The sequence below is a fragment of the Passer montanus genome, unplaced genomic scaffold, assembly GCF_014805655.1.
Source record: "Passer montanus isolate IOZ18808 unplaced genomic scaffold, ASM1480565v1 scaffold17, whole genome shotgun sequence".
In the NCBI taxonomy this organism is placed as follows: Eukaryota; Metazoa; Chordata; class Aves; order Passeriformes; family Passeridae; genus Passer; species Passer montanus.
Window position 1 is genome coordinate 2,543,547 of NW_024364270.1, and position 288,358 is coordinate 2,831,904.

The 288,358-nt window shown below is 39.3% G+C and overlaps 2 protein-coding genes across 4 annotated transcripts; both read right to left on the bottom strand.

The window, feature by feature from the left end:
- Positions 1-13,709: 13,709 nt before the first annotated feature.
- PTPRB (protein tyrosine phosphatase receptor type B) lies at positions 13,710-75,874 on the bottom strand. 3 transcript variants are annotated; one of them, XM_039703848.1, is made up of 34 exons: positions 75,783-75,874; positions 74,117-74,506; positions 65,651-65,889; positions 60,211-60,487; positions 53,039-53,317; positions 52,407-52,664; positions 51,367-51,630; positions 48,676-48,945; positions 47,103-47,363; positions 44,703-44,969; positions 43,135-43,398; positions 41,890-42,153; positions 40,679-40,942; positions 39,759-40,022; positions 38,628-38,897; positions 37,726-37,989; positions 36,626-36,889; positions 35,966-36,247; positions 34,598-34,876; positions 32,569-32,718; positions 31,124-31,367; positions 29,837-29,943; positions 29,187-29,286; positions 27,622-27,705; positions 27,501-27,518; positions 27,315-27,396; positions 26,766-26,856; positions 25,545-25,621; positions 24,603-24,737; positions 23,426-23,548; positions 23,060-23,223; positions 21,838-21,973; positions 19,306-19,426; positions 13,710-18,418 (listed from the first exon to the last, which is right to left on the bottom strand). In XM_039703848.1, exons 1-34 carry the CDS (start codon positions 75,835-75,837, stop codon positions 18,396-18,398), a joined length of 6,630 nt encoding a protein of 2,209 aa, XP_039559782.1. In that variant the 5' UTR covers positions 75,838-75,874; the 3' UTR covers positions 13,710-18,395. The 3 variants fall into 3 exon arrangements, with proteins under 3 accessions (XP_039559782.1, XP_039559783.1, XP_039559784.1); XM_039703849.1 differs by having other exon boundaries at positions 13,710-16,502; positions 75,783-75,837; XM_039703850.1 differs by lacking the exons at positions 65,651-65,889; positions 74,117-74,506; positions 75,783-75,874 and adding an exon at positions 60,656-61,469.
- A 708-nt stretch (positions 75,875-76,582) lies between these two features.
- PTPRR (protein tyrosine phosphatase receptor type R) lies at positions 76,583-217,150 on the bottom strand. The gene is made up of 14 exons (XM_039703872.1): positions 217,120-217,150; positions 202,606-202,910; positions 147,161-147,274; positions 143,824-143,979; positions 134,892-135,002; positions 130,557-130,819; positions 107,235-107,421; positions 101,856-101,940; positions 96,002-96,081; positions 93,820-93,957; positions 87,521-87,631; positions 86,200-86,357; positions 84,089-84,202; positions 76,583-77,798 (listed from the first exon to the last, which is right to left on the bottom strand). Exons 2-14 carry the CDS (start codon positions 202,747-202,749, stop codon positions 77,705-77,707), a joined length of 1,755 nt encoding a protein of 584 aa, XP_039559806.1. The 5' UTR covers positions 202,750-202,910; positions 217,120-217,150; the 3' UTR covers positions 76,583-77,704.
- Positions 217,151-288,358: the final 71,208 nt, after the last annotated feature.

Sequence of the window (288,358 nt, forward strand, 5' to 3'; positions counted from 1 at the left end):
AGCTGTGCAGCTTGGCAGTGCTGGGGTGCAGCAAAATGGAAAAGCCATGTGGCTAGGCCAGGAAAGTGAGTGATTACTGGCAGAGCACTTTAATCTACATTAACTATTCTGCAATTCTAAACATACTGTGCATTATACTAATCTCTGATATTCTTAGTATTATGTGTAAATACCTTGGGGGTCGTTGTGATTTTAACACATAGCAGAAATATTTCCTGAGGATGAGAAAAGTTCTAGATTTGAAAGTCTGAAAGCTTAGTTGGCACAAGGCATGATGACAAACCTGCTTGTATTGCCCAGTATCCTTTTCAGATTAATTGTATTGTGTGTTTTAGAATTGATTTCCATAAGACCTCCTGTACACACTGTGGTGCCCAGTGACAAGGGTGATGCATGGCAAGGGCAGCAGAGAGACTGGAGGTCATCCACTGCTTCCCTTCTTACTTGCTGTGTCACTTTTGGAGTGTCCTCTGGTGCCAGTCCACACTGGGATAGCTGTTCCCTCAAAGCAAGTTAAGGAGATATGTTTGTTGGGGTAGGAACTTGGTGCTCCTTGGCACATTACTCTGTGTGAAAGATCCAGTTGGCATTGGCTGCATCTGTTCAAGCACCTCCAGACCTGTAGATGAAAAATACCTCTTGTAAGAAAAATTTCCAATTCTTTGTGTTAAACATCACCATTTTGAAGGTGCCTGCTGACAACTCACTCTGGTACCTTCTGTCTCAGCCTACTGAAAAGAGCAGTGCTGTCTGCTGTCCAGCTCACTCTGGTACCTTCTGTCTCAGCCTACTGAAAAAAGTATTGCTGGATATACTGTGTGCAGAGGTTGTGAGCTCTCAGCTCTCAGGGGAAAGGCTGCAAACTTCTGAAAGGGCTGTCCTGCAAAGGAGACTGCGTTTTGTTTCACTCGTGTCTCACTCCTGGAGCAGTGCTGGATATACTGGGTGCAGAGAGGTTGTGAGCTCTCAGCTCTCAGGGGAAAGGCTGCAAACTTCTGAAAGGGCTGTCCTGCAAAGGAGACTGCGTTTTGTTTCACTCGTGTCTCACTCCTGTGGCCTTGTTGCACCCACTGTGGTTCTCTTGCCTCAGCAACCCAGAGAAACACTGCATTGTGTGTCTGATTTGGGGGTTTGGTTGCTATTTTTTAATATATATATTATTTGCTCCCACTCTGCAAATCACATAAAGCTGCACGTGGGGTGGTTTGGTTATCTAAGTAAGGCAATGCCAAATTCTCTTCATTTATTTCTCTTTGGTTGCTTCTTGCAGTTAAGAGGAATAAGCCTGATTTTCTACATACATTCGTCCTTTGTTTTCCCAAGGGAGAAGGAAATGCACGGTGACACAGATTCATCATGAAATTTTAAACCAGTAGCTTGGGGCTCACAAATCCAGATTAACAAAATCCTCTCTTTCTTTGCTCCAGAAGCTTTTGTGAGTGAATCCTACAGCTGGTTCTCTGAGCAAAAGGAAGGAAGAAAATTGAGCGGATGTAGCTCACTTGATTGGCAATCATATATTTAAATCTGTTGGAAATGCCTTTTGCAAAGGCCTCTGGAAGAAAGTAATGGCTACAGAGATGATATTAAATTGTTTTGCTGAGAGATTAATACCCCTAGTTAAATATCAAAGTTGGTATCCAAAGACCAGCAGCAGGTATGTGCCTGGCATGGCAGTATGGGCTGCTAAGGGGAAAACTCAAAATCCTAACATTCAGTCTTCTGTCTCATCCCATCCCTCACTGATTTAGAAATGTCCTTGTAATCCCTGTACTTGATTGTGGAAGCTGAGGATTTCCCTCTAGCAGATTATGCACTGATTTCTTCCTTGGCTTTGCAGGTTTCCAGGTTTTGTGGTGTATTCTCTGAAACATGCTTGCAGCCAGAGCGGCTGCTTTTCCCAAAGCCATCTGCAGAGTTGGCTTTTGCATTTTATTCAATATTTATATGCCATTGCTTTGAGGAATTTTGTTCTGGCATGCTGTCTACTGCTCTACTTCAGTAAGACCTGCCTTCTCTTTCATGTAGTGCAATTAAATCAATTTGTTTACACAGTATCTCTGTTAGTTTCTTACCCTCATTTTAAAAGTTGTAGTAATAGAAGCACTTTTTGTTGCCTTTTTCCTGCTTATGTGTTTCTGTGTCAGTAACAGACAGGATTTCACAAAGTTAGAAAATATAGCTGTTGAATGAACAACTTAATTCAGACTCAGAGCAGTTGAGGGATGTCATGGGAGAATCCAGGGGCATTTTAGAAGATCTTTGCCCATAATCTCTGCTGTAAACGTAGCCCTTTGACAGGGGTCCAGCACAGACTGCTGGGTTTGAAGGACAGTTTTCAACTCAGCTCTTCAGCAGGTGCTGCAGGAGGCAGGTTGGGAAGAGCAGTGGGGAGGTAGCACAGGTCTCAGTTTCCAGACTTACACTTCCAAGTGTGTTTTGAGGGATTTGTCCTGGAACAGAGCAAAGGCATCTGCGAGGCGCGAGAGAGCAGAGCTCTCCATGCATTGCTGCATGGCACAGCCTGCTGCGCCCAGCCCAGCCCTGGTGCTGCCATCTGGGGTTTCCCTGGTGCAGTTTGCTTCTTGGGAGCCTCCTCGCTGAGGCAGGCTGTGGTGTGGTGCCCACAGGAGCAGCTATGTCTGCAGAGGGCTGCCACACAGCCCTGCTCATCTCACACGCAACATGAAAGCATCCATCAAGCCTGCGTTATCCTGTCAGAGTCCAGCTGGGAAATGTGGAAGGGGAAACACTACTCAATGTTTAAAACCTTTTAACAGATAAAGTGGTAGGGCTTCAGTATTCTTGAGGAAGTGTCTAATGCAATTTGCTAAGGCTTACTTGAAAAATGAAAACTATTTAAAATTGGCGGTGGGGCAGTTCTGACACAGGGACAGTGTGGATTGCCTGTGAGCAAAGGGAGGTGCTGTGCAAGCATCTTTGCTCAGCACTGCAAATACAGGAGCTGCCTGCCAAATCAGGGTTCTGCACACTTTAGCTTAAATGGCCAAAGTATGAAGAACAAATGCATGGAACAAGAGACACCTAAACCAGCATTTAATCAGAAAAGAAAAACACTCATGCCATGGCTTATATTTCAATAATCAGATGAGAGAAAGCACAGCTGAATTTCTAATTATGACACCTATTATATCATGCAAATACAGCCTTTCAATCCCTGACAGAATCCCACAGCCAGAGTTATCGAAAAATCAGCTTATTCCCATGTGTGGTTTTCTCTGAGAATCAAAGCCTGTTTGGTTTGGGGTTTTTTTCCCCTCAGTGTGGAACAGCTGCTGTTGCTCCATTAACTTTCAATCAGAAACCAACCGCTTCCCTTTCTGGCATCTTAAGAGGCTGCTATGCTGATCTGTCAAGCTAACAATCTTTGCTGCAGAAAGCGTGAGCAGGAAAACCTCTGAGGGAATATGTGTGCAATTAATCATACTGCCTTGTCAGGTCACAGACCCACTGAATGAATCAGCCCCAAAGTTTGGTATTTGAGAGGCTGCACAATTCCCCTTCTGGTTTGACAGGCGAGCCCGAATGCTGCCATTGCTTGCACTGCGCTCAGTTCTCCGCTCTTTGGTGGTCTGATGGGTTGGAGCCTGGTAAGCCAAAAAATCACTCTGTGTGCATTGGGTGCATGGCTGGAGATGTTGTAAAAAGAAAAAAAAGAATAGCTTGTTACACTACATAGCTGTAATTTGCATGTAAAATTATATTATAAAGTGTTGGCATAGCTGTAAAATTGCATACACACCTACAGTACCCAGTCTCCAAACAGCACATACAGCAATCAAAAATAACTCTCCCAGAAATTCAGAACCACTTCTGACACTGCATTAAAGAAAAGCAAACACTGTAATTTAATTTAATGAGCTAATGGAGTTCAAACTTTACTCTTAATAATATAACTTGTTCATAATGTTTCAGCTAGCATAAGTTCTACCCTTGTTTTTATTTGCATGCCAATTGCCATCCACTAAAAGCAGTTGGAAAAGAAATCAACCTGTAAGCTCTTTCACATAATTGCTTGTGCAGCAACTAAGGGTTTTTGGACAAAATACTTCAGCTATTTGGACCCCATACAGCAGAATCCATTCCTTTCCCCTCCTGCAGTAGGCTGGTTTGTCTTGTGGTACCCGCAGGAGAGGGAGCAGGGCAGCCACCCTCTCTGCTTTGTCCATCCAACAGCATCCCTAGGATGTAATACCTGGCATTTCCCAGGGGCCTGGATGTCAGGAGCACTGCCAGGGTGTGGGGCTGTGGGGAGGCAGCACCACCCAGGGGCATCAGGGAGAGAGCTCCCACCTAAGGCAAATGTGGAATGTTGGAAGGGGCATGGGTTTGGCAAAGAGTGAAATCTCCTATGGAATCAAAAGGGCTGAATTGTATTTTTCTGCACTATTCCTCTGACAAATAATGTTTGAGACAATTCAAAAATTGCTGTGAAATTTTTGGGAAATCTGTTCTTAGGCAGGGGGAGAGTAGTTTGGAAGGACCAAATATACAAGAGTCAGCACACCTAAACAGCAGGTAGCCTAGATCCTTACTATTTCTTTTCTGAAAAATCATGAAAAATGGGTCTGATACAAAAGGAAAAAATATATGGAAATTACGGATTTAGCTAGTGTTTCTTGCTTTTGATGGAATAATGTTAAGTCCTTATAAAAAATACACAGCATATGTTATGAATCTGCAAGTGTCTGGATAAGTGAATCACAGGCACTAAATGACTCTGCTGTATTAAACATAAATAAAGTCCTGTGAACTTGCCTGCTTTTTTGCTAATGGAGACATGTACAAGAAGCAATGTATCATGAGGAGCACTTAAAATATTATCTCAAGATCTTATTGATAAAGTTAATTTAGTTCAGGCTGGTAACAACAGAGAGGAGAGTGAAACTGGGCTGCAGAATTGTCAACACAAAGCCATAATGAAGAGTGAGCTTCCAAGCACAGGTGTGGGATGAGGTGTCTCAGTAACATTTTTTTTTTTTAATGGTATTAAATGGTAAGATAAAGGGAAAATTAATTGCGTTTTTAAAAATATGCCAGATCAGATTTGTGAGCTTCCGTTTGATAGGCAGGTGATTCAATAACAAATATTAGGAACTAAGTATACTAGCAGAATAATAAAATGCCTTGTCTATTCTTGGAAAACATAAGGTAATAAATAAAAATAAAAGGTATAGACCAAATGTTTTGGTGGGAGAAAACATCTCAGCAAGCAAAACTGTGACTGTAAAGCCTTCAGATAGGCTGCTAAAAACACAGTGGTGCTAGCTAACCCTGGGTTTTGATGGCATGTAGCTCATGTTTTGGGGCTGAAACTGTAGCCTTTTCTCCAGTAGCAGTCACTAGGTGACATTTTGGGGACGTGTGGGTGTACCATGTTTTTTTAACCTGTTTTGACCTATTTTTTTTTCCACCTGTTTTGCTCAGAGAAATGTATTTCCCATTCTTTTTTGTGTTGAAATTTCTGTGTAGTTGAGAGCAGTGTTGCATTGTTCAGAGCAGTGTGGATGGTTTTTGGTGCCTGAGGGAGGATCTGAAGCAGGCAGAACCCAATGGGAATAGCCCCATCCTGTCTGGGTCTAGGTAAAGCAGAGCAGCAACTTCTGCTGCCAGCTTCGAGCTCTGCCAATGCAGCATCAGAACCATCATGCTGATCTTTGTTTCCAAAAAGCAACACAGTTCTGCAAACCCATGCATGACCAGAGAACCCCTGCCTAAACTCTTGCCAGGGAAAGGAAGTTTGTTCAATGTTGTCAATGTTAACAGGTTTGGGGCTATGTAGGGTTTTCCTCCAGACTTATTTTGGGCATAAACCATACACTGATGCACACAAGCCTCTTGACAGTAACCTGTCTTCCTCACTGACAGGACATGCATGTGTGCCCACAGAATTCTTGCTTTGCCAAGCAAAGCAAAATTGAAAATGGTTTAGGCAATACTCCATGTTTCAAGTCAATTTTAAAATTATGCCTTGACCTATATTGAAACCTTGTGGGAATTACCTGTTTTTGTCTATAGTACCTATGCAGATTTACAGCCCATTTTGTAGGAATAGCACAACTAATCCATAGTGGAAGCTCATTGCAGCACTAACTGTGCCTCAAAGATGGATTGGAAGTTCTTCTTTCCCTGCATCTCTTGCTGTTGGAGTGATGCACAATTTCCCTCTGTTGCTTCCTTGTTGAGCACCCTCTCTCCAGGCACACAAATACATATGTATTGTGCAGTAAGTGTTTACCAAACTCATCATTATTCTGCATTCATGCACACTGAGCTGTCTTTCTCAATAATTAGCTTTGAAATGATCAAAGACATTCTGTACCGACTAGCATTCCTCCTTGTTTTATTGTTCCTCCATCACTCCTCTGTAACTCTTCTTATGTTACATTTTCAAGGTTGTTTTTATTGATAGCCAAAACAAAAAAGCAAAATTAAAAATGAAAAGCTAAATTGATTACTTTTATATTTATTTTGCCAAGACATATTAAAATGAACTTTTTATTTTGTTTGATGTACATTCTGGATTTTGCTAAATAACCTTGAAGACTGTGCTGCCAAGTCAAGAATGGCTATTAGCAATACTCATTATGTAGTTCAAAAGTGTTCAGATAATTTGTCCCTTTACGTTTAAACACTATCCTTTGAGGAAAAAAAAAAACAACAAACACATAAGAACTGCAGCCTTGTCGACAGTGAAGCATTTGCTTCCTCTTTCACAAGAGTAAATTTCTGGCAAATGTATAATGTTAAAATGTATTCTGTCCTTGGAGGAGGAGGAGGCCTGGCAGAAGAGTTATTAATTAGAGTTGGGTCTCCTCACAACCTCAGGAAACCAGAATTTCTTTCAGGAAGCTGAACTGCTACATGCAGAGGTTAGATTTTATATGAAGGGCTGGACAGTGAAACAGAGACAGATATGAACTGAGGGATCCTGGTTCCTCAACCCCTGCCTCAGAGACTAGCCCAGTTCCCATCCCTTGCTGGAAACACCTGTGGCAGATGCAGGTTTTGTGGAGCAATGCAGTGTTTCTGCACATCAGCAGCCCAGTTAAGTGCCTGAAGTGCTCTGGGGAAGCTGGCTGTGCAGGCCAGGGTGTGCAGCTGTGAGTGGCAGTGCTCGCTGCTGCTTCCACTGGGTACTAGCTTGACAACGAAGATGTGGTTCCCCATGTTAGCAGGGATTGGTACTCACACATTTGGGGGAAGGGAGGCAGCTTTTCCTCCCTTTTCCTCCCTCCCCCCATTGCTTTATCCCTTGCTGTTCCTCTGAACAATGCCCTCGCAGTTTGAACTCATTTTCTTTGAACTGCAGGCACTGCATAACTCATACTTCTGCCTGTTATTCCATCCCTAAACATCTGCCATTATTTATCTGGATGGTTTAAACTCTTTATGTCCAATTTATTAATCTCTCTGAGAATTACCTCCAGCTTTGTGTGGAAATATGTTCAGCAGTGGAAACAGCTGCAGCGCTCCCCAGCTCCTCTTGTGATGGATTCCATTATGAGGCGACCCCCGTTCAGAGGGTGGGATTTGATGACTGTGCCATTTTCCTGGACAGAGGCCATAGCCCCATCCACCACAAGCTAGAGCAATCCCTTTTACCACCTACATGTTGAGTGAAGATGCTTTTAATGCAGATCCAGAGGCAAATGTCATTGGAGAACACCTTTCCTCAGTTATGCTGGCAGAAGAGCTCCCGTTCTGTCCTGCTGGATGTGCTGCAGTGGCTCCCAACACAGTGCTCCACTGCACGTCTGGGGATGTGGCATTTGTGCTGCCAGCAGCTGTGGCAGCTGCTCCTCACCCAGCCTTGCCCACCGTGGTCTTAAATGTAAGGAAGACAGGGGGAGAAGAGGCTTAGAGCCTCACACAGATTAATGATCTCTTTTTTTTGGTGTCTTTTCCCCTTACATTTCAGACTTGTGCCAGGCTGAGGCGCTTGCTTCAGGGCTCCATCTTGCCCAGATCCCATATTTCCTATCATTGTCAGTTACCAAAGACCTGCTTAGGTATCATTGTCAGTTACCAAAGACCTGCCATATTCTGTGGCAGATTAGGCCAGCCACAATGGTCATGGAAAACTTGATTTGGATACTTAATTGTGGGTATCAAGTTGACACACCATATTCTGTGGCAGATTAGACCAGCCACAATGGTCATGGAAAACTTGATTTGGATACTTAATTGTGGGTATCAAGTTAAAGCTGGAGGGCCATTCATTCCTTCTGCTTAAAGGTCATTGCACAAGCAGCCTTTGAAGTTCAATTACTTCAAGGCCCATATAGCACCCAAATCTGTCTGTGTCTCTGCTGTAAGGTTTAAAATGCACCACTGTTTTCTCTAGCATCTTGCGTGCCATCTGTTTTCCAAATCACTTTCCTCAGCTGCATAATTTAATTACTGAAGATAAGAACTACAGGGGGGAGGATATGGAGAAAAATGGGAAATTTGTTTGTGAAGCCTCTGCATTCAATTCTGCCTTTCAGTGTGTGGGTACTAGAAGATGTAAAGTGGCACTTCAGGAGCAAAGGGCGCTGGGTCACACTAACAAGGCCCTCAGCTTCCCCATCTCCCTGGAGAAGGCTGATACAGGGAACAAAGTCTCACCATGTTGGGCTTTCATGTGCTTGGCATAACACAGGGTATGAACCAGTATCCATCTTCCTCCTGCTATCCAGATCTTTACCTTCATTTTCTCTGGTCCCTTCCTCTCTGAGGCTGGTACCCAGCCATTGGTCATACTTGCACCTATGGGAAAGTCAGTGTTGGACTAGCCTTTTGTCAAACCCTTCATTCCTGTTCCTCATGGGGATAGGTGCTAGTCTGGGGGCTGAGGTGGCTTGGAGTCTCATTTTCTGGGGACAGCCAGAAGGGACTTGGGTGTGGCAGATCATGTTTGGTCAGAGCAGCTGGACTCAGGGAGTGGGGAAAGTCTGAGAAACAGAGTAATGTCTGACAACCCACGTCCTGTGGATCCATGGCTGCACAAAAATCTCTGACTCTCTCCCCTGGAACAAACTGGGGAGGTTAAAAATAGCTATTTGTTTTTGTTGATGACAAGGCAATTTTAACACAGGTCACTTCCCCAGTCTGCTGCACTGAGTGGCAACACACAGAGAGGTGTAGGAACAAGTGGGCAGCACAGGGGTGGAAAGGAGGAGGTGGGAGAGAACGACTTCCTTGGGGATAGCAGCATCCCACACAAGGAATTCCAGTGTGGCATTCCCTGGCGAGGCTGAGTGAGGAAGGAGAAGTGGCCTCTCCGTGGTGCAAGGAGCTCATGGGAGAGGTGAGTGTGCTCCTGCACTGCGTGTGCTCATGGGCTCAGCCCCCTGCTCAGAGCACACCAGAGACTTCCCCTGCGAGCACACCATATGGTCCTTCACAGGCTTTTTTTTTTTTTTCAGAGAAGGGAAAATAAATAAAAGATGTCACCACAATACTGTTGGAGGTCTTTGGTGGCTTTCTGCACAGGCTCAGCCCCCTGCTCAGAGCACACCAGAGACTTCCCCTGCGAGCACACCATATGGTCCTTCACAGGCTTTTTTTTTTTTTCAGAGAAGGGAAAATAAATAAAAGATGTCACCACAATACTGTTGGAGGTCTTTGGTGGCTTTATCCTTCTTCTTAGCTGCCTTCCTATCCCAGCATGGATATATGTGTGTTTTTCCCTACTGAAATTGATGGATCTTCCTAGACAAGAACAGAAGAAATTAATTCACCATATTTTCTGTCTTTTATTCTTTTTCTCTCATGGACTCAGTGCAATAAGATGTTTAGATCTAATCTCAGCAAAACAAACACAAATCCATGGTGAAGAATATTGCCAGGTCAAGGATCTGAAATATATACTTGACACTAGCACTTCTTTTTGGTTTTTCCCTTCTCCACTTTTGTAATTGAAAGCTCTGGCATTTTAGAGGCAAGATTTCACCCTGGGAACTGCTGAAGGATGCTGGGGGAGTTTCTTGTTCACCAGAATGTTTACAGAAAATTTGTCACAGCCTGACCAGATCTAATTGGCTTGATGTGTAAAGAAACAGGCTCCTTGGATATTTTTAGTACTCTCCAACCTTTCTAGCACAGAACTGTTGGGCGTTAATTAATTCCAGTTGTCTGACAGTTCATTCTTTCAAAGTTGGATTCTCACAAACAATTTGGCTCCAGGTGTCTTTTAGATCCAATGATAAGACAACAGGATGCTGGCATTTATCATGTCTGGTGTCTTGAGCATATATTTTCTGATGTTTGATACTTTGGACATTATATATCTCTTTATTGCCTTTGCAACTATCCATCTTTTAGTCCTAGCGGTTTCATTACTGCAACTTGTGTCATTGACAGGCAGGAGAAATGCCCCCAATTAACACATGGACCTTTCTGTAGCTGTCTTTTATTTGTACAACATTTTTTCCCTAGCTAAGATGCATGGAGCATTCTGAGCATCTTCTCTTTGCTTTCTGCATCCAATTATTTTTACTCTGTGTTTTTACAGTGTAGTTCCATTCATACCAAACCTATTTGGGTAGCTTTACTACAGGCCATATGGTCTCTATTTGATTTTCCAGGACGTTTGGTTGTTCAGAATGCCCCTAGTCTCTTCTTTAATTTCAAGATTCTTTACTCTCTGTGGTATGGAAAACAGAATTGGAGGGCCTTCTTCCTGTGCTGGCCACACTACAGCCTCAAGCTCAATCTGGGCAAAAAACAGACACATTTATCCCATGTATCCAACAGGACTGGGAGAGATTTTGTGATTATAGTGGAAAGAGTTAATTTTAAAAACTATTACTAAGTTTCCAAAGTAAAATTTTCTGAGCTAGAATTGAAAACCAGGATTTAGAAAGAAAAAAGTACCAGATCAAAGCCAAATTTATCCTACTGATAACCCACCAAAGAGTTTCTATCGTGGTGTTATAGTACCCTCATATTCAGCTCTTCTGCCCCAGTTTTGGACCTATGAATGAGGATGCACTTGGGCATTGCTTAGTAAAACATGGATGGTTTTAATGCTTTGTCCAAGCCCAGCCTAGACAGATCCATAGAAAACATCCATGAGATCCAACCTTTGAAAAAGGGCTGCTGGAGACATGGATCCCCAGGAGAGGTTCACTCAGCTCACCCCTTCATACCTGCCCTCTCCTTTAGAAAGAACAATTTCTCTTACTGAAAAATGGGTTAAGATTTGCAGGGGCAGAAATACCCAGGTTTGGGCCCCTTCTTGCCCTGAGAGGACTAAAATTGCAGGCCTCAGGCGTCCTCTGTGAACAAGGCTGTGTGGCCTCATCAATGTCAGGAGGGTGGAAATCTCTCCCTTTATCCTTTGGTAAGAAGTAGCTGCTCCATCTGCTACTGGTTTGGTTTGGCACATCAGCAAGCAACCACCAAAGGCAAGCAAGGACACTGTGTGATTTGGCAGGGATTTTGGCATGAGTGTGCAAAAAGCTGTGTACAATGATGTCTGGCCAAGCAGCCACAGAACTTGCCAGCGGTGCTTGGAGCCTGGCATTCGGCTGCTGCACAAGGGCATGGCTGTTGCCCTCTTGGCCTGGCTCTCGGCACTGATCTTGGCTCGTGCTCTGGGCCTCTGGAGTGTACAGATCCCTGTGAGCCTTGGGATGAGGGCACTGGTAGAGCTGCTGTGTCCCCATCCTGTGCCTCTGCAGCCCCACAGCTCAGTGACTGCATGCCGGCGGGGCAGCATACAGTGCTGAATCCCAGCTGGGCTACTGCACCCTTTCCTCTCTCCTTGAACCCTGCAGCTGTGTGCACCACCTGGAGCACTCTGTTGGCTGGGACATGCTTCTGCCACCCTTTCTGACTGGGAATTTGAGTCCGGAGGGGTGGGGAGGGCAGCCTGCAATTGGGCTTGGAGCATAGCCTCCCTGTGCTGACAATGGGAACCCTGTCTGGTCAGTGAGAGCCCTCAGGGGAATTTTAGCCTCTTTTGGGGGCCCCAGGATCTCTCAACAGCAAAGCTGAGGGTGCTGAGGTGATGTTTTCCCTGGAGACTTAAAGGCTTTGAGGTCCAAAAAATGTTTTGCCCTCTTGGACCAAGGTGCCTTTGTGCCTGCTCTGTGCTGCTGATACTACTGCAGATCTCTGGGAGCTGGGACCATCTCCCACCCCAAGGAAAGCTGCTCATTGTAGCGAGGTTCTGCACGATGCAGTAAGCACCCAGCTGGGGTATAAAGAGGATGCCAGGCACCTGCAGGAGCCAGACCCCAAGAAGCTGCAGCTTTGGCCTGAGGAGAACCAACAGCAGGTCAGTTCCAGGGGGAGCCCATGGGTGGCTCAGTGACCAATTCAGCCCAGCCATGCCACAGATCCCCCCTGACCTGCCCATGGCCTGTGCAGCCACTGCAGAGCATCCCCCAGCCCCACAGAGCACTGACCCTGGGAACAGGAGAAGGGCTTCTTGCTTTTGGAACATCACAAATGAACTGAAATGCTTTTCACCCCTCTTTTTCTCCTGCGGTGTTTTTGTTGTTGCTGATGTTGTTGTTTTTTGGTTTTTTTTTCACAAGTTGGGAGTGGTATTGTACCAGAGTGATTTGCAAAGCCTTGGCTGGTAACATCTGACATTTTCACTTGTGGTATTTGCTGACATATCAGCATTGCTATGTCCTGCCTGCCATAAGATGTCTAAGCAGCTATTTCTAGGGCATAATAAAGCAACTGATAGTGAAGACAGGCACAGAGAGAAAACTGAGATTAGGGTACAGGAGATGACTTTGTCAGTTAAAACCACCAGCTTGTAGGTATGAAGCCCAGGTACAAATCAAGTGCATGTAAAAATATCAAAAACTAGATTCTGGGAATATTTTAACAGGAATCAACCACTGTGTTACTAGAAGAGACTCTTTAGTTTCCTTGCTGTACCTTGTCAAAACATTATTATCTATCCTTGTCTGCAATGTTGGCCTTGTTTTTCTTGTGTGCAGATATTAACTGTACATTATTTTATCACTTCTCTTTTGTGCCTACATTGGTTTCAGGACAGAGCAGAACTCGGAGATAAACTTTTATATCATGAAGAAAAAAATCTCACAGCTCCCACTGCCTTAGCTACAAATCACCTCAGCAAATAGTTCACAGTACAAGTCAATAAACCATCCTTTCTTTTAATTAAACTTGTTTTAAACACTTTTGATGACCAAAAAGGAGCATTAACAGTAAACACGCTACTGCCAATGCCAAGCACCCTGACCCCACAAGGATGGTTATGCTAATGGTTTTTAAGACCCGTGGAGAGCAGGAGGAGACCAAATACATTTGTTAAAAAGCATGGCTCAGTCCTCAAGGGGCAGGCAGCCATGGAGCTGCAGTGGGGTGCTAATTGGCACAACTGCCTGGCAAAATGCCTCTAAAATAACAGGCACTCAAGTTCAAGACTCACTGTGGTTTCAAATATCCACTGCATAACCCAGACAGTATCTGGCTTATTAAAGGAGGGCAAAAAACCAGGGAGGAGAAGAGAACAATGGTATCTTTCCACATGGGCACTAATCTGGCCAGTGGGCAACAGCAGAGCCGATTTTCTCACAACAGGCTGAGGCTTCTGATGAATTTAATGTTCTCTCAAGATGGTCTCAATTGAAATCAAACTCACTTATGACCTTTTCTCTGAGCAGTAGGACAATAAAATCCATAATGAAAAGGCAGTCAAACAGAAGACAAGAATGTAATTTTTTTAAATGAATGTTTTATTCATTAAGTATTTATAAAAATGTGTAAAATACACTCAAATATATTTGATTTGTTGACTGTAGCTAAAAATATAAAAATATACTTAAATGCATAAATTAAATTGACAATAGTAGCACAGTTCTGTGTTCACCCAGTGTTTGTTAGGAACACAATTATAAGTAATTATATTGTATATGAGCATGGAATAAGCATTGAAGATGTATTTCAGACACTTTACTCCAGGCACTGGCAAACAATTTATGGCTAGCCACATTTCAAAACTGTGGGGTTTTCACTACAGTGTACTGCCCTGCTCTAGAACAATATATATTTAGCTTCCTAATGTTACTTACAGTATTTCTCTAGCTTTCAAATAAACCAAGAAACAACTAAACTGTCATGGACATCGGACTACCAGCCTTGCTGACACTGTATCTGTCCCAGTTTCACAGTTTCTTCTCAGTTAGCTAGTCCCTAGTCTCCAGTATTTCCTGACAGCCTTAAAAAAAAAAATCGCAATTTGAACCAGCTGTTGATCTGTGAGGTCACTGATAACAAACCAGTTTGCTTTGGCCATAGAGGTGCTACCAACAGGTCAGGAGTTTGATTTTGTCAGCATGAAGGAGCCAGTTCAGGGCACGGGGTCTACAGCAAGTTGCCCAAATGCTAGGGTGAGCACTCACTTCAATTCAAAGTTACAGCATCCTGGGATTACAGGTCCCAGAGCTCACAGCTCCAGAGCCCAGACATCAGTGACAGGGCCATGAGGGAGTGGTGGTCATTCTAGACTGCATTTTATTTGCACAGACTGTACGTCTGAAGCATTGAAAGAAATCTGAATAAATGTTAAGCACCTGCCAAGGCACTCCTTGGACATGAAGCTGTGGCTGTGGTAGGCTGTATCTCTGAGTGTCAGATGCATTTTTCTGTTCTGTGGCCTTGGAGAGAGATGCTGATAGAGTGATTTGATGGCTATTGTTCTCATCACTCTAGTCCACATATTAAATCCCAGGCTGAGGAGCACAGCTAAGTGCCCATGTACTCCTGTCTAGTGTTTAACTTTGTGCTTTCAAAGTCAAAGTGTAAATAACCATATACAATACATAATATAAACTTAAAGCTCACACATTTTCTTTTCTCTGTTCTACAATTGGAAGAAAATTCATAGCATATTATGGCACAAAATAATATTTCTGGCATTTTAGGCATTATTTATTGCTAAATAACTATAGCAGCAGAGAAAAATGTATAAAGTTGCACTTTTTGACATCTTCACAGTATGCCTATTTCTCTCACCCACTTTTGTGTTCCATTAGTAACAAAAAATATCATTTATAAACTCCAGCTAAGTAAAATCTATTTTTTCCCTACAATTGCTAGTAGATCTTGTAATTTTATTGCACAGATTAAAAAAAATATTTATTACCATTTTTTCATTATTAAATAACTTTCAATACAAAGATTTGAATTAACCTAAAAGCCCAACCTTGCAAGTGCTTCAGAAGTGGAATGGTATTTTCTTCAGGCAAGCATTCCAGTTGACTTTCATGAAAGTACTCAGGTAGCTTTGTGGACCATGCAGAGATTCAAAGGATGGGCTCCAAGTGTGCAAATCTTAGCTTATGGATCAGCAACAACACTAGCCTTGCTTTCTAACATTATTATTGGGAAACATCAAGAAGGGAATTCTGAACATCACCAAGGACATTCAAAAGTTGTCTTTCTCCTTAAGAGCTGTCTTTGTTCAGCACACAAGCTCCCTCAAATCTATTCTTGTTACATTAACAGTTTCCCATCAGTCCTGTTAGTCAGCTTAGAGGCACAATAAATATAACTACTTATACTGATAAGTAGGTGTTGTATATTAACAAAATGCTACATAGATACTTTTTAACTTTTTCTTAGTGGATTTACACTGGTTTCATATGAGTAGGATTGGCTAGAGAGCAGAACCAGAGCAATAATGTGTGTATACAGTCTCATGTGTGACCTACTTGGGCAGAAATGTAAAGCTGCTCAAGAGCATTGTGCCAGTGTTTAAGGTTATCTGTCATATTATGAAGTGATGAGGAGGAAGAGGCTTATGAACTGTGTCCATTATTAGCTGAGAGAAAAGATGAAACTAGCTGTCTACTATGACATAATTTTGGGCACACATGTACGAACTCTGTAGCTGCAGACAAGGGAGCTGAGAATGATAAAACTGCAGAATAATGTGTGTCTTTCTGAAAATGATGAACAACATGCATACAGAGCATACAATCAGACTTTTGCCCTCAGATTATATAGTATTGAGTGAGTTCCATTTCCCTCAGCATTAAAAAATGACATGGTGATATAGAGTGTGAGGTAATTTATAGGGTACACTTGGTGTGTGTTAACAGTGCAATTGTACTGCTGGTAACTAACATGGTGATCTTCATTCCTTGGCTACCCCTGCAAGAAAGGAAGGACCAAATGCAGTGCATGTAACACAACAGTAGTTTTCACAATGCCTTAAGTGCAGAAGTCATTAGCCCAATCAACAGTGGATCTAAAGCTACGATGCTTGTTTGTCCTTCCTTGCTAACCTAGACATCTAGCAAAGGAAACAGAGAAAAGAAAGCATCTGCAGAAAATGTGCTCATTTCTTTGTGGTTTTGCTTAGACTTTCCTCTGTGAAAATGTCTTCCACTCTAATGCTAGTTCCCTTCTTCTTCAGTTTCCATTAAGGTTGGTGAATTTTGAGGTTTGCGTGGTGCCAAAGAGGATGTGCTGGAGGGATGAGCAGTATTTTCATTCAGAAACACCTAAAAAGAGTAAACAAGTTTACATGTTCTGAGCAGCTGTGACAGCTGATTTGAAGGGTGGTTTCTGAGGCATGTGAGGGTATTTGGTCAAGAAAGGATGAGATTCCAGATGGAGTAGGAAGAGTGACTATCAGGCTGTTACCTTTTCTAGGAAAACCAGAGTAACATGGATATGCACATGCACATCCATGCTGTGGCACAGGAGTTCCTCAGTCAGGCACTCAGTTAGCTTTTTCTTGATTCTCAGAAGGCCTTCAGAAATATTTATTTTTCTCCAAAACAGAAGTGGAATTTAGGCACTTGTCTTCAGCAAGAAGCTAAGTTTCTCTATGAGAAGTATGGGTAGATATATGAAAGAAGTGTGAAGCTCTTCCTTCTTTTCATGGTGGAGATGAACTGTGTACTGTTTCTTCACTATTTGTTTGAGGAGCATTTTATAAAGATAAGTAATAGCTGAACAGTGTTTAGACCCCTTAATGAGACGTCACTTTGCAGAGGAGACAGAGGCTGTGCATAATGCACTTGGCTGGGCAGGATACCTGATAAGTGCTCTTTGACTGTACTTACTATATCACTCAGTTCTTTTGCTGATACAAAATTAAGTTGATATGTTTTAAATTTTAAACATGTTTTCAGTAATGAGTCCCTGCTTGGGAGCATGGGGTTTGGAACTAGATGGTCTTTAATGTCTCTTCCAACCCAAAACATTAGATGATTCTATGATCAGGACAGTCCTGCAAGCCTACATTCCCTGATGAGCCTTTTTCCATTCCAACTGCCCCTGTGGTGGTGACATCGGGTAACATTCCAGTGGAGAATTCTTTCTATGTAGACATGCCGGGGCCAAACTGTCCCACTGTGAAAGCAAGCGGCATTTGAAGGATACCAACACTTGGGGCAAAGTGCAGCTTTACTCCAGCTGAGTAAACTGTCAGATATATACCTTTATATGTCTTTGTTTCAATATGTTTGCAATCTCCCTACTTTTTTGGTTGTCTTGGTACAGCATTGTTTCTGATGAGCTGTGGAAGTTGCCAGACTTCACATCCTCACAGGTTTGTTAACACAAATGTCTGAGGAGTGTCTTTGAACACCTATCTTAATAAAAATTTTACACACATGAAAGTGCACAGACACAAGTTGTAGTCTGATTCTGCTCTCTTAAACCAGTGTAAAGAAACCAGTATGTGACCTGTCTTCCCCTAAAGCACGTGGTCAGAGAAAGGTCTGCTAGACTTCACTGCAGCGTATGTTGTTTGATATTTTTCTACTATGTCACACTAGACTGAAACAGTTGCTTCTAGTGAGGTGAACCCTGTTTTGCTCGGTTGTTAATGAGTTCTGTAAAAGGTATGTCACTGTGATATGGGTTACTCCCATTTTTGTCAGATGAAAAGCAGTAAGTTTGAAGTGTGGAGTAGCATTGTAATTTCTATACAGGACTACTGTTCCCTTGCTCAATAGTAGCTTATTTCATCTCACAAACACTGAAATATTTTTTAAAAATGAGGTTTTCTGTATAGGACTTTTTCCATGTCATGCCAATAGCGCCCCAAACGCAGCAGTCCTGTTAGCCATACAATTTAAAATAGTTTATGTAGAACAGTTTATAAAAACTGTGATAAGAAAAAATAGTATTATCTGAAGCATAATATTAATATAAACAATATAGAAAAAAATACATATTTACATAATGCCAAAATACAATTATATACATTAATATCTATTACATTTAAATTATATATCTTAAAAAAATTACCAGACCAATAAATTATACACAGTCTCATCCAAAAGGTCTGGCACCTTTCTGGTGCATGAAATACATACATAAAAAACCAAAACAAACCCCCTAGTTAACAAATGTGTTCACAAAAGCAGATATCTCTAACATTCTTAGTGTCTTGAATAAACAGCATCTGAAAGCAAGGAAAAATGAGATTAGAAAAAGTAAACCAACACAGATTCAGCAGTGCCCTGAGAGGTGGCTGTGTGGCAGCAGCATTGGCTGGTGACGGATGTGACAGCTGAAGTTCAGATCCCACCTCTGCCTGGACTCTCAATGTGTGAAACCTGGGTATTTCAGTTCTTGGTCACCTCCAAGCCTGTTCTACCTGTCTAGGACAACTTCGATTTCTACAGGCTAGATCAAGAAAATTATTTGGATTTCTTATTATATAATCCTAATTCCTAATGTCCAAATTTGTGGAATTACTGAGAACCTTCTGTCTTGACCCTAAAAACTTCTCCATCCTTTAAGAATCAGCTCTACCAGGGCACAAGGTCACCATTGCTTACAGCTTCTCCACACTGGTCCTCTGGCCATGGGCCCAGGAGGTGAAGGGCAGTGCAGGTGCTGGTTTGCTACTGCTGCCACTCTTATCAGCAAGGGACTGGACACAGGCTAGGAAAAGGAGCCTACAAGGATGGGGAGTCTGGGGAGGAAGAAAGAACACAGCCTAGGGCACCTATATTTTCAAGTCAAAGCAGATGGGAAGTGTCCCAAGGCTGCCTATATTGTCAGCAGCAGATGAGGGTGATGCAGACAGAAACTGAACTCCATGAATGGCAGAAGAGCCCAGTGAGTGCTGTCAGTGTTCTCAATTGCTTAAGGATAGTGAGAACATGAGTACTAATGGAGAAAATAAAGACACAACTGCAAGAATGAAAATAGCAGAGGGAACAAATGAAGGTCCAGGAAGTAAAGAAATATCAATGGTTAAGGATAGCACAATTCCCCCTCAATTACACTGTCAGTGAGCTACCACATTTGAAACATTTTAGAATTTGATAAACTTGTATTTACCTCTGTGATACTCTGGATTCACATTTTCATATATTGGAAATAAGGGATTTTCTTGTTCACTGCGAAGTTTTCTGGCTCTTAACACATCTCTCACACATTGATGTAGATACACATATTGACACTGCAAAAGATTTGTTTTTAAGACACTGAGAAATTTTGTAATTTAATTTTCTGTACTGTGAAAAATCATTAAAAGCTAACTCCCTCAAAAAAATCAAGGGTGGTGTTAAAAATTAAAATATCATTCCAAAATTAATCTCCTTCTCATGCTGGTAATATAGTAAACTTTTGTGATCACCTCTCTTTAGAAATAATACCAGTAAAACATAAATGAACACCGTATGTTTTGACAGATCATGCCATTAGTGAAAACTTTAGCATCTGTAAAGTGCAATTTCACATGGTGCTGTGTTGGACAGCTACTACTTCTGAATGCTTTGGTATAAAGTATACGTAGAAGAATTAATATGCACATGAAAGCATGCAGGAAGGACAAAAAATTCCTGATTTTCTTTTTGTTCTGAAAAGAAACATTTTCCACAGAATTTTACAATAACATATAAATATTTCAGACAACCATGAGAAACATAAATCTCTGAAAAAATCAGAAAAAATCTCTGAAAAAACTATTTTTTTTCAGATCCAGCATAAGTTCTAAGATTGTTTCTGACTATACAGCAATTGACAATCTTTTCTGAAGAGTGCCTTTCATAGAATGGAGCTAAGAGGACATTCACAACCAATGTAAGGAGGGTCAGCATGTTATTGACTGTTGATTACTCACCAAACTATCTTCACAGAATAGATTATTAAACTTTCAAGCTTTGCTACTCTTTGTGGTTTATGACATAGGTTATAACAGTCTTTCAATTAGTGTAACATGGTACCTAAAAGTCAGGCTGAGCATGTTCGTATATATCAAGGTGTACCTTTTTAACATTATCTCAAAACCATAATTTCTCCAATAAGTATATGTATTTTCTCCCCTCACATCTTCAGCCATTGCTCTGTGTCTTTCTCTTAGTGCTCTGGCACTGGGAAAGTGAGGATATCTGCTTTTATGCACATGCAGCTGCTCTCTGTGCAGAGCAGAACCCTGTACCCCACCCACCAATACGATGGAAAGCTGGCCAAGCATGGAGACTTCTTTGGCAAAGACCATTTTCAACTGGAATGGTTACAGCTGCTGTAGCATGCTGCCTTTTGAGCTGATGCACAGAGTTTTCCCTTGCCTGTCTCCACCTCCAGTCCCTTGCCTTAAACAATGCTGAGCCAAGTCTGAAGCAGAAGGCATTGTTTTGTTGCTGCTGTTTTTCTGTGACTGAGTAGTGTCAAGTATGATGGTACTGTGGGCTTTGACTTTTGTGTGGATCTGGCTGTCCTTTGACTTAGACATCATGTCAAGCTCATGCCAAAGGCAGGTTTTGTATTATAGAATTTTAGTTGTTTATAAGTCAAATTTAGGCTCTTGAGGTAGTTGCCTCTTTTTTCCAGCTAGGGAAAAAGAGCCATCCTCCTGAGATGTCTGTCTGCCTTTGCAGACTACAGATGGGAATGTAAGAGGATCTGTCTCTGAAGATGCAGAAACTAGGCTGGGAACCTGCCTCCCCTCCAAAAGAAAGTCTTCTGTGGTTAAGATATTTCCAGGAGCCCCTTTGTTTTGTGTTCCCAGCTGGGCCTCTCTTTATACCCATATGAGACTTTTACATCTATCAGAAAACGCTGTCACTAATACACTGGTTTCCAAATTGCAACAAAGAGCTCCATTAGTATCAAGTTACAGGCAGAAGCATCAAACTTGTTCTCATTCTTCTATTAATGGTTCACAGGGAAAATGTACAGAGTAACTCCACAAAAAACCTTTATTAAACCAGCTCCTAAATATTTAGCTCCTATGAGTATAACATGATTTTCTTGCCATGTTAAAAGCACAGAAAGAAATACAAAGCATTTACTTTTCCTGAACTTTGAGAACAAATGTGCTTGCTTTTCCAAAGTATGTTAGGAGAATGACAATCAACTTTCCAAAATCATTATAGTGAAAATGACAGAGCAGCTCAATAAAACACAAACTGCAAAGGCACAGGGTCACAGTGGCCAGAGTTTTAAAATTGCATACATCTAATTTTCTCTGTCCTGCATTCCCCTTGCCCATTATGTCAACCTATCTGTCTGGTTTAGGCTTGTCTTCCAGACTTATCCCTGAAGGACCTATCTCCACTTAAAGCTCATTTACTGGACTTCACAGTGAGGCAACTGTTAAGTGCCTGATGCATAATGCTGCTGGGGTGATTATGGGCCAGGGCAAAAAAAAGGAGAAATTTACAGGAAGCATAACTGCAACTTGTTATGGTTTGGACCCTCTCTAAGAGAGCCAATGGAAAGAAACCTGAAATTCTCACAGAGCTAAAATACATCTAGCTCATATTTCACAGTGGAGTAAGTGCAAAGTGCTTTGAGAGCCTTTAAGATGAGACTGGTTATTACACACTGTAGCTGTTGTTGCTGCACAGCAGGCTATCCAAACCTTACCTCTGTCTGAACCATGTGAACGCGGTGAAGCCTGAGATCATGGACTGCTGCATAAATGTCAACAGTGTCCTTCGACTCCAGCTGCTGCAGAATTCGGTCCAGTGCAATGAATGTGCCAGTCCTGCCAACACCAGCACTGGAAAACAACCCAAGACACTTAAAAGCAGATGGACCAAAGCATTCACCATCTTCATGTGACACTTCTGTAAAGTTCAGATCTCCAGGGTGAGAAACAAATTGTTCAAATGGCACCTTTGGGCCTTTATAACACTTTATAATGGAATTTATTTAGGAAGAAGGAAAGGATAGTAATGGTAGAGGTACCTCTGCCACTGCCTGCACTGCTTCCTGCTTTGGATTAACCCAGTCACTGAGATACATTGAAAGAATGCACCTGACTCTAACTTTGAAATTTCTTCTCTCCAGAGCTGCAGCTGTGGGATGCAGTAGACATTTGACATGCTGCAGCACATTCTGTCCAGGCAGACACAGGCAGGGTCATGGAAGACACAAGCCTCAGCCCATATAATGGTGGAGGGGTCAGATACTACAATCAGGTACTACCAGTGAACATATGGCTTTATCAAAAGATGCAGCACCAACTGCACTCTTTCTCCCTCTGTAGCCCTATACTCTGCTGCAATTGGCCAGTGGATAACAGATCAGGCAGTTCAATTTTGTAATTTTTTATGCAAGTGCACAGAACTGAGGGAAAACTGCAACCCTGTGACTGCTAGTGATGGAAAAAGCAGAAGAGCATGAAAAGGCAGTAAGAAAAGGGAGTCTCGGTCAGAATGGGGGAAGGACGGATCCATCAGCTAGTCTCAACATCCACACACAGTCAGATTCACCCTGGCTATATCTTAGCTTTTAAACACCTCTTTGTGATTCAAACATTGGGCCACAACAGCAGCATGTGGGCAATTTAAGAATGCAAAAGCTGATGAGCAGTGGCAGCTGCTGACACCTTCATGCTCTGCAGTGGTACCACAGAGATACAGTGGTTGCCTAAGAATAATTTTCAAGCCATCTCCAGGGTAAGGCTGTGGGTGAATGCATGTGCCTTGGGAATACTGCTCTGATGTATCTGGAAACTTAAGACCATCAGCTATCTCTCAGATTCTGCAGCTGCCCATAGGCTAGCAGGGATGAATATTAGGGATCTTCCCAAGGGTAGGGACAAGGGCTCTGTGCCACTGAGCCCCTGTGCTGCTGCACATACCTGCAGTGTACAATACTTGGTCCTGTGTCTGGGGTCCTGTTGATATAATCTCTTACAGTTCTGACAAACTGAATCAGGGACTGGGTGGTCTCTGGCACACCATGATCTGGCCATACAGTGTAGTGGAAGTGACGAATGAGCCTCGTTGAGTCAAGCTGCTCTTCCTGTTGGGATTCAAAAGTGTGGGTCATCAGGACAAGAGAGAAAGGAACATGTAGAACAGGTACCTTCAGAGACAATGCTATAGCTTCCACCAGAAGGGAGTCAGGCATGATGCAACTGTGGTACAGCAGAATAAACCTTCCTAATTTAGCCTTGCAAGTGTTTTAAGCCAATTAATCAGGAAAGAAAAAGATGCAAACATACACTGCAGATTTTAAACTCTCGTATTGTCCACTCTGGGAGCACTGATTCAGACAGCATCTCAACAATCAGGTCTCCATAGTACAAGGAATCCTGGTCATGGGGCCAGTATTGATCACACTTTACCTGCAGGGACACAAGGAAAGACAGATTTAGTGGTCAAAATAGCTACAAACAATGCCCCCATCCTGCACTTCAGACCTCTGAGGATGAAGGAAGAAAGGCAGCAGCTGAATTCAGAGAGAGATGCCACTCTGCCATGTCAACAAACAGGGTCTGCCATGGGAATGGGTTACCATGGGGGTGGGAAGTGGAAGTTCTCAAAATTAATTTGTGATGGAGGAATGGGGAGAACTTCAGGGATGCCTTCTTACAGGGCATATTTTCTGTGCTAACTCTTCTCAAATCTCTGCTTGGATGAGAGCTATGCTTCCAGTGCCCCTTGCTCACCTCTTGCTGAGACATGGCAGTAGAGTGCCACCTGGAACCACTGAGATGCAGAAGGATACAGATCCTATTCTGTGCTGGCTTTCACCCTCTCCTCAGGAAAAAATGGTAAGCTGAGAGGAACTGACCCTATGTGCTATTAGAGGATCACTAGTTCAAGTTTGTTTAATCTTCTTACAGATCTAGTTGCTGTCTTACAAAGTGACAGGACATGGTCATACCTGGGATATGTAGCATACCATGCTACACTTGCACTCAGGAAGAATGTTAAGTGCATGAGTGGTCTCTTTGCTAACTACATTCAGGGCTTATATATCAGAGATAATTTGATGTATTTACTGATCAACATTTACTCTCCAGAGCTTATATTTAAAGTAGAAGTTGATCAGCATTGATATGATAAATGGGCACTTTTTGTTGGTGGTTGTCCTTCTGCATGCTGAAGAAAATTGTCTAGTGAACAAAGTCCTGGATTAGAGACCAGAAGCACTGAGCTCTGCTCCTAATTCTAGCCTTGACATGCTGCATGATCTTGAGACAGTCTGTGTATCCTCACTTCACAGCCCTGATCTGCCTCCAGTCTTTATATTATACCTTTTCTTTCATGCTGGAGATCCTTGACTGGGCTCTTTTTGGCTTTAGCGTGATGCAAGTAAGAAGCAAAAACTTTTAACAGATGTTAAAACTGACATTTGACAGACATTAAAACAGAAAAAGAAGAGTCACTACTTACTCGGCCTTTCTCAACACACTGGGTTACCATGACAATATTGTGAACATTTTGCTCCCATGCCATCTTCCAGAACTCATCTTTGGTTCCAGGCAAAGGGCCCTGAGTTGCTATGTATTCCCTGCGGAAATTATTGCCCTGCAAATAAAGAGAACTCCATTAGCTTCCAAAAAGGCAGAAAGAAATCTTTTAACAACTGAACAAGCCTTGGGGTTGCAGACAGGGCTCTGCAGCAACCCTTGCTGGGACAATAGTTTTGAAAGCTAAATTGTTGCCTTGGACCTGAAAGCAAATGACTGATTGGAACAGAGAGAAGGAAGAGACTGTGGCAGTTTATCTAAATACTGTTCCTTTTGTGACAGTCAAAACTTTCAATAGTTCTTTTGTGTTCAGCACACTCTCAAGCAATTTTAAAGCTGCTAGGGGTTTTTGTTTTATTTATAATTTTTAATAAACTAGCTGAGTTCTGACTCGAAATCTGGATTGCTAAAGCCACTGCTATTATCAATCATAACTCTTTGGCAAAGGGCATTATTTTAATTTCAGCCAGTTTTATCACCCTGAGAGGTGCAAATGCTGTCAGGATGAGCTACAGCTCCACAGTGAGGATGCCACCTGCAGTGATAGCTACAGTTGTTGTGGACACTGTATAAAATCAGCGACCTTTAAAAATATGTCCTTGGCCAATTAGACTTGCTACCTTACATAACCATAGCAATGCAAGAAAGTGTCCTTAAGTGCTGGGTAAATCATTCACAGTTAACTTAATGGTAGTCAGACACAGTCTTTCAGCACAGCCACAAAATGAGTTCTTAGTTTTTTAGCTCAAGTGAATCAAGGAAGGGGGAGGGGAGCCTTAACCATCCAGCTTTATATTCAGTTTTAGATGATGGAAAAATTACCACTGTAAGGAGGACTGTAAAACACCACCCTTGAGTCACTTACTGGTATGTAGCTTGCATTAATGTAGTCTGAGCAAGGGTCATCATCCACATTGGAAAGCTTCACTCTTGATGTATCATCTAGCAAGAAATTGATTACAAGAGGCTTAGGGCTAGGTCTTGATTTTCAGTCCCTCTCAGCACTTACAGAAATGCGTTTGTGAAAGGACTGCCAGCACTATTACAAGATTTTATATGAAGAGCTAATTTATAAGGAATAACTGCTGGTTTTACTGCCTCTTTAATCTGTGAGTGCTGTGGACTGTTCCAGAGACTAGGAGATAGATGGGCAAGAAGGATGTGGTAAATATACTGAAATTCCTCTGCTGAGCTGCATAGAATTTGTTATGACAACAAAAGGGCCAAAATAGCATCCTCCTTCAATTCCAACAACAGCATGCTGTACTGGAAAGCAGCGCCCAGCTCTGCCCTTGAAAGAATAGTTACACTTCAGTGATATTCTGAGCTAACACTGAGCAGGCCTAACATCTTCTCTAGGTGAAGGGCTGTCTCTACAGAAACATAAAGTGCCTGAGCTGCCAGGACACTGATTCATGACATAATGCCATGTTGGATCTCAGTCAGGTGTCATTGCTGGCATGAGCAGGCAGGACACAGGAGAGCCTGTGCTGCCAGCACGTGCCACATCCATTAGTGGGGATGTGCACTGAGTTATGTGGTGTTCTTCCTCAATGTTCTACCTCCAAAATGACAGGTGGGAGATTAAAGGGGGAACCTCTCAATGACAGACAGGTCTTGCATGAGAAGAACAGGGTTAACTTGCCATGTCTTACCATGCAGAATCACACCAGCTCTACATTGTATAGTAGGTTTGCTGTGTACTCTGAAGAACAAAGATTTGGCAACGTTGTCAAAGAGCACTGAATGGATGCTACCCTGTATGTAAAAAACCCTACTGTTATTTCTACTATCCTTGTTATCAGCAGTGTCTGAATGCTCCCAATAGCTTGAGCTTTTTCTCCCTGGACTGAATGCTAGTCATTACACCTCTAGTGTGAAATTAAATTACTGATCTATGTGAAGCCATTCAGGGCCATGCATCATCTGCCTCCTAGCACAAGAACCTGAGCAGGCAGAGATATTTCATCTCGGACAGAAAGGAGGGAAGGGATTGGCTGCACTCTTTTCCACTAGGCTTAGTGAAAAAAAAGAGTGAAAAATAGCTTGTGTGATGCAATATTACACAACCAAAGCTAAAACTCACAGGGCAATATATTATTGTATCGATTTTTCCCTCTGTTCTCTGGCAGAAGTGCTATGTCACATGTCTGGTTTCGACCCACATCTTTCAAGTCCTGCAAAAAAGGAATAGGAATAAAATGTGAGGTCAAAATAATTAAAGGACAAGACAACACAAAGGGAAATAGTATTCATCAGCTCTCAAAGGCCATGGACAGAAAACAGCTGCTTTTTAATAAAAAAACAAACTGAAATTACATAGGTAAACATACTGCTTTAAAGGAAGTACATGGCTGGCAGGTACCTTCCATACTTTATGACACAGATGTGCCATAAAAACAAATGCTCCTAATCTCAGACAGACAAGTATCAGGCAGAAGCTTCCAGCCAGAAGATGCCAAATGAAGAGCTGGTTTCTGCACATGGACAAGTGGAGTTCAAATGAAATGCTCCACCTTTTTTGGATTTGCGTGAATAAGACAAACAAATGCAGGCCCTTCCAATACATTAACCAGTTGATTCAGCCAGCCCACCCCTTCACAAAGCAAGACCTTTGCCTAGGTTAGGATCCCACCTCATATTCCTTGGACAGAAGGTAGTTGGAGTCTGCTTGAAGTTTGTTGAAGTGTGCTTCAAAGTGACTGACTTTGATCGGACTGAAATATTCAACAGGAGGGAGAAAATCACAGGATGAATCACAGTTATAATTTATCTAGTTGGCTACCAAGAAGTTTTTTAGGTATTAATTTTTTCTTTTTACCTGGAAGTTTTCCTGTACCTGGAAATTATTTCAAAAGAAAAAGAAACACTTCATCAGTAAGTGATCAGATAAGTCTGTTCAACCACAATGCTATGTTAAAAAACCAAACTTTTTATATTACCCTTTTTGCCCCAAGTTCAAATGGACTGACAGTGGCCTGTCTCTGCGAATGTTCAGCCTTGCTGTAGGTCTCTCATGGCCATTGCTAGAACAAAAAGGAAGGTATTCTGTTACATCATTAAGTTTTGAAACTGGTAAGAGCTGGCACTGACATAATTTATATTTTCTTAAATGTCTTTTTTTTCCAGTTTACCATTTTCCACTGTGTTTTGATTTTTGGCTCTGATCCTGTGGCATTGCTCTTAGGTCAGGCTCAGAGTTTTCTTGTATTTTAGCTTGGCAATAGTGATGAGGAGTGTATGCGTGGCAGAGGAAGTAAGACATTTTTCTTGTTCTGAAACACTCGCAGCCCAGCCCATCATTAAGGAGGGTGCCCTGTGCTAAGATGGACCCCTAAATCAGTTCATTCTCTACATGTAAAGAAACACAGATGTAGATTTTCAGAACTGTAGAAGGTTCACAGCTTCCAGCACATCCATTCTGCAGACCAGGCCTGCAGCAGATGCCCACATTAATGGCTGGAGCAAGTGGCATAACCACAGCAGGCTTTGGGAAAGCCACAGAAGTGGTACTTACTCCACACAGCTAGTGTTGCCTTTTTTCTTTTTGCTGCCATCTCCTCCTTCAAGACATCTCCCTTAGAGAACACTTTCTCTTTATGTCTGATGTGGGAAAACCATACCTGTATTACTGCCATCCTGCTGGGTATATAACTTACAACAAGAAACCACATTCTATAATAAAGTTTATACATTTTGGCTAAAAGCTATGACTAGTCAGAAAATACGAGTTTTTTCAATCTGAAATTCTGGCATATGAAAAGCAAATTCAAAAACATATCAGCTTAATTTTGTATCAGTAAAAGAACTGAATTTCAGACTTGCAGTGTTTCCCATGCACTAGAAATGTTGAGGTTTTTTTCTAATTTCAGAAACTACAAAGAATTTCACGTCTCAGTCATGCAAAATAATTTAAATGGATAAGGATTTTTTCAGTTGACACACTATTTCATTTTTAAAAAAGATGTAAGTTCACCATTTAAGATTCATCTGTAATGTGAAATATACAACTATAACTGACAAAAAATGAGAAGCAAAGTTTAAGCTAATCTTTTGGACACTGAGGTAATGCCATATCTCGGTATTTTTGCATTGAAATTATAAAGTCTAAATGAACAGTTTCAAAAGCTTCCCATCTACAATGCAGATGCAATTAATCTGAAGCACTTCATTTTTTGACAAAAGACATTTTTTCCCAGAAGATAAAAGTTTGAATGATAAACCATTTTTTATTCAGAACTATTCAGACTGCTACTGCAAAATAAAAGTTACAAGGATCCTCTATGACATAATTCTGACACCATTTGAATTAAGTATATATAGATTTCTTAATATGCAAGTCATTAGTTGTCTACTTAGTGTGTACAGAATTTGGGGGGACACAGACTTTTATCTGTTGAACAGTTCAGTGTATCCATCCAATTTTTAGCTAATCAATTGTATTACTTAAATGAACATAATTTGAAATGACTTCAATAACAGAGACTGACAAAGGGACTCAACTTACCCAACTTTTTGTCTGCAGACAAATAAAGCAGTAACAGCCACCAACATCACAATCAGAAACAAGCCAGCACTCACACCTTCAATAACTCCAAAGAGAGGCTCTAGAAACAAAATAGTATATTTGTATGTCTTGAGGAAAAGATCAAAAGAATCAGAGAATCAATAACTTTCAGGGGATCTGTTATTATCAGCTGAAGAAAATGGCTTAATACAAGGAAATGTAAGGCATTAAAACACTTTAAAACATTAAAATTAGCTAAAATCTGGCATTGATTTTCTGTCCTCATTTTTTTCAAACCATTAAACAAAATTTTTCACTCCCAACCACTGTAAAAGACAGCAAAAACCCCATTATATGGGAGTGGTTCTCTTGCAGTTAGAAGCTTTCTTGGTGATAGCCTCACTGAGCATTTTTCCTTTTCTCTACTTTCAGCAGCTCTGTCAAGCAGTCCTCTGAATTTTGTAGTAAAGGTAGATAAGTCAAGTCAGCATCAAGTCAGAGCAGCCTTTCATGTTGTCTCATGTCGTCTCAGCAGGAGCATGCACAACAAGCTTTGTTCCAGTCCTTACAAATAGTTCTAGATGCCAGAGTATTCTTAGGCACAATATATAATCACATGGCACAGTCAGTGATAACAACTTGAAACTAACCTGCCTCTGTGGTGATGGGTAAAGAGAAGAAGGTGTCTGCAAAGAGCGGTTTAGGAAGTTCCTTTGGGTCTTCACTGAAAAGCTGAGTAAAAGCTCGTATGCTGATTCTAAAAAATACAGTAAAAAAAGTGGCTCGTCAGATGTTCAGAACCAACAGCAGAAAAGTAAGAACTCATTTGCCCCTTTGAGACAACTAAAACATTTCCACTGACCATAGATAATTCTTAGTATAGACACCTGAGTTAATCGGTCTTGTACTTAATTAATAATACTGATCCCTGAGTTTAATATAGGGGAGTCCAGCTAGTACAGGTGGAGAGCTCTGAGGTACCCTGGCAGAGGTAACAGATGGGGGCTTTGGCTGCAGGCACGCACAGCCTGACCACGTCTGAAGGCAGGACTAGCAGAAACTGCAGAGGAAAGAGGACTCAGAAGTGCTCCTCAGGGGGACACACTTTCCCTTCACTTGGCTGGTCACGACTGTGCTAATGGATAAATGTTAGAGTCCTCTTTGTTCTCCTGGTAACATGGGTACTTCCCAGACTGAAGTTTTGGGAAATGTGCCCTAATGAGAGCAGCCTATAGCAGGCTAGCACTGTTTTAATGATGACGAAGAAGCTGAGAGGCACAATGGGCACTCCTTGGCATGTACCTTCTGTCCATGTGGCTTTTCAGTGAGCAGCTGGCAGACCTCTTGGGACAGTATTTGCCTGTGAGAGGGGTGTCACAGAGCCATACTGGAGCTCGTGTTTGGTCTCACTGCCAAACAGTGTAACTGCTGAGGCTGGTCTTGGGAGTCATCCTCTTCTACACCCTACAGCTAACCTGGGCCTAGCTCTGGAGCCTGAGAATGGTGCCACAGGATAGAATGGCCTCAGGTCTTTCTAGCTTGTTCCAAAAGAACAAATGGGGTAGTTCTGCCAGACTGAGTGAAGCATGCTTGCCTTCTTCTTGAAGTACTCTTCTGACTTAGCCAATCGTCTTCAGTCTTTTCAAAGAAATGCTGAGCAGCAATAGGAGAGCTTCCCATCAAGTTGAGGTAAATAAATAAACCTATTAATTGCACAGAGTTTTGTGCATAATTAATCATATCATTCCCATGCCACTGAATGACTGGTTCTTACCTATGGAACAGGGGCATTGATAAAGCTTTCATAAATTTGCAGTGAAACACAAAGAACATTGTACAATGCAGTTACTAATCTTCTGAAGCTCAGGTGGATCAGGCACCCATATGACACCAAGTCTAATAATGCAACAAAGCACAGCTACCAATATAAGTCTAACCTATACGCAGTTCGAGGCTTTAGAGGTCCATCGCAGAAATTCTGGTGATCTGGATCACACTTTCCTCCCAGATTTTCCATTTCTCCTCCAAGCTTAATGTCAAAGCTTTTATAGTCACTGTCAGGGTTTTCAGCACAGCTACTGGCAAAATAATTTGTCTGGTAGATGCGTATAGAGTCGTTGTGTTTGTACTCCAGGTAGGAAGGTAACGGGTGCTGCTCATCGGGCTTTGGTCCTTCACTACCTGCGTCAGGTGCAGAGAAAGACAGAAGGTTTAGATGCCACAGCCATTAATGTGATGAGGTTTATAGGCTCAAGCTCTTGACAGACATGTTTTTATCCAATTTTCTATTTCTTGGAGGCTACCTCATGAATACAAAGCTACAATGGTTAGGGTACCTTGTTTCCATTACCAACCTTTCTATTATTTTTTTAGGCAGATTTCCTCACAAGTCTTCAGTGCAACTTTTGCCACAATAGGCATGTCAGGTTGAATGCTATGACATTTATTCCTGTGCTGCTGTGGGGAGTTTTTGTGATCCAGATTCCTGGATTCTACTACTAGCTATTTCAAAAAGAAGTAAAAAAACCCATAAACTGACAACTCTACTGTATATAGAGAAAAACTGCAGTAGGAAATTACAGGGGTCCCCTGAATGTAAATTCACAATAACAGAAGAGATTCAGATGGGCAAGCTATGGCAATGAGTAGTCCTCAAAAAGCTTTATAGTTTGCCCAAACATGACAAAGCAGACAGTGGAAATATTATCTGGCTTTTTTTCCTAAGGGTTGATGGACAGAGATATTAAACTTTCATAAAGGTCACAAAATATGCCCTGGTATGACAGTAAATGAAGCCACTTCTAAAAACAAGGTATAAATTGTTGAGACATGTATCTGATTTGCCAGACACACATCTCAACAATAGGTCAGCTGTTGAAAGGGAGGTTTACATGCATGTCACAAGCACCATTTCTGTTCTGTTTTACAGTGCTGCATGCAAAGTCATTTTCTTCAGTTAGCAAACATCACCTGGCAGACGTGTGGCTTCCCAGCATGGCTTACTGAGACTCTCCAAAGCAGTTGCCTTTTAGTGTTCGCACCTAACATTTAAACTACCTTTCGAAATCTGCACAGCAAGGCACAGATCTGTGTTCACTGGCAATGGCAACCAACATGAGCCTTAGACTACAAAAACTGTCTGAATATACATGTCAGTGTAATCTAGAGTACTACTTCTGTCTGAGCTCCGTAGTTGCTATAAACTCTCTAAGAATAGGACTCCCTGTATCCTCAGGCTAGGGAGGATGTATAGATCAAAAACCTGTATGACACTCAGCCATTAGATGAGGAGAAACCCCATTGCTGTGCAGTGATAGGGATGTACTTCCCCATGTAAATTTTATTGCCTATGGAGAGAATAGCATTAAATCATGACACTTACCATCAGCCTCCCTCACAACCACAGTAAAGTACTTCACAGCTCCATTAGTATCACTAAACCAGCTGCAGTTAAAAGTAAAGTTGATGGAGGATTTGGTAATCAGCACCTCTTTTTTGTTCACTCGTACATCTGGAGGTGGCTGAGGAGGACCTGAGTAATTAAATAAATAGAAAATAAATACAAAATAGAGAAAAAGCATTACCTATGTACTTGCTAATAAGGAAAATGCAATTGTAATAAATCTCAGTTGCCTGGACCCAATTCTCTGATTCTACTCTCTTTGCAATCAAGAATCTTCACCTCCCACAGTGAAACTGCCAGAAGATGAAACAAGCCAGCAGTGTGTTCACCATAATAAGAGTGACACCTCCTCAGTATGAATTCCTGCAGAAGCCCACATGGAAATGCATTAAAGTCATGTCAAGCCTATGAAAACAGAAATTGTAGCTGCTGAAAACAACACAGGTTTAAGCCAAGTATTTAGAGGCCACTTAACACACTCACTACAGAAGTTACCTGTTTTAAGCATCTATATTTCTGCTTTCTTTTCCTGGAACAGCCAGGGTTAGCCAGACAGAGCACTTAACTACAGAATACCATTTTCTAGACTGACTGTAGAATCTCCATAGAAAATGTTCTTCGTATGATACAAAACTACACCTTGAACAGTGACACAGTAGAAGTAAACTGGAAAGTGAAGCACACAGGGAAGAAAGTGCAGCAAAAGTGGGGATTTTAAGGGTCTACATTGCTGATTATTTTAAAAATCTGTAGTACTGAAACTATACTTCACATATGGAAAAATACAAAACCTGTAAGCAGGAGGCTAAATTTCAAAAGCTTTTAGAATGCCAAAATAACCAAAAATTCATACATTCACATGCTTTTAGCTATACGTCTTACATCTACAAAGTCTAGCTGCAATTTTTTGTGCTCCCTTGAGGTAGGGCCTCCAGTGTTAACCAGGGTCTGGGAGAGCAGCAGTGTTCAAAACAAGTAAGTGACAATAAACAAACATGAACTTAAACCAAATAAGAATAAACATGATCAGCAAACCTTCAAATAGGACTCAGTCTCACCTCTTGTGACATGAATAGCTAGGTCTTACATCTGGATTTGTAGTATCCTTTGTGATAGAGGAAGGAGATTTAAAGGCAACTGAGGGGCAAAGGAGAAGGCAGTTTGGTGACTGAACTCTAGCTTAGCTCAATAGCTCCCAAAGCAAATATAGTTTTTATGATCTAGCATTTCACACAAACGTGGCTTTTAAAAAGCAGCTACAGAGGCATCCCTGAATACAGGACTCCGGGCCATCCTCTCATTTTTTGAGTTTAGCCCTGGAACAGTGCAGGCCTCTGCATAGTGCTGTGCCACTGAATCTTGAGGTAGTGCAAAATCTGGGGCAGCTCTAGGGTCAGCAATGGCAGGCTGTTGACTGCAGTGATGCCTGGCAGTGCAGAGGCACCAGCAGATGCTACTGATACACTCCACTCAGCAGCCTATGGGTAGAGAAACTGAAGAATCTGTTTCAAAGCACATACTATAGAAATCTGGATCCTCCCTCAGGTCCTTTGGGTGATTTGGTCAGGTAGCACCTCAGAAGAGTCTATAGACACCAAAAGAGAATGTAGTACTACAATCCAATGTCCTTATTGATGGATATTTGTGCTGAGGATGGCTACCATCAATGAGGGTACAGATGGCTAGATACAGAAAGCCAAGCAGTGAGCATGAAGACAACTGATGAAGACAAGGCATGTGATGATGAGGACAAGGTATTTATGTTTCTCAGGCTATATTTCATGAATGAACCAAATAATTGGATCTGGCAATGTAATGAGAGGCAGTATAGTCAAAATCTTACATTGTCTGTCACAACAGAGACCAAAGAATGGGTTCAGTCTACTTTGGCCACCACTCCACATGTTGGCAATTGTGGAGCTCAGAACTCCTTTTACTGTCTAAGCAACACCAGCAATTGCTCATTGCTGCTCAATGCCTGTTTTCAGGGTAACTGAATTGCACTTACGATCAATCATTGTGATGGTGCTGTCTTCAACCACTTCACTCGTCATGTCTGCAGAATGCACCTTGATGGACACCAGGTATCGTTTGTGGGGAACAAGGGTCATAATATTAAGTAGAGATTTATCTTTATCTATCCTTTTAGAAAATTCCACTTCACGGGTGTCCATTTTCTTGCACTCAACGCTATACCCGTCGAAGTCAGAATCGGGAGGAGTCCAGGAACACGCGATGGCAGTAGAGGTTTGGGGCCGACAGTGAAGGCTTTGTATCTTGTCTGGCTCTAGAGAAATGTTGAGAAGTTGAAACTCAGTGGGAAAAGGGACAGGTGTCACACACTCTCTGCTTGCACTACACCTCCTAGATTCTGTATCTACCATCAGATCAGAACAGGAGGCTGAGAGTCAGCATTCCCAGTTATCCTGCAAATGTGTGCTGCCTGATTATTATGTAAGGCTGTAACTAATTTTAGCCATTTGAAATCAGATCTAGTGACATACACCCCATTAGCATTGTGAAGCTCCAGTAATTAATTGTGAAAACAAGGAAAAAACTTCAATCCTACTTAATTAAATCTTAACATGAACAGCTACACTACAAAGAAACAGATTTCTAGAAAGTTGTTACAACACCACAGGCTGTGGTGTGTCCATATCACTAAAACATAACATAGAAATATGCTTCATCCGTGTAATATGGGAGCACCATTTATATCATGTAACACGTAACAAAGACAGGATTTCACTCCCAGATGGCAGGCATCTACATTTAAGTGATTAAGCACAGGTGAAACTTTAATTATTATGCTGTATTAAAGAGTATATAGCTTACTAAACATAGATGTCAATTTAGAGCTGAATCCCACCCCAAATAACATGAGGATTTGCCACGACTCAGTTATTTTTACAATTTCACTTTTTCAAATCAGCCTTTTACTGAAGTTCCTAGAGATGAAACAGATTCACAGACATGGGCAGAAATGCAGAGCAGTGAAGCGATTCCAGTTTCAAATCTAGTACAGAACAGTTTCTTTCATCCTTCCTGTCTTATCATTCAGAAACATGATTATTTCAATATACTACCAACAGAGAAGTTTGGATATTCAGCCTTATTTTACCCCTGAAACAGACTGATTCAGGTTCTGCAACCAAACAGCTTGACTCTTGATGTGAAGATTATAAATGTATGTCCATTATCAGTCTTTAAACAGCTGACCTTGCACACAGCAAGAGCTTAGAATCTAGCTGAATTCATCACTGTCATTCATGAATTTATTAATGAAAATTACTGATTGCATAAAGAATTGGTAATACTCTCCAGTTTTGCATCTTCTTCAGCTGAGTGTTAGGGTGCAATGGAAATTTTTACTTACTTGTTCTCACACTTGCAGACTGTGACTGACTGTATGTCTTCCAGCTGTCGCCACTGACAGTTCTCACACTGAACTCATAGAGTCTCCCTGGTCGCAGGCCGTAGATGATGCGTACTTTAGATCTGCTGCTGCTGTAGGGATTGAATACTGTGAGGGGATCCTTTGGAAGCCACTGCACCTCAAAATCATCATAGTCTGTCCAGTCTGGAGGACCCAGCCAAGTGATTGATAAAGAAGTGTTTGCAACATCAGTAAATGACACAGTGTTAGGAGGGCTGGGTGCTATGCAGAAAGGGGGGGAAAAAGAAAAGAAGAAAAAGAGATTCTTAACAAATTTTTACACAAGACAAATAAAAGGAAACATGGATTATTTTCTTAATGCATGACAAAATAGTTTGTATTATCTCATATACACAGCCAATAACTGCACCCGTGCTGATGAGGGTGACTTTCACAGTCGTAACATATTCCTGAGCCTTTTGAAGAAAACAGTGCTGACTGCTTTCCTTTCACATTCCATTGTTTTAATGCACTTAAGGTTATCCTTTATCTTTATACCTTCGATATCTCTTATAATAAATCCTCCCTCAGAACAAGTCTGTTGCATAGTTGTGAACTAATGAATTCAAACAGATGGGACTAAAAAACAAAATCCTATACCTGTTCTTCCTTCAGCATTTGCTGTGTTGGTCAGGTCACCACTGTGAGTCACCACAACCAAAGTATACTTTCTGCCAGGAATGAGCCCCTGGAAACGCCACTCTTCCAGGTCTTTCCTTTGCTCAGTTTCTTTCTGTGTTCCATTTGGGTTGTAAAGATTCAGCTCATAGAAGTCAACATCTCCTGCTGCTGGACCCCAAGAGAACCACAGACTGTCCGTCATGTTTCGGTTGGATGCCTTGAGACCAACAACTGGGGCTGGTACTGAAAAAAGAAGGAATGAATATTGCTTTATGTAGAACATCCTTTGGGTGGGAAGAAGCAAAAAGGTCAAGCAGACCTGGTACTTGTCCTGTAATGACAGTCATTCTACAAACTAGACAGCCACCACAGCTGGCTGAAAAGCATAAAGCATATCTCAGTAGCTTCCTTTATTATTTTGAACTGCCACTGTTACCAAAAGAGGTTGCAATGCTTATAATGGATAGTTTTGCAAATATTAAGCAGCTTTTTCCTAGTCAGTATTTGGAAACACCCATTTCTGAGGTAGCTGAAAAATTACATCGCTGTGCAGATATAGTCCCACAGATTGGTTCCTATGTGGTGGTGCTGCAGGGGAATAAAGAAAGGTTTCACAGAATGTCAGAGCTGCTAGAGCTGCTTAGAAAACTCTGCTTCCCACATGTGGCTGAACAAACACAGAGCTGCAGCCAGAATTTCCCATGGGAAACAAGTTTTATTTCACTGGTAGACTGTCTATCCCATTAACCCTACTTGCTTTGCCTTTTTCCCTTTCCCACTCAGGCCAATATTGCTTTTAGGATGAGAGACAGCCTGAGCTTAGGGAGCATACACTGGAATGTCTTTCTTCTGACATGAGCTCCTGGGAATTGTAAGGTTCTTCATTTCATTTTTCCTGCTGTAACTACATCATTCAGAATTTATCTTTTTATATATCTAATGCTTTTTACATATTAGAGCTGATTTTGATACTTTTAATAGTTGCTCTAATCTAGTATGAGCATCAGACTCAGACCAGCTCACTGGTGTCCCCCATGAGCACCACACTGGAGACAGATAGTTTTCTTAGATGTTCTTGCCTGTTCTTCCATAGACAGATGACTCGTTAGTGAGGTCCCCACTGTGTGTAACAATCACCATTCGATACATCCTGCCTTGACGCAGGTTCTGGAACGAACACTGCTGCAGATGCTGCTCTCCTGAAATCCTGTCATGAAGAGACTTGTCTGGATTGTATAGGAAGATGTCATATGAATCAAGCTCCCCTTGAGAGGTGGTCCAGCTGAAGGACAGTCGGTCAGTGGTGTTCTCTGTGACTTTCAGATTTGTAACAGCTGCTGGAACTGAAAAGAAGGTAAGAGTAAATATCAGAGTCTAGGCACTAAGCTGCACCTTTGATAAACTCATGGCTGTAACACATTTCAATTAAGCCACAAGTAGCTAAGTAATATCAACAGCAACTGTCAGAAACAAGAGGAAAGCATTTATGAAATGCCACTGAGTCTCTCCTATACAGTATTTTTATTTTCCAGAAGGTCTGATTCTGTAGACTGTGCTCACAGAGAATTGTCCATTAGCTTCTACAAGAAGCTATTAATCAGTAAAGACTGCAAGCAAGACTTGGCCTTGAGTTTAGAAGTATGTATTCACATCAAATCCTGCATTAAGAACCTTGAGACTGTGAATTAAAAACTTGATGACAATAAAGCATTCAGGTGTATCCACAAAAGACAGAGGGAAGCATTCAGCATTTTGGTTTAATATCCTTATTATGAACCATGGTCACATTATTATGACAATAAAGTTCAGATTCACATACAAAGCATGTATGAGGAAAAATGATGCATAAACATCCAGAGTCTGTACCTTACAGACTTTGGACTTTCTACAATCTTTGTAGAACCAAAATATACAGATGTATATATGTATTTAATGATAGCTGACTGAGGGAAGTATAAGTAAATCAAGATGTTCTAATTACCTGTTCGGCCAACAGTTTCTGCACGCTTACTGAAGAGTCCACCACTGACTGTCAGAACTTGTATTTTATACTTCTTGCCAGCTAGTAAATCTTCAAATTTGTGTTGTTTGGCAGTAGCTGGCTCTGATTTGTTACTCAGGAGGATTCCTTGCTCGTTCAAGAGCAGAATGTCATATCTTTCGGCTACACCAGGAGCTTTCTGCCAGGTTACTAACAAGGAATGACTGCTGTAAGCATGATGGGCTAATAATTCCTGGACAGAGGCTGGAACTGGAAGCAACAATTAAAGGCAGGATATTACCAAGTGAAATACAGACCATTCAATACACAAATCTGAGTAAAGTAATTAACAGAACATAACTGAAATAACCTGAAATATTTTCAGGTTCACTTGTGGGAAAAGAAATGTCTGTGCATATGTTTATGCAAACAACTAATTCCTAGACATAAATACAAACAGATGAAGTTATAGAGCATCATGGATATCTGAATCGGGAATGGAAAAGCAAGAGATATATAGAGACTATCATGAAAAGATGGAGAAGGAGAGTGAAATGAACTCACCGAAACAGTTAAAAGGAAGCTGAAAAATAAAGGAGTGGTAAATTGGTGCAAAATAATAGCCCAGAATAGAAAATGTTAGCCAGTAGCTGCTGCACAAAAGTCAAGGCCATAGATAACAAATGCACGTGCTAAAGAGAAAGGATGCATAAAAAACAAGGTATTGCATTGTTTTGTATGTTCTGACACCCTGAACAGTGGGGCAATATGTTGTCTAAGAAGCCTTGACCATGCAATAGGCTCTGCTAGAACACAATGCTTGCCTACATGGAGTGGATGTATCTGACAGATGGGTACAGGCATAGGAAATGAGAGCGATGGAACTGCATTCATCCTATGAAGGAAGACACTGGGCTGGACTAGAATTCCATGCACATTCACCCAGGTGAAGCTACTGAAATGACACGTCTCACTGGTATTAACAGACCCATGCCAACATCATGACTCATGCTTTGAGATAAAAACTTCCCATGAGTGTGAATGTCCCCATGCCCTATGGTACATTCATAAACATTATTAAACAAGGGTCAGATATAATGTAACTTTCTTGTTGTCTCAAGAAAAACATACTTGTTCTCCCAAAAGCTGCTAAGCTGTTGTGCAAGGTGCCACTGTTAGATTGCACCACCACCCGGTACTGCTCCCCAGCTTCCAACTTGTGAAACATGTGCTCAGAGATGTGTTTGGAGACACTCTGAGAATCAAGCTGACGGTTTTGTTGAAATATAGTCACTGTGTAGGAATCAACATCTCCACCTCCAGGGCTCCAGCTCACTTTCAGACTGTTTGTCATGCCATTAGGTGACACATGAATGTTTCGGACCTTGCTTGGAACTGGAAAAAAACAGGGAACAAAAAGGCACCTGCTCACAAATTTCCTGTTTGACTCAGGCTTCCTAATTTCTACCTATTTTATGGCCACAGAAAAAATGATTCAAAAGAGTAAGATCCCTTACAGGTACAAGTAATGTCATTCATGGGTAAACAAAAGCAAAGTTGTAAACATCTGTGTGGGATTATTAGAAACACAATTCCATGTGTAACCTCCCTCTTATCCATATGATACCTTAAAAACACCTCAAAAAATGAAAGCTCTTTAGGTACCCTCAGTTAGTTAGCCATTTTTCTGTTGTTATCTCAATCATTCACTTCAGGTAGGTAAACAGAGGTGTAAAATAAGTAAGTGATCAAACTAGAGACACTAAGCAAACAACTGGCATGCATGGGAATAACAGAAACCTAAATGCTGACATCTCAATACAATTCCCATGCAACAAATCAGATTCTCTGTCAACAATCAAGTATTAGTAAATGCAACACTTTTTTATTAAGCACATGTGTTGGCTAAGTACTAGTGTGATTTTCAATGAGATCTGCTGTCTCTGAGCCAGTGTTACATAAGCTTGAATATAATCATGGCTCATCCTTGATTTTGAGTGGGTCATTCTAGAAAAGCCTAAACACATTTTATATACCACATCATTTCTTACTTGTCAGGCCTTCTATGAAAGTAGCCCGCTGTGCATCTCCACTGATGGTCAAAACAAGAATTTTGTATAGACGTCCTGGAGTCAGAGCTGTGAACCAATACTCCTCAATGGTGTTCCCAAGGAAAATGGGTGGGAAGATCTTCATATCATTGAAGAGCAGCTGAATCTCATACTTATCAACATCCCCCTCGGCCTTTGACCAAGTTACCTGCAGATCTTCTGTGCTCCTGTTACTAAGAGTCAGTTCCTTCACTGACTCTGGCACTGAAGAAGTGAGAAGAAAGATGGGAAACTTCTCAGTACTTACTAACAGATCACAGCTAAAAGCTAGCAGCTCTGAAGTCATGCTTCTGAGCTACAATTTTTCACGCAGTTCCCTTGAGAAAGCAGTAGATTGCACTTATTTGGGTAGTTTGCACCCCATCTAACATTGGAAGGTCCCATTTCAGAACAGAAGTCCACAATCTGTCAGCATTAAAATAATAAATAAATAAATAATAATGGAGCCTGCAGGGAGTTTACCTAGCCAACAAAAACTGAATAAGATCTGCATGTACAACAAATACAGAGAAAAGAGCCCTGAGCTAGTGCCAAGTCAAGGCAATCCATCTGTGGGATGCAGCACCACAATGCACTTTCCAGCTTGTGCCAGACACATGTGAGTTATTTTTGCCCCATGCTACATCTTTGTTAATAAACTGAGTGCCTCTGCATGGCTCCTTAACTCACATATGGTGCTAGGTGAAGATTGCACCCAGATCCCTGCTGGCTCCCAGCTAGCCACCTTACCACTCTTGCCCCATGCTCTCCAATGCCAGGGGTTGGGGTAGTTTGAATAGAGTGAGGTCTAGTCTATCTTCTTTCCTAAATATTTTCATAACCAGAAAAAACTGTTTAGTACATTCTGGCATAATTTAATGATAAATACTAAGCTCATGTGGAAAACTGGACAACTGGTTTTTTGGCTTTCAGTGTTCCAAGATTTGTTTTCCAATTTAACAGCACAGATCTCTTCTTTCACTTTTTGCTTGTTTGTAACTTAAACACTGGTCATAAACGAAATACTGCTTTCTGTATTTGAAATAATACACATTCAAAGAGTCAGAGTCAACATTCTATGTTTAAAAATCATGAGATTTTTGTTCCTGTGTACAGTAAACAAAAAAAAATACCCCGGGCTGTCTCAGAATGTTTCCAGGGTGCTTACTTACTTGTTCTGCCATAGACTCTTTCACTAGTTTCGTATTTCCCACTCTTTGTGCTGACTGTGACACTGTACTGCCTCCCTGGGACCAGACTGGTGAACACACATTCATTTTCATCCTTTGGGACACTTTTAGTTTGGATGAAATCATTGTTGTTACTGATGATCACTTCATAATTATCAAAATATCCAGATGCATGTAACCAGGACACCTTCAAGTAGTCACTTCTGGCTGAATTGCTGACTGTAAGTCCCTGGACACTTGAAGGGACTGAAAGAAAAAAAAAAGCAGAAACTTCCTGAAGTAACCAGAGTTGTGGTAGAAAACTATATTTATGGTAGTTACCAGAATTTTGTGAGGAAGTTGCAAAAAGACAACGTGGTTTTAAGCAATAAATCTGGACTTTCCAGGCTGCTTTACATCTTATAATACTACAATGGTTTGCCTTTCTAATTTTTGCTCTTGTGGAACTTGCTCCCTTTCTGTAAGAGTCATGAGTTCCACAGACAAACACTGATCCAAAATTTGGTTCTTGTCCTTTTGTGGACAAAAGGCTTGGATTTTCACCTAGATCATGAGAAGAATAAAATTGCACTAACTTGATACTCTTTGTTATTTTAACACCCCTTACAATCTTTCTTTTGTTCTACTGGTTTACCAAGTGTAAAGTCTCCATTTTTTTCCATTTTTGAGAAAGGTTTAAAAGGTTCTCCATCATTATTGCCATCCTTTTCTGAGATTTTTCTATTCCTGTTATAATATCCTTGAAAATTGCATGACCAAAACCATAGACAATGTGTTACATTACCAAAACCAACTGACGTGCGTGTTACACATTATTGTGACACCTCACTAATATTTTACTAATTAGCCTGTCCTTTTCTGTTCTTTCAGTGCCTCAGTAACTTTCTGAGCAGATGCTCTGTAAGATATACTTGAAGGGCCATGTAGAGGCATTAAGGGCAGGACAACACATTTGAGCGAAAACTAACACATGATTTCTGTTCACTCATAAGGACCGACATTACTTTCATTCATGATAAGGCATTTTTGCATGAAATAAAGCAGCAACAGGGGCATAAGAATAAAACTAAGTTTATAAAGCTGTAATTTTATGGCTTGACCCTCCAACCCCTAGTCATCTGTCCCAGTTGGTCAGATATTGATAAATCGTTGGTAATGGCTGCACATTAGCCATTGCCAACATAACAATGATTACAGTGACTGTACTTGCCCAGAGCCTCTCTTTACCTGTTCGTTCCTGGCTGAGGGAATAGTTTTCATACTTTCCACTCTTTGTGGTTATCATCACATCATAAAGCGTCCCAGGAGTAAGGCTGCTGAAGGAGCATTCACTGAATGATTTGGAAATGGTGAGAGTCTGAACAATCTTGTCATCATGAGAGAGTGTTACCAAATAACTGTCTACATCTCCAGCAGCTGGCAGCCAAGAAACACTGAGGTAGTCACTCCGACCTGAGTTATTTACTGTTACTCCAGTCACACTGGAAGGAACTGTGCAATAAAGAGGAAAAAAAAAAAAAACAAAAACAAAAAAAGCATTAACTAGCCAATTCTTATTGTTGTGAGTATCCCTGTAATGCCATCCCCTGCAAAATAAGCAGTCTGGGACTCCTGAGAAGTTCTACACTGACTGCCTTTCAGAAACTTTCATCTTCTTTTTTAAATACAGTGAAGGAAATTGTTCTGGGTGGCCTGATCCCAGCACTTCTAAAATTGTAGAAGCTGAGTTATCCTCTCAAATTGCCATTCCTCAGTAATGACAATAACTGGTGAGGCTGGTAAGAGGCTGAGGCCCACAGCTGAATGTTTCATTTCCAGTGGGTTCTCTGACGCCTAGTGGACAAAACATGAATGCCACTTGTTTTTCAAGCCAGCAAGGTGAGTTCAAAGGCTCCACATTGCCAGAACTATCATCACTCAGTTATTACAGGGGCAGAACTTATACATAATGAACTTCCAAATTTTAACTGGACTCTTCTGCACAGAACTTACTTATCTCAGGAGAGGGGCTGACCAACAGCTGTCAGAGTCAACCCCCCACACCATGATTTTACAAAATACACTTGTCTACTTTAAGCCTTTTAGTATTATTCTTCTCCATTTTTTTCCAGGTTTGTTTTGCCTTTTCACCAGAAAATAGTGATTTTCAAGGAGAGCATTGCAGAAAACTGCAGAATGCCTGGCCTTTGCCAAATTCACATAACGGGTAAAATTGCACTATGTTGCCAGATTTTTCCTCTAAATATCCACAGAACTAGTATTACATTTCATGACTCTTTAAACCTAAAGAATTTGATGCAACAGTAAATCTTGTTCAGTGAAGTACAGAAGGACGTCATAATAACTAATTAGCCCTGGTGGACATTCTTTGGTGCTGGATTAAAGAAAAAGAATGGGTTGTGAGAAACTGAGACACAAATTTATCCCACCACCTTTAGGCAGGTTCTTGGCACACATAAGTAAGGAGTCAGTCATACTACACCACCACCACATAGCCAATGGAACAAGAGAGTCCCTTCCAAGGAGTGATTTGCCTAGACAGTTGTTCATTACTCTCAGGGCATAATTTTGTCTTTGTTACAGAGTGATCCTGCTGCAGAGTTACCACCGTAATTAGAGCAGTTAGCTCTCTAAAACTATATTTACACAAATCTGGACAGACAGTGTGCACATATGGAACTATACGGATGAAACTCCTGTTTTTCTGAATTTTCAGTGCAGTGGCTTAAACACAAGACCATTCTCTTAGACAAATTCAACTATCAAAAAGCATGCTGGAGTGTTTTCCTTTTTACCTGTTCTTTCCTCTGCAATCGTTTGCCTTGAAGATATCCCTCCACTGACAGTGGTGACAACAACTGAATAGAGTCCTCCAGGTTTCAGGGGATAGAAGTGATATCTGTTAGTTTCACTGGGAACAGTTTCATTTTTAATGACAACATTCTCATGAATCAGTAGCACTTGGTATGAGTCTACATCTCCCAGTGCTCTTGTCCAGTTGGTGAACAAGCTGTTGGTTGATCCCTGACTTGACACAGTCAGACCTGTCACTTGGGCTGGCACTGAAAAGGAAATTGTCATACTGTTACTGAGGAGAAACAAAATAAAACAAAACAGAATCCCCCAAAGAACACAAGTTTAGTCACACTGAGGAAGTGCACCAAAAGAACATTCCAATTTGCAGCCAGACTCAACAGCACTAAAAATACTTTAACTGGGGACTGCTTCCTGTCTGGGATGTGGTCTATGGGAAACTAACTAAGACACAGAAAGGTCTTTCAGCCTTTAGCACAACTTTTCTCAGTCAGATGAAAATGATTCAAGATCAGAGAACTGAAAGAGATGGCATTTTATAAATACCGTTAAATAAAAGCCATCAATTTAGGAAATATTCAGCGTTTTTGATGACACTTCAAATACAGTCTTGTGCCTTTAATCTTCCCTTTCGTCTCCCATTCCCAGTCTTTCATTTCTAATAAATGGCAAACTTGTTTGAAGAATACCTCAGGCACAGTCATCTATACTGTGTCAGACCCTTTAATTTTGGGGATAACTGAGATGCATGGTTATGGTTTAACTTTTTATGTAAGAAGATCTGCAGGATACCAACTTTTATAGAATCAGAAGAAGAATTGTTAAACAAACATAACATTTATCTAAGCATAAGCTCATGAATTTAGCAAGACCAAAAAGGATAAAGAAATAAAAAGGAATGTAATATGTAGCATAAATTTTACTACAAATCCTATTTTTTAAAATTTGGTTTGACAATATTTGGTCAAAGAAAGGAAAAACAATTACTTCTAAAGATTTTTTTTTACATGACCAAGCACAACTGAAATAAAGAACACTCTAACTCTATAAAATGTGAATGCACTCTTCCGCTCTTGTTTTTATCAGCCTTTTTGTACACATAGTACTGGTTTAGTAACCATTAACAAAAGATAGAAAATTAGGTACAGTGCTGAAGAAAATGCAAAGTTGACAAAAAACTCAATCAAAAATCCTCCCTGTTTGATAATGTTCTCATAACACAGTCAGCTCCAACAAGACACTAAAGTGCCACATGTTTGTGCTAAATGCTCATTTCAGTGCTCTTTGCAATAAGACCTACTTCTGTCATATTTACAGCAATATTTTTCAAGCTCAGTAAGCTGTCCTGCTGCAAGGAAGATTCAGAGGTTTGGAACGCTTATTAAAACCTATGCTCTAGCTAAATAATGTTTGTTCTTTAAAACTCACTTTGAATGTAATACTGACACACAATCAGTGCCTGATGTGTTTTCAAACATTGACTCATACTAGTGAAGTGGGACCTTTATGGCTGAATGTGTCCCCTAAACAGATATAAGTCAGATGGAAGTGAAATTCCACCTATCTAACAACATAACATAACAGAGAAATCAAAGTATGAGCTAAACTTCTCAGACCTTGGAAGGAGTTATGAAATTTAAGTAAGGACCACCATCAACCCTAACCGTGCTTAGATTCAAACACAAGCAGCTTGTTTTTCCCTGTGCTGTGCAAGGACAGAGCTACATTTTTCAAACTTTGCTTTCACTGCAGAATGTTTAAGTCAGTGCTTAAGCAGAGTAAAGCAATCTGTACGGTTTAAAACTTGCACATATGCACAAAATCAGCACCCTGAAGGGGCTGAGAATGGGACCTTCCCTGTGACACAGTCATCATCCTCAGTAACAAACACATATTCTGGAATCAGAAGAGCAAAAAGATTCAAAACACATCTTCAAGGTCACATATGTGACCTTGTGTCTGTCAACCTTGGAATGTTCCCCCTAAAGCAACATTTTCCTGTGTAGTGATGTTTCTCTTTTTCCCAGATGATGAATGCCTTGCATCAAGGAAGTGACCCTCCTGAAAATATACAATGAAAATGGTTCTTCTTACATGGAGTCTTGAGCTAATGTAGATTGATTAGATATGACAAAATATTTCAGGAAACTGTTTTGCCAGGAATTACACATCTATTTCCCAAAAATCTTAAATAAATACAGCAAGATAACTGACAGTCAGAAATGAGAGACTCAGACATGTAACATTTTTACTGAGGAAACAAACATAAGATCAAGCCTTTTGAGATTTAGACACTGAGTGAATTAAGTTCCCTACAAAGCAAAAAAAAATTGTTAATGGTTGAGAGAAGTAAAGATTAAAATAGTTTGACAAGATGATACCTGTTCTTCCTTCTACTGAAGTCCAGTTGCTTAAAGTCCCACTAATGGTAGTGATAGTAGCTGTATATTTCCTTCCAGGTATCAAGTCAGTAAAAGTGAATTCCTTAGCTTCTTTTGCAAGTCCTTTCTTTACAATAGGGAGCTCACTGACTTCCAGGGAAACCACATAGCTGTCCCATTCTGCAAGAGGGGTCATCCACATGACACTAAGTGAAGATTCATTAGCATGCTTCACACGGAGCTGGAGAACAGGCTCTGGAGCTGGAAAAGTACACAGATATCACAACAAGAACAAAACTGTGTAGTGTGTACACATGCCTCATCTCAAGCTGTTATAAGAAATGTGTTCTTTAAGACAGAAATGTGACAGCAACAGAGTATCTGCAATCAAGAGGAGATTCTGTACCTTTTCTAGGAAGCCATTCTTACAAATCTAGTATTCGTGCCCCTCTTCCAGTAAAGGACTGTTAGCAGCAGACTTCAGCAATGCACTATGGCTCTAATGCTTAGGTTTAAACTTACACCAGGATATATATTTTAGTGCAAATGGAAATGCAGGGAAGTCAGCGAACTTCCTCTTGAACTCTGGGTGCTGAACAGGGATATAAGACATTTGTATCATAAATCAGATCTACAACAATGTACTTCTAACAAACAAGGATGCAAGTTGTAGGGTCAGAGTGACATTGATTTTGCAGTGATTTATACCTAAGACAAGCTGAGGGACACTTCAAACTTACAGGGGCATAAAAGAAAGAATCTGATCAGTGAATTTCTCTGTGTGTTCATGTGTGTGTGTGTGTGTGCCTGCATACCCAGAAAGCATGTCTTGCCTAATATAGTCCCTGATCTGATTTTGTCCCTGTCACATTCAAATACAACTCCCTTTCCAAGCCTGTGGGTTAATATAAGAGAAAACTGAGTCACAACAGGGCCTAATAATTATACTTCATAACAGACTCATTATGCACCTCACTGTGCGTCAAACACAGTCATGCTGGATATTATTAAATGGACTATGTTCTAATCACAGAATCATAAAATCACTTAAGTTGGAAAAGACCTCTAAAATCATTGGGTCCAACTATTAATTGCTTAGCTGAGTCAATTAAAAGTAGCACCATAAAGTTAAATTACTTGCAACATGTGTCAAAGTAAGGAAGATGAGAATGTATCTTGTTCTGATCAAGTTTGCTACAAGTCAGAGAAAGCTTCAGTTCTGTAGCTTCTACTGGTCTTGCTGTTGCACAAAATTAACAAAATTAAGTCCCTAGGGAATGACAGGTAAGAGTATAGTAGAAAAGGAGGGCCCCTCCTGCATATCAGTGAAATGAACATGTAATGTAACACCTGAGTCATGAGAGAATCGTGATACAGTTCCCATAGCTTTCACTAACAAAATATTTATTACAAAAATAATCCCGAAAGTTTTCACAGAACTGCTGTAGTTTACAAAGGGAGCTCCTTTTTACTGTACTAACAGTGAAATTAATTTGTGGATACCCAAGTACTCTTCATTGCTCACAGAGCTGAACACTTTGCACTCTCACAGTGCCTGGACAAGCATGCTGACCTGTTCTCCCCATGCAACTCGTCTTGCTCTGCAAATCGCCGCTCTCCACAATGACTTCCACGCCGTACTCCCTCCCTGGGATGAGGCCCGCATCACGGATGAGGTACTCGGTGGTGTCCTTCGCGAGGGTGCTGTTGAGCACCAGGGCTGAGTGGTTCCACAGGAGCAGGCGGTACCTCTCCCAGTCTCCCGCAGGGGGCAGCCAGGTCACTCGCAGAGACCGTGGCCAGCGGCTAGCACCCGCCTGCAGCTCCAAAACTTTCTGGGGAACTGGAGAAAGTGAAAATGAAAAAGCAATTTTGAAGTGGGATACTTCTGGTGAGATGCAAATGCACTGGCAAAACCTGCCTTGCAGCAGAGCTGTTGTACGAGTACTTGGACCAGCTAGAGCAATGTGAGTTATCTTGTTGCAAAGGTTGGCTTTCATTTTAAAGACAATTTTTACTCTTCCCCACAAAAACTGCTCACTTATTTTCCTGCTGCTTTCTGACATCAGAAATGGGCAATCCCTTTTAGGGCATCCCTGTACACTTCTTGGATGCCCCTTGCAGTTTTCAGTCAGGTTCCCTGTTGTTTCCTGCACTTAAGCTCACTTAGAAACTGTCTATCAAATTTTCACTGCTAACATTCAAACTTCAATCTCTATCAGCCCAATTCTGGTACCAGCAGCAAAGTCTAATGGCTTCTTTCACAGAAACAGCTTCTTCCACCCTGTATGCCCTAATTCCTGCCAGCTGTAAAAGGCACTGAGGTTAAAGCATCCACTCCATCCTGTCCTGTACTTCAAGGATCCTGAATTTACAAGCTTAACCTTCTCCTGCCTAACTGCAGGTCACATTGGACCACTGAAGCTTTTCTAATTTTCATGGAATAATTAAATATTAGCCAGACTAGAGAGACTAGAAGACAGATGCAAATCCTTAGGACAGGATACCTGTAAACTTCAGATTAAGATACTCAGAGATCAGCACTGGAGCCCTGAGACCATCCACAAGTATTAGCTGATAACGACAAGGCTAGCATAATGTTCTTATGCTTTATCTAGGTTAGTTAATATTTAATTGATCAGTAGGATCAATCAGTAGCAGAGGATTGAAAGCTCTTTACCTGCATCACAAAATACTCACTGGTTTCACTTCCCATGGGCATAGCTGGCTATCAGACCTAGAACTCCCATATGCCAGTGAATATGGGAAATGTGTTTCAATTTCTGAGTGAGTGGATTAAAACCACACAGTGCATTGTTAGGAAGCACAAATGAACTTACATGATAACAGATAAAGTTCAGCCTTGTCAGGCTGACTGGATATCATTGTACCCTAATGGCATAAAGTTTCAGCCTCTGAGATGTCCATATTTCTTACTACAACATTTCTTGGCTGGTTGTGCTGCATCCTCTCAATACACAGCAATGTAGATTATGTTCTTGGGCACCTGGCTCTCTCTGTGAGTTACAGAGGGACCCTAAGAACCTAAGCCCTTCAGCATATGTAGACCTGACAGTCTGGATTTACGAATTTGTCTTTACTCCACAGAGCTTCTGCTGAAGTGACTGTTTTCAAAGCTCTTGATGTCTGTGGTAAAGGAAGGAACTGCTTATGATCACTATCCTTGGAAACAGGACTTGTAATCCTCAACTTTGAAAGCACTGGGTCTAGGTCACAAGGCTGGGGATCAGAGCTGTTGAGTGAGGGCCTGAAGTTCTCCCTTTAGATTGAAATGGTAATCTTAAGGGACTTTAATGGTAGGCTAAACAAACAAAACAGACATGCATATAAACCAGTCCAGCTTTGTACTTTCTGGACATGAAACACTTCTAGGGCTCTTCCAGCCTGCACTGAGAATGGGGTATCAGCCAGGTATGTCAAGGATGTGACTTTCATGAGATGTTTAACGGTAGACAATAGATATTTACTAAAACAAATACTCTGTTCTCTTATACACATTTTCTCCCTTTTGGCTCTGAGTCTACTAGAAATTTATATATGCATTCTTCACTGAGTTTGACATTTTTTTACCATCTAACTTTTGCTCAAGCTAGGCTGGTGTGGAAGAGACAACACACCTCTAGGCCAGTAATGCTGTGGGAGAATTATGAAGGATTTTTCAGGTTTAGAACTCATACAAAAGATACCTGAAAGAAAATTATTACTTCTGAAAGAAGATAAAAAACTCATAACTCAGCTCTATCCCAGCTGCCACATGCCTTTGTTAATCCACACTGTTTATAGTAGAGAAATCTGAGACAATCTTTTCCAGTTTGTAGATTTGTGTCTGGAAGAAGGAATAAGACCAGACCTTGCAAAATTACTTTAAAAGACTGTTAATAATTTGACTACATGCACACTTCCCCATAACATAACTCAGTTTATGTAGTATGCTGAGCTGAATTCAAGATAACAAAGTTGGTCAGAAGTGCAGTAGTATGCAACAGTTTTGTAACAGACTCACTCAACTATAAGGTCCAACAAAAATTCACGTCTGTTGCCTGCTCACAAGATGTGCTGGAGTTGCTTTTGGCTGTCAGATTAACTGTTGCCAGAGAGTCAGCAGGGGGTATTCCTGAAACAGTATTGTGCTCTTAATCTCATTTTGCCTGCAATCCAAATCATTTTGTTTTACAATGATTTGCTACAAGGCCAGTGTAGGCAAAAATTAGTTACAATGTTCTTACAGAAGCAGAAGACTTACATGTCCTGCCAGTTGCCACGCGATCGGTGAACAGCTCACCGCTGACTGTGCGCGCAGTAACCTGATAAAGCCGTCCTGGGGTTAGCTTGTCAAACCGGGTCTCTGTGACTGGTGGCTGCACAGTTTTGACTTCTTTAACTGATCCAAGATGAGACAGAGTAATATTATAGAAATTGAGGTTTCCTGAAGGTCTTCTCCATTTAACTTTTAAAGCATCTAAGCTGCCGTCGTTGGTTACCATCAAATCTAAGACTTCAGCTGGGGCTAAAAAAAGAAAATAAGAAAGAGAATAAATACATCCACCACAAAACATATAACACCTGCTGCCTCCCAAACTCAACTTTTGATTTTGAATAGTTATATGAGATGGAGTATGAATGATTTTGCCTGAACAGTGAAGTCTGGTCACAGTGCACATCACTTTCCAAAATCACTTCCCTACATCACTTCCCTTCCCTAAATCACTTCCCTAAATGCCTCCCATGCAAAACCACCACATTTGATAAGAGTTCTGTAGAAGAAACTGCATCTTACTCTTCCCAGAAATTAAGCAGAGCGAAAGCATGACCCTTTTTTTCCCTACATAAGAGTTTTAATGATTGGACTGTAGTAGGATGTCATCTTATCATTATCTCTATGACCACAGAACTCCAGCCCAAAAAGTGTTTCTGAAAAAAAATTAATTTCTATAACTCCAGTTCTTTGAATCAGTATTTCTTTGTGAAAAGAAAAAAATCCTGGCAATCCCAAAAACCCATATCAAACCAACCAACTAGGCAAATAAAACCCCAAACAACCCAAACCACCATTTAATTGTACAATTCTTAACCTACTTTATATTTTTTCCGCTTCTTTTCACACTTTTTCTACTTTCACTTTAGCCTCTAAGTTTGTTGCAGTGGTAACTTAGGGAATTAAATAAGCTTATGATGTCTCTAACTTGGAACACAAATCACATATTATTCTGAAATATGTACTATAATGCTATTAGGTTATGCCCTTAGCCTCTCGTTTTGTTGTGATGAATTTTGAAATCATACCTGTCCTGATTGTTTGAAAACTGCTGCTCTCCAATCCTGCAGCCTGGGTTATGATAGAGAGGTTGTACAGATGGCCTGCTGTAAGTCCTAAAAAGGTGTAGGAGGTCCGGGAACCCTCCTGGTGAATCTCATGAACTGGTACATGATTATCCAGCAACAGCAGCCTGTAATGATCCACATGTCCAGCGCCAGAAGACCATGAAACGTGGATAGTGTCTGTCTTGACACTGACCTGAATATTCTTCACAGGAGATGGCACTGTAGGTATAAAAAAGACACATGGTTATCTCCATAATTTCAGCAATTTTGAATAGATTTACTCTTGGAATATATTTGGTTTCTTTAGGGCTACTGAAAATCCAACCACAAATACACAATAAAAATGAAACTCTATTCTTAGCAAACGATCCTTTATGTTAGTCAGATATTCATATTTTATTTCTACTTATAATCAATAGATACTTCATATATATATATATATATATAGATAGATAGATAGATAGATAGATATAGATATAGATATAGATATAGCCATGTAGAAGAATTATACCAACTTGCTAATTTTAAAATGCAGAAGTACAGAATACTGTAAGTGATTTTACTTAGATGAACTACAGGAAAAGAAGTCCTACCAGTGGATCCACTTATGTGAAGTTCTGGGGTAGTCTTATTTCCAGCAACGGCACTGAGGACAATGTAGTATTTATTCCCAGGAATGAGATTGGAAAATGTATTTTCTGTTTTTGAAATTCTTCCTGGTACAGAGACTTCTTGTATCTTTTTATTATCATGATCAAGTAATACTAGGTTATACATGTCCACCTTTCCTGAGGAAGGATCCCATTGAACCTGCAAGCTTGTGAATGTAGTTTTTTCCTTATTAATTTCCAAACGAGATGGTGGCAAGGGATCTGCAGTTAGGAAAAAAAAAAAACAACAGAAAACATAAACCATTTCTTGCTTTGGGATTGTCTGAAATTTTACACAGCACAAGAAATCTTCCAAAACTCTCCCTTTATCATCATCATGCTGACAATACTTTTCAAAAAGTTTTTTCTTTCTATTTATAAACACTGTGCATTGAAGCCAATCTACAAGAGAGTCTTGAAGAATTCAGAAATATTGCTTTTATGTATTTGTACACACTCACTCAGACACACACATAGCAAAACACTTCCACTGTGGATGTATATTGCAAGCTTGGAAATTTGCTGATAGTGAAACTGTAACAACTTTAGTAAGAAACAGCAAACATGTAAACCCAGCAAATTTTACTCAGTGCCTCAGTGTAATGTAGCTTTATAGATGGCAGCAACAGCTTTCATTTCCCAGCACTCACCCTAAACACTTTATCAGTTAAGGGTATGAGCATTTATACAATTTTAAGAGAAATGATCTTTTGTTTTTAGTAGTAGCTTCAACAACTTCAAACAGATTCTTATAGAATATGCTTCTGCTCTGTTGTAGTTCTGTTCATAAAAATTTTAAAAAAACCCCAAACAGTACATTGGATATACCTTAAGGAACTAATGTTGGGATTACTTCTATGAAACTCTCAACATTCATTATGTTGTTAATGGAGAAGCTCTCCAGTAAAATCACCTGTGAAATAAGATACACTCTAAAGGAAAGGTAAACTGACCAAACCTAAAGAATCTGGTTGATTTTATTCTCCAGGTGCATTTCATCACTCATCATGCAAACCACACAAAACATATTACATGTTGATGTACTAAGGTATTGATGTTTATGTCTTCCAATAAGGTTAAGCAAATGCTTATTAAGAAGGTATCATGAACAACCCAAAGCAGTGAAATTAAGCCTTCATAAGCTGGGATGTTAAAGTTTCCCAACACTTTAGGAATAAATTTGCCTACCACAAGAGTAGACTCTGTGCTACTCTTTCCTAGCCTCAGACCAGGAATGTAAGGTGCATGCAGGCTGAGAACTGTGGTCTCTGTATGAACAGCACCTCAACATACAGAAGAATAAGACGATTTTTCCAGTATAGTCATTGCTGCTTGGTTCCCTGAACAAAGAAGATGAAAAAGTGTCAATCACATAATTAAAAAAATGCTATGTAAAGGCTGAAAGGATGAAGTTGAGTCTACCCCTGCCTACAAATACATACGTATGAGGGCCTTAGGAGACTTTAAGCCGCTTTTTCTTCAAATTCTGGATGGTGTGGAAGGCTTAATTACTTCCTACAAAGCTCTGCTGAGAACACAGTAGTGCCAAGTTTTGGTGGTATACTTTGTCAATCAAATATATTAGGAATGTCAAGGAAGTATCTCCTTCCTTGGAAACATTCAAAAACTGACTGGACATGGTCCTGGGCAACCAGATTCAGGGAGCCCTGCTTGAGCCGGGCACTTGGACGAAATGACCTACAGAGATCCCCTCCCACCTCAACCTTTCTATCTCTCTGTGGCTCTGAAAAATACTGTGTCCCTTTGAACCTATGTCTCTGCTTAAATTCAAATTCTTCCTTTGGACCACAGAGATGTTAGTGCTCTTCAGAAAAAGAGATGAAAATTAAACAAATCGATTCACAAAATCAATCAATAAAACTAACTATTGTTTCTTTACTGCTTTCTTAAAGGCCAAACTAAGTCTGATTAAATCTGAAAAAGAAGAAAGTAATATTAAAAATCAATTCAAAGACCAAGCACATCAAACTTCAGGCCAAATAGTTAAAACTTCACCCAGTTACAGCAACTGAAACATGAGGTTTTAATGAAAAGTGTCAGGAAATCTTAACAATAGGCTTGACTACCAGCTCCACCTATAATATATACTAAGCCACTAAAGACTATTATGTTGGCAAAAGTGAATAGTGGGGGTATAATCTTGTTCCTTGAAGGCAATTGTTCTAATCCGAAAGGTCAGACTTTGGAAGTCAGAAATAAATTCCAGCACTATATATGGTCAGATGCACAGCCAGCTGAAAAAGTTTTAATTTGACTGACATTGAGAGAACAGGCATGATAACTATCAAGAAGTTTAACCCTCTTTCTGACTAAGTTAGGACAAGGTCGACTGTTCTTTAGTCCTGCAAAAGTAATCATCATTGTCATCTATATTATTTGCCGAATTTGACAAAAAAGATATCTGCAATTTTAGAAGCACTTTTACTGTCCTGGGTAATCTGTCTTCTAAGGTGCATGAGCAAAGAAGAAAGTTGCGTGCCTAGAAGGTGAAGTTCAGAAATTCAGACTTTATCTAATCTATCTGGTCCAGAAAACAAAACACTCAGTGCTTTGTACATCCGCTAGAACAAAGGAACAATGAGACTGGGAAGTGCCTGGGCTGAAAGAGCTCTGGATGGAAACAAACACTTAAAAAACCATTTACATTGTTATACAAGTCTCTGTTGGCAATGATACAACACCGATATATCACAGAAATAAAATATTTTCATCAAGATATTTTTATACCATTTGACACTATACAAATTAATGTCCCCTGGTCTACAAAGGCATCTTCCAGAGACTTAATGGTCTTTTGAATTATATTGCAACTCCATTTTCACTTTTGGGGAAGAGGATATGCTTTCTCTGCACAGCTACTGCAGATCCAGTTTATAGATATGGCTATGTCAAACTCCAGTGGCATGACTCCCAGATACAGGCTGTAAACACAGAAACACACCTGCCTTAGGCAGGAGAAAACAGAAACAGCTGGGAGGTCTGAGCCGAGGACTTAGTAAAGGGGAATTCCTGCCAGTCTCAGTCATCTTCCTACCATATTTTTTCTTAGCTATCCCTCTTCATAAAAGAGTAACCTACTTCATAAGGACTTTTCTGAAGATTAAGTAAAGAGGGTTGTTTTCATTGTTTTTACTAAGCACAAATATCCATTTCTTTGGGATAATACGCAAATCAGAGAATCTTTAAAATATGGTTATTTATTTTCTTCTTGCACTCTGTCTTTGAAATGATGATCACAACCATTACATGATTATAGATTATAGGATTATACAGCCCATAGTTAGAGCCATGCCATGTATTGTTCCTACAGATGGCTAATAAATCAAATTTGTCCCAAATAACTTGAAATTTACAGGAGTGAACACATGGCCTGGGTATGCTTCTGGCATTTAGAGAGTTACATATTGCAATGAAAAACCACTCTAACAGTCTGTGTCTTGGAAGATAAAACTCTATCTTGTTTTCATTCAAATATTTAATGGATTTTCTAACAAAAAAATATTTACCTGTAGTTCTCTCAGTACAGGAGGATTGGATTGGATAGTAACATAATACAGCACTCCAATATTTTTGTAGACAAAGATTCTGAAAATGGCATTTATAAGTCTATTTTAGGAGACATAGTTGAAAGTGGGGTAATTGCCAAATTGTTTTCCATGGCTCTCTAGACCAGTATCTTAAATCTGTATTTCAATTCTGAATTGAAATTTATAAATTCAACTGTAATTTAGGATTTATTCATGTACTACTGTTTTTAACTAGACCGAATCATTAACTGAAATACAGTTATACAGGTGCACAGACATTTGGAGATTTGAGAACTTAAAATGTGTCTTACTTGTAATCGGGAAAGACAAAATCCTACCATCTTTTGCCATACATCAATTCTTAATCAGAGAAATAGTTTTACTGAGAAAACAAAGAATATAACATGAAAGGACTGACAGGTGCATTTCCCAGCTTTACAATGTCAGCAGCATGCTGACTACTTGTATGGTTTTATGTGCTGTTTAATGTGTAAATACATATATATACATATATATATATCTTAGAAAACCCCCAACAAATTGTAAATACTAGTATGAAGCAAATAGGCATACTTGTGCCTACTAACATTTGTAATCTCAGTTTTGCAGTGGAAAATTTATCTGTAGTTCAGAGCTGATAATTGTGTTATCAGCTTTTTCTTTCTTTCCTATTCTACCAAAATAGCACAAATGTCCCCACTGTGTGTGTTTCCATGCCTATGTATACATGGCTCATAAAGTGCATGTGTGACTGCATTTTCCATCACTTTGGATGACCTATTTTAATTCTGCTCTACAGGATTAAATAATTGCTGTTTTAAATTTGTAATCCACAGATCAAAATTTCTTGAGTAAAGAGAGTCACTTTAAAGGACTAGTGTGGATTCTTGTACCGCTATTTCATACATCATTAAACTTTAGATCTATGTATCCGCAAGTGAAATAGAAGCTGCTTCTTCATGAAAAGATTCACAAGGGTGAATCTGGTCTTCTCAAGCTGCACTATTATTCTGTTGGAATATCAAACTTGCAAACAATATAGACCATGATTTTCATGTGACATTATATACTCAAAAGGCCAATATGGTCCTCTCCAAGCTTTTACATTACCACTGCAACTGTGGGATGTATTATTCATTGCTTTCACCATGAGTTCCTAGTCAGAAAAGACCACACTCAAATTAACCAAATATTTTGGATTTTATGTGCTTAGCTACTCAAGTACTTTGTATAAGAAACTTGATGAAAACTATACTCAGAACTGGCACACAAATTTTTTACAGGATTCAATATGAGCAAAATGCTAGTTTCTGAACTAGGTATACAAACAAACCTGTAACTTTCTCACACTTTCTCATGTGTATTTATTATATCAAGATGATACAGATGTTCAAACATCATTTTGTTAAAATAAAACACATGAGATGGGATTCCTTTCACTTCAACCAACTACACTTCAGCTTCCTGGTCTAACCTAGCTTCCTTTGATAGCCAGGGGAGAAAGCAGCTTCAATGGACAGCTCAGCCCATCTTCCTTAGAAAAAGAGTTCAGGAAGGGAACCTCACTGAGTACCAAGGTCAGACATTGTGGTTTTAGATGGCCTTTAGATGCCTTTTTGATAACTCAGTTCCACTGCCATTGAAATGGGTGGAATTTTGTCTACAATATGGCTGGAAAGACTGCTTATACTTCCATATTCACAGGACAATTTCCAGGAACACATGCCTAAGGACATTCAGGCTCAGTAGATAGTAAACTAAAACTACTGTCATCAAGTTACAAAGAACAGGTGAAAAACAGCTTCCATGAAATTGGTTTAAAATGCTGCCCCTAGTGGAAATATAAGAGGAATAATCCTCCCTCATTCTGCATTGAAACACTTAGTATGGACAATACAACATGGGTTGTTCGCAGGCATAATTTAGAGAAATTCTTTAGAAAAAGAAACATTTTGGAGATAATTGTGTATTTTGAACACCATCAAGCAATTCAACTCAAGGAAAGCAAGGAACCACTCAGTAGCTCTCTGCAGGAAACATTCATGGCTCCTCTATTCTTATTTCATGCTTTTGACTGATCTCTGCTACCCAAAATTCAAATGTAAACCTCACTTCAACTATGGTATACATTTCAACTTAAATTTTAGTCAGACTTTTCACTTTGATGTCAGCTACATAATATGACTCTAATGATCAGCTGCTTCCAATCACTTTCATCACACAGCCTTGAAAAACCTATTTAGTGATAAAAAAGTCAAATGGCACGTACAAGCTTCTGTGTTAACGGTTATGCATTAATCAAAATGTGCTCTAAAGTGGCATCTTCTCACCTTCTATGCAAGTGTTCAATAGAATGTTGCTACACAGAAATTATGGTGATTTATACCTGTCTCACTCATAATGGTTGAGGTATTATTTCAATTTTTAAATTACAAGTCATCAATATCAATACTAAAAACTATCAACAAATTTAAATCACTGTCTGCATAGAAACTATTACTCATTTTTACCAACTGACATGACTTGTGCTTAGTGTATAGCTATGACATCAGCAGCCTTGTCAATGGATTTTTTTAAACTTGAATTACTGCAGCAAATTAATGGAGAGTATTTAGTGCATTTGTATGGTTAATGCAGGAAAAAGGTTCTGACAGAAAGTAACACCTCTGAATAGGTAATTGTGAAGTACTTGGCTGCTGTATTCTTTAATACTAATATTAAGTGCTTCTCTAAAAGTAACAGCTTAGGAGCAAATAAGAGAGGCATTTAATGATGGACTTATTTTAAGACATCTTTGTTTTGGGTCTTGAACTACTATGTTTAAGAGGTCGAACAGTACTATATTTTATTATCTTCAAAAAAGCACAAATACAGGTAGAAAGAGGCCAGTTGTGCCACTGAAGCTGATTCAATGTTGTCCATTGCTTCAAGCTGAACTGTTCACATGCTCACACAAACACGAATGCAGAAAGGGGGCTTTCCTTGGCAGCCCTCTGCCAGGCTGCTGGACCATTTTTACAGCCAGTCATGGATGTGTCACTGGAAGTGCTCTGTGCACAACTGCATATCATATCACCTCACTGGTGATATCCAAGGAAAACATATAAGAAGGAAGTTTCAGCCTTTTTTTCCCACTTTTAGACCCTGATTAGATAGAATAAAAGTATGGAAATGGGCTGAAACAGTAAGTTATCCTTAAAGAAGATTTACCTGCTATGAAATAGATTGCGTTTTAAACACAGTAAATAAACTGAGGAACTATGACAACAATGTATTTACATTAACACAAAGGATGTTATGGGCTACTACTACAAAAACCTTTTTTTAAAACTTAATATCCTCATAGCACCTTCTTCTTTCAAGTCTGCTGGGTTAACTGTCGGCAGGAGTTACTTCTGGCAGCGGGCTAAAGAGAACTCAAGCGCAGGGCTGCTATGTTCAGCAAACACTGTCCACTTGCAGTAGCTGTAAATGCACCGCTCTCCTCCTCCTCTTGGAGCCGGCCGAAGGAAAGGGAGGTAAAGGAAAAGCCCGGCGTCCCTCCCCGCGCACCTGCCGCGCCCGTACCTGTCTGCAGGGAGATGTTGAGAGCCTCGCCGCCGGCGAGCGGCTCGATGCGCAGGTGGTACCACGTCCCGGCCTCCAGGCCCCGCAGGGTGCAGCCGTAGGTGCCGTTGCCCGCGGGGGCGGGCTGGCAGCCGGCCGCCTCCCCGTCCTCGGAGCGCCCGCTCAGGCTGAAGTTGCAGGCGCGGCCCGCGGCGCCCCAGCGCAGCCGAACGCTCTGCCCGGCGACGCTCCGCTCCGTCAGGTTGGCGCTGCATCCCGCCGCCTGCTCCGGCGCGGCCTGCGGAGAGCGGAGAGAGCCCTGAGCGACCCGCCCGTACCCCCGGGCTCAGCCCGCAGCCCGTCCTCGCGCTGTGCCGCTGCGGGGCGAACCTGCCCGTGTCCCCCAGGCTCGCCTGCGACCTGCGAGGGACGAGCCCACAGCGCGCCCCTCCTCCCGGCCGCTCACCTTGGTCAGGGCCAGCGCCGTCCACAGGGCGAATCCTGCTCCATAGCTCAGCATCGCCGATAGTTTTTAACGCCAAAAACCCTCGCGGGGAGGGGAAAAGGGGAAGGGACGGCGGGGTTGGGGTAGGGGGATCCGAAGAAGCGAAGTGGCGGCGGCGGGCCCCGGGGGCCCCCGCTCCCCGCCGGGCTCCGAGCCCTGTGCCGGGCCGCCCGCCTGCTGCATGCGCTCGGGGCTGCCCCGGCCGCCGAGCCGCCTCCCTGACACCGGCCTGGGGTGGGGGGGCTGCCCGCCCGCGGCTGAGGAGGAGCGGAGGAGGCGGGGGAGGCGGCCGCCGCTTCCCACGCTGCCATTCTGACCCGGGCTGACTCTCCCGGAGCCCTTCCCGCCGACTTCCGCAATCAAGAGGCGATTTCCTCGCGTCTCGCTGCGGGGGGCGAAGCTCGGCGGCTCGGGACCTGCCGCCCACCGGGCAGGCGACCGGGCCCGGGGTGCCGCCCCTCTCTCCTTAAGGATCCCACCTTCCTCCCGTCTCGTCTCCCACCCCACCTCCCTTCCTTCCTCGCTGCTTCCTCCTCATGGCTGTTTTCCCCTGTGTCTTGTCTTCCCAAGCGTTCCCCCCGGCGCACGGGGCCCTTCAGCGGTGCCGCTGCTGTGGAGCGGCACTTGTCTCACGCTGGCTGCGCCTCACCTGGCGCTGCGTGCCTTGTCTCATGGCTGCATCGCCTCACGATGTCTTCTTGCCTCTGCCCCACCTCTGCCTTGTCTCATGCTGGTCTTGCCTTATTCCCACCTTGCCTCCTGGGGCTCTTTCTCCTCCTGCCTCCACTCCTCTTGGCTACCTCACCTCATGCTTGCTTCGTTCCATGGTCACCTCACCTGGCATGCCAGCTCTCCTCACACCTGCCACCCTTCACAGCCATCCCTCCTCCTGGCCCACCCTCCTGTTGGACTCAGCTATCAGTGACCCACCACACCACTCCAGCTCCCATGCCCTAAACTCTGATGTTTTTAAAGGTTAACCGTAGACCACCAAGGCCTCCATTCTCTCGCTGGCCGTGTGGCACTGCGACTGGAGGCCTTGCATCCAGGAGAGTCCAGCAGAGCCCAGCTGAGCTCCTGCCTGCAGCAGAGTCTGTCTGTGAGCGGCCCAGTAATCTTCCTTTTCTGTTTCAACTTGTGTCCCTGAAACAATTCCTTCCCACATCCCCCGAATAACTCCCAAGCTAAAATTACACACACCATGGAAAGCAAGAAAGTCTCCCTGTTTTCAGACTGTACCAATAAAAACTGTGTGCAACTCTGAGTTGGCTACTGCCAAAATGAAAACTTTCCATTTCTGTCATGCATTCCCATTTCTCTTCTTGCTTACATTTCAGCCTCTGAGAATTTGCATGTAAGTGTGTACATGGAGAGACAGAGAAGTGTAGACAGAAGCATTTTTGCACCTTCAGATATTCAAATACACAATAGCAGCCATTTAGGAGTGCACAAAAGAGAAGGAAATGGACATTTACTTTCTTCAACGGGAATGGTATTTTTCTGCATCTTTCTGTACTGCATTATGTGTGTGGGATTTTAACTTTTAAAAGCAGTACCTCAAGCAAATTCAACACCATCTCTGTATCACTTTTGCCCTCTTTGAGGGAGAAAAAGGTTCTAGGTTCTACAAACATTACTCTGCCTTTTAGGGGAGCTGCTGTTCTAGGATTTTTCTGGGCACTAGCCTGTCAAGCAAGATACAAATATCTGAAAAACCTTAGCTCTCCTTCTGTTCTGAAATCAAAAGTCTGAGCACTCAAGGGTGTTACCTGCACCTACAGAAAACTCCATCTGTCCCAGTGGAGCTCCATGCCTGGTCCTAGGGACATGGTACTGAAAGTGTTGTGCTGTACTTTGCAAAGCAGAGGTAGTTAATAACTTCATGATCACTGCCTTAAGTGACAACATAAACCTGTTTTGGTTATTATGCCACAGAAGAAGATCTCCTTTGGAAGAGATGTTTTACATACTTCAGACAGAAGGAGGAACCAAACCCCAAAGAGCTAGCACAGGGATAATCATACCATTGATAGGAAACACAAGGTGTGTTTCTTAGACCTGAACTGGGACTAAAATAACATAGATGTCTTGTAGTCATTTAAGGTAAGAGTTTTGCAGTGTGATTTCTTCTTTAGGTGATTGTGCTTTTTGGGCTGAACAGCATAAACCACACCAATACTTTTCCAGCACTGGAGAAGTGCAAATCTGAAGGCTTGTTGTGATGTTTGGATTACTTCAAATCCCTCTCTGAAAATTAAAACATTCATTAAAACATTAAAAGCTGCCTTTTCTTGAAAAGGCACATTATTCTAAGGATTCTTGAAAACATCCATGACCTGAACTTCCAGGGAAGATATAATTTGGATATTTAGATGTGAGTTGTTTAAGTAGATGTAATAAGTAAAATGAAAAAGAAGCATAATCAACACTGCAAACATAAAATTCAGGAAAAAAATGGAACCTATCACAAGTAAAACTTAAAGACTTTGGAAATAAATACCTTTTGTCTCTTCTAGCTAGCATAAGATAATTTGTGAGGGAAAATTTTATTACTGCTTCTCAGGAGTGCTCATAATTCAGAAGATCCTACTTTATTACTCTTATTCTTGCTATCATAAAATGTTTACTTTTCTGTATAGTTGGAAAGTACTGGTTTATTACAGGTTTTTACTCCTTCTGTTATCCAGCAGAAGTTGCTACACGGGTAAGGTCTGACACAGATGTCTGGAATAATGTCACTGGAATAAAACATGAGGGGTCCATCATTCACTGGTGGCAATATATTTATATAGAATAGTCAACATAATGCAAGTAATTATTTCTAGACTAATAGTGAATATATGGGCTTTTAGTAAATCAGCAGTCACACAGCCTTTAACACTTACTGACCTGTGTGGCAAGCCAAGAAACTAATTAAACTGAAAAAAGAACTGGAAGTGAGTTTTGGGAGTTGCCGGACGTGTCTCTAATAGCAGGCTCCAAAGTCCCTTTCAGACACTTTCCCAAGGTTTCCTGACTTTTTTTTTTTTTAACACCAACCTCTCTGTCTCTCTAATCAAGAGGAAATGGGCTTTGCATAGCTTTTGTCATGGATTCAAAGTGCAAGCTGCAGTTTTACTTGAAATCCAAGGCAGCTCTAAACCAAACATTTTGTTCAATTGAAATGTCACTATTGTCCCCCCCAAAATGGGTATGTGCACAGCCAAGTAACAACATGGCTTTACTTCTGCAAACAAGAGGCCCCAGCCTGGGCAAATGCAGTTCATAGAAGGTATTGTCTTCCTCACAACAATACTCAGCACTTAGTCTATGTGTTTTCAAAGTATTATGTTAAATCCAGTTAATCCTTTAAACATCCCTGAAGTTTGACAAAAAATGTTTTAACTCCATTCTAAAGACTGGAAAATGGACGGGGAGGCCAAAGATTTTAAGTTTTTGTGTCTAAATTGATATGTCTAGATTCAAATGTCCAGAGCCAGTTGGAGGCTACAAGAGAAAGCTACCACTGATTTTTTTTTCCGTAGATATGCTTAGACAGCTTATCATCAGAATTTTGGTTTGAAGGTTTTGACCTAAGCTGCTTGTTCAGTGCAGATGATGTGATTCAGGAGGTGAAGTGGGGTAGAAACACAAGAGGTAGTAGTTTCTGTTAAAATGGTGCCATTTCTCTCGCTTTGGTGGCAGGATTATGTAGTAGTAGTGTTGGAGGCAATTTGGGTAATACCTGTTTTTATAGGACATTTCCATTTAGAAGGGACAAGTATTCTGTGCAGGAGGTATGCAAATGAACAGAGGGCATGAGGAAACAAGCTCAGCCTGCATGCACTGAGCCAGAAAGATGATATTTAGAAAGAACTGCATCAGCTGTGGAATGGGGTGCAGTGTGCCCATCCTTTGCTCATTCCTTCCCCTCATCAGCATCAGAACAGTGGTGTTGGGGTCCATAAACCATCAAGTCTGTGGACCCTGACACTCTATCCACAGCCTTCTCAAACATAAAACACATTTCTTAGTCTTATCCACTTCAACACACAGTAGTAACCGAAGTGTGTTTGCCTGCCCCAATACATTGTGTGCAGCGTGGTCCCCTGGAAGATAAACCACAGGGAATTTAGGGATTTTCAGTTCTAAACCACTACGTGATAATAGTGATACAGGGACCAATAATGTCCTGCATGCTTTAGTTCTAACTGCCTGTACATATTTTGCCAGTGGTGATTCCAGATTTGCTCTCAGATTACTGAACTGAATCTTGCAGAAAAGGAAGACTGGAAACTGATTTGGAGCAAATGGTCTGCCATGTGCTCCTTCTACAGCTGGGGGTGGCAGTGCCATTCACCTTCTCTGCCAGGGCAGTTTGTGGCTGGACAGAGCAGAGACCAAGGAGTGTCTGTGTGTTTCCACTCTGCCTGTCAGCCAGTAGATAAGCTGACCATGGCCAAGGCCAGGGTTCCTTTTGAGGCCAGTTAAAGCATTTGGATTTCTCTTGCTCTGATCTGTAAACAATGCATGTAATTATCTGTAAACAAGGACATTGTATAATGTAACTCTTAGCATGTAATTAGAGCTAGACCCTCACATTATGCAACAAACAATACCAGAGCCTGAGTCACAGAGCAGATACCAGACTTCTGTGGGTCCTGCCACATCCAGGAGCTTTCCATTGCTTCTCACATATCCTGATAATTTCCCTTGTACTTCTCCCAATGCAACATGTATACCAATATTAGTCTGTATAGAAGAGGCAGATTTTTTCTGCAGCTATGCTTCTAGCAAAGGACACTGTCAGCATGAACATCAAAACAAAGCATCCCGCCAAAAAAAGAGCAAAGCTTAGTCCTTTAGCTAGTTTTTTTCAGATTTTGGTTTGTTGCTTTTTTAAGCCCACTTGTAATAGCTATCAGGCTCCACAGAGTGGAGCAGGCTTTATAAAAATCAGCAATTCTTCTGTCTTACCTCTTCTGTAGTGCTAGAGTATTGAAGAGTGGTTGTTGGAATCCAGGCTTTCTCTGTTACTGCAGATTTCAAGTCAAAGTAGAGGTTTTCAATGGGATTTTTACTGAAGTGTTCAGTCACATTTCTGATGAACATCTCTGTGCTGCTCTTCAACACATTTTCAGGCCTAGAAGTAACAGCATTTGAAGAGGAGGGTGTAGTTCTAGTACTCCACACAGAAGTGTCTGCATCTTGGAGATCTAAAACAAACAAAGGAAAATTATTAACATTGCCTCAACATTTTTATAAACAATTCATTAGATTCAGTAAATGTGGCTGATACAACTTCCAAGTAGTTTAAGTGCACCTGCCAGTTCTATAGGTTTTTTTGTTTTCAGTGCAAATGTGGTTTTGCATCAATACCAAAGCCTGCAAAACACAACCAGAAAAAAATAAAAATGTTCCTGACCATTCCTGCCGTTCATTTTAAATATAGTCTGTCAGTGATTCTGAAGGGAAGAGAAAGGTTGTACTTTGTCATTAATAATGCAATTTTTTTCATTTGCAACTTTTCCACTTGCTTGTATCTATCAAATGGCACACAGTACCAGCTTTATATTGTCAGCCCTCTCCCTCCTTTCTAAGTGCATGGGCTGGATTCACATCTAAATGCATGGGAAGGATTCACATCTGCCTCTTGTTGGCATAAGTTTAAAACATGGCTTTGTTCAGTATAATTTTTCAAGATGATTTTTTCAAGATAGTTTTTTTTCTCAATGTATGTGTTCAAGTTCCTTGTGCCCACATGAAATTTCTTTTGCTTTCTAAAATCAGTCCTGTGCTGGCCCCATGCTAGTCCCTGACTGCTGCCTTCCCAAGGCTCAGCTAATGATCTGTCACTTAACTGAAGTACCTGTAAATATGGCAGTGGGTTCGCTTTTTTAGTCACGTATCCTTCAGAGAAAGCCAAAGTTGCAATTAGAGCTCAGGAAAGATTTTACTACACATTTTTCCTCCACATTTTCATGGCTCTTCCTCCCCATTGGTATGTATTTAATATCCTTTCTTTGTGGCAGTGAGGGCAGGGTTCAAGCTGTGGTGGCCCCTACATCTGGTAGCATCACATTTCAGCTAAACTATTGGAATTACTCACTGGCCCCTTCTCACAAAAAGCTGCCCAGCCATTGCTGTAACACAGCTAGTGTGTATTGGCCTGATGCCCAAGACACTTTGTCTGTCCTTGAACTGGGGTCTCCAGCATGACAGAACCTTGTTTTGCTGCTGAGCCACTGGGCTGATTGCCATTTATAACAATTTTAGCTCACAAATCCTTTAAAAACAAAGTAGTGACTGGGTTAAATTACAGAAGCTTTCAAATGCAATTACTTGGTGTGTAATTATGATGTCTTAGCTGAGCAATGTGTGATTATCACTTACCCAAAGGTGCAGTGGGTGAGCATCCACAAAATCAACACTATCAGTTCTTTTGTATATGTGTAAATATATATGTTAACATGTTTATGTAAAGAAATTTGCAGCACTCTGATTTGCACAGAAAAATGAGATTGTAAACCCTAGTAGGGGATATTTCCATGCAAGTGTTTGCTGTGCTTGACAGCACAATGGGTTCATCTGGTACATGGTTCTGGAATTTTTTAAAAAGTAGTGGTTTACTGAAATGGGTTGGTATCTAGAGTAGATATTTTCCTTCCTTTTATGTAATTGTGCTTCTCTGGAAATAAAAAAAAATATTCCAAGTGTCCATTAAATTTTAAAAAAGTTGATTAAATATTTTTCCAAATCAAGGCAATGAAAAAAATACTACAGGTCTAATTCTTCTCTCACACTTTTGCAAAGGGTTTCATCGAAACCTCAGGTCTTGTCCAACTCTGCAGGATCATCTTCATGCTGCTGCCTTTGCATAACCCCCCGTAGAGAGTAGAGTGTGCTGTGGTCCCATGTCACATACCTTCATGGTTCCCACCACAAGGACAGGAACCTTGTGCTCAAGTTGTCACCAGGTGCTGCAACAAACCCAGACTTAGTCCAGATTCCATGACAGTCATTGTTCCTGGAGATATCCTATTTGTTGTGGGTCTCTGAAAGTCTACAGTAGGCAACTAGAAATCCTAGCCCTGAGGACTTGGAAAGAGCTCTTTGCCTTTCAGATATCTGAGATATCTCTCTCCTACTTCAGCAGGAAGTAGAACTTAATGATAGAAAGACGGCAAAAAAAGGGTGTATCTGCAGTCAGCAATCTCTTAGGAAAAAAGGCCACACAACTGGGTTTCTAAATATGTATTTACACACCCAATGTGAAAACACACACCACACACAAAAAATCCTTGCATAATTTACAGAAAAATAGCAGTGATTCCAGCAGGAAGGTGTTTGTATTCCAGTGCAATTGTGTTTTAGGAAAGCTGCTCCTCAATAAAAAGGAAACTGGTGCTGCCAGTGACATTTATGGGACTCAGCAGCCAGGGAATAACTGGCATTCTTAGTGCAGGAGCTGAGGTGAGAGCTCAACAGTCCTGGAAGCAAAACACTTGGTCCTCAGAGAAGTTCCACCATCCCACAGAGGATGAACAAACATTTGGTCACTGCATGACCCAGCCTTTCATGTTAAGCTTTGGGCTGCTCTGGGTTTCCAGCTAAAGGATCTTTCCCAGAAAATACAGGTTACAGTCTGTTACCTGTAACCTGTGGATAGAAGTGACTTGTGTACATAGATAAGTATGCCATACTGGAACTACAGACATATGTACCAGCATTTTCCATATATCCTACAGAGGACTGACTAATGGGGTTCATATCTGTTACCCACTTTAAGAAAGTCAGAATCCATGTTTATATTCTAAGTAAAGCCACTGTTGTGATCCTAGCATAAGGAACCTCATAGCCCTTCTTCAGTAGCAGGCACTTAAAAAAAGAAAACTGCATATTATAAGGCCCATGTAGCAGATTTCTACACAACTTGAGTTCCAAATTTTTTAACCAGAAAAAAACCTCACCTCAACTTTGGACATTTGTGAAGTACACAGAAATCTCAACAGTGGTATTTTTCAGATGTGTTTAGCATTGTTCCAGCAGCCTCTTTGGAAATTGGTCATAAAACTGTTCTTGGAATAGGACAGCAGCACAGACACTGATGTTGATCACTAGTGGCTGCATGATATACAGTGTGTGAACATAATATTGTAATAATCAGTAGCACACCCAGGAGAAATGATGATGTTCTAAGTGCACATTTCATCCACAGAGTGTACTGCAAACCACATCCATCTGCACAGCAGCAGGCAGCTGACAAGGAAGGGACTTCCATACATTTTCATGTATGAATAGCAAAAGTGCTGGTTAGTTGTCAAGAGCTGAGAACTCTACAGTGGTGCTTTCAGCTTCAGCTGAGCTGGCAGAGCGCAGCTTTCTGAAATAGTTCACATTGTACTTATCTGCCTACTCTATTAGAGCACAGTTTCAGAAAACTAAGGCTGAACTGCTAGTGAAACATAATTGAATCAGATATTTAGTGTATAAGGTACAAAATACTTAATAAAACTGCATCTAACTCTCTGCAAGACTTGAAACAAGAAGGGGCTGCTTTAAGATCTCTTTATGTGCAGGACAAAATGAATTATCTTTTTACCTGTCTAACTACTTGTAAATAAAAGAAGCATAGTTCAGATTTCTGTTGTATGTCAGAGTATGAAAGAAAACCAAAATCCTCTGAATGTCCTTTCTTTCCCATTCAATGTGACTTTTAAAACCTGCAAAATCTGTGCTGCTTGAAAATTTTTTCTCCCTTTATTTGAATGTTGTAGAAGTTAGTATCATTTTTATCTTATGTCAGAGAGGTTGAATGTCTCCAAACTCCAGTCTAATCCTGAGCTGCTCTTTTTTTTGCTTGTTTTTGAAATGCTGAAGTAGCAACTGAAAGGTTCTTTCAGCATCAGTGGTAGCAGAACATCCATGTAACTATGATGATAACATTGCTGTACCAGCCCTATTTCTGACACTATGGGTAGTTCCAGCTCACGCTGAAGTGGATTTTTGGCCACTGGAAGGGGCATCTAGATTCCACTAACTCCATGGATTACACCTCTACTGAAGAGAGCTCAGATACTCAGGAATTACAAAGACACCTAGGTCTTGGTTCAGTTGCCTAAACCAAGTGGAATCTGAACTGCCCTAGGGCATGTGAGGCATCTGCTCAGGCTCTCATAACACTTATGGGAGACCTGTGTCTTTCTGGGCTGGCAGTCAGAGATCAGGTGGAACATTGTGGAGCATTCTCAAATGACAAAAAGCACCTTGTTGAGATAAGTGAAATAATCCCTTCCTTCTGACACCTACATTTAGACACCTGGAAGTTCAAACCCACTCCAGCTTCTACATGAAGGTCCACACAAAATAAAGGGAGAGAATGTAATAATGAAAAATACCAGTAAAGTTGTTAGCACTAACAGAAGATGAAATCATAAAGCAGGACATGCCTGATTGCTCTGGGAAGCTTTGCCTGTTCCATTTTTTTGCCCTATGAAAGTAGTTGAGCTGGTTTTGTTCTATATTCTTTGTGCTGTGACTCATTGAGGCTTGAAAATTTACAAAACCCAAGGACCTAGGCTACACTGCAGATTTCTCTCTTTCTTTTTAGAAAATCTAAACCTACATTTATCCTTGAGCTTCTATCAGTATGCTATTGGATTTTGTACAAAGTCTTGTAATTATGTCCAAGGATCTGACATTGATGCCTCTCCTTATCCAGGTGGAACTCAGGAGAAGTGGTCAGCCATGTATTTCTTTGGCCCAAGAAATAAAATTCAAGTGATTTTTGATATTTCATAGGTTCACATAGATGTTATCAAACTCTTATACTTACCCTATAAAATAACTTGGAGAGATTAAAATGAATTTCAGTGAATGCATTTTAGCAAAAATGTTTTAGGTCAACTTAAAGGTGGAATGAAAATATTGGTTATCACTATTCTAATTTATCCTGAAGAAATTTGTAAAAGTTACGCACACAAAAACTTGCAACTGGTAGTGAACTTAAATATAGATTATTGCAGTATCTACAAACACTAAAGGTGTGGAAAGCTTGAAGCCTAAAGATATTTAATTTACATTACTTCAAAAAGAGGTAAGAGTTTCTGCTTTTTCTGTGCTTCTGCCACCTTTCTTTGGTGCTTTCCCATCTTCCCAAGAGTCCCAAGAAGATATATGTGTCTTCCCTTCCCATGTTCTGCGGTTCCTACTGCTGCTCCAGTGGTTCAGAACACGCTTGGAGTGTGCACTGCTCTGGTCTCTTCTGCACTCCATCTCAGCCACTGAAGCATCAGCAGTGGGATATGAACTTAATTAGCGGAAGTTCTGATTATGAAGAAACTAAACTGAAAGGGGGATAAGGGGAAGAGAGAAGCTTATGTGAAAGAAATTACCCCAGACAAGAACCAAAGCTAGAAAAGGAACAGCGTGAACATCAGGTGGCACATCAGACTTCAGCTCAAACCTGGTATCTGGTATTTTGTCTATTTCAGGCTGGAAACAAACAAGAGATAGAAAGATGTTCTAGTTGTTTTTGAATTCCTTGTCAACATCTTTTATATCTTTGTAGATCCCACTATGGTTTTTCAGTGCTTGGCACATAACTGTAAGTAAACTGTCCACAAAATCAGCTACTCTTTTTTTAGTGTCTTAATATCCACAGCTCTAGGGTTGTCCCTACCATGTATGATATGATAGAAGAGAAATGCAGTGAAGAGCATCATATTACAGAACAGTTAGTGTCACCTTCTGTATCCAGACTGCTCTATAGCCTGTGCGACTGTCTCTAGAGCTCAGTGCATAACTGCAGCATACAGCTTGGCCTTGTGTCTCCTCATTTGAAGTAATTCCCTACTTAGTAAATAATTTTTGGGTAGCAGTGGTTTTGAGGTTTGGTGGTAATATTCAACATGCCACATAGCATTGAATTGGTTCTTAATTGGATATTTTATTGAAATTAACCTACCCAGAACACAAGAAGCTTGTAAGAATTGCTTATGCAGCTCAGGAGTGACATTAGTGTTAGTCTGTCAGCATTAATTTGTTTACCATTAATAAATGTTTGCCATTATGGAAATTTTTTTTCTCTCTGCCCAGAATGTCCTCATGAATTTAGTGGGAAATTAAGTCTCATTTTCTCAAGGGATACTGATACCTTATGACCATTCTTCATGTTAGCTGTTTCAGCTGAAGGCAGATTCAAACATGAGTTTGTGTGAGAAGGACTGTTTGCTGCTAGATTTGGAATTACCTCTGAATGAGCAGAGATGGGTTACATTCCCAAATTGATCCTGTTTTCCACAAACAGTGATTTAGGTCAGGACTGTTACAAAACATGTAAATCCAAACACATCTCAGATGGCTGATTTGAAAACCAAATCCAAGCTCAGACTTTTCCCAGGCTCAAAAAATAATGTTTGATATTTGAGTAAGGTCCAGAATAAAAGGTAGTTGCAGTTATTGGGTTTGGAGCTCATAATCTATCTGGGGTGATGTTTGGGATGCAATTCAGTGAGCTAGTCCTATGCCAAAATAGAACTCTTTTTATGAGTACTGTGAAAATAGAGGGTAAATGATAGCAAAATGTGTTAGTGTCTTAGTCAGGAGTAGAAAAACTTACAGCCATTTCAACTCCAAAGATTTTGCTCAATTTTTACTACCTTAGCTAAATATAGACCAAATATGTTATTTTAGGCTGATCCACTTGTGCTTGTACTGAAAGCAGATAGATGTTCTTGGAAGACTAATTTTACGCATTTAGCATTGAAAATTTTGACATGCATATGGATGCCATGATCAGAATAGGGGGCATTAGATATTGTTCTCATAGTACTTACTACTATTTGGAAAATTAATTTCTTAACACTACTTCCACTTTTTGAACTCCTTATATTCCTAAATTCTTAGTTAGGTATTGAGAATATAATATCTTGTTGGTTTTTCAGCAGAGCTTCCCAGAGCTGTCAAAAATAAGGTAAGTAACACTCTTAGAAAGGATTTACAGGCCTGTCTATAGAGAAAATTTCAGGAAAATTGATGTAAATTCATTTAAAAACTGAACACAGTAAACAAATGAGAAGGTGTTTTAATATCCCATTACAATTGTCTTAGTGCTTATTGGTCTTAAATTGCTTCTCCTCTGAGGATGATTAAGAAAAGTATGGTTACTTTAACTTTGTTAGGCCACACTCTATCCAGCTATCGAAAGGAAATAGCACTACCTGTGCACCTCATCTGAACTGTTCATAATGTCTTTGAATATGCGAGCCATGTGCACCCCACAGGACTTCAAATGATTTTGCCTTTTTAACCTCTAACATATATGGGAGGGCTGGGATGGCATCATGGCCACTCTTCCATTTCCTGATTCTGAAAGATATCCTTTCATACCTCCACTCAGGTGAGTAGTCCTGGTCCTATGAGGAGAGTTCTGCAAGTGCAAATTTGCTGAAAAAATGGTACCCTGCCTTACAATAACTAGGAGTTTAGAAAGAATGAAGATTTGGTTTAAACATTCTGAAAACTTGGACATATGCAACAGTTTTGAGTCATAAAACTTTCTTTTTTTAACCCTGTAAAGACAAGAATTAACAGTAAAACAGTAAAAAGATGTCTGTAGGTTGTTCTTATTTACTATGAAGAATTGCTTAATAGTGCACAAGAACAATATTAACAGGATTGCCAGGAAGGATTGACAATGGGAGACTGAAGAAAGCATTATCAAGCAGTATTCAAACCACTGTACCTGTCATTTTGTCATGGATATGGAAACCCACAACTACACAGATATACTGCTACATGTCTGTAGGTATGTGCACAGACCTTTGCATTTCAAGCTACCGTTCCAAGAATTTCTGAGACTTTTTATTCAGTTCATTATTCTCAGGATTTTGAGTGTTCTCATGCGTATGGCATCTAAGAGCAAAATTACACTGAGTAAACACGCAAATATGTAAGCCATGACTGTTCTAATCATGCATTTAGGTTAATCAGAGAAATAATTGTGCATGTGTTTGATTTTCAGATGTTTTCTTGCTCTTGACAGATTGAATCTGTATTTTTATGATAAAATGAATGGGGAGGAGAACTTCTTTTCATCCACATTTTTGAAAAGTACTAGGAGTCAGTACCCATAGTTTAGAAATGGAAAAAGGAAATGACACAATAATAGTGAGCTGAGGTTACATATAAGCACATTGATCCAAAGATTGGGAGTAGACAAAAGGATAGACCTCCTGAAAATATGAAGTGGATTAAAAACTCCACCAGTTGTGAGAAAGACAGTACTCAGCTATTCTTTAATAGTTCTCAAAATGCTTTTCAACTGTGAAAAACATTCTTCTGTATGAATAAAATATCATACTTTTTCACATTTGAGTTAGCACAACGGAGACATTTTTGTTACCAAAACTCCCAGGATATTTTCTTGAAGGAATAACTCACCTTGCTTTGAGCACAGATTTACATAAACAGGTTTTCCCGTCTCGCTGGCTTTTAGCTGCATCCATGTATGAAGGTACTTTTTACTCCGCTTGGCCATTACCTTCTGACCTTGTTTTGTGAGGAAAAGGGAGCTGTTGGCCACCTTCAGGAGCCCATCCTCGTGGCAATTCCACCTGACTGCCTGGGGACAGTCGACGGTGATGCTGCGAGATGACAGAGCAGAGCGTGTAGAGATGCTCAGGCACTGGGCAGACTTCACATGGAGGAGCCTGTCATCTGCCATCCACTGCCACTTCTGGTTCAGGTCGGTCATATTGCACTTTTCCATAATGACTCCTCTCTTTTCTGAAAGACACTGCTGTTTCTGGACATGGATAATGAGAAACCCTTCTGGAAAAGGAAAATCCCAGAAAAATATGATTGATTACACATTTACTTGACGAAAAGCAAATTCCCTATGATTTAAAATACACCAGCAAACTAATCTCTCTTCCCATTTTCTGTGTGTTGAACTTTTCATGAAACTTCCCATAAGTTGAACCTATTTTAAAAAAACCCTCCAAACACCACACCCACGTGATGCATGTGCTGGTAATATAAATAATGAAAATGCAAAACCCCAAGCTATTGTGGCAAGGTTATCTTGAACTTCATTATATACAAAAATAAGAAAAAATTAAACTGGATATAAAAGAAATCCAAGAACTATTAAATTCAAACACCAGTTCCTCATTTCCCCTGCTGGAAAGCAGAGATCTACATAAGTTCTCAGTCTTTGTTTCACTTTTACAACACAGATTTTTAAAAATATAATTTATGACCTAAAAGTTGTTTTAATAAAATTCATAATGTTTCTCAGGGAAACATATAGGAGAATATTCACAAACTGATGTGTCTTTCAATGCCTGTGTTACAGGAATGGAGGTTCTTTACTGATAGGAAGCACGTCTGTTTTACTGGATTTATTCCAAAGTCTCTAGCTGTTAGCTTTGTGACCATTCCAATTCACGTAAGATTAGCCCTCTGTGTCACCACACTTAAAGATCAACACCAGCTACTCAAATGAAGAAAATTACAGTGCATTAATCAAAACCCCACAAAGCTACCAATGCAAAATGCATACTCGTTACAGAACACAGAACTGGATATTTCAGATGCAGCCTCCCTGCCATATCGTGTTTAGGTTGTTCTTTGTTTTTAATCTCAGTTACTCAAACATTTTCAGCCCCATTAGTCACAAAGTGCTAAACCAAATGTGTATTTATTTCCCTCAATTTATGTTGTCATTCCCCGGTTTTTACAGACCTGGGAATTTTCTAACTAAGCATTACAGAGAGTTCTTGTCTCTGAAGTTTAATAAAGTATGAATAAAAGATAGGAATCTCCTCTCTGAAGCATTTGTCCCAAAAACTCAGCTCCTGGATTGTCTATCAGGAGATCTTCTTAAAAAAAGAAGATGTATCTCCAGCATAGAAGAAGGCAGTTTATTTTCCTTTGGAAAGGAATCTAAACAGAATGGGCTGTGTTGGCCCTGCCCCTCATTCCTCTGGTATGAAGCCCAGAGAAGAGGTGACTCGGATTTTGTAAGTCACCGGCTGTGCCGGAGGGCTCTGCTCAGTGGCAGAAAGAGGAATTCAGCAGAGGGGAAGTGGAGAGAGACACTTACCTGAGAATGTCAAGGCAAGACAGGTAGAAACCAGGACGTGAAATAAAGAATCCATTTTCCCTCTAGCAACTCTCCATGCTTCTCTTAAAAAAACCCACCTCAGATAAGTGAAGCGAAGGCTAGGAAGGAAATGTGCCTTCACGGGGGAAAAAGTCAGTGACGAGCACTTCCTTCTATTCAATTGTTTTGGGGGGTTTTACAGTACTTTGTCCTTTTAATATGATTCTTCAGTTTACTAGTTGGTTTATTTTGGAAAAATACAAGCAAAAGAGAAGTTTTCAATCACCTGGGAAATTAAAAGAGATTTTATTGAATCTCTTTAGACTAAAAGAAAGGGATCATAATTCTGTGTAATTTGTTGCATGTGAACTATTACAAATCTACAGGTCATCTTGATGGTGCTGACTAAGTATATTCTATATTATCCAGAGAAAAACATGTATTTTTTGTAACTATGCACAATCAAGCAAAATCTCAATATATTTCTAACTTCACAAGTTCTAAAAGCCAAGTGGAGGGTGGGGAGGAAGGGGAAGAGGAGGAGGCAAAGCTCTGGCATCTGTACCAGGTCTTACAGAAACTCCCCCTGAGGAATCAAGTGATGCTGGGTTTGCCTTCCCATCAGGTGGTGCACCTTGCTCCACGTCAGCTGGGGATTGCCTGTGCCCTCTGGACTGGTTCCCAAGTGATCTGAAGCCATGGTGGAAGCTGACCAAATTGTGCTGGGCCAAGCCTGTTTGTAGGGGTACAAGAGTGTGTGTGCATTAACTACTCTAAGCAAGAACAGAGACTTCAGTTAATATTTTATATTAAGGGTAATTTATTAGCAGTATGAAGCGAAGTCAACATCACTGCATTAAAAACTCATTACACCCTGTTAACAGACCTCCCAGTGCTGTAAGCCATAATGCCAACTTTGCATCTCTTAAAAACAAACTTTTACTGAGCAATAAAGGAAACAGTCATAGCAGCATTTTCTTTCTTGTATAACCTGTCATGGAAGAGTCCGTATCACTAAAGGCATCTATCTCTTACTGAAAGAAATAGAGCAGATAAACAACATATGCAAAAATTTCTGTATTAATAAAAGACAGACAAATATTTAAAATCCTTACCATTTAATATATGCTACAAAGTGTCTTTTAAAAGTAGAGTGACTTACACAATTTACAAATACACCGGATTCAGGTCTGTAGCAGAAGCATGTTCTAAGACAATCAACAGTTTAGGGTAAATACATACACACTGAATAACAGACATTGTGCTCTGCAACTGCTCTTTAAGACCTACAGTAAGTACACATTTAATAGTTAATAGGATGAAGAACATATATTTCCATATAAAATATTAACTGCTTTTGAATAGTTTCAAAAACAAGATTTTAAAATTTTTTTATTATCACCTTTTTTTAATCCATAGTTGAACACTTGCAATTTTAGCAGCAAGAATATTATGTGGCCAAGAAACAAGCTCACCACATAATCAGTAATAGCACTTTACAGTACAGTTGACAGTCCATTCACAAGACAGTTTGCAAACGTCAAAGCTTTTATACACTTGTTAAATATTTCTTCTGTAGAAGTCCCAATGTCCATCTGACTGCAGCAGTAGCACATACATACATTCCATATGGCAGATATCAGCATTACATAATTAAACCCACCTTTAGATACATACACAAAATCCATGTGTAGTTTCAGTACAGTACCTTCTTTAGAAATCATTTTTGGGAAGCTCGCAATACATTCATACATAGTAAGGGTCCAGCAATCTCTGTACTTTTGCCAAACCGTCCATAATCCTTTTGGAAGTTGGCCTCAAAGCCGTCTTTCCCACTGCAGTAAACTCCTTGAAGAAGCTGCTGGTAGGTAATGAAACAAATTACCTCAAGAGACTGACATTTGGTTTTACCCTCCTCGGCTTCACTGGACAGCTTCTGCAGAAAGTCTCCTTTCATACAGACTCAGTGCATGGTGCACAAATTCATACTGCTCGCTGGTCTGAACCATTCCACCCCTGGAAAGGAAACAAACTGCACTGAAATCTTATTTCTTAAGACTGCAACACCCTCCAGGTCCTGACAACCCCATGACCACCAGATGACACCAGCCCTTTTCTCAGTTTTTGATTTGCAGTTTGCTTGAGTAAGAGGGAGATATTTGTCAGAGTGGAATTACTTTCTTCACAGCTTATGCCATCCAGCACATGCCCAACATGAAGAATTCCCAGTTCCATCAGAGTAAGAATTGGAGAAGAAAACATCTGGCATCTATAGTGTTAAAACCTACATTTCAAATTCAGTATATTCAGAGAGAATTTTGCTCAATCACTTGGGCAAGGAAGGCCAGATACATGGATCCAGCACTACCACTGATGGAGCAAGGAAGTATACAGAATCTGGCCTTTCATTTTTGTCCTTTACTAAAAATTTAACCTTCTGTGACCTGCAGATGGCCTGTGCAGAGAACAGCTCTTCCTGTCCTCTTTCTAACGCCTACAATGCATCCTGTCCGAACAACCACCACCTACAAAATTTTACAGCGGTGAGTCATTTCACCACCAACAATGCAAAAGAGTTTAACGTAACCATAAAAAGAACTAGTTGCAGCCAGCTTGGATTAAACACCTACTTTTTATACATTCACCTGATAACAATCAATTTTTCAGGTCTAAGTATGAGGATCAAGTTCCACATCTCCAGTACTGGTGTGATAGGAAGGGGATGTCTTACAGGAGGTAGGTGTCATAGGAGTGTTACCATTGAGCTCTGAAATTAAACTGAGCCTCTTTCTGTCAATACTGAGGTACTCGAGGTCTCCCTTCTCATGGAGCAAGGCCTCATGTTTACTTTATACCACTTCTATTATCTCATCTGCTAGGGTATTCAAAGCTATCTACTCTGCTTCTGGAAACAAGCCCTTGGTTCATCCTCAGTGTACCCTGGAGCAGCTAGTTATCTTTGGGATGATGAAAGAACAAACGGCCTTAGTGAGAATGAAGACACTGAGATGTGTGTCACATCTGGCTTCAGTTAGATCTTCATTGAAACATTTAAATTTGCAGGGTATTTGGATCCAGAGCACTGTTGGAACCAGATGTCTTGCAGGAGCAGGTCTGAAAATCTCATGAGATCCCTAACAACAAATATAGTACTGATGTACCAAGTTATTTGAAAAATGGTAATACTTCCTCAACAAGTATTGTCCTTCAGTATTAGAGAAGGTTATTTACAATGACAAGGTCCTTTTATTTTCTTCAGTGCTTCTGGATGGATAAATGGCTATGGCAGGAAAATCATAATTAAAATAGGATGTACTTCTTTAAGCAAGTGACCAGCGGTCTGTGAGCTCAGGAAAATATAGAACACCTTTTAGTGAGCCACATGGCTATCATGATATACTATTCCTAGGAAAAAAATCACAGGCCTTTAAATGGTCCCATCCAGCCCAAAATGGAGCACTCATACTTTTGCCAACAGAGACATCCACAAATTCATAACTCTTGGCTGCCTTTTGCCTTCAGCTGCTTTCCTCTGTGCTTGTTCCCTGCCTGGAGATGCAGCGAGATACGAAAGGTGATGGGAGGGCTTTGCTCTGGTCCTCTGTCCTGCCTAGTCTCCTTCCTTCCTCCTTGCTGCTGCATCCTGCTCTGCCCACGCAACCCCTTCCCAAACAGCTTCCCTCCCTGCCTTCCTCATCAAAGTTCCTCCAAGATGTTCTCTAAGGGAGTGCACTTCCCAGGTTAGATCTGCTGTGTAAAGGGGTGGGGGAAGGGAACACATCCAGGAAGAAGGACTTAGCAGAAAGGGAAGGTTAAAACAATTTTGGCTGCACTAGGCTGTTTGTGGTGGTGATTCTCACTCCTTCCTCTTCAAAATATACAAAACTCCCAGGAAAGCGTGTGTAAGACTGTGGGGGCTGAGCCCAGCACCATGGCTCTGCCCTGTGTTAGCAAGCACAGTTAGAGGTTATGATGCTTCTGAACCTTGTATGGGCAAACAGTCCATAGCTCTGTCAGCTTAAAGGCATGTGAGTCTTATTCAGAAGTTTAGACAACTTAGCCTTGCCATTATACATGGGATTTATTGAGCCATAGTACCACAAAATGGTTTGGATTGGTAGGGACCTTAAAGACTACCTAGTTTCAAACCCCCTGCCATGGGCAGGGATCCCTTCCCCTAATATGAGGTTGCTCAGAGCCCCATCCATCCTGGCTTTAAACACTTCTAGGGATGGGAAGGTAAAGAATTTCTTCCTAATATCTAATCTGAATTTACTCTCTCTAAGTTTAAAGTCATTAGCTCTTGTCCTATCATTACAGACCAGTAGAAAGGCTTTTTCTGTCTTTCTTATAAGCTCCCTTTCATATTGAAATGCAGCAAAAACATGTCCCCAGATCCTTCTCCAGCATGATCAGCCCCACCTCTCTCAGACTTTCTTCAGAGAGGTGTTCTGTCCTTCTGACTATTTTCATGTCTCTTCTCTGGATCCACTGTAGCAGGCCCATGCCTTTTTTGTCCTGGGGAGCCCGGAGGTGGATGCAGCACTTCAGGTGAGGTCTCACCAGAGTAGAGCAGAGGGGCAGAATCCCCTCCCTGGACCCGCTGGCCACGCTGCTTTAGATGCAGCCCAAGTTAAAATTGCCTTTCTGGCTGTAAGTGTACACTGCCAGCACATGTCCAATTTTTCATCTACCAATATCCCAAATCCTTACCTTCATTCTTATGCAAGGCTCACATTTAATAGCAGGGAATTATCTGTGATCCCAAGACATTGGTTTGTGGAAATGTCTGTGTGGAAGAGCGTTTCAGGAGGAAATTTGCTCAAGAAGGGAGGTTTCCTCCCCTGTGTCCCTAGTGCCCAGAAGGGATGTAGCCACAGCTACAGCACCTGTAGACGTGCAGCCTTTGTCTATTTGCTAGCCTGCACTGCCAGCTACTCTGTGAGCTGCTGGGCTCTCTGCTTCTTTGAGACTCTTTGGGCTGGTGCTTGGAAGAAACCGACCCTGGTATCCTGAGGGCTCAGGGACTGTCACTATCTTTGCTCGGGTAGCAATGAGTGCATAAAAGGTCCTTTACCCTGCCTTCTGGCTTGCTGCTAGTACAGCTGCATGCAGTCTGCTCCAGAATGAATGTGATGCAGGGTTTGGGATTATTTTTTTTTTAACTTGAGGCCATTAGTCAAAACACTTAAACAATGAATTGACGCACACTGGAAACTCTTTTCATCCTGTCTGAGGAGCCAAGAGCAAAGTTATCGGATGTCATTCCAAGAATGTGCCTTTAAGGTTAAGAATGTGCAAAGTTTCTCGATGTCACAGTAAGTCTTGAAGATGCCTCACATCAAACATTTCCTGTTTCTGTTGCAAAATATAAAAAATGAACTGGAAAAAAAAGCAAGCTGAGCAGACCTGTGGGTCTGTCTTTTTACAAATTCATGCAGACCATGGCTGTATTTACATACTGGGCCAATATTTTGAGTGGAACATCCATTTTCTCATATCAGCTCAGCACTGATGATTACTGTCACATCCATTCACGCCTTTACTTACACTAAACAGCGAAGAAGGAAGTGGTACCTGGACATATCCTACCTAGGAACAGCTCTGTCCTGTCTCAATCCCTGTTGCAGTGATTATTTAAAACTCTGTTTCCAGGAGAGTTACATGGGCCATTAATTAAACTATTTTCCATCATAACTTTTTACCACCATATGCAATTTGTCTGGATGCTTGTTTGGTTTGCATTGAAGATGCTGGGCAATAGGAATGTTTTGGTAAGTGACTACAACACTACTTGTGAGGCCCTCAAGTCAGCTCTTTTCTTTTTTCCTTTGCTCGATTCACTTTGGTAGAAATGTGGTCATGGACCCATGTGGTAAAAACTCCACATGAGAGTGGACATCTCTGAGTGTGTTCATTCCAGTAGTAACTTGTGTTTGGAAGATGCAGTTCTGAGTGGCCAGGACCCTAGTGGAGATAGGATAGCAGGAACAAAATACCTCCTAGCCAGGTTGCTGGATCCCAGGCTGTCAGATAAAACCATCCTATTCTGCTAAACTTTTTTTTTTTTTTCAGTGCAATTTGATGCACAAAGAAAAAAACCGCTGGCCAGCCTCAGCACTGATCCTGCTCTGCTCATGGCTGTACCCCACTGCTAACATTGGCCATGCTGGTAACTGCACTGCTACCCCACGATGGCCACAGCCAGCTCTTGCAGCCAGGTCTAGTGGGATTTAAGTTCATTTTGCCAGCTTCATGACATGTGTAATGACCCTGTCTCACACACCACCTGCCAACAACCACTGTGTCAGGACTGTGACAGCAGGGGAGGCCAGTCTCATTGGGCCTGTCCATGTAACAGTGACCCTTGGCCACTTTATGGACCCATGATCTGATAGGGCTGGCAGTGGCTACTGTAGTCTTAGGGGCTGCTAAGCCTTGCCTTAATAATCATGACTATAAACTGACTGCCTGGTTAGTGAGATTCATTCTGCAATATGGCCAACTGGAAAAAAAAAGCCAAGAAAAGAAAAGACAGGTTTTGGTTACTGAGTTTTATCAAGAAAAATGTCTTTAAAAATTAAAGCAGAGACATACTCTTTGTCTCAGGCAATGCCTGAGTATATGAAGCAAGATCTCTGTAGTCTATACAACCTGAAACTTGAAAAAATACAGAAATGTACAAATCACAATATTTAACAATTCTTCTAACAAGCTTTGTGTCATGGAAATTTATGCTGTTATGAATGTTTTATTTGGGTCAGGTTTCCATTCTCTTTCCAAGTTCATCTAGGACACTAATATGTAAAAGAAAGTTCATTAGGCAGATCCACTCAATAAAATTGTGTTGTCAGTTAATAATGCTGAAAATCTGGGTTGTTTTTTAATGTCTGAAATAGGAATATTAAAAGAGGCAGCTGAGACCAGAGTTTGCTTTCACTTCTATATAATAGATTGTAAAAGCAATGAGAAAAATATTTTTTCATAATAGAAATACTAAAATGGGGAAGAATTCTTCAAACCTTTCTCAATAAGACAAACAGATATTCAGAAAAGAGGTTTGGAAATTTGCAGTTGGCAATTTAAAACGGAGTAAGCATTTTTCCCTCAGCTATTCCTTCTTATTTTGTTGCAGAGATTTTTAGGTCAATAACTCCCCTTGGAGAATTTTACACTCCAAGTGGCTCATGTCGCCCTGTAAAGCTCATATTACAATGGCTAGCATGATGAAGCCATACGGGAGGGGAAGGCAGAGGAGATGATCCATAAACACAGTCAACTACATGGATTCTGGTCTTTCTGCACTTCATGGTTCTAGTACCTTTCAGAGATCTTCACAACACGAAAAATTCTCTATTAACCCTTTGACCTAAACTCTTTTTCAGCATTTGCACCCTATTTATTTTTTCCATTTAAAGAAGACACACATGTCAGAAGCAGTTAAGATTACATGGAGATTATATGACCTGTACCTACAGCAGAAGAGGAGACTCCTCTATTCTTGGTGCAATCCTGTTTATTTACTTTATATAAAATCCTGTTTTTCCAAGCAGAATAAGAAAGAAAAGTACAACTCAACCAACAGTTTCCATTGTGCACAATACCCACATCCTCCTTTAAAACACAAATCCCTCTTCAGCCATGGTTTCACAAAACAAAGCATTCTGCAACAATGCTGGCTTACACTGCTCCTGATTCCAAGCTGTGAATTCAGTCAGGGAATTGATCTGACTTCAGAAAAGTCTGGAACAAATGCCTTGGTATTTTCTTAGGCTGGGTAAATTTGCCAACTCAATTCAAAAGGACCCCCAGCACAGCTGAGGAAATAGCAACAGCACCAGATTTGTCTTTCTCCAGCACTCAAAGAAGCTACATATTCAGTGAGCCTAGATTTCTTTGTCGACCCAGACTCAAAGAAAATCTCTTGTCTCCAGATTGCCTCACCTCTCTGGTGTCCCAATGGGATGATGCAGACAGCAAGAAGAAAATTTTAGTGGAGGAAAAGAGAAGTGGAAAGTGCCCAGCAATTACAGCATTGTCATTTCAGGGGAATTTCATTTAATGGAAGTTTCACCCAGAAAACAATATGATTCCTTATTCAGGACCTAAATACCTATGTTACCTTGATTATTCAGTCAATGCAGACATAAAAGTCAGTAAAAGCAATGACAGCCATTTAATGTAGAGTAACATTCAACTGTGAAAACATTTTCAGAATCATTAGTGAATCATTATTGATCATTATCAAATAATTTTGGTAATGATTTCAGAATCATTGACTGATTTGTGGTTCTTCTGGAACTCACCGATCCACTCGTAGCTGGCAGACAATGCTCAATGCATCTACAACTCCCTCTTCCTTTAACTGCTGACAACCAATGGCTGTGGCAATAAAACATCCAGTTCTTCCTATACCAGCACTGAAAAGAAGGCAAAATTTAATAGGGGTATGAAGTTCACAGATCCAGGAGTTACATGGAAAACACTAAATAGCTGTGAAAATAGGAAAAAAAAAAGAAACTTGGAATTGCTAGAACCCACAGTTCCTGGGTGCATGTCCAGCAAGGCTGACTTCTCAGCTCACTTTCATAGAGAGAAATGAAAATGTGCACTGTTCCAGCAGTCCAGTTGTGGGTAATTTTGAGGCTTAAATTTTTTCACATTGCGCACAAGTGTATGGTAAGAAAACCAAGTTTCATTAGCACTATGAAATCTGAGTATTCTCTGGCCCAGTCCAAGCAAATTATGGAGATATGTACTGAAAAGGAGAAGAAACCAAGCTAAAACAAAAATTCAATAGGGCTTTATGTTTAAAGTCCTCAAAGTATACAGGGATTCTGCTAACCATACCTCTAACCAAGAAGGCAAAAAAGACCAAGACCCATGCTGATGAAGTTAACTCTCTTTCCTGTGATTCTGCAGGCAGGACTTGGTGCCATAGCTCCCCAGGTTTCTTTCATGCCTGATGGGAAACAGCCATTTTGGCATTTTTTTATCCCTGAGGCCTCAACAATTTTGAGGAACCTCTGCTCCACTCTGTTTCTTGCTTAAGTAATGTAGAATGCAGTGCACCTCATGGCTTTCATGCTGAATGGCAGGAAAATTGGTGGAAAATGTTAAAAAATTAATTTGGGGTCCAGGTCTTCACAGCCCTCTCACTCAGACAAAAAGGGAAGAAACTGTCTGACTGGAAAATGGAGTGTGAAATTTGTAGACCATAATGTAGTGATCATATAGATAGGTGAGTTGTGACTGAAGAACTATGAATTTTAATCACAACTGGTATAATATCTTAATCACAATAGAGATGATATCGCTCTTTAATCGTGAATAAATTCCTGCCCATGCTTACAGATCTTACTGTCATGTCACTCATCTCAGAAAGACATTCCATTCTTCTGAAGACCTTCATTACTGTACAAGAAAAAGGGCAATCTCAATAGCTATCCACAGATTTCTGCATTGTTAGGAAAACTACCATCCCTGATAAATACAGCTGCATAAAATTTGGGAAAGTTGCTTATTCATCACATTCTAGGTTTCAAAAATTATGGGTGGTTCTAATCTGTCCTCCATCTCTCTAAATCTCCTAAATATGGAACTGGAAAGAAGTTGTTCAAGTTGAAAAGTTCTGATTTAATGCACTTCTAGGAAAAAAAAATGAAGTATTATCCCAATTGTAAGAGATATATCATCACTGTTATGAGACAAACCAAGTAAGGAAACACTGTTTTTTTTTTAAAACTCTCTGTTTTGCTTCATCTACTTCTTTCCACCAATATAACAAATCCAGTGCTACTTCCCATTATTTAAATTGCAACATGGGGTAATGAATCAATATAAAGCAATAAAATATAATTAAACTAGAATTATTAGAAGGTCATTCTCTGGGGCGTTATAATTTGTGTGTGTAAGGCTCTATTCTTGAGTAGTGAATAACACTTTGCTCTTGAATAGCCAACCAACTGCTTTTGTGAAGATGTTCACAATTGCAGTACCGTTTTTGTCTCCAAATTTGTACCTGGTTCTTGCTCCTCAAAACTGACTTGCTTTGCAATATGCTTTGCCTATTGGTCACTAGGTACTGCATCTGAATTAGGTATGTAATCATGCACCAAGACAAAAAAAGGAAGCAAATCATAAGTAAGAAACAAAAGGAAAATAATTTTTCCAGCTGGTCTATCAAAAGCAGAGTTCATTAGCAGAAATAGAGAACAGTTCAGAAGCAATCTGCTAACAACAAAGGAATTCTCTCCAAAACTCATATCCTCAAATATGAACTAAAAAAGTCAACTAACATGAAGAGGAACTGGGGAATTTTGCTTTTACCTAAACACATTCTTTAGCAGGGCTATTTGATGCAATTTGCTGTAGCCTTGCCTTAGGCAGTCACTTAAGAGAAGGACTGGCTAATTACCTGCAGTGCACAACGACAGGCCCTCTGCCCAGGGATTCCAGCCTGTCCTCTTCCACGTCCAGCATGAGCTGCAGCAGAGGCTGAGCGCTGTCGGGGGTTTTGTGGTCTGGCCAGGATGTGTACCAGTAGTGCTTCACACTGCGGGACTGACTCCCTTGCTGGAAATAACACCGAGATTCTGTATGAACAGTTGTCTTCTTTTTATTTCTTACAGTGTATGGTAAAAAGACAGCAAAAATCTTGCGAGAGATTAAACAGTTTTTGTATTAGACTTGGAGGATGTAACTGTGGATGGAACTGATGTGCTTCCAGACACCCAGTTATAAGAAGGGTTTGTGTACCTGAAAACTTGGCTGTTTTTCCAGCTGTGTAAGGTCTGTTTTCTGACTACTCACTTTTCCAGCTCTGAAAATTCTGTTAATCTGACTACTGACTTCATGACTCTATTGTCAGTTGGGTATTGTAAGACATCTGTGTTATATCAGCAACAACATCTAGAGAGAATGCTTGATGTGGTCTTCCGAATTTCTAAATTATCACATATTTCTACCTTTTAAGGTCATTATAAGCTTCTGATACTAAAATTACAAGGGTATTGAAGTTAAAGATGCAGAACTGTCCTTCTAGATTAACAGGATATCCCAACTTGTTCAGTTATTCTCTCCAAAAGAGTCTGCTACCACTTCCTTCAACAAGGGGCTAAATATGGACTAGGGTAATTTGTATTGGATGATATGATTTCTGCTCACTTCTCAATGCTGGGGCTGAATCTAAACAAATTTTCCCAATACATTATTTATTGTAATGCTCTGTCAGGAGTAGCAGGTCAATCTGATAGCATGGGAGTGTAATAGGGGAGTTTACTCAGAAGAGGGGCATCTGTCTTATTTCACACAATTAATGTTTAGTGAGAACCAGGAAAGCATGAAGGTTTCTTTATATACTTCTTTTTAGCTTCTCAGGTGGGTTATAGTTGCACTCAGCACACAACATGAGCAGCATATCTTTTTTTAGAACAATGCTATGCTAGTTCTGTCATTAACTAAAATCCCTTTGCCCTGGCAATGGAAAAAGAGCCCCAACACAAATGCAATTCAAGAAAATGAAACTTGCACTCTCTTTTGAAGCCTCTTCAATTGCCAGAGTCATACAAACTGGCAATACAATAAGTATTCCAGTACTTTGATCTCAACCCTATCCTGCAGCTTCATAGCCCCTCCTGCAAAAATTTATACCCTTAAAAAAGCCAACACTTTACCTTCATTTAACAATAAAGAAAAGAGAGCATTGTGAATGATGCTTCTCAGATGCAGATTATTACCTTTATTGTAAGCTGACGGACAGTGTAGTTTTTGCATTCTTGCACACTGTTAACAAGGACTTCAACCTTCCCATAGATTCCTCTTTTTTCCGGCCAATAAAGCACACATTTCTGGAAAGCAAGCATCACTGTCATCAACAAACTGAATCCTGGAGCCATATTCATATCTAATTTTTATACAGAATGTATTTGTCTGCAAAATTCAGATGAATTTAACTGAACTGCTATTCATGTCAGAAGTATTCCTAGATAAGATTTTGCAGAGCTTTACTGAATGCCTTAGGCCTGGTTTTCAGGATCTGAGTTTTACAGTATAGATCTCTTCCACAGAACAATTTGCACAGTTGTTTTTATTCTTAAAAGCTCAGTGAAGTTCAGTTATAGGAATTATTTTCCACATTCAAAATTAAAGTTTTTTTTTCCTAAAAAACTCTAAAATTCAGCTTTTGAAGTTCTAAAAATGGTTTTCAGAAGTTTTCAAAGTCTTTCCAAATGGGATTTCCTTCTGAGCAAGATTCAGAATTTGTCTTCTGCTCACAAGACTTTTTATCCCATTTACTCTCCTGGGCCCTGATACAAGTAAGCATGTAAATGTGTCTTTAGATCTTACTAAACTCAATTTGACTTAATGTGCATGTTAAAGTATTTTGAAGAACCTGAGCTGTTTTACTATATAACTTTCTGTAAATTCGTGTTAAAAAAAATTTCAGTCTTGCTAGAGCTACACAAAATTTTATGCAGAATTCTCAATGAATCAATAATTTTACACTATTTCAGCAATTTATCTGACAAACTTCTACTAAAAAGGAGATGAAGAAAGAGTATTTACAAGGCAAATAATTTTATTTTCTCCTTGCAATAGTTTGCTTATATTCTGCAGTATTAATTTCAATTAGAGTATCTCACAGGCTATATGAAAACAAATATCTCTGTTGTATAAATACTTCTCTAGAAATATATGTTTATTCCCTTAGGAATGTAAGGTGTTTGATAGCCACATTTTCTGAAAGAATGCTGCCCAGTCCAACTCATTCATTAAATAAAAAGACTCCCTAACATTTAAAGGAAACCTTCTGTTTTAATATCCAATACACAGGTATAAAAACCCAACCAACCAACCAAATAAACAAACAAACAAACAAACTCCAAACCCCAAGAAAACAGTTCTACAATAATAGGAATCCCAGAAAGACCTTGTTTGTATGTCCTCACAAACTCTTGCTGAAGCAACTGGTATACATGTAGATAGACATATAGTAGCCTACATTATGCAGTAAAATGAAACAGTGCCTTTAATATAATTAATTGCCATAAAGCATAACTTCCAACAAATACTGCTAAAAGCTATCCAGAAAAACAATCAGTGGAATGCAAGGCTTTACCACCAGGTGTGATATTTAAGTTGCTACTTGATAACCCAATAGTGGATTGAACTGAATCACCTCAGTTGTATAAATGCTTTTCTAAAAATAGATGCCCATTACCTTAATAGTGTAAGGTGTGTGAAAGCCACATTTCCTGAAATAATGCTGGCCATTCTGACTGGCTTCGTTCAAATCCTGTCTTTTGCAGAACTACTCGAACATCCTAAATTTGCTGTCTCCCCGAAGAGATCGAGAATGGCAATAAAATACTCAGAAATTTGTATGAAAAAGAGTGTTCACAAGTTCCACAGTCTACCCATGTGACACATATAGTTACTATCATCTGCCAGATCTGCAGTTCATGCCCCTCCCTAGGAGTGTAGTTTTCAGTGCTAATATGGGAAAAAGAAAAGTCTAAATACACAATTGTGCCCTGACAATCAACAATAGTTGAGTAAACTCCTGAGACTTCTTGATAAATGTGAGCAGGCAATGCTCACTACAAAACCTTCAGGCACTCCAGAGGAGTGTTTTTCTTGACTCTTTCCCAGAACTGGAATTGGCAACTTGTGCTGGGTGGACAATGAAATGTGGCTGTTCATTAAAATAACTTTCATTCAACAGTCTATCTACATTTAGTGAGATACAATGGATTATTTTTAACACTGTTGCTGTGCATCCTTTAAAAATACTGTTTGTTGCTGCTTTAAAAATAGCCTTGAAAATACAGGTTGGATAAGCTGATGCAAGCACTTTTAAGGAGTATGGAATTAACATGTTTTTAAAAGTTAACTGAAAAAAGGGGAAAAAATGGTGGTAGGAGTGATAAAGTTATCAGATACCCAGAAAAGAATATACAAAACCTCAGGACCATAATAAAAAAAAAATTAAACCGCCTCAAGCTGTCGTACATAAAAGAAAATTCTTCTCTGGTAGGTACATTTTAAACCCGTTCAAACATCTGGTAGAGCAGATGAAGAGTCTGGTGTCCAGCCTCATGTGTGCAAGCAGTAAAAACTCACTGCACACAGTGTTTATCAGAAACAACCAAACATGGCCCCTCCCCACCCCCAACTAAACATTCCTTGACAAACAGGAAGTTTTTACAAGAAACACTCTCTCACATGACTTTTAATTGATTTCAGCCTTTGTCCTTCCTCATGCGACAGGGCTGCCTGCTTGGGCTTCCTTCCATTCCCTCTCCTGTCTCCTGGCATGCCCTATCCCATGCCCACTGGGTGCCAAGCTTCATGGGACTGCTCCTGAGGTGGATCTCCATAAGTGAGTGGGATCTGGCCCTGCCATGGTCTGGGGCTGGCATCTGTGATTTATCACAGTCAGTGCTTTCAACTTGCCAGAGCTGCATCTACTGGAGCCTGGTCCCCAGCTCTCCCAAATGGAGGAAGGCTTTTCCAGGTGACATGGTGTTTATAAGCCTTTACATTATCTGGATTTGGACCCTGAACAAAATAAGTTAAAAAATTCTCAAATATTTGTGCAGTTGTTTAACTACAACTCTGCTTCGGGGGTATTTCTCCATATAGCTCTGCCTATACATTTACACATTAAAGGTCCCAATAACACAGCAGTAAAGAATAACAGCAAAGCTTCAATTCCAGAATCCCTGTTTAATCTTGCCCTCTATTTAATGTCATTACTAACTCAAGGAGGAGTGGTACACTTTAAGAGGGCTTGCAGGATTTGCCTTCATATACTGAAATCCTCACAGTTAGCACCAAATCTTCCTAAATTCTTCCAAAACCTATATATGGTACCAATACTCAACTTAACTAATAAGTAATCTTCAAAGAGGCTTATGTTAAGTCTGTAAGAGGTAGGATTTCTGAATTCCAAAATCTACTTGGCTGTATATATAGACCATATACAGATCAGCTGGGAAAAAATCTTACATGAAATATGGCATGAGCTTTAAACAGTGAGTTAACAAGATTGTCCTAGATAATTACTAGATTATCTAATTACTAACAAGATTTGCATTATCTGAGTAATCTGATGCATCAGGCAGTATTAGTTCTCTCTTCTTGCAGAATGCCGTACAAGATTCTTACACTTCCCAATATATGTTTCCTGTTTAACAGCTAATGTTGCTAGTAAGTTTTGAAGGCAGAATAAATGCTTATTATTGATGTAGTACATAGCTCAATGACAAAAATCAGCTGATACCACAGAAGTCTATAAATTTCTCTATGAAATAATATATATATGTCTGTGACATTCTTACATCCCATGTATTTATTTAAATTCCACTGCTCAGTTGTTCTGACTAAACTCAGTAATATATGAAAATTGTATGTGCCTTGTGTGTAAAGCTTTGGAGGATTGTGTCCTAGAATACTAGCACAGAATTAGAGATGGCCACCTTCATTTAGTGATTTATCTCACTCTCTCAAAGTGGGATGGATCACCCTCTGGAGGTGACTACTGCTTTTTGAACACGAAGGGTACCTACATCACTAGATGAGATGTGGTTTTCTTCATAGTAACCCCAAAATCATGACCTAGTTTCCAAGTTTCTCACCAGTTATTCAGGCAGAAGCTCCTTTGCTGTGGACTCTCCTTGCACAGGTAGATTTTCAATTTGTTCAAACATTCTGCAGTTTTGAGAACAGGTTTTACAAATTCTGCATGTTTCCTTTGTACAGCTGAAATAAATATTTTTCTCAGCACTCTACACTCATCTCTTCATCCATCTTGCAAAACGCCATACTTACCACAGTAAGTCTAAACCATTTTTGATCTGATACATGGAAGTAACCCTATAGTAACCTTTATACATCATAATTTCACACAATTCCAATTGATAATGCAAATTTCTTACATCAATATCTTGAACTAGAACACTAATGTCCCAAATATTTTTTTTATTCAAAATAAATTAATTTATTGTTGAGATTAAGGTTTTCAATGTTCTCTCATTTGAGAGCTCCTTCATTGTACATTACTTCATACATTAGAGTACATCATAGCTCAAATGAAGGCTGACTGGTGTTACACCAGCTGAGGAATATGGCCTATACACAAGAGTTGGGTATGGAGGTTTATTTGTTTAGGGATGAATGTGGATGAGTGGATAAATATGCTTGCAGATATGAAGGTACTTTATGTCTGTATACTGCAGATGTACCTCCCTGAAAACGATGGAAATAAAGCAGACCCCAGAAAGGAAAAAAATACCAAGTGTTACTATGCCAAATAAGATGTGCTTTTGCCTTCTCTACAGAGGACAAATATTTTAGCAGTGAAGATAACAGGCTGAGCATGGCCAATAAGACTTTGCTTTCTTTTCAATGGCAAACAAGGTATCAGGAGGAACCTGCTGACAGTGGGAAGGCTTCTAAGGTTTCTAGACAGGACAGCTTGCACAAACACAGCTTCTCTATATAGCCTGGGAATGACTTGAGATTCCTCACCCTTTCTATGTGGAGGAAATTACCATTGCCAGGCACAACAATGCCTATAAACACCAGTGCCTAGAGCCTGCGTAGCTCAGGTAAACACAGAGCTTCCTGACATGATGAAAACCACTGGGCACTTCTTTCAAGTCATTCTTCTTACACAGTGTCAGATGTGAGTGTTTAAACAGTCAGCATTTCCTCAGTGAAAAACTTACTCTTTTGGTCTATTAGCCTGGTTGATTGCTGTGCTTTTATGATTAATCCTGAATGTGGGACTCTGAACATGTCTTTGAACAGTCTAGTGCAAAATGGCACCTGGCTTGGGAATAGGTCTTGGGAGATTTTCAGGACCAACCTACTTTTCATATATAGTTTCTTAAAATCCCCTGGATTTTAAGTTCATGTTAGAAGTCCAAGCTCATGCTGAGAAAGAGGGAAGCAACAATCAAGGGCAGAAGAAAGAAGAGTATGTCTGCTGAGTGCACATTTAAATGGAGCAGTGAGTTTGAGCTCTGGGAATGCACTCAAATCTTGGTCCTTGATCACTCAGACTAGAAACTTTGCCCAAATAAACTCTGTTGCTCTACCATCATGCATCTGAGTTTGAATAGCAGGGGTGTGAGGGGAAATATAGCCCTGGTGCTTAGGTGGCTGTGTGCTGAGACATGACTGAGGCACCTACCTGGAGTTGGGAATCGTTACTAAGTCTGGACTCAAGAAATAAGTCCATCTCCTTTATTTCTGACTCTCTCCTGTACACCAGCCCTGAAAACCACTTCTTTAACATTCAGTCTTCCAGAACAGGTTTTGTATTGGCCTTCTGCATGGGAGTGATTTTTGTTCCTAATTTTTGGTAGTCAGAAATATGAGCACTGGCACTATCAAGGAAAGCCTGACAAAATTTTCCATTATTACTAAATAAAGATATTGAAGATATAGTTTTGATGCAAAGGTCATGGAATGCAAAACAGGCAGGTAGCTGGCCATTAGCCACTAAAATACAATTGTCGAGTCTAATTGATACCAAGGTAAAACGTATTATTTCCATTCTGTCTAAGTTCCTCTGTGGTGTTGGCATCTGGGAGCCCAAACTGTATTTCTGGGATGGTCCAGATTTGTAACAATGGGAATGGATTAAATCCCTGACATTATAGCAAAGTGCAAATTTCAGCCATGTCACGAAACTGCTGATCATAACATTAACCATCTAGTCTTTGTATATCAGAAAGTAACAAGAAGTACAGAGGTGACCAAAAGATAAATGAGGTGTTTCTTAAGAAGTTAGAAACCCAACAGCAGAGATCTAGAAAATGGAATTCTTTTTTGAAATACATAATGTCTTACAATGGCTATGCTATTACACTTGAGGTATTTGGCTACCTCCTCATTATTTTTCACATATCTTATTAACAGACTATTTAAGAAACTGTTATCTGCTAGCTTCCTTCTGTATCTTCTAAAGTCCCTTCTATAGTATGCAGCCATAGGAATAATTTCTCATTTTTGTTAGTTGTCATACCTCATTTTTTTCTTTCAGCTTTGTGATCATAACAATGACAGGGCTGTCTTCTTGCCAAACCATCTGCCAGAAATCATTCACGGTATTAATCATGGGTCCCTGAGTTGCAATGAAAGCCTTCTCTTTACCTCCATATCCCTAGTTGAGAAACAGACACAAAAGCATTTACTTTAAATTCATGTGATCAAGCAATATTGCCGGTGAATAAAAGAGCAGAAGGGGCAGAAAAATAAATTTGAAATTAAAAAAAATATTAACTGAAAGAAGTTACAACTAAAAGTAGAGCAGATCAGAAATTTTTCAGAACAGTTTTTTCTCTGGAAACCTATTTGATGAACTTAAATGGTCTTGAGAATACAACAATTCCTCTCAAATTTCCATGCTTACTTGGCTTCTTTTAGCTAACTCCATTCTTCAAGTTATTGGGACTTTCCCCATCCAGTGGCACTTTAATCTATAATTTAAATTGCAGCAGTGTTTTCCAGCTAGTTTATAGTCAATAAGCCACAGGAGAGAAAAGAAGAACTATAAAACTCATAACTACAAAGACTGCTATACGTTTTCTAAGGAAGACGTGCCTTTATGAGACTTTATAGGAAGGACAAAGGGAGTATAGGGAGTTCCAAGACACACATGAGCATTCAGGAGGTCAGAGAAAGGTCAGGCAAACAGTGGGGAAGCAGAAGAGAAGGAAAGACAAGACAATATGGGAAAAACAAGACACACCTTCTTATTTTTGTGTGAAAAGGAGAAACTATGATTTTGTGCAGGGTGCCCAACAGCAATGCAGGAGAGAGCCTGGCAATGTCTGAATGGAATGAGTGAATGGAAAACAGCATGAGGTAGTGTGGGAGCCTCTAGCCTTGGGTCTTCCTTTTGGGAGCCTTTCTCCATGACAGCTGTTACTCATTGCATGAACCAGTGGGATAATCCTGAGCTGGCACAAACTGTCCTCCAGCCACACATCAATCTGCCTGAACATGCTTTGTCCAAGCCAGGTCTGTCAGGATCCCAGAAAACCCAATGATTTTGTATACATGGATGTGAAATTTCATTTCATTGCTGGGTTGCATTTTTTTCCAAAACTGCTGACAGTTCAGTAAGAACTGGTGTTAGTAGCAAGAGGAATCATCATATGTGGGAGTGAAGGGTGGTGGCACAGGGAAAAGGGAGACCTCAGAGGACTCAACATATGGCCTGTTTTTTGGATATGATGTCATTGCTGTCCAAATAGAACCACTCTGCTTAGTTACTTGATGATGATGATGATGTCTTCATAAGAAATGCTGAAAGTACAGGATGCAAAGTGAGACAGGGTAAGGGGCATGGTTCTGTGTATCCACATATTATGTACTGTTAATCAAAGAAGCAACATAGCTGTAGAACTCTGTGGCCAAACTTTCATTGCACTATTACCTTTATTCCAGCTGAGGGTCTGGATAATAACTCTAAAGGAAGCATTAAATTTTGCAGATAGAGGACTACACTCCTAAAATATGATTGAATTAGTTTCTTTGTGATCTATTTAGCATATACTCTGTCATGAGTTCAAGAACGCTCTGTGTGCAGGTGTGTCTGTCTGTGTGTGTGATCAAGGACTGCAGCATACCTGTCACTTGGAAATACTGCTTTCCAACAGGGTTCATGCTTGGTTATGTCATTGTGTCATGTGACCAGTATAGGGAGTAAAATGTAAATGGCTGTGTTGTGGGCACATGTGAATATTTAACACGTCTGTTTATGTCTTTTTTCACAAACTCATCACAGCATTTATTTAATTACTTAACTGTTGATTTCAGGACTATCAATTGATATCTTTAAAGTACTGGTGTCTGTCACTCTTAAAAGGCAAACCTGTTTTCTTTCCTATAAGGCAGTAGGTCAATATGAAGCAGTAAATACCAAAGTAAACAGATAGTAATTCATGTGTTTCTTAATGTTTATTGTAATCTATTCAATATTTTTTTTTTATTACAACCATTTCTGTACCTTCATGACCATATGGTCTTTGTTAGAAATGGCTTAAGAAACTATTTCTATAACACATATGTAGACAAAAAGATTTGGAATTATCAATGAAGATGGGTAACAATAAAATAAGTGGCATCTTGGCAAAGCCAGCTATTCACACGACAAATAAAATATTTTCTCAAAAGTACATGAAGAGTGTACGTTTACTTACCCTAATGTAGTTAGCATTTATGTAGGTACTCAAGGAGTCAGATGGATTTTTTGGTTTCAAATACACTCTGCTTAGAGGATCTAAGAGCACAAGGAAGATGGAAATTAATAAGAAAACCCATAGTTAGAAGATTTCTAAAGAGAATCAAAAACTTTCTGAAAAGAAAAAAACTACTGTTATTTGGGGCTGTCAAGCAGTAAAGAATTACGCACCAAATTCTTCCCTCTGCAGAGGATCATCACGTGTAACTAAGGCACCCTGTACTGCACAGTGCTGAGCTGTGCAGAACCATCTCAGAGCTGTGGGCACTGAAGCAACACTGTCAGAGCCAGGCAATGCTCAGCGAGGTCGGGTCTGCCCGTGTGCCTGCGAGCTGACTGGCCTGGATTGTCTCTGAACCTTGTTCTATCATTGCACAGTGGCTCATAATTACACCAAGCCCTTTGAACTTGACTGTGGGACTTTGGCCTGAAGCTGTAGTGTTCAGTGGAATAGTTGGACAGCACTGGACAGTTGGACTTAAACTAAGAAAATATTCCTCTGCCTGGGATGAAATAAAAGGTATGTGGTTTATACCAATTTAAGCTGACTGTAAGGGGCTAGACTAGGTAATCCATATTCTTCCCTTCAGTCCTGTGTCCTCATCTGACACGATTTGTGACCATTCATGTGTACTGGACTGGAGACACAATGCCAAAATACAGGAATATTTTCCATCACACTCTTCTTTCCTTCAGTCTTGGATGTTCTAGAATGGAGTGGAGGCCAGTTCTATTGAGTAAAGAGCTGGAGGTTATTAAATCACTCCTGGAAAGGAAGGTTTTGCTTCTTCATTGGTGATGATGTGACCAGCCCCCTGCCCTGCCCCATCAATACCATTTTGGAATTAAAGCAGCATATTCTCAAGTATACAATGTAACAGAAAAGGGGAAGCAGGTGGGGAGCAAGATGCCCATGTTGTGGCTTTCTAGGGACACACTTTGACTTTCTTCACACTTTTTCTGACAAAATTATTCTGCTACTACAAAATGATATAGAAATATTTCTATGCTGAAAAAAATCTTTTATTCTGGCAATTTGTTTAAATACTTAGTTATAATCAGCAGGGTTTTTTGACACTAGATAGGCACATCAGTTTGGAAATAGTCTCTGGATAACTCCTTTGCTGTGTGCAATCTAGGCAATGCTTTTAAAGATATATATGTGGGCACTGAGCTGTAAAGAGATAAAAAACACTGTTTAGTGTGTGGCCCTGCTGTTTACACAAAAAATATAGAACTGATATATATATACATATGCTGCAGCAAAACCTAGTATTTTCAGAGTTGCTTCTGGATTTCTTTTGTGACTTTTCAGCCTGCTCCTAAGAACATGATAAAGGAAAACCTTTGCAAACCAAAGGAAGAGGGGGGATGATCCCAAACATACTTTATGTTCTTTTCCCACTGGAGGTCACAGGAGCACCTTGGACAGGAGTGGAGTCTTTGTAGAAGCCAGGATGATGTTTTTTAAAATATGCAAATGACTGCATGCCTTCAAAGTCTGCACATGGAAGTCTTATCTTCTGTGGTTAATAGCACTACATGAACCCTAATTAACTTGTGCTAAAATATCTTTGTACTAACTTTCCTAACTTTTTTCACTTCGAGCTTTTTTTTCCCCTTAACAATATGAGGACAGGAAACCTCTCATTTCTTTTCAGCAGAGTGGTTATTAGCCATTTCCACAAATGCCTCAGGCTACGTGGCCTTGAAAAAACACCCGCTTCCTCTAGCTCACACAATGCCTCTGATTCTGGTGTTGCTTGACCCCTACCTTAAAAAACCTCTTCCAAGCAGACCCAACATCCAGTTTAATTACTATGTCTTGAGATAAATCCCTCTGTTACTAGGGAGCAGCTAAATCAGCTTTGCAATTTCTGAGACCTCCTTCCAACTCCAATCAATGAAACAAACACTGCTTCCGAACAGGAATCTTTTATAAATTAACAGTTATAAATGATCAGTTATGAAATAGGCAAGTGTTGTAAACTGAGCTCTGAGAAGAGGAAACCCTGAGCAATGCTAAAGATCCAGACCCACTAGGCAATCATCAGACACAAATGGAAGTCATTAGCTTCCTCCTGAATGACAAATACCTTGGACATAATAATTGTATCCTTAAGGATGGCAAAATCTTAGAGTCTGAAGCTACTGCAGAAAGACAGATGTTGACTGCAAGGCTGAATTCATCAATATCTATAAAGCATCTGAAAATGCACTGGTGCTGCTAAACACTCATCATTACTAATAAAATACGTCTTCTATTGTTTTAACTGAGGCAAAATTACTGCTGTTTTTCCCATGTATTTAGGAAGTCTGGAATAGTTCTCTCAGTAGACTAGAAGGTGCTTCTTCTAACTCCACCTTTAACAAATTAATGTCCTGAATTAATAACGTTGGAGGAATAGGAGGGTGTCAAAGGGACTGTAACTTGCCTCCATGAGACTGCCTGGTGCAGGGAACAAGCAGGGTTACATGGCAGCAGTGCTGGACAACCTCCCACCATGCCATGGATACTGGAGGATCATTCACTCTGTGAACTCCATTGGTGCTTTCATTAGGGAGCAGAACTGGAGCAAATATGACTGTTTGTAGTCAGGACTGGGGAGTGAAAAGGAGCTCAAAAATTTCAGCATCAAGAGAATAGTTTTCCAGCATCTGTTTATATGCTTTCATAATAAAGTACTTTGATCATATGATTTAACATTCCCCTTGTCTTTAGTGGAATGTCAGAGCCAGTGTTAGCACAAGTACTTCAAGCAACAGATTGTGGACTTCTAGGTCTGACCCCCTAAGTAGTTTCTATCTTCATGTTAGTGTGAATCTGGTATTCTGCCCAGGTTGTTTTCATGCAAACTTTTGACTTAAGGTTAATCTTCAGAAAGGGATAGGGTATGGTAAACTAATGGATGTGTTGCACATACAAAGATACCACAGAATAGTGTTAAACCACTTGCTCCTTTGTAAGCAAAAGTCCATGCATACTCTGAAATACCACAGGAATTCTGCTTCTGATTTGAGATGAAGAAGTGAGACAGGAAGTAGGAATGATATAGGGCAGAAGGGGTAGTGGAAGATATAGGAGAGGATAGTAGGAAGCTGAGGTTCTGCTGCAGGGACAAGTAGTGGGGGCTGCAGGAGATAAGCAGGCAAAGGTGAAGATGTGGAGTAAGAGGATGAGCAGGGCTGCTATTCTGCCACAGGAATGTGGCTGTGGTGAGAGACTGAGAACTCTGTGTGCAGGACTGGAAACCTGCTCAGAGGCGTGAGAAATACTGTAGACGGGTGGCAGAGGGGATGCAGCTAAAGATACAGAGCAGGGTTTAACAGGAGCTATGGGTGGGGCCACAGTCAGGAGGAAGGATGGAGAAACACTGATCTTAGGGAACTGCTTAGCCACTCGACTCTGATCCCACTCTGGCCCCTCAGTAGTTGAATTAGAATATTATTGTAACACAATTAGCGTTAGAGAACTTAAAGTGGCAGCCTGGTGTTTGCATAAGAGTGTTGGCTATGTTATACTGCAACTGAAACATCTGCCATAGAAATGTAACATCTCCTGTACTTTGTAGTTTTCCATATAGAATAATTTTCAATAGGCATTAATTGTATTTCACATGAGTGTGTCTGACTGGGTGTATCTGCTAACATAAACCTGCCCTCATGCACCCTGTCATGGAATTATCTCTCAGAAAATGAGAATACCCACTACAGCATAGAGGGTGGAGCTGGCAGGACTGGGCATTTTTAGGATGTCACTTGTCATCACAGGTGCCCCGATTCAGGAGACGCACCCAGTGCTGGGAATGGAAAAGCTGATGCGGGTGTACAAAGCAGCAGGTTGATATCATCTGAGCAGGAAACCAGGAAAGCTGTTCTATTTAATCACTCAATTTCCAAACCCTCTCAGACTGGGTGTGGGGTGCACGAATATTTATTATGAGCATGTGCCTTAATCCTCAAAATATCTTCAGTGAAAAAACCCGGTGCTAGCACACAACAAACCTGATTTCTGTCAAAGATGGTTACAGAGTGCCTGTCAGTGAGTAGCTGTGGTGCACACCAGCAGTGTGCTTGGACTGAAAATGTGCCGTGGAGATAGTGGCACATCCTGGCTAACCGGAGGTGAGGACACACAGGCAAGCAGGTTCTCAAAGCTCATCAGCATCGAGCATGGCCCAGCTGTTGTGTCCCAGTCCAAAACACTTGCTGCAGTGAAATTGGACTCATCGCATTTGCAATCCTTTGCTGGAGGCGAACCTTATGGTGGCTGGGGCAGCCTGGACATGAGATGCTATGGGAAGGGAGAACTCCTTCCAAAAATCTGCCAGTCAGGCAGAAGGGGGCTGGTGATATCTTGTCTCTGCTGCAGCTGATGGCAAAAGTCCTGCTGTCACCAAAGGGGTCAGGATTTCACCCTCTGTGTACATCCTGTTGACACTGGGCCAGACTTTAAGGGATGCTGAATTGTCTGATGGTATCTAACTTGCATATAGTTACCTTCTGTCTTTAATTGTCTTCAATATTTCTTGACTGAACTCGGATGCACACAGCTATTGGTTGCAATAGATAAACTAAGTGAAAATTTTACTGGAGATGAAGAGAAGCAAGGACTCCACACAAGCTTCTTTCCCAGCTACATATCACATTTCTGAGATTAATCTAGAGGCTGAAGGCCATCAATTTTCATTAGTTTGACTGCAAGGCCTTGGTGTGATATGAACAAATTATAATGTTTTCAGATTTGATGAGAGAAACCTCATAATTGAAGATGTATTAATTTGAGTGACTAACATACAACATAGGCCCACAAGGATATTCTAGAGATGTTTAGAAAGTCAATTTCTAGTTGATAGGATATGTTGTCATTTTAAAAGTATTCTTCATTCCAAACCTAAGCAAGGGATTTACATTTTTCAGTGGGAATGTTCTGTAACATTTTGAATCACTGAAGTTTTTCACTTTGGTGATGCCAAAAATTATAAAAACTCAACTATTTGTGTCTATATTTAGTGTAATGTTGAAACTTCTGCAATCTATTTTAAAACAGAATACAAAACAAAATGTTCAATAAAAGAGAAATGGAAGATCTCATTATCCAACAACAAATGTTATGAAAATAGCTGCATTTCAGAGAAACATGTATTTTGAAGGAAAACTATTCCACTGAAAAGTTTTCAATCATCTCCAATTATAACAAAGCAATTGTATGAGAAAATATATACAATGAAAATACAGAACCAGTATAGCAAGGCAGTAACAAGTTAAGAGCAATGAAGAGGCAGCACTGTGTCAGGAGTGTAAACAGATTTCCACAAAGAGAGTTTAGTGCATGAAGAAGAAAAAAGCTATCACCAGAAGATCTTTAAAGATGGAAGCCCACTACAAGACAAGACAGGTTACACTTGCTTTTTGTAGTCTGGGTTTTTTCAGTCCCAAGTATCTTGGCCCAACCAGAGAGAATTCAGTGACTGCAAGATGGGCTACGATGAGGAGCTACTGCAAAGCATGGCAGACCTCACTGTCCCATCTGCCTGAGCTGCCTTTCAGAGAAAACCACATATGCCAGGCTTGCCCTTTCAGCACGTGCCTGGGATGCTGCCAACCTGTGTAGCTACTAAGGCATCCAGTGAGAGTTCTGCATTTGCCAGTCCTACAGCACTGGGCTTCTGTTATCTTTCTACATGAATTAGAAATACAAGTATGAATGGGTACACATCAAGCAAATATAAATACAGTTAGATTTTCACAGCAATACGTTCTCAAAACAGGACTAAATGTCATAGTAGGAAATCATGGGCTAGCTCACTTACTTGGCAAAATCGTTTTATAGCGGTTTTTAGTTCCATGACTCGGGATGTCAATTTCTTTGGGATCCACAAAATTCATTGGTATTTCCTATAAAAAATAAATTAAATCAGACTGATGTTTCCAAAGGAGCCATGCAGGAAATTATCACCAGAAGGCCATCTGCTGTTACACAACTGTCTCTTAACATCAAAGTCATTAAGAAAAAAAATGGTTCCCACCTCAAGCCTGTCAACACCCTTCCTTTAATAAACACAGGGAGTTGCATATTGAAGGGGTGACTTCCGAGGAACACTTCTGATGAATTATTTTAAAAAAAAGTTTTTATGGGATTAGGACTAAAGTTAAAATGCACTATAGTTCCAGAAAAGTGGAGTTCAAAAGTACAGTGCTGTGGCAAAAAAGAGCAATACTTTACATAACTGGGGCAGGAACTTTAAAAATAATTAAATATTAATATATGGCAAATATTAAAAAAAAATTGTGGTAAGCCCTCATCAATGAAATTCAAAGACCTCACTTGCCTTTTATTTAAACTACTAGAATGAAGTGCCTTAGTCTTTTGAATTCAGACTCAAAAGTAATAAAATTTGAAGCTATTTCTTTTGCTTCTCATTTTCAGCTTTTAGTGACTGATTTACATTGCAAATGTGCAGGTAACTAATGTGACAGTTTCCTTTAAGTTTCAAAAATACACAAATTATAAACTCCTCATAAACTTAAAATTACTGTTTTTCAAACTGTTTGTCAGCATGAAAAGTAAAAATCCACAAAATTTACATTAGACAAAATGTTTAACTTGGTTTAAGGGAGAGTAAGAAAAATTTTGATTTTGAGGTCCTGAAACAATGTTTGTAGAGTTAAATAAAACCAACCCTTTAAAAATGGCAGGATGAAACAGGCAGGAGTTGGTTTTCTTCCATGATTGTGGGGGCTGTTTTACCAACTAAAATAATCTGTCAAAATCACATAAAAAATGCTTCAGTTCACTCAAATCTTCATTTTTATGCTGATAGGTTTTTTTTGGATGCCATTATTTAAATTGCCTTAGAGTAAGCAGGAATTCAATCTTCAGTAAATTAATACTTCTACTTGGAAGAGCAGTCATAACTAGAGACTTGGAAACATCATGCTAGCCTGGGACATTTAGCCTAAGAGACAGTGGCATATTACGTAATTGCCTCTTAGAGACACACAGGAACTTCACGAGGATCTGTTGGCTTGCATCACTGGAAAAGGATTTACTTAAGGATCTTTCTCCAAAATGAGTTGGTTTCTACTCTAGAGGTGGAGGTTTAGCCAGTACTTTGGTACAGCAGAGATGCATGGTCTCTGTCCTTCAGACACAAGCTCTGGTCCTGCCCAGCATGGCTGATCTCTGCAGGGATTTTTTTTAAAGGAACAGGGATGAGGACTCTAAAACCTTGCCAAGCAGGCACCCAGCAGCAGACTTTTACATGGGTTCACCAAGCAGGGGAAGCTACCTTCTCACTTTACTGCTTGAAGAGATGGCAAAGTTAAGTAAAATTTAGAAAGTTCATATTGAAATGCTGTGATTCACTTCACTTCCCAACTTGGCTTTCAAAAATCTTATGATGTGAGGTTGCACCTGTGTTGATTTTTATTTTTCTGCCTTCTCTGCCTTATGCCCATGCATTTCATGGACCTTCTTTCTTCTTCCCTTCTCCCTCACTCAGTTTCTTCCTTAATCTCTTCTTGGTCTTCAGCTGGCTCCTCAAAAGAATGACTTGCTGTGTCAGGCCAGCCAAAGTGTTGCTGCTAAGATGCACCTTTCTTGCAGGTACTTCCCCCAATCCTTTTTCAGATTGTGTACTGCCATCCATATGATGGCTGTCCTAAGTTCAGGATCTTCTCACTTCTAAAACTTCATTCTTGCATAAACCTCATGCCCACTGCCTCAGGTCAAACCATCTCACCTCAGTCCTGTGTCTAATGCTGCTTCCTCATCCACAAAACTACAAAATGAGCTCCCATACCCTCCTCATATTCCCGTCTGGCTTCTACTGTTTTCCAATGGTGACCTCTGTTTGAGACTTACCCTTGGCCCTTGGGCTCCAAATTGTTCCAACTGGCTGACCTAGAGCTTCCCTAGCTCAGTTCTGGCTTAGTACAAGCACCACGAGCACATGGCCTCTGAAAGGTTTCTGTGCTAAACTATGCACCAAATGAGAGAGAGCAAGACACTAAGCTTGTGCTTCATGGGATCTCTGTCTGTCAACGACAGAGACTGGAAAAAGATGCATGAGGAAGAGTCCTCTGCCTGCCCAAGAAGTGGTGGTCGGTGAGGGTCTTCCAGATGTGTGGCTGTCTCCCTTACTACGGCTGCTGAAATTTTTTAATAGTTCATTATTTGGCGAGTACTGACAGATACAAAAATGCCACCAAGTTGAAAACAGAAACACATTTCTTTGGGCCAACCGGGACCATTAATAACATTAATCACTTACATCCTGTAAACACTTTCTAATCAGTGGTCTCCTCCCAGTAGTAAGTACTTGTGAGTCCAAGGGCACAGACAGAAATCTGACAATACACCGTGGATCACAGCCACAGACAAGTCACTTATTCTGAAACTGGCTGTGAGAAAAAAGAGATTATTCCAGAAAAAAAAGGTCAGGATAATATGGTGATAACATTCCTGCTAACAGGGGAGCAAATAAGCCCAGCAGACTGCAAATAGCAGGAACATGTGCAAACTAGTATATGAACTCTGTAGCTGTATAAGCAATATATATATAAAATTATTTTATTAAACATATATATTTAAGGAAATAATTGCAAATAATGCATAAACTGCACACATTCCCCTGCTCAGTCACTTGCATGCAACTATAGATGCATATGCATATTCATGGGATGGTTTCTCTTTCTGATACCTTCTAACAACAGCTATTCTGGCTCACATTAAATTTTAAATGCTATTCATACACTTGAAGAGGTATGATTTGGGTCTCTGAAAGCATTCAAGAAAATGTGGCAAAATTTAGGAAAATTCAGGCAGGCAGTCATTATACTCATCCCTCCTATTTTTGAGGACCTAATGCTTTAGATTTAATGGTCAGGGACTTTCCCATGCAGGACTGTATTTTTTGACATTTGGGTGTTTTGGGTGCTGGGTAAATTATGTTTCTTCCTCCTTGCAAAACAGGTATATTCTCCCAACGAAATATACCCTTTAATTAAGTAATGCTCCTTTAATTGTTAATGAAAATAATTGAAGAACTAAAAATAATGTGAAACTGCTCATATTTTAATTTTCCACTGAAAACTTTAAACACTTCTCTATTTTTTTTCCATTTGGAAGTTTGTCATGAGAGCTAATAATTGTAGTCTCCAGAAGACTGCCTTACTGTATTTCTTTAGCTAGTTAAAATGAGCTGTGTGAGCAGAATGGCTGAGGGTTATATACTGCGTTCTTTGCATGCCTCAAGTTCCGACTTCAGCTATTATCTGGAGCTAGGAACACAGCAAACAGATACTGTTCAACAGCTTCATCTTAAAACACATTTTTAAAAATGCTTTAAAGACAGAATAGATGAGTCACGACCTTTTCAATAAAATTCTGTGGAAACACTGAATGGCCAAAGCCATGTTGTGCCCCCCTGAGGGACAAATAAAATGTGACTCTGTCTCCCCAAAGCTGTGCACAACTGCTGTGTGATACAATTTGGGTAAACAGGATTCTGTGAGGTGCCAATTTGTCTGCACAAACTGTCTCCTAACATGGGGGGCTTAGGCATGATGAAGTTATTTCTTCTGACTTTCCTGCCTAAGTAGCAGAATGGCAGAGAACCTATGGCATAACTGGTGATAAAAGTATGTTGGATGATTGTAATTTTTCTGTCTACACTGTCTGTCCGTGTTTTGGTAGAAGAACTGAGGGATTTACTTTTATTAAGCAAGTGACTTTTAATAAAAACCTTGAATTTTAAAGGCAATTGAAAGGGCTGCTCCATAGGTTGCAATTATTCATAATGAAAAGCTATTTTTAGAATAAGATGGCATTCATCATCTATTGATTCACATGCACAAATTGGAAAAAAAAATGAAACCTGAGGGGGTCACGTGCCCTGTCATGTTTAATTTTAATTCTTCCAAGTTTCTCTGATTTAGACATCAGATTTCTAGACATACAGTTCTCTGGATCGATTCTGGAACCTTTCCGAAAAACTGCTACCTTTGGCCCTCTGACTCCTCAGCTGCTGAAGCACAACTGCTACATTACACCTCTCCAGTTCTCCTTTAGGATTCCTGGGTGACTATTAGCTTACTTTTATTAATTTTATTGACTTGTTATGGAATCCCTTGCACTAATGCTTCAATATCAGACAGCACTTCTACTGATCTGCTTGATCCTATCCCTGCCACAGATGTAGGAAATTTCCTAAGTTCTTCTAGGGTCAATGCAGATGCAAATAATGGAGTCACTCCTCACCTGCTGGTTCAACTTTATACCATTTTGATCATCAACTGATCTTTGTATTCTTAATAAGTTTCATGCTTTTGATCTATTTAAATATGAAGTTATGATTTTTTTTAATTAAAAACCTTTTTTGCCCTGGCGTACTCAGCTTTCACATTCAAGTGGCTTCAGTTTATGCTTTTTTCTACTTCCCTTGTAAAAAGTGTCCCCTTTTTTTCTGACAGCTTCTTTCATCTGAGTGTTTTGCAATACCAGACTTTTTCAGGTCTTCTTAAAGTAATGTGTTGTAATGTGTTTTCCTTGACTAAGTTTTTCTGCTCTGACTTTTTTCCATCTGGCCACTTGGTTCATTTTAGATTCCTATCCTTTTTACTAATAAATACACTTGTAAAACACTTCAGGGTTTTTCTGTCTTGAGTATATTAGGCTGCTGTATGGCATGCTTGTTAAAGGTATTTTGGACCTTGGGAAAGAAGTCCCTTTTGGACAGGGACTGTGGATGTGTGTCCCTATCTGCTCCAAAAAATAATTTACGGTAGCTAAAAATTTAGTGCTCAAATTGCAAACATAGATGGTGTTTACATGGGAATAAACAAAATCTCCAACTATGACTGTGTTTTCATCACAGTCTTTATGATCTCTTTGAAACTGTCACAGTGTTACAGTTCTGACTGTTTGCACTGTAGCTCTATTATAATACTTAGCTTGTCTATGATGGGACTTCAGACCAAGAGAAATCTGTATCGTCCATGGATATAACTGACTGACTTCTCTGTCTTTAGTGCACAAACATAAAACACCACCTTGAAACTATCTAATCTGCCCTTTGGAAATTATTTGAACCTTGACATTAAAGTGTTGCCTGATGATTTTTTCTTCACAGTTTCTGTTGTGCCACTTATGTCAAAAATCCTCATTTCAAGTGTGTTGTTAAACTCACCATGAATTCTGTCTGAAGTAAATGAGAACATGCCACTGCATCTCGAAGCTGCTGCCGTGTCAGGACGCGGCCAGCTGACTGCAGGTATTCCATGGCTATTTTTTCTCGTGGGGTTGGCACGGTGACAAAAGGTTCAACACTTCCCAAGCTGCTCATATCCAAAGTCAGTGAGACGTTGGATCCTCGTCTGCATTAGAAAATAATTCAAACGGTTATACAAGATCTGTGTTACTGTAAATCCCATACTCATGAAGCTGATCCTGAGTTATTTATGCACCCTGACTTTCTCTATGGTCACTGATGGATTTGGACATGCAAAGACTGCAAGACTAGTTTCACTGGTACCACTAAGCAGACAGAAAACCAAGGACATCCTACTTCTTCAATCTAACAACCAATGCTGCAAAAACGTGTGCTGGGGGGCAACTATTTGAATTATTCTTAGAAGCAGATACAGCTCCCTATATGCTACTTTATTGTTATAAATGTAAAATGCAAAAGTGGTATCTTGGTAAGGAAGAAATATTTCACAGAAAAAAAGTACAGGGGATAGATATATTTCTAACTGATACACATAAAGTGTGAAATAAATTTACAGTTATGTCAGGTGCATGTTTAAGAATTTACTGAAATTAAATATACATAATGGAGCAGGAAAATTTTATAAAAACAGCAGTAATAAGTGAAAGGCAGTATAAACATTGGGGCTACCAAGACAGTAGACAATGTCTCATACTAGGTAGAAGGGAAGGGAGAGGCAATAAACCACAATAAATTATCTCTGTCTGAGGAGACATACACAGGAATGGTCATAGACTTAAAAGGGGCTACTTGGAAATGCCTAACATCTCTTGCAGGACTAGAAAATTCATAACATTTCCATTTCTACAGGAAAATAAAGTTGGATTCAGTAACAACTTTGAGCCACGAAAATTCAAATAGACCACAACTTGTATGGGTCTTGGTATGAGCCCTATTCTTTTTGGGGCTTTCTTAAAACAATACTTAAGACAACTGGCTTTTTTTTTTGTATTTTCAACCCATCAATCAAATATTATCTACTCAACCCTTAACTTTAGGCATATTGACTGCAAAAAATCCATGGTCTGCAAACTGTGATGACTAAACACAAATTTATAGGCATTTATCAAAGCTTTTGTGTTTACTAAGCAGCAATCCATATAAGAGTGACAGATTCAGCTGGCTGAGCTGGACTACAGATGCCCAGCTCAGTTAGCATTTACCAAGCAGCTATGCACATATAGAGATATGAGAACACCAGTTTGATTCCTACCTCTGCACATTATTGGCTTTCCATTAAGGTGTGCTTACAAGGAAGTTCTTTGAACTCTTTGTTACTTTATCATGCTTGGATATACACAAACATGGCATAAGATTGCCTCAAGTTTCTCCTAATGTCATCCTGCCAGATCGGTATATAACTCTACGCCTTCCCCATTTGTAAAATCCCATATGCCAATGATTAACTATTTACTGGATAATCTGTTATCCAGTGATTCCATTTTTTCTGCTGAAACTCTGCTTGGTTGTATGCATTTCTCATCTGCAGGAGAACTGCTAGGAGAGTGTGAGTACACACCTCTCTGAACACTGGATGTTAAGATACAACAGTCCCTTTTACAGTAATACCACATATTATTATAATACAGACATCATCTGATAGCACCTGTGAGGCAAATGCTACTAATGTTGGGGGAATGCTTTCCTCTAGAGAATCACGGAATCATTAAGGTTGGAAAAGACTTCCAAGACTGGCGAGTCCAACCTTTGATTGAGCACCACCATGCCAACTAAACTACAGCATTAAGGGCCATGTCCAATTGCTTCTTGAACATTTACTCCACCATGTCCCTGGAAAGCCCATTCCAATTCTTTACAGCCCTTCCAGTGAAACAATTCTCCCTAACTTCCACCCTGAATCTCCCCTGGGGCAGCTTGAAGCCATTTTCCCTTCTGTGTTCCTGGTGGCTTGGGAGAAGAGGTTAACCCCCTCTCAGGTCATTGCAGAGAGCAATAAGATCTCCTCTGAGTCTCCTTTTCTCCAGACTGTAGATCCCCAGCCCCCCATCAGACTTTCAAAGGACTTGTGCTCCATTGCCCTTCTCTGGACACGCTCCAGCACCTCAATGTCCTTCTTGTAGTGAGGTGCCCAGAACTGGACACAGGATCCAAGGTGTGGCATCACCAGTGCTGAGTGAAGGGAGACAGTCACTGCCCTGATCCTGCTGACCACACTATTCCTGACACAGACCAGCATGCCATTGGCCTTCTTGGCCAGCTGGGCACATGCTGGATCATGTTCAGCTCATGTTGGCCAGCACCTCCACATCCTTTTCCACTGAGCAGATTCCTAGCCACTTTGCCCCCGCCTGTGGAGATGCATGGGGTTTTTGTGACCCAAGGGCAGGACCTGGCATTTCACCTCATTGGACTTCATACATGTCAGCAGATGCTTCAATAATTTTATTTTAAATTAAGTGATTTGTATCGTCAGTCTCCATGAAGAGAAATTACTCCAGTCACTCCCCTTTCACTTAGCAAAGCACAAAGCAATAATGTCTAAGAAACAAGACTAGCTGGTGGAATAGGTGAATCTCACATTGTGTCATTTTGTTCACAAGCCTCTTTCAGCTTAGGTGATGGGTGGGTGCCAGCAAGAGCTTTGCTGCCCAGGCCTGCAGATGGTAACAGTGAGTCAGCAGTGGGTGTCTGGCTGCCTCCAGGGGTAGATGGGGACAATTTCTGTTGGCACAGGGAAGTGGGTGGGGTATGATTCTGCTAATTGTGCTAGAAGGTAGGCAGAAGTGAAGTAGCATCCTGAGCAAAAAATGATGGGTAAGTGGTACATGCACAGACTACCAATACTGAGTGCTCTGTGCCTCGTGGCACAGCCTGCATGGTACTGGGGTCCCAGTCAGCAGTACCAGCACCCACACCCAAATCCAGAGCTGTGATGGTCTGGGAACTGGGCATACCATGGTGGCTGCTCTCAGCTGGACCTGCAGGAGGGTGCTGGCTCATATGCCTATCCCATTTCCCTGGGGACTGCGCAGACTGTGGGAGACAATCAGTTCCCAGCTCCACACCACTTCTCAAGGAAAACATCCTGTTAGATCTCTCTGTCACAAAACCCTTCCACACAAGCACCTCTTCTGATCATGACTAGCAATTTATTCCACGGAAAAAGGCAGTCCCTAAAACAGGTGGCTCTGAGTGCATATATTGCAAATCCAATCTTTTGAAAACCATCCAGAAAACCATTGCACAGAAGAGCTGTGCAATGAATTTCTCCAAATCTGTTTAGGCTACCTTTGCTTGAGAAATGGGTAGCAATTTAGATTCAGACATACTTCTGGGAGAGCCTACTGGGATTTCCTAATATAGAGGAAAAGTATTCCCATTGTCCAGCAACAAAGTACAGTGAAAATGTTAATATTTTCTTTGGCTTTTACATTGTTATAACTGACAGTCTTGGCAACAGGGCTATTTCCTTCTTAAAAACAACAAAAAATACACCTGATCTAATTATAACTGTGAGTTTACAGCTTTTACCATTTATGGGGATTATTGATGAACACTTGAGGTCTTGAGGATCTTAATTACTCTGGAAAGAAGAATCAGTTCTTAGGTGCATATTTAATGCATTAAAAGGTACACATTGACTAAAAACTGAGTATAAAGCAATCTTTTTAGAAGTTCATAAGAGGACAAACAATAGATCAGAGAAGTAATGCTTCCACAAATATGGGTATCTCAAACAACTTTCTTGAAGAATTATTCTTCAATTAATAAAATTATTTAAATAATGTTTACATTCATTAGAAATGCTATACCCAATATTAGGATTGATCACACAGACTTCTTTATTGCATTCTTTATGCTGAGGAACAGGACTGAAAACAGAACATTTTGCATTGTTTTGAAAGATGAGGGAGGGCCTGAACAATCATGTGTTTGTACATTCTAATAATAGAAGATGCTTACAGTCTCAGGTCCTCCTCTAGACTCTTTGGATTCTCAATAGTTAAATTCCTCACTCTCTGTTAAAAAGCAGAAAGCAGAAAGACGTCTCTTCTCTTTTACTACCTGGATGGAAAGAGGTTACCTATTGAGCTCACCTTTTTCCACCTTACTAGGAGGGTCTGCACAAAGCCAGCAACAAGGAGGTACCACCTAAAACAAAGCCCATTTTTGGTAATTAGCACTTGCCTACATTAAGTTTTGAATAAGGAAATCACAATCAGAGCAGTGACACTTCAAGTCAGACAGCTCATTTTACTTGGAGATACATACGAATGTATATCTATATATATATAAAATGTATGTATCTCCTGACTGGTATTTTCCACTTCAAATTAGAGTAAGGGACCCATATACTTGGGTTTTCCCTTATTTCTCTGGGCTAAGCTTTTTTTTTCCCTTTTAAATAATGGGTTTTCCCTTATTTCTCTGGGCCAAGCTTTTTTTTTCCCTTTTAAATAACTTCATATTCTTTATGTTCCCCATGTGAATAGTCTGGGCCAAATAAGAGATTTTGTTATGAGACACCTACCCCAGCATCCTCTCGAGGTTGTGTCTTGATGGGGAAGAGTACCGTGTGAGGAATCTGAGGAATTGTAAACATTTGTGACAACATTATATTAAAATTGTCAGGAGACTAATTCTTCTGAAGTTCCACCAGCTGGGACAGCCACCTCATCACTGGGTACGTGAATAAGTGCAATCAGGAAACCACTTGTGTCTGTGTATTGTCTGGAACCCCAGAGGGGAGTCTTACTACATACTCACAGATCTCTTTTCAGTTGGGTAATAGGAACAAGTTCACTGATGAGAATTCACCAGAGTATTTTAAATAATGCATTTATAGAAGCAGATTTTATTACAAGGCACAATTAAACAACATTCAAAAGCAATGTTTGTTTGAAAATTCTTGAAAGGAAGCTCCACCTGTCCACTTTGGAGGGCCACTAGGTTACTAAAGCCCTATTAAACATTAGTGAGGTCATTTCCAGGTCTTCTCTGACCCTAAAATTAAGCCATAGATTTGATTACAAAAATCCAATTGCCCTACACGTTTTCCCAGTTGTTTATTTGAGCTGAATAATTTCTTTAAATACACATGTTTATTCAGCACTCGTGAAAAGTGCAACACCCAGATTCCTGAGCCTCAGCCTCTCATTGTGTCTCTAGCGTTTTGGACGCAGCGGCGATGGCTGCTGCCCTGTAGGAGTCATTGCCCTCTGACCCCAGCACTGTGGACAGGGAGGTGCTTCCTGCTGTGCCACCACCCGCCCGAGCTGCTGAGCAGCCCAGGAGGAGCTGGGTCAGGCCTGTGGGTGAAGAAAGCCATCAATTAGCATGAGGAGCACAGCTGGATGCAGCTGCTGGGGAGGGAGTTTGCTTTCGGTCCCTGGATCCTGCCTGTACCAGGGAATGCTCCACAGGGCTACTCTCCCTGTCACTGAAGGGAAAACCACCACAATTCCCCCATGCCTTTTGTTTCTCTGGTGCTCACAGATTAGGCCTAGACATGGATGCTGAGTCTCTCACCTCGTGGGTGATCATCAGCAAATGCACTGTGTGCAGGTGGGGTTTGCACTGCTGGAATTGCACTGGGAAAGCACAAGTAGGTACAGCCTTTCCAGCACTTACTGCTGCCAGACTCCACCTGCATATCTAGTTTTATGTTTCAGTAGAGCAATTCAAAGGAAAAAATAAGTATATTTGGAAAAAAGAACAATGAAAAAAATACAGTTCTCCGCTTTCTTTCTGCTTTTAGCAAAAGAGCTAAGAGAAAACATGGTCATGTAGATGAACTAATGTGATATGTAAAATGCCAATGAAGTGTGAAAAGTACAGTAAATTAGAAAAGGACTGTTATTAATCCTCTATACCAATAGAAAATAAATAAAAATAGGAAACTTTGACTTCATCAAGAAAAATCAGCATTGAAAAAAGGAAAAGTAGAAAAGCAGAAGTACAAAGAGGTTAAAATAATTTTTTCAAATGACTGAAGATATTGGTGTTTTCTTCCTGCCTTGGGCAAATAGTAATATGGATCATCTAATAAACAACTGAGACGTTTCTTCACAAATGAAGATTTATAATATCCATTACAGACAGTCCTGGGAAGGTTAAGAGGCCTCTCATTTGAAGCAACAATTTGATAAGTTTTCAAGTAACATTCACAGTACTGTTAAATAGTTGCTTTAACACATAAGGACAATTTTTATATTTTTCCAAAATCCATATATATGATTCTTGCTCTGTACTTGCTAGCCTGAAATATATATCGACCAATTGCTGCTGATATTACTGGATATCTTGGGAAAGTAGGGGTGAATGAGAGTATGGTTACATTAATGGGTGTGATAATCTCTTGATTTTCTTCTGAGCATCAGCATACTACCTCAAACAAATCTTCTAAGAATGCAATAAAATTCTATTATTGACCATCCTAATTTGAAATATGAAGATTAATTTTTCTTACATTTACATTCTTTCCTTGAAATGTAGAGTTCTTAAGTTTCAATTTTCTGCTGTGCTGCAACACATATTAAAGAATATTTTAATACAAAACCCCATGAGTTCTGATAATATACAATACCCATTAATGTAATTATCCTCCTCTTCTTTTCCACAAAAGTTAATATCATTATTTATTAGTTTGACAAAAATAATGAATTAAAAATATTTAGGTAAGTATGTGAATGTCTTCCTAACACATAAATATTTGCACACAGTATTTATTGCCCATACTGTACTTCTAATTTGTACACTCCCAGGTGCCCTATAAAGCACTGATATACAGAAGCTTGGCAGACCCACAATGAAAACTCAGCTTCCCAAATGCTCTCTGCTTCACCTGCTAACAGTTCTGGGTTTTACTTGAACAAGAGGTGTGGCTTTTAGGAACCACTCTGACCTGAGGTTGTCGACATTTTCAACAAACCAAACCTGTATCACACCCCAGACTGAAGTACTCAAAAATCAGAAGGTGAGATCAACCAACTAACAAGGCCAAACACGAATTTACTTTGCATTATGACCAGTCTAAATTGATAGAAACTGAAACCTTGAAGGATCTTTTCTGCTCAGCTTATGTCTGGTTATTTTACAGCTACTTTATTACCCATAAAAACAAAAAGTTCAGGACCTTAGATCCACCTTCAGCACTTGGGTGTGCAGTAAGTCAAAACTTGACCTTTCCCTCTCTCCTGCTATCTCCTGACATACCAGTGCTACTTAAAACATCAGAAATTACCTATTGACATCTTACCATGCATGGGAATAGTAAATTTCTCTTTTTGTATGGGTTCCTGGCCTCATTTCCAAAACCTTATTCCTCTCACAGATAAACATTCCTCTGTCTCTGATTTTTCCTCTCCAGAGAGGAGATCCTGGACAGATAGGTATTAGCCCAATTTTCCACAAACATGCTTAACAATTAAATAGTTAATATCACTGATATTTATATTATTTCTACTCTGCCTTGCAGATATCTGTACCTGAGACAAATCCTGTAGCCATTGGTCTGAGGAGCCCCATCTCGCCAAACCAAGGACCTAATTTACAGAGGCTAATTGGATAGATCACTGAAGTTAATACCTATCACCTGAAAGCCAGATATGGAATATATTTAAGCTCAGGACTCTAAGACAGGCAATAATATGAAGTACGCGTCTTCTTGAGAAGACAGTCTGCTATTCTGTTAATGTTTGCTCTGTCACACAGTTCTCCTCACAGTATTTCAGTGTTGTATTTTTATTTTTCTCTATTTGTCACACTCAACCCTGACGTTTTCTGATTTTAAGGAAGGGGTCTGGAAATGATGACAGTAAGATGTGTACCTACTAGAAGAAGAGGGATATATGGCTGCTGTGAAGCAAGACTTCCAATCCTCTGTGGCCTCCCAGCTATAAGAAATCTCCTGACAGCATATTCCATCTCTCCCTGAGTCAACAGAAACAGATCTAGAGCCTCAGCTCTGAAGTTTAAACAGTTTTTTCAAGACCTGGAGGCATTTAATATTCTCTACAGAGGGTCTGATCTTGTTCCCACAGCCATGAGTGAGAGGAGACCAATATATCTAGCACTAAGTTGCAAACAATTCTCAGGATCTACTCACAGCTCAGCAGGTCAAAATGAACTGAGGAAACGGTTTTGACAAGTACTTCTGGATTAAGTTTTAAGCAATCAGTATCTGGTTAGGACAGGAATGGCTCAATATCCTGTAGAGGAAAACAGCTGACATGAGTGTAGTTTCAACTTTCCCTCTTTTAATCAGGCTTTCTAATGTTCTGCCAATTCACTCCTGTTCTGCCCTCGATAAGGCAATGCTGCTCAGCCACGGGAACTGACTGTTCAAAAATGCAAAGCTTAAACTGCCTCCCATCTTTTCCTGTAGATTATTTCTACAGTCAAATTGCATTTTGTCACGCAAACTTACATCTTCAATAAAATTTGAATGGCAACATAAAGCTCTGTTTCTGCTTCATATGTGTCTGCAGCATGAGTGAAAATTGAGTTAAATGTTCAGAAGCAAAAATAAATGAAGATGCAAATTTGTTGTGCTTATTTGAGCTGTTTATTCCAGGAGCTGAACAAATGTTTACCAATTAATGGTTAATTTTCTTTACATGGTAGAGCTTTAATTGAATGCAGTCTTGTTTATTACTATTCTTATCTGCTTTCATTGCAGCATTGCTCGATGTCATATGGGAGGCCTCATTGCACAAACTTACTGGATGACCTGTTCTCTCTCTGATTAATGCATATGCCCATTTAAACCAAGCTAAAATGAATATAAGCAAAACAAGTTAAAAGAATAGGAAAAAGGAAAAGCGAATAGGGAGTAATAATAACTGACTACTAGGGCTGCACATATTAAATAAATGCACAACTTAAGGAGCTCAGATAATGCATTTATTTAGGGTAAGCCAGCAAGGACTGTTAAAAAAAAAAACCCACATATTTTGTCTGCTGTATATTTTGCTTAAAAAATAAGAAAATAAGCAATTTGCAAAATATTTTTGTCATACTTGTATAAGTTTCCCCTCTATGCTTCCAGTTCATAAGTACCTCTGTGAGACCCTGGAGAAGCTGTAGCTATGTACCACCATTGCAAATTTAGCTCTCTTATCCAGGTGCAAAGCCAGATTATTTTTCCCAGAACATACAAGGCTCACTTCTTCCTGAGCACTACATTATGCCTAGAGGGTGCTTGTCTGCATTATACAGAGAACAGCCTATCAAGGAAAACTGATCTAATAAGTGAGGATGGAGAGATACAACACTATAGCAATAGCTTCAAGGAAGTGTTTTTTAAGACTACTTAACTGACATTTTCTGCTATTCAATTGGTCTATAATTAAATAAATGAAAAATGGATCTTATGGATCCATTTGAAAATCCAAAAGTGGATTTTTAATATTTTAGATGAAAAAAAACCTAGTTTGTTTTTTTCCATAGGGGGAGCCTTAGGTAAGTCAATTTAGCTTCATGTATTCCATAATACTTAATCTCTTGAGCACAAATTCTATTTCCATCCTACAACTGCTGCTCATTTAAGGAATATAATTTACAACCCTTACATCCAAACAAGGAAATAAATATATAATCTATTTGCACATTGATGTCCTTTAATACTCTTTTGAGACTTTAACCAAAACCAGCTGACCTGGAAAAAGACATGGGTGGGAATATTCATAATGTAAATGGGCAGTATCTTCAGACAGTATCAGTAAGAGAAAATTATTTTTTATTGTGACTTGAAGGCTAATCAGTACAATGAGTTCTTTCCTGGTGAGTTCGCCATTTGGGAAAGACAGGAAGTAACATCTGGGAAAAGAGGCGTTTACTACACCCTGTCAACCTTAAGATAATAAAAAAGCACATTTCTTGTTTATTTTACTTGGTCCTCATTATCTTTAAACTACTGCAAGTGTCACACGGAAGATTTCTAAGCAGACAAATGAATCGTTAGTGCACTTTGAAGAAATTACTGAACAGCAGCAGTTTCTGAGGAATGCAAAACCTCCAGACCCACAATGTAGCTCAACAGAGCTGCGCCACCTATGGACATTTCCAAAGGGAGCTGGCAGCCTTAGGTGCTTGGTCACACAGCGGACAAAGCACCTGAGGCTGCCTGCACAGAGCCCAAATCCTTGTAGCACACCCACTTTGGAACAGTCACAGGGTGACTAGTGAGCCTAAGCTGTACAACCCAATGATGGGATTTAAGCTCGTAGGGACAGGACCCATGTATGTGCTCTTAGATCTGCCCTTTCTTTAGCTGCTTTTAAAGTCTCCAGACCTGACACTTAAGTGTTATATATAGATCTTTCTCTTTCCAGATTTTCTTTTTTCCTTGATCCACTATTATAGTCTGGCTTTCCAGCCTTGCTTTCTATGGGAAGGCTTGCTCAAACAAGTATATTAATGTGAAAAGTGTCTGCATTCACTTTGAAATCAGTTAGGAAATCCACTTAGGCTTGCAATTTGAAAGAGAGCAATGTTTAAATGCTTTTAAGACAGCTGCAAATGTCTGCATACCAAGGTATATTTATCTGGCACTTCAGAGGTTAGGTAGACCTCTAAAAGAGATATTGCCAAGCTGTGCAGTCCCATTTAGGGCTGAAAAGCTGATAAGGGACTGACAGGTAAGTGATCTGGAGCTCTTTTCTACAAAGCTCAGCAGATCCCTTGAAGTCCATGGCCTTGGACCGCCTGCCTTCATCAGAGACATTCCTACAGGGGGCTGCACAGGCTGGACTCTAGGACAGGGAAATACATCTGTACCTGTGCCCAGAGACAAAGGCCAGAGCAAAGGCTTCCTGATCTACTCCTTCTCATACACACCATCAATGAGTTCGACCAGACTAAAAATTTCAGAGTGAAATAATAACAATTGCTTCAGATTCACAGTCCTCTGTGAAAGACTTAGCAAAGGATTCATGGCATTTAGAAACTTAAACAGCTTGATTTAAATTTACTTCTATGAATTTGAATATAGGAGGGAAAAGGGAGGATCCTGACAAAAGTAGTATTCCTCTAAGTGCATGTTGCATTACAAAATAAAGAGAAAGGAGAGAAGTTATATCTGAAAGACAAACAGAAATCACTCTCAGCCTGACCTCCACTCCATCTATCTCAGCACAAACTCTTCCAACACACAGGGCTTCATATGGCTAATGATGTAATATAGGTCAGGCTAACATACATCCAAGTAATGTAGAAATATGAACATAAATTTGGTGTACTCTGTAAAGCCAAAGGTTGACCAGTATCCTCTTTTCAATAGAAAGAGGAGGTTTAGGGAAAGAACACAGGATCAAAGCCAGCAGGAATTATTGATTACTTAATTGATAGTTACGTATTTTCAGTTTGTTCTCCATCTTCTGGCAATCTGTACTTTAGGAATGTTCTGAACCAAAGAGTGCTTTCCCATCTTTGTGCCTGGTGTTTCCCTTTTGTAGTTTTTCCCTCAGACAGTGTTCTTAGCCCACCTTATGACCTCTGCACTGACCCCGGATGATGCAATAGTGAGCACTATACATTGGGGACTAGAGGGTTATTTAAAGCATCTACTTTTGTGAAAATCCTTGTGATGAAGGAGAAAACATTTATTTTATTATAATCTTATCAGTAAATTGCAAATGCACTCTCTGAAGCTACAGGATTAACTTGAGGATTAATTACAATACCAGCTTTCTGCTTTTCACAATGCTGCCTTCTTTTGCAAACCTATTCAGTATTGTGCTCTGTGGGCCAAACACTCTTCCCAGAAATGTCTATAAATCCACTGAGACCAAACAAACTAAACAGAGTCTGGAGTGAAACAAGCCCATGCAAATTGCATTTTTTACCCATTGTGTACTTTTCTGCCATTCTGATCGTTTTCCTTAAGACTGTGCTTTTATATCCACTATCAAATCCAGGGAAAGGAACTGAAAGCCTCTGGACTATGCAGCAGTCTCCCAGGGGAATTTTTTATGACTCAGGAAGGATTTGAGACATCTCAAAAACAGGAGATGCCGCTGTCAGGGGATGGTGGGAAGCAGAAGAGCCAGCCCTGGCAGAGGGGAAAACTCAGCTGCCTCCTGCCCAGCACCAGCCTCATCTCTTGCTGGCAGCAGTTTTCCAAGGAGCTGCCATTGGTCATCCTGAAGCACTGGGATTGAATTCCCTGGAGAAACATTGTACTTAACGACATTTTTCTGTGTGGGAATTATATACACGACTTCCCGTTCTGATGCCTATCGCATATTTGAGCGGTCATTTGAAGTTGCTGTGTTGTTTTGCTCCTGTTATCAAATCACAATATTAACATAACATGGATAATTATAGATACTATAAATTAATAACAATACTCTCTGTTTGTTAAGCATCAAAGCATATTTTTTGACAGTGAACATAAGGAAAAATCCCTGTCTCAGAAAGAAATATCACTTTTGTAGCTTCTTATAGACTCCCCTGCTTGGAGAAATGAATGGAGGTTCAAAGGCAAGGTATTTCATGAAGATAGGCACTGATTTGCAATACCATATTGCATCACTTAACCAATTAATGTCCCACTTGTCGTAGTAGGAAAATCACAAAAAGAGTTCCTGAAATGTTTTGGAAACTCGGCTAAGGTTCAGAGCCTAACCAAATGGGTGCATCAGCTTGGATGTGATGGTATCAAAGCAGACAACTCTAGCAAGAGCCTGGCTGAAATGTCAGTGTTGCATGGAATCAGCTCTGCCTCTGGGCAATATTTCTTTGGCTGAGCCATTCTCATGGCATACTTTGGGCATCCTCAGCTCTGCCATGATGCTGTTGCTTCTCTGTTTGCTGAGGAGAGTCTGATTGCCTGTATGCATTTGTCTAGATGTCTAGAATGTAAGTCCCTTGGATAGAGGAACATTGCATTTTTGTGTACATATGGAGTCTTGCACAGAGGGATCCTGATCTGTGACCAAGGCTCTCAGGCTAAAGAGAATTTCCAGCAAGAGCTGAGAAATACCCTGGCCCACAGATTTACATGCAGTATTCTTTGAGCAAATGTGTATGTGCACAAAGGAGACATTTCTGCTAGCTAACAGTGTTAAGTTTTCTGTACAAACTAGCTCTGACCATGTAAGATATCTCTGCTGAATATCCAGAACTGGATTTTTCAAAAAAGAAGTAGTATAATTAGTTGACTCTCATAATTTTGAAGAGTTCTCCTAGCACTACATAGAAGCAAAATTAATTATGATGCACTCAAAGAAGAGATTAATGGCCTGGACTGTTAACTGATGGCTGCAAGATAAGTTGAATGTAAGTACTGCTCAGCACATGGCTTCTTGTAATTCAAATAAATACTTGGATATCTTACAGATATCCAAGATAGCTGTAGATATTTATTGCAGCTTTGGAGGCACTTTGATTTTTATTTTTCTTTCTTTAACTGTTTTCTTTTTCTGTTTCTAACATTTTAAATGAAAGGGAACTGAACTTTGTTCATCTTTAGGCTTCCCTGTAAAAGAAATATCATGAACAGAGATAAATGCATTCCAAAACAAAAGGAAAGGTGAATATTTTCGTTTTAACTTAAAGCATTAGTCTTTTTCAGACATTAATGGGGACACTCAGAGAAACTTTTCTATACAAACCCCAAATGTGAAAAATCAACCTTCCTGCTAAATATCAGAACTCTGGAAATCTGATATGGATGCTTCATTCTACGTTGTTTGGCTGAAACCAGTACTTGTGGGTACTAGTCAAGGACTCAGCAGATACTTCCTGCTTACAAACCAATCTCATAAAGAAGCTGGTGCCTTTATCCCTTAGCACAGCACTTCCAACCTACCATTGTGAAAAGGTGATATATTAGCTTGCAAATGTCACAGATGGACACATCCTACTAAGGGCTGAGACGAGATGCTCAGAGCATTCAAGTCCAGCTAATGTGCATCTCCTCACTTTCCCAGATGTCCCACTCTGCTTGCACATTAGGACATCTGGTGAAGCAGTCACAGAAACCATGCCTGGATGGTCAAGCACAGAAACAAATTAGAGGCAGAGAGGAGCTGAGGAAATCAGTCAGTGGAAAGCTGCATCAGAGTTTAACTCTCTGATTTCCAAACAGCACTTAAAGACCCAAAGCTGCTGCTGAAAAAGACAAGGGAATCACTCATACAACTCAAATTACTCATGTGCTCAGGGCAAGAGTGGTCCGTGTAAATTCCAGACTCAAGCAGCACTTAAATATTAACATGGATATTTTCCCTTGTGTGACTTTTCAAAAGATCAGCTCGACAAATCCCTGCAAACCCACCAAAACTGTCTACCAGATGGCAGCCACTGATTAATTTGTCTTAACTTAAGCCAAAAAGGAAGAAAATGTGATGGGTGGAGCTGTAAAGACAAGCACAATCAACATCCGACCAAATAGGGTTTCCTGTCACCTTGGGAACGACACTGATTGGCACTGTGGTTTCCTGTGTACAAGCTAAAACCAGTAGCAACTGGAGTAACAAGAATAAACGCCAGATGAGAGACCTGGGAATACAATAAAATTATTATAAAATTCCTGACTAAACCCCAGAGGACAGTAAAGGCAAAAGCAAGGATAAGCATAGACTGCATATACTAAACGGTGCTTTCCCCTGTACATGAGAGCAGAGGGACATGAAGCTGCATCAGAAGAATTTCTCTAAATAAGGGTAGGCTAATTTGCCAAAATTAACCACTCCCAAAAGTGAGAGTCATGTGCCTTGGAAAGCTTATTACTTCCCAAGGGAAGAAAAAAGGGATGTGGGACAACTGAAAACAGAGAGGGAAATAGGAGTGGAAACCTACCATCCACCTACACTAATCTGAAGCAATTTTAAGATGTGCCACAGACACAGGGAAATGGACTGTGGGTGTAAGTTTGGGCAATGGTACACAGTTGTTTGCATTTATGAAATTACAACTCCCACAGAGTTTTGCTTCAAAGAGCTCTAAACACAACCAAAACATCTTCTTAACTAACCAGGAGTCAAATAGTTAAAATATGGGTTTTAGAGGGTCTTTGTTAGGCTAGTGACTGAGTTCACTTCCTCTCCAGAGAAAGGGGACAATTCACATTCCTGCCCTCTTCCTACACTGCAGATAAGCAAAGACGTCTGTAATGGGTTGGACAGAACAGACATTCATGCAACTCAAAGATCTGGCACTTGCAGAAAGTTTTTTGTGTTACTGTGCACTCACAGAAATGTTCCACAAATGCAGGCTGGAGGCAGAGCATTATTCTCTCTCCAGTGATGAACCCACGTGCCAACACAGACCTTTCAGGCACTGAGCAGGAGACCCTCAAAGCTGGATCCCATCTCATGCTCCCCATTACTTAGAGTAGTTTCTCCCACTTTCAGTAGCCCAGGTAGCCCAAGGTCCTTGCCTTTACTCTTTACCCAGACTGCAAGTGCCAGAAATCAGTGTGTCTTCCCAGCTAGTTGAGAAGTCCTGAGAAGGAGGGAAGCCACAATGCAGGGCTTCAGGGAGACCCTGCACTGAAAAGACAATTACCTAAAAGCCAAGAAACAACTGCTTCGATCAGGATTGCTCCCTTTGTATCAGCTGCTGCTACACTTCATGTGCAAGCTACATCTTGAAAAATAAATCACAGTGCCAGGAAAACAATCCCAGAGACTGAATGACAGTGCTACATATCAATCATTGCAGCCCTAGTCTGTTTTTAGCCTTTGACAACAAGAGGACTCCAAAGCAATTTTCAGTTTGGGAACGAGCACAGTGGACAAACCATTCTCAGGAGGAAGTCTGCATCTAGGCCCTGCTTCTCTGGAGGCAAGGAGAGCTTAGCAATATGGACACAAACCAACCTCTGATACACAGCCTTAGTGCTATAAGTGCATCTGGGTATATAAAATTTTTAAGTGGATGCCCCACCTCTGGAGGTGTTCATTGTCAGGTTGGATGGGGTTTTGAGCAACCTGACCAGTGGAAGGTGACCCTGCTCTTGGCAGTGGGGCTGGAAATAGATCACTTTCAAAGTCCCTTCCAACCCAAGCCATTTAGGATTCAATGATCTTACAGACTAGAATGGAATATAGGTGCCAAATGAGAGAAACATATTTTTAGGTCTTTCAGAAAGTGTGTGTGTAATTGTATTCTCTCACTCTTAAATGATGTGAACAAATACTAGCAAGTAGGACTTTTAATGCACCTCAGGTTAAGGTTCTTGTCTTTGCTACATCTCTTCAGATGGACACAACACCCAGCCATCCTCAATCCAGTGGTTAGGAAGATGTCTGGAGATTTATGTGCCATGCCCAAAGTGCTCTAAGGAGTTGGTAGAAGAAACAGATCAAAGCACAGAAATTCCTGTCTCCCACCTCAAACTCAGTTTACTGGTGCCTGATGCTTTGCAAATTCCTTCTGACAGGATATCACCATAAAACTATTCCACAGCTTGTACTTTCTTGTTGGCACATAGCTTTGCTTTGAACAATTACACTGACATTTTCCTGAAACAATCCCTACGATTTAAATTAAGAATGCAGAAAGCATATTCAGTGCCACACAATAGGGAAAATTTATCCTCCAAATCTATGCAAAGCTACTTTATTTTAGCCAGGAAATCCAAGGTCCCTTCCTGTAAATATATTAAGTTCCCATGTTTGTGCAATAAACTACAAAATCTGGCATGTCTACAGTAGCCCAAGTGCAAGGTGCATTACTTGAAATTATTACTCACAATGAATGGTTTTGTAAAATGATAATGGATCAGCAACACCATTTGCAGCAACTGTGCTCTGTGATTTAAAATTCAGAACAGGGACAGAGAGAATTGTTGGAAATTTTTCCCGTCTATTAGAGCAGAGATGTGGTTGAACAGTGATATCCTGAGGTGCAGCTGAGGTTATATTAATTAAGAAAAGAGCACATCAGGTTCTTTACCCTGGCTCCAGTGTTTCTTATGAGATTTTATTCAGTATGCTGTATTCTTAAGATAATGATTCATTTTAATGAATGCTGCCTTTCTAAAATAAGGAAAACAGGTATTAGAGTTCGTTTTTGTGGTATCTGTCATCCGTGGCATTTGTCATCCAGATGGCAATTTACAGTGTACAGAAATTGCCTAAGAGGCTGAAGCTACACTTTAATAATTTGTGTGTCTATGCAGAATGACTAATAAAAGAGAATACTTTTCAATATTAAGAGCAATTTTTTCCCACGTACAAACCTGAAGCCCAAATTATACAAGATTTTCTTTGTAAAGGTGTAAAATACAAGACGTTTCTGAGGAAGGATGCTGAAGACAGAGAAAAATAATTGCCCTTATTATTTGTGTGTGCACCTTTTGCTAATACATTCCTGTTTAAAAATTTACCTTTTGGCACTGAGTTCCATAGACTCCTATGGGTTATCTGAATCCTTTTTTTTCAGATTATAAAGAAATATATTGCCTTCTTTCCCACTAGGATATCACTCTTTCTCATGTTACAAAGAAGTGGACAAAGATGTGCACTTAGCATTGTAATGCACGTTATATTAACTTTTGTTTCATTATACTTACAGTGAGCTGTACTCACTGCATGTCTACTGAACAATTCTTAGAACTGGTGAAAGAATTCTGCTGCCAGTTTACAGGGATCTTCAGGATGGTAAAAGAAATCTCACAAGGGAGAGTCTACTAACTGTGGCATTGGGTATCTATAGTATTGCTCTGCTTTGTGGGGAAAAGCAACATCACACAGGAATTCTCAAGGTCAGGGTTCAAGCCAAATTTCACTCATCTGTTATGTTTGTAGAGAGCAATAATTGATTGATTCAGGTGATTTTCTCCATACTCTTCTCTATGCTGATGCCTACTGATTTTCTGTAGAGGTTGCAGAATTGGTTGCACATTCTGTTGAATGATGCCTGTGAGCAGCCCACTCCTCTCCAGGCTTTGCTCTTGCTGGAGAGGAGTGCTCTTCCCTTTCACAGAATATCTTCTATTTTCCTGTGTCACAGCTGTTCCTTCATACCATTGCATAATTATTTTATTTCACATTTTAAAATGGTTTATTATTTCACATATCTGCCATCTTTTTGCTTTATTTGCCAAACTGTTTTCTATTATTATCTTCACTCTCTTGTGTATATTTGCAGAGAAAAAAAAATCAGCACAAGGCACATGTAAAATACTATCTGTTTTGAATAAGAGTCCTGCAAACCCCTGGCATCCTGATAGTGATCATGAGGAGCTCTTCTTTTTAGACAGCATAAGTTTCTGATGAATATGTAAAAGACTAAGAAAATACAGAGCTGTGATTTTTCCCCTCTGATTATTAAAATATAATTGCCAGTTTTAGTATTTTGTGGCTAGAATGGAATACAAATGCTTGAGAAATTTTTCCAAAGCACTGTTTGTTTTCAACACACAGCAGAGGAGACATTTTCCACATTTTCTTTTCTTCCATGTATCTTTGCACAGTAACTAATTTGAACAAAACATCATATTGTCCACTAGTTAGTTGAAATGCAGTTGTCTTAGTCACAAATAACACTGGAACTAAAACTCACAGCTGCAGTGGCCACATAAAATGTAAACCCTGTTGTAATACTGTGCTGGTGTGGTAACATTTATATCTATATCTACCATGATTGTGATTTAACAACTCACTGCTTGTACTAAAAATTTTCAATGCTTGATATATCAGAATAAAATCTAAAATACCACACTCCACCAGATTCTGCTTTTGGCTGGGACCATTCATATCAATATGAATTTTAGGCTAAGAAACAGAATAAAAGAAAACCTTACTGTGCTGAATGAAGAGTATATATTATTCATATAAACCTATAAAAGCCTAAGTAGAAAAGTAAACACTGATGCAATATTCATAGATGTGCTCACGGAAGAGAAAACAATTATTTGCATCCAAAAGTCAGGCATTGGCTCTATGATATTGTGGCAGCTCATCAGACAGATGACACCCACAGGAGAACAGCAGCTCTCCTGCTCCTTTGGTCAGCAACAGAGCAATGTGGGTTGCCAGTGGAGAAGGTCTTGGCTGCAAAGGAGCAGCAGTTGTGAGCACACGAAAAGAGAGCAACTTCAAAGCATTCTGCACTGAATGATCCAGAGAATGCACAGAGGCTGTGAAGAAATAGCCCCTCACTTCCCTGCCTCAGTAATTGTAATAGAAAGGGGTCAGCATTGCCTCTGTTCTGACAGCCCTGCCACCTCCACACCTTCAATCCACCCTCTGCGCTTGGCCACCACTGTTCCACCCCTTTCCAAACTACATGCTGCACGAGCAGCATCCAGGAAAATCACAGAATCAGAGAATAGTTTGAGTTGGAAAAGACCTTTAAAAAGTCATCTAGTCCCACTCACTTTCCATGGATAAGGAAAGAGTCTATTAGAATAGGTTATTTAGAGCCCCATTCAGTCTGACCTCAAATGTTCAAAAACTACTTCCTTGTATCTAATCTAAACCTAGCCTCCTTCAGTTTGAAGCCATTACCCCTTATCCTATTGCAACATGCCCTAAAAGAAAGTTTGCCCTCATATTTTTTTAGAGGCCCCCTTCAAGTATCAAAAGGCTGTAATAAGGTCTCCCCAGCACTTACTCTTCTCCAGCCAGAACCCCAACTCTCTCAGCCTGTCATGACAGGAGAGATGCTGCAGCATCTGATCCTTTCACAGCCTTCCTTGCTCTACCAGGCTAACATCTTTCTCATGTTGGGGGCACTGAGCTGGATGCAGTACTCCCGGTGGGGTCTCATGAGAGCAGAGCATGAGAGCAGAATCGCTGGGCCAGTTAATCCTGGCAGTGTGAGCCCCATCCCTGCTGCAAGAGGCAGCTGAGGGATAGCCGTGCTGCTGCTGGCTCTAGGTGTCACTGTCCCCGTGCTCTCGCACAGCCGCATCCCGCAAGGCACCGGGCACCGCCGGGTGGCATAAAAACTGCGGCATCCCACACATTTCATACTGCAAATAATCTGCTGGGAAGCTGTGTCTTATAGAAATAGCTGAGTAAGAGCACTTCCAGATACACAGAAAAATATGTTCGTGGACTTGGCTCTAGTATTCAGAAGCACAGTATGTTTTAAGAAGCTGGATAAACTCCCAGAAATATTTTTATCCTTGCACAGTAGTCCATTAACAATTTGTTTGCCTCTGTACTGGCCAATACTATTCCAAATAAAAATGGAAAAGTTCAGAGAGCCATGTGGTGCTTTGTGAAAACTCAGTTCCACTATATTTTTGCATTTAGATTATAGAATCATAGAATAGTTTGGGGTGGAAGGGACCTTTAAAGGTCACATAGCCCCATTCCCCTGCCATGGGCAGAGACAGCTACAATTAGATCCGTTTTCTCAGAGCCCTCTGAAACCTGACCATGAATGTTTCCAGGGATGGGGCATCAACCACCTCCCTGGGCATACTGTGCCAGTGTTTTCATTCTCATTGCAAAAAAAAAATCTTCCTTATATCTAATCTAAATCTACCCTCCTTTAGTTTAAAATCACCCCTTGTCCTGTCAAGGGTAGTTTCCTCAAAGCAGCACCTAGTGTGCAAAGAAAATAGAGCTTGAGAGGCAGGCACAGAATCATGGAATAGCTTGGTCTAAGAAGGGATCTTTTAAGGTCATCTAATCAATGATGACTGTCCCTGCAATGAGCAGAGACATCTTCAACTAGGTCAGGTTGCATTATCCAACTTTTCTGTCCCATCCTTTGGGGAGATTGTCACAAACTTCTCACCTAGATGGCTAAGCACAGCTCACGAAGGGATTTTTTAAGGTCATCTAATCAAACACCCCTGCAATGAGCAGAGACATCTTCAACTAGGTCAGGTTGCATTATCCAACTTTTCTGTCCCATCCTTTGGGGAGATTGTCACAAACTTCTCACCTAGATGGCTAAGCACAGCTCACTATCTGCTCAAAGAGAAATCAATGAACCATGGCCCAAACCAGGGACAGTTTGGTCTGGACCATGCTAGGCATTTCATGACTATGGATCACTCTTAAGGAATCAAACCAGGGAGTAGTCTGGATGGTTAGAAAATACTGCTCAGGAGCACTGTCAAGCCATGTCACCAAATTAATCTCCATGCTAAGTTCATCAAGGAGCTCCCATATCCACTCTGGCCCGCCAAGAGCTTCGTCCCCTGGCAGAAACCAAAATCAGCATAGCAAAAAATATTGAAAGGTTGTCCTAAAGCTGTGCCATGAGCAGGATGGGGCCTCCAGGCTTGATTCACTCCATACATACATAACAGAAGTAGACTGCCAGTAGACTGTTTTGAGCATGGTTTGCTGCTCCTTGCAGTGGGCAGGTCCATGCTGTAAGGTCCACTTCTCCTGCACATAATGAGGATGGCCTGAGGCTGCCCAGTGCAAGGGTTTTTTGGGACAGAAAGGTGGACAGGAGTTTTAAACTGACTACTGACCTAGTCACTAGATAAAATCTGAGGCAGAATGTGTCAGTGCATTATTACTTTTTGCTTCCAACACTGCTGAGTATTAGAACGCATACAAATTTGTTCATAGTAAAGGTTATAGTACATAAATAAGAAATAGACATAATAATAGCTGCTTATGTCAGAGGAACAGAAGATAAACTATTCCCTAAAGTTCTCTTCCTCATGTCCCCAGACCTTTGTACACTGAGCTTGAAATAAGCCACTATTTCTTAGGAGTGGCTGATAGAGTCTGTGTTAAACATGCAAAAAAGAACTCCACAATGGGATGTTATCACAATAGATTTCACTTTTTCACAACAGTCTATTGGTGTTCTTTTACAATAGAAACTGAAGTACTCAATTCTTTCAACTTCTTTTTCTTTAGTAATAACCTAAATGTCTGGAATTATTTGGTCAAACACCAGGTTTAGTTTTCTCTTTGTATTTCAGCTGTCCATTTTGTCATATCTGTCTCAGAACTTTGTCCTTCCAGAGGATGCAATTAGTTTTAGGAGAATTAAATGCAAAGTTCCTATCTGTAGTGGAAATTAACATGCTAAATCAATTGTTTTTACTTTCTTTGTTTGAGAAATGGAAAAGTTTCTTCTTCTTATGTACAAAAAGTTTCTTGACCTTAGGTACAAAATCCTTCTACAAATTCCTTTCCCTCAATCCCTGTCATTGCATATGCTATGCTTATATACTAAGTATTATAAATTAGCTAGTGATTCTCATGCCTGTGGGTTTATTTTTAAGGTCTTGTGGAATGAGAGAAACTATCAAAATGTATTTACTTGCTTCCTCCATTTCTTTTTTTTTTCTGCAGTGATATCACTACATATTTTATGACAGCTCTGCCTTTAAGCCTCTTTTACTCACAGAAGAATCAATCCCCCTCCCTGAGCTCTGTCTGTCATAAATCCATTGATAAAATCTCTGCCATTGAAATCCCCATGGCTGAAGCTGAATCAGGGTTACAGCTCAGCTGAGAGCCCTCACAGATGAAGCTGTGCTTGGTCTCCACATGGCATCTGTTCTTTCATTTATCGTCTGTGCCGGGGCAGGAGAGTTCAGTTGCACAGCTGCATGCTCTGTGAGCTATTCAGAGCACTGATGCTTTATGAAAGCAGCCTGCAGCCATCAGACAAGAAATTATACAGGTTTCTAACAGAGGAGAGACAGATGTCAGTGTGCATTCTCCTGTGGGAAGAATAACTAGTTTTATAAAAAGAGCACTGGCCCAGTTTTTGAAAGGTACGATGAGCAGCAGGGCAGGGTTTGGTGCCCAAGTATTTCTGAGGACTGCACATAAGAGCTGGTTTCATTACTCATCACGTCTTCCTTTTTGTAAAGCCTGTTGACTTTGCACTGTATCCTGACCATCATGGAAAGCTGCATTTAAGAAAAAAATGTATCTAAAGGTGATAATGGAAACACTGTATGAGATTGTTAAATGCACTCAGTTGGTGTAAATATTTCTTCTGTTTTCCAGGTGCTATGGACTCCCTGAGAATGAGAATGTCCTTTGTTGAACTCTCTTCCAGGATCTCCAGGATCAAAACAGGCAAAAAATCAAGGAAAAATGAAAAAATTGTTTCTTTGGAGTATGGGAAAAATATAATCAGCAAAAAGAATGACACTAATGCAGTTATTCTCAGCCTAAACCTGAACCTTTTCATATCTTTATATGAAAATGGTCATATGTAAAGAAAAGGTACCTGTGAGATAGATGTTAACACACCAAAATCCCATTTCCCAGATGTCTGTATGGCAGTGTCTCCCATTCATTGACAGAAGAGAAACATATGAAATCATGAAGCATAAGTATAAACAAAAAAGTAGAATAAAGAGCACACCAGGCACCATCCTACCTTTCCTGGAGTCCCACAGGTTTCATTCTGAAAGGAGATGGACTGGCACACAGGGGAGGTTTGAGCTCAGGAACACATTGGCCTTGAGGGTCCACTACAACATTGATAACCTTTGGAGCCTGTTGAGGCTGGACCATGCTGTTGGTGGTCTTATACTCAGTCTGAGATGTCTGCAGGGGAAGGGGTGAGAGGTGGATCTCCTGCTTCTTTTCCTTCTCTTGCCTCAGTGACAACTGGATCTTCTCCTTTAATCTGTACAGAACCTACAGAAATAAAGTGGACAGATCAATCTCTATTGCCTGGTAAACAAGGCAAGGAAGGCATCACAAATGCTGGAGAAGATTGCCATATGTGGCTTTTATTCCTAGAAGGTAAGTCACAAGTTGTGTTACACTGCATTTCCCACAACAAGATAAATATTTCCATTACATAAACTGCAGAGTGTACACGTGGGCAGTAGGGATTTGAACAGTACTCACTGTGTGTCAGTTCTTATTTGTAATACCTGCAGTAGTATTATTAAAAGAGCAAATAACACAGAATGGAAATTAGTTACAGAAGACCTTGTAAAGAAGGAATTACTGATAAATGAGTAACTGTAGAAGATATTCTATGCATTTTAACACAAGAGAGACAATGACACAAAATAAAATAGATGTTTATGACTTAGTCAGATACAAGTCTCTAATTAGAACAGCCTCAATTTGTTTTACAGCAGATGTTCAGATGTTCTTAAAAGCCCTTACTTATCTGGCATGGAGGAGATGGTTGAACAGAGTAACTTTACCAGGTCACTTTGGTAAAAGTAGGCTGCTATTACTCTGAAATACTCTTCCAGGTAGGGATAGGCTCCAATATCCTGAGAGAAACATTAACTATTCTGAAATAAAGCTGAAGTGATGAGTGGCCTAGGAAGTTATTTAACCATCTGTTCAGAAAAGTATGCTTTACAATCACCACAAAATTGCCTTCTGAACACACTGAAATACCAGGATTATCTGTCCACATATTGCTTATGAATGTGAACATCCGGTATGTGTAACAAAAGCAGAAGTTGTACTGATCTTCTTCCATCAAACTCTACACTGAATTTGCTAAACCCTGGCTTGATGAGGGTAGGCAGACAGCTTGTGCTCAGTAATGTCACTGCAGAGGTACCCATGTTACACCTGTTTAACACATCTTCTTTCTTTGGAGGTCAATGCAATAAACAATTTCTGAGACATAGCTGTTCCATTTTCAAAACATGCCTTACCAGCTATGAAATTTATGAGAATTGTAAATATTGCATGGGGAGATGGAAGGCACTTGCACAGTTTTTTGAAGGTGTCTGCAGATACGCTTGTACTTTCCATTTTGCTTTATCTTTTCCTGAAAAGCAATTGATTTGGATCCTTGAATAAGAGAAAACCTAGACCAGAACATTTTTTTCACTGCAAGTCAGAAGTTCTTTGACAGCTGTTGCCCCTGCTAGCACCACATAAAGATTTATCACTCCCTAGTTTTCCAGTGGTGACTAGATATATCTGATGGGTTTGTTTGTTCAAGGATTAGCATTAGAGGTTTAGCTGGGAACTGACCTAATGTCATTAGCAATACACATGTTAAACAAGACTTAGCTAGGTAAACCATCTGTTCATTCTGAAGGGTTTAGAATTACTAGGATAAGATTGCTTTCCCATGATTTTGCAGAAAAAGAAGTCCTCTTGGGGGTACCTGTGAAGCAAGGGCACTGGTACCAGTAAAGATAAAAGAGGGACTTGAAATATTTTAACTGTCTTTTTCTCCAGTGAGTGCTTTCAGCTAATTTGTTACTGATAACCAGCAGATAAACAGCTCAGAGATTCATGGCCATGACAATGCTCACCATACCTTCTTGCCACGAATATGTTTTGACATAGTTTTACTCCTTGAGGACCAAAGGAATTATGGTTTTGACTTCTAAAATGTGGACAAGTATTATTTAATGTACCCTTTAATAATCTATTATGAAGACCCTAGGGAAAAAAGATAGCTTGACCCTAGCAGAAACTGAAAAAAAATCTAACCAACAACTTTTGATCTAAGCACTAACACTTTTCCTCAGAAAGTATTACAGGGCTATAACAGTTTTAATGAAGGTAAAATAAAAAAACCAGAAATGGTCAAAAACATAGTGCCCAACCCAATCTGTCACTCTGACACACATTACATGGGAAAAAAAAACCAACATGAGCTGTTAGCTTTACAGATTGCACATACTCATATATTATCACATCCTGGCAAAACCTGAGACCGTGTCCATTTGCACAGTCTAAACAGCAGCACATGTAAAGATGCAGGTTGGACCTGGGAGGAACAGAAAGGGGAATGCCTGCAGAAAAGACCACAGCATAACAGCCTTCCATCTGGAAGAAATTCATAGAGTCTGCTAGTATTGACCTCTGCCCTAACTTTAGATCAGCTACACCCAAACTACTTCTGAGAGATGTTTGCCCAGAATCTTAATTGCTGAAAACTCCCATGCTTCCCTAAGCAATGAAATTCAGGGTCCAGTGGCACATGCGATACCAAGGAACTTTCTAATGAATCAACCAAATCACCCTGTGAAAATTTTTCTTTTTTTTCCAGTCCCCAGTGGAGAAAGTATTATATTCTTCCTTATAACAGCCTTTGAAATCTTTCCATGTTTGAGAACTACAATGTTTCTGCTTGTTCCTTTTCCCTGTCATAAATAAACCAAATTATTTCATGTCCTCTGTGTCTCTGATCACTCTTGCACGTCCTTCCTCCTATAATTGCCTGAAATTTTTCACAAATGTGGTAGAGAGGGACAATAGAAAATGAGTAAGACATGACAACAAAATTACCATAGCAGAGCTGAATTCAGATCTTAGAGATCATATCCTCATTTATATATACCAGGGTAAGAAGTGCATTTTTGCAGCATTGATGTTGCTTATCTCCTTATCTACTTCTGCAATACTGTTCTGTGATACTGCTGGAACCTTTCCTATGGAACTGTTGTTTTGCCACATATTTCCTACATTGTATTGATGCACAAGATTAGAATTCTTGTCCCTGCCAAGCAGCCATCTTTTCTCTGGCATCCTAAGAATATTTGAAGTTCTGATACTGTCATACAGAATGCTTACAATTTCCAATACTGTCAATGAATTCCAGATCATTAATGAAAATATTGTGCAGTACCAGGACAAGGACAGTCAGCATTTGCTATACTCTTCCAGTTAAACAGTCAGTAATGACCAAAATACCTCTTCTCCAAAACAGAGAGTAGAGAGAAGGGATTTCTAGTTATCCTCCTCTTTTTGAGGGAAATGTCATGGAGAGATGGAGACAGCAAGAAAGTACAAATTAAATAAAGCAACATTTTCCTGTGATAAAACAAGCGCTTTTCAAATCTTAGGGAGACATTAAAAGATTAAATAACATTTTGTTATAAGTTTTTGTGAACATTTGTATAACTGTGAACATTTTTTAATAACTTCAGATTAAACATGGTTTCCATCTTAAGGTTCTAAGTGGTTAAAGAAAACTAAATGTGAGCAAAATATCTCTAAAAGACCCCATGATACTGTATGTTCATAAATGCTGATCGTTGTCAGAGAATTAGGTAAACACTTGTATGTATGCACTGCAGAAGTATCACACAATTTAAAGAAGGAAAACATATAAGATATAGCATTGGACAAAAATGCAAAAATTACCCTACAAAAGTCATTAGTGGTATAGTGTTCGTCATCTTCTGGGTGACCAATGCACACCTCATATTCAACATATTAGAATTGTGCCTAATGCTCAGAAACCTGGCCACTGAGCTCATACAATATGAATGGCAAAGTTGCTCAAAGACTGTTATTCCTTCATGTACTTACTAGTTATTTCAGTTTAATATTTGTGTATTTGGTACACAAATACCAACACATACTCTAACAACCATTCACTGACAACATTCAATCAATGTGGTGGTGTTTTTACTATCGAATGAAACTGAAATAAAGGCAGGTAAGAGGACTGAAGGGATCCTGGGACCTAAGAAGGTTGAGAAGTCATCACTCATGTCCCTACACAGTTACCTTGTAGACTGAAGAACCTGTTGTTTATTTCTTCATCTTCCTTCTAGTTACATTCTTCATTCAACTCAAAATACATCAAGAAATGTGATTCTTCAAACTTTGGTTTCCCAACATTATGAGAGTGATCAATTCTTACCTTGGAGTTGAGTTTCTATTAGCCTTGAGAAAACACCCATCATGGGCTAATAGAAAGACCCTATCCTTCAGAATAAGAAAAGCATGAAATAAAAAACAAGATAAAGGTAAAAGGGAAACTTACCATTAAACAAGTCACTAGAATGACAAAGATGCTGAGAAATATGACAACAGCATAAAATCCTTCTTTGCTCCAGATTTGGTCTGCTTCATGCTGCCCTTGCAAAACATTTTTCTTTTTTAAGCAATGAAACAGAAACAGAAAGAGAAAAAAAGTTATAGAGTGGCATGTGCAGATTAAACATCTCTCACTGGGCATTAATCACTCTCCTCAGCTTTGTCAGCATTGGAATTCCACAGCACATGGCATGGCTTTGGGCGCTGCCATGGCACCCCCTGCCCACGCCCAGTCCATGGAGCAGGGCCACCCCGCGCTCCCAGCGCCGCGCGCGGAGCTACAGCCCCGCGGGGCTGCCCGGAGAATTCTCACCAGGTAAAGCAAACAAGACTCAGTGCTGTTCTTGGAAGCCACCTGGCTGCTCAGGTCAAAGGGCTGTGCTCCCACAGCCTTTGGGAAGTGCTTGCCCTGCCTCTTTCTTCCCAGGGCTTATCTCAGCCCCTGCAGCCACAGGCCAGCCTTCCCAGGGTTGACACCTGACACGGAGCAAAGAGCAGGTGACTTGCCTGTTTGCCTTCATAAGTCAGGAAGCCTTCACGCTGTCACCTCTAGATTACACACATAAATACGTAAAAAATATTGATTTTGCTGAAAATAATCTCATTATCTGTCTATCGATAATTCTCATTATGTTTAATCTCATTATCTTTGGCTTCCTGCTGATAGAACATTTCTGAAACAGCTGTGCATACTAAAATTTCCAGAACTCCTGGGGATTATGAAATAATAATGATTGTAAAAGCATTTATTTTTATCTTTATTGCAGCACTGGGACTTGGTTGGACTATTAAATTACCAGAATTTCACTATGTTTTCAAATATAGATTTTGTAGCAGAAACAAAGTACATGTACCCTTGGTCTAACTGCAATATATTATTTAGAATAAAGTATGTTGTCTGATGTTTCTGGAACCACAGTTCAGTAGACACTGCCCTTCCAATTTTCAGCTCCTTGCTTTTATTTTCTTAATTGTGTCTTTTCAGTAGAGTTCTCAGACTGAGTAAAACCAAGTTTCTAAAATTCTGGTTTCCATTATAAATGGTCAAGGTCTTTGTGTTTCTTGCTGAAATTCTCTAATGGCTTGAAATAAACCTCTAGTTTAAATACTGAGCTGTCTTCCCATCCCAGTGTGGCCTTTTTTCCTCTCTGGGGATGTTGTGTTTGTCACAGAGTTTATCACAGAGGAAAGAGTTCCTCCATACAGAGATGAGTGGCTGCTCAATGGGTCTGTATAACTGCAGGGACACCCTAAGACTTTTGCTTAGCCACCCATTACCCTGCTCTTTTGCACAGCTCTTTTTGTATCAAGACAACTTTGTCTTCCAAAAAGGCAAAGCCTCCTTCCCAAAGCCTCTTCAGCCTCCCAAACACAGGAAGTCTGGATGATGATGAATTTATGTGGGAAAGCTTTCCAAGGAGTGGGAGATCATGGTCTGAGGAAGAGAACAAGCTGACAAAAAATACTGGGTGGTGGATCCCAATATAGTTTTCATGGTCCTCCTCTCAGCACAGGATTAGGCACTGCTTGATTTGAAAAGAGGACAATGTAAGATAATTCACAGATACAACTGCCACAAAACACAAACATTTCAAGAGGAATTTGGTAGCATGCCTAATTTACAGAGACTTGCTTGCTTGAAGACATGCTTAACTGGGAGTTGACAGCTTTAGAACTGAAAGCGTAATAAAGAGGGTTTTTTGGAAGTAATGGGAACCAGAATGGAAATCCTTCAGCACAACTACAGAAATCAACCTTGTAAAATTAGTATATTTGTGTGTGTGTGATCATGCATCATGGTCATGGCTTTAAAATGTTGCAGGTATTGACAGTTTAGAAAGGCTTATGAAGTGTCACTTTGATGTTTAATGAGCAACTTAAAATCCAGGGCTTTTAAAGAGAAGCTGGAAATCTTGCCAAGTATTTCTGCAAAAATTGTTCCTAGACATATTTAAACACTGCTGCTACTGTATTGGGGTACAGCTCTCTGTGCAATCTGCTACCTCAGCACAGCAAGGTCATTCTGCTGTGCTCATGGCACAGAACCTGGGTCCCAATACTGGATCAGAGCGCAAACCTGCAGCTGCTCCACGTCCAAAACTGCTCCTGTTGAGCTCCATGGGAATCCCATGGTGACAGCAGCAGCTGCAGCTGTGGCCTATTAGCTATAAACTCAATGTTTGACCCTGAGTGGGTTACCTGATGGCTTTCTGCTGTTTCATATCTCTCAGGAGGAAATTTAGATAAAAAGCAGGAGTTAAGGGAGAATTGGCCATGCTGACCTTTTGTAAGTGGGTAAATGGCATGGTTTAATACCTCTTTACTGAAAGGACAAATATACTAAAAAGTAAATGAAGAGCTAATGGGATTTTTAGTCACAGTGGATGAGAGACTTATATAAAACTTTAATTCAATGATGTTACAAAACTTTTAAAATATTTTATAATAGACTTCATACATATAACAGACTGAAGAGAATAAAAGAAGATCTTAAGAGAATTAATCTCTATAATGTCTGTCTAGTGCTATGTGTGTTCAGAACATGTCTTTGCCTGACTTGTCTTTCTAACAATAATGTTCAAAGAATATTAACAAATGCTGTAAAAAGGGTAAAAAAGTATACCACAACTTAAACTTACTAGACACAACATTTTGAAACACTTTAGTAGCACCTTCACCTACTCAAGGAAATCTCTCTCCCAGATCTAATTGGTGGAGAACAAAATCATTGCTTAAGCTTCTTCCTAATGACAGAAGAAGCTGTGACCTCCAGTAACTGAGTCATCTCACACCCACGATAAGGAATTGCTTTTTGTAACGTCAATGCAGATCATTTAGAACTTTGTTCCTTTGTCTAGGAAGACTGATAAGAGGGATAGCAACTGCCACGCTCACTACAAATTGCTGACACCCAGGAGAAAAGCTAATAGGACAGCCAAATGCAAGGAAGAAATGACAGGATTCTTGTCCTTCAGATAGTTTTTGAGGAATAGGCTTGAGGATATACTCAGGCTAATTTGCAAAGATCTGCAGCTAATAAAAGTGGGGGAATATCAGAGCAGATGGAGTGGCAAGGGAATTTCAGTAGCTCAGGGAGCACCAGATCCTAGAGCAAAGAGGGAGAAAGGCATAATTTCCTAGTATTTCCCTTCTCTAATGAGTCTCCAATAAGGTGAGTTTTTCAGGCAGAATGAGCCAGGTTAATTTCAACTGTTTGGATTCAGCATAATTCAATATGTGGAAGAATCAAATGCATTTTTACAATGCCATTCAATCACTAACCTTACTGAAGAGTGCCTGCACACAAGGGTGTCTGCTGAACCAGAACAAATATGTTTTTCTAAACCATTTTTATAAACTTTTTTTTTTTAAAGATGCCAAAAATCCAGTCTGGCTTTTATGGTCTCATTATGGGAAAAATAGTGGGGTATTTCTACAAGCAAGTAAAATGAGTAGCCACCTTTTGATAACAACAAGAAAGACATTGACCTGAAGTAATCACTGTAAAATCTGTGACTGAAAGATTCTGCTGCAGTATCAAGACCTGCCGGAAAAGGTAAATTTTCAGTGGAAAATAGGTGAATTTGCAAATTTGGTCAGTTAACCCCAATTAGTCCCTTGGGCTGGAACACTAATGAGAGCATAGCAAGCTGTAGTTCTGAGCTCAGAGGAAAGCTTACAGAGAGCTGGGGGTAAAACTTATGATCAAAAAGGGCTCATGGAAATTCACATTGAATAGCTTTGGTTTTTGTGCTATATTAACTATGTTAGCTAAGGCACATTTGGAAAGGCTGCTGAGAAATCACTTTCAGCCCCACTGAAAACATGCAGGAATGTGTGTGACCTCTCAGGCTCACAGGACACTGGATAATAGCCACTTAACCATGTCTCCCATGACAAAGTCACCACAAAAGCTCTGCCTTAGGTACATGTGTGATGAAGTGTTGTGATTCCACATCCACAATGGCAGCCTGCAGAGCTCCTGTTTCTGTTGGGTGCTCTGGGTGCACCATGCAGGTTTTACACTACAGCTACCTTGCCTGATCACAGGAGCATGTCCTTGTGCTCTGCTTTGTTCCCAGGTGCCAAGAAGCTGTGACCTCCAGTAACTGAGTCATCTCACACCCACGATAAGGAATTGCTTTTTGTAACGTCAATGCAGATCATTTAGAACTTTGTTCCTTTGTCTAGGAAGACTGATAAGAGGGATAGCAACTGCCACGCTCACTACAAATTGCTGACACCCAGGAGAAAAGCTAATAGGACAGCCAAATGCAAGGAAGAAATGACAGGATTCTTGTCCTTCAGATAGTTTTTGAGGAATAGGCTTGAGGATATACTCAGGCTAATTTGCAAAGATCTGCAGCTAATAAAAGTGGGGGAATATCAGAGCAGATGGAGTGGCAAGGGAATTTCAGTAGCTCAGGGAGCACCAGATCCTAGAGCAAAGAGGGAGAAAGGCATAATTTCCTAGTATTTCCTTCTCTAATGAGTCAAATAAGGAGAGTTTTTCAGGCAGAATGAGCCAGGTTAATTTCAACTGTTTGGATTTAGCATAATTCAATGTGTGGAAGAATCAAATGCATTCTTACAATGCCATTCAATCACTAACCTTACTGAAGAGTGCCTGCACACAAGGGTGTCTGCTGAACCAGAACAAATATGTTTTTCTAAACCATTTTTATAAACTTTTTTTTTTTAAAGATGCCAAAAATCCAGTCTGGCTTTTATGGTCTCATTATGGGAAAAATAGTGGGGTATTTCTACAAGCAAGTAAATGAGTAGCCACCTTTTGAGAACAACAAGAAAGACATTGACCTGAAGTAATCACTGTAAAATCTGTGACTGAAAGATTCTGCTGCAGTATCAAGACCTGCCGGAAAAGGTAAATTTTCAGTGGAAAATAGGTGAATTTGCAAATTTGGTCAGTTAACCCCAATTAGTCCCTTGGGCTGGAACACTAATGAGAGCATAGCAAGCTGTAGTTCTGAGCTCAGAGGAAAGCTTACAGAGAGCTGGGGGTAAAACTTATGATCAAAAAGGGCTCATGGAAATTCACATTGAATAGCTTTGGTTTTTGTGCTATATTAACTATGTTAGCTAAGGCACATTTGGAAAGGCTGCTGAGAAATCACTTTCAGCCCCACTGAAAACATGCAGGAATGTGTGTGACCTCTCAGGCTCACAGGACACTGGATAATAGCCACTTAACCATGTCTCCCATGACAGTGTCACCCCAAAAGCTCTGCCTTAGGTACATGTGTGATGAAGTGTTGTGATTCCACATCCACAATGGCAGCCTGCAGAGCTCCTGTTTCTGTTGGGTGCTCTGGGTGCACTGTGCAGGTTTTACACTACAGCTACCTTGCCTGATCACAGGAGCATGTCCTTGTGCTCTGCTTTGTTCCCAGGAGCCTACATCAGTCAGGCTACTGTAATTTCTAAGATACTGATTTTGATCACTTGTCCTTACAGCGACTTACAGTTTCTGTATACTTTAAGTGCATGACTGCTTCCTTTGATTTCTTCTCTAATATGTTAATATCACATACTTCAAAGGCAACCTCTTTGAGCAAGGAGGCTGTAATGCTACATTTTGGGATTGCATAATATTGGTATGAACTCTGGAAATTTCTCATTCAGTGCACATTTCCAGCTGGCAGTTGGCTTAGCTCTCAAAACACAGTAACCCTCATCTTATGTACAGTAACTTCAGTTATTTTTGTCATTCAAAACCACTTCAAGTTCTTTTCTAGTAAATTCTGAAATCCAGCAGTATTTTATTTTAATCCAAGCAATTTAAAGACATTAGGAAGCCAGGATTCCCATATCCTCATAACAGAGACTGCCTAAGTATTTGAATATAGTCCTACCATCAAGCACAGTTTGGGACTTTGTTCTGGAGAAGTCTGCTTCTAACTGTGGTACATCCCATGGAGCAGAACTCAGTCTGAAATCCCACTTAGACACAAACTTTAGACCACAATAAAATAACAAATGCTACGACTATGATAAGCCATTGGAAAGTCAAGGAGATATGAAAGGTATAGACATTGTCCTGAACCCCTGAAATGGCAAAGACACATTTAAATTTACACATTTCCACTGGTACACATCTCATTTTACACCAGGCAGTAAAGTACTCTCATGGTTCCTACAGCAAAGACATATAGGGAAACTGCTCTTTCAGTAACTGCAGAGTAAGAAACTGGGATGTAATTTTGAGACAGGCAATTTACTTGAAAATAAATCAAGCAGTGATCAATGCATCAGCAGATGTGGACAATTATTTCTGTAATGAATGGAAATGTAGTTCCAGGTACTGACATCCACCGGGACTTTTGCTGTTTATGATATAGTATCGGCTGAAACTTAGAGCAGAGCAGTTTTCCATGCGGGTTTTCCTACATAATCTTGGTAAAATTTCTTTGGACAGGCTAATCTCCCACAGCATTAACCCTCTGGGGGGTCTAGTTTGCACTAAACCTTGTTAAAAAGGGTCAACCAAGCAATCTCAGGAGAGGTGTGTTGCAGATGGGATGAACTGCCTGTCAAACATATCTCTTTTTGTTTACCATAGAGAGAGCCAGAAGACTTTCAAGCCTTAGGCAGCTCTTACTGAAATACAGCTCAAAAAGGAGAAAAATTCCAGCCCTAACACCTCTGTGTCTGCCACCCACCTAGAAAGATGAGAGTGATGCTTGGTTTGTGCACAGATACACTGATAATGCACATACAATACTGGTTGTGAAGTATTCATACTTTTGGTAGAAGAGTGTACAATTTTAGCTCATAATTTAATCAGGATTGATAGTTCAGCAGTACACACACAGAGGGCATTTTACAATGGGTGAAATCATGCATCACAGCTATGTAAGGCTTTGTATAACCATACCTTCCTTCAAAGGTTTACCTGCTTTGTTTCAGTTCACTGTTACTTTGTTTGGAGCAATTTGTTCTTAGAGCAAATTGAGGGAGAATAAGTGATTGGAAGCTGACCAAGTAAAGATTGTATGTTGCTGGTTTTTAGATGTTATTTTCTTTGTAGTCTTACACATGTAAACTATTTATTGAGATCCATTAGTGCAAAGCTGCATTATTTTTCAGGGTAAATGCCTTAGCAGTATAATCTGCTATGAATTGAAATATTAAAATAATCTCTTGTGTCTCCAACAGTATTAGGAGTTAGAGACTACACAGATTTCCTTCTAATAATCCTGTTCTAAACGATTACCTACATTTTTTTCCAGAAAGAATATACGGATATCTGAACACTCTAGATTATTGAAATGTATCTAGCTCAAGATGAGCTCTTGAGTTCAAGTCTTGTTTTTTTTCTGGCATCTCTTCACAGCTTGATGACATTTCTCTGTTCATATATTATTCATATAAGTTCTTGCCCCATGTCTACCTGAAGTATTATTTGTAACAGAAGTACTAGGAATAGATAATTTCCTCTATCCCACCTGTCAGACTCGTGTGCTTCAAATACAAAGGAAATTCTGACCTAAAGGAAGCTTCACTCAGTTTGCTGATGGGTGATATAAAGACTTGATTTGACATTTGGAAACCACTGCTTTGCTATGTTTTGTATTAGAACAGCTAAACCTTGAGAATCTGAATTTTCATAGTGGCTGGTTGCTGTAGTAGAACATGAACTGGCCTTGTTTTATATTTCTTTTTTTTTTTTGGTAGCAAAGACATCTAGATCCTTAGAATACATAAAGTGAGCAAAACAATTTCCAATCAGTAGAAATACAGGTAGGCATAACAGCCCAATGGTTCAAACAGCAGTGTCTAAAATTCAGTTTTGGATATAAAAAACCCCAGGAACTTTTTACCCATAGAGTGAAACACAGCTCATCAGAGTATTTAAATTTTTTCCCCATTTTTTTGGACATGGACACTTCCTTTGCCAAATTGGGAGTTTCTATTGAAAATCGTGATTCTTGACAACATGATTGAAGGGGTTTGGCCCCAGACTGTATTCTGAGGGTCCTTTAAATGTATGTAAGGGCTTCAGGTAAGACAATAAATAAAATGTAGTGTGATATGGCCATATCCATGAGCTTACTGGCCTTTTACCCTTAAGGCTTTTACTTTCTTTCATTTTCTGGGCACAGTTTAAATGGTTGACCCAGAATGAGATGTCCATCTCACTGATAATGTCTAGGATAAGCTGTGGAGATGACAATGTTATCTCTGCTTTGAAATAGATTATTTTCTTCCAAAAAATATATGAAGTCATACAAACAATAGCTACAAGTTTTATTTTTAACCTCTTTTTGGAGTATATAAAGAAAATAAATCTCTTGCCAATACTAAAAAATAGAAAGAATCATAGGTGTAATGTACAGATTCAGTTTTTCAAAATCATGTCAGACAAAAGTTACATGGGTAGTAATGGTGACACCCAATATCTGCATTCCATTTATCTCTCTGTTGAAATTATTATATCTTCCTGCCACCATTAATAGAGTGGAATTCCTTATGTCCATTTCCTTTAAAGCAATTAGTGCATGCTTGGGATCTAGACTCTGATTTCAATAGTAGCTCATCTGTGCAAGGAGGACAAGGATGTTAAAGAGTAAATAGCCTAATAAAGCACTACAAAAGTAATTTAACAGAGCTAGTTGGATAGTGCTCTGAGCAGTCTGGTCAAGTGAAAGGTGCAGCAGTCCATGGCAGAGGGGTTGGAACTAGGTGATCTTTACAATCCTTTCCAAGCCAGAATATTTGAGGATTCTATGATAATTGTCTTACAGTAGTAATGCTCTCTAAGCCCATACATTTTCTGCCTCATGATTGAGAACCTCAGCCAAGGATGTAAGTGCCTAATCTGCATCAAAATAATACAGGTTAGAAGATTGGTAACCAACCTCAGGGGAGACCTCTGTTATTCCGAACTGGGATAAACTCTGATGCAAGATGTTGATATTAAGGGAACGCAGCACTTCTTCAGATGGGAGTGCCTCAGAAATTCCTGGCTTCGTGTTCAGTGGCGACACAAACAGTTCCACACAGTTCTTCTTCCCCTAGGGGAAAAAAAAAAAGAAAAAAAATGAGAAAAATCATAGGAGGGGTCTGGCATTAATCTCTGCTCTCTGTAGATTGCAACTATAATTCCAAAGGCAAAAGCATGGAGTATAAAGGTTGCAACCTGCTCTGTGGGCACAGCATACCTTTTGCCTGTCTCTGTAAATCCCAGCAGACTGTGGAAGAAAATGCAAATCATGCATGAGTGGACATGAGTGCTTTGTCTCAATCAATATTGACAAGGTAGACTTTTCCTGAGTCTAGTATCATTAAACAATCAATGTAACATAGTGATGGGAGGAGCCATGGATGGGGTCAATGGCAATGTGCCAGCAGGGACTTTAGCAGATAGTTTATTTCAGCCAAGCTGAAATAGGAATGCTTAGCATAATGCTGTGATATTTGGACATTACTTTCTAGTCCCTTCTCAACACATGGCAGACACATACCACAATAAAGTCCTCTTAGTTGACTCCAGTGCAATTTAATATGGTCCAACGAAATTAAAGGACCAGGGAAGTTTTGTTAGCACTTAATGGGTGACCTGAGAATGTCCACTCCCTTATCTTTTAATTCTTGGCCTGGTGTCTTTGATGCAGTCCTGGCAGCCTAAGAGGCTCTGTATTAGAAATGTCAGTGATACCCACTCTGTTTTAAGGTAGCAAAAGGAAAGAGAGTTTCTCTGTTGTGATAGACTTGAACAGCACGTGAGACAGCTCTGATGTCCAAACAGGATGTGGGAACTGTCTCCCCAGGGCTATGGCCAGTCGCTGACACTGTGGAGCAGATTCCAGACCTGGGAGATTCCACACACATGAGGTAGGCATGGAGCTGCTCCCTGCATTGCTGCCTGGTCTGGCAAGAACCTCACCAATCTGGTTATTTGCTATACATCATTATGGGATCGGAGAGATCAGTTCAAACTGATAATAATAATCCTGATTATTAATCAAGGATAATCCTGATTTCCCCTGCCTCCTTCCCATCACCTAGAATGTGCATCATTATCTGTACTGAAGTGAGGAAAAAGACATCTTTTGCTATTCTGAAAATACCTTTGCAAGAAATACCCTTTGCATAAAATACTCCTTGCGTTCAAACCAGAGTTACACAGAGAGGGACTCTTTCAAACATGCTTGCCCTAAATCTGTCCTCTGTGCTCTCACATGTGCTGCTGGTCCATCTGCTCAGTAAGAAAGGTAAGGATGCTGGCTACCTGTGGGAGCTGAAGAAATTGGTTTTAGGCTGGGTTTGTACTCAGCCTCTGACATGGGAAGGGGACTGCTGCTGTGTGCAGGTCACAGGCACCAGGCAAGGCCTGGTGGGTATGCAGCATTCCCAGTGTTTTTTGTCTCCTCTGTTTATGAGTTTCTCTACCCCATTAAAGGACAGTGAAACTTTATGGGAGGAGGATGTACTGGAAAGGTTAAGGAGACACCGGAAATAGTGAGTTAATATTTTCTGGCATCTGTGTAACATGTAAGAGCTTAGCAGGCTGTCTGCTCCCTCTGTGCCCATCCACATCCTGGCTTCCAGACTCCCAAACACTTCTGAGAGCTGCTTACATGGGACTGAGTCCCCTCACCTCACTTCAGTCAGCAGGGAGGGACTGGCATCTCTTCATTCATCCTAATATAATTGGGATGCATCTCAATGCCTCTTCTCCTGCAGTTGCCATCCTCTCTACTGCTTTTACAGGGAGCCTAGATGAGTAGTTTAGAAACAACACACTGAAACAAGGCAAGATGAATTTTAATGTTCTCTGCTTGCTTGCCAGCACTCTGTGCGAGAGGAACTGTCTCATTTTAGAAGGATGAAAAGTGGGAATAATGTCTCCTAAGATGTATTTATCTTCCTAGTAATTTTGACTCTGTGTGATTTTAGAGTAAATAGAGGAAACATTTGCTTGCTTTTTTATATAGCTGAAATATTGACTCATAAAAGAACTTCTACAGGTGTTGAAAATACTAATTAAATAATAATGCTTACTGTATTCTGGGCTATATGCAGGTGCAAAATCACATTATCTCTTCCCTTAAATCATAAATGAGAGGAGAAAGCAAAAAGCAGTGGAGTCAGTAGGAAAATAAACAGCATATTTCTTCTGTTTATTTATATAATTTCTAAGGAGCATAGTAAGAAAGCTACTAGGTGATTCAGTGTATTGAAATACACATCTCAGACTTCAAAACATTTCTAATTTAATTGTGCTTTTCTCTGAATATGTTTTTAACCTTTCATTCTGGTCAATGCAGAGGACAAATGAAATTTATCATCGCTTGTCACTAATGAGAGAGAATCCTGAAGAATATGGAACAGGCTGCAGTGCATTCCTATTGATCTTTCTCGCTGTATTTTTTGTGAGATCTTTTCTCACAGAGACATTTCTTGAAGGAGTTTTATAATCCTTTTTGATGTATACAATCCTATCAAGCTTTCAAGGCAGAAAATTCTTTTGTACTGAACCTGTCAGTTTTCTTCCCTAATATTCAACCTGCATGTGGAATAAAAAAAAACTCTTCTTCCCTCTGCAAACTGAATTGAAGGCTAGCAATACACACATGGTGTTGGTAAAATTGTCATAAAAAGTCAACAGTGGTATTAAGTATACATACACAAAAAAAACCATATAATGACAGTTGATTTAAAAAGTTTTTTTTTGCTAGAAGCAAATTTCTCACCATCTTTTTCCAGTAGGATACCGTAGTCTACCGTAGTCTACAAGATCATTTCTGAGGACAGATTATTATAGCAGAATAACAAAGTATGAATATTAATATTGTAGACACTTAATTTACTAATGTAAAGTCTGAGGATAAATTGTGAAGATTCCTTTGAAAGGATGAATCACGTGTATTTTTTGAGCAATGTTCAACCTTTGAGAAACAAAACATGGATAAAGTGTGAACATGAAAAAGAACTGCACTGGAAAACTAAGGGATAAGCAAACTGCTTATGAATAAGACAAAGAGATTTATCTGGGTTAGTTGAGAATTGTGTACTTTCAAAGGGAAATTTAAATAATTTTGTAATGGGGATCTATAGTGCAGTTGAAGAAATGGAATAATAAGTATTTTTCTGTCCCATTTAATTGCACTCTTCCAGAGTGACAGGAAAATTAATATAAGAGAATTTAAATAAACAAGTACACTTTAATACACACAGTCTTTTGGTACTCACAATGAGTCTGTTGATATGAACTTGCTGAGGTAACAGTCCCAGTGCAGCTGCCACTCCTTGGCGAAATATCCGAAGCAATGTGATATTCAGCTTGTTTACATCCATTTGCAGTGTCTGAAAAACAAAATCAGTTCAAATGAACTCCTTGTCCAAGACATTTAATTCTCAAGATGACTGATCTCTGGGGCTTTTCGCTAATTGTTGTTTTTTTTTTTCCTGGAACAATAGTCTGTGTAATCTATGTGCATCACAATATATAATAGGTCCAAAGGTACATTTCAGTACTTTAAATGCTATTCATTAGCAAAGTACCACCTTTACCCAAGTATACTCAGAATGGGTTCCAGATGTTTTTAGCTTAATTCCTTGGACAAGTCGCAGTGTTAAAGATAACACAATTACTACTTTAGAAACAAAAGTTAAGCACCGAAAATCAATGCATCCTTAAAGAACGAGATGTTGAGTTTCCACAATGAAGATTCCTTTGGAATAATGTTTTAGCATATCTTCCTGAAGGTGAAGAATGAGTCACACATAGTGAAATCATACAATTTTAACTTTGATTAGCAGTTTCTGAGATCAGAAATGAAACATTCTGGATACATTCCCCATGTTTGAATTTCCTAAAGCTTCCTCATCCAAGTCACAGGATGAGACAAACTATAGCACTGAAGCATTTTCTTTCCATGTGTTAGAATTATAATGAAATTTAGAAGCTTCCTCAAGTTCAGATCCTTTTTGTGAAGTCAGTGGAATTTTTCCCAAGAAATAATTTAGGCTCAAATCTTCTGTGTCCAAGAAGACCCAGATATTGTGTCTTCACATGATAACTGATAGACAGTACTTTCCTGTGGTACTTTAGGGTCTACTTCTTTGTTTTCATATCCCTTTTGCAGACAATATGTAGTGGAGAAGAGAGGAAAGATGACTATGTCAGATGACCACAAGATTACAATGCTTCTGGAAACTTCTGACTTAGGAAGTTACTAAGTTCTGCCTAAGCCAGTTGACTCAAGATAAAAAATACTTTTATTTTAAATTTCCTATTTAGAGCCATGAACAAGCATCTTGCTTTGAAGAACTAAGCAGGTATTCTTCCTTCCTAACCAGAGCCGCATAAAGAGAATTAAATATCCATGGGTCAGATATCACACTGGGAATATGGTTATGGTTCAGAAATAAAGGAAACATTTATCTCAAAGAAAAGTAACATCACACATTTGGAGAGTTGTTCTTTATCAGTATTTATAAGCAATAATGTAAAACCATAAAATTGCTTTCCTTTTTCACCATCAATTCTATTTTTCTAACAGTACTGAGTGTTTTTCTTTCTTTTTCTCCCTTTTTCTCATTTTTTTTACTCTGCTGGGATTGTTGGGTCTTGATGCATGAGATCTGCTCTTACCACACAACTGAGCTTTAATTCAATTGGAAGTATTACAAAATTCTTCCACTTAAAATACCCTTTCTACCCTGGCATTTTCAAAATGCAAAATCTTCTCTTCGCTTCTTCTTGAATTTGACATCCTCAGTGGTTACAAAACTGCTCCGAGTTTATCACTGAAATAGAGAGATGTCTTGAGAGGGGACATGTGGAGGTCTAACAGATGTGAGCACTTTTTCTTCTGTACCTCAGACTGACTCATGGAACACCTGACAAGAATTGGTTTGGAGCTTTGAAGCTGTGACTACGCTGAGACAGCCTGGTCTGAAGGTCTTGAGTAAATGAGAAAGGGAGTTGCTCCTGAAACAGAAAGACTGTCATGAGGGTCCCTGGAGATAGGTTAGGATGGCATAAAGTGTCCAAGCCAGTGACCCCAAGTTATGAGGTTAATAATAACTGTTGTTACTGAGCAAAATTAGCAGGCATAAAATTAAAATACATTCATTTAAACATATTTGAGCCAGGTATCATAACACATTAGTAGAGATATTCTTAAATAGTGCGTTAAAACCTCACTGATAAAGACACAGAAATTAAACAGCCAGAAAAATATCTAGCTTCAGAGGAAATAGAAGACCTTAAAAAGCCTATAAAAAGGTAATAAATTCTCATAGATTTAGCATCCTGAGATTGTGGTTCATCATATCCAGGGACAGTAAAATGTGGTGAAACTCCATTATCTTCGAGAGTCACATTCTGCCTAGCAGGTCTGAATTTGGTTCACTGGGCTCTTTAACAAATATTGACCCATGGCTGCAGCGTGTGTGTGTCTCTGTAACAGCTACATTGTCCTCATGGTCCTGGAGGAAGCCTGAAGACCCCAGCTCTCTGTCAGTCTGGCATCAGCCTGCTTAAAAATCTCACCTGGCCTTGCACATAGAGATTACAAGACCCTTTCAGAAAACTTACTAAGAAATTTGCCCTTAAGCCTTATCTCAGTATGCATCCTCTTCTGCAGCTGTAAAGATTTGCTATGAAGATTTTTTTCTTTTTTTCTCTCTTTTTTTTTTGACTTTTCATCCCAAAAAAAGCCCAAGAAATATATAAGGAAGAAGCATCTCACACTGATTATAAGAACCTTGTTTTGCTGTTCACTGAAAGGATCTGTTTCCCCTTTTCTGCTCTCAGTGTGAATCTTAGCTCTTTGGCAATTATAGCAAAAAATTGAGTAAGAGAATTGCAGGTCGCCTTTTCCTACTTCAGACAGCACAAGGGAGTGCATTTGACTCTTCCTGTCAAAAGGAAAAGTAAGCAATCCAGAATCTGTCACTTTAGGAATGGAATTTCTAACTCAATCAGTGAAAGGTAATTTACATAAATGCTTGGTGGAATCCCAAGAGCACCTACTTTAGAGTGAGAAGAACATCACAGATGTGCTCTGTGCTCTCTGTTATCCCTTTTTTGGTATTGTATTCATAAAAACATAAAGCAGCAGTGGACTAGATTGGTGATGTGTCAATTCATCACACTGTGGCCAACTCTGGGTGCTTACAGTAAATGACAGGAACAGGGCAAGATTACAGTGTTTTCCCAAGTTCCTTCTGACAAGATCACAGCTAATTTATGTCTATTCAGCATAGGCATCAGGTCTCTCAGTAAGAACAACGTTACCAGACTGGTCTGGGATGAAGGCAACGCTTGGGAGCATTATATTCTTGGCTCTGGCATGTGCCTCCTGAAGGTGACTGAAATTTAAGTCTGACCTGAGGGTCTGGTGTGAAATTGCCTTTCTGCAAATTCTTAAGTATAACAATTTTTTGTTGAGAAAAGTTAGTCAGAAAAAAACTAAAAATAAAATAAAGAATATAGAAAGGGGAAAGGGAAAAAAAAAGTCTTAAATGTCTATAATAAAATTTTCAAAATGTTATTAATATTTAAATATTTTAATATTATTGTGCCATTCTGATGGCATGCCTAAATACTGTTTTGACTATAGTCCACAAAGGTAAGAGATTAGGACAGGAAACTGCTAATGGATGAAGTACAAATGCAATAATACCTGTACTTAGACAAACAGTGTGACGTGCCATTATTAAGAGAATCACTGGAACAATGGAAAGCTGACAAGCCACTTACAGGTTATAATTACAAAAATTAAATCCATGAGTACTAATACCACCTGCAAAAATAAGTGAAATTAACCTCGGTAAAGTAATCCATCTGAATAAATAAAACAAAGCGTTAACATAGATACACAAGTTATGTCTTACTGTGTTCCTCTAGCTGCTCCTTTTGCTTTGGAAAAGAAAGGGCTGAAACATCCCAGTAAGACAGCTCTAATCCTTTACCTTTGCTCATCTGCAGTGTTTATCATGGATTGCAACCAGCTCCCCAAGGAGGTTATAATTTTGTATCAGCTGCCTCTGTTGGCAATAGCGACTTGTTGAGCCCAGAGGCGAACACCCCGGACGGCTCATTTTCCTGAGCAATTACCCACCTGGATATCGCAACTGTGGCGACGGTTTCTAGGTTCCTCTGATCCAAGTAAAAATGGAGTTTGAAATGAAGGAGTTTTCTGCTTGTAGTGGAAAACTTGGGAAGACAGTTCCAGAAAGGGAATCTCAGCACAGAAGTCCACCAAAGATCATTCATAACTGACATCCTACAGGGGCTTTTTAATAAAGATCTTCATGTTAAAGGGACAAAAAAAATCTCTAACATGAAGGGAATGTGTGACACAGAGTCTGAAATGATATTTTTTGGATATTACAATAAACCTTAATTTGCCAGGTCAGGTTCTGCTTCTTAAGAAAAATTCAGAGACACACCTCCTTCTTACATTTTCCTTATCATCAATTTTATCCTTTCTGCAATGAGCTTCAATATACGATTCCATTTCTATGCATTGTTGCTCCCCCCAAGACTCCTTCTGATCCTACCACCACAGATGTTTTCTCAAACCTCCAGCCAAACTGATTATACAGAACAAAAATAACCAAAGATAAAGTAGATTAAAAGTGAAAGTATACATCTTAAAAACACCTTTATGAAAAAAGATGAAAACTAAATCAACAAATTACACATGCTAGGAATTTTACATACTTAAGGGCCACTGGTGAGTTCTATTCTGTGCTAAAAGAAAAATAAAAATAAACACACTTACTTAGTTAAGCCAAACAAGTGAGAGAGCTCAGAAAAGAGTTTTCATACCTGCCTGTACTCCAGTTATTTATATATGGTTTTAAAAATTGAACAAAAATGCTATAAAATGGGAAGGTGTTCTGCACTAAAGCAAATATTGCACTGTGGCCATGCTGTGGGCCACTCTGTCTGAGCACCCCCATCTGCTGCCTGCACAGTTCATCATGCACAGTGTTTCATCCTGTCATCCTCATCAGACAGCCTCAGCTGCACAACCAAAATAAAGGTATTTATCAGGAGGGAAGCTGAAAGTGCTGCAGATTTATTTGTACAGGTTTGGTGCAAGACTACAACAAATATATCAAAAAATTGTGAAAATACATGCATTTTCTTTCTTTTTCTCCCCCTAAACACATTAGATTTTCCTTCCTGTCACTGTTCAGTATTTGACACTGCAGCTGCACTGGGCATCAGGTGAGCCCCTTTGGCTGGCTCAGGTGCCTGATACACACCCACAGAATATTTTGGCTTTCTAAAATTATGTGAGTCATATGTCACAGAAACTTTAGTGTCTCAGATAGTCCATGAATCACATGGGAGGCAGTACATCCCTAGCCAGAATTATGCAACTACAACAATGCATTTTGCCAAGTGCCACTCCAAAGGAACTTTGCCCTAAGCCAAGCTGGTATCTGAGGTGCATTCACTCCTCTCCCATTTACCTCTCCCACTACCATATGATTTTCTCTAAGAGAAAAGACCTGCCCTTTTATGAGGTCCACATTAAACTTTGAATTATGTCTGTAAACTAAGATAAAATTCTCATGAGCATAAAATCAATTATTCTTAGTGATTAATTAAAGTAGCTTCATATTTCTGTGTATCAGCAGTTGTCTGCAGTGACCTACTCAAACTTTCATATGTAATATATTTGTGCTAAAGCACAATATGACTAGAAATATCAGTCTTGGGACATTTAAATACTTCCAATGTCAGGGAGCAATTATTGAATAAAGTATAGTAAAAATCACCAGGAATAGTAGAAGAATTACAGGCATACACTTGAGTTTATAAGAATCAGTGAAAAGCAATGAAAAACACTCTTGACCTGGAACATGCTTCTATTACAGTCATCCAGTTTCTGTTGAGGAGACACCGAGGCTGCAGAATATGCAAACCTGCCAAACAATCCCAAATATCATATGTGGACTGCAAAAATATAAGTGCTTGTCCAAATAGTATTTGGGTGATAAGAAAATAGAGCTCTAAGTTGGTTCTGTACAAGTATTAGGAAAAAAGTGATAGGAATACTTTGACTGCTTCAAGTCCTGATTAGTCCAGGGAAGTTTAGTATAAGTATTAGGAAAAAGTGATAGGAATAGGTTACTTTGACTGCTTCAAGTCCTGATTAGTCCAGGGAAGTTTAGTATATTTGCATGTTGCTTTTCAAGATGTGACAATGTAAAATTTCACTCATATTTTTTCAAGGAAAAAAACCCAACCCACATCTGTTATGAAAAATCTTTATTTAAAGTAAGCATACTGTTTCCTGGAATTATGCATTTCTCATATAGTATTAAATAGCATTTTTGGCTCTTGATCAATTTTTCATGAAAGCATATACATTTAAATATTTATGCATGTTATGAGCTCTGTGGAATAAATCAAAGACAGAAGTAACTGATGAGAAATATAGGGTTAATTCAATTGGTCCAGATAGCTGTATGGTCTCCTCTCAATGTGATTTTCAAGTGAATGTTAATTAAAATATGAGAAAGTGAAAATGTATGGATCAAAGCAGTCTCTTCCACACTGCAATTAACCCACAGACTCCACCACAGGAAGTTGCAGAAGACAAAGACTGAATATAAGGTAGGAATAGGGCTGAATGCTTATACGGACATTGAAAGTCACAAATGTCCCTGGAAACTCTACAGAAGACATACTACAAGCCTTGTCATGCAGTTGGCTATCATACACTGTGAGAAACTGAGATGAACCCTAGTGCTACAACAGAAGAATGTTCTCAGTCTGCTGTTGCAAGGTTTGAGTGCTGCCCATCATCCTGGGCTAGAAACTGAGTTTCATTCTAGTCCTGTTTGCACAGGTAGGTACCAGCTGAAGACGATCCTAGAGACTGCTGCATCACAGAGGCTGAAGACACCATACCAGCTGTTGAGGTGATGCCAGGGCACTCCACTGGCATCCACTGCTCAGACTGGCAAAACTTTCCTGGAGGTGGGTGCATCATATGACTAAAGTGGTTTGTCTCAGCTGCATGACAGATTTACATTTCTTTTTCCAGGGAGAAGAACTAATGTCTCAAATGAGATCAGCTGATTTGGTGCTGATTTGATCAATTCTGTAGGAAGCATCAACATAAGAGTGAGAAACGTTCCATCTGTGAGGTCTGGCTCTTGGCCACAATTCCCCCAATTCCCTCACTGAGCTTACTTGCACTTGGGCAGTGAGTCAGTCAGCTATAGGAAGACTTTATGACCTTGATTGATGATTGAAGTGTACAAGAATGAAATTCAGCCCACTAAGGATAAGGTTTGTTAATACCTGTCTTCAAGAGGTGCACTTTGATTTCCATCAGTCTTATGTTTTGCATTAACCTCTGGGCTTGCAGTCTCTAAGAAAAGATAAGAGCCAGCTCTTCCAGTGTGGTGCTACAAGGTAATGTGAATTGACTGATCCCATCTAATACAAGACACAGAATAGTTTTCTTTATTCCAAAGGAAATCTCAAAAGGTATATTATTTCATTCTCCTGGCTTCTGAGTTGTGTGGGTCATTCCTGTCCCACAATGTGAGGTAGTTGGTGGGGTGAGTCTGAAACCATGTGTTACACTGTCCTCAGCTCCCTTTACCTCTTGCCTATGATTAATGCCTCAATCATTAACCACATATTTGGAAGTCAGAAGGTATGTACAGGTTCCAAACACCAAATACACTGCAGATTTTGGTAAACTACTGTTCCATAGCCCCTACAACTCAGTAAGGGAATAACCTTATTCAAAGCCCAGTAAAGTTAATAGGACCTGTTTTGAGTAAGAGTGTTGCAGAATCCCATATCCTAAATGCCCAGGGAATGCATACTTGTCATTATTGAGGGGCTGTAGGACAGGAGAAGGAAAAGTTATCTACTGTCCATGGGACACCAATTTGATGCAGCCTCACCATTAAATAATACCAAATAATACCAGGTCTCTGTACTGTGGGAGCCATTTGGAAGGGGAAGGGAGAGGAGCAGGAGGCTGCAGTAGTTCTCTTGTTCTTCATGACTAATTTTAAAAATTTGACAACTTTTTTAAAAAAATATTAATCTGGGAGTGCTTGCAATTACTGCCAATTGATAACTAGTATGGATGAGAGGCTGAAATGTTGCTATGCCTCTGGCCTTAGCAAGTCTGCCTCAGTTGTACTGCTTCAGTTCTATGCCTATAAATGGGAATAAGAGAATTTGACCCTTCTGAGGATTTTATATATTTTAGTAAGATGGAGGTCAGATATGTAGAAGACAACTTTTTAGCTTCTTTCACAGACAATTTTAATGGTGCCCCCTAAAGTTACTTCATGTCTCTCTTTTTCTTTTTTTTTTTTTTTAATTAGGATCTGCGTACCTTCAAGTACTGGGAATTTCTTAATCACAAAGTATTTCAGTTTTCTTAAAATAACAGTTGAAGTTTATTTCAAAGCACCGATACTTTTCTAGGCTTTTTCCTGCATCCAACCACCTCTCCCTGCCCTCCTCCCTTATGGCAGACAGTCGCAAAGGACAAGATGACGGAAAAGCACAAGACAATGAAGAGATTTAGAAATACATAGAGAGCTGGAAGAGCTCAGCTGAACACTATTTCAACCTTTTTGTTCTTTGAGAGGCATGTATAATGAGCTCCATAAAATTGTCCTATCTGTCCTTATTCAATATTGGCAAAACATTTATTCTCTGCATTGCAAAAGAAATTCATGGTGCTATTATGTCCAGTACAACTTTTATGCACAGCATGATTGTACCAGTCACATCCTATTTCATCATCCCAAAGCCAGCTGTAATCCTCAGAGCAAACAGATCCTTTTGAGCCTCTTCAGCACAGCACTTTAGAATATGTTTGGGGTTTTTTCTGCCAATTATTAAACTTTCAGGTAAAGCCAGTGTAAAGTTCTAAATGCCAGAAACCCAGTATTGTTTCTTCTTGCTTTTTTTGTAAAACTCTAATTTCAGCTATTAATTCAGTCCAATTATTAAATCTCTAGGTAGAGCCAGTGTAAATGCCAGAAAGCCCATATTGTTTCTTGCTCTTTTTGTAAAACCATAATTTCAGCTATTTTTTTTCCCTAAATGATTTTCAGTTACAGAAGTTTGAATTCCCATTACAACTTTGTATAATGGTCCTTAATACAAAAGACAATCAAAATGCCTTCTAAAAAAATGGCAGACATAAAATCCCACCGCAAAACCATCCTTTTCTTTTTATCTTCAGACTTTAAATATCAATTGTAGCAGGCATGGAAATAAACATACATATAAGCTTACAAACTACTGAAGAACAAAAATAGAAACATAAACAGCTACTTTCACATCTTTCTGGAACGGATGTGGCCAAAAGACTCCCACTGACTTACTCTCGTTCATAATCTTTCTCTCTGCTTCGAAAATCAAAGTAAGATTTCAGTACTGCTGACATCCTAGCTTTCTCATGCATTTATTTGCACAGACCATTTTTATTGCTAGTTTCAGATGAACAAAATCTCCCTGAACTCAGACACAATGGGAATGTTACAAAAAGAGGCAAATGCTTTCCTTTTTTTCTCATAGTCATAGTTCTCTGCAGCTTCTGGGCACAGGAAGAAGAAAATTTGAAATACATTTGGAGGGGGGAAAAAAAGACTTAAAATACATTTGACTCAACTGGAATTGAGATATTGACACAAATGGCTGTTCTTATGAGATTCTGGAATAAGGCTCATGTCCCAGGGCAGTCTGGATTAATGGTCCAGCACAGCCAAGACTTTGAAAGTAAGAAGTGATTCCTTAGCCTTCAAGTCTTGAGAGATCAGAATCCCATTTTCAGGAAACAAATGTCCAATAACAAGGGCTGTTTAGCATGATGGAATTCATCAGTACATTTTGGGACCTCATCAGCTTTCAGCCTTTTAGCCCAAAAAAGTCTGTTTATAGACATTATCATCACCATAATCACAAATTATTGAAATAAAGCTAGTATTACTGATTTTTCCCTTCCTACTTTAGCACTCCAAACCAACATGAACCAAGGACAGGCAATACAAGACAACCATGTAATTCCAGACTTATGTTCCTTTTACCATTTTGTACTTTAAAGAAAGTTAAGCAAAATGAAGCAAAACCCTTGGGGGCCTGCAATTTTTTCTTAGATAAATCCTGAATGACTTTGGGCTTTATTCTGTCATGGAATCACATGAATGATGGAATAATAAGACTGAACATGTCACTTTGTCCCAAGTTTTAGCAAAACTATCACTGTAAGTTCACAAAAAAGAAAGCAGATGAAAAGACAATCTCATGCTTTTGGCAACTGTCTCAGGAACGTTGACTTTCTGAAGATGCTAATACTGAATGTATTTCAGGAGCTTTTAGGTAAAAATTCCCTTTCCCATGATCAGCTGAGCAGACTGGATTTTCCTCTTCTGTCTAGTACTAAAGAGAGGAGGAACGGGTGACGGGAAAACATTAACACCAAATCCTCAAAGATTTAGGGAGACTTTTACCTCAACAATTTCTATTTATGTTAATAACAATATTGTATTTTTGACTAGTAGGTTTCTGGCTCTGTTAATACTATGCATACACTGTGACCCAAATGTCCTAATACAGGACAAGATTTCAGACTCAACTATTAGAGAAAAGGTTTTCTAAAATGGCTTTCAGGCTAATTTGGAGGACTTTTCTTTAGAAGGGACTCAACTTGTGAGGTCAAAATGAAGAAATGAGGTCAAATATGAAGAAGCTGTGCTGCCCTGTACTATTGGATGTTTACATCTCTAAAATGACAGGGAGAAAGGGCTTAATTCATTGATCTTTTTTTTAGTCTCTCTTCATTGTATTCAGATCAGAAGACCATTCTGTGTTCATTTTTTTTCTTAAACAGGCAACACAACTGTCAAAGCCAAACTCAGATGTTTAGAATGAGAAAAATGCATTTTTTCCCTTTTATTCCTAGAATTGATCACCCTTAAAAGAGAATATTGAAAAGTATTTGCATATAGTCCACTCATTCTACATACACGAAAGCAAACTGATTCAGAATTCTTTCAGAGAGAAATAGCAGTTACAGATTTGAAGGTTTTTCTTTTCCCTTTTTCTTTTTCATTTTCTTTTTCTGTTTTTTTTTTCTTTTTCTTTTTCTTTTCTATATTCCTTCTTTCTAATATTCTTTAAACATACAAGAAATCTCCCAGATTCCCTCAGGTGACCACAACCCAGGTGACCAGGTGCCTTTTGTGTTGAGAGGTTCTGCTCCTCTGTATGAATGCCACAAGTGTACCTTTACGTACACTTCCTACCTCTTTCCTGCACTCTAGAAACCCAGGAGGTTCCCAGTGGTTCTGTGGCTGCTGTTCCATGTGGGCAGGAAGAGATGCCTGTGAAGAAAACTCAACTTCTCAGATACTGAGTGTATGGCTGTGATCCAGAGCAATATCTGTTTTATACCTGTCTCAAATCAAAAGTCCATCAAATTATGGCAAGAGGACTTCTATACTTCATTTAAAAACCTAGCAAACAGGACATCTACCTTATATCCAAGGAAAGAGACAACAATAGCATCTATACTTGTTAATGAAAGGCTGTATGGCTTCTATCTTGGTTGGTATACAGATAAATTTATGGCCTAACCTACTAGTGGAGTTGCATTACTTCAACAAGTCCAGAAGTCAACTGGAAGAACAAAATGAAACAAAAAGCTACAAAGCCTCAGGAAAAGTGGAACAGCATTACTTAAATTTGTATATTCATGTTACTTTTTTTTTTCACAGTATCATGCAAAGACAGGAATTTCATTGGAGACTATGGTTATTGTTGTCTATGTTTTATACATAATGTCTAACTGATCTTTAGCTTGTTTTGAAAAAAATATTTCAATGATCTATCCTTTAAAGATTTGTTCCTGTTTGCTATGATAAGACAGGAATCTGTTTTGCAAATCATCCTAATCAGCAAAGGTTTCTGGGAAGAAAATCCACTGACATTATCCCTCTGACATTATTCAGTCATGACTGAAACTCATGACTTCCAGAGGGACACTGGCTGCACACAGCAGAACACAAATGTGCCAGCTTTGCACAGCCTCTGGTCAGTGCACAGGAGCAAACTCAATGGATCCAATCCACGTTGGACTAAACATGCACTGTATTTTTAAAGATGTAGATGTGAATTTACTGGAGAGCTTTAAAGAGCTTTATTTCCTGCACTATCCTCACTTCCCACTTCCCTGCTGTGTTTTATCTTCTCCTCACACCATGCTGGCAAATCATTTATTTTGCACAGTTTACATGTCCCATCTTTTACTCCTCCAAAAGACAGAGATAGCACAGTGTTGTGCAGCAGTCTAAATGTATATATTATATCCATTCATCCCCTCTCTTGTCAGCCCTGCACAGCAGAGCCCTTATCATACAACTCAGTATAAGGGTGCAGTCCTGCTTCACCACCCAACAGGATGGCAAGACAGAGAACCAGAGGTGTGCATACAGCAATGGGCTCAGCCCCATCTCTACCATAATTTTACTATCATGGCTTTGCATGCAGCAATTTGCCCTTTATCCAGAAACCATCATTACACTACAAAGCAGCAGGGTATCATGTTATATCATGTTACCTCGATGAAAAATGTGCTAGGTTACTGCACATGGGGTCTCTGATTGCCAATGTCGTTAGGGTTGGCAGGGTTCCTCCTCAGCCTGCCAACTAATCCCTCTTATGTCTTTTCTTTGAGTTAGAGCTAAAACTAACAAACCTGCCTTACCAGCCTCATCATTATATTGTGTCTGTTCATTTCACTACACAAACAATGCTGAACAAAGGAATTAACTCCATAACTTCACTTTGTTCATTCATTGGGATGAACAAAGAAACAAAAGATTAACTAAATGGCTATTCCAGCTTCTCATTTATACAATTTTTTCCTCATTAAATATAAAATTCCCAGAAAAACTTCCAGATATTGCCTGATTAAATGTGTGAAGGGGAAAGAGTAGGACCTGTGTCCAGCAAAAGATCACTAAGCCCCACGAGGACTGATGAAACTCCTGCTGAATTCCTTGGAATGTATTTCTTCAGAGGTATTTTGGACAGCTGCTACACTGATATAACCAACAACATGGGTTTTTAATAGACAGAATTGTTATTATTTGTAGAACCATCTCTTGGTCATCCATATGGTGATTTTATTTCTTCCATTACTACTGCATACATCGTATTTCTTGGGTTGGGTCTTTTTTGTCAGATAGGTACAATATGGTCCAGGATGCTGCTGTCTCATCTGTTAAAGGCAGAGGTGCTTCTATTTTTTCTAAACACTTTCAACAGTACCATGAAGGTTTATGTCATGCTTGATGACAGAAAGAATGCATGGACAAGGAAAACTTTAGCAAAACAGTAATTCTTGGTTTACATTTGTAGTTCTTTTCATGTAGTTATTTTCATGGTTCTACTAACAGGGGACTACAAATATTCATTAGGTCTGAATAACCAAAAGTATACCAAGGCCAGGTGCTGCTTATCTTAGAAACATGAAAAAGTATATAATGTCATTGTTGTAAGTAAAAAGATCTGGACACCCAACACAGAAATCTGGCCAATATGCCTCACTATATCCTTTTCTGGGTTTTTGGAGATATTCTTTATATTTTATGTCAGAAAATCTTGGTGTTCTAACCCTAGCAAAGTTTAAGTTATCTAAGTTCTTTTTATATAATACCTCCTGAGTTCATCAAGTCATAGAATCATAGAACAGCTTCAGTTGGAAGAAATCACAGAATCAATAAATACAGAATCAACCCCCTGCCATAGGCAGGGACACTCCCCCCTAGGTTGCTCAGAGTCTCATCCAACCTCTCCTTGAACATTTCCAAGGAGGGGGTATCCACAATTTCTCTGGGCAACCTGTTCCTGTGCCTCACATAGAAGAGTTTTTATTTTGATACCTATTTTAAAGCTACTCTCTTTCAGCTTGAAGCCATTCCTCCTTATCCTGTCACTACATGGCCTTGTAAAAAAAGTTTCTCTCCATCCTTTTTGTGGGCTCCCTTCAGGTACTGGAAGATCACCCCAAAACCTTCTCTTTTTCAGGCTGAACAATCCCAATTGTCTCAGCCTCCCCTCACAGGAGAGGTGCTCCATCCCTCTGATCCATTTGGTGGCTCTCCATGCTAGACTCACCCCAACAGATTGGTGTCCTTCCTGTGTTGGGGACCCCAAAGATGTTATTTTGTACTTAGCCATGTGTGTTCTTTTCTGTCTGCAGCATGTATTGAATAAAGATTCTCCTGTTTTATTAAGAACTACTTTTACAGTTAATTGACATAATAATATATTACATAACTAATATACAAAACACAAGACAAGCATTTCAATTATTTGCATAGCCTGAATGAGATGGGAACTTCATCATGTCAGTAGAATGTTGTCATTTTTTACCAAATATAATATGAAAACATATGTGTGATTCATGAGTCTTTAAAATTAGACTGTAATTAGAGGTTCTAAGCTCTAACTTTGCACCTAACTGTGAGGTTTTAAATTTCATTTAAATTCTGTATTCTGTTTTTTCTCTATCTTCTGCACTAGCAATTCATATAGAAATTATATAGATCATAGAGTAGCTCACAAATGAGAAAAATTACATTTTCAAAAATATTTTTCAAAACTCAGTGAATAAATAATATCTTCTCATTTTGTCAGAGCCCAAATACATTTAACCTTTAACTTGAACAGCCATTCTGCCATTTATGTAAGTACAAATTCCAAATCTTCATTCAGTGACTCAAACCTTTTAATTTTAATATCTTGAAGATGGTTTAGTAAAAGAAAGTAGAATTGACAGCTACATGGAAAAACCGACAATTTTTGTTATTTAAAGACATTTTTCACAAATCTTTCATGCAAGAAAGAAGCTGCTAGTTGACAGTTTATGTCCTTAAGGAATATGAATCTTTGGATATATGAGACTTTTAAGGTCATATCCTTCAGATATTTATGCACACCTGTATATTCAAACTTCAAGTACAATTGAACACATGTAGAGCTTTAATTGTTAGTAGGGGATGTAGTTGTTTACCTTAGACTGAAGAAATATTACATCTGGTAGTAAAGAGAAGCTGCAGTGCCATTCTTGGTCCAAAGATGGAATAAATGTATGTGATGAGAGCTGTTACTAATAAGCAATAACAAGACTGCCTTAGAAACTTAGAATTGGGAATACAGACCCCCATGGGAATTTTACACTCAAACATTCAAATTCCATTAGGTAAACTTGATGAAAGGCATAATTTCATAGTGATGTTGTACTTCTCTAGTGCCTTTAATTTGGGTTTTTTTGGACATGAGTTTGCTTGCATAAAAAGGTTGTAAATCAGTGTTTCCTAAAGAGCCTTATGATGAATATGACCTTAATTTGGGACTGCACATCCATCTGCAGTGCAAACCCATTTGCAGGCTGCTTGGAATTCTGACAGCAGTGACCATGGCAGTGGCAGTGCTACCCCAGACTAAGGCTCTTGTCTTACATATTCTGCAGATGTGGATAAGGCAGTCTGCCCATGACAGCTCCACCTTGTAAGAGGTTCTGCTGAATATGGCCACTAATGAACGGAAAAAAACCCCAAACCTTCAGGAGAAACAGAGAAATACTTTGTGAGCCACAAATACAGTCTGGCCCTCCAGGAAGCCTGATGCCCTCCTTTCAAATCCAGAGAGTGCTGATATCTGGACATTCCTCATTCATAAAAACCCAAAGTGCTTGCAGAAAACATGAAGTTTGTGAAAAGACTAGAAACAGTAATAGAAATTATGCCGCTGTGAAGAAGGATAATTCTTATTGCTTTAGATAACCATATAAATACTGTAAAGTCTACATGATGTCCTGTAAAGTCTTCATTTAAAAAAAAAAGAAGACTGCATGAATGCTTGGCAATGCCTAAAGGAAGAAAAACAACCAATGGGTGTCTAGGGTTAGCAGACTTAAGTATATGTAAGGTGTTTTTCTTTAAATATCAACAGGGAGATGGCAAAATTTTCATACTTACAGAGAAAAAAAAGAACAAGATTCTAGGTATCATTTGAGGGATTAGAAATTATGGGTGATAGTAATTTGATGTATATATTCTATTCCAGAAGGAATCATACTGGATGTTGGAAGAGCAAATAGAAGGGTAAACCTGCAAATACGCTGGAACAGATGATCTCTTTCAGAAAACTGTTTGTAGCAATTTTGTGCCAGTCAACATGCTTATTAGAGGTCTATTGAGTCACACAAAGTCATACAGAAATGTGATGATAATAAAGAAGCTTGGAGATAACTCAGATAATCAGGGATCAGGGGGTAATTAGGTAGGTGAGACACATGGGGTAATTCAGGTGAAGTTCACCTGAACATCATGTACTTAATATGACTAAACTCAGGATAATAAAAAATTTTGGGACAACATATGTAGTTGACCTTCAAAGAAATGTATTTTTAAAGAGTGATTCATAAAGTGAGTCAGGGTTCATATCCAATAAACAAATGAACAGATACTTCCAGGAAAACATGGAGAGGTTATGTGAATACAGTCCCTATTTAACCTCTGATCTGACTGAATGATGTACAGCCACTTCAGGAGGTGGCAAAATTCAGTTATTGTATCTTTTATCTTGGTAATCAACAGAAAGAATTACATGAATGCTGTCATTTTCTACCACTTTTCAATTCATTAATGTCTTGCTCATGGTGATCAGGAGCAGGACCATGACCATGACTGCACACACTCACGGCACACAGCTTCTATGGGATGTAATGATTTTGTAATTCTCCAGCTGCTTCCAGTTCTGTAAACACTTATTGACTTTGTTTCTACTAATGAGCTGAGACTTACTCAGTGACACAAAACACCTGAGGGGCAACCTGCACAGACTGCAATTAACTCTTGGTTCCTGTTTCTGTTATTTAATTAGTAACATCAATTTTGAACACTACACATACTGATCCCAGAACATACAGGCAATTACCAACAGCCATTAAACCCTATTTTCTAAATTACATGCCAAGGATAAATTATTTCAAAATATAAAAACAATGTAACCAAAACATTTTTTATGCTGTGTCTCTGCTAGATAAGCTTAATAGTTCCTCACATTACATGATTATTCCTACTTCTGTCTAGTATCAGTGGACCCAGGATACAAGGATATCATAAAAATTGTTCTGCTCTGCAGGAGTCTCAGAACATGTTTTCCTAAAGAACAATGTAAAGACGCAGAGTGTGCTCAGAATGAGTTCAGGCCTGGGAGTACCATGTACCTTTTGCTACTCCACATAGACGTAGACTGAAGAGGGTGAAGAGTTCAGTGGCGACTCAGGGTTTCAATGTCTGTTTTACTTTGGATCCTGTTTCACCCACTGCAGCTAATGAGCACATCACAGTTCTTGATCCAGAGCTGTTAGGCACAGTCCATACATGCATAACCCTGAGTACTGAAGTGAGTATTTATGCTAGGAAAACCTCTGCTTTCAATCCTGTGGTTATATGAGATGGGAAGCCTGGGAAGCAGGTCTGTGCCTATAGCACTATACTGCCTTCTATTGTCATCAAGATGAAGAAAATTAGGTTTCTCAGGTTAGCTCTTGCCCTTACACCCTGTAGAGGCCAGATACTGTAAATCAGCAATTGCTCCAGATTTCTGTTGAGCCTGAAATAAGCCAGACCTGAATTAGCCAGGGAAGAAGTGCAGACGCCTTTGGCAGTGGCAGAGGTATGATTTGGGCAAAAGATCAAGGCTTCTGCTGAACTGAGAAGGCTATGATGGTGAGTGAAAGGGATTGGTATTCCCAGTGCACTTCAAACAGATGGAGACCTGTGACCAGAGACCCAGTGCTGCTCACACAAGCACCACCGTAAACATCACCACTGTGAAGCCAATGCCTCCAAAGCAGTTGCTGGAACTTGATGTGGGATTGCTTAGACTGGAGAAGAGAAGGTACAGGTGCATAAACATCTGATGGGAGGGAGCAGAGAAGAAAGACAGCTCCAGGTTCCTCTCAGCACTGCCCAGTGACAGGACAGGGAGGCAATATGCAAATTATATGTTTGCAGATACTGACCTCAGTAGCAGCACCTCCAGCAGCTTCTGTAGTACAGGCTTCAATCCTAAACCTTGCTTTATTCATTAGGCTTAGTAGAAGAGCAGATGGAAGCTGCAGGAAGGCTACCTCTTTAGGTATATTATTGAAAAAAACCCTTTTTACTTCCATAGAATTTGCTAGAGATCAAAGCACTCTTTCAGAAGCTGCCAAATTTGGATAAGTTTCTGAGTCTAAATATGATTTAAACTTTACCCAGTGTTTCTGGGTGCCTTCTCACCTGCTCAGTGTTTCTTTATGGTAGGGCCATAAAGGTGCCATGCAAGTACATGGTTTCAGAGTTTTCCACTTGATTCTTTCTTACCAAGTCCTTTCCCTTTATAGTTCATTAAATACTAAATTGAACCTAGACCCAGGATGCTAAAGACAATTGCCTATGCTGATGCTTGTTCTAATTCAATCATTACACCAAGTCTGCTTTGTTGCAGCAGAGTTACTGTCATTGAAAGGCAGAACACAAACATAGCTTTTCTTTTTAGAAAGGACACATTTAAGCACACAGAACTTTCAGACAAAGGATGAAGAGTCATACAGGATGTGGTTTGAAGACAAGAATGCTCCACATATGATAAAAGCGATCCCTTTATTTTGGTAGCTTCGTCTTACTCTTCCTTGCCCCCTCACCAGCTGTTATTTTTCTGTATGTGAAATGCATCCAAACCATTTCACACATAGAAAACCAAAAATACCTCCAACCCCAAATCATGTTAAGAATAGAGTAATTCAAACATGATATCCAAAAAACCAGTCACTTTAGTAATACAACTGATAAGTCAAATACCACATAGCTAGAATTTAATTAGCAGCCATGGCAGAGATTGACAAATGGCACAATAGAGTGGAAAATCTTGGCTGGGAGATGATAACAGAGCTGTAGTATCTGATGTTGTCTATCCTCTCCCTCCACACCATTCACAGCCTCTAATGACATGAGGCATCTTTCAAAATAATATTTCTGTATCTTTAGAATAATTTTAAAATGTCCCATGCAAATCATTACATGGATTGGATGTGTATTATCCTACTCTACCTAAGCTGAAGTAATGACAATTTTTTTTTTAGTTTTATGGTGTTTGATAACAGCACTCCATCATTACCATGTATCTTTGTTATGGACATAACCCCTACTGCTCAGCTGTATGAGGTACATGGAATATATACTAACAAATTAATCTCCATAACAAATGGGGTTTTTTCCTTCTGTCAGTATCCTGGTGGGAAAAACACAAGGTTTGAGAGAGACAATGTTCAGAAATTAGTTGATCGAATCATAAAATATGAATTGAACAGGAAGAAGAGTTGAGACATTCTTTTTTAGCAGTGGTGCAGACCTTCCACCATTTAAATTAACATGACAGATGCAGGGTGAGGAAAAGAAAGACAAGGAAAATTATTAAAATAGTGAGAGGTTTTATGATACAAAGTTTTGATTTAATGATATAAAAATTAAACAGAACTCCTGAGATGCCTTGTTTTTCTAACACTGCAAGGTGTGGGAGGAAAGTGATTTATGGCAAAAAGTTTCTGCCTCACTGTGACAGAAGCCTGTGATTCACAGAGATAATGGTGAGTACCTTTCATCTAAAAAGATGTTTAAAGTACATTACAAACTGATACACAAACTATACACAGCATCAATTATACAAAATTCTGCCATTTTGCACAGAAATTCAGTTATCAGGGGGAGAAACAGAACAAGTTATGAAGGCAGGAAATTCAAAGCACATGTTCTTTCACCTCCATTGTCACAAACCCACCCTCTAGGTTTTCCAGTGAATCTTTCTCTTTTCTCATAGTCATGGTGAATAATGACCTGCAATAAAGGCAGGATGTTTAAGTTCTGCAAAATGGAGATCAGCAGGCATACGAGCTGCCCTCTTTTCTGACACATTCCAAGTAACAAATGACAAACTGTTTGCCACATCACCCCCAGTTTGCTTTCTGCCACTAAATAAGGATGCCTGCTGTTATTGACACCATGACAGCAGTTATCCTTCCTGCTCAGGTGGAAGAGACATACATTTTGGGGGACAGTATTTCTTTTCCAGCCCTTACTGACTGTAGGGCTGCAGAAATACTCAGTGGTTACAAACTGCATCAATGAAGCAAAGCCTTAAATTTTGACTTCCCATTGAAATGAAGATTAAAAAAAAATCAATTGCTACTAACCAACATTTTCCACTTGGCATTTCACATTTGGGCACATACAGAAAAAAATAAAGACAATGAGAAAGTAGATCTGGTCAATGTTTCCACCTCTGCAGAAAGAGCGTGGCAGAGAAGGCTCCATGGGAACTACAGGATTTAAGGTCTGCCACTCTGCCACCCTCGTGGCTGGGGGAATAAATTGCCATCTCCTGGACTGCAGGAGGAAGGGACCCCCACAGGGTCAATTGGCACCCTTAGCAAAGGAAATCCTGATTTCTCTTTCAGAACCACTTCCATTTTACATAAAGCACATTCAGTCAGTAAATGGTAGAGAAACACACTCTAGCCTAGTGGTTAGGACACTACCCATGCTTGAATGCTATAGATGTTATTCTAGCAAATTGCTAATTAGCTCAGATTGGGTAAAAAATTGGCAATGAAAACATCCAATGCAGAAACCCACAAAAACAGGCACTAACTTAAATATTCAATTCTAGAACACAAATCAGTTTCATATTAAAAGGATTGAACTTTCACAAAAGGAAAAAAAAAAGAAAGATCTGCATAAGAAATAGTTTTTGCTACAAAATTTCGACTTCATTTCAAGATAGTGCTGCTACCTTGAATACTCCCTTCAGCTGAATTATAAAAGGTCTCTGAATACTTTTATCTAGTATCTTTAATTGCCTGGCTCATTTAAATTATTATCCAGGGAAATTCTGGGGATATTGAAGAAGAGTCTCTTAAAACAGTACCTGTGCTAAAAAAACCAAGGTTTCCTTAGCTGTCAGTTCATTAAAACCACTTCCTGCAATTATTTAATCACTTTTGACTTTGTTCTTAAAAATATACTTTTTGGATTTACAAGGTCAAGAACAATCCCCCTCAAACATGAATGAACTGAAAATCTTTCAGAGCTGTCTTCCTGAGTCTTGCAAACACTACTATTTATTTGGGAAACGTTAACTGCTACATTTATCTTTTCTAGAACTGAATAGTCATTACCAATATCATTAAGTACTGCTATAATTTTTCTTTCTTGCTAATGCATTGAAATCAACTTGCCCATGTCCCTGCATGTATTTTAGATGCCAAACCCCATTCTTCTCTCTAGCTGTTGCATAAACTTTGAGACAAGCCTACACAACATTCTTAAACTTTTCCATATAAAAAAAGAGATTGGTTTAAACAGAAAGAAATGTCAAATGAAAACAACAGAGATGATGTTGTGATAATCATTTTAGCCCTACTGAAGAAAAATTAATCTTAAAAAATCTGAGGGTACAGTTCCAGAGCTGTCTGCTTGCTTTCATAATGTGATGCAGCATCTGGCCTTGCCACTGGCTTTCCACACATTATCTGACACTTCGGCTACACTGAGCTTGAAAGATGAGATTGAAAAAAAAAAAAAGATCCTTTCCTCCATGACTTATCAAATCTGCTCAGATCATTTGGCCTGACCTTCAGGTAATGAAAATGGACATGGAACCATTGATCAGAGCTTGCTGATTTACACTGGGAGATTCTTTTTCTTCAGTCATGCTAAAGCACAGAACATCTCAGTGCCCCACACGGCTTCTCTGCCTCATCTAGACTCCGAAAGCTAGTTCTAGGTCAGTGTGAAAAGCACTTTCTTCCTTCGTTGTAGACAGCTTCATAATTAAACCTATCAGTGTTGATTTAATAAAAAGCATTAAAAGGAAGATCAGATAGTGCTCTAAAGGAAAATGTGAAAGATTTGTCAAGTATGCTAAGCTCAAACATGGGTCCCTAAGTAACTGGTTTATTTACTGCAGTCAAAGTTCTTCACTGTGCATTTCCTCTCTTACCCCATAACTTTAAATATCCCTTCTTTTTCATCTGCAAGTGCCTGTCTCAAGCTGCCAGTTCTGTGGGCTACTTTGTGGGCAATGTGTGGGGTTGTTTAGTGACAGCTCTAATTTAGAATTTAAATCACTATTGCGTAGGCCTCCTGAAGTCTATTGGTTCGTGAGCTAAGGAATAAGTAACAGGCTGTTGGTGGATGATGCTATGCTCCATGTCCTCATGTAGCCTAATGGGGCAGAATCTGTGCAGGGGTGACATATATAACATAAAAATAGTATCTAAATATAGATTTTAGAGAAATAGGGAAAGGTTTTTCTTAAATACCCTTTAATAACAGTGACTTAATGAAAGCAGTGTCCCTGAGAATAAAAGGAGTTTTCCTTATAAGAGAGCAAGCAGAAACTCAGAACATCTTGCTAGATTCAATTAAAACCCCACAGAGGATGTTATTATGAAAGAGTTATATACCAGATGAGCTCAATTTCTTCATAACTGAGAAGAAAAAACAGAGGAGTGATTTTTCAATTAGTTTCAGAATAATTTTGGAAGCTGTCTAGGAGCAGAAAAGAACCCCTCAACTGCACTGACGTAACAGTGAACCATCCTGAAATGATAAACAAGTACAAATAGGTGTTTGAAAATAGATGTACCTGTTAGGCCACTGGGCTTGTTTTGTTGCTAGTACAATTTATCTGAACTCAATGGTGCTATACAGACCTGTAATTCATTCATCATATTTTACCATCTACACTTCATTTTTTGGAATGATCAGACATATTGTGTGTGGTAGGCATATGGTGTAGTTGCAAACCACAAGATCTGCCCTGAAACTATTTTTGGTTATTTCCCTATTTCCTGTCACAAAATCAGAAATCTGTAACAACAAATACTTCACTGAAAGGCTATGTCTACTGCTGTAGCAATTATGCTGAAGTAGCCAGGAATATTAATTCAGCACACACACTAAAAATCCTGTTTAGCATTTGTCATGACACTAGATGGTAGTGGCAGTTCATAAGAAATGGTTCTATCTACTGTTCTCAATAGGAAAACACAAGACTGGCAAATGAGCAGGGACAGTCATCTAGCTCTTACTTACCACTGGCAAATAATAGAATGGTAGATTTTTTAAACCCCTTTCTAGCATAAAGCAGTAAACTATCCCAACAAATTAATTACTGAAATGTGTCAGAAAAAAAAGCTTTCCATGAATCCTTTGTGTGTCTTTTACAATTTTTGTATTTAAGATGCATAATATAAAAATTCTTCTAGACGACAATTAAATAAGCACACTATTGCCAGCTGCTCACTGGCAAAACCAGTTTCTGATAAGCTGGAATGTATAATAGCACTGATCTTCTGCTTAAGTCATGGTGTTTTAAATTTCTGAGGTTGTCTTATGAACCATAAAACCCCATCCCTGTCAGAGAGAAATTTAACTATTCCCTCTCCTTATCTCCAGCTATGATGATCTCTACTCTTCCAGATTTATCTATTATTTTAACGACATCTTTGCCCTGTGCATTCCCTCTCCCATCTGCTGCTTAATTGTATTTTTTCCTTGAAACAGTGAGACAAAAGCACCTCTGTGCCAATTAGTTTTGCAGGCCTCTTTTGGTAAGGGAATCAAGGCTAATTGAAATACACTCTGACAGTTGGGTTGCAGCCAGTAACGTCAACACTAAGAAGGGTGTGAGGTAACAGATCAGTCCTTACTGAATAGGCAGAGAGGCACTCTAATAACACTCAAATAATCTAATAGTATCCCTATACAGCATCTCATCACAGTTCTTGACAGTTTGGTGAAGTAACTATTGTTTGCTAGAAATGGAAATGTGTGTTAGAATGTTTATCCATATTATTTATTTTAATAAAGAACACTAGAAAATAAAGTATTCGCAAAGAAATAATCCTTCCATTGCTAGGAAAGGATCACCAATAAAAGTTCCTTGTCTTAAAAATACTTCCTTACAACTCTTGCCTTCTGCAAATTTGGGAAGGTCTTGGAAAGGCTTAAATCCCTTATAATCTCAGAAGAGACCAGGTTTAGAATTGGTTATAATATAAATCAAATAAGCTGTTGAAGGAGAGGCAGTTCGAGGCTACTGCCTCAGAGCTGGAAGATGCTGTGAAGGGTAATCAGAATCTCTGTTTCTTATCAACATGTCTTTTTTTGCTCATCATCATCATCTCAATCATGATATAATTTCAGCTGAGTGCCTGATGTTTTCTTCTGCATGGGATCACCTTTCCCATTACTGACAGCAGCCTAACCAGCAACTTCCAGACATGTTCAGACTAGTTCATTTGTATAATCCTCTGATTTTTGAAGCTGTCAGTTCTGGAAGAGCTGGCAGGCCTCAAGCAAGTTAGGAAATGGGCATCTGCCCTTAAAGGACTTTTTCATTCTTTCTGTCGAACAACACTCTCAGGCACAGCACGAACTATGTGCCAAAGCAGAAAAGCTGATGACTTCTTCACTTTCCATTTTATACAATATCATCAGAGACATTCCTATTATTTAATGAAGTATCAGGTCTGCAAGACTAGAATAACTGATAATTTGCTGATAAGTAGAGCTCATTTCATTTACTTTATTCTCTGATAATACCTGTGCCCTTCTCATTACCACCCACATGGTCTGAAGGCTGGTGGGAGGATTGCACCAGTCAGATGGGAGGTACTGACCTATATCTCATCGTGAATTTGGTTTCTCACCAGAGACTTGCTCTTCCACAAGTTCATTCTCTATAGATGATATAATGCCACATGCAAATACAGGAAGCATTTGCATGTGGCATTATATCATCTGTAGAGAATGAACTTCATTAATGCAACCAATACACAACCAAAAACTCTTTAAAAACATCTGAGCTCCTTTTTTTTTCAATGAGACATTATAATTGATTCAATTTCCTAGATGTATGCTTTATCAGAGTCTTAGGGCCATCTTCAGTGGATTACAGTAAGAAGAAAAAATTCAGAAGATTTTATTTTTCAGATAACCACATTTATTGACACATTTTTTCCCAGGATTTTTTTCCTTTTTCTCCAATAATATCCAGCACATGCAATAAGGAAGAATATCTGCCCTCTATATGTAACGTCTTATAAGTAAGACATTATTCGGTTAACAATTAACTATTAATGGAAGAGAAGATTCAAGGTTTATTTACTCTTTTCATTTCTGCTTCTGTGCAGTCATGCTAAATTCAGTAACAGGTAAGAATAGCTCAGCTTGTGCTGGGGGGCTAAGACAGCTTTAAAAGATAATTTTTAAAACAAATTTTAACGACAATTTTTTCCTACTAAAATAGACAGGTTTGAATAATAGTGTTACATACTCAGTTGGGCTTTCTTCTCCTAGCAGTTAATATAACTATTGCACCACTCTAAGGCTTCGTAATAAATTAAACCATTTTGAAGAAATATTTTCCCCAGCTCACTGGAGACCTGAGTGGGAAGAAGAGTAGAGAAAAACCCTGTTTGAAGATGATTCTTCACGTGATCTCCTTGGCTGTCTGCCTTCACATAGCTTTAGGATATATACATACATGGAAGCACTAAAGTAATTAATCTGACTGGTTCTTACAAAATTTTTATGAAAAATAGCATAAAGAGAACACAGTGGTGAGTGCAGGACTACACTTTTCAATAGTATGACACACAGTATTTGATGGAAACAACAGATAGTCCAATCATGACACAATCTGGAAGCTTTTTTCACAGGGGTAAATGGGGAAGACTGAAGCCTGGATTTCTCAAATATGTCCTCCTGTGATGTCAGCAAAGGAAGAAGTAAGTTTCCTCAGAAAAGGTCTTCTGGAGAGAAAAAAGAAGGGACACAATTGATGACTTGTGGAAAAGGAGAATGACTGACTACCTCCACTCATTTACTCTCAGCTGTTAATCTCTGTGGTAAAGTGGAAATCTAGAAATTTAGTATTATTCATAAGGGAAGCAGAATAAATGAGTCACATGAATAAATCTAAAGTCAAGGAGAAATACTACTAGAAATAGGCACTATTCCCTTTCCCCTCCCCCATGCCCTATGAAATGAGTAGAAAAGAGGAATGAAATGAGGCAGCAAAAAAAACCCATAAGATGAAACGTAACATGGGAGGGAGATGATAGAAAAGGACTAGAAAGAAGTGATCTTTAATCAACAATGAGTAACAAAATCAACTAAACTCCTACCACCTGATCTTCAGTGAAGACGCCAAACAAGAAATCTCACATTCCTGAAGTGATGGTTTTTGGATGCTGTTTGTTGTTGCTTTACCTTCTGTTACTTCCTACCCAACATTGCCACACAGCTTCTTTCCTGCAGTACCTGCCTCAGCACCAGTTCACACACACATAACTTCTCCTGCCAGACTTGGAACCCATCTCTGAGACAATCCAATGAGGGTATGACCTCAAACATCAGTGGAGTGACAAATTGCTAAATCAAATCCCAAAGGTGAAAGAGATCAGCACACCTTGCAGGACAGTAACTGTATGCCACTAATGCCATCAGGACATTTCCCACTGGATGTAGAGAGTAATGAAACAAATCCTATAAAAATGAGATTCGTAAATGCAATTTTTACAGAACACTTTGTCCCATATCAGGGAAAAGCTACATCTTTGGCAGATTTACAGTAATGAAATTTTTCCATGACCTTTTACTCTGTCTCTTTACATTACAAATAAATGTTAACATCCGACTAATTTGGATCAGTCTGGCCTTCCTAGCCAATTCTTGTAATGTATTTAAAGTTTCTGTGATGACACAAGCTGGGTGGTTTTCTTTGTTCTGAAGCAGTCTATTTTCCAAATAGTTATTCACTCTGATTCATCAGCCTACCAATGAGATAAGCATATACTGCCTGTAGCTGTTTATTTAGCTTTATTACAGGTAAAAAGGACAACAACCAGCAATAAGTGAACAAATATTTGCTGAGACTCTTATGGTTACTGTATAAGAGTTTATGATCACAACCATGAAGACATATGAACTTTAAACACATAAAGGTATGGAGATGATATATTAACAGAACTAAATTACCCATGAGGCTTTTAGCTTCATTCAGAATATGCTAGGAAAGTTCTAAGCATGTCTCCCATAAAGGTATTTGCAATACATATACAAATGTTTTTTTAAAAATTCAAAGAAATTATTTGTCTCCTAAGAAAGATTTTCACTAGAATTTTTAGTTTTCATTAAATTTTCTGCAAAGAACTTGCGGAAGAATAGTTTGACTCATCTTGGAGGATAGAAACTGCATGCCAACAGTAGTAGATTTAGAGCTAGTTTATCTACTGGCCAAAAGATTTTGCTACGTTTTTGTCCTAGTTTCAGTCAAAAAGCAAACTAAAATTTTTGTCAGAACTCTCTGACAAATAATAAGTCACTATTATAAAGGCTGTTTCTGTAAAATACATTGCTTTAGTAGATTCCCCCCTTCCCCCCACAATTACAACTCTTAATATTATAGAGACCTAAATCTTTATTCAGACTGACAATTTCATGCTTCCATCAGCTTTAAGGCTGAAGAAGAATACTTTTATTTTTTATGACCTATTTGGAGACCTCAGTTATCAATACATTTTATCTATGCACAGATAAAAGGCCTTGTTTCCATTTTTTCTGCAACTTACCATTATATCTACAAGAGCAGAGCATTCTATTGTCCCTCACTGCCCTCAAGAAGGCTAGAAAAATATCTGTATGCTTTTGAGAGGGGGACTTTGTCTGGATCAGCTCTGCTGCTGCCATCCTCTGAAATTACTGCAGCATGGATAACACAGTTCAATAGCCCAAGATCAAAAGCATTCATATTTTCAGATTATTCTGTTTCACTCCACATGATTTAATGCATGGAGGATAACATAAAGGCCTTGGGGAACTCTCCTATCTCCTTGGTGCTTGGTGATACTTGCTGTAATGGTAATGGGAGCTACATGTGTGCACCCAGGGAAGAATACACCACGGGTTTTAATATGATAAACAAGAAGTAACCTAGAAATAACTCAGTTTTTACTTCAGTGCAATTCTGCAGTGTATATTTGAAGCACATACACAGCAACAGATTTTTAAAATGATCACTACTCATTGAGAATTGTGGCTGTAAAAGTCTCTACCCCTAAATAATTAGGCAGTTTGAAACCTGATTTGACAGACATGTTTTATGAAAATTAAGTTTATTAATAATTAATTATTTATTATTTTAGAAATTTGTACCACAGCAACCATACCTAGCTATGACATATATTATTGACTGTATAACAACATATATATATGAGATATATTTTACACACACACACACACATATATATGATGTGCATAGCATATATACATGCATATGTATCTGGGGAGCTATATGGGACAGGACAATTAGGTGCTATTTTCAGCATGGAGACTTTGTGCTACTTTGAAGAAAACAAGCTGTCAAACCATAGATATGGGAAATTTCTTTGGAGATACCCCTGAATTATACCACGTGCATGTATGTATGCATACTTAAGACAGAACATATTAAATATTGCCTGAATTGCTTTGAATGATGAACTCTTTCCCCTAGAATGCTGGAAACTGTACTTTTACCATTCCAGCATGCCTGCTTTTCAGGCACACTGAACTTTTCTAATTATGCTCTTCCAACTTGAAGTGACTATGCTGTAAATCAGATACACACACGTGCACAGGTAAAACTAGAAAGCAACTGCATGCTTTGAAAGTATTAAATACATTTGGTATAATTTATAAGATAAAGAAACTCTAAAGTAGAGAATACACTGTGGAGAGACTAGCTTTGATTCAAATTCTTTCATCCAGTTACCAGGGCAAGGTCAGGGGTTAAACAAGATAATGTGACTTCCTCTGTTTCTGACAGAATTCTTTGCTCTGAAAGATACAAGTACTTTTAATTTAATCCACTTTTAAGTTCCTACCATTCTTTTAGAGAATTAGAAATAGGATCACAAGGCTATTACCAACAACAACAAAATAAAAAATATTAATAAAAAAATCTATTAATCTAAAACAAATATGTGCATTTTTTAAAAAATCAAAATCACCTTTTCACTACAAACTTTTTGCTCAAGAGATATTGACCTGAATCATTCATGTGAAGACAACCTGCAGAGAAATACCCTAAGTACAGAGTCTGACAGTGCACATTCCTCAGTGGCCAAAAACAGTCTGTAACTTCACAGTGCTGCTCTTTCACTTGTAGAACCTCACCCTTGCACTGCCCTTCTTCACCATCATATTGTTACTACAAGAATGTAGAGTTGACAACATGGCAGATACAATTAATTCTTCTTGGGAAAGGTAGAAACCTCCAGAGCTGCTGGGAGACTTAAAACTTCACTGGTTTCTCCACAACAGACTCAGCAAGATAAGCTACACTTGAAAGTGTGTTTTCTTGTAGGATGCTTCTTTCTTTCATATAATAAAGAACACAAAGTCTAATATTTCAAAGTTAGATATAGATGAGAATATTTTCTTACTAACAGAGGTTTAATTTTTAGTCCTGAACAATGCCTCCTCTACATACAATATCATTATGTCAAATTTACACAATAGTGTAAATCACACATAGAAATCACACACAGAATCACAAGGTTGGAAGAGACCTTCAATATCATCAAGTCTAACCCATGCCCTAACACACTAAATAAACCATGGCAGTGAGTAACACATCCAGTACTTTTTTAAACACATCCAGGGATGGTGACTCCACCGCCTCCCTGGGCAGACCATTCCAGTACTTTATCACTCTTTCCATAAAAAGCTTTTTTCCTAACATCCAACCTATATTTCCTTTGGCAGAGCTTCAGACTGTGTCCTCTTGTGAAATGAAACCTGGAAATTCCTTTTGCCCAGCTGATGATCAATAGACTGTTGGCATTGGCATTTGTAACCTCTCAGAACTGCAACTTGATCCTTGGCAGTTTGGGGATGCTTCTGAGATCACTGCAAAGAGAACAGCTCCTAAACTTTTCCAAATCATGGTTGCAATCCACAGGAGCAAAAGAGCTATCAGCTCCAGAAGGACTGAATGACATATTCTGTCTGAAAGTTTACCCACTGGAAAATAACAGTCTTTTTTTTTAATCAAAGCAACACTGGAATGTTCTTAATATGAAATTTATAAGTAACACCCACCCAACAAATACATTGGCAAATTTGACATTATTCCCATGGGAATTCCTACACCAGTTCCATTTTGGAAAACAAAAAGTATGATACATCTTTTTTTCCCAAGTAGTGTTCATTCCTGATCCAAGTTTTTTGCCATCTACTGGAATAGAACAAATTATTTCCAGCTTTGCTGTTCATTTCACTTTCCTTTCCAGTTTTCCCATTTTTTGTGTGTGTGCTATTTTTTTTGTCACTGCTTATTTAACTTATCCAAATCACATCAAGTTTTTAAGAATTACAGAATGCAAAATGAAAAAAAGATGAATAAAGAACAACCATGAAAAAAACAAAGGTACAATTAACCTAATGAAAAACAAAACAGCAAAAGAGAAAACTAAGAAGATATGTGAAGCTGGAAAGGGTGTTGAAAACTAAGAAAAATTAATTTTGATCTAATGAATTTATATAATTTTCTATAGAATATGCAGTGTTGGAGAAAAATACAAGGAAGAAATTTCCATTTTTTTTCCCTTGAAATAGGAAAAAAAAATTTAAAAATATAATGGAAATACTTACAGGTGTTTAAAAGCATTCCCAATTACCTTTAGAACTAATATCTTTTGCAAGAGTATTGTCACAATTTACTACCACTATGGCTTACAGAGTTTCTACAGTTTAGGATGATTACCTGTAGTGTTAACCACCAACCTCTGCAAAATACTGAAAGACATGTAATAACACAAACAGAGCCTTACTAATCATCCCTTTCTCACAGCCTTCTCTGCCCAAAGAAAACATATTGGAGATGATGCAAGCTTTCTGCAATCAAGTACTAAGAATGAGGAGAAGGATTTCCCTACCTGTGTAGGGGTACAAAAAATAACCTTTGACCTACCTGATCTGCCTTGTTTGCTGAAGTAGAATTCAGTGCTGAACAGTTTGTCATTTGACAGTTCACACAGAGCACCCACCACACATTAAACCTGACTTTTTTGATTTTCAGAACTAAAAAATTTGTTAAAATAGATGGAAACCTGTAATTTCTTGCACTGCTTTTGCCTTACCTGCCACATCTGCATACAGCTCCTCATCTGCAAATTAAGCCTTTCATTCAAAAAACCCCAAAACATATTTATAGACCGATTCACAGTTTTACTGATAGTTTCACTAAAATTATTTCTTTGCATTGTCACAGAAGTAAATGTAGATTTGTTTCTACTAGATACATATCCCCCTATCACATTGTGTCAGATTCTTTATGATTATATAAATGCCATGGGAGTTTTTGTAAGAGATGGATTAGTAAGAAATTAGTAAAATACCTGTGACAAAACACCAACAAGCCTGTATTGTGATTTTTTGTGTTTTCAGTGTTACAGCTTTAAGGAGATAAGGTGCATAATGAATGTATATTTGCAGCTATCTCAGTATGTGTCAAAATCAAATAATACTCTACCTAAAGGAGGGGAAACCAAGGCATAGACATGCACAAAACCCATGCTGGAGGTGATGACTAAACCAAGATCACTGTGGGCAGAGACTGGTCTAACTCCTAGTCCAGAGGTCAGGAGCAGAACTCTGTTTACTTACACTTAGCCCACTTTCATACCCAAGACAGTACAAGACTTATCATATCCTTACTCCCCTCCTCTAGTAATTTGGAGATTAGGGAGGTAATTCAAAGAAAAAAGATACGGGTCAAATATTCTCCATTTTAAAAGGAGACTTCAAACCAGATTTCCCAGGAATGAGTGTTGTCTTACAAGCCTGAGGTCATTCTAGGACTTCCAGCATTCTCCACCTACCCTATTGAAGCCACTTAAGTGTAGAGAAGTTCAGACTTTTGCGGGAGACAAAGAACAAATTTGACTGTGACTCTGCAATTTAGTGACTGCTTTAGGCACAGAAGGAGGCAAGTCCTGTCTTCTGTTCCCTGATTTTGATCTAGCAAATATTTAATCATACTAGTATTTGGTATTTTTTTACTTAGCTACCAACAATTAGTAATTGTTTTAGAAAATTCTAACCAAACACATTAAAAAACTATGCATTTTCATTTAAAAGCAAAAAAAAAAATCTCTAACTGAGTACCTAATTGCATTTTATGCTGAAGTTCCAAAAAAGAATTTCATTCCATCTTTTAATTTGAGAACTAAGAATTAATTTTACTCTTGTTCATGTTTATTAAAAAACATATACCACTCAGCATATATATAATGCACCAAATTTGACATACTGTTTATGACAGAGGCCTTATTTTGAAAACTATTTTATGATCTTGCATTTCAGAGGTCATTTGATGGGCCCCATTCACACTTGGGTAAGGAACCAGAAGAAAAGAATTTTAAGGCCACATGGTCCTTTCCTGATTATCAAATGTCTACAGATGCCACCTCCTAAGTCAAGGCATTCTGAGGTGCAGTGTAGAGAAACCCAAATAGCTTCCTGAAGTTTACAAGTTGACCAGGGCTATGGCTACTATGTGATGATGGCACACTGTTCCCAATACCTGATCTGGCTCATTTTACAGTCAGTTCTTCATGGTATGTACCATAGATCTGTCCTTATTTGTGTCTCTGCTTTCCAAGAGGGCTATGTGATCAAGACAGAAATTAGATGCTCATGAGAATGCTCTTTATAGAGGCTGAAAAGATGGAAATGTCTAAGAGAGTGGTAGTTTCTTAAAGATGAGTGCACCTTGGTGTATTTCTGGTTGTGGTCAGAAAAAAAATGTGTGTTGGGAAGTTGCCTTGCTCCAAAGGCAGAAGATTCCAGCACAGATCTTTGACCCTCTCCAAAGATCATTCTTCTCCCAGCCTACTCCCCAGGCTGAATCAAACAAGCAGTGTGACATGGCCATGTTTATCAGGTAAACTACTGCTCCTCCTCTCTTACATGCCACCCTCTCTGGTACTACCTCTGTCACAGGTATTCCACCTCTACTATTCTAGCAAGAGAGGCACAATCAAAAGGAAAAGGTTAAAATTGAAATATGTGGGAGTTAAGCTTGAATGAGTATTACAAGATCAGACAGATGCACTTTTGTTGTATTTAACATTATTATGAGACATGGCAAGTCATAGAAAGAAAAGCAATTAAAGAATCAGGAACATTTTGTTCATTTATGCTACTCTGATGAAGGAAAGTTTTTTCCTGGAACTTTGCCTTTGTGAATATATTACATCTATCCTGGACTGCAATCCAAATGCTTAGAGAAATAACTAATATGCTATGTTAGGAGAATTGCCTTTTTCATTGTGTAAACAACCTTCAAGCACTGTTTTGTAGAACTTATGCATAAATGCTCTAAAATACCAGAGTACAATTTAATAGACTTATTATTATTTGTCATTGATGGATCCAAGCCAAATGTAAACAGATTAGTTCTCTGAAAATCTCTCAGGAGTTAGGTTTGTCCTCATAAAAAAAAGGATATCATGAGTGCTATAAGCTCTCATGGGAAGAAACAAAGGACAAGACGTGAAACAAAGTATAGTTGCATTCTGGGCAGCTCTAGTGGTCTGAAATCTCAGTCAGGGAGGTCTCAGGCAGAGCTCAGTGTCACACTGACTAACAGCAAGTACTGTAACTATCAGAAAAGAATTCTTTACCGCAGATGTAAACCCGACAGCTATTCAAAACAAAAAATGTAGCTGTCCATGCTCACTGAAATATGAAAGCTTCAAGATGACACACTCATGGTCATATTAATAAGACTCAAGATGACAAGGTATAAGTAGACAGGACTTGTTCAGTCCCTTCTACATTCCTCATGCATTTGCTGTGATGCAATAGTACACTGCTGGAAGGGGGCTGTCATTTTCCTACATCCTGAGATCTCAGTCCTCTCCAGGCACAAATTTACACTAAACTTGATCCATTTCTCATCAAAGTGGAAATGAACACAGTGCCATATCCTGTGAAACAATTTATCTAAGGCATGTTCAGTTTGAGCAAGTGACCATAGGTTCCTTTGTCCATAGGGACCTTTGGCTCTCCTCTTTCAGTGAGACAGACAAATAGATGCCAAACATTTCAGTAGATCCCCACAGACACAGAGCAGGTCTGGGTACGGACTAGAACAGAAACACTATGAGCCCAAGGAGCACACAGGTATTTTTCACATACCTACCAAGGAAACACCACCCCACACTAAGGAAATAGAAAAACATGCAGTCATGGAAGTACACTAAGAATGAAAAAAAAAATAGTCTAAATATTATCCAAGATCTTTTTTCCATTTTACAAGTATCATACGGATAATACTTCAGAGTTGATGAATTGTTTCACATTTCTTCTACCCATGTTTTGACTTTAAAACAGTACATAAAATACTGTTGAGCAAATGCATACATACACATACACACATATATATATAGACAGGTGTTACTGTCAGTAAACACAATTCATAGAAGTCACAGTAGGAGGATTTTGACTTCTCTAAAAAGAGTGTTAAGAAAAATTTTACTTAAAAAGGCCATCGCTGAACAGAACTTACCCATATTGGTATGAAATATATTTTATAGAAGTTCAGAACAAGTAATATTTCTTGACTACCACTGTAGAAATAATCAGTGCTACATTGTCCGTAAAATGCAATTTAGGTCATTAAAAGAACAAGACGTAATGAGCAGTCAAGAGTCATTCTCTTGCAGCATTAATAACATATTTCTAAAATAGAGCTAAGTCACAACTTGGTTATTATACCTTTGCCTATTTTATACCATTCATTCTGGTTTCGAGCACAAAATCTATTTAACACTTACAAGTACTTACATAATCAGACTTCATTACTGTCTTTACAGTAGGAAGTATACATTCCTACATTCAAATTAATAAAGTTGTGCAAGAAATCATCTCTATTTCTTTTTCAGCCAATGCTTTCCTGGACACATGCAAGCACTTCAGCAAATACAATATTTCATGAGATTAAAGAGCTAGAGGTAATGCAGAAAACTGCAAAAAAAACCCCAAGATTAAGTTATAGTTAGTCCAGTAAAAGAGAATTCAGCTCACTCTGTTGGGCTGAAATATATGTAAAAGCTTTTACTTTCACTAAACCTTATTCCTGGAAGCTTCTTTACATTCATATAATAGTATATCACAAACTGAAAATATGTTAATAAAAATGAATACATCTAGGATGGAAAAAAATTATTTTAAAAATAAATTACATTTCAATTGGTCTGTGGATTTGGGAATCAGAGTAGAATTTTCTAATACTCAGACTTGGAACAATCTTTCTTGCCTTGTTTACTGGGCTATTGCAGTGAACACTTTTTATTGCTCTTTTGTTTGATAGCAGTTCATCAGAGACAGTAATGCCTCACAGAAACAGAGAACTTTGCAATCAGGAAGTCAAAAGAAAATACATTAATTTCCATGCAATACACTATCTTGACATATACAAATATACATAAATATAAGATCTATTTTCAAGTAATAAATATGAAATTGATGTCTTAATATAGGAACGGCAAACTCTTGGCATATCCAAAGTAAGGATGCATGCTTCTTTCAGAACTGTCTTGTTTTCTCCAAATTAGTTAGAATTTTGTTCTATGCCACTCACTTCCTGCCTCCTTGGCTCCTACTGATTTTGCTTTACTTCATAAAGCTTACAGTGCTTAGGCACCAGACAGCAGACCTCTTCTTAAGAGAGAATTCCTACTGATTAATCAATTGTCAGAGACTGACATGGCTGATGCTTTAAAGATTGTTATGAAGGAGTTTTGCCCAAAATAGCAAAAACTGTATAAAGAGTCCATGACTACCAAAGCCCCTCCCTGAAGATGCCTTTGGACTGTGAGTTGAGCTGCCTAGATAAGATAAAGGAGACACTATTGCTCAATCATCTCAGGTCTAGGGAGAACTAAACAAGGCTGAGGAAGAAGAATGTATCCACAAGAAAGCCAAACCCAGCAGAAAATCGTCCCTGGCTGGGTTTGGGATGGGGAAGCCATAGCCCACAGAGGCCAGGTTTGCACAGACTTCTCCCCAAGCCCCAACAAAGCAGGGAGGAGGAGGAGGAGAGTTTTGGGTGTGTCATGTAACCTCTGGCCAGAGGCAGTGAACAGCCATCCTCCCTTCCACAGACCCACCCAGCAGTGAAACCCCCAACCCTGGGAAGGCCACATCCATGGACATTCACCTGAGAGGCAGCTGAGGGGTGTCAGAATCCATCAAAGATCCACCTGAGAAAGGTACCTGGGCATTCCCACGTGGCCTGGACATACATTAATCCATTGGATTCTGTGTTTTTCAAGGGGACCCTCATCACCAAGAAGACCAGATGGAGAGGATCATCAGGATGCTGGTGGGATCCACAGAGTGGTGATATTTTCTTTTATCTGTTTCTCTCACTTATTTCTGTCCCTCCACCTCTTTTTCCTTCTCTGTCTCTCTCTGTCTCTCTCACATTTACTGATAAATAAAACCCTTATTTCACATATGGTCTCATTTACACCTGAATTTCAGCAGAGCCATTTCTCATAATTTTATGAGCTGGACCATAACATCAATCTATGTATCTTGTATAACAGCTCACATAACTGCTCACTGATCAGGAAAGTCACATGCATATAATAAAATAAGGAATCACAAACATATTGAAAAACAAAGAAACTATCATTTGTTCTATAATCATTATGATAAGGCACTATTAAGAAGCAATAAAAATTTACCAGGTTTTGATAAGGAATTTTGAGGTACCATTTTTTTAAAAAGAAGCAAAATATAACAACAGAAATACCCATAAAACATTTATGCATATTCAACAGAAATCTTCAAGGCTATGCATCTTGCAAAACTTTCTAAGTACAATTGAAAAGCAGAAGATTGTTTAATTTTAATGATGGTCCTATAACCATTCTAATCAAGTAACACATTGCCAAACACAGAAACATCTGTGAGTCACAATTACAACTATAAAATAACAATTTTGTAAAATTTAATCCCTATAATTTGAGTTAACTTAAAACAGAGAAAACAAAAGGAAGATTTGGACATAGGTTCTGCCACCAGTGTTTGATGTGTCTCTATCCAAGGATTTCTCCCCATATAGACCTGACAGAGGGAATGTCTGGGCTGGGATCTCTCAGTCATGCCAGGACCTTGCTCCCAGCATGGATTCAGATGCCCTTCTGGCAGCTTAGTTATGCCAGGGAGAAAGAGGACAAGGTGTCCTTTCTGCGCTGTGGCTTCACTAAAAATTCAAGTTGTGTCTTCAAATTTGCCACGATGTTTAAGTGCACAGGCATTGGCAGACCTGCCCAGCTCCCACCATGGGTATGGTCAGGTATATGGTTATTTACAAATTTGAGGGCAGCAGCCTAAGTCCCCACCAGTGAAGAGATACCTCACAGTCCTGCTGTAGCCACTAAACATGCATGGACAGCTGGTAGCCAAGCATTTGGCTGGAACACACTGCACAGCAAGCCAAGGGAGCAGCTGACAGAAATGAAACACACTGCATGAATACAGGTGCTATGACCAAAGTCTGCTCCAATAGCTACCAAAGTTAAAAGGAATCGCCACAAGAACTACAACCCTCCAACTCTCTAGTTCTTCAGTTCCAGTTATTTAAAGCTTTTTGTTGATAGATAGATGAAAATATATTGCTTGGTAATATTTATATAACTAATGTATTTAAATGTATAAATATATATAAATTACAAATACAAGAGATCAATAACTATTATTTTTACCATGCAATACATGATAAAGGTAGACTGTTTTCCAAGAGAAGAAAAAACACAAACTGAGTGGCAAGTAGAAACTTCACAGTGAATTCCTGTAATTTATTTTCATAACTACAGCTCTCAAATACTGCTAATAAAATTGCCAGTTATTCACGGTCTTATTATACAAGGTTAACAGAGACTTGGGAAATGCATACACTATGCGCAAGTTGCCTTTAATAAAAGCAATTAGACAGTTGAATGAATATTGTCCATTACCACCTATGAGTACAGGGACATCTGGTGGACAATATTGTTACTTGATGTATTTTCACCAGCCATTTTTCCTCCAAAACCCTAGAGTATGAATTCAACCTATTCAATGCCTATACTTAAATACTGAATACTTTTATATTGCTAAGTGACCTTTAACATGCACAACTTACAACAAATTAATCTTAAACTAATATTTAGTTTAGCTGACATAACTTTTTTATTGTCTTTGAGCAAGCATCAAGTTAGCTTTGGTTAGTGAAAGTGAAAATATATTTTTTCTGTAACATTTTGTCAAGACCAGCAAAATTTTATCTTGGACTTCAAAGTATATTTTGGTCATGAGTTTAAATAGGATTTTTCAGAAATCAGTTATACCATAATTTAATTCCAGGTGTGTAAGTACTTGGGTGTAAGTGCTTTGCAATAATCCCTACAACAACTGGAGTTCAGAAGTCAATGCAACACTGCAAAAGCAAAGCAGCCCTATACCAAAATCAGGAATACTCTATAGTTGTTTTATTCCAGCTTAACAAAAGCAAATAATAGGTGCACTCACAGTGAACCAAAGCAGTTATTTGCCATAAACAAGATAAATTAAAAATCCCAAAAAACTCAACTACAAAACTACAAACAAACAAACCAACAAGAAAACCAAAAGAACACCAGACCAAAAAACCTAATTAAAACCAGAGCCAAGAACAGCTGCCATATTGTTTTAGTATAGGGAGAAGAAATGGACATTACAGTTCAGGAAAATTTCCAATATCCACAGCATTGTCAGAGATCCATTAACAGAACAGCTCTGGGCAAAAAGGAGCATTCAAGATAAACACGAAGACTATCAAGGGAACTGTATTGGTTTAGGAAAAATTTAGGAGGAAATGTGTTGAAAGGGTATTGTTTTTTTAAACAAAGCATAGGTTTTAATAGAATTAATTTAAATCGGTTTTTTTAAATAATTTTTTGACATGCATTACTGCGAGAAGAGAGAGAAGTGTGGGCTACAAAATATATAAAAATTGAGAGGCAAACAGTAAAGTGGTTTGAGACTACAAGACTAAAGGAAGGACCAAAAGACAAAGGTGAAAAGAAAGACAGAAGTAGAGGGTCATTAAGAAGCAAAGGCAAACCAAGACCCTGGTAACAGCCTGAGGAAAGGGGCCACACTTATGGAAGGTAAAAAAGTAGAGCATGAGAAGAATGAGAATGTGTGAGAAAAAAGGATGAGTTCACAGGCAGAAGTATGCAGAAGACCAATAAGGCATTCCAAGGAGGAAAGAAGAGCAAGACTTCCAAAGGCTTCATGGGGGCACAACCAAGGAAATGTGCTACTTAAAGCATTTTTCCAAGTTTGAATCTATTATGAAAGATTTTGGATAAGATATTTGCCCTATCATAGCCTGAAACCCAAACACATGTTAAAAAAAAAAAGACAATATTGGCTGAGCAAAGGATATGACTTGCACACAGCAGTGAGAGAGAGTAGATGAAGGAACAGAATCTCTGGGGACTAGTTGAATGGATAGTGAGACATATGTTTTAAGTAGGCACTACAGACTAGATAGTCTGGGAAAAAGAACTCCAGCAAACTTATTACAGGAATGAAAGAGAAGGGTAAAAAGGGGTAGAGAATATTGCATGGGAAGCACCAAATGGTTGGCTAAAACAGAAAAGAATGAAATAAAAAAAGGATGTATGAAAAATGCAGCAATGTTCTGAACCATTGCTTTTGAATACATTACATGCCTGATTAACTGAAGAAAATGACAAGTTTTATGTTGGGCAACACAGAGCAGTTTCATGCACTTAGGACTCTTATTCTCATAAGTTTCACATCAATTCACATCAGCAGTATTAAGCTGTAAGTCACAGTAGAAAATATCATTCAGGAAAGAATGAACAATGCAGAAGTAATGTAATGCAAGTTTGGCTGAAATTATTGTCTAGTTGACAATGATTTTAACTAAATGACTCCTGAATATACATTCAATTTTTAAAAGACAGAGAATAACACAGTGTACAAAATTCAAAACAGTAAAGTTGTATTAATTCCTTTCTGTTTATGTAATTTGTCTGGTATTGCCTCTTAAAAACAACTTCTGCCTTTCCACTTCACCAGAGAAAGCACATGGACTGCATGAGGTCTTGTTGCCCTGTACAAAATCATGTCTGAATTTTTACTTTATAGTGTCTCCTTAATATTGTTTTTTTTCTCTAGCAAGGGTGCAGAAACTCCTTACTATCGATATCTTGCATGAGCAACTTAGTAAAAACTTATCAGGATAATCTGTGTTGAGACTCGTGCTGATACACTGCCTCCTGATTTTGTACAGACTGTTAGTAAAAGAACAGCAAAGAATAGATTCTTTCTCCTGTTCCTGTCCCCAGACTTTCTTGTCAGGTTTTTAGTTTTATACTGCTGAGAAATAATATATTGCTGATAATCTCACTAAGGGACAACATACTGAAGACCTTAAGAAGATTGATTTATTTCAGAATAAGCAACAGATATGTGGTAGAGTTTTATATTGCATGTGGGAGACCCCAGCTGAGGTCCCTGATCTGTATATGCTTCAAGATGAAGAGTTATTGCTTTGTCCTCATATGCCACATGACAAATTGAATGACTAGACTTCCAGACAAACCTTTTTCCAACAACACTCAGATTCCACTCAGCTGAACTAATTAAATAAAATCTAATCTAGAAAGAAGAGCAAAACATTTCAGTGTCTAAAAGTGACTTGGCCTTGCAACTCCCATATATTGAAAGCAAGACCAATCTCAAATGCACTGAAAATACCCCCTCCATCAGCCTCTCACCTCCATCCTACAATGAAAATAAAAGACACTTGGATGATTTAACCAATTTCCGCTGTGACTTTCAGCTCCTACCAGGATGTGACAAAAGAGGTGCTGGAACTTCAGCACCCATTGTAGCCTTCAGCTTTGGGATTTTTGTGATACATGACTTTCATTTCCTCCTTGCCTCCCTGTTAAAGGGTTTAGATAGCTTCATTTTAGCCCAGTGAGGGGTTTTTTTACCTCAAAATTCTCTATAAAGGGAATTAATTTTCAACGTCTACCTTGAGTTTTTTGACTCAGAAGACTTCATTCATTTCAGTGGTTCTTGATCAGCATCTCATACAGTTCAATTGCTACAAGGAATGTGTGATCCACTCTATTACTAATGAGCTGTAAGAAAGCTGTTTTATAGTTGATGTGATATGAAAGTGAAGGTATTTTTGCATTGCATCACCATCAAAGTAATTTTGAAAGAAATCCACAATTAAAGAAAAGGGCAAGAAAAAGAAAGAGACAGCCGCATCCAGGCAGAATAAGATTTAGGAAAGCAAAGATGTAATGTCTATGTTAAAGTAGACAAGCCAAGAAAATAAATTGCTATGTATTGGAGCCAAAGATTATAGCAAATTCCTTTCTATTACAACTGAAGAAACTACAATAGTAGTAACATGGCCAAAAGAGCAAAGATCAATAGCAGAAGACCATTGGATGGCAAGGGTAATAACATTATGAGAAAGAAAAGCTAGCAGCATTTGCCAAACTTTGCTTGACAAAGGCTAGTGCAGAAGACCGTTGGATGGCGAGGGTTATAACAACATTACGAGAAAGAAAAGCTAGCAGCATTTGCCAAACTTTGCTTGACAAAGGCTAGGATCACTGGGACTGGCAACACATAAGACATTAATGAGGCCACACTGATTGAACAGTCCTTTTAACCATCAGATATGTCTTTCTGAAGCATTTAATTTCTTCAGTGATTGATCAGAAAATACAAATATGCAGCACACCAAAAGCACTGGATTTTTTGTTTAAAGTCTCTTACCTTTAATGAAATGAATTTATAGGGTTGTGCTTATAACAGAGTTCTGGATAAGTAGCAGCCCATGAATCAAACAGGGCATACAAGCAAATTCTGACTAGCCCCTGGAACATCCTGCAGCTTTATGCTAAACCTATTTTACAACTCACTAAAAGATAATGGTAGAAAGCAAAAGTGAATTTGATGTGGGCCAAGAGAAAGCATTGAGAAACGCTGAACAAACTTGGCTGGCCAGCCAAATAGACTGGTGGCATTGCACAAGAACAAAGATCAATTACATGAGAACAAGAGAAAGGGATTGACTATGGCACTGACAATTGGGAACATTCAAGTCTGGCTTGGAAATACAGTTAGTGTTCAAGCTGTCCTTGGTCATCAGTTTAATGGCACATGAATATGGAGACACCAAAATTGCCCTTAGGCATTAGTGGCTCAGAGTCAGAGGGACACCATAACTTCAAGTTGATACTGATGTTCCTCATGCTCTGCAATACATTCCCCAGCACTGGAACTCCAAGGGATTTTTTGTTGGACATGGCCAGTTCTGTGCATTTGTGCTATACCTTAGATATCAAGCCCTGAAAGATGTGAGCTAACTCTGTGCCCAGGACATCTACTTCATGTGCCTCACTCTCTACACCCACCTGAAAGGAGGCTGCAACCATGTGGGGGTCAGTCTCTTCTCCCAGGCAACAGCAACAGGACAAGAGGACAGAGTCTTAAACTGCACCAGGACAAGGTTAGGCTGGACATTAAGAAAAAGTTCTTCACAGAAAGAGTGACTGGGCACTGGAATGTGCTGTCCAGGGAGGTGTGGACTCACGGTCCCTAGAGGTGTTTAAGGAAAGACTTGATGTGGCACTCAGTGTCATGGTCTGGTTAACAAGGTGGTGTTATGTCATAGATTGGACTCAACGATCCAAGAGCTCTTTTCCAACCTAGTTAATTCCGTGATTCTGTGATAATCTTAATATGTTCTATCATAATTTTACAAGAGGTTTTTTTTTCATTATCTACAACATTCTTTAGTCCCTTACTTTGAATAACAAAAAATTGAATACAAAAGCATCCTATTCATAACACCTGAACAGAAATAAATACAGCACTTGAAAATAAACTGCCTATCTACTTTTTCTTAGCATATTTGCCACAACAAAGATGTACTGTTCTAACTATATAATATTATTGTCAGACTGAATCTTGTATATTTTTAGAACCAATAGTGTAAATCCATTTCCTGGTTCAGATTTTTCCTTAAGTATTTTATTAAAACAACCCTGATCATTTTGCCATAGGCGTACCTCTTTGGCAGAACAAGCTTATAGCTCAAGTCTCACATTAATTTCAGCATTTATAAAATGCTCTCATTTTGTAATGCAAAACATTTATTTTGCCCATTTTAGTAATGAAATTAGATCACTATCAAAGATTATAAAATGAGAGTTTAAATTATGATGTTTAAATACAAGAAAAGTGAAAAAAAATGCAAAAAGGCATTTTCTTCAGTGTTTCCTTGTTCCTACTGACATGAAGGACTGGGCATAGAAGGATCTGCCTAAAAAAGGTCCTCAGAATCCCTGCCTTTGAAAGAGGAAACAGGCTCCCTGACAGTCACTGTAAATAATAGACTACCTTACTTTTGTAACTGTATGGTACAGCCATTTGAATCATTTGGAATTGTCTGGGAAATTCAATAGTTAATTCTACAAACACAGTAGTATTCCATCATGCTTGCTGACCAAGTTAAAGTAGAACACAACTTGCATTGGCCAGAGGAAGAGAGTAATTAAAATAGAAAAAAACCCCAAACATTACTAAAGTAGCACTGTTCTGCAAGTATTTTTAATGGATCAGGCCCTCAGCCTTCTAAAATTAATTAATGCTTTAATGAAAGTTGTCTGTTATCTGCCTAGCAAATCTAGTTTTTCTAATATCCAGCTTCCCTGGATTTCAATTAAGACTCAAAGAGCCAAGAACTGATGAAGAGGACATCATAAATGATTTATGGATGTCCTACTTTTGTGTATGGTACATTAATTATTCTACTTAATGCATCCATATGGTTTTCTAATTCATTCATTACCAAAAGCCTCACATTACAGTTATTACATTAAAGTTTGTAAGAATCTGCCTGAAAATGGATATAAAGTATATTTAAAAATTAAAGCCACAACAAGATTTTTTATTTAGTCTATGGATTTCAATATATATCTATCTATTCAATTATTGCCCTCTTACCTGTTTTTGGAGGAGTCAGTTGCTGTTGTTTTGTTTTGTTTTTATTTTTTTAATTATTAATCAGCATTCTAGACATTTCTTGCTATTTCATTATTTGTGTGGTCTTTTACAGATGCAGTTTTATCTTTACCTCTTTGCCCAACTCCAGTCATTTATGCCCAACCACAAATATATACAGCATGCCAGAAGGGTGCCTACATGCCAGCATGCCTACAGCTATTAACCACCATCCCTTCTCCCACCACAGCCCTTCTTTAACAGGGATTCTACCAGGGTCAGTCTAGTCACCCTTAAAATTAAGCATATGTCAGAGTAGCCAAGGGAGAAAGGAGAGAGGTCTTTAATTAATGTAGCTACAGTTTAAAGAAAAAGGAGGGGGGGAAGGGGAATATTTTTAATTTTCAAAGTAATTTCTATTGCATGTACACACTTTTATTGTAGCTAATTAGGCAGAGCCATGGCATCCTGTAACCCCATTTCAGAGAAAGTCTGTGAGAAAGGTTTTGAGGACAATGTCTGCTTACTTTTCATCCTCAGCCCAAAACAAGGAATGTAATTTCTACACTGTTGCAGCTTTACTTTGCCTAGAGAATAGAAAGACTCTAAGAGTGCAGTATTTAAGGTCATTCTTCCACTCACCCAAAACATTTATGTTTTAAAGGACTGACAGCTCAGAAGACTGCACCACTATAAGATGATGTGTTACAGTACCTGAAAATAAACTGTTATAACATGAAATTACTTTTCTACATGAAATTGAAATATAATATACATTTGTAAAGAGCAGCCTCCAGAGCTGTGTTCTTAATTAGACAACATACCATGTGTTGCATGAAGAAAGCATATCAGCAACAATTTGGCTAAACAAAGCAGAAAGCTGTAAGCGTTGTCAGAACACCACAGGACCATAAAAGAAATGATCCTTACTGCCCTGAGTCTGTTTTCAAAAATAAAACAATATTGCTGGTACAATTAGGACCAGCAAAAAGATAACCTTTATTCCCACACAGAATCACACACAGAATGACTAGGCTAGAAGAGAACTTCAAGATCATCAAATCCAACCCAGCTCTAACACCTCAACTAGATCATGGCACTGAGTGCCACATCCAATCTTTTTTTAAACACATCCAGGGATGGTGACTCTACCACCTCCCTACGCAGACTGTTCCAGTACTTTATCACTTTTTCCATAAACCTTTTCCTGGTATTTTCCTTGGCAGAGCTTAAGCCTGTGTCCTCTGGTTCTGTCAGTTGCTGCCTGGTGAAAGAGACCAACCCCACCTGAGCACAGCCACCTTTCAGGAAGTTGTAGAGAATGAGAAGGTCACCTCTGAGTCTTCTTTTCTCCAGGCTAAACAACCCCAGCTCCCTCAGTCCTTCCTCACAGGGCTTGGGTTCCAAGCCCCTCACCATCCTCTGGATGCGCTCAAGGTGCTTTTGAAAGTACCAAAAGAAAAATGGGCAAAAAAATGAAATTCAGTTCAATCAGTGACATTGTATAAATTTAGTTTAGCATATTTTAAATGAAAAAAAATTCATTCACATTTTCACTGATTTCTATGCTACAGTTTAGTAACAATGACTATTCCCAAGGAGAACATGTGATCTCAGCCAAATTTGTACAAAGCAGACAGTCTACTATTATTCTCCAACAGCTAAAAAAGGTTCAAATGTAAATCTGTTACAATTCATGTTTAAATAAACATTGACATAACATATGCAGTCAATCACCTTTCTACATTATTAAACACTATTATTTTAGCAGTCTTCATATATAGCAGTCCTGATATATACCCTCAACACTCTTCATGATGCATCTATCCTCTACTCAATTTAAAGCACTGCATCCACTAAAAATATTTCCCACCAGTTTATTGTGGTGCAGAGACAAGTGAGAATTAGCTCCATTACAAATCGTCAGTCATGGCTGACCTTCAAAGGAAGGACAGTTTAATGCTTTCAGCAACAAGACAAAAGACAGAAGAAGAATTTGTACCTCTCTCCATACTTCCCTGGACTATTCCCCTTTCCACAAACCAGTTTGATATTGAGGTGACTGAAAAAACATCATTCACCTGAGATCTATGCTACATTTAAACCTCAGTATCATCTGAACCTGTGCATTTAACTTCAGAATCCAATATTTATTCTTTACAAAAGAGATGCCAAAGTGAAGAAATGCTAGACCTAGGAAGAATTTTAAAAAGTAAATTCAGATGATCACCTTCTACTCCAAAATATTGTTTGGCTGATTCAAATATTGTTTGGCTTATTCAAAAATTTAAAACTGTTTTAAAACATCACATATTAACGTCACAGTGATAGAAAAATAATGTGGGGGTTTTTATTATTTTTCAAAAGCAGTTTTTAGAAGGCTTAATATTTAATGGGTTACACACAGGAACACATTATGAATCATCTATTAAGGAACTTTATAGAAGCTGTCACTTTTCCTAAAAACAAAGTCAGAAGTGAAGAAGCAGAAGGATTATTCCAGAGGCTGAACTGCCAGATCCAACAAAACATTGACTGATAAGAAAACACATGCTGTCTTGCTGTCTTTTATCTGAGTGCCCTTTATCTGCCTTTTAAATGTTTCTGTAGGGGACTTGGCTTCTCACAAAAATAGTTCTCTGAGGGTGCTAAAAGAATTTTTAAGAAGTGCTTCTGGATTCTTTATTCCTGAACATTATCAACACAATGCATAGATTTATTGAGGGAAGTAGTAGTAGTACACTATTGGTGGGTCTCATGATCCCAGTAGGGCCATCTAGCTTATTTATGACTTTGAACATAAAGCATGTGTGATTCTAGTGATGGCAGCTGTAACTCTTCGTGTGAGGAATCTTTCCTTTTCCTTAGTCCAATTTAGGCAGTAATAGGTTTCCACTCACTTGTAAGAGGAAAAAAGAATATTGATGGAGATAGAGCAACCTCCTGAACTTCTGAAGTACAAGCCTGTCTGTACTGTTCTAGGTAATGAAGCAATTCCAATTAGTGAGGAGTCCTCTGAATTCAAATGCCAAAACAACCAAAGTGCAGTTTGGATACTGTCATAAAAAAGCTAAAGACTTTCTACTATTGTCTAAATATCTGTGTCTTCTTCTGGAATTCAGTACAGCATGGCACAGAAACAGTATAGAACCCTTTTTCAATCAGAGGAATAAATGTAATAAACAAGGTGGGGGTGTGGGTCTTGGGGAGCTTTGTTGTTTGTTTGGGGGAGGGGGGGTTCCCTATTTTGGAAACCAAATCAAAACACCTACAAGACAATTGTACTGGATCAGCCCAAGAACAACACTTCTCTGAATTTTCAGTTACTTGAAACAATGTGATTTGGGTCAAACAAATAATTTCATCTGAGAGTATGAGAAAAGTGGTGCTCCCTACCCTTTAGCTCAGCAACTAGATCATGTGAAATGAGAAAAAGCTCAAATTCAGTTTTCTCCCCTATCTCCTTTAGAGCAAGGCTTTGAGCCAGGTCTCCTAGATCTGGATATACAGCTTAAGTAACACTGAAAACACTGAAGATCTTTGCTTTGGCTGCAACTGTATCTGAATTTAATTTCATAGAAATGCTTAAAAAATATAAAATTATCAATTAAGAAAGATTTTTCCCAGAGGGAAAAAGTCATATATTTGAAGAATGGGATAACATAAGCAGGTTCTGTTCTGCTACACACAGGTATTTAATTTATAGCTGGGATTGGCCAATATGAATACACAGTTGAAAGAAATATGGAACAGCTGACACTTTCTTTAGAAAAACTGCCCAAGGCTAACTGTCAATGAAACTTTAGGCTTTAGCTTCAAAGCATATAACATGCCTGCTCCTGAAATACTGTTTTCATTTAAACAGTGCAGCTTACGAAAAAAATTAAATTACTTCAAGAAACATCTTCCCTTCACTAAAAATGCAGGAAAAAGAATGCTGTGACTGAAGAGGACATGGGCAATTTGTGAAAAATATGACCAGCTTTTGCGCAAGTGTAACATCCCACAGAATGTTACAAAAGCACCCCCAAAATTGCCATCAGTAAGCTAATCAAAGCATTAAGTTGCTGAATATCCTACTAACATTCTTTTAACATTTTGCAAATCAGATAAAAAAAAGTGCCTTAAGGAGGTTTTAGTGCATGTTACAACCAAACTAATGCAATCATTCCTGCTTCCCACAAAGACTGACAGCAAACACAATACCATGCTAATGGTTCAGTATGCAATTACCCCTGCTGAAGTGCACAGAGGGAAGCAGAAAGCAAATGAGGCCAGCTAATGCAGGCTCTCTAGATTTCTTTGTGCAAACAAAATCCAGAATGACAGAGCTGCAGGCTACTAGGTCTATTTGCAGGGCTTGCTGCAGATATGTTATGTCAAGTATAATAACTTAAGGAGTAATGGCCAGCATCAATCTCTTACTAGAAGGTGGACTTGAGTCTAGAAGCCAAATACTGTGAAGACCTGATATTTGGGGTCACAATGTAAAATGTAAAAAGACACAACAGTGATCAGAGCTATCACACTAAGTGTATTGACTGATACTGCCCACTCTTGAAATGTGTGACTAACATTTAGAGCTTATTAACAATTCAGCACTGTAATTATAATAAGATCTTAAAATTTCACTAACAGTATGGCACTCGTCCTCTACTATTCCAAGCATTGCACAAATACATGACCTGGAAATGGAGATGGATACAGTTGATAAACCACTAGATTCTACGACCTTACACCTCAGAAATCTCCTTTGAGAAGTCACTGCAGAGACATGATTTTCTATTTATGCCTCCTTGGCCTGGGCTAGTGCCAACCCCTTTCTTAGGCTGACAGTAACAGATGTTCAGTGACAAAACATGACATTTGACTTTTTGTTATATTTCATAGATAGTTAGCTTGGCTGTTTGCCCCAGCACTGTTTGATTGACCTGCCATTTATGGACTACTTGTTCTCCTCACTCATATTTTTTGCCTTATTTTCAATCCATTAGATTAATATACTTTCAAAAGTATTTTGACCATCTCTTCACAAGATCTACAGAGGGAGTGAGCTTAGGGCACTCTTACCAGCCAGGAGGAGTAGGATGCAGAGAGCCCTCTGAGTTGCAGCACCAAACTGTGTATGATCTTTCCACACACACAGGTGTGTGGTTTTTTGAGAGAGAATTTGACAGACTCGAGGTTGAGACCCCAGGGTCAAGCAAAAGGAGCAGCTCTTAGTCACTTCTGTTATTGCAATATAGCATAATTACACCTAGAAATACATGGAACTACATATCCATACATCTACATCTATCCCAGCAAAAATTAGGGCATTACTGTACAGGGCATAATGGGATGATAAATCTACCATTTTGAATAACTTTCAAATTGACCGTAGTATAACATACCATGCAACACACAATGCAAAGCATCAAATCGCTTCAGAAACTGTGCCTCTTCTGTCTTAAGAACATCCCCAATCCTCTTTCCTTCTCCAGATCCAAAGACCTATGGTCTCCTAAAAGTAATCCTAAATTTCTGTCTAATGGATCATGCTTAGCTATCGATGCTTCTCACATACTTCTATGCATATTTATCAGACTGAGACTGTAACATTTCAAGATACCTTTACTGATTGTTCAGCATAGCCTTACTGGGCCACTTAATTGGGTGGATGTTGAGCCAGACACAAGGATTTAAGAGATGGAAGAGTTACTAACAAAGAGAACTGAAGAAAGGAAGAGACTTCATCTTATGTCAAGGCACGGTATTCAGCATCAGTAAAAAGAATAATAAGAGATTCTGGAAAAACAGTCAAGTGGACAGCTGGGGAAAAAGCGAAAAAGGCTATAAATGAAAAAACATTATCAGAACATCTTCTTGTCTCGCAAGGGATTCTCAGAAGGTCTTTACCTTCTGGCATGCAGAAAGATCACATGCAACTTAGTGCTGTGACTCAGAGGGTTCTCTCTATCCTACTCCTCTCATTCAGTAAGACTCAGTGACTTAGCCTTGAAAAAGAAGGCATCTTGTATTACCAAACTGCCAGTGAGAAGAAACATCCATTTTTAATTTAAAGAAAAGTAAAAAATAAATTCCACAAAATTGTGGTAATTCCATGGTGCTCTTTGTTCATGAAAGGAAATATAATTAAAGGTCTTCACAAAAAAGGCAGCTATAGGGAAAACATTTTTTGGACTGAAAATAATTGTAAGCATTGGATGCCCCCACCTTTTTATCAGAATCTTTTCATAGAGTTCTTATGGCCCCCCAACAAAACCAGTCAGTGGAGAGAATTGCAATGCTCAGAAGAAAGGGTATATAGTAATGTGGCTCCCATTGTTTTGCTGGCCTTTTCCAGGAGGAAGCAAGTGGAAGTCTTGTGTGGTCCATGAGGAACTTAGAGACGACATTTCGCGTGGAACCATGTCTTCATAAAGAGTACAAAGAATTACAAAAACAGATATCTCCAGCAGAAAAGAGGTGTGGGAAGATGAAATAAAGTTTAGTACCAAATAATTCAGACAAATTCTGGGCTCTGCTGCTGGAAATTAAACCTGACACATCAGGATATGGGAAATTAAAGGAGAAATAAACTTATACATCTAAGGCCATGTCATCAAGTGAGCAAAAGATGCATCTTTTCTGAGTACGTAGTATGAAGTTATATAAGAGAATACAGCAGTACCTGTGGGATGAATCTGACATAAGTGTAAAAGCAGTTCTGCTGTGGTTTCACAGCCACATGGTTTCCAGCTACCCAAACCCACCAAGAAGAAGCCCACTTACTTGAACTGTGCCTAGATTTGGAAAGGATTTCCAAATTATTTCCACATAAAATGTGTTGTTTAAGCTGGGATCAGCTCCACTTAAGATGTCAGTAAATGTACATGTCTGTGTGTGTATGAATATATATAAATAGGTAGTCAGTGTGCAGTTGGTGCCTAAGCATCCATTATCATCAATATGAATCTTGCCACTACAGCCATTTGGAATTAGGGAACTGACCCTGAAGCAGATATCAAGGCTGTATTATACTAGGAGATTAAATGCATCTGGTTCTCTGGCTGTGAGAAAACTGATGTGGAAATGGTCCATGTACTAATCTCCAGATCAGGATGATCACATCTGGTCTGCCTATTGGATATGGTCTCTGATCTATATTAACTCCCTAGTAATCCAGAAAGTGTTTAGAAACAGCCTGAATACCTGGTTCCCACATGAATATCTACTTACAGATACGTATGTTGTGGTGCTTTATTCTTCCACTGAATCCTCTCTCAAAGTAGTAGCACCTGAAGTTCTTACTTGTGCTCTTCAGCATGCTTGAAAGTTAATAGTTCAAATATTGGAGACAAAATAGATGTGATGGTAGGGGAAAGCTATAGCTCTGAGGCATACAGCCCTACACAAAATGCCGTGGAAAAGGCAAAGAAAAGATCTGTGTGGCTGTCTGTGAATCATATGTCCCATTGACATTAACCGAAAGAAACTAATTAAATCAATTCAGTTCAGTAACACTCATGTAAATAAAAAAAATTTAAGAGATGAGCTGAATTTTAGCTACTGTACAGCACTGTGGAATTTCTAAGCAACAGAAAGAGAAACAGCTTTCATGTTTATATAAGAAGGTAGATAGTAAGAGTGAGGTGTGAAATGGAAAATTTTGATATATTGAGCAAGTGTATTACCTTTACATTTCTGAAACACTACACAGGATGCAAGTCAAAAAAGCATCTGAGTAGCTTGATCCAATCTTGGTACAATAACTTGAGTGCCTGAGAGAAACTTTGGGCAGACCAAACTACATCAGGTTACAAGGGATGATGCTTTAGCATATTCATGAGGTGATAATTTAAACCCAGTCTGAGCTGTAACCTTTACTACAAGTTCTTCTGCTTTTCTCTCAAGTTCAGCCCTAACTCTATATATGTTTGTATGTGCTTTGTTGGTTTTTTTAATAAGTATGTTAGATTATATTTTCTATCATAAGTGATTATCCAGTTTTTCTTTAATAAGTATGTTAGATTATATTTTCTATCATAAGTGATTATCCACATTCTGTTCCCACTTTCCATGTACTGTCTTGACCTTTGTGGTTATCACATTCAGAATTGGAAATACTTGAAACACAAATAAACATTTTGAGAACTTGTTCATTGCACTACTAATTCTCTAATACCTTAAATGAGTATATGGTTTCTGAAACACAAAATAAAATCTTACAAATAGAAAACTCAAGTATTACAAGAAATTCTGTAACTCTGTATGTTATCCAAGCAATTTTCAGATGACTTAGTCTCACATCATCTAGAGAGACAGCTAAACAGAACATATGGGTAAGCACTAAGGCATTTATAGAACACTCAGAATGCCTCTAAGACCTCTGAATTGTCCTCACTTCCTTCAATAAACAAGGCGAACTGAACACCAACACACACACAAACAACAGGAACTTAATATCAGGTAATGTGATTGCCTTTAATGATATAAAACTCCCTCCCAGAAAATAAATACCTCCTCTTCCTCACTTAGGCAAACAAGCACTACACTATCCCCAGTTTCAGTAAAATTACTTCTTAACATGTTAGAGTCACAAAACATCACTTTTTGACACCTGCAGAATTCTTGGCTCCATAGCACTCTGCTGTGCATTGGCAACATTTTCCTTGTCAGATGGTTTAGTTCTTAGCACAAAATGCAACCTTGTAATAGTTCTGCATTAGGCATCCATTCACCCTATCTTTCCACCTTAATCATGAAGAAAATGGGCCTTTAAGTCACTGAAATTAGCTTGAATTCAGTTTCCTCTCCTCTTCAGAGCCAACAGAGCATAAATTTATTTAAAAAAAAAAACAAGTTGCTGGCTTTCATACTAAATCACAATGTGCACCAGTCATGTAACTAGATTACAGGAAACGCTAACAGTAGCAACTGCCCTTTCAAGTTGAGCAACCAACAACCAACATTGCTAAAGGCTGGAACAAAAAGGGTCAGCCAGGGCAAAACAACAAACACTGATACTTGCCCTATATATTAAAAACCAGAAAGCAGCAACAGGCAGTAAGTGCTAATTCAGAACAAAGAGGGAGCAATACACATGCCATTCAAAACAAACCAGCTTCCCTTGGTAATTACATTAACACTACCATCTACCTCAGGTGACATTCAAGAGGGAGAAACAGAATGTTGAAATACAGAAACCTGAAAGAGCAGGGCTGTGCTTGGACGATGGCAACCACCCTGTTGTGGAACAGCTGCCTTTTTATAGAAGGCATCTTCAAAATTCTGATGGTGCGATTAGTCCAATGCACTGACTCACAGCACTTTGGCTTCAAACATACACTTCCCCAAAGCATTTTTCTGAAAGGATGACATTAGAAACAAACCAAAACCACTGTCCTTCAGCACATGCAGAGACAGCTGAAAAACCTAAGCAACAAACAGCTTTCATGTCATGATTAGCTCATGCTGTTATACCTCCCCTTAAAGCACATATGGTTCTCAGCCAGAACAGAAGGCTTCAGAGCAGCAGCTCCATCCTAGAAATGCAGTAGCAAAGCCTCAGACCAAAGTCACTTAATGAGAACTTAATATAGATTTAATGGACCCTTTTTTAATGTGAATTTATCTGCCAATTGAAAATCTGCCTCATTTCGCTTTTAATGCAGGCACAGAGCCAGCCAGCTAAAATCATGGTAGCCCCTAGAATATTTTGCAGGATTCTTCCATTACTAGTTGAGTACCATGGGTCTCCAAAACTGTGCAAGACCCTACTAAAATAACAATTCATAGGTAACAGTGTCATCTAATGAAAAAAAGAAGGGTCATGTGTATTCTGAGTTCCTTGTACTAATAGAAAGATTTCACCTTGAGCAGAAGTGAAATAATTGCTTGCACCATAAAGAAGAGAGCAGGTACCTTCACTACAGAGTTGGCCCTGCTGGCTTAGGCTACCTTTGAGGATAGATATATCCAACTTGCTTGGCATCTCCTTCCCTTGATCAATACCCTTTAGTATTCAGTTATCAATACCAGTCAGTATTCAGATCAACATTCAGTACTGGGACTCTGCTTGCAGTTGGTCTGTCCCCAGAAAAGTAAAATTGCCAGTCCCTCATTTTCCTCTGATATGGACACTTCCACACAGCTAGTCCACTAACAATGCCAGCCATCTAAACTCAGATGAGGAAGTCTTGTTCGTATGGGATGCAACAAGCCCAGAGCATAGCTTTTTGAGCCTAGTTCCCTGACAGTACTTTTTGTCTGCTAAAACTAATAATGGACAAATAAAACTACTGCCATCTTTTTTTACCCTGATTATTTTTTTCATTGTCACTACTCTATTGCATTTGGTGCATTCATGAGGGCAGATCTCTAGAGTACAGTATAGGGAAGTTGTATGGGATTCTGAAGCATTAACATGCTCTTCTGTTCTATGCTCTTTTTCCTTGTTTGTAAAGCCCATTCTCTTTTAATCTCTCATCTTCCTCTGAAACGAGCAATTTACAGATTTCACTTTAATCTTTTTTAGTTCACGCTAATGAATGCACAAGCCATTATAAGCAGCTCTCCTTCCCTCCAGGAATCAAGAAGAGCTGCCCACGCATGGGGGGTGAGGAAAGCAGTGTCTGTGCAGAACACATACAGACTGTACCAAGCATCCCACCAAGGACAGCTCTCCTGACAGCAGGCTGCTCCACTGGCCTGAAGGGCAAGGATGCAGTAGGGCAGCACCAGCATATGGTTAAACCGACATGCCCTTCACTGCAGGAGGGAGCACTGCCATCACCATCTTCAAAATGGGAAAGGTCACACACAGAGTTAACCAACAGTGGAGGGTCCCCAGTCCATATGTCCCAGAAGAAGTGCATACACCAACAAAAACAATGTTCTTATTCTTTGCAAGAAACAGGGTTTTTTTCAAACAGCTAAGTAAGCATAATAGTGGATTTACCAGAGGAACAGAAGTGAATGAAATCTTTATGTCATGCTTTTAAAATCTCACTGCCTCTGCAGGATAGTTCCCTGAAGTACATTTTCTTGTGACCTGTGCAGTAAAAATGGTGCAAGACAAGAGGATCAACAGCATTTGAGGCAAAGGTGAGGTCTTTACCAACAGAAAGGCTATATTCTGCACTGGTTCACCAGATTGTTAATCAGAGTGTGATTATATGAATGCAAATTCCACCATAGTGAAGAAATTCAAGCGGCCATTGTTTAGATTTAGATGATCAGTCAGGCTACCCAAAATTGCAATCCATCTTTATTTCTCTACAGGCATATTTGTTCACAAAAAAAATAACCAAAAAAAACCTCCAAAACCCAGAAAAAGTCACTTATACAGGCATATTTGTTCACAAAAAAAACCAAAAAAACCAAAAAAAAACCTCCAAAACCCAGAAAAAGTCACTTACCACAATAATCACATTTGTTGTAGGAATGGGAAGATTCTCCACTTCCAAATCTTGACCAGTCATTGCTAAGAGATTGAGGGATGGGTCATAAACAGACCTGGGGAAGGCCGATTTAACAATTAATGCAGGGTGCAACTTGCTCATTTTGGTGTGGGAAGAAGAACGGAAATTTTGTTTGGAATCCTTATAGCTGTCTGTATCCAAACTTTTCTCCACACTCTCCACATGATGATAAATAAACACAGGTTTTCCACTCTTTCGCTGATGAATTGCCAAAAAGTGATCACTGTCTCCAGAAAAGCATCCTGTAGAAAGAGAAGAGTAAGTTTAGAATGTCTCTTGGCTATTCTGTAGACAGCACTGGAAATTCAATGAGATCTTTGTGTTCTGAGAAATTTGGAAAAATATTTTTGGAATACAAGAATTCACTTAAAATCTTACAATGTATTTTCTATAGCAATAGATTAACAAAACTACAGAGTCTATTAAGTGTACCACATTCTTAAACTAATTTTCACAGGGCTTTAAAAATGTTATTTATATTTTCAGCCATGGCTACGTTTAAAGCAGAACATATGCTGAGCCAAGTTCAACTTCCATACTGACATCAGCTTCAACTGCAAATCTTATGCAGACAGCTTACTGATGCATTTTATCACCATGTAATATCAAAAATGAGAATAGCAGTGATCATCTGTCATAAATGGGCACTTGAGGAGAAAAGGTAAAGAACCTAAATAAAAAAGCAGATTTAAACATGTGAGAAAATTCAGATGAGTCCATAATCCCAATTCTGCATTCTTTCTTCAGCTGCTTGTATCAGGAGACCTTTTAGCCCCTTATGCCAATTCTTGTTATGACCCAAATTTCACTCAAGGATTGCCTGGCCAGCTAATGGAGCATCTGGCTCTCTGCAGAGGAGATGCTGGTGTGTGGCCATACCTTGCATACCTTGGTGCTGGGCACAAAGAACTCTCTTAGATTAGGGAACTGGAGACAGGGGTCTTGAGCATTGCTTATGAGGAGTTAGAGAATTGGGCTTGTTCAGACTCAAGTTGAGATGGCTGAGAGGGGACCTCATCAATGTCTATCAGTATCTGAAGGCAGGGTGTAAAGAGTGTGAATCCAGGCTCTTTTCAGCAGTGCCCAGCAATAGGACAAGAAGCAATGGGCATAAACTGAAGCACAGGAAGTTCCACCTGAATATGAGGAAGAATTTTGTTACTGTGTGAGTGGCTGAGCAATGAAACAGATTGCCCAGGGAGGTTGTGCAGTCTCCCTCACTGGAGACACTCAAGAATGGTCTGGATGAAGTCCTGTGCAAAGTGCTCTCAGATGACCCTGCTTAAGCAGGGAGGTTGGACCGTATGGGAAGGGACCCACTGGTCCCTTCCAAACATACCCATTCTGTGATTCTGTAATTACATGGGTTTAACTAATTATGTGTTAGTAACTTTTGAAAGACAAAATACTTCCTGATGATGCCTTTATAAGAGGAACTAAGACTAAATTTTTATTTGGCTTTCTGTTTTCCTTTTTTTTTCATGGATGAAAAATAGTGAATCTTCGGTGCCTTTATGCTGAACAGAATAGCTGCAGTTCAGCTCCCAGTCTGGAAGGCAATCTATCTGACCAGAAAAATAGGCAAGGATCAGCTGCCTCACAGATAAAAAGTAACTGAAGCTGCATTAGTCACCTCCAGAAAAAAACTCTAAGAAACCCAGTGTGGTAGAAAATAGACTTTGTGTTCTGAGAGAAGTGAACCCAGAGAGCTCACTCTGATCAGCCTGGAATTCCCTCTTCAGATGCTGCTGGAGTTAATGGCGATGTTAAATTTGAGAGCTGATTTTAGTTTAAAAAAATACAAAATCAATCTTATTTTAATTCTCATAATGAGCTATGAAGACCAGCTTAGCACCAACAACATTTCAGTTCAGGGTGAACAAGAAATCAATTTGTTCTATTCAAACTGAATTTTTCCTCTGATTTTTTTTGCTCCTGTAAGCAAAACAAAATAATCAGTCATTTGCACAGCTCTACCCAGTGCCCTTAGGAGGTTTCAGTGTAGGTAATTACATTCTGTTGACCTAATTTCCTCATGAAATTTCAGGCAGGGAAATCAAGGACAATACCTTATCTGTGCTATAGTATTGCTTTGCATCATTGAGAAATGCATACTCTGGAATAAGTGGGTTCCTGTCAGTAGGCAGTGAAGCAATTTATAACACACATGAACAGAAAATCAATAGTAAGAAGACAGAACACAGATCCCCCATTATAAAGTTAAAATGCTAAATCTAAGACTACTCTTTCAAATGGCTGAAACAAACACAGTCTCCTAGATAACCACTGAGGTCACATGTTTCCAGCTCTTGTCGGGGTTTGATTGGGAAGACATTTGAAAGCAAGAGGAAAAAAAAGAGAAAATGCAGACTGTACTCTTAAAGACAGCTGAACTTCAAAACTTGTTAAACTTGCTAGGTTCTCATTAAGATTTGTGGGTGTTGGCTTCATTGATAAAATCCTGAGGGCTGATCTTAACTAGTAATTTAGAGAGTTGTGTCAGTGACAAAATAAAAAAAGTAAGCATCAGCACTTCGCATCGTCACCTACTTCTCCCAGTCATCTCTTTGCGGTATTTATTTTCATGTCTCCTTCACAGAAAACCAGTATTTCAAAACTGATCCATAGATAGGACAAAGGAATGCAACCACCAACACATTTGGTGAGTCTTCTTTGCTTCCTTCATTCCTGCTCCTTTGTTTGTGAGGGTATCAAACCAACTGTGATTCTCCTTGAATTCTTTGTATTGCATTTTCTACCCACTTCAATATTACAACTTTCCCTCTTATTTCATTATTTTCACTGAATGAAGCATAAAAAAATTACAATTAACTACCAGCTTAAATTCTTCCCTGAATATTTTTGATTGAAAAAATAGTTAAAGGAACTACTGAAAAAGCTCATTTGTCCTTGAATCTCAACACTTTTTAACAGCAGAAGCACCATTTGCTTCTAAATCCCAGACTTGCTTCCATTGGAATGCTAAATATCACAGCAGTAGCACCAGTGTCTGCAGCCAAACAAGGTCCATTGTAGTAGATTTTCAAGATGGACAACAAAATATATTGTTTAACCTGTAGTAAAAAGAAATTAAAAGTCTAATTACATAACATTATACTTTATAGTCACACTTTTTTTTTCATCAGCTAAGCATTCAGATGCTCACATATGTTCCAAGAAAATTACTACACTGAATTTTTTTATATGAGAAGTCCACATAGCCCCAGTATCTTAAGTAGGTTACAAGCATCCACAGTGCCCCATGTGAAAAACCTCACTAAACTTAGATGACTGTGTATAAAGCCCTAACTACTACCAGACTTTGGCTCCCAGACTGCCATGGATGCCTCAGGTGACCCGCAGAAATGGGCCACCCTTGATACTACAGGGGAACCTAAACACCTAAATTTCCTCTCCATTTGATGAAGTGGTAATATATCTCGACCCTCCAAACTTCAGCTCCAAATACAAACAATTAGGCACCAACCAGACACTTGGAGAATTTAGTAGTTAGAAATACCAGTAGTTCTGCTACATAACACCTTCAAATATTTCACCTCTCCAGCCCTCAAGGGAGAGAACACTGGGATTCCTATATCAAACTTTGTACTTCTACAAAAAAAAGAATATATTTCTCTGCAGCCACCAGGGAAACTGTCAGAAGCTATGAAGAACCGATTTTGGTGCCTTTTAAGCTTCAGATATTCCAACATACACAAAAATTCAGTAAATATGGTTTAGGAAAAGGTTCAAAAAATGTAATTCCTAGAGGCTTCTCTTCAATAAGCTTAGCAAAATTTATCCACAATTATGTTCTGATATTCTTTTCACACTACCCTGTTTGAACTCTACTTCAGGATGTAGAGTTATTTATGACTCACTTGAAATATTCACTCACTTGAAATATAGTGCTGCTATTATCCATTAACTATAATAATTTTATTCCCTCTCCTAAAATTGTCTTCTCTCAAGTGTATTTACAAAGAATTATGGTTTATTCTGCCTCAGCATTGAGAAAAGACTAGATGTTACACTGTGATTCCATGCTACCTCTTCTATCCAAAAAAATGCTGAGTCTTCATCTACCTCTCAGCCAAATGTAGCTCTCTTCATGTCAAGGGAAATTTTATTTGTTCCAGAGTGAACAATAATCAGTGGTTAATTTCAAACCCACATCAGAACTTCTCTGAGCAGCAGGTTTGTTGTGCTCCTAGAAAACCACCAGTCCTTTCCTCATGCAAATCACCTCAATTAATAACCATTCCAGATTCCTTTGGTAACAGAAGCTGCACTGTGTTTCTCTACTGATCTGAACTGTCCATTCCACCCTCCACTTCTGTCTGGACAGTGTAGTGACTGGTCACCACTCTTTATTAGATTTCAGCTCCTGATGAATATTGCTATTTCTTCCTCTGCTCTTCACCTATAGGTTAACTTTTCCTTCCTTGCAGCTCCTCAATGCCATTGCTTTTTCCTTAGATTTTTTTTAACAAGAAAGCCTGTCTTGATCTTGCTTCCATGTTTATCCACTGTAAGTCCCTTCTTTAATTTAGCTGCTCCTGTACAACAGTATTCTCTTTCCAGGAATTCTCAGATTTAGTTGCATTTCCAGTCCCTGGAGCTGTGCTTCTAGAACCTCCACCAAGTATAACACTACAGCTATTAAAGTACAACAAGAAGCTCCAGGGTGATGTAGAACGCATACTTTCTAAATCTGAACATCTTCACTACTTGTACTAGTTTCAGTATTTCTATCACTGCCACCATTTGCCATTCTCCTGAAAGGAAAATTGGACAGACGCCTATGGCATTCCCTGTTCTGCAGAATCCAGCTGTTCTGCTTAATAGTTCAAAATATGTGTTCACTTGATCTTATTAGTTGTCTGCATAAACATACAAGATAAAACTATTTCTGTCATAAACTAAAAAAAGAAAAAAAATCCTAATCTACAGAAGACTGATGGAGAATGGGACAGTAGAATTCCATATCTATTATACATATCATTCCAGTATACGGGAAGCACAAAATTTCCTCATGAAAGCAGATGGGTAAATCACAAGAATGCTAGATAGTACATGCTTTCTGAGCCTGTCTCACACTACAAAGTTGCATTATATATACAGAAAGGAAAGCCCATAATAAATAGTAAATCTGATGTGCTGAATGATGTGGGCACTTTTGACTGTTCCAGTTGGCCTCTGCTTGACAGAGGAAAACCTAAGGTTTCTTTAGACTGTCTTGACTCTCTAAATAGTTTCAGACAACTGACATTTTATTTCAAAGCAACCTGTCAGAAAATTATTGGACTCCCAATTCCCAAATATCTTCACTTTTGCTAGAACAGACAGATAAAAAACTTCAACATAGTCAAGATCCATTAATCACCCAGTAACACAGCAGCATGGTTTTTATCTTCTTAAAACATAAAAATATCAGAGCTTTAGAGATATTTTATCTTGCATCCTTGTTAAGGAAATGATGACTTGACTCCCTACTCACCCCACTCTGTCAGACAAGTTTTCCTTTCCAGCTCAGCCCCATGTTTCCCATGGCAGAGTCTCAGACTTCTGGTTCCTTTAAGTAATTTGACCATGATACAACAACACAAAAGCCACTCAAGCTGGGTGCCTCCCCCTTAACATCCTCTACAGCCAGAAACTAGAAATTTATTTGACTGGAAAAGGAAAAGTCCCAGTGGGACATAACATAAACCTGATAGGGCCACGATAATGGTGTCTAAAGTAATGATGTGTGTCTGGAAAAACAACTTGAGCTAATTTCTTAAGTCTTGTTATTTATCTTAATCTGAACAAATTTGGTTAAGTTATGCTCCTGAACAGTCACATTTTTCTATAAAGAGATACCTACTGTATATTTGCTACTTATAAGCAGTGCAGCTACCTCAAATCCACTGACAAAAGTGCTGTGCTGTATCTGACTAATAAGTAAAATGCACAAATGAATATAGATACCTAGTGCATATACTTTAAATGCACAATAGTACTTAATATTCACACTTAATACACTACCACTATAATAACACTGTAGTTTTTTTATAGTTAAAAAAATTTGGTATATTACACAGCTTGAGGTTTTTATGCTAAAAGCTGGAAATTGAAGGGAAAAAAGCATAAAATGCAGACTCATTTCATAAGGGAACTACATGCTGAAACTTGATGGATTGCTTTCAAAGATAAATTTAATTTAAATGCAATTTGAGTTACAGTACTTAATGCTGTTGCCAAGTAATTTCTCATTTTCAGTAACAAAAATACTTACCAAATTTTGGTAATTAAATTTTGTACCCTAAGCTCCGCATGCTTTTTTCCTTTCTGTTTGGCTCACCACTCTGGAAGAAGCTCTTTGTCCCATACAAACTTCCTTCAAAACTGTAAATCAGCCCCAAAATGGACAGGCTTGGCTCTATCATCTCCTGCACCATGGTTTATTACCTCTTGAGCGGGTATCCTAGTCACTGTGAGATGCAGGTTAATGTATTTATGCAGACTAATGATCAATCCTCTTCAATAACACCAAAGTTCTCACAGCTGGGAGACTGATTCCCTGCCTCTTTTTAGAACATCGAGATAGAAACAGACTCCCATTGAGAGCAGAGTCTGTAGTTCTCTCCTGTCTGTATAAGGGCCAAGGAGGTACTGGCCCACAGAAAAGAAGGAAAGAAAGGCTTAAATGCCAAGATGCTTATTATCATGCTGGCCATTTATGAGCATAGTTCTAACTCTCAGGAGTTGCAATGGCAATGATACTAAGGGAATTGCTAACTACTGGTAATGCTAGACATAGCACAAACACTGCTGCAGGTTTAGAAGACGTCTGTCTGTTCTGGACTGTGAAGGTTATCCTTCTGGTGCATGCAACAGGATCTTCCTTTGGCTTTGCCTTCAAAAGACAAAATCTATTGTTTTATCCCTATTTCATCTACATTACCAAGGGAAAAGAAAAAAAAGCTAAGGAAAAAAACCAAACCAATAAACATATTAAAAGGAGCCAACATATCTGGTGGAAAATATAAAGATTTTAAATTATGTTGAAAGCAAAAATGAAAACAAAAGCTGCTTAGAGGCAATATGCTTTGCATCTGTACTGTCCAGATAACAATGTATTTTACTGTCAGCAAAATAGTACATCAATCAAATATAAATCTCATCTGGATAAAGTTATGTACTTTTAGCCAAACATAAACTGCTGTTGAGTGTTGCTATCCTATTGCAAAGGTTTCATACCTTCTCAGTGATAGCTCATGGGCAGCTCCTCACAGCAGTGACTCCCTCTTCTGATCTGGACAGCCAACAAACTCCATCTCACATCTGGACCAGCCAACCTGCTCTTTTATAGTGCCTCTCTGGCCTGGACAACCAACAAACACCATCTCACATCTCTACCAGTCAACCTGCTCTTTTATAATACCCCTCTTAATTGGATCCAGCTGTGGCCTATTAAGAGCAGGCTTGTTCTTAATGGCTTGATAATTAGCACAGCTGTAACTCCTTAGGAGTGAGATTACCTTCACCACTGTCTCTATTCTCCCACCTTCTATCTATGCACAGTTGAGCTTTAACATGGTGCACCAAAAATTATTGCCAATAAAATGCAGTTAAAACAGTGGCTAAAATACTACTTGAACATTAGCTGGGCAACAAAACATACTTTCATAAGTGTTTTTGTGAGGTACACCAGGGAAATGTGACAAGGAAAAAATACAAATCCACTTGCTGCTTTGGTAATCCATGAAGTTTTGAACTGACAAAAGAATTCACTTAGGAAAATACTTTGCATAAATAACAGAGGGACTTGCAGGCTGTGACTGCTCCCATCATTCAGAGATTATGCCAAAGCACCAGCCTTCACACTGCATTGTCTTAAGCCAAAACCTGTTAGAGTAATACAAATGAAGATATTCTTTACTCAAAGTAGGCTGCTAGACCTAATGATCAGGCATGCTGCTGTATAGCTTCTCACAGCCTCCTTCAGGTAGACTAATTCCTCTCTTACTTTCAAAGTCCTGTTTATAAACAAAGATGAAGCACACCTTATACATGTAAGTGAAGCCAAGAATTTATTGTAAACATAGTGAAAATCTTAACAAACTAATTCAAGAAGCGTTGTTAGTCTAACTTTTAGAGAAAAACAAGGAATAGAGAAAAAGTCACAATTACAGGAATAGTACAATTAAATTTTCTATCCCTTTCCCTGGTATTACTCTAGCTCCATGCTTCTCTGGATCCTCAGGTCAATTGTTTCCCACCGGTGTTAGTGTTGGGCATTGTTATGAGGAGTTGTCAGCACCTGGAGTCCTTCATCAGGAGGGATAGGATGTTAAAGCTGATGGATTTTTGTTCCTCCTCTCTTCTTCCTTCCTCTTAGGCAGCTACATATGCCTGTGTTTTCTAACATGCATTTATACTTCCTCTTTCTTCATTTGGTCTGCAGCTCCAGGTTATATTTGAACTTACTGTAAACGGTGCCACATATGTATGTTAGATACCATCTCTTTGTTCTCTTCATTAACACCTACAACCAGTTTCTCAAGCCCCAGGCCTGCATTTTACCTTTTACTGAGCTTTTTCTAGCATGGAGTCTTCAGTGCGAAGATTGTGTCCCATCTCTTACCATTCCACATCCGCACTCCTCTAATGAAACATCCTGTGCCTCCAATCTTCAAGACTCTGCTGTCCTACCAAGCCTTTGTTACTGCTCCTGTGTATACTATAGTTGTACCACACAAAAAAAATAAAAATAGTTTAAACCAGATATAAATGCTTGCTTAAGTAGAAAAACTGCTTTCAGAGTTAACCCAAGCAAAACAGGCAGGTCAAGGAAAGTTTGGACAGAGCAGGTGTCCTGAATGAGCGTGCTTGAGATTGATCAAAAAATCACCAGCAAAGGCATGAGCAAAATCAGATTTAATATTAAATATATCAAATCCCAATCATGAGGCCTTGCAAAATCAGGACAAAACCTACAGCTTTGCTACTAGCAATGGCTACATCCCATTACAGAACTACTAGGTCACATTCCTTCACAGGAAGGGTTCTGTGCTTTCCTAGCTAGGTCCAGTAACCAAAGGCCAGGCCTTTTCCAGCAGAAGAACAGTACTCATGATGAGTCAAAATGCAGAACAAATAAAGTACACCAGAGCTAAGCAAGAACAGGATAGGACAATTGTAAACATTCAGAAAAATATTTTGGTTTGCCCCCAAAAACAATGTTCAGAACTTTTGACCAAAAATTTCAGACAAAATCAAGTAGTACAAAATGCATGTATATATGTGAGCAGGTATATAAATGATTCTTTATGCGTGTGTTTGTATCTGTGAGAGCAAGGAAGTGCACGCACACATGCATGTGTGGTGGGGGTGGAGGAGCATCACCGAGGGAGGGTGGGAGTACACACAAGAGAGGGAGGGAGAGAGATGATTGCAAGGATGTTTTTTCCCTTTCTAATAAGCAATCTGCTGAAAATAGAAACAACTGGAAATTTATTTTTGCTAAATTTGTTCTTTTCCGTAGGAAAAAAAATTCCCTGGTCAAAAATATCCACAGCTACAGTGAATCAGAATTAAGCATATGAGTGGTATCTTTTTCAAAAAGACACTTTGCATCTCATTTCATGGGCCTGTTGCCTGATACATCAATACTGAAACTAGATACCATAGACCATTGATTTCACTAGGTCTACTCATGTGAATTAAGAGATGAGCTAGTGGTCCCAAAGGCACTTAAGTATTCTGCCATACTTATGCCTTGGCACTAATGTACCACATAGATTCCTGTCAGATTTTTTTTTCCAGAGGTGCAAGAAACTGATGCAATAATTTTCTAATTTTGTGATTATTGTCATTTTTCCAATGAAGGATGCAGATAAATTCTGCTCTGCATAAAATAGATGTAAATACATAGTATTTCAAGGAAATAAATTTTATCTCCATGGAAATCTACAGCTGGCGTGAAGCAAAGTCAACTCCAGTCTTAAAGTTTTAGCTTACTTTTATAATGGTATTTTTCTAAAAAAATCCCACTGAGGATTTCTGAGCAGATCGTATTAACTTCTCCAAGAATTTATTCTGAAGCCATGCTGAAAATCCTACAGCACAATGACTGTGCTATATAGAGTAAGAGCCCTACGCTTCCATGTAATTCCCCACAGCAGTTGTTGTAACACCCCTGTGGAGGGGGGACCACAACAAAATAGAGGCACAAAATGACATCATTAGCCTCCTTCTAGAGAGACACCGTCCCCCAAGAGCCCAATTCAGGGACTTTCAGCAACTCTCTTGCTTTGCTCTCCAGAGAAGCTCAAACAAGCCTTCACTGTCTAAGATGTTTTAGTCTTCTTTATAATACAATAAATGGAATTAGTCAGAGATTCCAAGACCACAAACCTCGATAATTTCCTAATGGATGCACTGAACATAAATCTCTCATGGAAGATGATGTCTTTTAAAATTATGAATAGCAAGAATTTCCACATGTAAAAATATGATGAGCCTGTTTTCGAACTAAATACTTCCTCAAAAATAAAAAGTGACATACTGAATTATAAAACTGTTTTTCTCCCAACAAAACCTTTGAAGAGACAGATGACTACCCTCTGATTATCCATGAGTCCTACTAATAAAAGACAGAAATTCTAGTAAAAACACCCACTCATGGCCAGCAATGTGTTTTTAAAGAAGGCAATTATAAGAACCAGCTTCATTTAGATTATGTTAGTGTAATGAAGCAGCACCCTTATTCATTTTTTAAATCAATAGCTCCTTCACTTTCACTCTAAATGTATTTGGAACCTAGAATTATTCATTCATTAGTATGAGATTACTGAAATGGATCTGATGGCAAATGCGTTTTGTGCAGATCTCACCTCAACCCAAACAGTAGCCTCCAGATTCTTTTACTTTTGCAACAGAACTTGTGCATTTTATAGAAAATAGGCCTACCCAACCTCTAAATAGAAACTGAAGTGCACTCGATCAATTTCCAACCATGACAATATCACAGTGCATGTTTGACCAGGAAAGCTGAACTCAGCAGCACTTAGTAAGGATACCCTGTGAGCTGTGTGAGAACCAGTCTAGCATATTTATAAGATACATTTCTAACCAGCAAATTCTACCCAAAGGAGTGTTAGTTTGTGGCCAAAGAAACTTCAATTTCGATATAAGCAATCCTCTTATTACTACAGCATTGCCCAGAAAAGATAAAATGTGATTCCTCTGAGGGGCTGGAAGAATGGATCCATCAAGAGGTTCAGACACGGATCTACACACTTCCTCTCTGAAAAGGCTAGCAGGAAAGTATTGGTTCATATTGATTGAAGGCTGGCAATGCACATCTTCACTGATGGAGAAAATAATAAAATCAGGTAATAGAAGCTCTTAAGAAGATAGTGTAAGGCCTTTCTCAAGAAACTGTGACGTAGATGACCTGACCAAATAATCAGTTGTTAACTTTTTGCTTTTGCAGGACCAGGATTTGTTTATCCTAAAAGCAAATTCTGCAAAAATGCTTTCTTCAAGAGAGGTTTTTAATTCAAGGCAGGTGATGTGTTGAGACCGTGATTGTGAACTGTGTAAGTTTTGGAGTACCAACCAGTCAGGTTGGTTTTCCTACTCTATTTCACAGAATCACAAATCTCCAGTAAATGGATACATATATTTTAATATTATTTTAAAAATTTGCTAAAAAAGAAAATTGGGTGAAAGAGGTAATTAGCTGAGCAATGTATTTGACTCTCTAATTACAAGTTAGTCTAATGCATCACTTTGTGTTTTTCCTACTATCCGCCATTCTTTTACAAGGAGACAGTGCCTCCTCATCACCTTGGGCTACACTAGGTTTTTGTTGCAAGAACATGTGTATTAGATCATACATACTAAAAGAGAGTATAACCTACACTGTCGTGCACTCTCTCATGCAATGCATAATGTAAGTGGAAGGTTCATGCTGACCTCTAATCACTCACTACAAATTTAGGTCTTCCTGCAACAGCAAGCTCTATATAGGTTGATTACTTCACCTGCTGCACTCAGCAGAAGGGTCTCATTCTGTTTTTAGAGATGCACACACAAGTGTCTTATTTTAGGCAGCAATGTATGCATATACCGACAGCACAATCATATTTGATTATCTGATAACATGACTGTCATGCTATATTGGAATCGGTATCTAAGTCAACTCAGTAAAATGGTACCTTACTGAGCACATGAAAATCTCTGACCACATTTTCGACAAGAGCATTTCCTTTTTATTGTAGAAAATTTTGCTACAACGGTAGTAGAATTGTAGTTCCAAAGGAAATTGGATTTGCTATATGAGCACTACTTAAACACATTAACTCTTTTTGCTGTAGCATTAGCTGAAGTAAATGTAGACTTATGCTTTCTCTAAAATCTATTACCACCAACTGATATCAAGAGAGATTTTCCTCATACCTATTGATGGTATCTTCAGCATTCTCTAGAAACATGTCTCATAGAAATTCAGCTTCAGAACAAAAAGCCAAGCAGTTTCCAACACATTACACAAAAATTGACATTTGGGATATAATTTGTGACATAGCAAGCAGAATGCATCTTGTGATTTCACATGAACCAAAGCTTCAAAATCACCATAAATAATTCAAAAGTCTAGGCTATACATAAAAGATGCCCATAGTGGTAGCCTGTGTAAGACCAAATTTTCTACTTGTATCAGATGAAATAGAGATATCTTAGGATGTTAAGCTTCCTTTTTTATTTCGCTGTTGTGACATCTTCAATGACTTCCAACAAGAGCAAGTTGTATGCAGCTCTGCCTCAGAGGAAGCACAGCTCTTGTGCTCAATGCAAACCATGCCCAACCGTGCAAAGATTGAATTCAGCTCCTGTACATCCTCCCCCTTTTCTTCTCTGAAATAATTATTTTCCATGATTACTCAGGCAAAACAGTAGCACCATATAAATATCTATTTTCCTCTTTTTTCTTATGATTAGAGACGTTCGCGTAATGAAGAGAAGATCTCTTTGCAAGAATTCCCAGTAACTTAATGGAACAAGCAGAACTTAGCAAGGAAAGTGAACAGCTTACTGGCAGAATACACACCCAGTTTCCATTAGCAGGATAGAAAAAGGAAGCACAACAAAACGAATGTAAATTCCACTGTTAATAGAGGATATACTGAGATTAGGTGGCATGTTATGTCAAATAGAGGCTGTACTCTAATTTTGTACAGATGGTCAATTTAATACATGTTGTAAAAGAACAATTTAAAAGCAGCTTAAGGCTTTTATTAAAACAGATCATGAAATGCTCCCATCTTTCAGTCAATAACCTCTTGCACATATGAATATAAGGCAAAACAGCATGAGCATCCTAACTCTAAATTTACAGGAAAGAGGATCCAAAAATTTCATGAAGTGCAGTCTAATATTACAGGGTAATAAAATAACAATAACTGAGACAAAGTTATTTCTCCTGACAACAGTAAAAAAAAAACAACAAACAGTTATTTTCATAATAGATCTTATTTGGGATGTTCATACAGTTCTTCTGTATTAAGAGATATGAAGTTCAATTGTTCCTTTCAATGATTCTGCAGTAAGACAATACAAATTTGTTGCAACTTAAAAATCTCTCCTAAAAACAACATAACACCAACATTCCCAGGTCCAAAAGAATCAGTACCTGTGCATTTAATTGTAGTTCCTAATTAAACTTAATGGAACTTGCAAACATTTACTACTTCAGAAGTGGCTAAGCTTGTCATAAATGACAAAACAAAGAAACTCTTCAACTTTACTAATTGAGAACTTAATTCAATTACACAGTTACCCCAGATTTTATTTCCTTCCTTAGATAATATATGCTGAAGTCTGCACAGGATAAGCGGAGGCTCTGAACGATGAGCAGTTTTTCACGGCTTAAAGGAAGCCTGAGATTTATGCCAGAAATATAAGCTCTGACTACTGGAACGACACTGGCAGTGGAACTTCACGTTCAGACTAGGGCGCTCATCGCTCACTGCATTTCTGAATGAGGCACACGTTCTGCCAGCAAAGCAGAGAGAGGATTTATTAGCACCGCTAGCAGCCGAAATGCCTGCTGCTGTCGCAGCTGAAATTTCCCTTTCTAAAACCACTGCTGCCACGAGCACATACAAGAAGCGACGCCTCCTCACCAGTATCTAAAAATAAATAAATAAATGAAATAAGAAGAAGGTACACGGGGAGTCCCGATTTTCCCTCGCTGCCGTAGCCCCCGGGCAGCTCCTCGCCGTGCGGGGCCGAAGCGCGGCCGCTCCGCGGGGCGCGCAGCGCGGGGCTGCCCGCCCGCAGCCGGGCAGCGCCGCCACACCGCGTCCCGCTCCCCCCGCCCCCGGCAGTGAGCATGCCTGGGAGCGCGCTGCGCACGCGCAACGCCGCGCGGGCGCGCGGGTGGGCGGCCGCCCTCACCTGGCTCCCGCCTGGCGCGGGGTGAGGCGAGGGGCGCGCACGGGCGGCGGGATGAGCGGGAAGGGCGGGATGAGCGGGATGCACGGGATGCGCGGGATGTGAGGGATGCGCGGGATGAGCGGGAAGGGTGGGATGCGCAGGATGTGAGGGATGCGCGGGATGCGCGGGATGAGCGGGAGCGGCGGCGTCTGACATCCGGAGATGGGGGCGCGCAACAGCCGCGGGGAGCCGCAAGGGCCAAGAGGAGAGGCAAAAAGAGAGATCTCCCGTTCCAGCGGCATGTTCCAGGAGGCGAGAATGGGTGGCGGGGGGTGATTGCCTCCCCGGCTTCCAGCTGGAGCAGCATTCGGGGCTCCCGCTGCAGCCGAACGATGGAGATTGCATCTCCCCAACCCTGCAGCGCCGAGGAGGCGATCTCAGGAGTTTGGACGTGTCTGGGAGGACTTCGAGGATGTGTGGGTTTATGCTTGAGGTTCAGGTAATCCTCCTCTTGAGTGTGTTGTGAAACACGTGTTGTAAAATAAGCAGTTTGCAAAAACTGCATTGTGAAAAATCACGGCTGATACATAAATAAAGAACTCCAGGCAGTGGTTCAGCCCAGGCTGATGCAACACCTCCTCAAGAGACACTTCAGGAATTTGATTACACGGGTATCAGAGAGCAATGCAAAGAGGCCAAATATGAAGCAGTCCTGTAACAAGGTAATTTTCTAAACTTGAGTTTAATTGATCAAAAGATTTTCTGGAGAGCCACCATGAGAGCCAGTGGCAGATGTGTCACCCGGCAAGTGATCCATCTACAAGAATCTGTTACTGGGTATGGCAGGAAATGTACATGCACGGTCAGGTCTGCAACTGGAGGGATGTGCCCAAAGTGACAAATAGCAAAGGAAATCGACAGAGCTTGCTTGGCTCTAACTGGCTTTGAATGAGCCTTTATGCAGAAATTTTCTTCCTACAGAGATGGGAGGGACTGCGCAGGCCCTGATATCTGGATGTGATTGCAAGTGTGACTGTACATATGCAAACGAGCTTCCTTTGCCAGCCCCCACACGGCTGTTCACGCACTCTAGGCAGCCAGGTTGTGCTTGACAGCAATGTAAGTGAGAAAAGGCTTGCCTTGGAAGACAGCACTCAGTCTTGTGCTCTGCCGGAAACGGGGAATTAATATGATCAAGGGGATTTTTGAACAAGGAGTGGTATTTTAGCCCTGTCATTTCAGTCATATCTTTTGTAAGTATTGTGCCTCAGATGTCCTGCTAAGCCATGAGATTTCTGCTGCTTCCTCTGCTGTGATGATAATTTGCTGTGGGTACATACAAATTACAGCACATCCTGTTCCACTTTAATCCTTTTAGCCCTGACTGGTTGAAGTGAAAGCTAAAAGAAGTGAAAGAAGTCTTGTCTGTATGGTGCACCACTACTTCAGTTCCGACATGCCCAGGCCTCAAAGGTACACTTTGTACAATACCAATTACAATTTAGCCAACTCCTAGGAAGAGATTAAAGAAAAATTTACTTTCAGTCCTCTGATGTTTTGTATTTTTTTATCCAAAAGTCCTCACCCTTGTATGTTCTAGGTAAGGATTTAGGATCAAATATGTCAAGAGGATAACTTCACTGAAGCTAATGGTATTGATTTGTCCCCATGTGGTTACAGATGAGGCAGCTGTGGTTTCGTATGATTGAGTGCTGTAGCAATATCTACTCACCTCACTTGCAGAGCCCTAAGACACAAAGACCAGATGACTCACACTACCCTGTTAAGGAAATTATTTTCCACTGAGGAAATGTCTTAAGATACTGTTTTGAGCCCACATCCAAGAAAACATTTAAACTCCATAACATAAAACATTCAACTCATGCATAAGCTGAATTCAGTGCGAAGCTAAGATTAGACTAAATGCTGAATTTTGTATCAATGCATCCTTTTTAAAAGACAGTCTTGTCAATGCAAAATGGAAGCATTAATATGGAGTGGGAAGTTGTTACACAGAAAGTAAGCTAAAACATGTTGCATCAGTTTGAATTCCTTAGCTTCACTGATTTTTAAATTTATTTCCACATATAGAACACTATATTAACAGAGTGGAGATCATTAGTAAATGACTTAATTAAAGTATATTAAGTGTAGAGCTGAATTAAATGTTCAGCTAAATATTGCCTATAATTCTAAATGAGGTAAATGGTGTGGGCTATGGACAATTCTTTCCAATATTTTTTCCATAGTATCTTCATCTCTGATATGACATGTTGAACATGCTGCTGAGAAGTTGCACTTGGTGTTGGTTGTAATTAAAAGAGACTGGTCTAAGTGTCAGGGCTCTTGCTGTTTTCCTCCTATCACATTGGCTAGACCGTCTTCCTTGTCTGGGAGTCATTTTGCACTAGGCTTTCATTGACTAATTGCTTTAAGAGGAAGCTAAAACAATGAAAACCAAATTCAGAACTGATCTTTAGTTTAAGAAGCAGCAATACGCAGATTATCAAGCAGGGAATATATCTGAAGGAGAGAAAATAATTTGTCTGACATGAATAATAAGGATCCTCATATCTCTTGTCCCTTGACAAGCTTCAGCAAAAAAAAAAAAACTGAAGCAGTGTTTTTTAATAAATGAAAACAGGTGGGAGAATGAGGGGTGAAGAGGAGGTTATATGCGTAGATCAAAGAATTCTTTTGAGATATTAATGCAAATCAAAAAAATAACTACTTTTTGGTGTGTGCATTGTGAATATACAGGAATCTCAGCAGAGGAAAGCTCATGGCATGTAAAATTAGGTCTCACACTAAATGATGTTGCCAGGATGGGTAGAAGGCTGCTTTTTACACAGTGCAGAAAGGTAACTGCGGCAGGAAATGTGTCAGGGAATAGCATGTGTCCTGGGAGATTGCCAGTGGGCAAAGTCATAATTGCACTGATGCAAATGTATCATATTCCCTAATGAGTACTGTCAATATAGGATTACAGCCTTCTAAAGTGGTCTGAGACCCTCCAGTGTATTTTTGGCATAATCTCTAATATAGACATGCAAAACTGACACTGACTCAGCTGCGAGTACAAAAACTTGAATAGCAAGGAGGAGGGGGAAGAGAGGATGCAAGGATATTTTAGTCTCTGTGCTACTAATTTGTGACTATATGTGTAGAACTGAAACTTCAAGACCATTATTCAGAATTTTGCAAGACCATATTATAATTTGTATATAACTTTTTAAAAAATATTTACTGAAGGTGTTGACTATAGCTCAGATGAAAACAATTCAGTTCTGTTCGATGAGGCTGTTGGGAAAGAATCAAATGGATTCAGGCATACCTGACTAAAATTTGCCTAAAGACAAAAGGCAGACAACTCTTAATCTGCAACATGAACAGCTAAGTACTAAATGAAACCATTAAGGGGCTGGTATAGTCCTAACCAGTACTGAGTATCTAACAAATACATGAGTACTTGCAAATGGATTTAGCCATGGCTCTCTGTCCAGGTCCGTTCAAAGCAAGTATATGGAACAGGCCAGGTACCATGTCATCATTTTCTCAGATTTCAAGTTTTTCTCTCTTATGCTTTTCCTACCGTAGGGTTGTAAAGTTATCATCCTCCAATATTCTACAAGGGGCATCAGGATTTATAAAGTCAGGTGCTTTAAATTACAACACAGCCAGAAAAAGATAAAAGACCTTTAGTCAAGGGTAGGAATATCTCTCTTGAAATATACTTATTTGTACAGTCAGTTATTTTATGTCAAAGTAATTTGATATGATATGGCTTTCTCACGAAATACTGGTAAAATACCCACATATGTGCCTATGTGTACACTAATACACATTCAAATATGGAAGGCAAGTTACCCTTGGTTACTAACAATGCAGTATGTCTCTAAATGATGCAATAACTAAAGTAAATTGTACAGTACTACTTATATGCTAAATGTAAACTTCTCAATAGAGAATTAACTAAATTTGTGTAAAGATAAATGAATCAAAACTTGGACAACTCTGATCAAACCCATGGATGTCAGCTTTAGGTTAAAGTCAGGTTCAGATGAATCTGGGCATTTGACTGTTTTCAATATTTGCCTCAGATGGTTTACTTTAATGTTCTATTTCAAGAAGAGTAGCATTCCTTGAAATAGGAAATAAAAGAGAAATCAGTCAAAATCTTACTAATTTTTGTGCCAAGTTGTCTCTCCCATCCTAGCTCAAGACCAAACTGCTAGTCATCTCTCTCAGACTGATTTAACATTCAGATTAAATCAAAACGTTTTTACTGTTTTTTTATTTGCCCGATTTAGTTGCCCATTGGCTTTTCACACAATGTTTCTAGAATATATTTGCAACAGGAGAAGAGGTTTCAGTGTGTCAAAAACTGAAGCACCTTCAACTGGAAGACAAGAACATGAACAGGAGACTGTCATCTGTCAGCATCTAATTGACATTCACGGAACATTAAGGGACAGGAGTCATAGCAGTTGTCCTCAGCAAATAACAAGTAAACATCTTGTATAATTAATATTCAGCCTAACACTGTTCAGAGATTCAGTGGATAGAAGAATTTTTTCATTAATTATTTTTCTTTAGGGTATAATTTGATTAATTTTTTATTAGGTGCATGACGTACTGTAATTGTAAGATCAAAGTAATTGCTCTAGCCGGAAACTTTAGATAATTGGTAGGACTCTGTTATCTGTTCATGTCCAGTGAAGTTATAAATGCTTTGCTAAGGGAGAAAGTACATGATAACCCCAAGACATCTCAAGTTGGGCCTAATTAAATCTCTGAATAAATTCTATCTTTGGATATTTTTGTAAAAGGTTCGTAGTTGTTTTAAAGAATCAGATCTTCACCATTCTATTCACTCAGTTCCTTATACACAGAAAACCCCCTGAAGTTCATGGGTGCCCTAAAAACAGTCTTTTTCAGTGGCCAGTCAAAATCATGGAATGAAATTCCACAGGGATTAAGAGCCATTTTAGAGCAAAAGCTAATTTACTTTCATTCCAAGTCTAAGGCATATTTTTTTCAACCTTCCTTTATCCAGGATGAGCCAACAGAATAATGCACATAATATTTGTTCTAAATTCTCTTTCAAACAATTTCCCTCTGGGAGAGAAGATGGGTAAATGAATAATATCAGGAAGATGCTAGCTATGTTGCTTAATATGATTCTGGAAGAAAGACCAGTCTCACGTCAGTGTATTGGTATAGGCTGAACAGTAAGAGTTTATGAACCTGCAGCATACTCCTAAATCTTTAATGAAGTCACATATTTTCTTATTAAAAATACTGTTTCTTGGGTAGTGGTTTGTTGGTTTGGGGTTTTTGGGGATTTGGGGGTGTGGGGGAGTGGTTTGCCTGCTTTTTTTAGAAGTATAAACTGGAAAGCAGCAGACTGTAACAAATTAATATCTCACTTCAATAATACATATAAAATATGTATAATATAATATTTAAATAATGTTTACAGTTAAATGTGCTTTTAAAGAGAGCGATAAAGGAATCATCAAAGAGATAAAAATCTACTGTGCACATTTAAAAAAAATTAATTACTTATAGCAAAACTTGATTCAAGTTTCAATCTACAGTTTTGGAAGTATTTTTATAAATTATGAGGACTGTCTGACAATTTCGTAACAAGCCTAAATGCCCAAGTGCACATAGTTGTCTTGAGTGTTGGAAGTGTTATGATTCAGAAATAAAACACAATTTCTTTAAGTAAGAGAGCAGAAATAAAATTTCAGAACATCTGCAATTTCTAAGTGTCTAAGATTTCCTGGCATACTACACTAGAGAGTGTTTTTCTTCTCCAGCTTCTCCCAAGGCCTAGAATTTTTTAAAATTTGATATTAAATTTTCCATGTTCCTTTTAAAGAGTTTGTCTAATTTTATTGTGACAAACTTGACTCTACCTAGTAATGCCAAGTGGTACCCACTGAAATGATACTGTCTCTAATATCTCCAAGTTTTCAATGGAATGTATGAAAGATTCTGATGTCACCATATATCTGTTGTTTTTACTGTAAAATGTTGATCCAAATTTGACAAAGTTTTAAGAACTAAAATTTTGGCTGTGTGTTCTTGAGGGTTTCTGGAGGCAGTGACTGCTGTTTGTTTTGAGTTGGATGCAAAATTCTCTCAAAATTTAATCTTCCCTGAACAGTATTCCATTCTAGTTGCTGGCTGAAATGCTTATGGGCCATTCCACCAGATCAAAAGTGTGTGATTGATTGCAAAAGTAGAAGGGCTTCCTTGGAACTTCTGTTCTTAGCATCAGGGAGTCATTGTGTGTCAGAATGGAATACAGGGAACTTCCTCTTCTACCTATTCCTGTTTAAAAGGGAAGCTCAAAAGGAAACATTGAAACAGGTATGAATGAAAAGGAAAATATTAGTAACATGAGACAGAACAGGCATTAATAACCTGATTCAGTCTGACTGCAAAAAGAAAAACTGAAGTGCAGCAGTCAAAGGGGAAAAACATGAGACTAGACAAAAAGTGGTTAGGGAAACAGAATGAGATGGCAATAGAAGAATGAGGGTCTGTGGACAGTAAAGTAAACATTCTTGTTTGGAAAAGAATGCCAAATACTTTGTGGGTTGAAAAAAAACATGTTCCAATTTGCTGAGCAGCAAATAATTTAATTCAAACCAAGAAGTAAATTAAACTCCACTCTGCAATTTATAATCTGGAGAAATAAAAATGAGAGGCCAACATTTAGTAATTGTTTCTCTTAATGCTACTTCAGAGACTCCAGTCCTACTCTCCCAGTCACATGGGCTCCCTCACCATCACCTAGGGGGCACAATGATTAAAGGCAAGGAAAATAATTGTGCTCATTAACCATGATTTTTTAATTGATAAAAAGAGGAAAAGACAAATTAAAAACAGAGCACAAACAAAGGAATGGCTATTTCATTTCAATTGTTTTTATTTATCATTTTTTGGAAAGGATTTAGTGAAGACTGCATCACTGTGTGTGGTCTAACCGTATGGAGAATATTGACTTCCTCCTAGTGGGAGAAAGTCTTTTCTTAACATAAGTAACAAAGATAGTTTACAGCTTATGGATCAGCAATTCCAGCTAAGGATTGATCAGATCTGTCTAATGTATCACAGACAACCTAACCTGTAGGGTTATAGATGATCAATGGTTAGAAACTTTAAGTCTTGCAAAATCTGAAAAGCAGTTCTATAAAAACAAATTATTTGGGTAGTTGTCTGTCTTGGTTTCAGCCAGAGTTAATTAGTCCACAGTTGCTCTGAAGAAGCAAACCTTGAGCTGTGTGGGCATGTCTAGGTAGTTACTGTATACCACATCTGTCTTGGTTTCAGCCAGAGTTAATTTGTCCACTTGTTCTGAAGAAGCAAACCTTGAGCTGTGTGGGCATGTCTAGGTAGTTACTGTATACCACTTCATGTCATTGCTGGGGCGCAGAAATTAGGGACTCTAGCTTCTGAGAAGTGAGTATGGCTTGCAGTTGGGAAAAACTGTGGTGTATGGAGGCTCTGTCTGCCATTGTGTTTCATTGTTCTGGGCCTGGTGAGCATATCTGCATGGAAATCACCCTTTCTTTGTACACCTTTGTTATTAGTATTGTTGCTGTTACTGTTTTCCTATCTCATGGCTGTTTCCATTAAATTGTTCTTATCTCAACACATAATCTCTGTCTTTTGTCTCCTTTTGGCGTGGCGGGGTTGGGGGGGTGAGCCGTTGTGGTTTTCTTTTTAGTGGGAGTATGAAATTGGAGAGTCCATCAAAAATAATAGTCACATAGATATATCTCACTAGTCCTATGAATATAAAAAATTAGTCTCTCTAATATTCTCAGTTCCCCTTAAAATTGAAATTTAAATAGGAAATTAATGTCCTGGTAGGTAATTTAAAATAAGTATATCAGTGGATAAGAAATTGTCTGGATTGTCAGTCCAGGAGCTGTGTCAGTGGTTCAATGTCCAAATGGAGATCAGTGACAAGTGGCATTCCTGGTGGTTTGGTATCAGAATTTGTGCTGTTTAACATCATCAGTGGTGACATGGACAGTGGGATTGAGTGCACCTTCAGCAAGATTGCTGGCAACACTGAGCTGCGTGGTGTGGTCACCATGCTGGAGGGATGGGATGCAATCCAGAGGAACCTTGACAGGCTTGAGAACCTGCGGGACTGTGCAAACCTTGTGAAGTTCAACAAGGCCAAGTGCAAAGCACAGCACCTGGATCAGGGCAGTTCCAAGCATAAGTACGGGCTGGGTAGAAAATGGATTGACAGTGACTCTGAGGTAAATGACTTGAAGGTGCTGTTGACAAGAAGCTCAGTGCAGCCCTGGAAGCCAGCCATATCCTGGGCTGCATCCAAAGAAGTAGGGTCATCATGTCAGGGGAGATGATTCTTCCCCTCTACTCTGCTCTGGTGAGACTCCACATTGTGAGACCCCCACCTGGAGTACTGTATCCTGCTCAGGAGAATATGGATCAGTAGGAGCAAGTCCAGAGGAAGGCCACAAAGATGATCACGAGGCTAGAGCACTTTTTCAATGAGCAGATGTTGAGAGACCTGATGTTCAACCTCAAGAACAGAAAGGGTCCAGGGAGACTTTAGAGCAGCATTTTAGTACCTAACGGGGAGCTACAAGAGAGCCAAAGAGGGACTTTTTACTAGGGCAAGTAATGATAGGACAAGGGTGAATGGCTTCAGACTGAAAAAAAAAATAGGTTTAGGTTAGATATGAAGAAATTGTTTGCTATCGGTATAGTGAGGCACGGGAACAGGTTGCCCAGAGGTGGAGATATTCCACCTCTGGGCAACCATGTTGTGGTGACCTCATCGCTGGAGATGTTCCAGACCAGTTTGGATGAGGCTGTCAGAAACCTAGTTGAAGGTGTCCCTGCCCATGGCAGCAGGGTTGTAGCAAACAGATCTTTTTCTAAAAAATCAATTTTGCTCCCTTTTCCTCCAAACATGACTATGGCTGGCCCCCATATCCTGGCTGCCACACAGTCTGACTCCTGTGTCATGTTTCCAGTGATGTGTACCAGTTCGTTCCCTCCTTACAGCAAGCTCTTCATCAGATCTCTGCAGAAAAACCTTTGTTCCCAGAGGAACCAGGCAAGACTGGAGAGCCAGTGTCTGTGTTGGTGGCAGTGTGGTTATGACAGCCAACAGTCCTCTTCTAAGAAGTCTTGTTGTGCCTATCCAATAAGATGCATATTCCTTGAGATGTCCACATACTGTGCTTTTCCTTGAGATAAAAGAAGAAGAGCTGTAATAAAATGGAGTAGTGTTCAGATTTCATTCTTGACATTTGAGATATTTGCACAAGTTTTCCTCAAATGTGTGCACGCTCCCAGCATTTGCAGTGAGGGGGAAAAAAAAAAAGAAAAGAAAAAAACCCGTACTGTAAATGCCATGACAGAGAAAATGGTCAAAAAAATCACATTGCAGTGGGAATTTAATCTATTCAAATAACGTATCATGTAGACATTTATGTAAAATAAACTTTTCATCCTCAGGTTTAGAAACTACATAGCACATAAGGAAAAGATTTAATTACCTTTAGTTTTCCAGCAGTCTAGGCCTTATCATAATTTCTGAGTTTCTTCAAATGTTGGCAGGTGAATATATGAGATATAATAATCTAGGTGTAAAAGGATTGTGCCTTTTTAAAGTAGCATAGTTACAGAAAACCTGTTTCTTAGATTGCTTTAAGAAAAACTGCTCAATCTGACCCAGTATCATTCATAATACAATAAAATATATGTAATCTATGTAATAAAATGGATGTTTACAGACTTGACAGGTAGGATTGGATATAATGGTCATTTATCACACAGGCAAAAGGTCACCTCTCTTGATGCTGATGAAGTGCTGAAAACTTCCAGTTTGGCGTTTGCGTAGCTCAAAACAGTTTGTAATATCCCCAAGATCATAGTGTGATTCACTGCAATCTTTGAGATTTTTTCTTTCATAGTGACATTTCCAGTTCCTTTTGATTCCCTTTTCTCTGTTCACAGGTCCTTGGAGTATCATTCCTCTCCTCACTTATTCACAGTGCTACAATGAGTGCTACAATGTAAAATGAATGGAATTTTCAGTTCCAAAAGCATTTTATTTCAAAGCTCTAACATATTTGCTCCTTTGTGGATGTGTCCACACACTATCATAGTCCTAGGCTGAACCCCAGGATAGGAGTGCAGGCTTTACCTCATGGATGAATTCAAAGTAGTATCTGGGGAAGTCTATCTGGCTGCAAGTGGAAGTGAGTATGGCTACTTGCCCTGGGATCTCCAGGATGAGAATCTATGAACTCTCCTGGGAGCTTCCCAGGAGTCCAGAAACAGAAAATCTACCAGGAAAGTGCCCAACTAATGAACCACTTACATTTTGTGGTTTCTGGCAGATACAGCTCCTGACCATTGACTGAGAGCTTGATGCTTGTTGCCTTGGCAACTCTGCTGCCACTGTAATTCCTCTGCTGCAACAAATCTGTCCCAGGCCACATACCTACACCTTCCTTGCCATGCTTAAGTCCCCTCTTCAAAATCACCCCACTCCCTCACTATATTGTGTTACAGCTACTTTGCTGTTTATGTTCATTAGACCTTGCCAGAGATATGCTGCACATGCAGTTCTGATTCCAGGAACTGTGAAGTTCAAACAGTAGAAAAAGAAGCTAAATCCAAGTAGAAGGTTCAGTCTCAAAGACCCCAGGGAATGCTCGGTTTTAGTCAGGATGCTCACTAGATGTCACTGTTCTCCAGAAATAAACGCGTGGGCACTTTTTTCTGCCTGCGAATATGCTGGGTCTTCCATGTGCAGCAACTCATATTTTCAGAAACTGAGCTCATCTAAAAAAACTTCCATAGTTCAGCAAAAGGTTCTCCAAACTCCTTACTTCACTTGTACTGTCTGATTTTCCACTCACTAATCTCAGAGTAAACAAAGAACAACTTCTCTTAAATTTGAATAGAGGGATCTGGACATTTTTCAGTCTTTTGCCTAACCATACTTTAAGACTTTAGAAATGGAGTGATCTCAAAATGAACAATACAGCCTTTTACACTGCATGGCTGCTTGTGCTCTTAACATTTTTTTACTCTGCAGATAAGGAAAATATTTTTGATGACACTTTTCTCCAAGTTCTGGGTGCTCAATTTCCTATGTTGAAATTATAATTTAGTTTTCTTAGGCTTCTTATGTGATGATTAGAGAGTGGCTGTGTCACCTGCTGTGGTTCAGAAAGGAAGCACAATTCACATGCTTCTGGAAGGACCTTTCCTTTTTCCTGTGAGTACATCTGCAGCTCAGAGGAAGCTGGTTTTCTTTACCTGAAGACGCAAATTATTAAAATTTGCCAGTTTGAGTGCCCCCAGACATACTGGAGTGTGTTGTATCCATGTATTTTAAATTAGAAATGATGCTATAAGCAAGAAAACAGGTAGGAAGAAGAGACAGATGAGTTACTAGAGAGGCAATAATCTGTGAAGAGGATAATGTGGTGAATCACTCTGTTTTAAAATAGGCTCTTTGGAAAATATTTCAGAACACTCTATGTTTGCAAGCAGGCTACAGCATGGAGTCACTAATAACTGCCAGATTTGGCACTCCTTTCTTCACATTTGCTAAATCAATAAACATTTCAGAAAAAAGCCCAACCCACCAGTCACCCAAGTGTGTCCAGAACATCATTACTGCAAAACAGCATGTTTCAACGTGGGGGGTCAGGCTGCTGACTTGAAGCAGTTAGCTTAGGTGCTCCAACTCGCCTCATGCAGAGCCTACTGCTCTCTAGTGACTCCTTTATTTTTTATATAGAGAAACTAGGCTGTGAATAGTCCTCAAGAGTGCAGTTCAACAGCATTTTAAGCTGATCTAAATCAGTGGTGTGGCAAATCCCACCTCCACCTCAGCTGTACATTCCTGCTCTTTCTCCCTTGTGTCTGGGAGGTGGTAAATTGGCTCTCTAAAAAAATCAACCCAGAAGAAAAAATCAGAGTAGTTTTCTACCTTGAATAAGCTCCTTGAAGAGATGTGATGCTTGACCACATTGTCAGTGAAGGGGTGACCTGGTGATGTGCCACCAGGATGACAGAAGAAGACCCAAAGTACCATGACTTGGGTTTGCTCACAGTGCTTTGGGCCCTCCCCCATAAGGAGATGCCTGAATCTGTCTGTGCCAAGCAATGGGAGCTCCACTCTCACTCACAGAATCATAGAATTGTTCATGTTGAAAGAGACCTTAAAGATGATCTAGTTCCAGCCCCCCTGCCATGGGCAGGGACACCTTGCACTTGACCCGGTTGCTTAAAGCCCCATCCAACCTGGCCTTGCAGACTCCTCTCCTTGTAGTCCTTGTCCCAAACACGCCTCCTGAAAAGTAAAGCTTCCGGGACAGATTCTGGGTCCTGGCTCTAATGAGGTAACAAGTCTTTCTTCAGCACAGCATGGAAAGGGTTTTGGTCAATGAAGAGAGGGTGGGAGAGGGTGGAGGAGACCATCATGTTCCCTTGTGAGCAAAACATTAATGCACAGCTAAGCTGTATGGCCGGGAAGACTAAGAGAGCAGTGATGCATTTTTCTGAGTCTCTACAGCGTTCTCAGGGGCATCTTGGCTCCCACTTTGGTTACAAACTGGGGAGGTCACAAATGGATTGGAGTTATCTTCCTTTTTCAAGCCCCAGTTCTAACCAAGTACAGCTTGCACAGATCAAGGGACCTCTCTCTCCATATTTTGAATTATGCAAAGCAATTAGTCTTCATTAACAGCTTGTCTAATTTAATTTCAAAAGATCAAACTGTTTCCCATTAGATGACCAAAGCAAAAAACAAAAACCCAAACAAAAAAAAAAAAATAAACAACAAAAAAACCACTTCAAACTTGTCACATACTGTGAAGTGTATATATCAACTAAGCTCTGGAGTCATTACTACTCAGCTTGTCATTTGCTTTCATTTTATTCACTAAATTCGTGTCACTCTTGACACCATATCAGAACATTTCATAGGTGGTCTTTTGCACTACAAATTGCCAAGTACTATGGGAGATTGATTCTTTACTTCCCTAGAAGCAACTAGGAAAAGGACAGAAATCAGAGCCTTTCAACTAGCCCATAGCATCAAGAGTCTTACATGAATTGAAATTCCTGTCATGTGGAATTTCTCAAAGAAATTCAGAGACTTTACTGAAATTCCTTAGGATGAAGCTAATACAGCCATCTTTAAATAAACCGGTAGTTGTCAGATTTGGATTGGTGGATGCCTTCACCAACACCTCTAGGTTTTGTCTGCAGGATGCTTGTTCCTAAGATCACATATTCACAGTAGCACTAATTGATAGGCTACAAACAAACAATTCTCTACTCTTCTTATCCATGTCTGGGAGCCTATGCCACTTAATATTCAGTCTAGGACTGTGTGTCTCCTTGGTTACCCTTCATTGCTGAGAAATAAATGCTAAATTCAGAGGATTTGAAGGCCCACAAGCATTTGCCAGAGACTTATAAAACTATGTCGTCTGTGACGGAGGTATTTATCCTTGCCTGCATTTAAGAAGACTAGAATTCTGTGTTGTTTTTTTTTTTTTTTCCAAGTATGCCATTTCTGGTTTCCCTGCTCTCATATAACTTTATTCATATAAAACTACATCTAAATAAATGGAAGGCACTCAATAAATCAGCATGAGGAGGGGTGGAAGACAATATAGTTTCTGACTGTGGCTCATATTCAAAGGAAATGGATGGTCTTTCTCTCTTATCCTACTCTTTTTTTACTTAGGGTGCTGGAAACTTTCTCATATTCAGGGGGCTGGAGAGTGCAGGAAATTGATAGAAATGTAAATTTGGGTCAAGATTTACCAGGGTTCATAGGACTGAAGCAGAGAATATGGAGAAAAGGAAGTAAGACAGAAAGCAGGGTGGTCTTGAAATGCCAATTGGGATGTGAAGGTTATGATCTAAATCCCTTTGGTTTTCATTCTCATCAGGGATTTGATCCAAATTCTTCCATTTCTCCAGACAGTGCCCTGACCAAGAATATCTCTCCTCTCTTCTGCTGAAATACATTCTTTCTGTAAAAATATTGCACTTTTCATGAATGCATCTCTCCAGGCCCTCATTTGCAAATAGAATATTTGATTTTTTAAAAAATGCTTTTCAGTTTAACATAATAAAATACATAAATGGTGTGAGTATTGCAATTCTGTTCCTTACCAGTTTCCTGTCTGTCCTTAGACTGCCTTTAGTCAGACCTTTGTACACCTTGCCGTTTCAAAACTTTTTTTAAGAAGAGCTGAGGACTTAGTTGCTGTGTGAATAAGTAGCTGTTTAGCAGCCAAAGAGTTCCTGCTTGTTTTCAACTTGTCATCTAAGGTGCGGTTCAGAAAGTCGAGAGGTTGTTACTGGCAGAACCTTGAAAAAAATATTGCTTCAGACATCTCATAAAAAACTTTTTAGAAAAAAAAATACAGAGAGCACTGAATTTGTGAGCACTGTAGATACAGGGCCTTTAAGGCTTCGTGGTCTTATGTATTCAGATGATGTCATGCAGAAGAGGTTTTTTTTCCTACACTAGTTCTTGGGAAACAGTCTAGCTATGGAGCTTGACCCATGAAATACAAAGAAAGAATTTACCAACTCTTCTGGAGGAGATCATATCAGCATGGGGGGCAAGGGGGAAGAGAAAGAATTTTTTGGCCAACCAGGTAAGCCAAATGGCATATATGGACTTTGGTCACCCTAAGTTTCCTATGCTTATGAATGCATGAAAACAGGTACTGCTAATGACCCTTCTGGCCAGAGCTGGACTACATTAAATGTCAAAGGAGCCTCTTATTCTCCTGCTCTGACTATAGAGAGAGCTTGAGACAACCATTTTCCTCACTTGGATTCTCTGTCAGATGAGAATCTACACCACATTAGCTGCCCTCAATACTTGTAAAACAACAAGTTCAAAGGGAGTATTTTATTCTCTGTAAGTATTGAAGCAAAGTGAGATTTAATAACTCATCCAGGGTCACCCAAGGAGTCTGTGACTGAGAGAAATTTAGGCAATGCAAAGCCTATTTCAGCACTTTAAATATAAAGTGATCTTACCTTTCCATGTGAAGTTTTTTTGATTTGTTCTATTTTTGTATCACTTAAATGGAAGATTTTGAAAGTAGACTCATTTATTAGAACTCATCTGAAAAGAGTAAGTTTGACAGGCTAAATTAGTTTCTGAATATCACTTTTGCTGTTTCTTATGCATTTACCATCTTAAAATCATGGTAATTCTTCACAATAGAACAAAGATTTACTTTTTTTTCCCAGTAAATCAATGCAGATGATTGCTGAATATGTTCCATTGGCATTTCCATTTTATTATAAAATTATTCATGCTTTGGTCTTGTGGGAGGAGAAGGTTGTGACTGAAAGATGATTTGCTTGGCAAATGAGCAGACTCTCCATACTGCAATTTTTCCTTCTTCAAGCCCAGATGCTTTTAAGACTTTACAGTGCTGTCTCACAAATATGAAAAGGCATATTCTCTCCCTACAGGCTCCTTGTGCTCCTCATCCATTGATCTAAGTACGCCTGTTCTTTACTCCAGACTGAAGGTTTCCTTTGACAGTGATTGATGGCCACCCTCTCACAGGAAGAATGACTAACTCCGACCTGTGAGTGTTGGAGGCGCTATGGAATATATCTGCCGTGCTATTTATTTTGGGAGGCGGATGTGTGCCCACATTTTTATTCTTGGAATAAACATTCTGACATTTTCTGGCAGGTGTGAATGCTGTAACATACCAGGAGGCAGAAAAAAACCTAAAATGACAGCTTCTAACCTCTCTGATGGAAACAAACTGACTGTTACTAATGTGAAAATTGTACACCCTCACCAGATTTCATATGAATCGTATCACTTGGAAAGCCAAATTTTGATCTTAAGGGTCCCCTGGCAGCCCAAAAGATATGAATATTCTTTAAATGGTGCCCACTTGCTCTTCAAAACCAAATCCAAACCAGAAGACAACTGCATAATGAATTATGTAAATTTTAAACCTCAACCTGATTGTGGCCAACTCGTTTTGCCAATAGTCTGAAAAGATTATCCCTAATGTTTAAGTGACAGCGTGCAGAACCCTTCTGAAACATTGTTCAGCTGTTGTCTCATCAAAAGGGCATTGGTGTAGCTGGCCTGATGCGAAGAGACAATTTCACTTTCTATTTAGTTAAAGATCAGCAAAAATTAGTCTGAATTTTGCATTGCTTTATTCCAACACTTGCCTAGAAACTTACATAAGAAATTTTGAAATAAATAAGTAACCTGTTACAATAATAGTTCCTTCCACATTATCTAATAAGAGATGTCTTGACTGTGCTGTCTTAGAAACTAACAGTATATATATATAAAACATTCAAAATCAGTGATGGGACATATCCTTTTTACCCTGAATCCCACATATGCATAATTCTAAATAGTAACTATTTTGATTGTCATTGGTCCATTGAGAGATAATCTCAAATTTTGAATTAAATGAAATCTTGGTATGGCACAAATCTTCTGGTACATACAATAAATAGGAAAATATAGGAATCAAAATGGGAAAATTATAATAAATTACAAGTATATAGGGCAGAATAAAAAGAGTTCTGGATATACTGCAAGAAAGTCTTAGATAAATTAAAATATTCCCCTAATGATATGTGCTGTATTAACAGTTATATCTACTTCTCTACTACTCAAAGAACATTTTGGTTGTGAAAAATTGCAGCTTAAAAATTAATCTATACCATATGAGTCCAGCAGTATAAGTCAATAGTTACCCATTTTGGACAAGTACATACAGAACAATTTGTCCAAGAAAGTGTCCATTAAATCATTTCAGTGCTTTAACACTACCACAAGAACAGAGTATCCTGAGAAGCCAAGGTTGAGCTGTCTGACTGAATGCATAAAGGACTCTGTCACTGACCTATTTCAGTGCTTCAGAAGTCACTTCACTGCTCCGTGCCTCAGTTCCCCATTCCTGTAGCTATCATGCCTTTTCAGGGTGATAGTCTTCCAGACCTGAGTTATAGGTTTTATCACAACAAATATTTGAGGTCTAGTTTGGGGACTGGCAAAGTCCTGTTTATATAGCATTTCTGGAACAATACCATTTCCAGAATGTGTTGCTATTCATATGTGACTGAATAATAAATAATCAAATGTGAATAACTATGGCTAAGAACAAATGGGCTCATCTCTGCACAGATGCCTTGTTCGTAAGCAAATTGTTCATATGCACAAATGTCTGAGAGCACAACTGAGCTGAAAAATATTTAGCATTTGAATGAATGTAGGACTGCCAAACCACAGTGTCAGACCACCAACATTCATGGCATTGGTATAAAATCCAAATATTAAGAAATACTACATTTTTTGTTTCTTTTTAATGGTCTTCTGGTTTTTGAGCCTGACATGATCTTTTTTTTCCATCTTTCCTTAACAACTAGAGCTATTCATAAATGGAATTTCTATCCTCAACACAAAAAACCATTAAATTATTAAAAAGTGTTTTGGAATATAATATCTAAAGAAAAATAAAAGTAGGTATGAAAACACAGGCATATTTCATTCTGATAGTGTTGAAATACTTAAATAATTTGAAGTCCAGATGAACTTTTCAACTTTATTAAAATAGGAAAGCTATATAAAATAAAAAAAGTATTTTCTCTAAGCAATAATCATTAATCCATGATGATGATTATGATGATGATGATGATGATGATGTATTTTCCAGGAGCAAGCCATATGGGTAAGTATTTTCCTATCTATGTGCATGAGATTTTGAGATTGATTTTTAAAAGTAAAAATGACATTTTCACTTTCATGATAACAGTCCGTAAATCAGAAGAGTTTTCCATACCAATGAGATCCATAGCATTGCTGAACCTTCATATAACGCTCCATTACTGCACTTCAATATTGCTCTGAGAGAACAATTGCCATGGGGTCAGGTGTTGATATGCAATGGAGAAGAGCAATAAATTGTCCTCTTTCCTTTCCTATTCCCATCATTTACACTAGTGATAGGCACTGTCTCCTACATGATAGGATATGTCCACAGGCTGTGCAGGACCTGTCACTTAGGTCTGTGCTGGTTCTTTTTGGGAGAACTATGCAGCCAGATTTAGGAGATCACAGCACAGTTTTCTGTCAGGTCACTGGATAAATTACATGATACTGGGCAATTTTCTGCACTGTCTCTGCAACAGTCAGCCACCTTAATAAGTCGTCCTTTAGTTTTCAAACCTCTTGGGATGACTTCTTTCAGAGCAGCAGCAAGTGTGTGAAACTGTCTTCTCATCAACCCTGCGAGTCAGTGCTGCCTATGGAGCCAATGGAGAGAAACATCTACATCTAAATAGAAGGATTGAACTACAGGAGTTATAAGAGCCTACATTGTCTTGCTTTGCTGTGTTACCTCTCTCATCTCCCACTCCCCACTTGCGTGGGGATCCAAATGTGATGCCCTGGAGAGTGGAAAGTTTGAGCTACTCTTTGCTCTCTTTAATGCAAAATCCATGTTACTGTGAGGTAAGGTGTGTGGTAAGTCAGGCATGGGGGCCATCTGCATACATCCTGCTAAACCTTCATTCTCTCAAAAGAAGTGGAAATAATACTCCTACCCTTCTTAAGTGTGAACACGCATGAGTACATTTGCTCTGTCTATATTCTGCATGTGCTGGAGTGGTACCCTGTTCTTAGAGATTATTGTCAAAGGAAGACACCCAGCCTGAAACAGAAAGATGTGTGGCTAACACTGAAGACAGAGCTCAAGCAGTTTTCCCCAGGAACAAATTATGCCTCTAGCAGTTCTTATTGAATACTGTAAAGCAAACATTTATACTGGCTTTTCTTTTGCATCTACATGGGCTATGTATTCTCCATGTGCACTACAGCCAGCTAATCTGAATGGAACAAAAACATTTGTTTTTCCTCACATTTCTCTATGTACCAAGTCCTTCCAAATAAATATTCAGCTGAAACCTCTTGTGCTATTAGGGAAAACAAATAAATCAAATTAATGAATTGATTTGAATGCCAGAAAGATCTATCATTTCTGTGTTCTAAGAATATCCCACAAACAATTAAATGTTCATGAAACAGAGGCAAGACTGATAAAATGATGAGTCTCTCTGGCGCCAGCAAAGGGCCTGGCTGAAAGCCAGCAACAGACTTAGCATTTAAAGCCCTACAGAAAGCATAAGTGACCCCAGAATGGATAAACTGAGGAAGAGCTTTCCTTAGAAGTTCACCATGTTTAAGGTTCCTTTAGTCTTTGGCTTCATTGCCTGGCTCAAACTCGCAGATGAATAACCAGACATATTTTGTGGGTCTTTACAACCCAGCAAAAATTAACCAGGCATTTCAATTTTGATTGAATGATTTTTGGCTTTTGAGTCAGTGTTCCTTGAACTGATAAAAAGTGATAAGGTGATAGAGAGCTGAAAATTTCCCAGCACATCAGTGGAAATGATACTGGGCACCGTAAAAATTATTTGTTATGCCATCAGTACCATTAGCTCCTTTGGGTCCCAAAAATAGGCCATTCCATAATGAAGCAGGAGGCAGAAATGAGCTTTTGCCTTCACTGCCTTCTCCAAGTTGCCCCGTGATTTGGCCTGTGGTCGAGGGATCAAGAAACACAGGAGGTTTTCAGGGCAGAATGGATAAAAAAATTATATAGCTTTGGGATGTACTACCCCTGCTAAACCAATTTGATATATTTTAAACTGGATTTACAGGCTTAAACTTTCTGGTAATGTAAATTATAGTACGCAATAAGATTGAAGAAGTTGTTTTTTTCCTTTAGGGAATTCTTAATTGCCCTCTGCTAGCAATGGTACTATCGTTAATGATAGCGGAAGTAAGCCAAGATTATTATACTGCTGTAAAAAGGAAAAAAAATTACCCAAAGAGGCTGAGAAAATTGCTTTACAGACATTGATGGGTGCTTTGAAACCATTGAAAATCACCCCTAGTAAACAGGCATCACTTGTAAATATCCCCAGACTGGTATCAAAAAATCTTGAATGTAGGATGTAAGCAAAACTTAATATTTTTAATATTTATGATGCATTAATTACACACTTGTCAATTTTAATTTAAAAAGAAAAATCTGTGCCCCAGTTACTGAACTGAAACTTTAATCTCATTTGAAATGCTCTAGCCTTAGAGATTAAACTCTTTCTTCTACCTCCTGACTTCCTTCCTAATTTCTTTTATTTAAATGTAGCCATCTCCTTCTTTTTCTGCCTTTTGCTCAGGAGAGGTGCTCTCTGATTAATGGGCAGGGCAGAGCTTTTGCTGATGCACCCATGGGAGTTGGAAATAGAGATGAAACCCTAGCACAGGATACCACTGCAGTTTCTTTCTGTAATCCTATAGGGAAAAGAGAAGGGTAAAATATCTAGGTTTGTTGAAAGGACTGCATAGCTACTATAGTAGAAAATTGCTGAATAATGTCACCCTTTAATTGTTCCCTTTAATTCTATGTGACTGGTGTAGCCATCACAAAAGGTGTTAGAGTTGTGGACTGTTCAGTTCAAGCAGAGGGAAGTGCAAGCAACCTCTGACATACCCACTCTCCCTGTAAGTACTGCTGGTCCTGCAGATCGCAACTGAATGACTAACACTTCTACGGAGCCCTGTTCTTGCAATTCAATTCTCTTGTCTTGAGAATCCTTTCCTTTCAAATACAGTGTAAACTCAGGGATAACTGCTGCTTCACTCACCTGCCCATAAGAACAAGCACACAAGTGCATAAGAGTTGTCCCATGCTGCAGAAGGTTACTGTGTATGATGGGACTACTTCATAATAAAATGCCTTGAAACAGTGTCTGACAAACAGAAGTTATATTTTTTAATGCCCAGCTTTCTTATAGATCACACCAATTGTGACCTACGAATGTTTCAGGCACTTCACCTTCAGTCTACCATGAACCCTAATGTTCAGACACTAATCAGGATTCTTGTGAGGATCCTACAGCAGAGATCATGTGCCCTCTCCCTGAGGGACATACCTCTTCAATGTGAATGAGGAAATCCATGTATTCTGGCCATTCCATATAAAATAATTCATAATTTTGTTTGTGTATACTCTATCTGAAAACAATGGCTGGATCACAATCAGCACTTTCTTGTTTGATAAACCCTGTTGTCTGACAAGGTAGAACAGAGGTACTTTGGATCTTTGGAGTTAAGACCCAGTGCTTTTTTCTCTGTAAAAGTGGAAGAAATCTTACAATTCCATCATCATTTCCTTTTTTCTTTTCCAGACTACCACTGTAGTTTACTTGGAATGATTATTGAAAACCTGGTTTTGGACATTTTTGTGTTTACAGGTGTAAAATTCAGCAAACATAAATTTCTGTAAACCTGAGCATTAGATTCCTCAAAAGGAAAAAAAAAATTCTTAATAAGTTATTAGCTTCAGAGATAAAAGATACATCCTGTATGCTGCAACTTGCAGGATTACCATCCTACGGCTCAGGTAATACCTACTTGTAAGTACTAGTAATAATTCTTAGAGTCATATGCAGTTACTGTAAATGATCACACATTGTGGAGACTTTTAAAGGAAGCTCTGTTGTTTTGTAACCTCTGCCTGAAATCTATGCACTATGTTAGCTTTAATTTACATTAAAGCAAAAAGAAGAGGATCAGTTTAAACAGCTCACTGCCAGTAGCATCTTGGCTAGTATGACATACTGTACTAGCTGAAAGAAAAGAGAGTTTTGGAGATGATGTGGTGTGCTCAGGAGTTTTAAAAGAATGGATAAAGCTTCCAGTGTTGCACTGAGTGAGGCAAATCTGTAAATAACGTGTGAGGTTTTTCATGAAATAATACTGTAAGGTAGAACCTGTGATCCTTCCAGTCATGTGCAGTTTGCTGCTGCATATACTTGTTTTTCCTTACTGCCCACAAAAGTGTAGATATTTTTCATGCAATATTTAAAAAGTGGTAGTGTTTTCACAAGAGAGTTGTACTTACTATAAAAACAAAACATAGTAATGCTGCATACCCTCAAATTTTAAAAAACCTAAAACATAATACTGCCTAAAAGAATTGGTGCTGCTTTTTTTTTTTTAATCAAGAGGGAAATATTGTTTTCAGTTACAACATTTCTTCAAGGTTATTTAAGTATTTGAGTGTTCTGTTTATTGTACTGATTATGACTTACTTTGCCAAACCCAACAAATTTTAAGTCACTGCTTTGATAGCCTACCATTCCTTCTGTTCGACATGTGGTTTTTCTAGCATATGGATGTAATATTTCATATTCCACTTCATACTTCTTGTTAAAACTCCAGTTCTTCTGCAAATCTTGGTTCTTTTGCCTTCTATCTGTTCTGCTATATCAAATCTGGCCAATTTACGACATGCCCAAGGCTGTCATAATAGTTTGTTCTAAATCCCCCTGTTAAACCTTTATTCAGATCTGGTGAGATTTTCTACATTTTTAAGAACTTAGCTATGTGTGTATCAACTTCTTTCAAAGAGGGCTAGCATTAAAAAAAAACAAGTTATGCTGGGGCTTTTCTGCCTAAATCTAGTAGGTACCATCACTATGAAATGTGATGTCTTCCAGATGTTCTGAATGTTTTTGTGATTGTTGAGCCAATTCTATGACATCCCAAATGACAAAATCCAGAAATTCATATTCTGAATACTTCCTTGTGGCATTACTTAAGGGCCTGATCCCACAACATATTGAGCATGTCATGAAAGGTCATAAATGCCCTGAAATCCCACTGAAGTCAGAACTTCAGAATTAAATTTTGAAACTGTATAAGATCTTTGAGCTTTCACAAGTTAAATTCTGGAACACTGCTAATTGAGGATACTCTGGTTTGGAGACATATGTTACACACAGTCACAACAGTTGAGGAAATCAGTATATTTAGAACAGGAAATCCCTTTATTACGCATGCCAATTAGATCAAAATTCTCTGAGAGAACTGAGAAAAAACATAGCTAGTTTAAGAAGCATATTGGTTTCCAATGGTCTTGATTCTTGAGCAAAAGCATCTGCTAAGAATACTAATCATAGTAGAAAGAAAATCCTAATTAAAAATGCATTTGACATCCAAAAGTTAAAACACAAATTTAGATTCTGGGTTTTTTTTTTTAATCACTTGGAAGAAAAAAGCATTTTATCCCTTACATGATGTCCTGATTCAAAACCAAAAGCCCATATAATTCTTTACCTTGACATGGACACACACATTTTTTTCCCAAAGAAGCAGAAATTAGTTGTGTGTATTAACCTAATAAATTAAATGGAACTCATTGTGCAGTGATCCCACTTTCTTTTTTGCCTGTGTAGCTTTCATATACAAGGTGTAATTTTCTTACCAACTGCCCAAATTGCTGTCTCTATGTGCATCATTTAATAGCACGTATTTTTGTGACACATATTTAAGTAGGAATAGATGCTTCTGCCATTCTGAGAGACTGATTTTTTCAAGTGATCCACCAGAAACATGGTTTCCAGTCTTTGGTCCCTGAGATACTCCATGGCAAATTTAGTCACTTTCTGACAGTTCACCCTGAAATATTTAGCAAGCTTTTATACAGAGCAGAAATTGGTAGATTTTTACCCTTTAAACTCTTTGATCCATATTATCATTTTCAATTTCTCAGGTGACTGTAAAATCATCAGGGCAATGCCACCTCTGAATTTTTACCCCTGTATATTCTTCTCTTAGATGTGCATCATAAATATTTCAGCATTTATTTAAAGGATGGCTGATGTTCAACATTCTGAGATTGACCTGTTGGTAATTCTCTCGATCTTCACCCATGTAAAATACAAACAAAAAGTATGGTTTTATCCAGTCTTTAGTTGCCTCCCAGTTTTCCTGAATGTATTTTATGTAACCTCATTTGTTTCTGAATTTCTGTAAATTAATAGATTTCACTATTGGCTACTTCATTATACAATCCTGTCAAGGTTTTCTCTAATTGCTACCTTACTATGATTAAATATTATTCTGACCTAAACCTTTCAAAAAAGCAGGATAAAAAAAAGAGATTTTATTAGTGTATGAGATTTACAAGAATGTAAGACTTATTCTGGCAATTTCCATCTCTAAAATATGCAAGACTAAATATACTTAATGCATCCAACGCCTTCACCATAAATGGCTAGCTCTTTGAATTTGAGAAAGACTTTTACATTTCAGAAGTGTTTCAGGTTTCATTTTCTAGAGTTTAAAATAATTTGGAAAACTACAGGTGATCTACGGTCCTTCAATTTTATCCCTGAGTTTCTTTCTCCATGGCTTCCAAGCATGAATGCTTGTCAGCCTGTTTGTACACTCTCTCCTTGCTGCATATTGGCAAGCTGGCAAGTAGATAAAAATTTTAAGTGATTTCCATCATCCAACATTTTTATAGTTCTTAAAAGGAGGAAAAAAATACATTCCCAGAAGTATTACAACATTTTACATTCAGATCTTTACATTATCTGAGGTTTTTAAATGTAATATATTACCACAACATGAAGTTACTTTTGATGTTAGCATAGGACTGACTGTCCACAGAAAAGAAGGAAGGAAAGATGTATCACTACATTTTACCAGAACAAAATTAATCTACTCAAATGCCTGAAGCACACAAGCTGGGGATGTATTATCTTACACTGGTAGAGTGACCTTGTACTATTGACAGACTAGTAAGAGCTCCTTCATAGCATCAAAGTGTTGCAAAATTAACAAAGAATAAAACAAGGTGAGAAGTATAACTCCTAAAAAGGCAAAACCTCAAATCATTGATCCTGACCATCCCTCCGATAGGAGCAGAGCAGATCAACCGTGCTGGTAACAGATGTGAGAAATATGATCTGCTTCCTACTAGAGAATGGACTATGCAGGACTTCATCTGTTTTCACTTCTTCTGAGGATATGGGAAGGCTTCTCTGGCAACTAAATGAGAAATAGCCCTATGGTTTTTGTGTGCTAAATTATTGCTGTCTGCCTTTGGGTTGCAATTTTTAAATGTAAAATGCTGCATTTATTCAAGCACTTGTTAGCATGTCAAAAGTAGTATAAAATTGGAAGCAAATATGTTTTTTTTTCTCAAATTACATGCAATTTTTGTGTTTGCTGAGTGTTAGGGATCCTTCTTATGGATCCACAGGATCCATTTTAGCTTCTTAGTATTTCATTTGCAGAGCCTCTGGGTGCCACTTCAGAAACAGTGAGTTGCAGGATTTTGATGGACAGTGGTTATGAAGCACCATGAGAGGGATACCTCCAGGAAGTTGAAGGACTGTATAGCAGGATTGATTGGTGTGCTTTCCGGAAAAAGTCGAGAAGCAGGGATAACAAAGGTCAGAGACCTTTTCTTTTGACACTACTTGTTGTTTTCATAAATAATGTAGGTTTTTTCCCCTACACTCAAATTTAAGAGGCAGTGTTCTGTATTCACAGTCACATTCTTCAGTTTGCCTATGTTGTTCACTATTCATGGTCTATTTGTGGTTCTTCCTAAATACTTTGGCCTTTCCAAACATAGCTAATATGACATGGCTGCCAGTGCTGTGCAGGAGATACTGGACTCTCTGGTGGATTACCTTCTTTCACCACTGCTTGCAGAAGCTATAACCCAGCAAATCAAACACAGATTCAGTGAGCAGCCTCACTTGACTAAAAAAAGGCATAGTTCTGCCTAGGTTGCTGTAAAACAGTTACTTGCAGGTGTCAGTCCCTGTAGAAGGTCCTTATTCACCCACAGGCTAAACAGGACATCCATAAGGATCCAAATGAGCACAGGATGCCTATGTTTTGGCAACTGATTCTTTAAATGTGTTCTCTCCGCTTCTGAAAATCTTGCAGTAAGAAATTGAAAAGTATTTTCTCAAGGATGTTAAACATCTAGCTTCTAATTATGAAGAAAAGATGACATCAACTCAAATACTAGAGAAGAAGGCGAACAGACCAACAAAATTAATTCTATTCTTTATATGAATAGATTGCATGGACAGTCTACAGGGATAGATAGGCTTTGAAATAAACAGTGCCCTTTTGAAAAGACACTTTTGAACTTGTTTCACTGAAGCAATCCACTACTTGGCAGGGTTTTGGCAGCCAATGAACACAGCTAAATATTGAGTCTCTGTCACTGATCCAACCCTTGAAAAGACATCTCATTTCTAGAAAACAAGCTTTCTCTGCTCACACTTCCAATTTATGTCCAGCCTTGCTGGACTCTGCTGGGTTTCTTCTTCAATGCCTGCACCATTTTTAGCACATCCATGCCTGGAAAGCTTTGGTAACTTGGGCACAGCAACAACTTTGGCTGATTCAACTCTCACAACTCTCTCTTGTTCACGTGGTTCAGCACATGAAGTAATGTTGATCTGTAGGTGAGTCCAGTGCAGGGAGGCTCAAGCTAGTCTTGTGTGAACCAGTTCAGGGCTGGAAACTATTGCACTGCCTAGGTTTGTCCATGCCAGGGTGCTATAACACCCAGATTTTCCTGGGAAATAGAGAGCTGGTGTCAGTGATGTTACAATGACTTAAAACAGATGAAAATCTAGTTCTTCGTGTGTGATTGCAGAAAGAAAATATGGAATAAAGTTTCAGAGGAGATTAAATGGCTCTAGAGTCTAACCACACTTTAGAAATTTTGCCAACCCCATTTATTTGATAGAGTACATTTTATCATAACCAGAACATCTCTCCTGCTTTTCCTAAAGGACATTTCATGGCAAAGAGAGTTTTATGGAACAGGAAAAGGAGAATAGAAATAACATTCTTGAAGTCTGTCATAGATTTCACTGTTGCCCTCTAAGTTACATGGAAAGGGTTCAGGTGATACCGTGGCTGACAGCAACATTTCTACAAAAATATTTGTGCTATACTTCAGTGGAGGAAAGGCGTTAGAGACTCAGATAATATATGTGCTAAAATAAAAAAAAACAGCAAAACAATCATCTTCCACAAATAATTACGTGTTTTTGAAATATTAGATTGATCACATCTTCAAAGAACAGACACTGATGGGTCTCTTATGTAGCTAGTGTGCAATGCTCCAAAAATAGCAACAACTCTACTGCTGTGATCTTCACCAGTGTCTTCACTGTCATTGATGCTTTCCTCTACTGCAGACTAAGGTTCCACTGCCATAAAGTTATTGGTCTCCATCTCCTCTTCTGGATGCTTTCATTACCCAAGAACAAATCCCAAACCCTTATTCCTATGGAGTAAAATCACATTCAATGTTTTATGTACTAAAAAAAGTGTTGGTGGGAAAAAAATTATTTGTCTGAAATGTTTCTGTTTCCAATGAGAGCTTAATTTAATTTATTGGGAAACAAATTAAAGAAAGCAGTATGTGGTGAGAGGCTTAAATTATAATGAAAAGTAAAAATGGAAATCCCAACCCCCGCTTTTTTAGAAGAGCAGCCCCAGACCAGAGTTGGCATTCATCTCGCCTGATCATCAATGCCTGCATCAAAGCTCAATATCTAGACTTGTTTTGTCACCAGTGGGAAAAATAACAACCCATCTCAATGCAGAAATACAGGCTGGAAGTTCTCTGCAGGGAATGCCTATCCAGTTCAGGACTGGCAGTGGCACTAGTGCTGCCTTTGTCTTGAAAAATCACAGGAATCCAAGGCTAGGTTGGATGGGACTTTGAGAAACCCAAACTAGTGTCAGGTGTCCCTGCCCTTATCAGGAGCTTGATGATCTTTAAGACCTCTTCTAATACAAACCCTTCTGCAATTCTATGATTCTGTGGAGGTTTCACACCCCTTCTAGGAAGCTTGTTTCCAGAAAATGTCACCTATGCGGGTTTATGGAATTAGGTAGCTCCTCCAACCTGTTCTAAGTGATCGCTGCAGAATGAAGGAATGGCACCTCAGACTGGGAGCCTTCCAGGGATTTTGTCAGAGGTGGGTGGCCAGCATTTGATGTTTGGCAGTACAAAGCCTATCACAGGCATATTGTAGCACATTGTCTGTGAATAAGACTCAGCTCTCCTCATTTTAGATATTGAAAAGTTGAGTGTTGAGTTTAAGATCATCACACAGACTCCTTCCTTGATCAGTGGAGAAATGTTTCCAAACAGTAATTCATCCCATCCTAAAGCAGATGTCTCTGAGGTGGAATAAGCTGCCTTCAGGAGATTTGCCCTTTTTTCAGCTGTGGTGACAGAGTAGGTGAATGATTTAGACAATAGATATATATTCCAGATCTCCAGATTGCAGATATTTAGGTATTTTCAAATCAGACAGCCCAAAATTTAGGAACTAAAACTTCTCTTCCACCTAAAGATATGTATACACACATATAATTCTCCAACAAACATTACAAATCTTGACTATCATATAAATAAAAATTATTGCACTTTAACAATGCTTTTCATCCACAGAAAGAAATCTTGTGCTAAAATACTGCTCAGACCTCAATTTTCCAAAAATATAGCTCTAAAAAGACAATAATAGAAATTACATTCTTTGAGGTTTAATTTATATTTTCTACTTTTTCCATTTGGGGGAAAAATACCAAAGGCATAAATGCCTTTTCTCTATAATTATTTAGGATGATGCAGAAATTTTTGAAGGAATTATATTTCAGAGTGTGTAGAATGCGTAGCTAAAATAAACCAGTGTGCAATGAAACATAAGCAATGCATGCTGAGATTCACAGTTTTGTCTATATATAAACATATAATTTAACTTTTTGACATTTAAAAATTCAATCAGAGAAAACAAACGCTTTTCTAGCAGCCTATGTCACTCAACTGGGAATAATCTAGTTAAAGAAAATGTATTTAATATAGCTAGTAAAGATTTTTTAAAAGGATCACCAAGCAAAAAGACAATATATTACTTTTTTAAATGAAAATGTTACCATCCTATTCATCTTAACTGCCCCATGACTGAATGGTGCTACTGCTATTTGCAGCCTCTGTCTCATTTAGTGAAGATAATACAAAATATTTTAAGTAAAACAAGACCAGTTCATGACTTCAAGGGTTGGAATGAGGGAGAGAGAGAATTTTGATAGTTTCAAAAAAGATGCTGGTAAAACAAGCAACAGCAGCATGGCTGTGACACATCTGTTGTAGGCTGGAAATACTGTACATTGTCTAACTGATAATGCTGTTTTACGGAAGAAGCTCCCAACAGCATATATTTTATTACTGTAGTCCTACTTAGTGTTCCTTTCCCTTTATGCCCAATGTTTGTTCACAAAAAATGAAGATGACTAGACCAAGCACAATTTAAAATATTTTAAATTCTTCATAAATAACTCTTCTGCCAATCGAGTACTCTATTTTTTTTCCCCAGCTATTATAGACAAATAGAGAGTGTGTAACCCCGGTCTTGGCTGGCAGTATGTACCCTTGGATTAATGCCTGTTGATGGAAACAGGACATGCAGCAGCATCCCTATCACAAACCATAAAGATCTGCTACTCAGTGGAATGAGCAACAGAGTAACACATTATTACATGCAGTTATTTTAAAGGGATGTAGCATTTTGGATGCTTATTTGTGGTGAGCTGTTGCCTGTATATGGTGTGACAAGCTCAGTCATTGACCACAGGACAGATCTGTGGTATATGCAAAACTACTTTGTAGACAAATGTCAACTCCCTTGGGCCTCTCCTTAAGCACAGTGATAGTATTCAAGTCACTGGAGTTTGGCAAGTTGAACTCTTGGTTCAGACAGGTCTTCCGTGAACCTTTCACCTTTATTCTAGACCTCTTCAATTTATTTGTCCTATAAATTAGTACTAAAGATTTTTCAGCCAGCCCTGCTGACCATGCACTGGCATAGAAAAACCTCAAAATATTATAGTATTATATCTCTTTATTTACATTATTAAATAAATATATATATTCTGTTTTCCTGGTCTGCTTAAGTATATATTTTTCTCTATTATCTATGACCAGAATAAACATCATAACTGCAATCTCAGTCTTTTAGCTCTGAACAAGATATTAAAACAAGGAGAGCATTACTGTCTCTGCTGCTATTTAATCTCCTCCCTGCTAAACTTTCCTGGGGGTTTACCAGAAACCTATCCAAAAACTAACAATATCAAACAATACCACAATAACTACCCCTGAGCATGGTAAAAACCAAAGGGCTGTCTGAAAAACAGTAATTCCATCTCATGAAGCACACTGAGGGTTCAAAGCCTGTTCTAACAGGAACAAAACTACTATCTTCTATTAAATTAGGAGGAAAAAAGAAATCTAACCCAGGAAACAAACTGGAATATAATCTATAACCTACAGATTGGTTACTTGCCTTAAGCCAAAAAAGAGCCAAACTTGATGCTCAGCAAGGAACTAGGCAGTGAAGAAGTCAACTTTAAGCTTCCTTTCTTTCAGGTAAATGCTTTTCTTTCTCTCCCCTGAACCTGAGAAGCTCAATCATCAAATTTTCGGAGAACACCAATAAGCTTTACAAAACATTTTGGTGTTAATGGAATGACTGTCATGGAAGAAAAGTGCTAATTGAAGCTTTGAAGCAAAAACAGCAGACAGCAGCATAAACTGCCCCTCAGAGCTTTGGATTCCTATTCTGCATGCAGTTGTCCATGTCAAAAGCAGTCATAGAGGGTTACTGGTTTCAGTCAGACAGGTGTCAACATTTCAGGGCACACAGAATATTTGGGGCTTTTACAAGCATAAGTATTTTGGGATGCCAGCTCAGCCCTCTGCCTTTCCTTACTTCAGATTTATGGTCAGCAAACCTAACCACAAATGAGGCTTCTGTCAGCCAGGCAAGTATTCACACTTGATGTCTCAGTGCTAAATACAGCTACACTTCCAGGCTTTACTTCACTTTTGACCTCAGCCACAGAGGAGTTCCCAGCACTACAAATCATTGGCCCTTTTGACAAAGTCAGGCTTAGTAGTTTCAAGTTGCATATCTCTGGCTTTTCCCTTCAAAACGCTCTGGTAAAGTGGCATGACAACTGAATATTTTACAAGGTGAAGAAGAAAGTGAGAACATGGGATTCAAATTACTCCACCACAAAACTCTATCATGCTAATAGAACTAGAATATTTTTACCTATCCTTAGCTGATTTCCTGAGCGAGGCATTGTTCCCAGGTTCAATCAGTCTTCCTCATTTCCTTTCCTAGAGTGTTCAAACCAGTTATAACTTAATCTAATATTAAGATGCAGGCTTAGTAGTTTCAAGTTGTGTATCTCTGGCTTTTCCCTTCAAACGCTCTGGTAAAGTGGGATGACAACTGAATATTTTACAAGGTGAAGAAGAAAGTGAGAACATGGGATTCAAATTACTCCACCACAAAACTCTATCATGAATAGAACTAGAATATTTTTACCTATCCTTAGCTGATTTCCTGAGCGAGGCATTGTTCCCAGGTTCAATCAGTCTTCCTCATTTCCTTTCCTAGAGTGTTCAAACCAGTTATAACTTAATCTAATATTAAGATAAAGATTTCAAAAGATACCCAAATATGTTGCCAGATGTAGGAAAAAAATATCATTGTATTGTGGCTGATGATAGTCAATATGAATTCCCCAGTGCATAATAAAGTAAAAGCTTTTTGTTCATGTAACTTATTGAAAAATTTAGTCAGCTGTAAGAGTACAGTGATTGGAAACTGGGCTTTCACAGCTCTGGCAATTAAAAAACTCTATGGATTTTTTTGGGACACAGATTAGATCAAGAAGCCATGCATGTAAGGTTCTGCTACACTAAGAGTTTACAGACTGTCTGGGTGGGAATCTTTGATTAAATATAAATTCTTTAGCAGTAAAATTTAATACACTCAAAGGTTTGCATGACGCATATGCCCAAGAAAGCCGTGACAGCACTGAACTGCTTAGAGCTCTGTCTTGAGCTAAAAATTGCCCAATTTACAAGACAACGTTTCTAAAAGGAAAAAAAAAATCTATGTAATATTATTTATGTATATATTTATGCCAGGGAAGCTGTGTGATTTCACCTTCTCTATATCTGAGACTACATCTCCTGGAATGCAGGATAGTTCACCACCTCGGCAGTCCTCCAGGCTGCAGTGCAAGGCCAGAAGACAGCTCAGCTGGGGGAACGAGCCTAGTCAGAAGTGGTAAGTCACACTACTTTTCTTCTAATCCATTGTCTTATCTTATTTTAACAGATGCCCTCTGGTTTTGATCAGCACTCCCCATACCATTCAATTTGGACATGTTTTATCAAGAAAAAGTTCACATTTTTCTCTTGCATTTTTCATCAATAATATCAACATGTTTTATAAAGAAAAAGTTCAATTTTTCTCTTGCATTTTTCATCAATAATATAATTCAAGATCAACTCCTGATTTTTGTCTAAAATAATTCCGGCAGCAACATAAAATCTGCCATGTAAATCAGATTCCTTAGTTTAGACTCTGAAATAAGAAAAAAAATCAGGATTTTGAGAAACAACGTTTAAAATGCAAATAATAATAATACAGGAATGGGGTACAAGAAATAGAAAATACACTATAGTGTCTTGTTAAAATCCTCTGTTTTGTTTTTCTATAGTTTTGAACAACAACATTTCTTGGCAGAAATCTGTGAATAGATGTAGTTAATCTAAACTGTACTTTTAATTATTCTGCTAAATAGCTCATGCTTTTATAATTAAGGAAGTTAAAGGTAGGAAATATTTTTCCAACATTTAAGGGGCTCATAATGCTTTGTAATTCACAAAGACTGACAAGAATTAATGTACATTTAATTTTTATTTAATATTTAACCTTTCCCCCCATTCTCTTATGGGAATTACATTCTCACATTCTTTTAACAGTTTTTAAATTATATCACATTCTAACATGAAATCAAAGTAAATTCCTGACCATTAGAGCTGTAAACACAAAATTTGCATGACCTGATGCATATTGATTTTAGTATGTAAGCAAAATCACTTTTGCTTCTTGGTCACCTTAATAAACTTAGATAAAGAAGTAGCCACTATGCAAGACTAGATGTATTATGCCTCAGCCTAAAGATGGTTCGAATCTCTTTGTGTTCATAGTTTATCTAAAAAAAGCATGTTTTGCTACCTTTTTGAATTTCTTTCTTTGTTTTTGAAATGTCCTCCTGCTGTCTGTGTTATGCAACAGATTAGTTGCTAATAGAAATGAGTTTCACCCAGCCAAGATGGTAGTGAGGTAGTGGCTGTTGAGCTTCCAGTGAAGGCTTTAGCTCCCAGGCCTCCAGTCAACTCAGACTAAGCAGATTAAAGGGGTACATTGCTCAGTGTTGATGAGAGATGGGATGAGGTCATACTAATTTCTTCTTTCCTCTTTCTAATGTAAACATGTAATTGATAAGTCTTCAAGGTCTAAGCTACGTTCTTCATCTATAACCAGGTTGTGTGCAAGCTTCCACCTTGAGAAGTAGCTCCCTTGTTCAGTGCACAGTATCAGTGCATCAGTCCTGCTTTGTAGGAGCGTGCAGTGGTGAGGTGGAGTTTCCAAACTGCAGCTGAACCTTTTCAAGCAGAAGGAACCTGTGTTTTTCTTGGTTGGCAGGCCTAGCACATCCTTGTGCATACCTGGGGAACACCACCAGTACAGCTGTGTTGGCTGCCAGCCATCAGCTGCCTAATTCACAGGAGACAGTTGATGATTCTCTTGGATTCTAAACATGAGCTTAATCCCAGTAAAGTCAGTAGTGCTTATATATACACAGAAAACTAAACATGTGTTGGAAAAACAAGGATGGTTACAGGAGAAGAACTTAATCTCTTTTACTGCCTTCTGCCTTGGCTCCTCAGCATTCAACCAGGTGGGTCCAACAACAGCTTCAGAATTTTTGGGCAACCCTCTATTCCTCTCTTGGAGAAGGCTCACATTTATTTGGTTTTCATTGCCAAATTAGAGAAGTCAAATTTGAAATGGCAAAGTATTACATGAAATGGAATTTCCTTTTTCTGCCCAGTTCTAATAACAACTTAGAGTTGAGTTTAAGTGAAAGATAATTATATTTTTATTAAAATAAGTGAAATTTGTTAGCAACATTAAAGAGTCAGACTAGAAATTGTGTTGCTTAATGCTGTCCAAATGGGTAATAAAATGCTGTTATTTCCCTTTCAAAGTGCTGTGATTACTTTTTTTCCACTCATTTATGTGGTATCCCATTATACTTTCCCTGAATGTGCACAACAAGGACATTCTGCTGAAATATCTGTGCCGTGAGATTCCATGAAAATTCACACTTATTTACAGCATAGATATTTCTCTCATTCATAGCTAAAAATACAGTATTTGGTGTTCTTCTCTGATGAAAGTAAAGAGGCCTTGTGACATGAGGAGAATATGTGGTTGCTGCTGGAAATGTGTTGTCACTTGAACTTTCCACCCTGATTAAGGAAATATATTTATGAATGAAGGCAGAAGAATAATAAAAAACCACATTGCATTTCTCATCTTAACTGATTAGGCAAGTGGTCTTCAAGACCGATTATAGAAAAAATGAATATATATACATTGCTATCAGGCAGTTCTTGATCAGAATAATTTATTGTAGGGTAATATTGACTACTGATCCTTATCTTTCATACCACTCAGAATGAGGTAGAGTAGCTTGTAGACTGTAGCCTAATTCAACCCAACCTTTAGGATGTATGTGAAGAGTCTCTAAATTAAAAAAAAAGATTGTTCAGATTACAGGATTTTTTTTTTTTTTTGTGGTGGGTGTTTAATCCTTCTTTTGAAGGGAGGGGAGAGAAGAAAGAGGGAAGATTGCACAACACCACTTTCCTGAAACTCAGGCCTTTTCCCTGTCTTCTTTGGCCCCACTGCTGCGAGATAATTTCCACCCCCTGAGCTGAACTGTAGTTAACCCTTTGGGACAGAACAAACCCTCTCCTACTGAAAGTGCTGTCATCATCTTTCTTTGACATCATCTTCAGAGAAAAACAAACAAACAACACCCCCCCCACAACCAACCAACCAACCAAAAATAACAAGACCTGTTGCTCCCAGATTTTACGTATTCTCATTTTGCCTGATTTTCACACATATGAAGCAGGTTGCTCAGCTCTGTCAGGTTTCTGATATTTCTTGCTGTACATAAGCAGTTACTCCCTCTGATAGCACTGTCTAACTATTCATAAGTTTAAATATTTCCCCTCCTCTTCCTTCCATAAATGCCTTTCCTAAAGGCATTTTCTAACTTTAAACTATTTCAAAGTTTCAGTTGGTCACATACAATTGTCCTTCTAATGATTTTTTGCATTGACTTTTGTTACATTTGCATTGAATTATACATAAAAATACATAAAAATACAAACCTTTTGTATTTTGTTTTATTTTGGTTATTAAAAAACCCCAACAAAATGAAACAAAAATGGAACATCTATATTGGAGAACAACAGAGGCTTTCTGCTACAGATTGGTAAGACCCTGATCTCTCTTATAATACTTAGTACTCTACAGTACTCTACAACAGCCCGATCTCATATTAAGTTCTTGCCTAATTTTTTGTGCAAGATTATCCCTCTTTTTGCCACTCTCAGCACACCCTTGTGTGTCCTGCCTTTATGCAAGCCTTGGTGTTGTCATAGGTCTTTATTCTCAGTCCCCCCATATGAAGCAGAGATCAGGCTGCTGGCTGGGAAAATGCAGGAAAGACACAGCTCTTGGTCAGATGGATCTGTGGGAAGGAATGGAAAAGACCAGTTATGTCACCTACCAGACTTTAGCTCCCACAGCTGGAACATTCTATTCAGCTAGTTTTTTTTTCCTTTCAGGGGATTTGTGCAGCTAGCACAGGGTGAAAGCTAGTAGCCAGTTTTCTGACAGAGTGGATTTTACTTGGAAAGTGCTGACTTACCCAAAATACAGCTTTGTACAATGTGTGCCAGATTCAATGAAACAGTGATTGGGAAAGTGTTTTCTGCCCCAGAAACTTCTCAAAACTACAGAATGAGGTCCTCCCCTAAATAGCCAAAAATCTAGCTCTCACAGTGGTCTCCTGAAATGTGGGAGGTCTGGGGCTAAAACCCTTGCTCCAGCCCAGGTTCTGCTCACCAAGCAAGAAGATTTGCAGGTCCAAAAGCCAGAAAATGATACAATGTCTGACCGTCAAACATCCACTTTTCTATAGCATGTCATCATAGCCTACTGTAGAAAGTTTTCACTCAATAGAGCCCAATAATTACTTTCACTTGATAATTTATATAAAATTTAGTTTGCCATAACTACACACGCACTTAGTTAATTTGAAATAATAGTTTGTATATTGAAACTATGTATCGATGCTACAGTGCTAGAATGTGCTTCCTTGTTCAACACTGGAATGCATTGTTAAATATGAAACTATTTCTAAATAACTGGCATAACAGCAACTACATTAGGCTACTCAAGCACTGCTCCGTTTGTTTGCTTTAGTCTTTAAAGGGATGTAAAACACACTTTGATAGAAAATAAAATCTGAAACCCCACTGCACTGCAATAACCCTGCAGGCATATCAAACACAGCAGTTTCTGCTAAATGACTCCATGGCTCCTGTGCCCTCCCAGTTTGTCAAAAAGTCTTTGGAGGATATTTGTGTGTGATTATAGCCCAGAACAACAGGCTCTTGGAAGGGAAACCTCTCTTGGTACGTCACTCCAGCAGTAGTCCCAGCTCTCACAGAAACTGTACCACAGTGGGAGCAAAAGGAAGAGAGACTGGGAACTCTTGACCTGAAGTCCCAAAGGGCAGCCTTCAAAAGCTTTTCACTGCAAGTCTGGGGTTTGTTGCATCTATTGTTGTATACACTGAATTCATTGTATTGAGTTGTGGATAAACTTTCTTCTCTGTCTAACAACTTAATGCACTAGAGATGGAAACATCATTTCTGTCACCTTGTGTTTGCCCATGAACCTCACTCAACCTGATGGAGGTTGAACCATCTCACTTAGTTTGGAAGAAAATAGACATATTTGCAGAATATGAATCTTTGATGAGAATTGGGAAATCTCAATGGTTAAGTCTTTGTGTAGATGTTTTACCTCAGCCTTGGTGGTTTCCATTTAGGCACTACTACCAAAGAGAAGATAAAATCTGTCCCAGTCATAGAGCTAATGAAGTTTAGATATAAAACCATCATGGCACAGTGAGAATGATCTTCTGTCTACAGGCCACCTTTTTTTTATCTAGGGAAGTTCCAGTTGTGTACACAAAACTGTGTTTGTGTTTGTAAGCCTTCATCCATTACAAGGCTGCAGGTCCCTCAGGAGTGGAGATCTGCAGCAGTTTAAAAATACACAGCAGTATCAAACAGTTCAGATAGGAAGAGGTTTTCAGGCTGAGGTTGGAGCAGTAGTTTAGACTCAAGATATATAACCCTCCAGAAAATGTGGTTTCAGAGGTTTAGCCATGTGCCAACTTCACAATGCAACTTGAGTGGCAGCACCTTTATCATCTGACTTGACCTTTCTGTGTCCTGTCTCTGAAATGCAGTAAGGTGGTTCTTACAGACCACTTGGGACAGTTAGTTTCCTCAGAGCAGACTTAACATGGTAAAGTGATTTTCTGACTTTGCTCTCAAGTACCTGGTTGCAGACTGCCAGGTTTGTGTACAGACAAGGTAAAACACATCTGAAGATTAGGGGAATTTCTGAAAAAGTATTCCTGCTATCCGACTATAAACTAAGTCTCGTAACTATACAAGCAGGACTAGACTGCTGAACTCACCAGATGAAGGAAGAATGGGAGATTAATCCCTGGAGCTCATTCAAGCTAAGGTCCCAATTCTGCAACTAGGCTCCCTAGTGCTAGTAAGATTTCTGCTTGTGCTTCTGTTAGAAAATGGGGATTTAGTTATACACTTCTGTTAGAACAAAACAGGATTTGACAGTGCAAACTTTTCCTTATGCTAGAAACCTAAAAATGTGTGTCAAATATGCAAGATAAAAGAATATAATAGAACTGACACAGTATAAAAATAGTTTACAGTAAGCATACATTTTTATAACTACATATTTTTCCAGTTGTTCCCACCCAGTCCATCTTTCTTCAAATAATCGTCATTAATCAAATATAAATATAGATCCCATGGGTCTAACGCAGATTTAAAGCTAAGCACATGTGCGTTTGTTGTTCTGGAGTCTTGGTTTTCACTGTTATATTGAAAAACATTCTACAACAGGTTTTTTCCTTCCATCCAGCAAAACAAATCACAGTGGAAGAGATCTAATTATTTTGAAAAATGTTTTTATTTCATGAAATATAGTCTCATCCTCTCCTCCCACCCCCCCGCCCAAAAAAAGGACAGAAAAAAATCTAGTTTTTCCATTGTCCATAGTACCTACAGTCAAGTCTTGCTGTAAATCTTGCAGGTGGACAGCAGCTTCAGTCTCAGGAAGTGCAGCAATGATTACTGAGAGAACAAGTTCACAAAGCATCTGCCCACACAAGTCAGAGAAGGTGGGAACAAAAGTTCAGGTACGTTCCTGCTCCCTTAGGCAGCTCCCCCAAAGACACCAGAGGTGCACCAGCCTTCTGACAAACAGCAAGTGCCTGGATTTGAGCTTAGAAAAAAGAGTCAACCTGTACTCTTGGCTGTCAAAACGTACCCCATGCATCTGCTATTGCTGTACAAAACCTCATTGATTTCAGACAGAAGCATGTGGCTGTGCTTTTGTTCAACTCAGTACACAAACAGCTTTATTCCTAAAGAAGTTTTCAGATGTATGTATGTTCAAATATTTAGATCCATACACATGTACGTTCTGTATATACGTACATAATCTACATTCACATGGATACATAGAGGAAAATTATTTCTCAAACCACAACTACAAAAAAACAAACAAAAAGCTCAAAGCCTGATAACCCTTGGCACTCCAACAAACTCAATGTAAGAAAGCAGAAAGAAACAACAGAGAAGAATGTGGCCTCCCCCACCCATCAGAAATCTGGAGTGTACCATTACCATGGTCCTAGACTGTAGTAGCATCCTCAAACACAGCTTTTTGTGAAAGCTTCCTTTCTGCAACAGGCTCCAGTATTTAAAATTCCTCTTCTCCATGAAAGAGCCTTTGGATACACAAAATCAACCAGCCCTTGGTATTTTTCTTTCCATCTCTAACGTCCTATGGCATGCATTTTTTCCCCTGCTGCCCCATGACAGTGTAGCAGGAAGATCTGCCACTTCTTAATATCCCTGTGATAAACCTTTCAGGGAACTGCATTTTGGACATTCTGTTCAATGTTTTAAAGAATGTTTTGGACATTCTTTTTTCTGAAGTAGGCTTTTAACACTTTGGGGGATACAAGACACGTTCAATCACACCCTTGAAGAAGGATTTGTTCAGGGAGCATTTCAGCATAAAGTAAACCCTCCACCTTTCCTTTTAGGGGTGTAACATCAGATTGAGAGCAGGGATACAAATTTCCAGACTAAAAACAGGTGAGTTTGCAGGTTCGTGTGATCTGTTTTCCACACACCTTGTGCAAACCTCGGACATCAGTGGAATGGAAGATTAATTACTCAGGTTCTGTGAGAGCAAGGCCCTCCAAAAGGAAAAATTGTATAGAGGCTAAGGGTCAAGGTACACTTCAAATGTTCCTAGTTATCTATTTTACTGTGAACAAAAGACAAGAGCAGAAGAGGATTTCTTAATTCCACTCTTCTTCCCCTTTCTTGTAGTAGGGGGATTTGCTTAATTCTTTACAGCTGACCCAGCCCTTCCTTTCTGACAGTCTTTGTGCAGAGTTTACAGCATGCAGCTGTGGTCCTTCTGCTCAGGGCAGGAGTGTTAACCCTTCCCCTGACAATCCTTGAACTGGTTATTATATACAGTTCATCACATGAATCTAATTTGAGATGCTGCCAGATGGTTGTTATTTAGGTGAAAGCAGACCTAGAATAATAGTCAAAAACACAAACACTACATGCTGAGTTTCTAAACTACTAATTTGTGATCATAAGCTGGAAGGAAGAAATATGTTGGCATGAAGAAGGGGCATGGATGAGAACTGTATGTTCTAGGCCCTTTGCCTTCCTCCTCTTGAAGAATTTTCAAACTGCAGTCGAGAGCTTTTCCTTCCTTTAACTGTCTTGTTTTGGGCCTTGGGTGAGTTTGTTGGGTTTTTTTGTTGGGGTTTTTCTTGTTGAGCTTTTTGTTGTTGATTTTTTTTTTTTTAATTAGTTGTTCTGAAACACAAACCTTTTTCAGGAAATGTTGAACTTAACATACAGTGAGCCAGAAAAAGAGAGCCAACCCCCTGCTGGCACTTCTGCATCTGAAGCAGAACAAAAATTGACACCTGGAAACGCTGACATTCTGGAAAACAAATCCGATACATTTGAGTACGAGTAGGATGTTGGCAAACAAGAAGACATTGAAGTAGGAGGAATGTAGGAAAATGTACAAAAAAAAAAAAAAACCTGAGAGGATTGTTTAAGAACAAATAAATAATAAGTATTTTGAATTTGTATCACCATTTTCCCATTGTAACAAACAACAGAAAGAGCGTCATAATAATTTTGGCCGTGTCAGCCTAAATTTATGCTGGTTATTTTAAAATACACTGTCTTTTGTAAACAAATTCATATACTGCTAAGGTTTTCAGAGTCTGAGCTTTTGTGGGTCACAAAAACAATCTTTCCCCTGAACCTGTTTTTCTCTATCAGGTTATTGGCTTTTCATCTAGCTATTTACGGAAAAAGTAACCAGAATCTTCCAAGCCTGTCACTGGAAACCATTTTCCCTACTCAGCTGAAAGGTAGTTATATCTGTGAAATTGAAACTTCTGCAAGGATAGAGACTTTGGTTTGTTTCTTAAAAGATGGGATTGTAGTGGAAAATAGTGTTAGACTAAAGAAATAGCACTCGTGGTATAATTTGGCAGAAAAATAAAGGCCGTCCAAACAAAAGGGTTTGCATTTCTGGAAATATAATTTTAGTTTTGTGCCAACACAGTCTGGATGGAGCAAAAATATGATTTACACCTTTCTAAAACCTTTAACCCACTGCCAGATGTATGTAAGAAAAGTCAAAATCCTAAGGAGTAAATTTCTTGGTCTGACATTTCCAGTGAGTAACTTTGATAAATAAAACTTAATTTTTACATCTGCCATAGATTCTGTGGTATGATTAATAGCTTCAGCATTGTGGCCAGTAGCCAATGTATGTATGTGATTACAGCAATCTTAAATATAGTACATTTTGAATAAATATACCAAATAAAGAGTATAAAAACACTCCATGCATGCTTGGAAAGAAATCTTGTCACAGTGTCAAATATTAAATCCTTATGAAAGTTAAATACCACAGGCATCATTAGATATAATCACAGAAGCATGGGATATCACTGGCATCAGCTCAGCTTTGGGATCTCAGTCATAGAAATCCCATTTCTGTTCATCTTGTTCTCCACATTTAGTTTGTGCTAATTTGCTACATACTGAAGCGGTGCGGGGGGGAAAGGAAGGGAAAGGAAACCACCTGAACACTCCTGTTTTGCCTAAAGTAGCTGCCTGTCTATCAGTTACTGAAACAGTTTTTAATTTCAAAACTGTACTCTGCTAACTCAGATTCAGATTTTGTGATCAGCAGGTTTCCCTCTCCTCTTCAAGGGTGTCAGAGACTGAAATGGTTCATTCCTTAAACATTGTTATGAAGGAGCCCACCCCTCCCTGAAGATGCCTTTGGACTGTGAGTTGAGCTGCCTAGATAAGATAAAGGAGACACTCTTGCTAAATCATCTCAGGTCTAGGGGGAACTAAACAAGGCTCAGGAAGAAGAATGCATCCACAAGAAAGCCAAACCCAGCAGAAAATCGTCCCTGGCTGGGTTTGGGGTGGGGCAGCCATAGCCCACAGAGACCAGGTTTGCACAGACTTCTCCCCAAACCCCAACAAAGCAGGGAGGAGGAGAGTTTTGGGTGTGTCATGTAACCTCTGGCCAGAGGCAGTGAACAGCCATCCTCCCTTCCACAGACCCACCCAGCAGTGAAACCCCCAACCCTGGGAAGGCCACATCCATGGACATTCACCTGAGAGGCAGCTGAGGGGTGTCAGAATCCATCAAAGATCCACTTGAGGGAGCTACCTGGGTATTCCCACGTGGCCTGGAGATACATTAATCCATTGGATTCTGTGTTTTTCAAGGGGACCCTCATCACCAAGAAGACCAGATGGAGAGGATCATCAGGATGCTGGTGGGATCCACAGAGTGGTGATATTTTCTTTTATCTGTCTCTGTCACTCTCTTTCTGTCCCCTTCACCTCTTTTCTCTTTCATTCTCTCTCTCACTCACACACACACATTTACTGTGAAATAAAATCCATACTATTGACCATAACTTATGGTCTCATTTGCACCTTAATTCAGGCAGAGATATTTCTCATCATTTTAAGAACCAGACCAAAGGAGCATCATGTTCTCATGTGTGCTGGCAGCAGCAGCAGGATCATAGAGATCATAAAACTCCCCTGTACTTGCACCACTCATTTAATGGAATTTTTACCAGGGAGTGTTAACTGGGATTTCAATAGAAATATAGGTTATCCTCTAAATCTCTGTATCGGCAGGACAGGGAATTTTTATTCCTTCTTTCTCCTTACCTTCATGCCATGGTCTGTCCTGCTTTTGCAGCTGGCTCTTCCTTTAGCGCTTCCACCCTGCCTCTTCTCTGCAGAGCAAAACTCTGCACCAGAGGATTGGTTTTAGATAGACACAAAAGGTATAAAAAGCCCTGGAATTTCAGAGCTTAACTAAGGCTTGTTCAAGCCAATCAGTAATTTTAGCCATGTGGCCTTAGAAATTTTTTCAATTAAAATTATTGGGCATCAGATTTCAAGTGCCTGAATTCTGTAGGACTCTGCTTTCTCTAAAAATTGGAAAGTAGTGTTGAATTGATTTTATTTAGAATACGTTATCTATATTTAGTAGAAATTTTAGGCACCAAATTCCCAATTCTAACAAACACTTCAGGGCAGAAAGCGTCATCTATGTAATGGAAGCATAACTGTAAACTTTTCAGGGAAAGGAGAAAAGAGTGCCTTTCCTTTAATAAAAGGTTGTCCTCTCCCTACCACCAAATGGGTGAGATTCACTTAGAATACGTTATCTATATTTAGTAGAGATTTTAGGCACCAAGTTCCCAATTCTAACAAACACTTCACGGCAGAAAGTGTCATCTATGTAATGGAAGCATAGCTGCAAACTTTTCAGGGAAAGGAGAAAGCAGTGCCTTTAATAAAAGGTTGTCCTCTCCCTACCACCAAATGGGTGAGATTCACTTGCTATAATTACATTCCTTACCTAATTATGTTCTTTAACAATAATCACACCTAAAAAGAGGGCTTGCTCTGCTCTAAGCAGTGGATTTAGAGCCAACATTTGTATTACACAGTATTGACATCCAGTGGAGAGTTAGAATAATTACAGGCCTGCAGATAACCAAGTGCTACTGTCTGGTTTACATCCTGAGCTCAGCTTGAACAGAGCAGTCTACTTGCCTTAATCTATCAATACTATCTTCTTATAAAATGTAACTCTTCATCTTAGTGTGTTCTCTTTGCTAAGAAAAAAATAGAATAATATTACACAAAGTCTCCTATTTCTCTGTGAAGAGATTTTCTTTTGAGTAGAGTTTTCTTCCACTTGTATGTGCTAGTTCAGGCTCCAGTGAATTGTTGAACATCTGGTCCTGGTGTAACTGCTCAAAAGTGCAGAAGTGTCCAGCAGTAGCATATTTTGGGAAGTTGTATGTTCTCTCACAGTGTGTGCTGCAGAGAAAAAAATGAGATAAAACCAGCTATATGAAGGAACTATGCTCTCTAAAGGTGTTGGTGGTTTCCACAGGCTCTTACGACTCCAAGGCCTATGAGGGCCTTAGTCTTGGACAATACCTTGTGGAATTCATAATAAAATGGGGCTGCTGGGAAGGAAACCGCTGGTTCATTTGCTCAGCCACCCTCAAGGGTAAGGGTTTGCTCCCTTACACTGCCCATGTGACTCCTCCATTAGCAGCTCTCCCAAAGGATGGCTTGAATAAGGTGATCACCACAAAGCTCAAGACATTTGGTGAGATTTTTTTTCAAATGCTTGATAACACACATGAAGCATGGAGCACTGTGCTTATGAGACCAAAAGCACTGCTATCAGGAGCATCTGCCTCACTAGAGGGTCTCCTAGCAGGACCTCATCCAAAAGCTACCTGCAAAAAATAGAGAGCTACTTCTGCTCTGCTGTAGGGATACCATGGGAGCTGATAGGTCCAGGTCCAGGTAGCACATGGAGGTGCATGAGAAAGGCTGCTCACAGCTAATGTCAAGGTGCTGGGCCCTGCGAGCTGGCAGTATAGGCACCATTTTTCAAATAGGTGAGGAAAGTAGTCAAATGGGCATTTCGAAATACAATGAGTCTTGTGTGATGCATGTAATACATACCAGAGAGACTCTGGAATCACCAAGACTTGAAGAGCAGATTGCCATGGAAGATCCTCACTGGGGGAGTCTTTGAAAGTGAATAAGAGAATACTTCTTCATAACACGCTGATATGGCCCAAACCCACTGTTCTTTGAAATAAGGCCAAGTCTGCGAGATCCTTTGCACAACAGAGGGTGCAATATGTATCTATATTTATAGATGAGTGTGAAAGGTCACTCTTTTAGTGAAATTCAAGTAACACCATCACATATTTTCACTTGTAATGGTGTACATGCTGCAGTTTAGTTCTCATGCAGTCATCTGGTGGGCTAGGTCATGGCTTTCAGTTAATAATTTACTTTGTTCCAAGCTTTTGCAAATGAATTGACTGCATCATTTAATTCTTCCATCTATCCTTTACCTTAACATTTCTTGTTGTAGCACTAATTGGTCTCTGACCTTAATTATGCCTACATTTTCAGCAAGAGAAAAGAATTCAACTGACTCTAATATATTCATTATTTGTTGCATAATTGCTGTTAGTTTTCCCTGTTTGTCTTGTAACTGTTCTGACTGCTCTTGGCTTCTCCCAGTTAGTTGATTTCCCTGGGACACTTTGAAGTGCACATGACAGGAAATGCACTAAAAAGACCTGTGTTAATAGAATTTCAGGCCTCTGATTAATTTGTTACATTTTGAAGGAAAAATTGCCACAAATTTCAGAGTTTGTAAAACACATAAGTAAAAATTCATGCAAGCAGTGTTTTTAGAAAGACAGAAATATTTGAGAAATAATAGAAAGCCACGGAGGTTTTTATTTTTAATTTCTGAAACTGAATATAACTGTTATAATATATGTACAAAGCTATTTTTGTGAAATACATGCTAGTTAACTGGCAGAAGCACACTGAGGTCTGACCACCACAAGAGGTCCGTATCGCTCATTGCAGACCCAGGCTGCAGCGCTGTCCACCACAATGAATTTTCCTATGTGCTCTGCTTATTTTTCAAATCCTTCCTTCTTCATCAGCCCTGCAGTGTGCCAGAGATTCTGACTGAGGGCTTCTCAGTGGAAGAGACAATAACTGTTTGCATTATGAGAAACTTTTATCTCAGCCAGCACCTGCACTGATATTGCAGCATCATGGCTGAAGAACAAGAGACATTTTCTGCTTCCTTACTTTGCAGAGCTGTTAGATATTAGCAGCACTTGCAGTACTAAAAAGCCCTAAGTCTGGGTTTGAGATGTTCAAATAGGAGAGGCCATATTCAGCTCTTTACCTCAAGCCACTAACTAAATATATGTGTTTTGTTTTGCTTTTGCTTTTTTTCATAGCACACTTGAATCTTATTGTCTTTGCAGTTAAATGTATATCCAAGACAAAAAAAAATCCTGCTTGAGTGTATGCAATAAATTTTTCAAAGTGCACAGATTGCCACAGTGAGAACTACGTCTTTTCTTTGAAGCCTGTGCTTGTACAACCATTGGGACTGCATGCTTAGGAATGGGTGGTCTATTCTGTAACCAATATTTCTGTATTTCTTAACTTGTTGGCAGTTGTCAGAGAGTTGGTTGTACACGACAATATTATCTAAGTAAACCTAGGAACTCACCCATTTGTCCCCACTGTAGACAATCATTATCATTATTAATAACTTATTGCTTTGAGTCAAATGTGAGTTTTAAGGAATCTTCACAGGACTTCACTTGGTGAAGACAAAGTGTCACAAAATAACTTCCCAATTCTATGCACATAAATTTCACAGTAGATCCCTATGGCAAATAAGACTTGTTCATAAAAGCTAAATTCTAAAATATCTCACAGTCATTTAGAAATTCAGTTTAACCTAGACATTGGGGAAATGTTGTATAGTTTCAGGTTATAGTCCCTCTCTTGTGTCCATTCATCTTTTCAATTCTTATGAGAATAAGTTCACTCCTTAGCACAATTCCCCTTGGGTTCCTCAGAGCTAGAAAAATTTTGTTCACAATGCTTCGGAGAGGGGTTTTGTTCACTGCAGTTCCTTATCCTCTTGAAACTGAGGTCCTCTGACCTATCTTAGACCTCCAAATTTTAAAGCATTTCACCAAAAAGAAGGAATTTAAAATTGTATTCTTGACCTTTCTTAGTCTTATCATAAATCCTGATGTTTGTGGTTAGGCTATTTTTTTCCTTCATGAGTCATACATGTAAAGTACCAGAAAAAAATTACTATTCTATTCCATTGCTCTCTTGCCAGACTGTTAGAAGTTTTCAGAGTATCTATGAAATATATGAGGCACCACCTCTACACACAGAGAAGGATTTGAGACACAATCAGATAGTCTATCTGATGTAGCTAAAATAATCAAAAGTCATTTGATCAGGCTTCACTTAGAGACCATACAGGCGATGCAGGTTTTCCTCTGGGGACGTCTCTTAAAGAACAGATGAAATTACATCCATAAACATAAGAAATTGTCTGTAAGTCCTCCCAGCATGAAAATACCACCTTGCCATACCTGTCACTTTTGAGCCTCTGGTCTTTTGCTGCTAAAAGAAGTGCTTTCAGTATTAACTATATTTTTCAGGATAAAGCCTCTTGACTAGGTCCATTCTAATAAACAAGAAACAGGCAAGACACACCTCACACCCTGGTTCACAGCTGTGATGAGACAAGCAGCAACTCCTGTCTCTGGCCAGTGCCTATTTGTGCTGCCCCAGGCCATGCTCCAGCCTGGTGCCTGCCAGGGATCTGCCCTGCAAAGCTACCTGACATTTCTGTTCTGAGAGAGCGTGGTGCTCAGGTCTGGGGATGCCATGCCTTTAGTGCACAGACTGAGCTCTGGCTGCCTGTGGTTGGTGGCATAAGCACTGCCTTTCAGACAACACCAAAATATATATTAAAAGTTACACAAGAATACATTGTGTTCTTCAGATAGGTACATAGCCTGAGTAAGTGGGACACTGCAAGACCAGCCTCACTTTTTTTTTTTTCATAACAGAAAGTGTGGAAGATAGTTTTCAGCGGATTTGATTAAAGCAATCAAATAGGCTTATCCTAAGCTCCTGAGTTTAGATGAGGTGACCCACTCTCAACATACACCAATTTCTCTGCATGCAGAGGGGAAATAGCTTAGTTTTTGACACCAAACTCGACACAGCTAGAATAGGATCTCTGGAGTTTGAAGCTCCTTTTTGTTGAAGTAAGGAAGGAAATCCCAGCATTGATGTTGGTATAAATCTTTTGCAGCAGTTTAGCGATGGCACAACTGTTCACTCAGTGGGCCAAGACTTGATGGTATTGTGATCTTGTTCTGCTTACTTGCTCAAAGCAGCCTACTAATTTATTAGAATGAGTGGAGTGAGGAAAAGTCTCCTTACACACCCTGCTAGAGGTTGTTCAGAACAAAGAGACTTTTGTACTTTTCATATGTCAGCCACCTTGTTAAAATTCCCTTCAAGAACTGCAACTATTACTAATTAAACTTCCTTACCATCAAAGTAGCTACATAAATCAGCCACACAATAAAGGTTCTATGAAAAATACTTTATCAAGCCTTCTGAGCACACTTTAATGCAGTGCAACTGAAGAGTAACAGATCAACAGCTTTATTTCCTCTGGTCAAATACTGAACCAACCAACTTAAGTTGAAAGCAACTTATATTTTATACCTTCATCTTTGATTCATCCAACAGGCTGGAATGACAATATGCTATATGTAAATAACCTTAACATCAGTCTTCTTTATCTGTATAAAATCATGTCTTGCTTTCAAATGCCACTCTCAGATGTGTTGTAGTACATGGTAGAATGAACCTGCAATGCTAGTGTTGTATTAGGTGATATTTTTTGTTCATATTACTTTTTATAATCTCTATTGGTTGTTATAGATCCCTTTCTTCCATTCTCTTGGCTTTTATTTTTATTCAGAGTTCCTGAAGATCAAAACTATATGAGTTTTCCATAACACCCATTCCTGCAGAGTTTCAGATTCATGACTACTTGGAACTGATATACTGTTTAAATTAACATCATCTTGGGCTCTGACTCTTCTGTGGTTGGCCTGTGGCTCTCTTAGTCTTGAGCACCATCACTGTCCTAACTTAGATTCCCACTGCACGTATCTCTTGCTCCCTGTCCTGAGCTATTGCATATTGCTGGTGTCTCTCTCTCATGAAAAGTGGGTATAAATTAAATCAATTAAATTCTGTTGAAAAACAGAATACTTTAAATATGCCCAGAAGTGTTTTACTTACCTCTGCTTAAGAGCTGAGTACTGGAATGAGCAAATGAAGACAACTGGGTTTTGGGATTCTTTTCATTCTGATTCATGGCCTTTCCCATTTCACAGAGATCAAGGCAGCTGGTCTGGTTTCTTGTCTGCAAGACACATAAAGTATCTTAATCTTCTCTGTTACCTATTTTGTGTGGTGCCAGTGTCTGTATCTTCTGGGGATTCCCATATGCACAGTGGTACAGTGACAAAAGCAATACTGTCTTGATTTAAGGCATCTAGACAAGTACCATTTAAATTAACAAGGAAGCATCTATTCCCAGCTTGACTCTGTGTAAGAAAGTAGAGGTTGAGAAACTCTCTAGTGAGAAAGTTCTTTGAAGATCTACACTCTGGCATAATATTACTGAAGAAAAGCTTAGACCCTGTGAAGTACATGTCAACATTGTTGCTGATTTCCGTCAGCCCAGAGCTGCTTCCAGTGTTTTCAATAGAACAAAGGATTTGGGGCTTGGGAGATATTTTTTTTTAAATAATAAAAATGGAATTTTGGCTGCCTCTTCTGCACAGAGACAGTCACACCAGCAGGTGAAAAGGAAATCAGAGCTGTTAGTAAATGGAAAATTATACACAGAAAAGGGGGGGCTGTTTCACAACTTTCAGAGATGTGCTAGAGCTTCCTTGTTGTACACATAGGCTATGGAAAAGTAACTCCTTCTTCCTGCCTTTGGATGCCATAGGTGTGTTTTGGCAAGAGAAGCGCTGAACAGCACAGTATACCAGCTGGTAGAACTGCTGAAATCAACACCAATCATTTCTGGAAAGCAGACAGACTTGTGGGATGACAGATATAACAGGGATTGCAATGATACTGATTTGATCTCCACCCATCCGGCCTCTGTAACTATAAAACAAACCAAAGGAGAAAACCAAAGCAAATTGACTGCGAGAGCTGTGGGATTTCTTCTTTAGACCAGTGCCAGCTAACAGACCCCCACAAGAAAACAAAAGAAATTGTTTATAGTTTTAAAAATATTTTCCATTTTTGAAGTTACTTACAAATGAATTTCCTAAAAGGAGAAAAAAAGACAGAGAGGAACAGATTAGGCAAGCTAAACTTTAAGTAAAAAAAAAGAGCAAAACCTCCAGCTATAGAGATGAAAAAAATATTCCCAGAAATGTAATAGATTGTAACTACAGATTGTTCTCTTGCAATAATTTCTGTAACAAGCCCATAGCCAAATCCATAGCATTTTCACCATCCAGCTGTGCTTTGCAGCCCTTGGGGCAAATTTGAACATACCTCTGAGGGACAGAGTAGTGCCTATATCTCACTTTTCCCCCAGATCATACTCTGACATTCCACCCTGTTAACCAGTATTGGGCTGAAGAAAATTTAAATAGGCAGTTCTTTGGCAATGGCCGAAATAATTCTAGCTAATTTGAGACACCAAATAGACTGACCTGATTTATAAATGTCTTAAAGGCAGCAACAGCTTTGTAGTAAATATAGAGTTTCAATTCTCTCTACCTTCTTGCTGGTTGAACCTTCAGTAGCCCATTCCCCTCTGAAGTTTTGCACTTGAAGTACAAATGCCCACTTTTGCCTCAAGCAATGACCAGAAGTAACACCACTGACTGATGGTCCTATCCATTACTGCTGTCTAAGGCCCCACACATCTCATGAGAAATTCCTCCAGTTCTGTCATGCAGTTGACTTGAAATGCAGCAGAAGGAATATTTAAAGTTGCACCTGAGCTAATGGAGCCTCCTTTTGCTCGCACCACACGATTGGTTGCCTCCTGTGTTTATGAAGATGTGGGTTCTGCTGCAGCTTTTTACTCACTCGGGGCAGTCATAAATCTCTCTTTCTCTCTCTGCTTATGAATTCTCAAAGATATGTAAGCCCTCAATAGTACTGAAATCAACCAAAATATTGAAAAGATAGGGAACAAACAATGACCAGCAAGCAAGATTATTAACCTTGTTCCTTCCAAAAATTGGCTAAAAATGTTTCCTTTTGAAAGAATTGAAAAATACATTCAAAGAAGGACTTCATTGTCATTGCAGCACTTTGTACATTTGTACACCCATAGGCTGCAGGTTAGAGCATTACCTCACCTGGGTAGTGCCCCACAGGCAATCACAAGTGATTTCAAGCCGTAGGCATCCAAGGGGCTTCAAGCCCCCTTCCTGCTGCACAGCATGTGCTGAGCCTGGCACTATGTGAGACCTGCTGCCGCCACTGCCTGCACCCTGCTTCTAAAATGTTCTTGCAGTTTCTCAGATTTCTCTTCAATAGATCTGGTTTTTTCCACCCCAAGGAACAGAGAATGATCAAGGGAATCGTGTTTCTTTGAAAAGAGATGCGATTAGTCACTCAGAGAGGAAAAAAGTCTCATCAGGACTCATTCTGTGCAGAGAAAGAGACTGGGCTGCATGCCAGACTGCTATTAATCCTACCTGGAAACAGATTAAATCCTAGGTCACTGTTCTGGATATGGAAAACTTTTGCTTCTTCCATGTTTTCAGCAGGGCTCTGGAGTTTTTGGCAGTGTTTTGAGCATTGTGCTCTATAAAGCAGTGTTAAATACTGCACATTTATAGTCAGGAAACACCTCAAAGTCCCCTAATGTCAATTAGCTACTTCCTCTGCAAAGTTGTAAGCAGATGCATGAGAGCAGCTCTACAGGAATATATTTGCTAACAGGTGCACCATTAGGAAGGAAAGAGGGTTGTTTATATTAATGGGAAGGAAGTCCCCTTCAAAATTGCTCATCCAGTGTTTCTGGCTGCTTCTGGCCCTGCTGTTGCCTCTCACTTTTCACCCACACGTGTTGGGTAATTAGGGGTTCAAATGATGCATGAAGGGCCTCTGCTTCCAGTGACTCATAGCTAGGATTATTCACAATTACTAAAAGGCTTATGATTCCCTTAGGTGTGCATAACACATTGGTCTTCATAGGTGCTATAAGATTAAAATTACAGGGACTCCTGACAGTAATGATAAATTACACCAAGACAGGTCTTCCAGTGGTATAAAATGGGGCAACTTCACCGAAGGCAGCAGAGCTTTGCCAAACTAACCATCCTGATGAGCTAGCACATCACAAACAACTGCTGCACAATGTTTTCTTTCCCTTCCACTACAACAATACTGTTTCTTTCCCACTGTTCATCTCTCAGCATACAGAGGGCCAGTAAAAAATTTATCCCTGTTTTAGATCACCAAACTTGTAGGTTTACACAAACCTAAGTCAGAATCCCCAGCTATATTGACTTGGACTCATTTTTTAGTGAGATCTGTTTTGGCATGGGACAAACAACCACACATTTGCAATCAACCCTTACGTTTTAGTACACAAAGTCATTGAAATCATAGATTATGTTCTCATGCAAAAAAATATTCCTTTTTCTAGCTCTGCCATCAATGGGTAATAAAGCACTCAAACTATTAGGGATCCGTTATAAACACTACACTTGAAAAAACAAACCCTGGGTGAAAACTAGTGTTTGTAAGGATCTCTTTCTGAACTTGGAGTAAATTGGTGTGAAAAAATGCAGCTTGCCTTGAGAAATGCACTGACACAATCCTCTGCTCTTCTGAGGAAGAGAGGGACATTCTGCCTTGGTCTCACTTCACAGAGGCAGTGAATTAAAACAAATGAAAATGCTTGTACTGGCTTCAAGTTACTTGTTGGACATATCTACACACTCATGCAAGCAATCTGAAGGTGCATTTAGAATTAGAGAATGAGTTCATCTGCCAGCTCAGATGATCCAAAAACCCTTTAGAGTGCCATGGCTGCACAGAACATGTGCACAGGCACATAATTTGATCGTGTTACCACTTTTGTGCTGCATTAAACACACTTCAGATCAGCATGGATGCTCTTGTATTGGAAGAAGATTTCTTTTAGGGACAACAAATATATGCTTGATACAGCTTGTTTCATATATATATATATGTGATATAGCTCACCTCATTTGAAGTATCCCACCACATTGCATAGTTAATGAGAGAAGGCACAGTGTGTTAGAACCATACCAGATGAGGGCTTTCCTTCAAGGGAAAACATTTGGCCCTCGTGTTTTTCACGGACATTTTTCAAATTTCCCATTATCTTAGGAGACTAGGTCTCATTTAAAAACTGACTCACAGTAGAACCACACCATGCAAAAACACACAGTACACAGATAACAAAACCAGTACTCAAGCTATGGTGAAGAAACGTGTGAACACCAGCGCCAGTCTCCAGCATGCTGCAACCAGGTCAACAAGGTGTAGTTGAACTGAAATGCTCTGCCCTGAGCTGGGGTCCAGCACAGATGAGATGCCCAGACTCCTGCTGCTGCTGAAATGATGCGCTTTCTGCTGCGTCAGGTGTCTGCTCATTGTTCTGTGTGGCTTGACACAAGTGTGTAACCCTAGGTTTGTGAATTTCAGGGAAGAGGTCCTAGAATCACTACCTTGTTTTTGCAAATGTTACTCTTCTGCCTTAATCAGGCAAGCTCTATTACTGCTTCAGCAACAGACATAGGGACTGAGTAAAGGAAGGAATATGGAATTTAGCCCAGAGCCCTTTTAAATGCACTTCTATGTGTAATTTAATAGCTGTATTATAAACATTAATGTTAGTATAAAAATCTGGGGAATTTCAGGCCCAAACTGGGTTAACTTTTTTCTTTTACCTTCTTTCCTCTTGAGAAACTTTCTTTTTATTGCATTCCAGTAACGAGAGACCATTTCACACAGGTACATCTGCAACATGTTACAGGCAGCATAGAATATTAAAACAACCTGTGCTACTGCTAGTGAAACTAATAAGGGAGGTAAAACTTTTCTCAGGCTGAGAGGAAAAAGGTGCCTATAGCAGGAACTCCATTAGCGAACTCCATTACTGGAGGGACTGCACTGAACGCTGAACTCATTTCTAATTTAAAGTCTATTTCAAATGGCAACTCTAATACTCAAAGAGGGGAGCCAGGCTACAGTGAAGTGGTGGTGGTGGTGGTGGCCAGGTAGTTCACATGAGGTTGTGTTTAGATATGGATCAGGGGTTTAAGACAAAATGGCAAGTTAAGATAATAAAACCGAAGAGACTATAAAGCAGAGAGGGAGGAAGTTTATACATTAACCTTACTTACTTCATAAAGAGAGGCAAACCTGTCTACCCTAATCCTCTGAATCGACACAAGTGTGAAAATTCACCTCCAGTGTTACTGAGTTCATGCTCAGCAAAGAATCAGCTGGGAAATAGACTGCAAAGCCAGGAGAGAGAGAACAGTTCAGTTGAGAAATGGAACAGTGAAAGGGGAAAAATGAGCAGAAGGAACAAAAAAGGGGAACGGGAGGGGTAGATGAGGGAGAGAAGCCAGAGAAACATAGAGGAAGAGCCAAATGGAAAAATAAACAAATAGTTTATTCTTTGGTTAAGTCTTAGGAATTCCTTCTCCACAGAAAAAATACCTTTTCCAGATTTGATTTATTTTTTATTTTAAATTGGAAGGAAAAGTCAGAAAGACAAAAAAAATGTATAATAGAATATATATTGTGGTTCTGGCCACCCACCTGCTTACCACACTGTCTCCCAGCACAATTTCTGACAGAATCAACATATTCCACCAAAATGTCACTGTCCATTGGACAGTGGCTCCACTGGAAATCCTCTGTCCGGCTATACATCCTGTCACTGCTTTTTTAAGCTGTATAGATACTGAAGGGAAGCTTGGCTTCAAGAATAATAACACAATATGATATGCTAGTGCACATAATTTTTCAGTTTAGATTTCAAGAGGGAAGTTACTAATGTGCAGTGGGTTTTTCCAAGGGCAGAAAAAGAAAATCTGTTTTATTGTTGTATCTCTACTAGTGAAGGAAGATGGGGGAAATGTGTAGGAAGAGGAAGAGGACAAGACAGACTCATATTCATGGAAATAATTTGTTTATGTGTGTGAGAGGAAATTTGCTGAATTTATTCTGTGGCTCCACAAAAGACTTAGAGCTCCATATTTGGTTCTCCCAATGCCAGCTGTCCTAGATATTGTTATATTAATTGGAAATTTGGAAACAACTTACTATTAACAATTTATTGGAAGTTTGATGAGCAACTACTAGTTCTCTGATGGTGGACTCAAGTCTCAGATAATGCACACCCTTGTAACTGGCTCCTGCTTCATGTTTGCCCCCATGAAAATGGTACCTGACGTGTTGGGATAGCCATGACATCTTCCCAGTTTTTGATCCAAGGCAAAGTCATGTCTCTCTATGACACCTTGCACCCCCATGGTGCAGCTCTGGAGGGCTCTTCATGGCTGCAGACTGTGTAAAGTTCCACTGTTTCTCCAGGGAAAATCAGGATATGGATTTAACATAGCCAGGATGGAAGAGAAGTAGTGGATCTGGACAGAGGTGGGGATGGAACAAGTCCAAGGGGAGGGATGGGAGGTCGTCCCAAAACCAAGCTGCTTTACACAGGGGACATGCATGGGCAGCAGCAGACCAGGCACAAGGAGGTCTGGAAATACCAGATTCCAGGATGGTTTGCAGATAAAGAGGAGTGAAAGGGGCTAGAGACCTGAAGATTAAAAAGTGCTGGAGGAGTGGGGTTGAAAAGGTGAGCAGAAGAGCACCGGGTGAGAAGAGGTGGGAACTTGTGGTGGGTAAGACTGAGAAATAACATGGGTCAGTTTACCACCACCCACCCTCTCATCTTGTAAGACTCTTAGCTCTTTTTTCTTTGCTTCATTCACTTTGTGTTTATTTTTCTGGTAATTAAATGTCAAATCCAGCTGGTCAGCTTGATCTTAAATCTGCCAAATTTGCTACTCAGGCCTGAGGTGTCCTAGGGCAGAGGAAAGGCTGTGGCCTAGTACTGTACCTGGACCCCATATTCAGAATCTGTACCCTTATCATGTGGTTCATCAAAGCATAGGTGCCTCCTCACATAACTCCACACAGATGTGGCAGTTCTTGGGGGAATTTGTACTAGTGTACATGAAACTCAAGGGAAAAAAGGTATCTAGCTACAAAGAGGGTCACATTACTTGACTTGGGAACTTATATGTCTACATGCCTGCCTCTGAAGAAAATCCAGGATCTGTGAATTCACTTGCACATATAGATATTTGGCAGATGAATCAGAGAAAAATATGTCACTCCACCATACATCATTAGTAGGTTAGTTTATCTAAGGTAAGGGACATAATACTGGCTAAGAAGGGCTTTCCATTCTGTATCAGTTCTTTGAAACAGATTTGAAAGAAATTCAGGTTTTAATTCAGACTCAATGTTCATTTCCAATAAATTTATTTTCAGGGCCCTTTGTATTTATGCTTCTTTCAGCCTGTTTTCCTTCCATTTGGCAATCTGCATATGCAAGTCTAGCTGATAGTTTTTGGACCTGGTTACTACAATTGGAACTGGCCGAGGTCTTAAATTATGTTTGAGAGTTTGATCCCACTTGAATAAAATCATAGAGTGCTTTCCATTAAATTTAACATCAACAACAGAGAAATCAGAAATGAGAAATATTTTGCTTCTTAAAAATATCCAGGAAGTTTCACAGCTCAGAACTTCATTAGATGTGTACAGACAGGAAACCAAGATGGGATATAAAGTTGATTTATCAGAATCCAGGCTTTCAAATTAAATTAGTAGCTATATTACCATCAGTGCGACAAATTCTACACTTTAACACTTATTCCTTCTTGCAAGTCTATTGCATTCAAATTTTGTACTGTGTATCAGAACAAACTGCAGTTTGTTAGGTTTTGTCTTCTTATAATTCCATTTCTCACAGTTCTAGAACTTCTCAGGTGCCATCTTCAAAACAAGCATTTTTGCACAGATAATGGATGTGTTCTGGAAAAATTGCCTTTCTGTACTAACAGAACAAGTCAGAGACATCCTAAGAGACATGCTAGTGAAATGCTGTTTTGTGGCATCCTGCTGATTTGCACAAAAAATAAAACCCCAAACCTTGGCTAATTCCCTTTGGATTTTTTGACCTTCAGCTGTGAAATCCCTGGAGGCAAAGACCCTCTCCTTTTAACTGTATAGAAACTTGTTAGCCCAAAAGAAATGCTACTATGAGCAAAGGACAATTTTGAAACTTTGTGAAGCTGTAAATGTTAGGTGGCAAAACCTCTCCCTGTGGTGATGTGTGCTTTCTCACACAAATGGTGCCCCCAAAAGTTGGCTGGACTCCTGCTAAGAATAAATGTGTACCGTTGCAAATAAAAGCTGTGATTGAGGCCTTAAAGCTTTACTGTTAGCCAGCCAGACAATAATTCATTTGTACTTGATTTTTCATTAACTCCTTTTTTGCTGTTTAAAAGAATCTTCCCAGGGTTTTTTCTAGCTGTAGTAACCCTAAGATCTTTATCTTCCATGTGCTTTTCTTCTATATGAAGGGAAAAAATGAAACCACATGAAACTGGGCAATGCACCAGAAAACATTTATGAAATTTCTGGTGAAGTGTTTTGGCATAACTACATAACAATAACATACTATTTTCATTAACTTGAACAAACAAACTCAATAGATTATTAAAAAACAAAACGAAGAAGAAAGTACAGATGCAGTGTAACTTTACAGTTTGACAATGCAGAGGACAGATTTACCAGCTTATTTACTGCTTCTCTTGACAAAGGAGAAGAGCTAACTCAAAAGCCATAGGCAGGATCTACAGCAAAGAACATGCGGGAAATGCCAGATGATCTAGGTCTCACTGGTGACAGTAAACCAGTGAGATTCACAGCACTGTTCAGGATACAGCATTTGCAATCTTTTAACTGTCATCTAGTTAAGCTTAATGACCATAAAGGTAATGAATGCTCAGCAGAGCATTCATTAAAAAGATAGGAATGTATTCCTCGTTTATGCTCCTGCAAGCACAGACCAATAGTTGGTCTAGAAGCATTCTTCTCTCATTTCTCTCAGAAATTACATGGTTGTTTAATAGCATAAGAAGTATTTTGGTGTCATACAGCACACAAGACCATATGCTCTGTGCAGCATTTGGAGAAACTTAAGTGACTGATCAGTCCAAACATCCTCCACTGCTGAGCTGAATTTGAGTCATGTAGCTGGTGTCACACAAATCACTGCCATACCAACAATCTGCCTCAAACATAAGCAAGCTAGCTTGGACAGTAGAAGTAGTTGAGCCCAATTAATGTTGCAGTTCAGGGAGAGTATTTTATTGTACTTTGAGAGATAAATTTATCTTCAGGGAATCACTACAGGCTGATTTATTTTACAAAGACCTTTGTGCTGTGTTGCCTGTTCTTGGTCACACAAAGCTTTTTCAGGCCATCTCTTTGTGGGAATATACCGTGGGACATCATAGAAATATCCTAAATGTACATGCTCTCCTGAAGAAAGGACACAGCAAACAGGAGGTTGAAGAAAGAAGAATGGAGGAAGAAGCATCAGTGCCAGACAGCTCTGGCCCAAAGTCATAACAGGAGAGGAACTAGAAAGAACTAGGAGTTCAAAACTGTTTCGATGAAGGCTAATGGGCCAATTAAATGACAATCAAACTGTTCAGAGATGAATGCTTCACAATCGTGGATAAGGGGAGAAAAGAAACCCTGAGGGTTACAGCTCATCTGCTGTTATGTAAGGGGCAGTGTACCCACCTCAACCCTCCCAGCAAATCCTTCTCAGAGTTTTGAAAGACATTTATTTATGCTTGTTCAGAACATTGAGTCTCATGAGACAATTAAAAAAGTCTTACAGAGTGCTTCTAAAAGTCCAACAGCTATTTCAAATATGAAAGAACAAAGGGTAGGCTGGGATTCAGGGATCTCACAGAGTAAGAAAGCATTCACAGTGAAGGAAGAGCAAGTGGGCTGTGTTTGCTACATTAAAGCAGATTAGTTGTGAAAGAGTGAGGGGTTTTGTGCATTTTTTATTTCTTCTCGTGTGAACTTGTACATCTGTTAGGCGTTTGTGTACTAGTTTATAAGTAGTGGTGCTATTCAAGCTGGTAAGACATACAAATACCCCAAAGGGAACAAGTATGTTAACATATACTGCTGTTATGAAACTGGCCATTTTCCATGCTAGGCCAAATAATTACCATCATTGTGGCATTTCCAATAGTTCAGAATGAATATAAATGTTGAAAATATTGTTTTATTTCTTGTACAATAGAGATTTTTTTCCTTTTAAATAGAGATGGTGTTAGGCTCACCACTGTGCTTCATACCAGTGGTTCCTCCTGAGTTAAGCCTTATATCTTGTGGAATACCCTGATTTGATCCAGTTCCAAGGAATAATTTGCCATTCTTATGCATGGAGGTATTTTGGAAGAGGCTTTTGTTTTCCTTTTAAATGCAGTCCTGCTGTTCCAGCTCATGTTTTATTTTCCCTATCTGCCCTTTAACTAATTACTGTGTTGCAGAGCCTGGTGATGCTTGACAAGGAGCTGAAGTGAGCTGACTATCATGAAGGAAAAAAGGCTGACAACAGTAGACAACATGAAAAATGGTAATGCATGAGGGTGAGAAGCAGAAAAAAGCCATGAGCAAACTTAATCACCAAAGTCCAGCACAGTGGGTCCTCTGCTCTCTCCTTTCTAACCCAAAGTGTGTGCGCTTTGCTCAGTGACCTTTAAAAAAGCCTTGCAATACTATGAAAGAACAAAACTGTCCCTTAAAACAGAGGCATGCCTTAGTCTCCAGAGCGGAGCTCTTGGACTGTGAACCCCATCTGTGCAAGGAGGATCCTCTGCAGGGCCATGGAATCCCTGCTATCCCACTGGGATTCCACATGGACTGCAGCCCTTACAGCCCTCGTGCTGCACTCAGGGTACAGCTGACTGAGACCCCTGCCTTGGGTTTTTCTACTGCTCTTCACCCCAGACCCTGGCACAGCATCATGATGCTCAGCCCCTTGGGGTACCTGTCCCAAAAAGAATTAGAAAACCTTTTCACAGGGGTGAGATTCAGAGGCAGGTGTAGGAAGACCTGCCCAGTACTTAGAAGCTTTATCAGGACTTGTGCTGTCTGTGGTGGTCTCCCATCCCAAAGGAAGAGCCTACCAGCTGGTCATAGAGATGTGCAGAGAGGCTCATCCTCCCCTGCTGAGGTTTTTAATCTCTCAGCATTCATTTTGTCACCAACTCAAGACTTCCAAAGGAAAGCCCTGAGCTCCTGTCTTCCCCATAAATAGGAAAAGACAGACACTTCTACAGAGAGATTTGGTTTACCTGAGGCTGGGATGGATCTGAGCTGAGCTGTTGCCAAAGTTCCTAGAGCCATAGTTTTCCTTCAGCCTTTGCTCCCAAAAACTGGCAGGGAGCAGGCAGCAGGGAACACAGGGCACAGGGTAACTGGCCCCTGCCAAATGAGTTGGAACAAAGTGAGAGATTTTGTGATGGAAATTTTTCTGCTTCCCAGCCTTTCCCCAAAAAATTTAGGCTATCCATGTAGAAAGTTTTGTCTGTGAGCAGTCAATGAAGAAATATGTCATTGAGTATGTTCTGATTTGGCTTTATTTGCCACTGTTGTCCTGAAATGCAGATCTTTTTTTGAAAATTAATGGGCATACAGAATTATAAGTTTGATGTGGCCAGTGGAAGTGAAGAACTTAACTGTCTGAGCTTGCCTTTATGACTTGTAGTTGTAACTGTATTGATAAAGTGTTGCGACCCCCTTTTTTCTACTTGTCTGCTTCTACCATCTCCCATTTCCATCTGTGGATGAACAGATTTCTGGAACTGGGAGATGCTCATCCTAACCAAAAAAGAGACATCAGAAAGAAACTGGATTAATACTGAGAAGGGGAAGTTTATTTTTTAGAAGATGCTTGTGCTTGTCACAGTGGAATTAAGAAATCTTATTCCTCTCACTTGATATATGGCACATTCCTACTCCTGCACATCTGTCCGGATACATGCCTAAGCAGCACACTTTCAAAGTGTCCTTAAGAGTGACTCATCTTTTTTTCACGAGCTACAGGATGATAAAGTCTCTGTAATAATCATTTATTGTTTCCAATTTCCATCTGTATCCGGGTGTAATGTTCACAGATTCAAAAAGCTGGAACAGGCAGGTATTGGCTAAGTAGCCCACCTGGCTCCACTTATCCCCCTTTCAAATTAGAGGCAATGTAACCCAAAACCTCTATCTTCTGCTTTTTAACATTTCACACAAACTCATTTGGGAAATTTATTGTGACTTTAAAAAGATCTGACTTTTTTATTTGGTGCGTCACACTGCAGGAACAGTACAGTACCTGTTAGCCAGATGGTACAGGAATAACATGCCAAAAGGTACCAGATTTCTTATTTAGAGTCTGCTGTGAAACATGCATATCAGATTCAGGTGATATTAATGAAAAAAATAATGCTGGAAAAGTTACGAGCTATTATTCCATACAGAAATGGCATTTTTTCCCTTTTACAAGCACTCTCAAGTTAAATAAGCTTTGAACTTTCAGATCTTTCTGTTTGCGGGGGTTTGCTTATAACAGTCATGTAGCCAATATGACGACAAGTTTGGAACAGGCCCAGGTATTTTTAATCAGTGAGACCCTGCTGCAATGTATGAAACAGATTTAAACTGCTTTTGCCTTTACATGAACAAAATTTTCTCTAACTTAATATAAAATCAATGTAACCAACTGACCAAATTCCCAGAAAATTTACTGCTCCTCAGCAGGATTAGCTGCATAATAATTTTAATTGTCAATCTTAATATGATCTCACAAGGGTTTTATGAAAACCAATTTAGTTTTAGAGATTGTAAATGGTGTGGTGGCTCTGTCAGCGTGAGCACTATCAAACTGCTTTACTATCATATCAAAATTAATATCCAGTTTTCCTTCTTGTTGGTATTAAACCAGACCAGATGTTTGCTCTGAGTTTGTAAACCCCTGGTAACAGTGACAAACAGGATGAAAGTCATAGGGGAAAACAAGGCCAGCGCTGGCACTTGGAGCCAGTTGGTTCCCACCCCACTTTGCTCCCCGCTGTGCTCGAATAAGCCATCCCTCCCACGGGGTTGTTTGCTTGCTCGTTCAGTTGTTTGTTTGTTTGGAGGGAACTGAGTTAGAGTAGCTCAACTTCAAATGAAAAACACATCCTAATCTAGCGGGACCTGCATTGGAAATTATGCATCAGAGCATCCTGGTCCTTTTGGAGTCCTGATCTGCGCTAAAGCTTGGCTGCTGGACCTGTGCTTCAGTTAGGAGTTTCCAGACTTGCTGACATAGTCATGCCAGCAGAGCCCTAGCTGTTTCCAAGGATCTGCATGGAAACAGCTTGTTTTGGTCATCTTGTGTAGTTCTTTTGAGGAACACTCTCTACTCTTCTACTTTCTTTACATGTGCCACCAGATCCTTCCAGGCCCAGGCAGCACCAGGGCTCACCATGTCCGCACCCACTCTGACCTTTCTCCCCTTCACATTCATGGTGGCAATCCCAAGTGACATGATGGATGCAGGGAGTCATGTCTTCTGATTGCAGGGTCACACTGAACTCAGGCTGTAAGGAGGTTTCCTGCCATGGCCACAGGGTTGATAAGAAAAGATGACAAAGGTGCAGGGAAACTTGAAACTAGGAGCTTCCTCTTTAGGTAGATCTGCTCTGAGAGGTTTGATCCTCTCTCATGTCCCTATTTCTCAAATAATCCAGCACAGCACATCATGCACCAGTATGTGAGTATCTCCAAACTACTGGCACAATTTTTTGCTTCCTTTCTCCTACTTAAGACCTTTGGCATTCAGACCCCCAGTTCAGTATCACCAACAGGGACCTGACTCCCTGTTGGTGATACTGAGTCCCTCAAAGCCTCCTTCCATTGGAACTTAAGTCCTTCATGGGCAGGTTCTCCTCACCACAGGGGCTGAGCAACCACTCTCAGGTCCTTTCCTTCTCTCACAAGCTCCACACAAATCTTGCTGTTGGTCTTCAGCTACATTCACCTCCTGAGTGAATTCACCCATGAGGAAGGAAGCAACCTGTTGCAGGTGAAGCACACACATGAAAGGCTCTGAGATTTTTAGGGCTACCATAACACATTCGGAATGAAATGAATGCATAAACCTTCCCAATGCCTCACTTAATAAAAAAGTTGACTCTAGTGATGGCAGAGGTATGAAAAATAACGGCAAAACTTACCATAGCAGGAGGAAGTTTGCAGCACTCCCGATCTCAGCCACCATTAAAGTCTGTGTAGGATGTTCTCACTATGAAACATGGAAAATTGTAATTCCTATGATTTTCATGTTAATTTCAGTAAGGACAAAAGCATATCTCTAACTGTGAATTTACAGTGTTTTGCAAGTTTAAGAAAGGCCACTTTAAACATGACCAAAGAAAAAACAAAAATGAAAAAGGGTGCTTTTCTAACTTAAAATAATATTGACATAATTTTCTTGGATTTTTGCATTATTTTGAGTAGGCTTTCAGAGCAGAACTGTCAAAATGTTATTAATGAGATGTAAAATGTCTTATATGCTAACTTTCTTCACATTTCATTGCAAATTGAAAAACAAGAAAAAAAAGGAAGCTATTTCAACAGCATAAATTTAGCCTAAGTGCATTTTTATTTTTTCAGCAAAATGGGTCATTGGCATAACCTGTGAACATTTCTCAGTTTGCCATGGTTTGATGAAAATTAGACATATTACATTAAATTCATGTGACGAATATGCAAAATCATTTGAAACAGAAAGCAAAAAACATCTGAGCAGGCTTTTTGCAACAAGATTTAAACTATACACAACTTCAGTCAGAAAATTTGGAAGGCAGCTTAATTTCTTTGAGCTATGAGACACAAGGGCAAAGCCCTCAGCACAAGTAAATTGCTATTGCTCCACCAAACACACTGAATCCATGCTAACAGCAAAGGAATCATGCTGATTGACATCAGATGAGGATTTGGCATTGTTTTGTCTCCTGGGTAAATGAGATTTTTGGTGTTAAAGAGAACATTATTACTCCACAAATGACACAGCATTGTTGCCCTAAACACTAACTTGCTTTTGTAATCTGTTGATTCCCAAAGATTCCTTAGTCTAAATCAGGGTAAATAGAACAAAACAGTTTTCTGTTTTCTAAGGTTTTGATGTGGTGCTCTTTGTTGCTACTCGAGCTTGCACAAATTCAATGTATTTACTTGAACATTGACTCCTGTTTGCGAATGTTGTCTGGTCACCAGCCTGATACTCTTCAATTTTTGTTAGAAAAAACAGATATATTTTTCAGAAGCTTGGTGGTTTAGCAATTTAAGTGTTTATAGCTAACAAGTACCATCTTCTGCAGAATTCTACAGTTTCAGCATAGAATAACCAGGTGGTTTAAAATAAAAACATGGTTTAAAAATCTGTGAAAGCATGCTGTTATCTTATTAGTTTGTTATTGTTCTGCAAATCTACATCATCTGTTACCACCTCACCTGCCCTCCCAGAGTCCCTAACTCTTAGTTCTGCTCGCTAACATTTACAAAATCATACAGAAAAGTAAAAATGACAAATTATAAACTGATTTTGAAGGCTTATTTTCCATGTACTGTGCTAATCCATACTCCACTGGGGTGGAAATTTCTTGGCTGCAGGCAAATGCTAAACTTCAAAGAGTGGCTCAGGTGCTGAGCTGTGTCTTGTGCTTGACAGCAGGTGCTGACACGGAGGCTGGTGTAACCCATATCCCCAGTCATGCCTTGCACACTTTTCAGGCATCTGGGCCTTCATAGCTATAAATTCTTGCTAGAATTTGTCACATGCTAGGCTACGTGTGACCCCCAAGCTCCACAAAATATGTAGCCACACACTGGCCAGAGCAATAAGACACATGTGACATACAAAATATAAGCTAAATATACTCCCTGGAGAGGCAACTGAAAGTAGTATCCTGGGGCCACAATTTTAGCGTGTTCTGCAGTTCTAATGCCTGAGAAAACTGTCTCTAGCATGTGGACAAGCCTCAAGACAACCCCTGAACCTTAATTAAGGTAGTGGTTGCTGCCTGGCTTTCTACTGTCACCCCTGTTTCAGACTGCCCAACATTTTCCATACCAATATAACTCTGTCCCCAGGTGCATGATGAAGTCTCAGAAGAGGAACTGTAACTGAACTGCATTTTGCAGCCTTAAAACATTTTAGTTATGCCTTTCCTTGCAGCTATTTTTCCTTTCTGCTGCCTATGAAATTAGTTTAATCATAATGCCTGTGGCTCTGCTGATTCCATGTCACTCCTTCATGTGAACAAAACACTAAGTCCACAAGGTCCACAAGAGCTTTTTTGTGACTTTTCCTTCTCACAGACGGATCAGCTATTTCAGAATGCAGGCTTTATTCTGTGTCTCATTTCCAGCACGCTGTGAAATCACTGTAGCCCCATTAGCATTCATAACAGTAGGCTGAATGGGTATCTAACCCAGCATTTTGACACACTCTCTTTCTCTTTCCAGCATAAACCAAACTCTTCTAGAGTTCTGTTTTTTCCTTGTAGGCAGCCTGTTGTAACAACCCTCATAGCTGGTAGTCAAGTGATAGAAAAATATTTTCTAGGGAGAAGGAGATCAAATCAAGAATGTTAAAGTAAATTGTTTCACTTTGGTTCTGCTGAAGTGGGGAAGAAACCCATGGAGAGCTGCCAGGTGTAACACAGGACAGAGAATATACATGGTCTCATCAAGCAGCAGTGGAAGACCAAGCAGAAGTCTAGAAGACACAAAATGCATTGTTAGGTGACTGAATCCCTCTTAATTTTCAAATCTTAATTCAATAAACAAAGCCACTAATATTCAGAACAGATAACTTCTATATTTACTCTTTGTGGTGACTTTAACATGATTGTGATGTGATGGTCAGGATCTGTAATATGCAGTATATGAAGTTTGCTACCCTGTGAAATACTCTCTATATATTCAGTCTGGTGGCTTGCATTTCTTGAGAAAAATACCAATATTAATTTCTGTTTTCATCTCTTTGTGCACTTTTAAAATTTTTGCCTACATAGTTCCAGGCTTTTTAATACATTTATATTCCAATATAACTCAAAGTGATAGCCATCAGACAACAGGCATAAATTCATATAATGAATCTACAAGAACAGAAGGTTTTTACTAACTTTCTCACCTATCATTTCAAGCTTCAGGAATGGCTGCCATATGACCAGAAATACCTCAAGTGTCCCTCTTGGAAGATATAAAATCCGCTCCACCTGCAAACAAAATTTGCCACTCCAGTAAGAAGTTCATGGCAGTTGTTCCTTTTACATAACATCGTTGTGGTTATTGCAGTTAAAGCCACACATTATTAGAATTGACTTGCATTATTAACATCAACTTACGGTCACTACCATCCAAAGAAAATTAGTCTTTCAATAATATTTGAAGCAGAGCCAATTTCAGCTTGAAAAAACTGCTCTTGAAGTCTTTTGTCCACAGCTTTTCTCATCTGTAGCACATCTCTTATGCTAAAGCCACAGGCAATTCTTTTTCTCAGATGGTTTGTATATTTCCTTGTGTATATATTTTAAAAATTATGTTTAAACAAGTTCATCACAATGTACTCTAGAATGGCCTCTTTATTCTATTGATGCAAATCCTTTTTCCCCTGGCTGAAAGACTGAGGAATGAGAATATGAGGAATATGAGAAAGGTAATAGCAGGAAGTTCCCCATGTCACTGTAACAATCCATGAGAGTAGAATGAGAGTAGAATCTTAAATCACAGGCAGAAGGTAATTCATCATAATTGTGCTACAGGGTATTAAGCATATCAGAGATAGCACATCTGGATATTTTATACCTTGACCACAGTACCCAAACCCATATCTGACAGACAATTTCCTGAATCTAATGTGGTGAACCCTTATACAATCTGGAATGTCTGTTAGAGCAGATGACCATTTTGTAATGCAGCCATTATAAAACAAGTCTTTGTTTCCTTCCTCTTCCAGCACACTCCGTTGTGTTCAGTAGTCTGTAATTTCTCATTTGTGCCGAAAAACATCCCAGTCTGTGATCAGCTGGCGTGAGGCTGCAGGGATCTATCACACTTCCAGTCGGGTTGGGTTGTCACTCCTTGTCACTTCTATTGCACTCCAGCTCATGTAATACACATTCTGGCTCCCTGACTTCCTCTCCCAGTTGCAATTAAGTATGTTATAAAATCACTGAATAAAAAAAATCATAAAATCACTTAGGTTGGAAAATATCTTTAAGATCATTGAGTCCAGTGATAAACCCATACTGCCACTAAACATCATCCTTGAGCCTACTCATCTTTTAAATATCTTCAGGGATGATGACTCAGCCACTTCCCTGGAAAGATTCTTGTTACTTGACAACCCTTTCCATGAATGTTTCCTAATATCCAATCTTCATGGCCCCTGGCACAACCTGAGGCCATTCTCTCTTGTCCCAGATTATCTCATCTTTGTGTCTCACCTGCCCCTTTCAGCTGCAGATGTTTTCATTCACTTTCATTTCTGATGTTCTGAGCATTGTTTTCACATGATCCTTACTCTTCGCCCCATCTGTTTGACTGTCTACAAACATGTACAAAAGTGCAATGGCCAGGATACCAAGGCAGCGTGCTCCCAACTCCATTCCTACAGCAATGGGAGAAGTGATTGCAATTCCCTTCCTACACATCAATGCAGTGCTGGTATATTGCTCTGATATATCAATTTCTATTCCTGTTCACACCATTACTATATACTTTCTAGTAAACAACTTCTTCAGTCACTGGCTTTTCTTGAAATTGTCTGTTTTTATCCTGTTCTAAAGGATCTCAACAGTCTTTACAGCAGACACTCACCCCAGCAGGAAACAGAAGAAAATACTGTAGCTCCCAATGAACATGACACATTCATTTCCATGGCTCCACTTCCTAATATTTGTTACTCTTAATACACTTCTAATCAATTATAGAGATAATAACCTTGACAAAGCTATGTTATCAGTGGTTTTGACAGAAAACCATTGATGAAACCATTTTTTTGGACAAAATAAAGTACATTCTAAAAGACAGTTTTTTAACAGAGACAGTAGAAAGTACATTCAGATTTTTTCTCTTCCCCAACAAATCAAATCTACAACAGATCTTCCCTGGTCTGAATTAACTGTAATAGTAAAGAACTTAATGTCAGGTTAAATAATTATAGACTCAATATTTCAGAGAGTTGCTGCCACTTTAACTCATCAGTGTAATGAAATAGGGTTTAGGAAACATTTGTAGTAAAGCAAAGTAATATATTCAGCTGAAATTTTAGCAAGAAAATGCAATACAGCAGTAAAATAGTCAATATTCATATATCAGCCTGGGTTTAGCTGATCTGACAAATCTTTTAGATAACAAACAATACAAAAACAGTTTGAAATAGTTTAAAAACACATTATGTTCACTTAATAGCAGATGTGAAACAGTATACTGACACTTTGGACCTTTTACTGCAACCCCTGTAAACCGCTAATTAATCTTACGTTAGCAAGGTCACAGACTTTCAGTGTAAAAAGCTGGTGCACTGAAATGCCTTGAAATTGTTTTATGAAGTGTCTGAGAGTGCCCTTGTGTTTGTCCATAGTTTTTGTCTGGTTGTTTTAACCAGTTTCTTCCATAGCCTTGAGTGTGCAAGTTAAGTAGCACAGTTTACTCTAATGTTCATGAAAAAATAGGGCAGTCTTTTACAGGTTAATGCAGATGAAGAAACTGGAGTCTCTCTAATGACTTATATTAGCTGAATCTGAGCTCCTCACAGATTAGGAAAGAAGAGTATTATATGTCTCTTATCCCTCCTAATGCACAAGGACCTCGTTTGCCTCTTATTCCTCCATGCCTTTTCCATGTCTCTGTTTCCTGTCTTTTAAAGAATTCTGGACTGCTCAAGCAAATGTTATAAAGTCTAGGAGTAAGTGGAGACTTGTATTTCTCTACAAAGAGAAAAAAAATTGCAAGTGGATTTGAGACAGAAAGGAAGAGGAATGATTTTCCCATTCCTCCCCAGCATCCAAGTTCAATAGATAAAGGATTCAGCCTTATCAAGTGGTGAATGACATCATCCTTTTATCTCCCCAAGGAGCCCAAGCAGGTTGAGCATTTTGCAAAACACACCAAGGGGTCAGCTTTCAGTTCAAAAAAATAAATACTTGAAAAGAACAAAAAGGAATTTAATCCAAACCACTGCACAAAAAAAAACTCTTTCAGTGAAAGGATGAGAATATTGCTATTGACAGGGGTGGGGAGAAAATGTACCAGCTTATTTGATATTAAGAATAATCAAATTGCCATGGATAAAGCCAAAAGAGATCCAAGCCTCCCTTTGGTCCCTGAATGGAATCCTAATGTAACATTCCCCCATATCAGCACATCCCAGTTCTCTCCTGGAGGAAAAATGTCCAGGCAGATTCTCCAGCCTTAATCTTTGCAGGAGTAGGTTTTGATTCTGGCCTGGAGCAATATTAGGTGTTTGCTCTCTAACTGACCTCCCCAAACAACCCAAAGTCAAACATCCCCTCAGCTGAGGAGGGCTGAATCCAGTCTAAATCAGCTGAGTTTCTCCCATGCCAGAAAACCTTGGTCTAAGCAGTTAAGACAGGTTTTATAGCAGAGCCAAAGAACTGGCTTTTAATTTTGTGGTTTCAATCCTATTTCAAAACTTAAACTGATAACCCTCCATCTTAATTTAAAAATAAGCCCTGCTGCCTCACTTAATCATGTCTCTAAAAATACTTTGGCCAGATGCACAGTTTCCTGGTGTCCTTTCCAGAGGGAAAGTCAGCTGTTTCATCTCCTCAGTTTCATTCTCCAGGCATGCCCAGAGGCCATACACCTACCACAGCTGTCTCTTGGTGTGCCCTTTAGCTACCAGCTATGCTCTGATGAGCCCCAGCTTCTCAGAGGCCTGGATAGCCAGACAGATTTGGGGCAGATTTGACACTCATTTAAAAACAGGTTGAATTGGCTTTCAACATGGCATCCAAGACACAAAGGTGGACTGGGGCCAGATTCTCCTCATGCTGAGTTGAGTGCAGCAAATTCTTGGATCTTGATAATATTTAATTTTTTCTTTCTTTCAGGTTGACCTGTCCTGTTTTACTTCATGCTTCTCCCATTTCTTAAAAATCATATTTCTTTTTGTCTATCTACCTCTGTCTTTCTCTTCCTTATTTTTTGTTTTCAATAACAGGCTTAATAATGTTCCCTTCATTGTTTCTGACATTGCTTTATTGACTCATATTTTGCCATAAATTATAACATTTTTCTTTTTCTATTTGGGCTTCATTTCCCCACAAACACAATCTTTTCTGAGAAAAACACATTCCCCCCTCCAAATCCCTTAAATGATGTAACAAATTCTCCTTTGGAGAAATTTTGGCCCAGGTATGATGTCTTATCTGTTGCCATTAAATAGATGTTTGGTTTTGACATGATAAACCACCAGTGTGTTTTAAATAGACTTGGTTTTAAGGTGGAATTTAGCTCCATCGGCAAAGGCAGGGACACACTGTCTTTCTTCCTACCACTCTTTATTTATACAATTTAAGACGATAGTGATAAATTATTTCTATCCCTTTGATATTTTAAAGAACTAAGGTCTTGGACATGTGTCTTTCCTCTGTATGTTTCATTTTATTGGATAACACTGAGATTAACATAATCTTGCATGAGATGGTTGTGAAAAACAAAAAACAACCTATTCCAACACCCCACAAAAGAAAACTCTTATGGTTTTACTGTCCTGTCAAGGATTTATTGTCAAATTCCATTTCAGCAATTCCAGACAGCAGTATTAAAAAGTGTTTGTGGGCTCAGAAAAGTGTCCCATTGATATTTGGAGTCAACAGCTAACTATAAATGTTCTTTGATAAGAATACAGAGGGGACTTCATGAAGGAATGGTGCTGGGATCTCTGTTACAACATTGTGCACACCAAATGAATCTTATCCTACCAGTCAAGAGAGCAGGCAGGGCTCATTTCCTAACAGGCTGGATTATGACTGAGCAAAAATGTCAATGAATCAATGAATAATCAATGCACCTTCATGTAATATTATACTAAAGCTCTCTCCTGGCTGATCACTGCTTCTAAAGTTTTCAACAAGTTCACTGTTGTGGGGTGGGAGTAATTCACTTCAATTCCACCCATTTTCAATTAAAATCACTCTCCTTACCTCTTTGGACATTTATTTTAGAATGAGATGGTTCAAATCCTAGATGAGTTTTTTCTCTTCACTGTTTATAGGGAGAGTTCAAACTCATAGCTCAGATATGGCAGTGGGGGTGGACTAGCTGGTCTTTAATGGTACCTTCCTATCCAAACCATTTCACAATTCTGTTATACAAATTTCTACTCTGTTGTTTGACAAATGGCCAGATGAATCTTATCCAGACAGGTTTCTTTTTGTTTCATGCTTAGCATTTTGCTCCTTCCATTGAAAAAATGAGGTAGCAAATTTCAGGAGGCTACAGAACATTAGAAGAAAGTACGTTTTGCAACATCAAAGGCAATGGGCATGTTTTAGTGGCAAACCCACTTCACCAGCAAGCTGATAATATTCTGAATTACTTCATTGGCTCAATCCCATCTAAACAGTCATGGTAGCATATAATCATAGTGCTTTACTTTTATTCCTTAGAGCTTTACATAAAAGAGACAGATTGCATAAATAAACAGAGTAACTGTTCACCTTAGCTCC

What these genes read in the sequence shown, in the direction of transcription:
- PTPRB (XM_039703848.1), bottom strand. Translation starts at nt 75,837, where the DNA reads ATGGATTCTTTATTTCACGTCCTGGTTTCTACCTGTCTTGCCTTGACA. An exon ending in CAACATCTCCCTGCAGACAG is followed by an intron (nt 53,318 to 60,210) that starts GTACGGGCGCGG and finishes TCCTAACTGCAG; the next exon opens with ATCCCTTGCCACCATCTCGT. An exon ending in GAGAGTTTAAAATCTGCAGT is followed by an intron (nt 23,224 to 23,425) that starts GTATGTTTGCAT and finishes GAATCCCAACAG; the next exon opens with GAAGAGCAGCTTGACTCAAC.
- PTPRR (XM_039703872.1), bottom strand. Translation starts at nt 202,749, where the DNA reads ATGAGCAAGTTGCACCCTGCATTAATTGTTAAATCGGCCTTCCCCAGG. An exon ending in TAAATGCTAACTACATTAGG is followed by an intron (nt 93,958 to 96,001) that starts GTAAGTAAACGT and finishes TTTCTCAACTAG; the next exon opens with GGATATGGAGGTAAAGAGAA. An exon ending in TGCCAGCTACGAGTGGATCG is followed by an intron (nt 77,799 to 84,088) that starts GTGAGTTCCAGA and finishes TTTCCTTTCCAG; the next exon opens with GGGTGGAATGGTTCAGACCA.